This window comes from Trichoplusia ni, chromosome 4 (genome assembly GCF_003590095.1).
Source record: "Trichoplusia ni isolate ovarian cell line Hi5 chromosome 4, tn1, whole genome shotgun sequence".
Taxonomy (NCBI): Eukaryota; Metazoa; Arthropoda; class Insecta; order Lepidoptera; family Noctuidae; genus Trichoplusia; species Trichoplusia ni.
Window position 1 is genome coordinate 372,407 of NC_039481.1, and position 288,358 is coordinate 660,764.

The window sequence follows — 288,358 nt, forward strand, 5'->3', positions numbered from 1 at the left end:
ATATAGTTAAGTAAGACCAAATATACAGGTCTTGGTTGTATTTATGACCTGAGACATGAATATTCATATCCTAAGCCATAAATACCCCCAACCACGTTCTACATCCACCTAACATGTTATCCGCTGCACGCTGGTCTCGTGACCCAAACCTGACGCAGACACGGTATGTCAATTATGCGATTGCTATTGGACGCAAGCTCTGGTAACGACTGTTGTGTACTTATGTACTCACCTCACTATCTTGTAACCGAGTGACAACTGGTAGTTAGTGGAAGAAGGTGCAAGATGATAGTATAAAATTGTAGTATTAAAAATCAGTCAAGAATTATTCAAACTTATAACACTGAGGGTTTGGAACAAATAGACTAAAGACATACAAATCGGTGGCAAATCAATTTGAGAGTGGTTCTTCTTCATTCACATTATTTTTGACACGCCATAAATAGGTAAATTAAAATTAAATTATCTTTTGAACGTAGTGGATACTTCAAAAGTTGGTAACCAATTCCCTGGACAGACTGAAATTGGTATCAATAAGAAGGAATGAAAAAAGGAACACATATGTATAACGTGTGAAGACAATCGTTGAATGGTCGTTTGAATAGAATGGAATTAGTTTTACGAAGATTTCCCATTTATATTGAATTTTTCCTTCGCTGTACCTTCTGCGTTTTCCTGTAGTATGTAATTACTGCACACTATACTATCGATAGGCGAGCTTCAAGTGCGATGAATAATATACGATGTATGAACAAGCTGCGTCTTGAACAACAGACTAATGTTAAAAGTGCTACATTAAAGCTGGGCTCTGTTTTGCAATCTCCTGACCCATAAAATAACACGAAAAGAGGAGGAGTGCTAACTATTAATGAATAAAATAAACGAAGAATTTGAAGCCGTTAAAAAAAAGTTAGATTTTATTTTCATAAGATAAGTTTTTGTTTTCTGCTTCCTTTTTTACATAGAAAAGAAACAAATAATTCCAAAATGTTAATTTAACTTTTAAGTAATTTTAAGTTTAATATTTTTATAAAAAGTTCATTTTAATATCGAAAAGCGCCCTTGCTAAACACGAGTAAAATGTAGGTCACTTTTAAATAAAATGATAACAGAACCCACAAGAAATTCTTCACATATTGTTCAAATGTGTGTCAAAGAAAACAATATCAAAATAGAAATAATATATTCCGGGCTCCGCCCTCATACCTCACAGCAACATACTTCATAAGGACTCGAGAACATCGAATTTATTTATTGTTATTGGGAATCTTTGAAACATTCACTTACAAAGGATTTATTAGCTGGCAATGTATTGATATTCTCGTATTGATGAATGTGGCTGATCTAATTTTATCCGACAATATTGGAAGGAGGGTCCCGGTTTTCCAGCGCTCTGGAATTTAAACTACGAACTTTATGGATTCAAGTTTGAGAAGTGTTGTCTAGGTGGTTTTAATTGGGAAAGCGACAATAGATACTATAAAATCAGCTTAAATTATTAAAAGTAACTAGCTGTTGCTCGCAATTTCGTCCGCGTGGTTAGAAGATGTGAGTAAGGAATTTTTGAACGGAAGCCCTCGAAGATGAATAATTTTCCCCGTTTTTTCCACATTTTCCATTGTATCTTCGCTCCTATTAGTCACAGCGTGATGGTAAATGGCCTAAAACCTTCATCGATGAATGGTCTATTCAACACAAAAAGAATTTTTAAAATTAAAACAATTTGAACCAGTAGGTAATGAGATTAGCGCGTTCAAACAAACAAATTCTTCATCTTTATATATTAGTATAAATTATACCATCGTGTTCCCAGTAGGGTGTTACCAGAGAAACCGCCAGAGACCGCCGCTGTTTTATTCACCCTGAAAATAGAATGATAATGACACGAAACCAGAAAAAAAAACGAAAAAACAGGTAAAACATAAAAACGAACGAATCAAGAATGTTTTTCGCAATTAAAGTCAAGTAAAAAAGTTAACAAAACTCAAAATTCCAAAACATTTTCCCGCACAAAATGGGCCAGAGTTCTTTGTTACGTTGTGAAGCTGAAGAATTTTCCTTATGGTTGTAAACAGACCCATAATATTACAAGCACATGGACTTACAACGTTTTATTTTGGCTCTTATCAAGGAGGCTTCCATTATAAGATAACAAGCGTCTTGTTTTGACGGTTAAATTTTAAACAGTTTAGAGCATAACATAATTGGGAAAACTATTAAAAAAGTTTTAAGCCCAGTTTTTATTCAGGAATTTATACCTTGTGTCCCGGGTGTTCACAAATATAAAAGTCAAATGCACAAACGTACAAGGTCTCAGTCTCAAGATAACTTAAATACTTGTCCTGCACGGGGATTAAGCAGAACAATGAAATTGGCGTGGTGACCTCACCACTAGTCTATCCGTCCAACTTTTGATTGTTAGGCCATAAGTTGAAGCGCTTCATTGCATAACCCTTTTCAGAGCAAGAATCAAATATTAAGGCAAATTATAGAGATAATTCTAATATTAAAAAAAAAAAAAAAATAACCTCTAGGTATATCTCACAATGTTTCTATTCTTTCTTAAGGAAGGCGTTACCTACCCCATGATTAACTTTCCTGCAATCTTGGAAGAAAAAGCTGTAGCCCTTAACCCCCAGGGAATTCCGCGAAGCTAGTAATATCAGATACCACTTAGTAAAAACGAAATGCTTTTAAGTAACAGTACGTTCATGCCGACCGAGAAAAGAGCTATTATGCGCTCGACGAGCCCTTGTTTTCCTTATTCCAAAACGAGGGGTGCATGGAAAAACATTCTGTGTACAAGTGTTTACCTAAGATCGACTCACTTAACGGTTCCTGCCCCATTTTAAGACAAATGACTGAAGTAAGAAACTCTTGATTTTTATAGATTTGAAGATGATACAGGATCAAATAGGATTTTGTACCATACGCAGTATGTCGAACGTGTCTACCATTTGTATATGTATGTGAGGATCTACACATTACTACAAATAATGTCGTCACCTTGGCAGAGTAGGTTCTGGGCCCGCATCATCATTTCTTGAAGTAAGATTGCTGCACTTGTGAAACAGGGACGGCGCTCTCCATAGAGCAGCGCGACAACTGCAGCAGTCTTATTGTACACATACTAATACAAATGACATCGATTTAAAGTACAAAAGGCGAGTTTAACTTAATAATAGGTTTTCTTTCAGGTAAGCATGAACAAAAATACGTTGTTTGTATCTTATATTCAGAGGTGATGTAGAAGGTAGTCCCTTAATACTCCTGTCGTTACGAAAAGGAAGCTAACAGGTGGAGGTCGCCGATGAACGAGATGGTCTGGGTTGTTTCTGTCAGTTCGTGATACGCAATTTCCCAACACTAACAAGCAAGTCAGGAACATTCAACTCCATTATCTTCGACATAGCAACAAATACAAAAAACAGGTAATTTTTACCTTAAATTAAATTACACACAATTAAGCCCGCCTTTGTATATCAATTGAATTTCGAGTATTTCCTGAGAACATTTTAAGTGCCTTCCACACCATACAAATTTAACCAGAACGTACCCATAGAAATAAAATAATAAATTACATTTCTGAAGTCCCAATATTAATTTGAAAAGCTTTCATAATTCCCGACAGGTAAAGTGAAGTTATAATTACCGTCAAACTACTTGGAACTTGAACAAAGTTTTGCATAAATATGGCGTTGGTTTAAACTTATTAAATTGTACTTCAGCTCGAATATTTAACGATGGCACCTCAGCGGCGACAGAATAAGATGCTTCATGACTAAGTGAGGCCGCGGCTTCGCCTGCACTGCTCTACCTAATTATGTATCCTGCTGAAAACTGTGTATTTTCTTTTCAGAAAATATCTGTCGTAAAGTTCTTTTGAGTTTAGTTTCGAAGTTATTCAAAAGAGATGGGCATGAAAGGGCAATATTAAGTACATTCGTTGAAAATTTTATTTATGAATTCACTTTGTTATGTTGTAAGGTAATAAAATTTGATCTTTGGAGAGTAAAGACTTCTCTGTAACTACATTTTGTTCTTGTCAACATTAACGTTCTGTCCGCTTGAGTTTCAGATCCACTGAGCTGACGAGTGTGTGGGTCGCTTACCGAGATAAGGTCAGAAAGTTTGGCTCTCGGGCTGCTCATGAATAAAACTTAGGTTAAGAGCCCGTACTGTATTGCATAACTAAGGTGTTTTCTGACCATAAGGTTCCTTCAAGTTTGTCTTGGATATGGTCTACTGATACATTTTTTTAATGCAATGGAATTATATATAACGTACCTGGATATTGGAGCGTTCAGCGGGATTGTCCGAAAGGGTAACCGTGGGTTTTGGTCAGTAGAAGTCTGTCACTCCTTTTCGGTCAACCGCAACCAGAAGGGACCAGGGGTCATTGGAAAGGTGTACGTTATGCGCTGTAGGAGAAGTGTTTTGTCAATATGCCAATCGGTTTTTAAGGTTTACAACAGGCAGCTGGATGCCGTATTCGGGTGTTAGTTATGGCATAACTTGGGGCAGGACTATGCCCTACCTATGCTATAACTTGTATGCTGGTATATTATTTTTTCATGTTTAGTCAGAATACCAATTACCCATAAAAAAGGTTGAGCGTCAATCATCTAAGTAGATATCAAATCATTTTATTTTTCCGCTCTGTCCAGTTTCTTTCTTTTCCTATTCCTTACTTTTGTTGTGGTATGAATTCAGTATAGTATAGTAGTGCGGAGATATCGTTTTAGCTCGTTTTATTGTTTCAAATTGATCGGCTATTCCAAAATTCTTTCTTAGTCCGTAAGCTTCATTTCCTGGTATTGTGGTCCGATGCGATAGTTAGCTTGAGACTAGCTAAATGCGAGAGGATATGCGTAGTTTTTAGCACCGGAAAATTAAAAGTTAATAGTTGGATCAAAACTGCTATTTCGTCAAAAGAGGATAACTTTAAAGTTATTAGTTATTCCATGAGACAAAATTATTGAAGTTAATTGTGTATCAAAGTTGTGTATTGAAGATAATCAGCCACCTCAGACTCGCCTTATTTTTAACCAACTTAAAAAAAATTATGGTAACTTTTTAATGACTCAAGTAAAGAGGTATACGTGGAAAATAGAGGAATCTTCATTCGCGAAAAATAAATTATTTAACCCTATAAAAATATTTCAATAATCGATAAATAAAAATGGCAGCAGACGCATCAAGTTCAGCGTCGGGCTCTCGTTAAATTACTCGCTCGTTTAATTGACTGTTACTTGAAACTTAATTGGTTCACTGTTCCTCACTCACTACACGCAAATTATTTATTTGATGCACCGACAGTAAACGGAATGTCGTTTAATTAGGCTGTGGTTTTCAGTTCGAAGCCCGGCTGAGGACTTTTAAATAATTAAGAGGGATTTTTACTGAGGCAATCTGTGTCCGAAACCGAAGAATATAATTGTAGCCTCTGCCGTTCTTTGGCTTTAGACCGACAGTCGTGTCAACTGTATTGAAACTGCAATTTGCGATTGAACTGCAGTTCTGTCTAAAACCTTAAATAGCATTTGTGCAGTTAACCTAAGCGCTGACTTTGGCTGCTTGACCGGACCATCTCAACATTCACCGTCATAACGCGAGATCTCTACATAAATGTTTGCAATAGTCACCTATAAATACAACTTAATTGTAGGTTAACCCGTTTAACAGTTAGCTACGAGTCCTCCCAACGTTCGTGTACTACGAACGTTGGGTACCTGCGTATACATATAATATATCTATTTCACAGATATTCGCAACACATTCGAGTACGAACACTGGTCTCTAACCTCACACGTCGACTCCTAGAATATGCAGAATTCGCAGCTGCCCTATTATCTTGCTAACTAAGATGCCCACTATGCCCACGATGCCCACTCAATATCTTAGAGCGTAGTGTATGTCATCGGCAGGTATGCGTCGATTGCCACAGGAGATGCATCAATATTCAGCCGAGGGACGCGGAATGGCATTGCAGGTGCTATATTTTACTGTGTAAATGTAGTCGGGCCCTGAAATACGCGAGTTCGTGAAGTGGCGTTTGTGGTTCTGGGTGTCTAGGGAATTGATTGTTTTGTTTCATATAAATTTTCAGCTTGGATTAGTAAATAGACTACATCATATGGATTTTTAAAGCTGCTTGGCTTAAAAAAAATATATCGCAAAAGATTTACCTATTTTTGGCGCGTGTTCATGATCTAAATATCTAATACGGTATAGGATATTTATATTTCAGTGAACTTCAATAAAAAATAAAAGGAGCCGCTATTAATTCATTTAATGCTTGTATCGCGGGGGGCTTCCCAAACATTCAAACCACATGAAAAAAGACACCCACACTCAGGACTATCATCATTCAAGAATCACACAAACACTCGTTCTTCGCGGGGAACGAATGCACGACACGTCGCGCTTAGTGGATTTAACGTGTTGATCTCTGCCACTCGGCTATCCATGCAGTCAACAAATTAATATAATATAATACAACTTAATATAAATGTTTTCAACAAATAATTATCCTGGACCATAACTTAATGTTATTGGTGATATAAAAATTAGCGACTAGCGAGTTTCGTGGCCTCCGAAGTGAGCTGGTTCGCGATGTATGACGTATTTTACATTTAAATTTTATAGTTCCTCGCCCTTGTACACTTGTAGCAATTCTGCATACCTCCAATTTGTATTGTTTATAGCCTATTACACTCTCCCTTTTCTCAGGAGCTGGGTTTATTGCGAATCCACTGTTTAATGTAATATCATGGCAAGCGAAGGAGGTTTGTTAACAAGCAATGTAATTGAATATTGATGGAGCTGTGTGATGCAGTGTCTAAGAGGAAACCTGTGATTATAATATTAGCATATTACCGAATATAAGATTGTAACGGGTTTAATCTACGATTACACGACCGTAGCTCACAAGAAAATACGTGTCTCAAGACATATTTTAATAAACATTTTAGTAAAACCAGAAAAGAAACAAAAACTAGTCAAGTGTAATTTGGACTCGCGACTCTGAAGGTTCCGTACAAATTAGCTAAAAACAATTATAAAAAAATCGGTCAATATTTTTTTTGCCTGCACCCAGCAAAGCTTGTCGTCTATTTTCATTTTTATTATTAGTATGAAATTTTATCTGCCTAGCTATGTATAACAGTTTATGAGATACAGAAGTCTTAGAAACGGGCTAGTGTCTTTACCCATTGGGTTCGAAACCTTCAAAACCAACAATAATACTGGAAGCTACTGGCTTCAGTATTCACTTATTAATACGAAAAAGTACAACATAAATATTTACAGTTCAATACTTTGAAACGTCACACGAAGAGTTAAAGTCGATTTAGTTAAATGAGTTAACTGCTCGACTGGCGCTAATCTATAATTAAAGTTTATTATTACAATCTTGAAACTTGATAATGGCCTCGTAATTATGTTTAATGGAGTAATTATATTCTTGTTAAATCACCTCATAGGGCCTGCCGCCGGCCCCAGCCCTTAACTTTAAACGGCTCGGAGTATAAAAAGGTTTAAGTGTTCGGAAATTATCGGATATCGCCTTGTAGTAAGTTACATTAACGCAAGCTAAATTACACCCGAATTATTAATGTAGATTGTTCTAGGTACAGTGTTACAGTTATATAATTTTCGAAACGATAATGGGTGAAGTAATACTTTAGCCTTTGAACTTTGACTAAAGGTCTATTATTCAATAAACCTGAATAAGTCGATTGCCACAAAAAAGTGATTATTTCTTTGCAAAACGTCATCGAGCCAAAGCTTTTTTTATGAGTACTCGATAGGTTATAAATATACTTTTACCCTCTTAATTTCACCTGAAGAAATAAATGATCGTGCTCATTACTCCCTTTTTGTTCCATTTAGCTACCGATAAGCTATCTAGTGAATTATCACTAGATAGTGCATCATGCTGCAACCTCAAAAAGATGCAGTGGCTAATTAAAATTAATGTATTCAACATATTTAGAACTACAAAAAAAGATTACTGAAAATTCAGAGTGATCGTTTGTTACTTAAAATATTTAAAGTTACTTAAAAACATATTTTGCTTCAACGAATAACAGTTGTTAACTGATGCAGAAGTTCACCTGTAATGTTAATTTCAGTTTAATTTCAACACTTGGTTACTCATATCCAAATTAATTACGAGTGTGTCATGTACATTATATTACACGTTAATTAAAAAACTAACTGTAGGTAAATAATAAGTCAGTTTCGTTAGTAAATGAGATGATTATCATGCTTGTTTATTTTGATAATACTCATATAAAAAAATTGTTTGTCTGAAATTGAATTTAATTATTGTATCTATGCGCGTACATCTGATTTTTTTGATAGAGCGAGATGCCTCTACTCGTAATATAACGCCTTGTCTCGCTTCTTCAATGACAACTGTCTACTATAAAAAGCTTAAAGAAAAGGTTCCGGTTGGAACTGGCCGGGATAGCAAAAAATGAAAAATTATGTATGGATGTATGGAACGTCTTTCACGCCAAATCTACTGAACGGATACAGAGATAGTTTATAATGTAGGGATTGTATGTTCCCGTAGGATCATTTTCGATTTTTAGAGAGCGGGCTCGCAGGCAACAGCTAGTATTTTAAAAATATTTACGAAACAACGGCTTTGAGTGTCGAAATTATAGAATCTATTTTTAATTAATTTGCGAGTTGTGTGAAGGGCGACTCACTACAAATGTTTTTTTATGATTTACTAAATTAAATTTGAGAACGACATAACTTGACATTAAAGATAATATTAAAAATTCAACGAGCAAAGTCGCGGCAACAGCTAGTGTCAAATATAGGGTTGGTCACGTAGCAAATTGGTTTCAGTCCGGATTATGATTTAATTTATATTATCTGGCGTCGCGACCCGGAAATTTAGATATCCTGTCATTCCGCGGGCGCCAGTTTTATGTCGGCTCTGAGGTTTTGATTCTGAGAACCGTCGAGAGTCGTAGGCTTGTTCACGACAGTGTACTCGAGGGCTTTTGTGGCAACCCTATAGGGAATATAAAGTTGGAGTTTGTTAGAGCAATTGTTGATAACAATTTCGCAGAGGAAGCGAGTTGAGTATGGATCTGGAAATATTGGGAAAGAGGACGACCAAGAAAACTATGGGTGGATTGTGTGAAAGACGATATGGCTGCAAAGAGTGTTCTTGTGAGATGATGTCAGATAGAAAGATTTGGAAGAAGACATGTTGCGCCAACCAAAAATTATAATTAGGATAAGGGCAGGGGAATGGTAATTCGCGAAGAAAGTGAGTGATATCGCGAAAAGTCTGTAATATGTGCTTTTAAAAGAGGTCATTTTCTTATTGTGGAAGCGAGGTGACGCTACTTGTAATATAGAGCGCTATCTCGTTTGACAATGGGAATAATCCCGCATGAAGATTTTGTACCCATCTGGCTAATATACACTTTTCTACAAATATTATCAAAGTAAATACTTTTTTCAGTTAAGAATCACCTTCAGTCGATAGTCTAAACTGTTCCCCGAGCCCCCACATGTTATGACCCCCGCGGGGGCTGTGCTCCTCCGAACGTACACTATATCACCTTTATCTTACTGTCACTTGTAATAACATAAACGGGAATGTCTCCAGTTTAGGAACTTGTTACCTCGTGTTGTTTATTGTCTAGTGCTTTAACTTCATGAGTTTTGTTTAAACATATTCTGCTATTTCTGTGTTTAACATTTTCAGACTTTGTTTTAAGTTTATTAGTCGTTACGGGTAGCAGGATGCTAGAAAGTCTGACAATCAGTTGAGCTCAGGGGTATCGTGTTGCCCAGGTTACTGGATTGAGAAAGGTCAGATAGGCAGTCGCTCCTTTTAAAACACTGGTTGTTAACCGCATCCGATTAGACTGGAATCCGACCAAAACTCAGTTGAGAAAAAAGCTAGGCTGATGATGATGATAAGTTCTGTTTTCATAATAAAATGACTAATATTTTGACTTTATATCTGAAGATAGATAGTACTAAATATACCGCATTGGAAACGCTTTGAAAAAGAATCTAATTCAATTGGTGAAAAGGTTTTGTCCTACGTTACGGCAAATAAATGATTCTAAATGATTTTAGGTTTAACAATTAGTCTTATATTTTTTGTAGCAGCCCAATGTCTGAACACAAGTAGATGCGAATACAAGACCAAAGTTTGTTGTATCTGTGCGCACAACGTATACTACACGCCGACACCTCACAAATTTCCAGAGAGCACTCAACGGTAATGGAATCTTCGCGAATTCATTAAGTACGCATTATTATCGAGGATGAAATATAATTATTGTTTTATGTATTGCAATCTCATTCAACTTAATTATTTTTAGTATAAGGCATAGGTCTGAGTGCTGGCGATATGTTGGTGTGTAATTAAATAATTTTCATACGTTTTTACGAGATTTTCTTCCAACCAGAACTGCACCAAGGATCACAGGGGTCCAGTAAAGGCAAGGACAAGACTGCGCTGTTTAAAATCACTGGTTACTCACTGAGAACAAAAATTATGAAATATTTTTTAAAACAGAAATGCTATTAAATTTTACCATGTTTGCCAACCAGCTCACTGATTCAAAGTAATAATTACATTAATTCTAATTGAAAGTCCACGTTTAGTATGTTGACAAAATAATTATGAAAGCACTCATAGCGAATAAAGCTGTCAGACTCAGTAATTAAATGTTCAGGAATAGTAGGCGTGTCATACATGTTTACATGATGTTAGTATATGCGCATAGTTCAGGGAACTATTAAAAAGGTATTTTGAATCTGGTTTGTGTTGCTCAAAGGGGAAATGAACATCGGAGTCGAGTCGCAATGAGGTCTAGTTTTATTTTGTATGACACGTTTACATTATTACTGCTGAAATTTACAAGGGGTTCTCATAAATATGGGGTATCATTAAGTTTCCGGACAAGTGTGAGTTAGACTTGCGATATGGAGATTGTACAGCTAAGAAGAAACATAGGATTTGTTTGTTATGCTCGTAACAAAAGATGATTAACCTTGATCTTTATTTGTAGTTTAAGCGACAACAGAAATACAATTCGTGAGATAGAGCCTGATGACGGACAAGCATAGACTGAGGGACAGCAAAGCCTCATTAATAGAGTGACGTTTCTGCTGTTTGTGTACAAAAACATGAAACTTAATTGATATCCTGTTAAATATATGAGGAAATTAATAAAGCCGATTTTCTTCATATGTCATGGTCACCTTAGTTAAGCACTTTGTTTTATACCTTGATTCTGCCTGAAATCAATAAATAATCGTTATTACGAATTCAGGTTATTTAACCTACTTGATACGAACAAATTATGTCAGGGTTAAGAGTTAGAAATTACAACACAGTTACTCACTAACATCAAAACACTAACAATAAGAATCTACAACTTTAATCAGAACTTCGAAACAATAATCGAGCTTTAACTAAAACTTTCCAAGCAAAATAATGTTAGGAAATACAAAAGGAAATTCTTTTAGAGTCCTACAATTTTTCTAGCCCTTTCTCTGGCGGAGAGTATTAAATGTTTAATTCAGAGAGGTGGGCGCCTGGTCGCAGGCGGCGACCGCTCCCGCATGCGGGCACACGCCTAATGAACCTAGGTATTGTTTTAAAGTAGCCAGCTGTTTGTTTGCAAGAAAAGACTGGAAAGAAGTAGTCTATCCACTCGAAGGATGATACGAGTGCTGAGATCTTTATAGACTGCACGTTTATTTTACTTTAAAAAGGCCTGCAAATGTATCTAAAAACATGTCTGTATAATAAAGTGTGTTTGTGTCACTTGTGTTTTTCATCTACATATAGTTGAGTAATATAAAGTGTGATTTATTTACATATTATACCTATATTGAAGTTCCATCTGGGTGGAGGTCGCTTATCGACAAAACGTATGAACTATTTTATTCATTGAGATGTTGACAAGCCTTTATTTCTGAAATAAATAAACATCAGTACCTAAGTAAGTTTCAGCGTGTCCTGTGACATAGGGGTCTTCTAGATGTTTCCACAGTTCCCTGTCTCTAGCTTTTCTTGGCCAGGTACGCTCTCAGACTTTTCTTATTTCATTCATTAATTTTTGCCTTCTACTCCGTTTACCATCTCTATTTCGACAGCACATTAGTTTGGATAAACACTGACTTATACCAAAACATCCACCGACATGGTGTAAAATCCTAACATACGTTTCCGCACTGCTTACTCACAATTACCATATGACTGTAACGTAAAACAACACATAAGTCAAATCTTTAGCATATGTTAATAGGCGGAGCTTTAATATCACATTCGTCGGCTCTGAGTCTCCGCTCGCATTCTGACGCGCTGTAATGAGTTTTCAGGAATATTTTTATAGTATACCATTAATATGGTACGTAAGTTCAATGTGCTATTCTACTAACATATCATTAGATGTTATTATTAAAATAGATATTCTATTTCCTGTGGTTCATAGTAAAAGGTCCTTCTCCGTGGCATATTTTGAGAAAAGCTTATGCCCAGTTTTGGATTGCACTGGTCTTACGACGAACAGACATTAAATATGATAATCCATTCAGACGGTTACTTATAAGTTAATATTTTGTTTGGGTATTCCAATTTCCAGACAACATATATTTTTTATGTAAAAGATAATGTAAGTTCATATAAAACGCGCCCGCTCCGCTCCCCGCTGCCACAGCGACCTCGCCGTAACGAGGCGACAGGCGCCATTACCGCGGCCCGCGTATTGTTCCTACACTACGACATGTTACGGTACACAGCTATACTGTACTTAACCTCACTGAACCAATTTAAGTCCAGTTATGCGGTGATTAATGGTATAAACGCATTTTGATTATCATTTTTAATTAATTGTTTTGTTTTCTCTTTCATTAATTTTAGTCGTAAATGTTTACTGAAATGTGTTTTAAATTGAATTTAAGGTGTTATATTCGTCCTGTATTTTGTGCTCTTTTCGGTTAATAAGCATTCACAATAACAACTATTTTGAATTTCGCTTCAAACAGTATTTTAAAACTCCATCACATATTTCTTTAAAATTTTTATCTTACAATCATTTACTTATTCAGTGTTACAAACATTTAAGTTTTAATCTATTTTCCAAAAAGATTAATTAAAGAGCATAATTAAAGCAAGCTGGTCCTTTATCAGCATGGAAATAATTTCGTTCAGCCGTAGCTAAGTGGGAGGTCGTAAAGTACACGTGTAAACGAGCCCGCAACTTGAGAGGCACCTATCTTGCACTCGGAGCTCTCCGCTCAAGATAATGCCAAACGAAAATATTTACGTTCACGAACAGGAGCTGTGTTTGTTTGGTAATTCATTAGATAGGACTTGTTTAGTTAACTAATTAAGATATTCTGTGGCTGCATTGTCTTATCAGGAATTTTACACCTTATTGGCAATAGGCGGAATCTTATGTTAACGTAAATTGCAAAAGACATTGTGGCAGGCTTAGAAAAAGATGGCGGGATGAGCTTGACTAATTCAATTGATTGCATAGTCCTGAACCACGATAAGCTACAGCAAAAGAACACCGGAGGAGGTAAGATTTAAGCCTTCAGTCAATGACCTCGAAGGCTTAGTTGATTTTGTAAAGAAAATAATATAGGTATGTAACTGCAAATTCCTAAATAAGTACCATCAGTAACAAAGTGAAACTATTTGCGTGCAATGATTATACAAATCCGTGATCACAGCGCTGCACTGGCCGCTAAATTAAACCCGCTCCAATGAGATTGATCATTAACGCTGTTAAATTATAATTAAATGTCAATTATCACATTGTTATCGAAGTAATAAGTAAGTGTCAACAACAGCCATGCAGGATTTATACAAAATATTGAATATACAAACATTTAGTCGGTTTCCATTGATTTTTCACAATATAGGTGTGAACATCATCATTTAGGTCTGAGATGTTTAAGTTATTTTCTCAGAAATTCTAGAAGTCTTCTTTTAGGTACAATACTTGCCCTACCTAGTCACTACTTTTTGATGAAATCGGGCGTGGGATGTAATCAGGTTTCAATAGGATTTCTGTCGTCTGAAAATATTTTTTTTTTCAGAATAATTATTATTAATCTATTATTTATCAGAACTCTATCTGATCAAGAGAAAAACCTTAATTAATTAATTTATTTATTTATATTAGGAAAACTTACAGCTAATAACAAAAATTGAACAATGAAGCAATTATTATTTAGAAATTTGTCCCAATCCGAATTTCTAACTTCGACATTAAATTATATTGGCAAATATAAAAATATCACCACAAAAATATTTTATTTTGTTACAGAGTTTAAAAAGCCCTCGTACGAATAACTCGAAGGTCATTCCCCCACAATTTGCAGCGCTAATAAAACAATAACAAAGTAGGCGAGGTGTGCTCAGCAAATGTTTGCGCGGCAGTTAGCAGGCGGCTATTGGTTCGCTGCTAGGTCTTGCTCTAGTGTTTGCGCTCTTAAGTGGTAGACCGACACTTAGCGAAAACGAACAAGTACCTAGGTACCTACTTGCTCGGTAGACGTTTAAGATGCTGCGTTTTTAGGCAAGATTTGTGTGATAGTTTCTATTGAATAATTTATTTTAAGAGTATTTGATAGTTTAAAAGTAACTAAAATTTTATTTTTAAGGTTTTGTACATGAATGGAAAACACTGAACCCTATTTATAAAGCTCCACTGTCTGTCTAGTAGGTTACCGTGTCACTTGAAGGTTATCCAAGACTGTTTGTCAGTTTACTCGGCTACTTTGCTCAAAAGAAAAATTCAACTGGCGCTTTGTAATGCTTAGATCAGCAACATTCAAAATTTTGATTGGTAGTTTTCGCGAACAAAAGCGTGCTTAATTGTAGATCAATATGTTTTGTTCTAGTTTTATTTTCGTGAATGTTTGTGAGGTGATTTGTAAAACATGGTGTTACCGCTGGCAGCCAGCAATAATACTGTTGAAGTACGTTGCCTGTCTGTATTTTCATCTTGAAGTAGTTTTAAAAACTTGCAGTTTAACTACGACCTTACGTGGTTAAGGAGCGGGTTTTCAAGACTTGTAGGGCTCGTAAAATTTCGCTTAAACTTAAATTCTGAGGATTTCGTCTCAGGCAATTTCATGAAAGTAAATGAAAACGAATGCTTTGGGAGTGATTTTTTTTTGTTTTTATCACAGGTTATTTTCTTAGTAGGATTTTCTCGTCAATAAGAAAAATGACAAATAGTCTAAAAATATACAAATACATATTGCACAGGTCCCTTTCAAAGAGTTTAGTATATGAATCTTGTTGCATAAGTAAAGAAAAGAAAAATGTTTCATTAAAATTTCGGAAAGACTTCACTATTTATGTCTCAAGTCAATACCGCATAAAGTTTAAAAACTTGTCATACGAGAACATAAAATTCCTGTTCAAAATCATAAAACAGAGTCCATACACTCAATGAGTTTAACTTGCACTTTCCAAGTACCCATACAAATAAAGGTACGATCACACTGTACCGGCGCGGCGACCCGCGGCACGCGACCGCGCGGCGGCGCGTGTTCCACCTGTCATTTATCGGGTTATTGTCCGCAAACAAGCGATATAAAACACGGAACACAATATTACAGGAGCGATTGAGGAAGCACAGGACATATATAACGACAACTTTAATAGCTCACAATATTTTACAAGCCGATTCCGCGGGTTATAAATGTGACGTTTACGTTCAAACAGCGGTTTGTGTCGTTTCAAATGAGCAATGCTTTATGTGACATTTAGGTTTGCAACGAGAAGCTTTTATTTCTAATAATATCGCCTTTATTTATCCTTTTATGCCTTCGATAGGTTTAGTGTCATAAATTCATTTACATGCTATGAGTATGGCCTTCATTATTTTCAAATCTTGTATGCATAAAAGTTTTATGCACTGTATAAAAAAAAAATAAGCGTTTAATTAAATTAAAGTTTTATACGTAAAAGTGTATTAAAAATATTTATATTTCGTTCCGGGCGCGCATTTCATAGCTTTAACTCAGTACTTATTGTAAATAACATCGTGTACGCGAATTTCAACGACATTACTTAACTCCGTGCTGCCTTCACATTAAATGTTTCCAGATATCGAGTGAAATATTCAAAAACCGCTTTCTTACCAGCCTGTTAACATGAAATGTTCATATAAATCGCTTAATCTCGCGTTTGTTTAACGGCTCAGTGCATTAATGTCTTAAGTAGCTGGCAAGCATAGCTTTTATGCATAGTTAGCTAGCTAGCTTTGAGATTAGATCATGTGATCTGACATAATAACTATTTTGTAGACAAACTTTGTCCGTGCGGATTTCTAAAAAACTATTTGTATGACACTAGACTTATTATTGCCAAAGGATGAACTTATTACCTGTATGTATAGTATGTAATTAGCAATAATCGTGAAAAAAATGCTGAGTATACAAATTTTCCTGTTACTTTAAACTTGCATCGATATTGCTATGAAACATATACCATCGCTCCTACGTAACATATCTCCAATTTACATTTAACTTAATTTACCAGTTAAAGCGGATATCATAATTATTCTGTATGTAAACTCGTAGAAATTTACGAACGTTTCTGCAGTACTTACTTACATGGCTGGCGCATACTCATACACTTTATTTACGTAATAAAGTGTGTTAAGCATAATTGGCACGGAGTCACGCCAGCCTGTTAATCACTCAATTGCACGGCCGCTAGTCGAACGCGTTAGTGCCGGTTGTTTGACTAGCGGACAATGTGCACCACCGCTTAGAGAACTGGTATTTCGAAAGTAATGTTGGTTAATGTAAAATCGTGGAATTTAATTGTACAAGATTATAAAATCATGGATGTATCTGGGAGAGGCCTTAGCCCAGCAGTGTTACACAGTGGGCAAAATAAGATGCTTTATAAGTAGTGCATAGTGCAGGAAGTGGTATTTTGAGTCGAGACCTTCATACAACAAAATGTTGCTAATCATTGTTGTTATGTTTTCAATCGACTTTAAAACGGAGAAGGTTCTCAATCTCCTGTTTTTATTTATGTTTGTTACCTTAGTACTTCGGACTGAATGTAGTATTTTTCCATTTAACGTGAAATACCTTCAATTTAACCCCATAGAAATTGATCAAATTTGGCTCAGTAGTTTTTGATATGAAGTCGGTTGCTGTATATTTTTCATGTTAAAACAATATTATTAAAAAAAATATTGGGCTTAGAAATTAAATAATGTTCCGTCTCATAATACTCTGTTAGTCAATCAATTACTGTACCTACATAGTCCACCTCGGTCCACTGCTGGAAATAACCTCCCCTAAAATGCACTAAATATTTTAAATATCAAGCAATATGTATACGCTACAGTAAAATATACCGTATGTATTCAATTGTTACTCATTAAGCTTATCTTCTAATCCATGTTCTAAGAAGACAAACGCAGACTAAAGTCATTTACTGAATGTCTGAGACAACAAATCAACCAGTTGAAGAATTAATTTAAAGGCTTCAGTTGTATTTATTAGTTAACGTCTGAAGTAGATGTAAACTTCAGGTAAACAACGTTTTAAATTACTTCGGAGCAGATCAAAAGGGCAGTTTTATTTAAATTAAAAAGAGGGTTGTAGCGGTCAAATTATTATTGTTATTTAATTAATTACAATGAAACTGTAAGGCGACTTATTGATACATACTGACAGGCTTGTTGGTTAGGGGCCCTAACTAATATACGAAGAGCAAGATCATTCGTTCCGAATCTGGGTGTAATTCGCCTGTATTAGATATTTAGAAATATGTAGATATAAGTATGTGACTAGTACTCATGATAAAAGTAAGTAAAGATATAACATGACGCTGCAACTAATAGGAGCGAAGATACAATGGAAAATGTGGCAACTTCGAGGACTTCCGTTCAAAATTCCTTACTTATATCTTCTAACCACGCGGGCGAAGTTGCGGGCAACACCTAGTTGAATTATACACACGAAAATGATAAAAAGTTGAAAATTACTAATTTATTTCTAGTCTTAAAATAACGTAGGAAAATAAACTTCAGTCTAGTTCTATTTTGAGCACCCCTATACCTCTCGACCATGCATGGAGACATACTAGCAAAATCAAACGAAAGCACGATTATCAGTAAACAATTAATTCAAATTGTGTAACAACCTGTGTCATCTTCAATATTAGCTTCAAATAACCTTAAAGTTAATATCGGTCGTAGCCTAATGAACATGTATCGCTTAATCGAGCGGCTAATCAAGTGTAATGTATTGGACACACTTGATAGCACTCCACCATGTGTATCAACTAATTAGGTTATTGTGTGAATTCAATGAGATGGCTCTTTGACATAGCTCTCATCATTAGATCAGACATCACCTTCTCAAATCTTACAGTTGCTATCTATTATCTACTGATAGCCAGTACTATAGTAATGATTTTTGTGAGGCTTCATAAATTTTTGGATAAAGGTTTATTTACAGGTATTTATTGGGATCGTACGACTACTTTGGTCTTGTTGCACCGAAGTGCGACTCGCGACCATGTAGTCCCGTCAGTTCATGATTCAGGGTTAAAGTTGAGTCCAAAACTAGTCAAGCGATTCCGATAATACGCGTAAGTTACTCTTTACAAATAATTATGATAGTCAGTAGTGTATTAGGGTACAAACAGACTCACACATATCCGCCTTCGTATGCAGTGTGGCCTGAGATCGGTACACAATATTGTGTACCCGCGGCTTTAGAACAGTATCAAGAAATTACGATCAATTCGGAACAATTATAGGTAAAAGGCCTTTCCATTTAAATTACGTTTTTTTTTCTACTTATTTGTTACCTAGTCATAGTATTCCAAGATTAAAAATAGTTGCAAGTTATAGTAGGAATCTGAGATCATATGAACACGAGTCACTTATTGATAACGCATACTATTGAAACTCGATTGCGACTCACCCGCAATATGTCACAAGAACGTCCAATAAAAGCGACACTTGAGCCCGCGATATCGCGCGTCACCGGCTGCAGTGCGAGCGCGCCTCACGTACACACTTACACCGCTCGGAGGCTCGAGTTAATTGCGATCACTTACCGGTGTCATAACTTGTAATTATTGTGTACTATTCCCACGTTCATCTCTTGAAGACGCGCGTCAAACTTAGCTGACTTAGTTGATGCAGTTTGATTGTTAAGCTTAGGTTTTTCATTCATACATTTTTAGATCTGAAGATTATGAAATTGGTTTTTGAGATAACTATTGAGATTATTAATGTATGCGTAAATTATTGTGCTTATAAGTTGTTTTTTAAGGAAATATCCCATGTTTGTCTTCATTTGTAAAAATGATGTACCTAGTTATTTTTTTAACTCAGACACACAAAGCTAGTCTATTTTTCTACCTATTTTTAATATAGAAGATATACTTAGTTTACTGTGGATCTTTTATTATAGCCATTGTTTCACTGATATCAAATTCCAATCAAATAAACCATCTATCAACAGAGACCAACATTCCAAAAAAATCATTAAATTAAATACAAACAGCTTCGAGTCCGACCTTTGTTCCGCACGACGCGTCATCGATGATAATATTAGATAAAACAATATTAATTTAAAATCGTATTTCCGATAAAAATACCGCAATCTCGGTACTAGAACGTTTATCAGTTTATTACGGGTTTAAGCGGTTACGTGACGGGAATACGTTTCACGTTTACGTTTTTACGCGTCAAGAAACTTTGACAATCGTAGGGTAAATATGTATCACGTGATTTGTCAAAGCGAGCGGTGATTCTCCTTTGTTTATATTCTTCGGTGATATTAAATCGCTGTTTCTGATATTGCTTGTCGCCCATTTTTTCCGTGTGTTTTGATATATTTTTGTCCGCTGATAGCTCTACTGGATATGCGACGGAATTTAGAACGAGTTGAGCTATTGTCGATAAGTGTATAATGACACCATTTACTTTTAAATGTAGATTTTTAATTAAAGTATTAGAGCAATAACAAATCAAGATGTGATAATTGTGATCAAAAATAAAATTAACTTTTTATACATGTTTTTAAAGGGAACATATTAGGAACAATTAAAGGTTTATCTAAAACCCTCATTGTTATTAGATCATTAAAAATTGTGAAAAACGTACAACCACGTGCATGTGACGTGTATTAAGCCTATATATAAAGTTATGAATGTGTGATACACGCGTACATACACAGTATACACACACTCTATGTATGTGTGCGGGTCACGAACGATGCTCCGTATTTTTTAACGACTTCATTACGCATTTATGTGTCGCATAGCTATCACAATACCGGTTGTACTCAAATTTTACTGGTTGTGGAAACAGTTGCAGGAGATATGGAAAATTAAACTTAATGTACTCAAAGTATATTAAGTTCCTCATCGATTGTAACACCTCTCTTATTCAAAACAGAGAGGTATTCTCATCGGAGAAGTGGAAGTTTATTTGTACCTCAATGGATAGTCAATAGAACATCTGAGCTCACATGTTATTTAACCTTAATTTCTCAGCATGGAGAAGCTTGCAAGTGGAAAAAAAAACGTAGAATAATTATTACAGATGAAAAACTTTTTATATTCCAATGGCTTTGCCCATATATTTTGATCATCACAAATTGGAATAAGTATTTTAGTTATTGAAGATCAAAATACATACTTATTAGGTTCATAAAACCAGTCCACCATTACATTCCTTTACTTATTATCTATATCTATACTAATATATAAAGCTGAAGAGTTTGTTTGTTTGTTTGAACGCGCTAATCTCAGGAACTACTGGTCCAAATTGAAAAATTCTTTTTGTGTTGAATAGACCATTAATCGAGGAAGGCTTTAGGCTATAAACCATCACGCTGCGACTAATAGGAGCGAAGATACAATGGAAAATGTGAAAAAAAACAGGACGGGTATAAATCATAACTTATATCTCCTTCTACCCACGGGAACGAAGTCGCGGGCAACAGCTAGTTAATAAATACACATAAAGATATACGAACGGACAGTCAAATGTCTACAGTTTAGTATAAGTATCAAATAAAGCAGGTACCAGGCGCACATAAGCAGTAAGAAGGTTGTGTTCCCCACGAACGTCTTTATCGACGTCTTTAGCTCTAATGCAGCAGTTTATGGGCGCTTGATGACGTGAGATCAACAGCTCCGTCATTATATTGTTATGCTAAGCGAACGAAACAATGGCCGTTTATGGGATCCGGGTATGTTTTGTGTATGAGAAGAAAATTCTGTTCCTGATTGTGTGAAAAAAGAAAATATTAGTCGCTACTTTAATAAACAAAGCATTAGAAGTGATGATCAAAATTATTTTCATTTTATTTTACTTGTGTTTAAAGCAAGTAAATCTTACTCTTTCTAAAATTAAATATTAATTTTCTAATCAATTATTTTTACACCATGAATACACCACTTTTGAAACATAATTATCTCTGAGACATCAACCCTACTGTGACATAAAGAGAAAACCTTCTAACATACGATGTAATTCATAAAGCTTCACGTAGCACTGTACGAATTGTAATTATAATGAGTAAAAAGTACTCAAGCAATAGAAAACTTCACCCGCACGAGACTCGAACCGGCGCTCGTCTGGAAACATAATAACCGTTGTAAAATCATTCGTTACATAAATTACTGGAACTCTTGAACTTTCCTTCTCGTGTGCTCAAAGTATTTCCAAGTAGATATGTTTATTTAATAAGTAACTTTTGTCTTACAGAAACGTTATTAAATAACTTTGTTTCATAAATTACTCACGGATTTTTGACAGTTCGCTTACATGTGTTCGGTAAATTGAATATCTTTGACATGCGTCGCGCTTTACCATGAGAGCATATAGCTGGACTGTTGGTATTGTGGGAGCGGGGCAGCGAATGTTACTGTACATAGTGGCGTCTCGCTTCTACGAGTGCAACAGTTGGCTCATATAAGGTAAGTAGTAAAGTGTTGAGGGTAATACTGTTTTACGTGACGTAAGTTGATCACGGTGTTAGGCGACGTAATTTAATATTACTCGGAGGTTCATTTTCACGTTTTTGAACGTGTTTAAACAGGTTTCAAGATTAAACTTTTAATTTAGTTTTTCAATAATACCCATTTATTCTTTTTACCATGTTAATAATGTTACGTCAAAAATTGAAAATTTTTACACTTTTTTATTGTTGTATATAAATAAAGCACTTGAGTTTGAATTAAACTGGTTTTATTTTAATTTAAGAAAAAGAATTACAATTCACATGCACGCGTTACAACGCCGGTGAGAGAGAGAGATAGAGGGCGCTTACGTCGTGCGCTTCAGCGTCGTTAAGTTAAAGACGCGTTCTTATGCGTTCATACCAACACCCTCTCCTGAACGCAAACCCATTCCAGCCGTCAGAAGGGATAGCTTCGGTCGATGCAGCCCCTTTGTTAGCGCATCCGCCAACATAAACTCGGTGCTTATGTATTCTACATGTATCTCCTGAGCAGCAACCTTTTCTTTAACAAAATTATAACGGACGTCTATGTGTTTGCTGCGGGCGTGGTAAACACATGAACCTGAAAGACTAATAGCACTTCTATTATCACAGTATATAGTCATTGGTGCAACTGAATGCCAGATGTCTTTCGTAAGTTGCCTCAGCCAGATTGCTTCTTGAATAGCGGACGCCAGAGACATATACTCTGCTTCAGTGCTGGAGAGTGCTACTGTGGCTTGTTTTTTAGAATTCCAACTAATACAGCCACCCTGAAATATAAACAAATAGCCAGTGCAAGATCTTCGATCTATGGTGTCGCTGGCCCAATCTGCATCACAATAACCAATTATGTTTTTATCGTCCTTTTTGAATGTAAGTTTTAAATGAATGGTTCCTTTCAAGTAACGAAATATTCTCTTCACAGCAATCCAATGTTGCATTGTTGGATTGTTATTAAATCTACTAACAGTATTAACAGCAAAGGCTATGTCAGGCCGTGTACATTGAGATAAATACAACAGACATCCCACAGCCTCTTGATAGGGTACATTTTTCAATACTTCAGTTTCATTTTCAGCCTTTTTTAATTGAGTCCCGGCTTCAAAAGGAGTTGGTACAGGCTTACAATCATACATTTTGAATCTATGTAAAATCTTCTCAATGTACAATATTTGATCCAAAGATATTTCCTCAAAATTAGCGCTTTGTGTTATTTTAAAACCAATACATTGTCTGGCTGTGCCAAGGTCCTTCATTTTGAAATTTTCTTGTAATTTTTCTTTTACAAAAGATGCTGTGTTTTCATTATTGAACATATAAAGCAAATCGTCGACATATACTGCTATGAATAATATATCATATTCATTTAAAATTCTATAATAAACGCAAGGATCTATTGGTGAGCGCTTCAATCCAATGTCAATTAGAGCAGCATTAAGTTTCTTATTCCATTGCCGGCTGGCTTGTTTCAATCCATACAATGCTTTGTTAAGCCGACATACTTTATTTTGGATTTCATAACATGGTGGCAAGGACATATAAATTTCTTCATCTACAACTCCTTGCAAAAATGCTGAGATAGCATCCATTTGATGAATTTTTAGTTTGTACTTAGCTGCTAGACCAATCAAGTATCTGATAGATGAATAGCGTATGACCGGAGCATAAACTTCATTGTAGTCTATACCTTTTGTTTGTTTAAATCCTTTTATGACGAGACGAGCTTTGTATCGTGTTATATTTCCAGCGTCATCTCTCTTAGTTTTAAAAACCCATTTGCACGGAATTACCTTTTTGCCAACAGGTGGATCTGTGACACTCCAAGTGTTATTTTCAATTAAGGATTTATATTCAGCTTCCATGGCTTCCTTCCATAATTCAGAATTTTCACTGTTTAGTGCTTCAGTATGATCTTGTGGATCATCATCCAATAAACTCATTGCAGATTCTGAATTAATACATAAAAAGGACTTAGGATCTGAACTGTTGTTATGTACTTCTCTTCTCTGTCTCTGTGTATTTCGACGAGGTCTGAGATTCACATGACATATTTCAGAACTGGTATTGACATTGAATGAACCTGTAGGTGTGTATGTCTCATCATTAGGATCCTCATAACAACTGGAACTATTTGAGTCTGATTCATAATTATTGACTTCTTCATTATGAGATAGTGTTTGATTTTTATCGGTCTCTAAATATACTATGCAATCATTCTCTTCACTGCAGTTGTTAGATTTGCTTGAGGATATGTTTAAATTCTTCTTTTCTATTATATTTTTCTCTTCTACTGATTCCATACCCTCTTTATCTTTTGTTTCAGTACAACTGGTAGTTTTAACTATTTTATTTTGATTGACAGTCTCTTCTAAAAATACTACATCTCTACTGATTGTTACCTGCTTGGTTTTCTTATCTATAAAGCGATATCCTTTAGTGCATTCACTATAACCAATAAAAGTCAAATTACGTGACTTAGCATCTAATTTGTGACGCTTTTCTTTTGGTATATGTACCATCGCTTGGCAACCAAAGACTTTCATATGACTTAGATCAGGCTTGAATCCAGTCCATCGCTCCTCAGGTGTAATTTCAGGCAGTGCGCGAGTTGGTGAGCGGTTGATGATGTAGGCAGCAGTCGCTATAGCTTCTCCCCAATACTCCTTCTGTAGAGAGGCATTAAGTAACATGCATTTAGCTCTTTCTATAAGAGTACGATTCATTCGCTCGCTTACGCCATTCTGCTGAGGTGTGTATGGAATAGTTGTTTGGTGTTTTATGCCAAATTTCTTCAGACATTTGTCAAACTGACTGTTTATGTACTCTCTACCATTATCACTGCGAAGTATTTTTATTTTACGATCCAACTCATTTTCTACTTTATTTTTAAATTCAAGAAATTTTTCTAATACTTCTGATTTACATTTGAGAAAGTAAACAAAAACTTTCCTGGAGTAGTCGTCTATAAATGTTAAGAAATACCTTGCACCTCCGAGTGACTGGTTCTCCATGGGTCCACATAGGTCTGAGTGGATCAGCTCTAACAAACTTGTTGCCCGGGAGCCTTCATTTTTAAATGGTTGCCTGGTTTGTTTTGCCTCCAGACAAGATGTACATATGTAGTCGTCATCTTGTTGACATAACTTCACACCAAGAGTACATTCTGGAATCTTATTTATATCATTAAAATTAAGATGTCCTAGTCTTTGGTGCCATAAATATTTGTTTTCAGCTGTAGCTGCCATTGCCTGCCCGCTTTGATAGGTAAGTAATTTGTAAGTATCATTTACTAACTTTGCAGTGGCTACTATCTGATTATTTCTGTTCATTATTGAGCAACCAGAACTGTCAAATTTAACCTTATTGCCATTCATTATGATCTTGCTCACAGAAAGTAAATTTGTGGATAAAGAAGGAATAAATAATACATTATTTACCTGAATACAGTCAGGTTCTCCAGTAATATTATTTGGTACCTGGATATTTACAGTGCCACAGCTTTGCACGGTGAGAACTTTGTTATCTGCAATCCTGATACTTTTTACAGGCGGTACAGTTTCATTTGTTAACCAGTTACGGTTCATAGTCATGTGAGCTGAAGCCCCGGAGTCCACATACCAGCTACTGCCATCATTCACAGATGTAGCTGAAAAAGCTGCGACAAAACCATTTTTAGTATCTTTGTCTTCCTTGTTTTTATTTTTATTTTTAAACCAACATTGCTTGCCCAAATGCCCATATTTATTACAGTTAAAGCAACGGGGGCCTTTTGGTTTTTCTGAGTGACTGTCTTTATGTTGAGTATTGTTTATGAATTTCTTCTTAGACTTTGCATAAAAAGCTGTAGTACTTTCTGATTTAGATTTCACTTCTTGTAATAACTTTGTTTTAATCATATCAGCACTAATTTTTATGCCTGAGCTTTCTAAACCCATAATCATAGGCTTATATTCATCGGACAACCCGGCCAACATTAGAGTCCCGAGCCACTCATCATCCACATTGAATCCTATCCCTCTCAATTTATGTGCTGTTGACATCAATTTGTTTATATATTCTTCTATATTTGTAGTAGACTCTAGATTAGTCGTAATCAAATCTCTGAGAAGCCCCACTTTACGGAGTAGACCAGTATCTTCAAATGCTTTTAATAAATTGTCCCATACCTGTTTTGCCGTCTTCGCATCTTGAACATGCACGTATAATTGTGGATCTATCAATAAAATTATTTTTGTTCTGGCTTTCATGTCTTTTTTTGAATCACAAGTATCAAGCTGTATGCATTCCCAAAGTTCTTCATGTTGTAAATATGCTTCCATTGCAAATTTCCATGTCGAAAAATTGGCTCTGCCAGTTAATTTCTGTATTGATAATGTGTTTAAAGCCATTTTGTAACGTTTTTGACATAAACCTGAAAAATAATTATCTTCTCGCCGAATTTGAGGTTATGCCTCACTTCTCACGAAATTTATACTTTTATTACAGCTTTATTTCAAAAACTTTTATCAGGCAGGGACGGCCCATAACCTGTTGTATATAAATAAAGCACTTGAGTTTGAATTAAACTGGTTTTATTTTAATTTAAGAAAAAGAATTACAATTCACATGCACGCGTTACAACGCCGGTGAGAGAGAGAGATAGAGGGCGCTTACGTCGTGCGCTTCAGCGTCGTTAAGTTAAAGACGCGTTCTTATGCGTTCATACCAACATTTATTTACTCCTTAGATCCTACTACTATTATAAGAGGAGCTCATGGCTAAGCTATAACCGCATAAGTGATTCGATCACAGGTTAAGCTATGCTTGACGCGGTTGGTCCGTGGATGGGTGACCATCTTTGTCATAACGAGTTCCTCCGTGTTTCGGAAGGCACGTTAAATTGTGGGTCCCGGCTGTTATTCCTACATCTTTGACAATCGTTACAGATAGACAGAAGCTGAAAAAAGTCTGACAGCCAGTCTAACCAAGGGGTATCGTGTTGCCCAGGTAACTGGGTTGAGGAGGTCAGATAGGCAGTCGCTCCTTGTAAAACACTGGTACTTAGCTGAAACCGGTTGGACTGGTAGCCGACCCCAGCATAGTTGGGAAAAGGCTAGGCCGATAATAAAATCCTACTACTATTATAAAGGCGAAAGTTTGTAAGTATGGATGTATGGATGTTTGTTACTCTTTCACGTAAAAACTACTGAATGGATTTTAATGAAACTTTACCTCAATATAGCTTATACATCAGAATAACACATAGGCTACCGTTTTTGAGGTTTCTAATGTGAGGTCGTAAAAAAACACATTTTTTGCGCTTACATTGCAAATCCTACAAGATAGATAGAAGGCAGATAGATAGATAGAAGGCAGGTATAAATTATAACTTATATCTTCTAACCACGCGGACGAAGTCGCGGGCAACAGCTAGTATTTACATAAGTTTCAAGTTTTAATCTAAACGAAGCAAAAACTCACAAATTCATAAGTTTTCTCGAACAGAAAATGTAACACAGGAGTTCTTGACATTGTTAATTAAGTAGGTAAGTTCATTAAATAGTTTAGTTATAAGAGAACGATTGTATGCAGCTGCGGACCGGGGCTTCAGAACGAGCTGGTATTAGTTCCTGGGTATTGTGGGGTTGGGGCATACCACGTCTGCTAGAAGTAAGACTGTAGCAGTTGTGGAAGAGCGAGATAGCGCAATACACAGAGTAGTACGGCGTCTCCCTTCCACAAATACAATAATAACTGTCGGAGTTGGTGGTACACCTCGTGGACTATTGTCGGAATACTGATATTCCTGATAGTCCACAGAAGTTGGGTCCGCCCTCGGAAAACGCTTAACGTTCTATGTAATAAGATAATTTGAAAGTGTAATGAATATTTAGCTTGTTTGGGAGCAGCATGTGCCGGTAATGGCTGCCAGGAACTGCTTAGATCTGTTTATAGTCAATTTGCGTGGATTTGAATACGTTCATCTAAATTACGCTAAACTCGGCGTTCCCACTCACACTATCGATTTTGACTGTAATTACAATTTGGGCAGCGGTCGCAATGTAATTTAAATTGTGAATTAATTATTACATGTAATTGGAATATTTGTTTAGCATATTAGTTATATTTCGTATTATTTGTAATCGAGGGACGTTTTTAAGGCTCTACTTCTAATGCTCGGCTGTCACTCTGTCTATTACCAGAATAACTCTTGCACCGACTAAATTTTAATTTATTAATTCAGCATAGTATAACTCGTAGAACACTAATGAATATACGTACTGGTTTCTTAGGTTTACGCGAATGTTAGACATTGAAATGAAATTACTTTTACGGATTTTATCGCGGTTTAATTTTAGATATTAGTTCCCGACGTTTCGAAACCTTTGCAGGTATCATGGTCACGGGCAGACAAAATTAAACTGCGTTAAAATCCGTAAAAGTAATTTCATTTCAATGAATACACGTATTTTAGTTATGGTTAGATAAACAATTAGCATTACGTTTCTAAAATAAACAATGTTCCTGATTCGATATATATTATCTATTTATCAAATCTAGTTCCAGTTTTAATTTAATTAGTTCTAACAATATATCGACTGCATTTGAATGATTTCGATAACTAGAAACATTTACTTCATTTTATAATTATGATTCACTATCATAATTATATATCTATCTAAAACTAGAAACAAATTCAGTATCGAATTTTGTTCTTACATTTTAAAAGTGCATGGGATTACTCACGCTTATTTCTTGGAATAACCCAACTAGTTTTGGATCCAACCTCGATCAGGTCAAACCTCAAACGACCGACCTCGTCCAAAATCTTAAAAAATGCCACTATTATCGTAGCTCAACACTTATGCAGGTATCCACCACAATAAAATAGCAGTTCTTAAAACGGGATGGTGCACTACGCAATCTAGAGCTTCGTCTTTCTTCCACAATCCCACCAGCACTCCTCTTGAGAGGTGATTGTAAGGTCGAGCGACCTACTGCTTACGCTTAACGAAATATTATACTACGGGTGTAAAGAGAGATGCCGCTCTACCTCGTGTATCGCGCTGTCCCTCTTCCACAACTACAAGAACATTACTTCAAGATGTGGTAGACTCTCAGTTCTTTAAGTTTACAAAACAAGCAATATCTGTAAACATTCATCAGTAAATTATATTTGTTTCAGCAAACAGTTGACTGAGAAACATTAGCTACCTGTTACGATGCAATCAAACTTAATGGCGGCAATCGTAATGAAAACTGACGGCGATGAAACTTGCGATACTTAACTGAGGCGGGGATTATTCACAACAAGAGGTAACTATGTACCTTTAATAATGTAGATATACCAGTAGAATTATTAAAAAATAAGTGGAATTATTAAGGTCGTGGTGGCCCTCCGTATATAGAAAAAAGTCTATGGCCAGACTGTAGGCTCGTACTATTTCATTAGTACTACTATTTGACTGCACTGGGTGCACCGCGTGGTTATAATCATCACGCCAAACCCCCTGCGCGTGAGATTAAACTGTTTTTATCCCCATGTAGAATAAAGCGTTTGTGATCCTCTTAAGTCTGAGTGTGTTAAATATTTTTGAAATCTCCCGTTACAGAGATTAAATTTCTTAAGCTCGAGTCATTTTTTTTAAATCTGTACTATGTGTTGTAGCAAAATCCAGTTGTATTATAAATCCCACGTTTTTGCATGGAAATGAACAATTTCTCCAGGAAACTAGTTCCTACTCTATTTCGAAAAGAACTACCATGTACCTATATTTCGATCAGCTGATGACAAATTCATACGGTAATTTGTTACTATCCTTGAAACGCAATTGCGTCTGATTACAATAAGTTGTCTGATTACCTAACTTACCTTACTTAACGCTCAAATTAAAAGACCCAGCATTGTTTAATAGACCCTTGTATCAAGTTTCTCCGTGACGTATATTTGGTGTCTACAGATTAGTATTCGGGCTCCATCCGAGTAAAATATTCCAGGCCGCTTATTCTCGACTTATATTTGACTTCAATATAATATTATTGACATAAAAAATACACTCTCTTTGATGTAACGTATTACAAATATATTTTCTTATGTTTACTGTGGAAAAATATTCCGTAATAACTTGGAGAAAGCGCGTCTCAGATTGTGACTCATGTAAAATTTATAAAGTGCTTCCAAGGAATTTATTGTAACTATTTCCTGAAAGAAATTCTATAGTTGTCAAGCGTATGTTGAGATACTTCATTCCACTTATACGCGGCCATTTTGTTTTCGTACATTTGTAAATAGCTATACATTTTACGCATTTGTTATAGACCGCTAGTTAATAGACTAAAATCAAACATTATAATTCTAATGTTTACACCGAATTCAATCATTTCTCCAAATCAAATATTAATTTGAGTTTCATATTAACTTATCAGATCATTATATAGTCTAGCTAATTCATTAATAATAAGTGTTCTAGTGAAAATTATTTCGGGTAATAACTCCGTAAATCAATATTTAAAGTACCTCGATTCTTCTTATTAATTACTCTCTGAAGACAAATCCATTACAGACTCGAAAATCTTAATACACTTTTTTAATCTTTCAAAACTATTCTAATATATTGTCCCAAATGTGACTAAAGTGCATAAAACATTAATCATTTACAAAGTCATTAACGTCGCATATGATTTTTTTATGAATACCTCCACACGTCTGCTCACCCCTGCCGGAACAGACACGACACTCGAACAAGACGAGCCAGGGAAGGGGGTGACTTTCCAACTCATGAGGAATTAATAAGCATAAGTAATTGAATTGATAACCTGCTACTTAATGACTACGTAAAGAAGAGCATTAGTGACGCCGTATTACCCGCCTAACACAATTTACAGGCGGACATTACCGGGGAAGTGGGGGGGGGGGTGTTCCAGGGGGAAGGAACACATGAGTCTTATAAGGGATGTAAAATATTCATAAGCTGGTAAGTGACGCCATCGATTATTATAATGTGCGCTACGGGCACTTGGTCGCGGGAGCTTGTTGACACAAGTGCTTGGATTATTTAATTATTGAAACTTATTTTATTCTCAACAGTTCAATAACAATTTTGCGAGAAAAATGCAGGTAGATTGGTCTAAGGTTTCTGTAGTTACAAGTCAAGGTCTGGTTACATTTCCTAAATCTCTCAAATCAAAACATTTTTTTAGATCTGTCGTCTATGCAGACAGTTAAAAGAAAATGTATCCTCTACAACTTAGTTATCCTGGCAACACAAATTGTAGTTAATCTTGAAAGATGAATAAAAAACCAACGGGATTGTAACTGGCGACTTCTGGTGAAATGCTCCTTGCGCTTTATCAACTAAGTTACTAAGGTCACTCACCAAAAGCCCAAATGTTTCCATGGTATCGCATCTCATCTTGCAGCGGACGGCGGATGTCTACATAATTATTTTCCCTTTAATAGATTGGAAGATATCTCTCAACCAGTTATAAATATGTGTTTTATTATAATATTCTCCCAGACTTTTAATAAAATTTGAAGAAAACTTTTAGCGATTATTGTCAAAGTTGGTAAAAAAAAATATGGTAAGTATTTCTATTGGCATCGATATTTAGAATTCTGCCTAAGATACTTAAAATTACCTATTAAATATTTTATTAACAAGCCTATGTTTGCTGTTATAATTACTGAACAAAAATGTTTATTAGCCACTAATGAATGTAACATTTATCTAATAACTGACCTGGTTAATTATTATCGGTATATGGTTTTCAAATCAACAGTGATTACATTTTATAAATAGTATGGTTTTGATTTGAGTAAATATCGGCACGCCATAGTTGCAATTAATAGCGGTATTAATTAATTTGGGCTCAATTTTGCTATCAGACTATGTGTTTTAGCAACTAAGAGAAAGTATGGAGAACCAGTTCAATACCATTATTGTATGAGATGAAACTTCTATCTATATATATACATATCCTGACCGATTTCGGCCACAGCGACTTGGATCTGCGACTAGAAACTTAAACACGCAGTGTCATAGCAACGTCTGCTCCCCGCCATAGTCAGCTCAAAAATCTTATCGACTCAACGGATTTAAGACAGTGTAATTTATCAAACAATATTAAGATTCACTCCAAATTCTTTAAAAATGTGGAACGATCAAACTCCTAATCAGTTTATGAGCCACAAAAAAGCTTTCAAAACTGAACTGAAAAAGGAATTAAACCGGAATAAATGTACGAGAGTCGGACTGCGGCCGGCGCCCGGGATACGGTCGTCTTGTTTGTCATAAAAAATTGTTAGACCCCGGAAATCGCTAAGTATGGCAACTTTGGGTTGATGGTGGTCGAAAATTTTCGACAAAACAACATCAGAAACAGTAAAGCGGAAAAGCCGATGGGTAACGACCTCCGGGCCGGCCGGTCGACCGGAACGGCGTAAAATGTTACGGAATACACTCCGGCCGATGGCAACCGGTTGAAAATCTGTAACAAAGAATATGGGGGAATGGAGACGTAAACTATGGGCCCTACACCCGTGACCCTCTGCATGCCCATTTGATTGCTGAATTGAATTTTTAATTTACAAGTTCGGGTTCACAAGAAATGTCTTTGTTCCTTACAATTTGGAAATTTATTCAAAGTAAAGTTATTTTAAATTGTTCCCCAAGTTCATTGGAATTTTCGCTGCTTAAAAGTTATAGCTCGGGGCAAGGATTAGGTATGCCCATATTTTAATATATTGTGTTATGTGTTTCAGAAACGTTTATGAGGATTTCGTGTAACGACATTTTCATGTTTTTGGGATACTAATTTTTATCTCGTTCACAATAAGCATCGTCCTGGTGTGAAGCAACAATCTGTGAAATAAGTTTCTTTTAGTCGAACATTTATCACGCAATGTCATTTTATTTTCTAGCTTTTCCTCCTGTGTGAAGGCTTTCCTCAAATCCTTCCCTGAAACCTTATCCCGCACCTTCACGTCATGCATTTGAATATTTTTTGTCTCCATAAATTCAAAAGGACGAACAAGAACGAGCTTGATGCTTTGTTTCTGTTTTACAGCGAATTTAGTGTTGTTATGAATACAAATTATGATTATGCAAATGCTTGGCATAAATACTGAGAAAGTGATAAACTTGAGGGCCGTCAAGTTTACTAGTGCGGACATAAAGGGGATACAATTATTGGTATAAACGAATTTGATGGAGACAGGAAGCTGTAACTGATATAGTCAAGGTTCTAACTAAAGCTTTATGGTATTTGATATTGTTGTCAGTGCATAGAATGGGTTGCATGGTTCCGTGGATGCAAGATATTTAGTTGGGATAGAAAGCCGTAGCACGGCTAGCTGAGTGATTGAGGTCACAACGCGGTGTGCGACTTGTCGCGGGTTGCATCGCGGCGTAGAACATTGAATATTGAGTCTCGGTGTCTTTGTGCATGTGACCTTAATGTTTGTAATAGCCAACGGACAAAAGGAAAAATTTCACTTACAAAAAAAAATCTTTTAATCTGGGAAGAAAATATATGAAACTGAACGTCAAGCAAGTTCATTCTATATTATTAAGGTAAGCTAAGCTGTACTTCATTTACTGTGAGGAATATTATTAGCTTTTTTTTTCATTGCTAGTACAAAAGAAGTAAATGCCTAACGTGGGTACTGAGAATAATACATAAGGATAAAAAGGTCATAACAGTTATTGCCACAATTTGCGAGCAGCATAAAGTAAATTATACGTAGTGTTAGTTATCGTCAATCAGCGAAGGGGAATAAATGTAGGAAATAGCAAACGCTTATAATTCCGAGAGGGTAGTGAGGGTCAAACCTGCCTACAGTTAACGAGCGCACGTTACGCTCCCGCAAACGAGTGTGCCGATCAGAATGCTCTATGTATGTATATACTTGATTCAACCCACGGCTTCATCCGCGAGAAAAATATTTCAACAATTTCCCCAAAGAAAACATGCTATTTTCGATGAAAATCGGCAAAATTTATTACTAGAAAACAAAAGACTAACGCAATTAGCTGATGAAGTTAAATTACAAGTATTCATAGTTATGAGTCTGCTTCAAAAAGTCCTAGATCAATTTATATCCAAGTAATAGAAACTAAAACACGAAAGCACTTGTGTAAGTGGCGGTACTCGAGCTTTGATTTGCATACTCGTCTTAAACTGGGTACAGACATCCGTAGAGTCATCGGGAGCAATGATGAGTAGCACTCAGCCAGCGCTTAGTGCTGTGTACTTTGCTAAATCGTCCGTGCTGCTCTCACAAAGTACGATCAATGACGAAGCAAAGCAGAGTTAATGTAGGTGATGCTTTATGAGCAAGTCGCTTAGATGATACGAGTACTTACGTAGATGGTAGATGTCACAGCTTTATTTCAATCATTAATCTACCTCAAACGTCAGTGTTATGTTTAATGTAAGCACGAAAATAAAATAAATCAATGCATAACTAAAAAAGTTGTAATAAGCAGTAAATATTTTCCCGATCACCCTTTTCAATAAGAGAGCTAAAGTCTTTATTAATCTCGAGTATTTTTCAGATAAATGGAACACTTGTGAAACTCTCCGTATATTTGTGGAGGTCAACAAAAACTTTCTATATAATTTGCCGGCAATTTTCCCGCGCGTCAGGCAATACGTTTTCATTTCTTCGTCACGGAAATTGCAGCGTTTTCTTTAATTATGAAAAATATACACACACGGCTTGGAGTATTAGGCGAGTAGTGAATTTTGCTTTCTATTTTCATACAGAAGGTAAATAAATGAAGTAACACGTGTTTATTATGTATGAACGTGATCATAATCAATTATGGTAAGTTGTTGGTTATTGTTGTGAGTTATTGGAAGGAATTGGCGAGGAGAATGGGAGATTATATAGAAAGCAGTGAGACTAATCAGGTCAAAAATATTATTATTCATAAACAAAAATAAATTCTCAATTAGTTTCAGCCTTGCAGAAGGACATTAATTAACCCATTCGATAGGGCAAATACATGATTAACATAACACACATGAACCAATCTAGCCTAATCGTATTCCTTTTTGGAGAAGTCTGCCAAAACCCTTTAAGGGACTAAAAATTTGTTCCCAATATATTTGTACAGGAATTAACTGTCATGTTGTTTCGGGATAAAGGATAGTGGCTTATAAGATCGGCGTAAGGGTCAGAAAGGTGCAGGGAGTTGTGGCCCATTCAGTTATTTCGAAGGCAGGAACAAAAACGAGGCCCTTATTATTTTGAGAAAATTGTGTGGGTCGATCGTATTCTGTGTAGGTACGAGTACGTCTATTTTTATGCCCTATTTGAGCGTGTATTTTATTTTCTTTGTATGGCTTAACTTTGCAACTTCCTTAATCCAGTTTATGATGAGATGGGAATGATTACGAAAATGATTAAATAATATTATGTAAATTCTAATCTGAAATTTTGGGCCTGTTTTTCCCAAGCATATTATTGCATTCATATTTTTCCATTTTCATTAATTCTATTATTTCACTTTATGGAAAACATGCGACTCATATTGAACAACGTGTACTAGTCGGAGTGTTTCCTACATGAATTAGAGCTTTGATAGGATTTAATCCTATAGTGCGATTTGAAAACGTATAACTTTTTCAGTCCGCCATTCTAATATATTGATCAGATTTCCGTGAAAAAAATATCCACCTAGTGCTTATCGAGTTTTTCCTAGAATAGCTAGTGTGGCTTCATCGAAGTCCCAAAAATCTATGCCAACAAGCGTATGACAAATTGAATGTTAAAACTAAAACTAAAACTAAATCTATACAGATATTATATTATAAACGGCACGTAGGAAACTTAGATTAAACAAAAGCATTATTAGATTTTTATATTATACTAGCTGTTGCCCGCGACTTCGTCCCCGTGGGTAGAAGATATAAGTTATGATTTATACCTGCCCTGTTTTTATCACATTTTCCATTGTATCTTTGCTCCTATTAGTCGTAGCGTGATGGTTTATAGCCTAAACCCTTCCTCGATGAATGGTCTATTCAACACAAAAAGATTTTTTCAATTTGGACCAGTAGTTCCTGAGATTAGCGCGTTCAAACAAACAAACAAACTCTTCAGCTTTATATATTAGTATAGATACGGAATACTGCTGATATTATGGCTTTTCTACAATTTTCAGGCGAACAGTAGTGATATTGTTTCATTATCTATTTGTACGAGTATTAATTTCAAATTGATACCTGTCAGTTGCCATTATAAATATAATTTGAAATATCCTTTCAGTGTCGCGTGACATTTGAGAGGCGAGTTATGTTAACCATAACTGATGTCAACCGTAACAGCTGTCAATTCACATTCGAAACAACCGGACGCTGATGTTTGTTGACTCATAATGGAAAACTGGAATACAAATTGTATTTTATTACAAATTATCTAAAATCGATCCACAAAAAGTATTGTAATTTAATGAAACACGTTGTTTCCACAAATTGTATTGAACTCACCGCGTTAGCGCTTTGTAATCCGATTCAATCAGCCCAATCGTTAGGTTTTACTGTAACCTGAGTACGAAAGTAGGTTAATAACTACCTGTGCCAGCTATTGTGACTATTATTTCCGAAGCAAATCGAAATTAGACACTACAACCTTATTTTTTTGTGAGACGGAAATATTTGTTCGTCAGCTCCATTATAAATATAGTAGCAGAGGGTAAGGGCATAATTTATAGTTACTGTTGTCTAGGTACAAAAAATACTTAGGAACCTTTTTTTCAGATTTATGTTAGTGTCTAGACCCCAGTCAAGAGGCAGAGTAGAAAAGCCTAAAACTTCCGTTTTAGTATTGCAAATTGAAGAGAACAATGAAATATTCAATACAAGAATGTGTTTGCCCCAATTGGCTCACGCAGGCCGCTGCCGATCTAGGAATCCATTAATTTCCTTGATAAAGGTACCTTTTATTCGTGACGTTCACATAACAACAGGGTTTTTTCATGTTAAGTATATAAAAAGCCGTTCCCAGCATCCTGCCAAAGCTTAGGGATCTTTTGTACGACCGCAAATTACACATAAAAATAATTTATTCAATATCCAAATATATAATAGTTACTAAACAATGAGTGTACGCTACATTAACTAAAATATTCTAAGGAAAAACTGTAGAAAGGAAAAGTTTCTTAAAGCTTTTCGAAATCTTTAAAAACACTTTATTCTTTGATGAAATATGCGTTTTTAATTTAGATATTATCTTCCTTAAACATTAATCTTTTTAAGTGATTGTGATATCTATACTTTATTACTATCTCGCGTCCGGCACTTCGTCCGTGAAGAATCTTTCTCTCGGTTTTCTTATTCTAAGGATTATTCATAATTACTTTATGTAGACGAAATTCGATAAGACCTTTTTTATAATTCGTAAATCTATACCGGTCAGTGACATCCGAGCGATCAACGACCTCCCAGGGAAAATATAATTATGTATCCAAAAGTACATTCAACTCTGGTAGCATAAGATTTTTCTTGGGAGATGTATTGTTGGCGAGAGCGACGGTGTGGACTCCATCGGGCACCATTGTGACGTCAATCACTCTATTGTCTAACCCTACGTAAGAACCCCATATTTCCACCGTAGGTGTGAAAGCCCCTGGATTGTTGTCGGGCTCGTAATTTTTCTCCTGATTAAATTAACTGCCCTGAGGTTTCCAAGAGTTATAGCGAGTACTCCGTTATATTTTATAAAGTTAGTGAGTCAATCGCGTTTGTGTTTTATGGTTTAGATACGCCTTTTGTTTTAAGTAATTCTTAGTATTTTTTGTTAGCACTCGGCGCTCTCAAACTGGGGTACTTTCTTAAAATTATTTATCGGTGACTAAAGCTTCAGCTAAGACAGTTTCAGAGAATCGTTTACTTTGATTATTTGTATACAAAAACCAGTAGCCCACAAACAGCATGACTACATTTTAAAGCAATACAAATGTTCTCCCAAAACAGTCCCTAGCAGCATATTTCCATATTGACTGAAAACAAGTTCTATTTCGGGCAGAACAGAGTACATGTCAAATTGCAGTTAATTATTCAACGAGCGGAGTGTAACATTGTTGCCAGCCGAACATTTTTAGAAGTGCGATGCTGCCGTGTCCGTGTTAGGCCTCGTTTTTGTGCTTGTTTACTGATTTGAATATATTATAGTGGATCTAGTTTCCTGTTTTTATTCTATCAGTTGTATGCTATTTGAATAGTTGATATAAGTTATAAAAGGCAGGTTTTGGTATTAGACTTAATTTTGTTTTAATGTTTTGTATGAATGTTAAATGTATATACGTATAGAGATTTTAATTAAATTAAAAATATATTTTCTTCTTTAAAACGTGCTCTCTTAGAGTTTATAGGTACTTAACTTTATAGTTTTTTTTTTAGTTTTCCTGTTAAAATCCCACACTAAAAACAGACATACCTAATCGAAACCAAAGATAAGCAAATACTAATACCACAAGTAGCATTTACCAGCACTACTTAGTATCAAACTAGAAGCAAAGTCTAGACACGTATGTGAGACAGAATCAGTGATGTGTGCATATAAATATGGATATTATGCAAGGAGCAATCTGAAGACGTATGGAGAGTATGGAGACGTCGTGTCGATATGGAAGTGCTCTCTGTAATTGGGTTTACATGAAGCTTGCGTCGCCGTGGCTTTAGTCGAACCCGATGCTCTTACAGGTGAATGGAGATGTAACTTGTATGAATCAAGGATTAGCTCTCTTTGCTTGCATTAGACGTTTACAACTATTACGTGAGGGGTATCGATTGGTTTTGGAATTAAACCGGTACTTATGTATAACACTGTACGTGTTTTATTACAGTTTATCTGATAAGCATTGATTGAGGAATATCTTATGGGAAGAAAAAAACATGTTAAATTGTGTTTTCAGACGAAGTTTGAGTCTGTGTGAGACTGGCCATAAGAATGAATGTTTTTTATACACAAATATTTTTGGGCATAGTCTAAACTCCTGAATGTATCCTTATATACAATGAACCACATTCATTTTAACTAATGTGTTCACAAACATTTAATCCAATCCAATGACTCTACTTTCTTACCAGTTTTTTTTTCGACAACATAATATTAAAACCTCTATCGTTAATCATGTACCCAAATTTAAAAAATCGACGATCACGTACGGTTGGATAACAATTATGGCTGTATACAGTGCAAGCAATCAGCTGGAGTGCTTGTCACTCTGGTGACTCCACAACATGTATCAGCGTCATTAACTTTGCCTGTTAACAGAAACAGGTTCAAGAATATTACTGGTTGTTTTTTTTTTCTATGAAGATCTCGAGATCCATGAGAAAATCAAACGAGAGAAAAATGTTTAACATTCAGAAGATTATTTCCTTTTCTGTTTCACTTTGCACTTCATCGTACCAGACATTGTATGTAACTAATCTACATATTTAATGTACAACGTGTAAATTTTCGTCACTTAGTTTTTTCACCAGCCAAAGCTTACAATAATAATACCCGAGCCCAATACCTCGCCATACTTATGTATCTACATAAACGTTCAATCTTGCCTACTTTGCGTACTCTGTGTAGGCATGTGATAGCCTGTTCGCCAATAACACGCCTGTTTATTAACATAATACAAGGAACTGACGCCTGCCGAGCACTACCCGGGTAGTACCGGGTATTACCTGCTACCCGGCCTTCTAGATGTACGTAGTTTTTATATTTATTTTATTACATCGTTGGGAACGAGTTTTCAGGTACTTTATGTAGAATTACTAAGACTAACTGCTGTTAGCTCGTATAGGAGTTTTTTTTATTGCAAAAGTTTTTTTTTCATGATTTCGCTGATAGATTTTATGTATGAACTGCCGTAATTTCTATATGAAATTATGAGGAAGGATTGGCACAAAAGAAAATATTTTATATTTTATTTCATAGCAGTTTAATTTCTTAACCATATTCTTGCAAAGAAAACTTCATGGAAAACAGATTAAACAACATATTCATTTATTTTATTTTATCACATAAAGCCAATTTCCCAAAAATATCATGTTGGGTTGGGCTTTTTCTTCGTAATGTACAAAAGACGGAAATAGCCTCAACTACAAAGTCTCAATTCTTCAAAGGTCAATGAAACAGCAGATCATTGGACCGCTTTTCATAAGACAACTCTACTTATATTTTGAAAAAAAGCAGGTATACGATGACATGCAGTATTTGGAAAATGTTTTTGGAATATAATTAGTCTCAAAGAGAATGCCTTAAAGAAAGGTATTTACAAAGAGTCTTCTAAAGTCGTGTGTCGCGGTGTATTCGAAAGGTGATACTTAAAAGATGGATTTTTATTTTCAAAATTACAAAGCATTAAAACACTTTTTAGGAACTATTTATTTCTTTGCGTTTTCCGCATCTTTCCTGCTCGGCTTAATTCTTTTTGATCTTATCATATTTTATCGATTGTTATTCTTGATGAAATTACGTGGTTAATGTGAAGAATGATGGCTTTATACTATCGTGATGAAAAACACAGTAAAAAAAATAAATCCGAGAAAGCTTTTAATGCAAAGAATTTTCTATGGAACCTACCTTTTTATATTAACCTAATTGGTCCATCGCAACGTAAGCGTAAAAACTCCAATAAAAATAGTTTCGCGAAGTACTCCAGATTTTATTAAACTTTTAATACTTTCCGCGCTCGCAATCATGTGTGAACGATTTATAACTACCTATTCATAAATCAAACGATGAGGTGCAAAAAATAAATTCCGTTTTACATTTATCATGATATAAATGATAATATTCATGTAATATTTTCAAGAGAACACTAAATCGAGGACCGTGGATGAAAATTCCATTCAGAGCGAATGGAGTGAGTTGTCTGTTTTTTTTTCCAAGTAAATCTTTTATTTACCTCTCTTTTACTCTCAATTTAGTATAAAAGCTTCTCAATGAACAGAAAACCATTTATTTTGTTGCTGCATTCATTGATTAAAACATCTACAAAGTTCTAGGCACGATCGCAGGATTTGTTCAATTTGTCGAGTCGCTGGCAAATTAGCATAGAAACTACATCCCTTCTGTTATAATTCAATGATTATCATTACAACTTGCTGAACAGTAACTGTTACGAATTCAAATGTCTTTAACTTTTATAACAAACTGAAACGGCCAGTGAAGTTCTACAATCGGAACGAAATTCCGGAATAGATATTTCAACAATGATTAAAAGTTAGCTCGGGTCTTCACCCTTACTGCGGGACGGTATCCGAATTCATTCAATTAACATCGTAATCCATTACCTACGTCTTATGCAATATCAACTGAGTTATCCGAACAAAATACGTAACGTACAGCAAAGTGATATCTAATACTTTGTATCGCGCTTTAGAATTGGATTCCGCTGACGGAGCGTCAACTTTTGACGGACGTTTGTAATATTAAAGTTGGTCGTTGAAACACAAGACTTCTTAAAGAGGCCATAAAGTTTTTAGCTCTGGTATGGGGAAGCGTTCGGTAAATATTTCACGGGGATATTTTTGAGGGTTGAAATATGTGGAACGAGAACGATATTAATATCTTTTTGGATTGTTTACAATTTAAAAGGTTTATTTCGATATGTTTTTGGATATTATTCTTTCGGAAACAAACAATCTTCAGTTCAATATGCTCAAAACAGGATAGTTATAGATATAGATTTTAAGTTTATAAGAAAATACTCGGACGATAAAAACAGACATCGTTGGATCTTTCTACCATGAATAAATCTGACGTGAACATACCAAAACCTATCCCTCATAGATCAGTCCGGCCACTCATTCCGCTGAACGATCTGAATCGGTTTCCAGATAGGATAAATCTGTAAAGCTGAATAGTTTACTGCCAATGTATATGAGTATTCGGACTCTACGTTTAGTCGTCACATAATACTAGTGATATTTTGCTAACCGCTTTTCCCGATATTTCCCGGTATATTCTGCAACGAAACGGTACGAATTTGCACTATCAATGAACACCTGCGGCCTATGCAAAATGCCGGGACTACAGACCGACAATTTGAATGAATTTTGGGTCGATTTTCGACTAACGTAAGAGTATTTTTCAATATCATAATCAGGTTATTTTTTCCTTTGCCATTGTTTATTTTTTTTATTTAAAAAGTGTTTTACTGTATTTTTTTGTGTCTGTTTTTTTTTGTTAAGTTATTATCAAAAGAATACAATGTGATATTGACGAGTACATTTTGGAGAGCGACAATACTTTTGAATTTACATATATTCGTGGACTTGGTTCGGATGATTTTTAACACAATAGGTCACATACTCGTATTTTATTTTATCTTCTCTTAACAAAATCCCTGAAAATAAATCTTTCATACGAGAACCCAAAATTTCCTCGATTGTAACTATTTACACGTTTAAGGCCCAAATCTGAGTGTTTGGTCATAAAATTATGACATGTCTCTTGGACAACATCCTATAGCAGGGGTTCACAACCCTAAGGCGATAAGAGACCGTTACAATTTAATAGGCTCAATTAAACGTTAGAAGATACAAGTTATGACGCGATTAAGTTTAGATTAGATCATGGTCCATTGAGTAATACATAATAATATAGCCTGCAGTTCATATATTTGACTAAAATGTTTACTTAATTTTTCCAAATTCGTTCCGAGTATTCTTTCTTTAATGCTATATCATTTATAGATAAAATTGTCATTTCTGCGTGTACCTCAGGTTTAGAGCCACTGCCTTGACAAATTAATAGGGAAAATTATTCGCAATATTCATAAATATGTATAGAAGCTGCAATAAATAGGGGTCTAGGAAGTTTCTCGTCGTTTTTATGAATCTGACGTCTTGTTTATTCTTGTATTAATTAATTTATGAATAGAACTTTTCTATGCTCTTCGCAGAGCATTTGCGCTTTTTCTGTGAAGTTTTTATTTGTACACCAATAAAATGATAGTCGATGTAAAGGTCTGAAACTAGTCGGGCAATTACTATAAATATGCGTGATTATTATAATTTTAACTCGTTTTACTATTCATTTAGGGAAATGCCAAGTACTAAGTAGTAAACAATTTAAAAGTAACGATTCTTAAAAATTGTTAATTTAATATGACATTCGACGCCAATTTTGCTGTGTGGTAAAAAGTTCCAAATGAGCATTCAATTTCCTCACCGCGTAGGCCAAATGTCATAATGATGAAATGTCAAAAAAATGAAGGAACTATTAACTTTCAAGTAAAAATAAAGATGCCTTTCAAAAAGAGGAATTTAAAAATAAAATATAAATATGATCCAGTAATTTCAGTCCTAATTATTAATGAAACAGTATTTATTGGAGTAGCCTAATTAATTGATTTCATTTCCGCCAGCAGGTACTGTATTTGCATTTCAAAGAACTTTTTCAATGAATTTAGTTATTTTGTTCCCGGAATCATATATTTTTAACTATTTGCTTTACTATTAACAAAACTCTTTTCTTGTAAAAGCACTGTACGTAACGATCATTTCGTTATTTCAAGTGGCGACCCGCGAAACTTTTCGACGAAAAATGCCGATATCCAGAGAAGGGAGAAAAATAGGCCCCTTGATCTGAACACAAAAGAAAAACAGGATATATCACTAGTTTATCTTCCAGCGCAATTTGTTAGATCGCCTAAAAGGGAGCGATATTTTATGGTTCAGAAACTTGGCCAAAGGTTAAGAGATGGCGATATATTATTCGCAAATCAACACTTTGCTGCCGTACCTGATGCGACCTGGCGGACTATGGGCTTATAAACAGGGTTAAAACTTTTGAAATTTGACACGTTGATGATTTATATGAACCTTTTGGTGAGATTTGAAAACCATGATTAGGGCGCTATCAGTTTTTATCTGACTGCGCTGTATGTAAGTCTTGTTCGGTAAACATATTAAGTATTCGGTTATTCACGTTCAAACAGTCGATACCTGATAAACAAATCATCAAATTTGCAGCAGAAAAAAAATTACATCAAAATTTAACTTCAATATATTCCCCATATACCAAACACATTTAACATTTACAGACAAACAGACGAAATTGACGATACACCTAATACCGGTGGAAGTGAATACTTAACGGAACACGCACTTATTAGGGGCACCCCCCTCCGCCCCCCGCTCCCCCGCGGCCTGTTGCAAGCCTTGATATATTATGCTGTCCTTAACTCACTTAAATTACGAGTGATAGAGTAAACAGTAATTTGTTTTGGTGTTGTGTATTTTTTTATCATATTTAGTGGTCTCCGAACGAGGCTGAACAGGTATGAATTTTTAATATACTGAATCAGATTTTGATTGAGTTTTGCAATGTGCTGTTTTGATGGGCGGGTTTAGCAGTATGGATTATACTACTCGTGTTTGCTTTGTGTAACAAAAAATATATGCGTGATAATAGTTTTATAGAAATCAGAGCTGAAAAATTTCTCAGAATAATTAAAAAAAACAACAACATGACTGTATTGGCATGGAATAAATTCAGTCTAACAATTCAGGCATCAAGTCTAAATTCCAACTATTTCGCTGATTCCGAATACTATTTTGATTCACATGAATTTAAATCCTTTCATACTGTATCACATCGCGTTCAATTCGCAGATTTTGATTCACCCTGTTAATATTCCCCGCTGACCCGGGCGGGCCTGTCCAATTGACATTACATACAGCGCATTTATTTAACTGATCGCTGAAGGATCGAGCTCACAAATAATTTGCTGGTTCCGAAAATACCAGTGACAATTATTGTATACATTTCTATAAATACTGTAGCAGAAATGTTAATCTTTACTTAACGAAAATTAGTTTATGAATTAAATGTTACAACTATGTTGGGAGCAATTATAAGTTATCAAAGAGCGTCAGGTAGATCAAACCGGCGCGAATCTGCGAGCATGCACTAATAACAGTAAAAGTAATGCCTCGGCTGCCGTACTCGCTGAATAAGCCATTTTAATTTTCTGCCTAATGTTCCACTCCACTATAATCTAGATAACAGGTACGCCTAGATTTTGCAGACACACAACTTATAATGCGTTTATTTTCACTTCAGAAACAGACGCAAGTTTTGCTTTGGCTTTATCATTGAGGCCTTTTTTGCAGCGATTTCACTTAATAACAGTAATATTTTGCGAAAAGTACTTTTTAAAGACTCTATGTTAAGGGTTCATAACGAATATGTTTGGGTAACTTTGTATGTACTCATGCACTTAAAAAGTTTGTCAAGGGCACCCCTGACTTACGGCGAACGAAAACATCTTGATGAAACTTGGACTTAATGGTCCGAAATCGCCAGCACATAAAGTAGGTCAAACCAATATACGGGAAAATTAAGGAAATTATAAGATAAACAGCTTTATTTACTGCACGGTGAAATAAATTACCTTTATAATGTTGGTTGACTTTCAAAGGCCATTTCATTAAGTTGTTTCTTGCCTTAACTGTTACTATACACACATATAATAAAGATTAAAAATAATCGACGAATTAAAATCCAACTGTTGAAAACCTTTTCATCTAAATTATCCAATCAGTTTAGGCTGTATTCTATCAATATATACCTATCTACCCAGCACTTGTTTTCTAGCTGAAACAATACGAAATTGAAAACGAAACCTCGCACGAAGTCTTGAGACACGGTAAAAGCGAAACGTTGTTTACCAAAAGGATCTTATCAAAATCGATCCATCTTATGCGGAATTTTAATCTTGTTACCGACATTGTTGCTCATCTCAGTCGCCAGCCATCAACTCTGCTGTACCCATAACTCAAACCTTTCATATGTTACTTTCCTCCACCGAGAACCTACCTAATTCAATAAACAGATGAAAATCTTAACAACTTTTACGTACATTGCTGTTTTTGTTTGAAAGATTTTCTTCGATCGGTAGCAAAGCAAGCAATGGAATACAAGTAATTGGTCTTGCGTTATTCAATTTGTATTACATTGAAGGTTCTGAAGTTCTCTTTCTTACGGACGGTGGCCTCGAAACCAGCGCCATTGAAAAGGCTTCAGGTATTATTTAAATCCGTTATATGAATGCTGTTGCACCCATAATTTATTTCCACGCCGTTGTAAAATTAAATTGAAAATAAGTTGCAATGCATCCTTAGAAGCTAGTTAAGCCTGGCATGAAATTATCATAATTGAGTTAATGGTAAAGCGGGTTGCTCTAATTCATTTTACGGGTAAAAATATAATGGAAATGTAATATCTTTTATACCATGGTATAGAAAGAAGCCACCTATGTACTTCCATGAAGGCGACTAACTTTCTTTTTACAGTCCGCAGTATTTTAGTAGATATCTTAGTATTCTATGCTTTTATTCGACATACGGAAAATACTGTTCCGTCTACAAGTCGTGATAAATCAATCATACATGGGTTGATCTTAAAGGTGACAGATATGGATAAATGTTCAGTTAAATGTACTCTAAATTTCTGGTCACAACTATTGCTGAAAAGACGATTATCTGCAGCCTTTTCGCTTCAAAAACTGCGTCATTATCTTAATTTTTTACATCGATGTTATGAGTGCTGTCGATTGAGTGTTCATATTTTTTTACAAAAGCAATAAAACTATTATATTCATTAAAATGTTAATAAATAACACGATAGCTAATTAACCCGTTAAACCAGTTATTTATGTTTCCCTGTGAGAGGATTTACTGCACTAAATACTGATGCTTCACCCACTGTTATAAATGCAAAAGTTTCGGATTCCCAGCCATTAAAATAGTTTGATGTTTGTTACTAATTCTGTACAACGGCTAAACGGATTGCAAAATTTGTTTCCATAGAAACGTGTTCTGAATTAGGATAGGTTTATGAAGGACTCATTTTTGCTCGCGGTGCCGCTCGCGACGAATTATGCTATGGTAATAAAATACCCTGCGTCCTCTTTGAGGTTTACCTTAGATCTTTATAATTATCAGTTTAAAATAATAAAAAACGGAGAAAATGTTTATTTCAATAAACCAACTTTTTCCAAGACCTGACTAAAATACTAATAACGAAAAACTCAGGTATCCCCGACCGCTGGTCCTAGGGCCACAGCATCCATATAATATATAACAGAGCTGCCAAATTAAGTTGAGACGCTCTCATATTATTTATTTAACGCTATTATTCTGGCCTGCGGATCCCTTCGTGATTTTTCAGCACAATTGTGTTGTGCCTTTGTACTGAATTCAATTGATCCTCGAGCCTCTGAGCGAATGCGGGGCATGTTTAGATGTGCTTAAACAAAATTTCATTATTAATGGATGTTTGATGGCGCTCCGGAGGAAAGTAATCAGGTTCCTGAAATTCACTCGCAGAGGTGAGTGCTTACCGACGTAATTGTGCAGAAGAAATGTAAACAAAACGTGCTATAAGTGCTTTATGTTATTAAGCCTCTGAATCTAATTTTTCGGGCGGCCGATGTAGAATACGATAGTCAGCTGATTGGGGTATGACTGGAGGACCACAAAACAGCTTAGACAAGAAAAAACACGTATTCATTGGCTGCGTTTGCCATCATTGGATGAAAAAAGGAGGTAAATTTGCTTTTATGTAACTTAAGATTACAATGATGACAAACATTCCACTAAAACCTAAACCTTTCTTTCATATGTCCTTTTAAGAAATTAGAAATTTAATATCATTTGGTATTTCCACTACAAATTCTATTGAAATAATTACATGCCTATGTAAAAGTATCGTCAAAACATTCAACACATGAAAATAGGGCTTTACATGTTGGGAAGCAATGAAAATGAATGCTTTCAAACTTAACTGTTGGGTTCATGAAGCCGAGATCTCTCAACGATTGAAACCAATGCAAAATAAATGCGAGAATTAATTAAAATGTGTAAAGAAATTTAACAGCTCAGTAGGCAGATGATTTATATTCCTTTATTGAATTAATGTTATTTTTGCTGAAGCAAGTGGTTACATTGATATTGATTCATAGCTCTGTTTCCATAACTGACTCCAAGGCATAGCAGCGGCAGACTACCAACTGATGATGCGTGATAAATCTCTTGGATTATGGATGCTAATAAAACAAATTATAGTGTAAATATTTCTAATAAGTTCCAGTACCTTCAGGAATGCTGCAGGGACCCACTTTAAGTCCATTGTTCACTAGTGATTTATTTCAGTTATTAATTTTCTGGTACAGAATTCTATGCCTTTATCCGTACCACACAATAAATATTTACGTTTACTGTCGAATCCCTCGCAGGTTTGGAAGTTCTGATCCAAAAGAAACTGTAATGGCACTTGCCAGTATGTATGATGTTTAAACAAAGTATAAAAAGTTAGGATATAGGGAAAATCTCTTAGCCTAAGTAATAATTCGAACGCTGAATCTGAACTAAGATTGAGAGATTTCAACGAGATTGAGCTAAAAGTTGAAGCTGGTATAAACGGAGAGTTCTTCGCTCTGTACATTACATCAGGGGTTTGTTTACAATTGGATTCATTTCGAATAAATTGGCTGCAGTGGGTTTGGTTTTATGAAGGATACTCTTACTTTTGATACTGGGCTGAGAGGTGTCTGCATAGAGTTGTTATGTTAAATGGAAATCAAGGGCGAGGCAGGGAAAATTGATATAGGGGTAAGCTTTTGTAATTGACATTATATTCAAAAGCGTGAATATAATCATACACAAATATCAATAGGAAAAGTAAGGTATAACTTTAAGTTTCGTTCTTGCAATTTTGTAGTTAATATTTTAGTATGGATTTATAAAACAAGTTCTAATATTTTAAGTCTAGATTATAATAAGTTGCCTGAAACTTTTCCCTCTTTCCTTTTATATAAGTTGCGACCTAAACGATAGACGTGAATTTACTGCATAATTTCTCAAGAAAAAGGCAAGTCACCTTGCATGTCGCGCAGTTCATTCAAGTTGTTCATTCATTCCTGCCGCGAAGGCTGCGCTCAAAGCTCTTTAGGAAATAAAGGATCGCAAACTGTTTGCAGGTGAATGGAGGAACTTCACGAAATACCTCCACATTCATGACTTGGAGAAACATAATATACTAAAGGGGTACTTGTTACGTCTGTTGTGTTGTGTTATTCAATAATTTCCTTAGTTCCAAAAATAAAATTGTACTACGATGAGAACCTCCTTTTTTTGAAGTCGCTTTAAAATCAACGGACGCACTGGATATGGAATTTTGGACACACTACCACACTATCTATGGAACAAAATACAAAATAATTGCATCAATATTAGTCTATTTATTTGAAAGTATGATGTGCTCGAGATTTGTTTCATATATAATGCTCGGACGATACTATTAGAAGGCTGTCACGATGTGACCTATATTTGGCATTGTAAAAATGAAATCCACACTTCAGTAGTTTATAAAAGTACTTAAAATGAGCAAAATCATCGTCCTAAATATTATTAAGGGACTTGCAAACAACATTTATTATAAAATACCTTACTGTGTGAAAATTATGTTTTAATATTTCAAAAGTTGAGGCTTTAATGGTACTGCCCTTTGGAAGGTCAGTGGAGTAATAATTGTTTGAGCGCATGCGTACTGGAGTTGATTTTAAATAAAAGTGAATAAAAATAATCGCAATAGGAACGTTGGGTGGGTGGAAAAACAATATAAATATAGAAAAAAATCCCGATTGACCATTTTGACAGTGATTCCAGTTAAATAAAAAGCATATTACATGGTACCTACTTTTATCAGTGATAATTAAGAAGATATGCAATGCTTTGCAGTTTCAAACAGCTGTAACGCGACCTCGTGGCAATTGTAAGTAGCAGGATTGCAATTCTCTATATTGTGATATGTTTGTGTGTATCTGTACGATAATAAATATATGATGTGTGCCCTGAACAAAAAATGTTAACTAACCTAGTAGGCCCCGTCGTTGGATAATGCTTTACGGTTATTTTCCTTGGCTCGTCTCAGATTTTTTTTTGTGTCCAAAACTGCCAAGCACATATAGGTAATTAGTTTTTGTCACAAATATATCCAGGTGGCTGATTTATTTTATTAAATATTCGTGTAGCATTAGTATTATAACTGTACCGAAAAGTTTTAAAAAAAAACCTATTTCTTTTCTTTAAATCTAATATTCTCCAAATATTCTGTTTTACAATTGAAATCCAAGATTTGACAATCCGATACAGGAGGCTCAGAAACAACTTGGATCAAAACATTCTCAAACAAGACGAGAACATGAATTCTCCAATCAATTTTGCTTAACGTGTTGGCTGCAAGACTCAGAACGACGTGTCTCGGCCTTCGGTACGGGAGGCCGGCAGTAAACTCGGTCCTTTGTGGTTTCGTGCCAATAACTTTAAAATCACTAGGATATGTGTATCCGAAATATCCTCCTATTCCAGTAGGTATTTTCAACACCACCGTTATTTTTTATTAATACTTGCAATAACACCCGGAATATATGCAGCAAAAGTCTCTTTCCATATTTTAGTATTTTACGCTTGCTACACTTTTATAAAATGTATCTATTAAATTCGTGTGACAAAAACCATGTATCAATTTATCATTCTTATAAGCAGAGATTAAAAAATATATATCAACTAGCGGACCTTACAAACGATGTCATTATGATGACAAAGTATCAAGTGAAATGTAACTAATAATATATTTTTATTATTCTTTAGTTTAATAAAACATCATCTTTTATCATTTTTTGCGTCATCCCAAGTAGAATTAGATACATGAAGGTAACAAAACTATAACGTTACTAAGAAAATAGGATCCTTTAAAGTATGATATGGTAATAATATACCATTCACAAAGTTCCACTTTTGCTGTCTGTACTCAGGTACCCAAGGACCAAACTAAAATCAGTGAAATGTTCCCCAACTCGCTAAACTTATAAAGACCTTTTGCTAGTGACAGCTAACCTCTAATATTTGTGACTTAATTTTAACGAAACTTCCATCCAAGTGTTTTATTATATTCCCAAAAGTTTCAAGACTTTATTGTCGGTAACATAACTGCTGAATTAAATTATCATAAACTTTTATTTATGGAGTAACGTGTGCATGTATAAAACGTGCCTCTCTAAGAGGTGTTTTATTAAATATCTTACTAAACGTTGAGCGAGTTATAAAGAAAATATTTCGTAGAACATTATATTGAACAACAATGTCTGTTATTCTACAAAATATTTTGTATACACACAAAGGCTCGGCATACCCGCTCATGCTCTCTGCTCAGACTATAAAATGTTCAAATCTCTCCGTACGTCAGCGGCGGCCTTCGCGATCGCTATCCCCTGTCCTCTGGATCGAAACTTAAATCGCCGAATCCTACTAGAAATGCATACACTTTCCAAAATTCGAATTTGGAAAAAGATATATTTTTTTCAGCGATTGTTGCCGCTGCCCTATCGGTTTTCGATCAGTGTTGCCCGCGGCGTTGAGACGCACGCACGCTGCTCCACGCGTTACGGGTGGCCGGCTGTCAAAGCGCGATTTGTTTACTGTCGTACAACACGTGTCGTGCCGTTGTCTAACTTATTCATAAATATTTATCACAATAAATTACAAATACAAGAAAAAACCTTATTTATAATTTTAAATAAAAAGTGAAGTTTAATAAAAAAGATCAACAAGTTTTTTGATTAGAAGTTGGGTTTTATTTAAATTCAAATTAATTCTGGTTTGCGAAGAAATGTTAATTAAAAATAAATTTGTTTTTCTTTGGTGTCGTTAATTTATTGACGATGGGATTAAGTTTATGTGCCGGGATGCCTGTGAGGGTTGTCCAAGTGTTATGGCTGGTGGTGATAGTGCTGGCTGCCAGGATACAAGGATATGTGGAGACGGAGGAGTTCATCAGTGATCTGGATAAGCCAAGTAAGTACAGTTTAATCATGCGAGGGACGGATGCGGACGGGTCCGTGTCGATACTCCTTAAGGTAAGTTCTTTACTGCACGGATAAATAATGATATTAAATGTTATAGTAAAATGTGGAAAATAGATCGTTCGAATATTAAAAAATTCGTGCGTCAAAATATTCGTGCAAACAACATATGACGGGAGTACAATGACGTGCGTTTAAATTTGTTTCCTATATTTGTACTTGAAATAACTTTTATTGATAATCGCATACAATTCGTGGAAGCTTTTGTGTTCGGCAATTTTCCGATAAATTATTTAAAAGCGTTTTTTACAAAAAAAAAAATACGATGACGACAAAATGTATTTTTTTATCGATCGAAATGGCATTTTTGAAATATCTTTATAAAATATTTTTCATAAAGTACTGGGAGTTTACCGATGCAGTTTCCATTTTCGTGTAAACACAAAATATTTGCATTTTTTATATATTTTATTCTGTTACTTATTTCATGCTCGGGGCCGAGAAATACAAAAAAAAAATAATATCACTGTTACTCAACTGTGGAATTACAAAAAGGAAAAGTAGCGCGATTTCTTTGTACTTTGATAATACGTCTGAAGTGCAGTGAAAAAAAAGAATCCTACTACTATTATGAAGGCGAAAGTTTGTAAGTATGGATGTATGGATGTTTGATGGATGACTCTTTCACGTAAAAACTACTGAATGGATTTGAATGAAACTTTACCACAATATAGCTTATACATCAGAATAACACATAGGCTACAATTTTTGAGGTTTCTAATGTGAGGTCGTAAAAAAACACATTTTTTGCGCTTACATTGCAAACGCTGACTGAATCCTACAAGATAGATAGAAGGCAGATAGATAGATAGAAGGCAGATAGATAGATAGAAGGCAGGTATAAATTATAACTTATATCTTCTAACCACGCGGACGAATTCGCGGGCAACAGCTAGTGAGTAATATTTACCTTCAGAGTCCAATGGTCCAGTCTGAAAGAGAAAATAGAAAATTAAAAAAAAATAGTTTTTTTTTGTTTCATTTAAAAACGAAAAGAACGACACTCGCAGTACCGTATTTAATCCTTGTGGGTTTCACAAACATTCAGTGCACAAAGACACAAAAAAAAAGAGAAAATCATTCTCCAATTTTTACCAGACGTTATTAATTTTGAATGGTGAACCTTTATTCATTTTTCAGTATAGACCGATTTCTTTAACAAAATATGAACACAAGACGTGCACAATATGAGTGAAGTATGCTTACATACGTGATATTCGAAATAAATTATTAAGAAAATAATCTTGTGAGGCTTGTGATTGGTCAGTAAATTGCACGTTCAAATTATGATTGGTCTTTTGATTTATATATTTTGATAAACCAATCACAGCGCCGCTTTCGAGATTCGGCAGCCAATTACCGATCAAAGATTAGATAGGGCTCTAGTAAACGCTTCGAACACGCGATCAACCTTATATAGGCGATTATGGGATTAAAAATAGTTACCTTCACAAATTGTATAATAAATTGTTGTTGCGTAGTTATTTTGGTAGAGTAACAAATAAAAAAAAACCTTAGAATTTCGTGAAATAACTTGGAATCATGTCTTATTAGAGCAGTACCTAGACAGCATTGTATGTGGCGATGAGTGAAAAAAAAAGAATAATCAAACGCATATATGCATATATGTTTGCAGCCATTATAATAAAAATAGAGTACGAGATTAAGTAACGATTGTTAAAGTCATGAGTTTGGGTGACAAGTGAATTCACCCAACCTATTTGTTCTTTAGCTTAGTTCAGTACGGAACCCTCGGTGTCGCGAGTCGGACTCATGCTTGACCAGTTTTACATTTAAAATATTAAAAAAAGGAGATAAAAACCTACGTTAACCTGCAAAGAATATTCTTAAGCTACGAGAATCGAGTGAATCGAAAGAAGCGGCTTCAGTCTTGAAAGATTCAGCCGTAGGTAATTGATTTGAAACAACTGCATAATCTAAATCCACAACCCATATTAAAATTTAAAACAATTTTACATAATTTATGAAACCACAGCCTCTACATGTTTGTAATAAACTGCAAAAATTATGTTTCAATGGCTCTGAATAGACTCGGCATTAAGTTGCAAATTAACTTTAACACTTATTGAGTTAAACCGGGTGACACGGAAGCATTCATAACTCTCTTGCAGTCGCGAGAAAAACGACGTGAAAATGTTAATGAATAAACCTTTTAGTAAAGTTGTATTTCAGGAGCATTATATATGCCTACGAGTATGTAAATGTTTTTAAATTAATTTTTAATGTATGAATAGTTTGACTCATTTTCATACCTAGTATTGCTTTTATGGTAGAAAATGGAAATTTAATTTAAAATTAGAATGTTTGTAGTTAAACTCCCCTGAACAAGTCCCCAACGGCTTGACCGGTTCTTATGAAATTTTGTGTGCACATTGGGTAGTTCTAAGAATCGGACATGTATATGTATGCTGGGACAGCAAGTAAGTTTATAATAAACTTATATTGATCACTATTTAAGCCTTTCTAAGGATTCACAAAGATGTTCACATGATAATACCATAAATTAGTTAAATATTGATAGACATGGGTAATCATGCGGTATAGTATAGTAGTATGGTATTTGAAGTGGGTTTGTTGTTTCGATTTAGTGGGTTCGATTCCTGAGTAGGACAATAATCTGTATGATCAACAGCTTTTTCTGATTCTGGGTGTCTTTCTGCATATGACCTGAATGGTTGTGAAACCTCCCAAGACACATGGGTTAAAATCTTTAGTGCGTTAAACGATAATACAAAAATCTAAATAATAAAAACAAATAATTATAAACAGGACAATGTAGAAACTTAACAAATGTCTGTAAGTTATATTGAAATAAATTCTCCTGCGATACGATTTCGAAATATCTGTCCCTTGAGAGAAACCTCAGATACGGTAGAGTCAACCTCTTGGCTTACTTCCATCTAATGAATGCCATGGCAACCAGAGCCCTTCACTAGAGTTTTCCTTGGCTCCGGATAAGCCGATAAAACCTTTTTTTCCTCATTTGTGTGGAAAACGGTTTCTTAATCATGTCTCACTGCAAATCTTGTCATACGTGAGCTATTTTCAGTTAGTCTATCGATATGGACGACAGTTGTGTCTAGACTCTACTTTGTCTGTGGATTAGACCATATTTAACGATTTTCTTTACAATGGCAGGTACTTTGTTTAGTTTTTTTTAACGAATTGCGAGATCTCCGCTGTAACTTGTTCTTAGCCAATAGAAAGATGTATAAGAGATAGGTCATCGGACATCCTCGCTCCCGTAATTCTTGAATAACTAAACTTCTCAAAGAGAGCCATTTTAATATCAGAACTTATAATTAACAAGAAGAACCGCAATTACCGAGGCTTTATTCAACTCCTCAGTTTTCAACAACTTGTAGAGATTCCAATAAAAACTTATATTTACTCATCCTCCTTTAATATTCTACATTCACATGAAACCTGCTAAACGGTTTTAAGGATTCTGGTTTCATTTTCCACGCGTTTCACAAGTGAAAACCAATTTGGTTGAATATTATAAACTGTGTGGAAACAGAACCCCACTCCATAATATATGCGAAGCCAAATGAAACCTGATCATAACATTCAAAATCTATAAAATTTTGTTTGGAACTGAATGTTTTATGAAATTAATTAAGCTTTCTCCTGCAAATTTAACGCGAGGGGCTTTTAGCAATGAGACATTAATTCGTTGTTGGCTGTTACTCAAGTATGATATATTGAAGTGAGTGGGTATTACCTGGCTCCCCGGAGTAATAGAGGCGTAACCTCTTTGATATTAGTCTTCGTGTCAAATTGCTGTTTTTCGTGAAAAGGTGAGTAAAGATAATGAGCTATTGTTTGGTATGTTTTAAATAGATTTACTTAAACTAACGATCGAAGAAAATGTTTTGCGATACGTTCGCGGAATTTCTCGTGAAGTTTATTATTGGCCTATTTTATTTTGTGGTGTAGTTCCGTTGTTTTATGACTTAATAAAACTAATATTCTTATCAAGCCTTAGATTTATGTGTTAAGATTGAAAAGAGGAAAATTGTCGTCAAGAAGTCACTGGAACAGATGCTCAAACACTGGTTACAAGAGCGAAGATGAGAAAAAAAGCGCTGTAATGATAACAAATGGAAATCTTAGTTCTACCCTCCCACACGAAACAAGTTTAGTGCTTGAATTATAAGTGACAAGATAAAACACTAGTTTTTGTCCCTTACACGTGATTCTCTCAATGACCTAGCGTCAGTAAATATAGAGCTGTATCTACATTCGTCTAATTAAACAAAAATATTATAGTAAGTCAGAACCTGCCTTATGATACAGCAAACATTACATGCAAAATATTGTAATTGGAAAGTTACTGGGTTGGAAAATTTGTGAAAAATGTACTGGAAGAGAACGCAGTGAATAATTTATTGATATCATTACATGCGCGCACCAAATGAAAAGGGAAAGGGGAAAGATGGAACGGATAACTCCTTATCTGTAGGTCTTGCAACCCGTAGTTCACAATATGGAATTTAAATAATCGTGATAGAAAACTATTATGCTCATTCTGTGTTTCAATTTGGACAGCTAAAAAGGATTTAATGTCAGTTTGAAATTATCCTGTTGAGTAGGTACTACAAGTAATTTAAATACTTTTCTAAGATAGAAAAGAATGTCTAATCACTTCGGAGAGATTCGGTAATTGTGATGATATTAAAATGTGACATAGTCGCCATGTTAAACAACATTTCTGACAAAAAAAAGTTAAAATTTGAAACATTCAAAACACATAAGGTAATTTAAAATGCATGAATTTCGTTAAAACTTTTTCGTTTAATATTATTTTTTGATGCGTTCACCAAGCGAGTAGCGCCTAAAATTTATAGATAGAAGCCGGAATATTACTAGTCTAATTGAAATTAATATCTCAATGTTTGAGCTCCTAAATTACGTTTGGAATGAGGACTATTCTAGTAATATTCTGGTCCTTCGAACCGAACGCAATTAGAATCTCATTACTCCAATACAAACTTACATAGAACGTTATTTTCATTTTGCTCGAAGAAAAACTTAACAGTAATTCTAAATGCATTTGTGGCGAGCGGTGGCCGCACGTGGTTGCAATACGTCTGGAAATCTACGCCCGTAGTGAATCGAGTGGTCGGTTGTCCCGGTATTACACGTATTGATCCCGTTACACCTGGATCCGAGCTGGGACTCTAACGGGAGCTCAAATATAGGTTAATTAAATCAACGGTATTCAAGAAATTGATGTATCTTCGTGCTCCTTGGTTTATTTATAGGATGTAGTATTAGACTGGAATGGAGGTGACATTTATGTTTGAGTATGTCATTTCGTATTCCATCTATAACGGGTTAGATCTACATATTAATCGCAAATGCTGTATTCTACGTTTAATATCTTACTTTAAGAATTTTATGGATATGGCGAAACTTTTTCTTCACCGAAATTCTTTGCAGCTTGTAGAAACTGAATCTTTTAAATTTAGTTCTTTTTGTAATTCAGCCTTTCTCTGTGTCAATTTCTTCTGACGCTATAACATTTTTAGGAATAAATAGTGAAAGAATACTGAATTTATTTGATGATCAGTAAAAGGAATTGTTTCAAATTGTAAGTACATTTACATAGAGATTCATGTTTAAGACTAGGTACAGAGCTTGCCAAGTCTTTTATCGCTAGTACCGGACCGAGTCATCGATTTTTATTCAGAGATTAGTCGACATCTATCGACCGATTTATTTTGGTACCGAGAAATAATCCGCATTTAATTTTGTTGAGTTATTCATTATTACTTTATAAGCCTGTATGCTTATTAATTTGGGGAATAAATCTGATTGGAAGAGAAAAGTTAGTAATTTGGGATATTGGTACTTTAATAAATGTCTGTGGAGTTACGTCACCTAAGGGTGTCTTTTGACCAGTTAGTACTTCTGTTTATGCTATAGAAGGTAAAAACTCCTCTTAACCAAGAAATAAATAATACAAGATAATTGCTATTCATTTGTTGATCTACGGCCAAAAGACTTCCGATATCAGTTTTTTGTTAAAATCAAAAATATTTTTCTAGTAAACCTTTAGACAAATCAAAATCCGAATCTGTGTGTAGGTTAGTATACCTAAACACAGATTCAGATTTTGATCCTTTTGTAGAGGTTAGGTATAATCAAATAGGTGTTATTTTTGATCATACATCCGATTTTTACTCTTAAATCTTCGACAGCAAGGTCTGAAATATTTTCATCAGCATATGAACTGAACTCTATGCCTTTCTAGTTTCTATAGCTGTAGGTTTGCCTGCATCCCCAGTAATGGTGGAGGGGCTCCCATTGTATCGGGGCTACATTTCATCGCGCATTTGCCATTCATATAAGAGGCAAGCCTTCTGCAATGTATCGAATGTAGGTCTACGTTAATTCACATTACCTGGGACTTATTATTCTACTGCAACTCGCCTAAAAGCCAGATTGATTTCAAGCACATTACTAGCCGAGTATTGTTTCACAATTGAAGCTAACGATATCGCTTTTGTGCCTAATCGTGTATTAATGGAAACTATTACCCAGAACCATACAACCTACAAACGAATCGCTTCGAACAAAAGCCTAGATTTAAAGGCTTATTAAGGTGAAATAGGTCAGTAAAGCGCCTTATTTAATCTATCGCATCGAATCACATCCATTATTCTTGTAAGTTACAAGTCAAACTAAACCAATTGTAGGACGTAAGCGACCCACTACATTATGTATAGCTTTATGTAAAACCATTAGTCCAGCGCACTCAGCGTTCCAGTACCCAACCTTAAGGGTCAGCTCATAGGGCACACTTTGAAACCCGCGACAACTTTTACTTAAGACTAATTGAAGTAAATAGCCTGTGAAAACAGCTCCCACTGTCGATCCACATTGATGAATGTCCACCTTAACTATTTAAGTGATTTATTATTAAGCCCTACACGATTCTAGTCTTTAAAGCATTCCTGACAAGAATCACAGTTGCTTGTATAATCGCGGAGGGCTGACATTGTATCACGTGATTGCAACACGAAACGGGGTTAATCTGTTTAAACCCTGTCATGCCTGTTTGTAGCTAGTTTGCTGAATAAAACACGCGGATATCGGAAGAGCTAATAATGACTTGAATAGCATTTAAGAGGGGAAGGGGGCAGTAGGAAGTCCCAGATGTATGGAGAGTGCGATGCCGAACGAATACTAATACGTGTGAGGAGTGCGCCGCCACGCGCCGCCTGATTATTTCACACTTTCGATACGTTTCCTGATTATTTTCCTTCTTTTCAAACTTAGATAAATATCAGCTAAAATTCTACAAATCGAACGCTTAACCAGGGTGTCTCAATTCACGATCGTTTCTCACAAAAACCTATAAACCTCGAGAGACTCCGCGAGTCAGCAATGAGCGACAATAAAACGTGGCTTGCAAGTCTCATAAATCAGCAATAATCGCCGTAGTACGGATCTGCCTAGACCTCGGAACTCTGAAAACCTAATAAAAAGTATGAAAAGAGACATATAGCCCTGGCTTTGTGTTCAAAACAGCGGCATAAGTGATAAAAATTCTAGTCCAAACGAAAATATTTGAACTAAAATACTCGTGCAAAGCTAATGATGGTAATATATCCAGTTTAGCCTAAAATGGACTTAAAAATACTGTCGCAAAGCTGGTTCCTGACTCATTGCTTAGGAGTGCTCGGAATCTTATCGCAGTCGACTTTTACGGCGACGTAAAGATACCTATTTCTTTAATTCTTAGCTTGGTGCGGAAACAATTCTTTAGGAATGGTTCCGAAGCGTCTTTAAATCCTGTCACAGTTCCTGCGGGAATTCGGGAGGAGATCATTTGGCTGCACGTGCGTGAATAGCGCGGGATGGATGGGATGAGGAGGAATTCGGATGATACCCGATACCCACTTCTCAGAAACAAAATTATTGAAGTAAAAAGTTAACCTTCGGAGCGGGTTGTGTTATTTATTCCTTTGTTTTAGAGGCTGGCTTTTGTTTTTGTGTAAAGACTTCAATATTGTTGCAAAATGTTCAGTTGATAAAGTTTTACTTAGCGGCGAATTGATCTTTATTGACACCTGTTTTGGGAATAAAATTTAGTTCATCAATATCTAATTCTGTGTCTAGTTTCTTTTTCAACCTTTTATAAAACGATTTTGTTCTCTCTATACATATTTTTGGTATAAAAATGTTTATTGCATTTCCCTCGTACAGTTTTACATACACAGTGTGTGCGTATATTCCCATTCACCGGTCACAATCCTGTATAACGGCTGATTCTAAATATTTCCTAACAAAATCCAATAACATTTTATTCGCGGCGTGAAGCCAAGCTTGAAGCACTTCTTTAAATTAAAGTTATTTTACGAACGTTTCCCAAACCGTACACAATGTTGAGGTGTTTAGCTTAGATATAAATATAAATATTCTAGGTAAGATTAAGTTATTGTTAGTATTCAAACAGTCCCGTAAGCGTGAGGATTTGTCAGCTATTGTTTCGGGAATTACCCACTTTGAGAAATACTGAGCGTTAAAATATAAACGTAATTTATCATAATATACCTAAGCATAATGCTGAAATGAAACGCAACTGCGCCCAATGTTGGACGCCATCTTCTTTCAACAGCCTGCTTTAAGATTTCGCAGTCCATGCACGAAACTTAAAACAAACTCGAAAAGTCCAGAACATTGCGATTATAACTTTTATGTAACTTTAGTTAATCATAGTCTTGCATGACTCACCACTTTTCTTTGACTTTAACTCAGTTTTCAACTTATTATTTAAATTATACTACGTAAAGAGACGATCAAACCATTTTGTTTGCCCCAAACGGTTTGACCGTTCTGATTGATGTAGTCTAAGTATCCCCAAGCATCGAACATTACATTTGTCTCGAGTATAAATTATTCTGTTTGTTTAAACTTTCAGTTTCAGTAACTTGATTGTCGCTTCAGCTAAGTGCTGCCCTTGTGTCCTAAACTTAATTTGCTTCGGACTTCTTGAAAGTTATACAATACGTCAGACAGTAAAGTACTTAGTGATTATACGCTACGACTAAATGTATTATTATACATTGTTGAAGGCTGTAGGCAAATTGATAAATGTCAACATTTCTTATCACTGTTCGTTCTTTCTCTATACGGACAGTAGTCTTTATCCAGTAGTGAGATATTTGAAGGCTGTATTATTTATTGTTATCATTTATCAAATTAGTAAGTGCTTTTCTATTTCCCTTTCGCAGCCGATTTATTCGTATGACAAAAATATCATTTCGGACAAATATCATAATTATTTGTACACCAAATATTTTACTTGGAATTGAGCTCAGGACTGAGAATATTCTCGACTAGTGCCTTTAGTATATCGATTACCATTGAAACCAATCTCGGCAGCCGTTATTCACACCCAGGCCACGTAAGATTTGTCAGTGCCAGCTCCTATTAACACACACTTCTGTTAGGTACCACTGGAAATTAGAATATTCAGATTTAATATTTTTTTGATAAATAAAAAGTAGTCTTTATTGCTAGGTACGGAAAAGTTGTCATATTAATATTTTGTCTGAATAAATGAAATACGAAGCAAAGTTAGCAAACTAGTCTATTATTTTTAAAGTAAGTAGCAAAATTCTTAGGAATCTGGATTGGCAGTCAATTAACATGGAAAGCTCAAACTGAAAATATATGCAAAAAGTTAAGTACCGACGCCTATATCTTGTTTAATCTGTCAAAAAAGGTTAACCTAAATACAGTTTTTGTTGCTAACCATGGCCTCGTGATTTCAACATTAAGAGTTGATGTTTAACTTACAGGTTACAGACAGCTGTGTTCCTCTTTTCAATCGCATAAATTATTAACCTATCCATGTTTGTACATAGGTACTCGAAATAGCTCTTTTTGTAAAAAAAACAACCCCCATCTATTCCCGTCGTTAAAAGAGACTCGAACAAGTACCAAATGTCTGAGATCTCAGTATCAAAATTTATTGTGCACAGGTAGTTATAATACCACACTGTTAAAGAAAAGTGTCATATGTATGGGACCGTTAATATTCAATAAGTTACCCAGTAGTTTAAAACAGCAACCAACGAAAATATTTAAAAAAGGACTCACCGATTTATTGTTACATAAATGTTATTATTCTGTAAACGATTTTCTAAGGATGTATTTTGATAGTTATATAATATTTCTTTTTCTATTCTTCTCTTCGTCTTTTATTTTTTTGTTGTTGTATAATTTTAAGATGTAAAAATGTAACACGTACCATGTCATCGTGTCTACATAACTAATGTTTGTATGCCGAAAGGTAGAATGTACAAGGGCCCTCAAACTTATGTTACCAGCTTTTTGTAATACCTACATTCTATACAAATAAGTATCTGATTCTGTAATCTTTCTTAAGCTATAAGTATATATATGTGCCAATATCAAAGAGTTCTCCTATCGCTTGTCTGCTGGTTGAGATTTCTTTGAGCCATGTAAGTACATCTTATTTTGCTCTGTTGTAATCCCCTTCCCTTCTATGTAGATACCAATTATTTATTCAATAAGTGTATTGCATCCAAACGGAAATCCAAACTATTAAATCCCTTTCTTTTCATTTTATTACAATACAAACACAATTCCTTATCCTATAACACAGTAAACACACGCCACGTAATAACTTAACTCCACATACAAAGTTCTAGTAAAATTAGCGTCTTCTTATACAACATCGCCACCCATTAAGAGCTCAAAACATTAGTTTGAACAAAGCCTTGATATATTTCAAGTTGGGTCCAGATAAGCACAGCTCTGGTCTCGCAGGCTGGACGGCTGCCAGTTGGGACATCGAATCTAAGGGATAGTCCAGTTTATTCGCCCGATGCCTTGACTCTTGCCAGCTTCGATAACCAATAACTGGAGTTTGGGAGTTTTTTGATTTGCGATGTCGTAAGATTTTGTGCTCGATAGCATTAGTATGCATTGGAAGAATTTTGATATTAAATATTGGTTTGCATCAGGAAATGTAGAGGTTTTAGCTCCTGATGTAAAAATGACGGGGTGTTATGAGTTTTACGTATGTGTGTGTGTGCTACAACAAACAAAACATATTTATTCAATTTTCAATATTAAAATAGTATAAGCTTGGTATTTTGTTACAGTTCAGTTTTACAGAAGCTGATTGTGTACTATTTTGGATTTGCCCAATTTAAGAATGAGACTACGACTAAAAATTCCTAGACTCAATCTAGAGCTGGTGTTTGTTTGTTTGAGACATGCTAGGTTCTAAGCAAAGCAGTCACAGTTTTATTAGTAAATAAATAATATTTTTTTAGTTTACTTAACAAAATTCTGCAAGTTCTAAGTATTCATATCCTCAATATTTTTTATCATAAGCATGAACGAACCTTTATTTATATTTATTTAACAAAAAAGAAGGATCAGTCAAAAATACTAAAACGCGTCTAAAAATACCTCGGTTAATATTTAAACACTATTTGTGTGTGAAAATGAGCACCTGTCAAAAAAAAGCTGAACAATATTTTTTCGTGATTTGAAGGTGTAGAAGAGATTAAAATATTAAGATAATTTCAGAAAGCTCTTTATTCAGAACCCTTATGTATTGCATAAAGCTTCAGGTTATGATATTGTTTCCTTAACGAGGTAACTTGTATAGATATTCTGATTCTCAAGGAGTTGCGCTTCGAGTAATGTCTGGCCAGGTCGTAGGGATCGGCAGTGCTTTATAAATCAGGTGGGTTACCGATATAATCGCTGTCAACCGCCCGAGTATCGGAAACTGTGCTATCTGTATCAACTTATGTCGTAAACTGCGACCGTAGGGCTATATTTTAGATCACAATGTGCGATTCGGTGTAATGGGAGGAAAAAATAATAGTGGTATACAATAGGCCGGTGTGTATCGCGACGGCCATGTTAGGTCAGTTTATTTGCTTAATTTAAGCAATTTATTCGAAACTAAATTTTATACCATAACTGCCCATTTCTTATAAAATACTTTATTTTTACAACTAGTTTTAAACTGTAACTTTCCAGCTAGCAGACCAACGTACTCCTTACAAACTAGCATGGAAATTGGTTTAAGCGTGAAAGCATAATAAACAGGCAGACTTAATATTATGACTATATACTGATCGTTAGTCTTCAGATCACAATATTCTTCAGTAAAATAAATTAGATTTTCCTAGAATGTTTCGGGATTCGGGTTTCAGAAAACTTTATTCTCATTAAGAATTACATAACTTCACTTACATGAGAACATAACTTTGTCTCTGTTCTATGTTTATAATTAACATAAAGAGTTTCTTTTCCATGGGAACTACATTTTAAAACTGTGCAACTGAAATCAATAGATCTGTTATTTAAAGTATGTAAAGCGATATTACAGAAAAAAAATATCTTGATGAAGCGATCTCCACGATTTTTGGGTAGTATGTTTATTAATAGTATAACTATACATACTATAATAGTATATTAAATCCACATCGGTAGGAAAATTAAAAAGAAAATTATTTTCAGGCGCGTTATTTCATAACGGATCGAAACATTATTCAATAATTATCTTTGAACAAGTACTCACTAAACCGTAATGAGCTTATTTAAATTCAATTAACGTGAGTAGTAATTAAGCCCAGCTTTCTCGCTATCACGTGACGTCATCTGAAGGGTAAGGTCGTTGCCCTCAGGATGCGCCGCGGGTCACACGCTTGCATCCCCCAGAGGTTCTAGATCTTTCCACAAATAAAGATGGCCGCGATGTTATTTATGATCACACTAGATTAATCTCCTTTAATCTAGAAATACGTCGTTAATAAATAGATATATTATTGCAATTAGCGGTTAAAGCAAAACAAAGATATCCACTGTTTTCACGAATCTTCAGACAAATAGACAGTTTAAAACGTCTCATCTTTTGAGAATACTATAAATTGGACCCTTTCTAGGACTTCCAGCTATCCCCAAACCAAATTGTTGATTGACAGACCTTTAGATTTTCTATCATGAAATCAAATTATTTAAAAAACGCTGACTTCATTCTTTTTTACTTCATACCTAAGTCCAGGTAGCTTAGTCAGCAGTAGCAGCGCTGTGTTCACTACGCACGTACTGTGGACTTAACCCATGTCATACGTGAAAGGTCCGATTTCAATAAATTACTGAAAAATTCGATTGGTTTCATTATTTTTTGTTCAGCACCTTTTTAGCACACCTTGTTGCTAAGTAATTTTTTGCACTGAGGTTATTCCGAAGCCAAGTTAGTGTTATCATTGCAAGAGTTAGCGCTGATCGAAGAACTCACATTAACAGTCACGAGGATGGTCACTAGGAGAACAGGTAGTAGAAGTACATGAAGGTTGGTACCAGGGCAAAATTTAATAGTGATAAGAGTGGCACTAAGAGCGCAGGAATAAGACAACCTAATACTTAATAATGTGTCTCTAAATATCACATTGAAAAAAGGTAATTTAAAAACATACAAAAGTAAAAATTTTAAATCTCATATTTCAAATTGCATTTGAAATACACACAGCTCACTCAAAAATAATGGAAAACGCGACATATTTGCTAACGAGGTTTCCAGTTCGAGATTTTTACTCAAAGGATTTTAGCAAACAAGAAAATATTTTGCTGGAAACATTTGGGCCGCCATTTTACACTTTGTCACGTGTATGTTACAGATAAATCCAGATATCAGCCAACTATTCATGATTGTATTTAAATCCATTATCATTACTAGTCAACGTTCCATGTCTACCTATAGGGTGAAAACCGAACACAATTAGTAAGGCTCCGCTGTTTGTTAGCCAGACTGTAACCAGGCTTGACCTCGTAAACCGTGTTAGCTACATAGTTGAAATCTTCACAGAACATGATGTTTCTGTTGCCACTAAATAAAAATTAAACCAGATGAAAACATGGAAACTAAAGTTCAGCATCAGTAAATACAGTTATAAGTGGATAGGTGATTTTTTTTCTTGAAAACTTATATTCTACTTGTATAGAACTTTCTGTGTCGCAAATTCGACAATTTGTCGGTTCTGAAAGTAATTCATTAAAATTACGCAATTTACTATTTCATTTGGAAGGTCAGTTTATATTAATGGCACTTGGCGTGCCCTTCACCGTACTTCAAAACTGAGCAAAAACAGCCTAGAAACAAGCTTCCTAATGTACGTTGAACTTACTGGACCATATTTGCAAAACTGAATCTTATGCCCAGATATTGTAGTACTCTGTTAGCCTATCAAGTGGATAGTAGAGGCAAGTTAATTAAAAACAGGAATTCAACTGAAGTACGTGGTGGAAAGTTACTATTAAAAAATCTAAGAACCTGGATGTCGATTTTAAGACGTATCTACTAAAGTATCAGTCACTTAACTAAAACTATCCGACCTGAAATAAAATATTCAAAAGCAATGTATTAAAAAACATCCATGAAATATTGGAGTCTATTAAAGAAGGGTTCCTAAAGAATATTTAAGGTCTGGCCTCCGTATAATCTGTTCGGAGTTTGGGAAATATTGGCTCATAGCGAGGGGCCTGACCCTTCGATATACGTAAACGATTAATAAATAAAGTAAGAGGATTCACAAACGAAAGGTTGACAAATATGCCCATTACAGCGTTTTACTTCTAACGATTGACTTCTGTAAATATATGTAGGTAAACATAAGATATTTATGGTTCTACATTACCTTTGTAGCTGTAGATAGGTAATAACATGGTTTAATAAAATACAAAGTAGACAATATACATAGGTACAGTATAGGATAATTTACAATTACTATTCTCGGTTTCTTGGATGTCAAACACTACAAAAAAAATGTAAGTCGCTTGGCAAAGGTGTTGGCGTTAATTGATGGCAGTTGTGAGCAGTTAATTTGACGAAACCTACAAACCACCAAAGGGTAAGCTACTTAAACGACTGCAAATGAATAGACCCGTCAATTAAGCCTATCGATGCCTATTGCTGGACATAGGCCTCCCCTCCAGTTCTCCCACAATGCCCGATCCTCCGCCTTCCGCATTCGGTTCGAGGCAGATACCATTTTTAGAGCGTCCTATATTGGGTATGCCATAGAAACATAAGAGCTAGTTCTTTATTTTAAAGATGTCGTAATTCGTAATTGAAATAAACATAGAAATGTTACCTGAATATCGATGAAGTTTTATGAAAGGTAAAATTACGAAAAACACACAATCAGCCACTATTTTCGTTTTATCGCGGTTCTTGCAATAATATTGTGCATACGAAAACATAACTTGGATGCGAGTATGTGACAACCAGCACTATTGTCACAGCTGTTGTTTTATAATAAAGAAAACATAATCTCCTTTTCATAAAAGGAATGTTTAAACGCCGGCACCAAAGAGTTTTCTTGATGTTCCAAATCATGAAAACTCTTTGGTTTGGCAAAATCTCTGTCTTTAAAAATGTACATGAATGTGTAGACCATTCATGTCATCTTTGCGCGTGGCCTATGCGTTTTTTCTTTGTGTGTCATTATCACACGTAATAACGTTAGACGAGTATAACGTAAATAAGTTCATAGTATAAAGGCAATAAGTATTTTTTTTTATCTTTCGCACGCCCACGTAGCACCGCGAGCAAAAATCAGTGAATCTATTTGTAGTGGTTATGAACCCTTTTTCTTTTTACAATATCGATCTGTTTCCTACAATTCCAGCGAATACCAGTTTGAAGAATATTTTCAAAAACGTTTCCCTATAAAGTTTTATCAATAGTAAAAGTTTAGAGCGGAGACGAGGTGCTATCGCCATAGCTTCTTGTTTTCAACGTTCCTGTGTATCGTCTTTAAAAATATTTTCGAACGCGTGACTCGACGAAAATTGATTTGTTTTTCAGGATTAGGTATATATACAAGAATCGAAAATGAAATAGTTAAAAAAAATATGGAATATTTTTCTTCTCCGTTTTTACATTTATTTTATACTCTGTGTATCTTGTTGAGGACATATTGGTCTCGACTCGCCATTTAATTGGAATACTAGTATTTTCTTTAACATAAAACCCCACATGAATGTACTGTGATAATATTGTAGTAACAGCAAATATACTAGGAGCTATTGTTTAGCATTTCTGTCATACTGCTCTTTGCCTACATCTATTTGCACGTAAAACGGTAAGTTTTGCATTCATCTCGCTGACGTCGGGAAAGAAGACACTCTTGGACTTATGTACCTAGTCTAGATATTCACCTTCCAGAGCTACCACGAGAAATTAAGTATTCAAATGCTTCCGTATCCCCACTGTTTCCAGAAATACAGTCAGCTTATAATATTCATTCTCAAAGTTCTCCCCAAATTCTTCCAAATTGCTCCATACCGTGCATACATGCACGTTTATAAGATTATCCGAAAAAATTTCTCGCTCGGGATAATGTGGAAAATTTTTGCTGCGACTAAACACACACGGGCACCTGTCTAATTTATGGCGGGTGACCCTCCAGGATTTTTTTGTCAACCTTTCTGCGAGTCGAGACCCTCGCGTTAGTGCCGCGTAGGGATTGCTCGTAATCTGCCGCCTTTTGTTTCAGTTTCCAACTTACTTATGGAAGTATTATGTGCTTCTTTCGAAACTATGACCTTATATATACATTATTGTTAAAAACGACCAAGTTTGTTTTTCTTTGGAAGACGTTTCGTGCTCTATGCTATTGGGAATAACGATTAAATTACATTGAACAGTCGTTTCGCTAAAGAGACTTGAAATGTTTGGTAACTTTGACGGTTAGATTGGTTAATTATATAAAGCTTTCACCAATCTACTGGCTAACTAGTAGCTAAGTGAACTTGTGAACTTGTCCAATAGTTCGTGCTTGTGATTCGTGTCGGTGCATCAAAAGAACCTTTCAGCACTGCCTTGCATCGCTTTAAGAGATTGTAATCCGGCTCTTGTACTGAATCTGGATCAACATCTCAAAGTTAAACATTTTTATTTGAATAACTGATTAAAATGTTGAGCGGATAAAATACGTAAAGCCTTTCGTGAAATTATACTTTTGAGCAATTATGAAGCTTTAGCAGTAATCGATCTTCGAAAATGATTTTATAATTAAGATTTCATATCCATTCCATTTCGCATACATTACGTAACATACTCGTACACTTTATATGTCTACTGACTTTTTGTAACTTACAACCATAACTATATTATCCCCTAAGGCAGTCGCCCTACGACTCAAACTTACGGTCACTTGACATCCTATAATGTGCTCAGCCTTTGAACTATCTTCAATAGGAATTGCTCGCAACTTCCCGAGTGGAACTACAAATCCATGCAAAGAAACTTTCAATCGCTTAACGAATCATGGAATCAGATGGACGACAAAGGAAATGGAGTAAACATTGTTAGGGATGTTTACTTGAAAAACTAGTTCTCACGAGTTTCTTTAAAGCACCTCGGGTATCCGCATTTCAAGGATTGTTTTAATGTCTCGGTTAATAGTATCACGGGAGCGCGTTATGCGTGTGTTAGGTAATAAGCCTTGTGGCGGCTTCACCTTGCATCGCGTGTACTATGGCTTACAATTAAACTGAACACTTATGGATTCAATCCGAGCCTTGCCTACACGTTGTTGTGTGTTATTGCGTTTCATTCATTGTACAGGATGTAATGCAGTATATTTTAATTATTTAATAAGCCCATTCTTTCTGATAGTGCATCTGTTCATTTGTATAGGCTTGTTTACTCAGACTGTGTTTGCATGGACTGCGAATTCTGATTGCAGTTTCCTTTCTAAAGTAATCATAATATTATTATAATAAGCTGTTTTGTTTCATTTCTCCAGTAATTGTGTTACCTACTTAAGAATCTTAAAGAATTGTAAAGATACATTTTTTTCTCCAAAAAATAATTTCACGTTTCATGATCTTGTTTTATCGATGATGTGGACTTAGATACACAAGTTGTGTGATTAGCTGTAGTGTGAAAAAAAAACCAAAATAAATCAGGACAAATACACTCTTTAGATATTACCAAACATAGTACACGCTATCCATTATACGTCCTCGAAGAAAATAAAGGCGTAGTTTAAAACTAGTTACCAAACACCTAAAATAAACTAGGTATAACATTTCGAATGAAACCAAACTACAACAAACAGTAAAGTGACATACGAGGTAAGTTTTCATAATTCTAACGTCACCAGTCACGGCGAACCCGAAACTTTGTAAATGATTATTCTCTAACATATATTATATGTGTATTATGTAAATGTGGTGTAAACGGAGGTGAAAAGATTCAAATACAGAAGGTAGTCGTATCTTTTGTAATTCTTTCAAAGGTAGAAACGTTATGGTATAAACGCCAAATATCGCATAAACGTTTTGTATTCGTAAAAGTTTCTTTGCATTTTATTGTCAAGACGTGATGTGTACATTGTAACACGTCGTGTAGTTTTCTGAAAACATACTGATGGTTTGTGTGTCAAATTGAACAGGTAGGTTTGTGTATATTTGGTTGTTAATTTTCTTCCATAATGCTTTTTTAAAAGGTCTACTTTACGTTATAAAATGTGTGTGCTTGCTTTGTTTAAGACTGCTTAACTCTGAGTGAAAATATTAAAGATTTGTGATTTATTTTTATACTATATTTATTACGTGACACTTGTTTTACCATTTTCTAAACAGGTCCATAAATTCTACAGCCTATTCGAAATGTACCATCATTGTATTAAACATATTTTTTTAATTTCCACAAGAATTTTAAAACGGAAAAAAATAAACGATAGTGAAACGAAAAGGAGCAAATTCAAAAGTGTCTTTTAAAGATTTTAGTTAATTATGGACTACTAAACTAAGGCTGATCAAAGAGCTAATACTTACATTTTGACGTGCTAATATAAACCATCGATACAAAGAAAAAACTCCACTTATCTTATATAATTTTTACATTTTTTTTCCAGAACCCCTCGTAACCATCCGATAACAAATCCAAGAAACGTTACTACTGAGATATCAGAAACTAATACAGTTATACTTAGATTGTTACCTTGAAGCTTCAATAACAATTCATTAAAGTTCGAAGCAATAACACTCAGGCTATTAGATAAGCCGAATTCCCGTCGCTTCGAATTGCAACGCCATTAAGAAACACATATTATCTAGGCTGAATACCTTTATAGCTTGTCTCTACGTACAATATAAAGTAATTTGTACGGGAATTAAACGTCAATTGTTCAAATTAAAATATTAATAAGTATGTAGTTCTTACGTAGATATACGATCTTCAAAGAACAGTTTTTAAATATTGTTATCAGTCTCATTGTTTTCGATTGCCTTCCGAACGGCTGTACCAAATTTAATGAGATGTTACTAGGAATGGGAAGCTGCTAGTAGCCGACAATTTAGAAATTTAGGAAACCAAAACTCCTTTGGTTTTTGCTTGATATTTTTTTCGATATAAGCCCAGTAAAAGCATATTATATAATTATCTTTGTGTAAAATGCGTTTATAAACAATACCTTTCCGTATGTTTCTACAAGATATGAGACGTTAAAAAAACCAGATATCCTTTCGTGCTGGGCTTAGAGGATTATTTGGACGTGAGAAAGCGCGGTATCGACAATCGAAGATATCGCAATACAGATCGTAGTGCTTGACATATACATGCAAATATCACCGATACCTATCCTGTATCTGTGTGTAAGTAAGTGTATTATGTAGGTTTGTAGATACGGTAGAGATGTGAACCTTTTTACAGACCTATTTAAGTTTCTTTGAGGTTTATCCACATAGTGAAAATCGTGGTGTATTGTAGATTGTTTTGTACAGCTGTAGTGTGTGGTACACCCAATACAAACCGGTTTCCAACGTTGGTATAATACCTAGTACAGTTACTGACGAATTTTCACCAAGAATGTTCGCTGTGTAAGATTGAAGCGATCACGAGCGGCTGTCATCGAAACAATGGCCGTTGCGCGCGGGCAGTTGCTGTACACAATTGCCGAATCAGAACATATCTTTGCTCCAAATACCTAATGAAACGTATAGCAAAAATACTTACAATTCGTAACAAAAAAAGTAAAATAAAAGTGCCCCGTAAGCCTAAGCCCTTCAATATTTATTTATTAAAAACAAAATAAGAAATGTAATTAGTTCTTTTAATACAAACTAAATTTAATCCGAACTTTTCTAATCTAATACGCAATGAAGACCTAGACATAAAATTTGACCTTTTTATTTCATCAAAGTTTATCGAAGTCCAGCGCGGTTACTACAAGTTCTGAAATCAGTTTTGCTACAAGTGTGGGAGCAAGACAGTCCTATGCTTAGTATGTGCGCCATCTCGCTTCTTCAAGGGTAAAAGACCACCTCTAAAAGTTAGTGGTACAAGCACAGGTTTTACTTAAATTAAAATGAAGCTAGGATTCTTTGAGAACGTCGGTTTGAAGAAAAAGGTGGACTCTTTCGGAAATGGGTTAAACTCGTTGTTTTTATTTTAGCGAAGGTTTCTAATGACATTATTTGTAGTTTGTGTAGCAAATGGGAAAGCTTTCGAACATTCGTGGCCTTATCGTATTGATTTTCTTTGTGTTCTGTAAATGGTTTTCTCGTAGTACAAATTCGAATAATATTTCATTGTTTTGGGATTTTATATTCGTTGCTAATATTGCTGCTATATGAGATTTGGTATTTGTACAAGGAATCGTATTTGAGATCAAAAGATTTGTTTAAAGAGCAATATTTGAGAAGGATACGTTCCTTGTCAACTCAGGAAATGTATCTAAAATGTATGCCGCGAGCTCAGGCAGGAAGCCTTAGAAAGAGGTTGCGAAGCTCATGTATTAGCTAACAACATGACCACTGCTGGGAAGCTTTGTTATTCTGGATCAGAGACTCGGTTTGCAAAAGAAAGGTAAAAATTTCGGAACTGAAACATTCGCTTGAATGGGGTTTATAGGTCAGTAGTTTATAGGCTGAATGTATTTTTTCGGGATGTTATATTAGAAAAAGCATGATTCACTTAAAACTGTTACCAGTATAGGAGCGAGAAGCCGCTACGCGCAGTGCTGTTCGCCGTCTTGGTCACACAATGGTGATCGTTTTTCTTCAAGAGGTACAGGAATATAACTTTCAACCTTATCTAGCTAAAATAGCCCAGTTTGTTGACTCCTACATCATCTAAGTTTATCCATAAAATATAACGACTACCCTACAATGAGAGACAGGGCCAGAGCTTAACCGAGAATTGAGTTGGGAACAAACAACTGATAATTACCGAAATAAATAACTGGACGGTGTCACGCAAACATTAATAGTGAAATAAATTTTGTGACCCATGATTCCGGTTCGCGGCAGCCATTTTGGATTTCAAATTATACACTATCATACTTTTTGATGAAAGGGTTTGCCGACTTAACTTTTGGTAATTGTAAGGGTTGAAGAATATTAGATTAGATTACATTGTATAACTGAATATATTATATTAAATATCGGTGTCATTGTTAGCGAACAAATACTGAAGACTTTGTATAATATTTTAAAATCAGGTTACTTTATCAATATTGAGTAAAACTGTTTAGTCAATTTCTTATACAAATCTCTATTGATTCTTCCAATCAAAGAAGGTCACTAAGGCAAAATTTCTAAAAAAGAATTTTATACAAAGCCGTAAGATACTCGTGAACCTTTGTTTCTCAATATCGCTTCATGAAGTTAATGGATTGAACAAAAAATTCCACGAAAGAAATATTTACTCGAGGGGAACGAGATAGTCTTTTAACCTTGACTTAACATATGATTACGTAAGCAAAACACCAAACAAAAGCGGCATAATATTATATGACACAGAAAAAGCTGAAAAATTATTCCCCAGTGAAAATGTCTGTCCTTAAACTGAGATTTTCAGCTTGAATATTTCCCGCCGGCCACAAAGCTCCGCGGAAAGTCAACCGACGCATTAATAATGTCTCTTACTTTTTAACTGTGCTCTATCATCGTTGCCGGGAGCCGGCCCCGAACTCTGGGCTCTCTATTGATTACTAAGTCTGAGTAACTTTTAATTGGTACCATAACGATACTTGGCTAGCTCGACTCTATATATAAAAGAGATAAAAACTTATGTCTTAGTTATTATTTGATTAGGTCTACACTCGTCGGGACGATAACTGCTCGCCGCCGCTGTAAAACTTCATGTTTCCTCGTAAAAAATGTTATTTTATTAAGTCGTTTTGTTGGCAACATTTTGGTCGGTTACGGCTTGCGTTGACGACTTCTTAAATTGATTTGTAGCGTCAATACTGCATCCACAATTTGGCAATGGAGCTATATTATTTAGTGTCCATGTTTATTGTTATCGGGTTCTTATGGTTTTATTATTCTTTTAGTGTATTTATCCCTTATATGTTAATTTGGTACAGAATCGATTTGCAAAAAATGGCGTGATGTAAAAATCAATAATCCTGAAATCTCGTCAAGTGGAGGAAATAAACAAAAAGCTTAAATGCAAATGATTTCTATGATGTAGGTCACGTCCGCCTGCTGCAGCCCCGGCCCGGCTCTCCGGCTCTCCGCGCTCCTCAACTTTGTACAAACAAAAGATATTTCACGCTTTATCCTTTCACAGGACAGACTTGACAAGATTTCAGATTTCCTTCTTAACCTATTCTTTGACACGACTGTAATACAACAAATTTTATGTCACCGCGTTGAAGTGATATTTCTTCAAGTGTTGAAGATGTCGGAAATGTTTTAAATAATTTATGAAAATGACACTATTTTTATAAGCCAAGGTCAAGCATAGGTTTCTCATTTTCCATACATTTGAGCGTCCCGATTAAAAATGTAATCAATCCTGTTTCTTTTTAAATATAACACTCTAGGCAAAAGCTAAATGAGGTCAATCATCACCAAAAATATTTTTTACATCCTGAAGTAGTGGTTTTTTCGTTTATACTTAATTAAATGGGAATTATACTAAAATAGGCATCGGTTATTCAGCTTCTGTTTCATTTTTATAAAGTGTTTTATATTTAAGAAGTGGCCAGTTCGAGACCGTAAATACATTTAATAATAGAGTTATTTTCGACATCTTTTTAGAAATAAGTTGTTAATACATTTGAAACGAATAAAAAACGCTATACAAACTGCTAAAGGTGTGTACACGATACAGAGACTTATCAGAGGCGTCGGTTAGCTTCTATGTTCTAGACCTGAGACAAAATTTTATGCACTGGTATTATGTTTAAGATACGATGTCAAGGTAAACATAAAAGAGAATTTTGTTTATTCAAAACATTAATCTTGCAGTGTACTGCATATTTTGTTCCATAATTTGTTCGGAACACAGGTCCTTGTTAAAAATTCAAACGTTCTTGAAGCTACTTGGATTAAAGAAACGCGGAAACTGTTTTACGGACGAATGCGGTTTTTGAAACATATTTTTTACTATTTAAAGAGACTCGAAAAAATCAAAGAATGTCATTAAAGAAGTAAAAAGTCGGTGTCGCATGTAAGCCCAAAACGCTAAATTAGCTTGAAACTTAACATAATTAAGACAAGTATGAATTGAAGTAACACAAATCAGCAAAACAATCACCCATCAAATTTGCGGCCATAAACAACCACTGCTTAAATTAAACTCTATTTATATATTTATTACTTATCTTCTATTATAGCGAAATAAGAAAAACATCATCTGTGGAAAATTTCAAATGCTAAGCTATCGTGATTCTTGAGACGCCTGGTGACAGACAGACATCATACCATTTTTAAACTTTCGTTACGGAACCCAAAAAAGAACAAAGACTTTTAGCACAGATCCGGGAAAACGTGTACGTTATACGTTTATAAAGAGCGACTATCCTTTCGTCAACTGCTATAAATTATATTACCCATAAACTGAATAACTATCGAAATATCATATTCAAATGACAGAGCTCTGTGATTTATATGGCATTGTGTGTTGAACTGAAACGACATCCACATATAAACGCTCCCCACAGTTAACACTTAAAAATTATATCTGCAAAAAGATATTACTATAACGCGACCATTTTGCCCCTTATTACCAAATTATTATTTCCTTCGCGCACACAAAATGTTACTCCAAGCTGTTGGGTTGTAAACATTTTTAAACTTTTTGAAGAGAAAATTGCGAGGTTTTTATGTTGAAACGGTTCAAACGTTTAAATTTTAAGATTAAAGTTTTAATGATTAAGTCACTATTATACTAAGGTATTAAGTTCATTGCCAAGCCAGACAGCGTATCCTTTTTCAATTTTAGTATCGTCGATATTCAGTTATTTAATACCTGTTTTAGATACTTTAATACTGAAAAAATAAATGGGGATTAGGGCTTTCTTTTTTATTCTCATTTATAAAACGTTGATTACTAGAAAAAAAAACAGTTCTGGAGTTGTGCCACTACGTCCTCTACAATTTTTTTTTTATTGTGTAATACGTACCCGTCACGAGAAGCTATAAATTATGTAAACAAACATCTTTTACTAAGTAAACATTTTATACTGCGAGATAATAATAAATTGACCATATTCAATCGACATGAAATATAGACGGGTTATATGAAAGTAACAACCTATTTAATTTAGTCGGATCATATTTTAACGACGCAAAGCGCTATCGTTTGTGTTTCTTGGTACCGGAACGCGTCCGTCGCAGGGATTGTGAACTATCGGGACGCCATTTTGAAATAAACGCATCATTCGAGTTTCGAATGCGTACGAGTTTGTTTCATTGCTTTGCATATATCGCGGATCTGGTTGTTATTGTTAATTTTGTTATTGTTTCGTTATCACTTTTTTATTGTTGTTACTTTAATTGTTGCGTTAATTTTATTTGTTATTACGTATAATGGAGCCAGTAGCCAGTACATCTAAGGAAATAAATTCGCCACGAAAAAAACGTCAAAAGGTGCGTAATACAATTTATCTAAAATATATAATAAGTAAAAAGAAAGAGTTGTTTGTTCAAACGCGCTAATCTTTGGAAACTTAAGGTTAATATTAGAAGTAGGTTTTAAATTGTGAAGTAATTGGTTAGGTTAATTGGTATACCTGGAGATATAGCTTGAGCTTCGTGTGACAAGTGACTACCGGTGATTTTTACAGGTGACGAGCTTTACGGTTAATGAGAAAAATATGGTGATCAACGTATATAAGTACGTGAAAGAAAATTGGCCATCGAATGAATATCCCTACAAAACCGAAATAAATAAAAAAACAGCATCGATTTTGGGAATTGGCATAGCATCTGTGTATATATTAAAAGAATATAAATCAGAAGAGGGAATAAAATCACCTATCAAGTCTAAAGACAGGCCTAAATTTTATCAGAAAGTAGACGATTTTGATAAATCCGTAATTAGGAAAAAAATTCACAGTTTCTTTTTAAATGGCCAATTACCAACAATTCCCAAGATTCTTCAGGCAGTCAATGACGATGAAGATATGCCAAATTTTAGCGAAACAACTCTCAGGCGGCTAATAAAGCATTTAAACTTTAAATATATAAAACGACAGCGAAATAACGCACTTATTGATAGAGATGACATAACAATATGGCGGCGAAAATATTTGAAATCTATTAAAGACTATAGACAACAAAATCGCCAGATATTTTACATGGATGAGACATGGGTGAATGCAGGTTAGTGTGTTTTTTTTTATTGCAGTGAAACGGCAGACTACCATACGGTTCGCCTGATTGTAAGCAAATACCGTCGCCTTTACCGTGAAGTGATGTGTATGATACTGCAAATCTATTTGCAAAATAAATATAACCCACGCGCCGCCGACCTTGAGACATTAGTTCTTAAGGGCTATCACAAGTGTGTATTAATAATAATGTACTTCAACTCTTTTACTGCGCAAGACGCTAATTAACAAATGTTTAATTGTTTTTACAGGACATACCGTAAATAAAACTTGGGTAGACAAACAAGTTAAAAGTAAGAAGCAGGCTTTCCTAGAAGGACTTAGCATTGGTGCACGTAACCCAACGTCAAAAGGTAAACGATTAATAATTACCCATATCGGCAATGAGAACGGTTTTGTAGAGGGCGGTGAAAATATATTTGAATGCAAGAAGACGGGAGATTACCATGAATCAATGGATGCAACACATTTTGAACAATGGTTCGAAAACGTTCTCCCAAAACTTGGAGAAAATGCAGTAGTGGTAATGGACAATGCACCATACCACTCAAGGCGTCTTGAAAGAATTCCTACTACTGCCTGGAAAAAAAATGATATACAAAATTGGCTTGTAAGTAAGAATATTTCTTACGACGACAATGAAATTAAGACTGAATTACTGCTAAAAGTAAAAAATGTTAAAGACAATTTTAAAACTTATGTAGTGGACGAGCTTGCAAAAAAATATAAGGTGGAAGTATTGAGACTCCCGCCATATCATTGTGAGCTTAATCCAATTGAGCTAATTTGGGCCAACGTAAAAGGATATGTTGCTCGCAAAAATACAAATTTTAAATTTGACGAGGTAAAACAATTATTACAAGAGGGACTGCAGCAGATTACTTCGGAAAATTGGAAGCGTTGTGTGGAGCATGTTATCAAGGAAGAAGATAATTTTTATTCCAAAATCGATGAGATGATTGATAAAACTGTAGACAGCTTCGTGATACATGTCACTGATTCTGACACAGAAATGGAAACATCTGAATCTGACGAATAATTATTCTTAAATAATATTTATGTTAATTAATATTTGTTACTTAATAATTTATTAAATCTTAAACAAATTCATTTTTTTTGTTGGTCCAAATGTTGTGAACTCCTGAACACTTGTTTACAAAATTTATAGCTTCTCATGACGGTTACTTTATCACATTTGCACAAAAGTGTAATAGTACTATACACACTTTACGTGGCGTCCCTTTTTATTGCCGTAATAATATTAATTTAAGTCGTGGTAGTAGTCTTCCTGTCCAATACAGATATACATTAAATCAATCACCTCCAGGAAGTAACAATAAAGACTTTATTGTTTAGAAGAATTATAGATTAAAACCGAGAACAGACACAAAAAGACCTTTAATCAAACCTCAATAAAATCAAGTTCTGTTCTGTTCGCAGTAACATAATCGTTCTTCCACATTAATAATCCCGTTGGTTAAATCTCAGCGGAGCCGGGGGAGACAACGACAGCGGTGTTCCAACATGACCGTGGAGACGGCGAGCTAACTCAAGTCCCAGAGACGCAGTTACTGTTCACGGTAGCTTGCTGTTTCTAACTATTATCTACCGAACAGATGAAGAAATACGTTTGTATGGTCATGACAGAATGAGAATCAAAATGTTGGCTTACCGGGCATAGTCATCAAAGAAGCGCTTTTTTATTGAAGGTCGTGTTAGCTTTTCGCGTACCTGTAACAAACAAGGATTTAATGTCATGAGCAGTGTAGACATACATAAATTTAAGAAAATTACTAATTTAATTGTTAGAAAAATTGCTGTTTAATTTTATTTCTTCTTTTTTTTCATTTTAATCAATATAGAATAAGCTCCGAAAGATAAATTTTGATATGCTAATACCGATTGAATTAATTTAAGCTATGAACGTGATATTTCTTTTTTAATACCTATTTTTGATTTGTCAATTCCATACAATCATTCTCTATATGTGCTGATTTAAATGTTCATCATAATATTTAGAAATATACTTCGTCTACGAGAACATATACCTACATACATATGTATATGTATATTTATGATACACTCAGCTCCTGCATCGAATTACGCCCAAATCCGGTTAGTCGTTACGTCCTGATTGAGTTGCATATACAAACACCATGTTTACTCTGTTTCCATGTACATATTGCATGACCTTATATTTTAAAACTGCAGTATGACACTCGGTAAAAATTCTTCAAAGCATTCAAAAATTTAGAGAATAGTTTGTCTTGCAAAATTTTGCAGTAGAGACCTTCGCTCAAGCTTTCACGTCATTTATTCTAGTTGACATAAGATGGGATGTTTTTACTTGGTCAATGTTTAAAGTAAGATTTTTTCAAGCTTTTTTTAATATGTACGATATTTCTATAATATACGTAAGAGTCAACTTTCTTTTTTTTCATAAACTCGTAATACGAAACACCATTTCTAGTTTTTTGTTAACGTAAATACTTAGTGAAGACTGTAAATAATTAGCATTGATTTAATTAACGTTCGAACTAATTGATATGTTGTAGAATTAAAATAGGCTACAAAAAATACCAAACCTTAATTTTCCAAACCACGTACAAAACCACATAAATTGACCAAACTGTTGACAGTTTTTAGTATGAACTCGTCCTGCTCCTAACCAAGGTAACAAGGGTCGAAACATGTAAACTATTAATATCCTTATGTTATAGACCCCATAACGTGTCCGCTGTGGGCCTAACATATTAACGGTCAGTAATTGTATACCACCTTCATGGGAAAATGGCCGCTGTTGTTAACGTATAGTTAATTAATTATAGTCAATAATTAATCAAGACGATATATCACGTTCTTTTAATAGTTACTGAAAACACACGTTGTTTTAATAATTTGATTTAATGAAGGCTCTGGTGGACTGTTTTAGTTTTAATTGATATTTAAATATCATGTCTTTGTGAGTGTTTAACTTGGATATATAATTACTACATTCGATTTATAGAAACTGAATAGTAATTCGGGGTGTGACTCATGTGTTAAGAAGGCAGTTTGATGTCGTATGTATTATGTCACGTAACATGTGCGCCGAGCCAAGTATAGCTAACTTCTGTTTGTAAAATGAGAGTATCTAAAAAAGTGGCAGGAAAAGATTAAAATAATAATAATAATATAATAATAATATAATATTCCACAAATTTCACACAACCTTATCTAGTCTCAAACTTAGCAGAGCTTGTGTCATGAGTACTAGACAACTGATAAACATACTTACATATTTCTAAATACATACATAATATGGATAAATTACACCCAGACACAGAACTAATGATCGTGCTCATCACATGAACATTTGTCCTGGGTGGGAATCGAACCCACGACCTCCGGTATAGCAGTCAGGGTCACTAACCACTAGACCAACAGGCCAGTCAAATAATGTTACCTTTAAGAAGATGGTACATAATTCGACCGATGCTATCTGCACTGTTTATAATTAAAACGTTTCTTCTCACTATAATTTATAGAAAGATAAGAAATCCTTACATTTCACCATAAACTCAGAACTTAATAGGTTATACTATTAACTCAACCTTTTTGAAACTAGATGGCGCTGTACCGGGATTTTATATAAAACGGGTATATTATCTCAGCGGTCTTTTTTCTCCGTCCCTGAGGAGTCTGAGGAGGTCTGCTGGCTGACTTATTACAGCCTCAACTATAACGAGTTATATTTACATATAAATTAGTCTCGCTATCTTAGCCTGAATGTAGATTTTACAAGCTGGAATTTATACTATACAATATATACATAGATACGCATAGCGGTCAAGCCCGGCTGTGTTTAAGACGTCAACTTTGGGATGGAAATAAGTAGCTTTCTAAATATAATTCCGTCGATTCCAAAAATAAATTTAGTTTACTTTAACAAATTGTATCCAGATTATAAATATGAGATGATGATGAGATTTTAATGGATTATAGTACTTTTTGTTGTTTGGGTGTGGTTCTGTGATTTCAAAAAAAAATTATTATGATCATGCAAAGCGGTGCTTAAACAATGTGTTTTTAAAATTAATTTGTTGTTATAACAGAAACTTGAATTTATAAACATTTTCACTGTCTAACTATCGCAGTTCATGAGATACAGCGTGGTTAAAAGCGACAGAGAAGCTTTAGTAATTGGGCACGTTTTTACCCTTTGGGTGATTAAGCCTAATACTTATTCTAAACGGATTAATTCGCAACAGTATAATATCGACAAGCTATTTAAAATATATTTTCTTTAATCTTAGTATTTGAAACATAATGCGATATGTCTCAATTTATTCCTATTCCACTCATATTCAGGTCATACATACCCTACCAGTAAGTCAAGAGGCTCTCATCGATCAGTCAAGCTGATTGCTTTTAAAGGCTTTAGAGGAAACATTGGAGTGGAAGCTCCGTACTGGATCCCAATAGAGCCTTCGCCTTTTAGTCTGATGAGTGATTTGTATGTCTATCTTACTGTATGTACAAAACCAACTTTAATGCACGAATAGACGAGGCACAAATGGTTCAGGTCGCCACGCCAAGCCCACTTTGCGCATCGTGTCGCGGGTTCGATCCTCACGTAAGACAACACTTTTGTGTGATCCACGCGATTTGTATGTTTGTGCAATCCCCCGCGACGCAAGTACTAAAGTCCTCACCGCGGGAGTACTTAAAAAAATGGCATTCATTATTTTCCCAATTAAATCTAGAATTTTAATAATTAGCTTTCAATCAGTTCAGTAGAATTCACCGTTTGTTGTTATCGGCGAAATCGAATGTGTATTTTAAAACTAATTTATATTTTTAATATAAATTAATTACGAGTAATGTCGGTGTTATCGTCGCTTACTAATTGTGTTTACTTTTTGTATAATTATATCATACCTACTACGGAACATAAGTTACAGAATATGTTGCAACTTTTTTTGTGCAGTTTCAAAACTGCAGAGTAGAGTCAGGTGCAGGGCAACTTTATAGCGCAGTCTCCCCATTATAATGCATTTCTAGCAGCGGCGAGCACGTGCACTGAGCGAACGACACATGCGCGTTTTAAATATGTGCTCGAAAACAAGTCAAGCTGCGGATATTGCGCGAATGCGCGATACTACGGAATCTCTTTGAATATTACTCTCAACGAATACGTTTCAAATAAGAATTGTTTGACTGCTGTGAAAATATAAGTTGCGCTTTGAATAATACGAAGATTTGTTCAATATCCGATCGGGTTTTAATGTACGTTTTGTTTATTCAATAGGTTTTTTGCTCCAGTTTTGCTGTTTGGTTTTCCTTGAGTTCTGAGTTTCGGAATTCAATACGTTTCAATATTCCATCATTACACTATTGCAATTGTATACTGTTGAAGTCAATGACAATGTACCTACACAAATGTAAGCAATGATTCAATTTATCAGAGAATCAGAATAAATTTAATTCAGACATTAGTATGAAACCTTTTTTTTTAAACGAATCCCGCATTAAGGAATTTAATCCTTGTGTCGCGGACACCCAGACTTAGAACAAGCATTCGTGGATCACACAAATGCTTGTCCTACGCGGGGATCGAACCCGCGACACGTTGCGCACAGTGGGTTTGGCGTGATGACCTCAACCACTCGGCTATCCGTGCAATTTGGTTAAAAGCTCCAATCTTAGAAACCATCAGACTGACTAGAAAAATAAAGCTACTTGCAATTGATAGCCCAGTACTCTCCTTAAAGATATACCTTTTTAGCATAACGATATTTTCTAGGAAAACAGGGCGACTGAAACCGCAAGGCGTCACTAGTTTTATGTAAGTCCTCCCATAACGTTAATACCACAACTGTTCCTAACGCTTTCTTTAAAGACCGCCGCGATGTTCTCCGCTGGTTACAGCCGTCCACAAGCGAAGAATAAACAACAGCTGTGTTTGAAACATTTTTAGTTACATCCCGCTGTCACTTGCGTAGCGGTGATGCTAATTCTTTATGAACACTACATTAAAGTTCAATAAAAATAATATTAGAAATGTACATCGTTTAGAAGCTTATTTTAGAACTGTTGTCTAGATACTAGTGTCTACCATTTAGAGTTTTATTTTAAGCGAAAGAATGATACTAAAATATTTAATCTTTTTCTCGTCAGGCACCGAAATAATAAGATCTGCGCATAAGAGGAGTGTTTAATATTTTAACAATCGAAAATTTATGGAAAAATAGATATTTGTAAATTTATTGTTAATTCCGTTAGCAGTTAGAAAACATCAACAATGCAGCTACTTTACCCCGGGATCAATATGTCGGTACTTTGCTAAAGTTTAAAATAAACAAGTGAAGCAACATTAGCACAGGGTTGTCACGTTTCCTTTCAATGTTACTTAAATATAGTAGACTTTCATTAGAAGAATTCATTATTATTTATTAAGTAATGGTTTACGCACGCGTATTCATCGGGATATCCCGACTAGTTTGGGATGCAACCGAAGTCCTTAATCGTCAGCGAGAGAGGAAATCTTCAAACCTGACCGCGACCCAAAACCATTATGAAATAAATAGATTACTATACTGATACATTGAAAGCAAATTCATGAATTTACTTTTAATGTATAAAATTACAAGATTTTTGCTATACCAATCAATAAAAGTAACAAAAAGTCTACGATCTATCAACGACGACCAAAAAAAAGTAGTCGAATAAAAACAAGTTTCTATAATGCAATAATATTAAGTTTCTGTTCACGTGCCAGCCCTGTCTATAGTGAGTCTTCAAACTTTTCCTTTTGATAATTATATTCATCTACGTGAGTTCAAAGAGAACCACACAATGTAGCTTATTATTAAAATTATTGTTTTGTTAATTCAACTTCTTCTTAAAGGAAGTACATGGTGGTGTGCTGTTATTATTGACCTATATTAAGTAAAAAGTCCAAACCGTCTAAATATTTAATTCAAACTTCATGATGGTCCCAGGGCCCTCCAGTAATCTAAAATTTTAATTAATTGAAAGGCAAGAAAACAAGTCTTGTTTGTATCAGGAGTATCTCGGATTTTTTTTTAGCAAGACAATGGCATATGACATACAACATAATATAATTATTATAAAGCAAAATATTACAACTTAATAACACACGATTCCTTAAAGAAATTGCGTATTCTATGTTTCCGTAAAAGTTAAAACACTCAAAGGTAAGTGCACTTGTAATCCATCTCCACGCGAGAGCACGACACTAAAACAAGTCGGCCTTCAAGAGCTCTCAAGAGTTCTACTTAATGATTAATTCACGCGTCTCATCTAGTTTTCACCAAAACGTTCCATCCTTTTAGTTGGGAGCACCTCACTACGTGCACTTCCCCGACACCGCTTATTACGCAGCTAATTTCATCAAGAAAAATGGCCCAAATATCCCACGAGCCTTGTTCAGACTTTAATTCAAGTTATGAAATTAAATTTTCAGGTTTGACAAGAAGCCTGTATAATATATAAGATTTTCTCGGCCTGAGCCGAGACATATTTCAGATAACATCTTCGAGACAAAGATTATAAAATGTTGCGTCAGACATAAATCTTCGTCTCACAATTTGCCGCAGATATTACTATCACAAGTTAACAGCGCCACATCACAGGGCCCTTAAAATAGTTTATTTAAAACATTATGTGACTCGGGTACATACTGACTTTACCAAAGAAGATTGAATATATATCCACTTTGTAGATAATAAATTAGAGTTGAATAATAATTTCGTTAGTACACCCTCGTCACGCCAGCGCCCGGACCTGGCCGGGGAGGGCCGCGCCGCCGGGAATACACATAGTTTACGCGCTATATGATTTTAACAAAATATTGCCGGCGCACACGATGAATAGCAGTTTTTATTGCATTCTATCTCGAATAAAACTCGCTTTATCAAATATGATAGAGGCGTCGATGCTGTACGTATATTTTTTACGAAACGCTCTGCCGTAGCGCTGCGGCGCTGCGGCGTCCAGTTGAATTCTTTGATGTTGAATTGTTAATAGCGCTGCAATAACTCTGTGTAGCCGGCATGACTTTTGACGTGAATGAAGCTTCATTTCGTTGGAGTCCTGAACAGTTTTATTGCTCCACTTAAATGTTCTTTGATAGCAATCTTTTTCAACACCGTCGCCGCCAACGGTTGTAGACTCTTACCCGTCTCAAGTCCCGCTTTCAACAGTTCAACTAGTTTTTCTCTACTTTACTTTTAAGCTGCCATTTTACTAGACATCGCTTCGTTTGAAGTCGTGGACTATTTGCTTATTATTACTAAATGGTGGAGATGGGAATATTTTATTAAAGAGCGACAAATCGTCGAGTCGTAATATGATTACAGCATAAACAAGCAAACATTAAGCCTTCACAACACAACGATGTTCCTTCTTTACTAGTTTATGTTTCGCTTTTGATGACAAAGCTTGCGAGATGACCACAGTTTTTAATTTTCATTTAACAATGAAGTTGATTATCAAAAACAGAACAATAGCGCTAAGGACCAAAAAGTAAAAACAATTTTGCTTTCCGTGATAACATGACATTGTTCTCTTATTTGCGAATCTCTTTGTTTGCCACGATTACAGTGAAGTTAGAAATATAAAAGCCAGTTACGTGCGCGTGTCTACACTAAAAGTACTCAACGCAGCCTATTTGCTGAGCAAACAATTAGAGTTTTATTAAAATTTGATCGCCGCGCTCCGCGGTACCCTTCTTAATTAACTGCTGAGCTCTCTAATTAGGACGTTGTGCCCAAAAATAGGAAGCGACCCTCACAGGATCGCTCGCCTGTCGGAACTTCTGTTCACTTCAATTGAACTGATGGAGACTCTTGGCAAAGTGTAATTAAAAAATTTGGTTCAGAGTGTAACAAAACTCGTTAGGATTTTATGTCGTAAGAAATGTGAACTTGTGAGCTATTCCTTAATAACTTATTACAATATAAGCTCGTTGATAACTTTCCGTTCTCAAAGTTTGTAGATATTTCGTTTTATTTTAGTTAGCAGATTTTGTTAGAATGGTACCTATTATCTTTTCATACAAGCTAGCATTTCATTTCGTTATGAAAAAAAACCTCATAAAAAATACATCTCATTAAAACTCTTTCGTTCAAAGTTCACGTCTTGATTTTCCATTCACAACACTCAGCCTTAAGTTCGGCGCACAATTGGGAACTGGAGTCGGAACACACGTGTTTACGTAGGTTCCGCTTCGGCGGAAAAGTTCTAGAAACCCTTACCTAAGAGTAAGGGTTGCCACCTCGGCCGCGTCAGCGAGGAACCTTCAACTATGACTTAGGTAATTGGAAACCAGAGTGAGTAAGTTTCAAAGACTGGATATTGAAGATACCTTTGTGCTGAGTATTAGTTTTGGAACTGCGTCCATGAGAGGTCAATATTACAAATAACATTTAAATGTATATTTCTAGAATTTCTTGAATTATTAAGACGTGAAAAATATTAATGAGGTTTAAATTCCTGTAGACAAATGTCATAGAAGTAGAGCCGAAGCACGTAGATACTTGTAGTAGAGTTTACTTTGTATCAACTCGGTCATTGTCACTTTCCCGCGAAATATAGGAACACAATGCTAGTACGTGACGCCGGCTCGCGGTGTGCTTCTAAAGTTCCAACGAAACTGGAAGCAGTCAACATAACTTACGGAGTTGATAGCATATAGTTGGTACATGAATAATACTGTTTTACTGCTGAAGTTCAACTAAATATTGGCGTTCGTAAAGAAGTTTCCAATACTAATGATTACAAGATGGTTAATAAAAATACTGGCTAGTAACAAGAGGAGCGAACGCCATCTTGAACTGTGAAATGTCAGCAGGAATCTCGTAACTTTGACTTAAGTGGCGAGCGCTAGGTTTATGTTCGTCGTCATTTTGATGCCTCGATTAGTGTAATGGGAGAGACCATCTCTCTACTGCGAGGGCCGCGAGTTCTATTCCCTCGCTGAACATAAAGTGAAACTGCAGCTATTTATTTCGAGGCCTTGGTGTTAACTTGCTCAAAAACATTTCTAATGGAGAAAGCTTTTATTTATCAAGTCAAACAGCGGTCATAACCTCATTGTTTAAAAAGTTATGTAGGGAAAAGTGATAATATTATTACGTAAACCGAGAAATAAACAGTTTTTCTTAAGACGTTGCTACAAACGTGATCACCGAAAGGGAAATGAATTTGACCAGACCAGGTCAACGATTTTCTTATGCTTTTTATTTACTAATATTTACCTACATACCTAATTAAATGGCACATCTTTTGTACGAATTTATAAGAAAACATAATTAAAGTAATCATTATGAAATGAGAAATGTATAAGTGTACTCATACATCACAATTTATCGCCACCATAAAAAAGTCCTTGTTAAAAAGCGTCACACAAAAACATTATTTCTAAAGGTCTTTGTTATATGTACGAAATCACATCACATCTTCGTCTAGGGAAAACAAACGCGACGATCATATAATTGTCTTTTCTACAATGTTCAAACAGAATACAGGTTGTTCTATTTTTTCATAGCGGCTGTCACAGCCAGTGACGGAACGATTTGATCTGATAAAATATTCTTTATAAGATTTTATCAAATCTGGCTTTCGCCGAGAATATTTATTTTTAGTGTGTTGAGCAGGGATTTGTTTAAGCTGCTGAAAATATAACTTGTTACTATTGCCGCAGTGACAGCGATTAATAAAGTATAGGATTTTTTTTATACCTAAAATCGTCATTAAAATTTAATCAGTTCATGGCAATAAATGAATTAGTTGGCTCTAGGTAAAAACAATCTGATGATTTAATTGGGAGAATATATTATTAGAGAATATATTACTACTGATTTATGTAAAATACGTTTTTTTCTCAAAATTCTGAGTACCATAAAAAAAGTCACTGAAAACTCCAACGCTTACACTAGCACCACACCTCTATCAAATACAAGCGTCGCGCTTATTCCAGCGATTGTGAACGCGGCGTGAATTTGTTCTGCCTGTAGAGTCGAGTGTTCAGAAAAATAAATACATGATGTATTGCTTTCAATCCTTGTACGTTCATTATGTTCATATGCTTACCAAAACTAATTCCCTAAAAGATTAATTAACGACACAATTGTAGACGATATTCAACTGTTTTGACTGATTTCCCCGACATCCAGTTGGCGTCCCATTAATCAGAATTCCCCTTTCAAATATTTCATCCGATCGTAAATAACTGTTAGCCGGGTTGTATTTTGCTGGTTTTGCACGATTTTCTTTTTGTGTGTATTATTCTGTTGCTATTAAATTCAGTCGAACGTCATAGGCGATCCTTCGAAGTATTGATGGATATTCATTCCCTATTCTATGTGTGTCTTTTGTCATTCTATTCTTTCGGCTTTTGGTTTGGTTTTACAGTAATATACTTCAGTTACGTCTGTTTTGAGATTGTTTTTAACGACATTGTCATAAGCCTCGAATGATCCACTGCTGGTTTAAGGCAGCCTTGGTTTATAAAAACTTGCTTTTATAAATTAGGTTTTATAAATCACATACAAATAAAAAAATTGAGAGCAACAACAACTGTACTAAAGGTTCAATCTAATAATATGTTTACAATAGTTTTACACAATTCTCTATTATTTGCTGTTTATTTGAAAATTCAATATACCCTGTATATGTTGGAACAAGTTAAGCAAATAAATGTTGTAGAAAACGTAAGGTACCTTTCTCAAGTCAGCTGGACGAAATGGGTCGCGTACTTAACTTTGATTGCACCGTAGGGCTGGAAGCTGACTTGTGTGTTTTAAAATATATATTATCTACCTCTTAAAGATAAAGGGTAAACAACCATAAATATAACATTATTTATACATTTATTGAACATATTTTGTTGTTAAGATATAAATACACAAGACGAATAAACAGTTGAAGTCAATTTGTTATGTCGAAGTTGTGTAATTTTCTTGTTAATTAGTTCTATTATGCTTTGCTTTAGTGGGTCAGGAATATTCCATATTTATAAAAATATCCAGCTACTGATGTAATTTTATTTTTCTTCTAACTGTTCAATAAAACAATGAATATTGTTATTGGAAAGTGCGACATTGTATTACAGCAAAACTTCAGGTTACTGAGACATAATTCCTCAAAGGTTGTGTAGGCGTTGTTTTCTTTAATCGTGGCATCACATCAACCTTGACACGGTCCCCTCTATCGCCCACAAAATGTACTAAACCCCGCAACCATCATAACTATTATTCGAAATCCGTCTTTGATCTCTAATAAGTTTCAAATTGGGCAATAATTAAGGACTCCCGAATAGTTAAATAGGCGATTGCTTTAATTGAACAATTATGTTCCCAATAGGTTCTCAATAGGACGTTTCGAGTGGGTGGTTAGTCGCAAACTGGTATCGTCTATGCCCCGTTTATAACGGTAATAGTGAATTTAGTAGCCTAACTTACATTTGATCTTAGTTTGGCGAGCGACACGACAGTTAACTTAACGGCGCACTTAAGTTTTATTGGCGGCGACTAAAATGCTCGCGGATGTTGTTAAATAAACAACGAATTAGGGTGTTCTTGTAAATAGAAGGTTTATGTATTATCACAACTATACTTTACTAGGGTAAGCAGTTTTTTCAGATAAAAAAATAAACTTGATTTCAATACACATAATTATACACCTTTTTATCGTGTTTTTGAGAATTTTCATTGTAGAAGCGAGATGGCATTCTACATTAATGTATTGGCGTCTTGCTTCGACATTGCAAATTTTGCTTTAGGTGCTCATAGCGAAGATAAATTAGAGTAAACTTTAAATCACAACGAATATTAAAGCAAACAAAACTCCTATACATTTCCCTTCTTCACATAAATCAGCTACATTCGGAAAGTTGTTAGCATAACTTTTCTACAAACCCATACACGGGGTGTATAATAATATGAATGGAAGGTCGATCATCGGTCGTTTCCCTGAGATATTATGGTCCCAATAAGTACTGCTGGGTCCCGTATTTGATGCACAGCCGGAACAAATTACTGCGGCCCGCAGATATTTATTTCGTCCGGACGGTAGTGCGAAGTGGATGCTATTTCATGAGAAATTGTACGAAATGTTTCCTTTTCTAAAATATACTTGTGGGTACTTTATTTTGGCATTCGATGAGGTTTTGTCACATACTTGAAATAAAATCATTTGTATTCTTTCATCTGTTGTTTTTTGTCCACTTGGATTTATAATCATCTGCTACTTACTAACATTTTTTTGAGCCACTATCGGATTTTAATCAAAATGTTACCTGTCTCGAAGAATGCGGAACTTTTGTTGGTTCAAATATTATTTAAACACATATAAGTATAACATTGAATAAAATCACGCGCTTGGCTACAATAGTGACTAAAGCTTTCACGCAACGAATTATATATTTCCATACTTAATCTTATTCGTAAGGCCCGCAATACTGTTCAAGCGATAGCAGCCTTTATTGATCACTCGAGTAATATTAACGCGCAAAATTACTAACGTCGGTTCCGCTATGGATCCCGTGTCCCGAGCTCCGAGTTTACCGCAATACGCACAAATCTGAGTAAAATTATAATTGGTGAGATATCATTTGATGTGCCAGCTGTAGGAGCTTCACGGCTACTTCACAGGACTCGGGCATTAACATTCCCATCGAGATAGCGGACTTCAAATCTCACCGACAAATGAAGTAGCTCCCGATAAGCCGCTCCAAAGGGATGCTCGCTCAGAATAAATTGTTTTTGCGTAACATTTTCTAAGGATCGATGCCAGCCACTCGAAGGTGCGCACCGCTCATTCCCACAGATTCCTTAACTTCCAAATGAAATTTGTTATTATTTAAATTTGTTGTGTTTAGCACGATCGAACTTCCCAAAGGGATTTCTTTTTATCGTCTTTTTTTTTGCTTATTTCAAAGTAAATATAATAAAGAAATTGCGCGAAACATGTAACACAATACAATGTGTGTCACATCGTAATTTATTTCGGGTCTTTTATCAAGTTACCAATTACACACAAAGTAATAAAACACCAGTATGTAAGAAGAAGATATAAAAATGTACAAAGCTGGAATTATGAAACGGAGCCGATCAAACTTATTCGTTACGTATACATTGCCGTGCCGACATCAATACATCTAATATCGCGCTTCACAAATAGGTCGAGCCTACGTGAAATTGAAAGAAATCGTCGGTGGTACGTAAACATAATTATTTTAATGTCAATATCAACATTGAAATTGTCCATTCACAAGTCCGGTAATGTATTCCCGCGCGCTGGGGGTCACTTATGTAAACACAGCTTTATGTTGGGGTGAGTCACAGGCGCCAGCGGGGGAGGGGCGCCTGGCCTACTTTATTTAGTTACCAAATGCCTAAAACTAAAACTCGAGTTACTCAGTGTTGTACATTTTATATACTAGTTTCTTTGATACGCTAATACAGAAGGGTTGAACTTCAAATGACATAACTTAGCCGTCCAAAAGCCTTTATGTTAAAGCGGTAAGGTTGAAATTTGCGTATCATCAATACTGGTGTCTTGAGGCAAATCATCAGAAATCAATTTATTCTGTAGGTAATTTACTGACCTACTCAGAGAGTCCCTAGCGGCGACAGTCTAGATTGTATCCCAATTACAAAGGTCAGGAATATGCTCAAAAAGAATAATTAAGTACTTCTAGTATAATTATTGTTTGAACTTATTTAGGTATTCTAGATTTAATTAGATAATAAGTATTTTACAAGTGGTAGGCAAGGCCGGCATTACATTGTACTTAAAAGGACTGTATTTTTATTGAAGACGTAATTGAAAACGGCTAATTAGGTGCCTCATGGGACTACTGAGTTTAATGATAATTCTAATTTAATTAATTTCTTAGTCCGCAGCTAGTAATGTTTTTGACATCATCTCGAGTGTACATTTAAACAAATCCAGGGTAATTAGATAATGCTAAATCGTATTACTTTGTGTTTTTTGTATATTTTTTTAAGTATTCTATTAAATTGAGCTGAGTATCATAAAAGTTATTTACATGAACAGGTACTAGTTTTAAAGATACCTTTGGTGGGGTTTAAATGTTTATTAAACACAATTTTGCCCGTCTGTAGATTGTGTCTCCACGGCTAAACTAATGATCTAACTGCTATAAAGCTATTTTTGAATATGTACTCTATGACCACCAATACCTGAATATCAAAAAAAAGATAGGTGAAACATACAATTTTTTTTTCCTCAAACAATAAAAAAGTGCATGTTAGTTTAAGGACCGCCCGTCCCTTGACTTAAACCACGCGCCCCCCGACATTTGTTTAAACAACTTTGTACCGAGTTTCTTATAACTACAGTTGGTTGCAATCGGCTGACTTATTTGTTTTTCGGGCGACTCTTTGGTTGCCGGTGATGTTGAACAGCCGTAGACGTAGGACAGGGGTTAATGAACCGGGATATCCATGGAACATAGAAACGTAGATGGAAGTGTATACACTGCTATTGAGAACTAGTGCCGTGACAGTTACATATTTAACTTGTATTTTAGAACTCATTTGAAGATGTTTTTTGTCTCTTATTATAACTTTTACCAAATAATTAGTAATAATTTTTAATCATCATCATGTCAGCTTGTTACTCACTACTGAGTATAGACCGTTTGCAACATTTCACTGTCTAATGCGGCCCTTATCAAGAGACTTTATTTTTCAATACGTATTTGAGAGGCAAAGATGACAGAAACGATGAGAAGAATACACAAAAGCTAGGATTGATTGTCATCTCTGAATAGTGCAACGTGTACGAGTGCCACTTCCTTTTACTTTTCTATTCAGTGGAACACACTTTCTGTTTCATTATACGACAGGTATTGGGAATCGATGGCCCAGTTCGTATCGTTTTGGGATGTAAATGCAGGTTGCAGTGACCGAGGGTTGTTTGACGAGCCGTTTTCGTTCGCTTTGTTGTAACTTTATTTGTATGATGGTTGCAAATATCGAGTTTTAAAGAATGGGTGACGAGGTCATTTAGTTTTGTGTGTTTTTTTTAAACTTTTTTTTAGTGTTCATGTTTTATTTTTATTGGTTTCTAAATAAAAACTTGTCCTGAATTGACAGCACGTCAATTCTGGACAAGTTTTTATTTGAAATGACTAGCTGAGATGCTAGGGTCACAAGTCAAAACCTCTCGCGCTGTGCATGTAAATATTTGTAAAATTCCCCATAGCGAAAGGATTAAATTCCTTCGGTCTCTATGTTTTAAGGGTTTTAGAAAAATTGTTTCGTTATTTATTAATAATGAAGGATAACTTATACGATGTCTAAACAATGCTTTTTATCATCATAATTGTATATTTTTAATATTTATAGTAGTTGAAAACCTTCAAATGAAGCCTGTTCTTTCGGAGAATAATCAGACCATGGAGAGTGGAACACTAAAATAAATACCACTAACCTATTGAACACAAATCAGTCCATCACCATCCCTCACAAATTACCATCACTTATCATTTTTTCATCTAGCAACATTATCGAATAAACATAGGTTTATGCTGACGACACAAATTGATCCAATTAGGCAGCTATTGAATGAATGTGCTCACGTTAACTACCTATTACGTATAAACTAGTGCTATTTGTATAGCAAGCGTAGTTTTTGTTATGATATAACGTATAAAATATGAAATATTGAAGGCCTGGTAAGGCCCTAGACCCTATTGGCCCTGCAGTGCGTTAATGGTGGCTTAACTAAAGAAAAGAAAAGAGAGCCTTTAATTGACATAATCTATACTAATATATAAAGCTGAAGAGTTTGTTTGTTTGTTTGAACGCGCTAATCTCAGGAACTAAAGGTCCAAATTAAAAAATTATTTTTGTGTTGAATAGACCATTCATCGAGGAAGGCTTTAGGCTATAAACCATCACGCTGCGACTAATAGGAGCTAAGATATAAAGGAAAGTGTGAAAAAAACCAGGCAGGTATACCTAAATCATAACTTATATCTCTACCCACGGGGACGAAGTCGCGGGCAACAGCTAGTCTGTAATAATATGACTCGTCAAATATCTAGTTCAAATGGTCAATATTAATATTAAACTTTGATTTAACGAGTATTGCAAACTTAATAGTCTTAAAATAATATTTTGTCCTCTGAAAACATATGGATAAATAAAAAAAAAATTACATACCTTCATATTTTTTATAAACCTAAACTTACAACAAAACACTTACAAAAAATAAAAAAAACACTACGTTGTACGTTCACTTAAACAGTCACAAGTTTCATAGCAGGGCTCTTTATAAATTTACTCTTAATGTAATACCCAGAATAAAATTGATACAAAGAAGTCTGTATTTGGTTTATATACCTATACATACATCTATCTACTTTTAAAAATAAATTGATCAAGCAGAATTCTTTATTTTTATCGTAAGGACTCACGATAAGAGATCCAATTGAGCTTAAAAAATCACTGAAACGTGCTCAAAAGATTAACTTCAAAATAAACTATAATATTATTATTTTTAGATGCATGTCTCAAAAAGGCGATCCCGCAGCGTCAGCTCATGATTAATACTCTGCTTGGGTCCGAAACTAGTAAGGAATTCCTGATAAATACGCGTGAGTAAACCGTTACATAAATAAATAATCAATCAGTCTCACGATAGTTATTACCAACTAATATTCTAAGATGATTTAACCTTGATAAGGTCAATAATGTTATACGAAAGTGAGGTTCTAATACTATAACTTAAAGAAAAATCTGTTACAATTGTGTGAGAGAGAATCCGCTCTGCTATGTAGTACGCCAGATATCCTGTTCGAACAACAACACTTTTGACTTTAACAGCATAATGGTACACTGTACTACTGTCAAATTCAACTAGCTGTAGTAGAGTTTAGACTACCTATCACATTACGTAATAACGACATGTAAGAATCTTTGTCGTCCAAACTTCTGCTAGTTTATTGATTGGGTGGTTTGCCCATCGCTGTTAAGTAGATAATAAAGTAGATAATCGTTAAATTATTATTTGTGTGGGATAGTCAATTTATTGAGGTAGCTAAGCTAAGTTCACGCAAAAAATGAACTGGAATGCGCGGGGCTCACCTAGTAGGTATTTATTAGACCCCCGTCTTCTGGGACTGGCTGGAGCGGCGACACGGAGTTCTCTCATACCGACTGACACAGGTGCTGACCGGTCATGGCTGTTTCGGTAAGTATCTGTGTCGGATCGGACGTGAATTAACTGGAGGGTATCACCACTGTGCTAACCCAGAAGATGACGCGAAACACACGTTATTAGACTGCCCAGCGTGGGCAAATGACAGACGCGACTTGGTCGCAAATCTAGACGGGCAAGCGCTCTCACTACCCGCTACCATCACAGCCAACCGTTATGTCAGCAAAAGAAGCTGCTGAACGCGAGCGGGAAGTGACTACAGACAACCCGTCGCGGCGCAGGCGGCTTGTGCGTCGAAGACAAAACGACCTGCGACCACCGTAAGGTCGGGCCTGCGGGTGGCAGGGAGGGCACCCTGGCATCCGACCAGCTAACAGGCCAAGAAGGAGACGGACGTGTCGTCCTGCACGTCCGTTCTTACGAGGAATGAGGGGTTGGCTTTTAAACCAACCTTTCGAGAAGAAGTCCAAAAGGACATAGGCCGGTCAGGGTCGCGCTGAAGCATGCGCGAGCGATCCCGTGGCTCTGGCTCAGGCATTTGAAGGGGCCCGGGGTGTTTTTAGTCGGTGGGAGTCCGACATATCCCCTCGCCGTGCCCTCGGCGTGGGTTGAAGTCATTAGAGTTTCACCCCGGACAAAAAAAAAAAAAAGGTATTTATTAGATCCAAAGTAAAGCCTAAATCAATTCGCGACAATGTCAATATAATTATCACTTGACACGATATTGATTTTGCAGCAACTACAGACAAGAAGTATTTGTAAAGTTAGCCTATATTATTACAGTGTGGGCGTCATATCAGTTTGTCTAGCGAGATGAGGAAGAAAAACCTAATCAAATATTTGGACGCCCTCGACGACCCAAAATGTTAAGTGTTAGAGGTCCGTAACTGCGTTTGTTACTTGACATATTAGGGTCTAAGGTTCGTTTTAAATATCTAACCTTCTTTACAATTTGTGGCACAAAGGAATTTGATGTGGTCGTTTTTTTGGAGACAACGATGCTTTAAAAAATGAATACGTATCTAAATATTTTGGGTGTTTTTGTCCCATTGAAAACAACTGCCACTGTCTCAATGTATCTATTGTTTTATAAATGTGTGTATTATGTGTTTGTAAAAATTGCAATTTAATGTAACCTTCTGAGAGCAATGTGAACAGTCTCTAAAACTATTTGAAATGTTGTCCTCATTTCTAAGTAAGTCTTCTCCCGTTCAAAGCTTGGATACTTTTTATTTAAACGTTTCTGTCACACATTCCAAATGTAATCCCGCTCGTGCCGCTCTTGAATGCCGAGTGCTGCGACCGGCCGAGATAAAGAGGTTTTTTCTTATTAAAACGCCGCCTTAATCGCCCAGAGAGGACCCACACCGAGGACTCTTAAACCTAATAAGTGATTTAGATAGCGTAATAATAAAAATAAAAATGAAACCTCCAATTTTTGAGGGCAAAAATATTCTACTCTGACTGAAAAAAATATTATCAGTCAATCAAATTAATAAGTTTTGGTTCTTGGAATTTGTGTTTGATTAATTTTTTTGGTACTTAGATGTATTTATTTAAAAATAGACTGAGTCTGTTGGTAGCTGAGAAACACGCGGAGGAATACTTAGAGGTTTATTCAAGAAGGTTACTGGGATTTTATGGTGAATCAATGTAAGATATTTTACCGTTAACTGATTTACCAACACCATAATCAGAATCCTATCTTAGGTCACTAACCAGAGCATCACCTACCAAACCCGATATATTAGTTTGGGCAAATACATTATTTCGCAACATTATTTCTTGCTTCGACTACTACGAACAGACACTACGGCATTCGCAAATTTCACTATTTTTAATTAAAAGTTTCTAATAACATCAATAATTGTCCTTCTTAAAACTCCTAACAAAATTTTAGTACCACCCTAACATTGACGCGAACATCCCAATACAAAATAACATTGTCACCGTCATTCCTATTCTAAATGTCAAAACGAGATATTTGTTGACGTGTCACACAAAAGAATCTCCGCGACTTGTTCAGGGCCTTTGACGTCGTCGAAATGACAGGTGGGGGCCAAAGAAATGGCTTCTTTCGTTACTTCGTACTCGAAATGTTTATTTTTACAACTGCATGGCAACAGCCGGACTTGGTGTTCGGTGTTTGATATAACAATCAATACAGAATGTTTGGTTTGCTGATTGAGTGTTTTTGGGCGATCCCTCGAGAGACTTCAATATTCCAACTTGTTTGTTGAACTGTATTCAGAATACATTATAATGTAGGCTTTATTATTAAAATATTGTCAATGAATTTGTATTTGACTGAGTTAAATTATTTACAAATATTTGTTTAATCAGACAATGGGTAATAATCAATTCAAATATGCATTTAACAGTACCTAGACATGGTAGGAAATCTCAAATCTATGTATTCCATTAAATCAGAGAGCTATCTGTCAGAAATAATAAAGTTAAGACGAGTCGGGATCACGGCGAAGAGAGGGCAAATAAAAACAAATAAGCAAAATAAACATAAATGTAAGAGAAACGGATCCCAGTTTAATTGACTCGGAGCCTGATTGGTCGTAAGTTCGAATCCTACTTGTTGCACTGCTCAATTGAAAGCAATCGTAATACGAGTTGAGTTAGACAAGTTAAGAAAAGGAGAAAAATTCTCACTTAATGCTTTGATTTGCCGCTAACTTTCTACAAGTCTGGTTTAACTAACTTTCAATTGATTGTCATTCTTGAAAATGTTCTATCTTTTTTTGTTTGAGACTTTTGAAATAAGAGATTTTAGAATTTGAAGGATCTTTCTGAAACATGTAAGTTTTTACACTATTGATTCATGTGAAATATAGTATACCCGTAAACCCGCTTAAACTGGAACTTAGACCTGTTATATTAGCAAGCAAAAAGAAGAATCGGCAGAAGATGACACCAATGGGGGCCAATTAAAAAAATAATTTAATTCTTTGCTTACCTTTATTTTTAAACACACATTCTGCTCAACAACATTTTACATTGTCTTTTAAACCGAGAAAGTGAAAACAGTTACAGCACTATTAGAATTACTCCTCCAAAATGTATTATTACGCATAATTTGAGGTGGAATTAGGAATGTGTTACGGTACCGCGGGCAACCGAGAGTTTAATACAACTAGGTATTTGATCAGAGTTCAGGAATTTGTGGTTATAAATAGACTGGAGATGCAAATCAAATATTACATGATCCTGTAGCTGAATTCTTGTCATAGAAGTGAAATATTAATAATTCCAAAAACAAAGTACGTATTATTTAAGATGGTGATGAAGTAACAACCGGGAACCTAGATGAGACTACTGAACATATTACTCAAAATATAGTGGCATCAAAATATATTGCTATGATAAAATTTGAAATAAAAGTCATGCATTCAATAAATAATACACACATATCACAACGATAATAACTATTGAATCAGCCTGAAGAATTTGATTCTAACAAAAAAATTATAAAAATATTCTGCGGACTTTCAGGCTTTATCCGGATAAATACTTTTACAATATCCTTCCTGTTGTCGAGTTTAAAAATAACCTCTATTTTTATAAGGAGCGCAAGTTTACCCAGAAGCTAAATAAACGTGTGATAACGACACACTTATTTGCTTTAATCAATGAAGCCAGATACTTAAGCATTCTTGGAAGACTGCTGTTAGTAGATACCTATCGGAGTTTATTTTTCTTTCATTATCCAATCAGCATATTCATTGGATATTACTTAAGAAGTTGTTTTCGTAAAATCTTCCTTTACTTCCCTTGTTTTGATGTTGGATTAGTAGCAATAAGAGGCGAAGTGACAACTCTGTATATATTAGTTTTCTCTTCATTTCTTAGAGTTATTTTTGCGTCAGAAAATACAGTGCCCTAAATTCTTGAGAGTCAATTCGTTTGTTCTTTCATTTTGTCAATACAGATAAATAAAGTTGGAGTGTCTCTTTGTGATGTCGAAATAATAAATAATAGCTTTTTCTTAGCTTTCACTTTATTACTGTTTGTTCGTCCGTCTCTTTGTTCTTTCCATTAAAACTACTAGACCGATTATGATTAAATCAGTTGTAAAGTATAGTATTTAGTTCTGGCCTCATATATGAATCCTTTCTTCTTCTTACGAAGATAAAGGACGGACTATTACAAAGTTTCCGTGTTAAGATACCAGTTATTATATTTAGTTACTGAAACTCAATTTTGTAGCAACCGCTTAGCCCTCAATTTAGTTGTTGCTGAACTAACTCACAAATACAGCTCATGGTTCAATTTAAACCAAAGTGATTTTGATAAGTAAATTGGAAGCTGTTATTTATATAAGGAATATTTATAGGGATTCTAATGACCACTTTTAAATATAAAAATTGAGACCCCATTAAGTTATAATTATAGCTGTCAAATCAAATATAGAATATACTTAAATAAATTAACTGAATGAAATACTTTTTGAAGTTAACAAAAATAAAATTAATATAAAAAGTAAATGTGTTTGTGTTTTCTTTTTAAAAACTCTTGTATTTTTACTGATTTCATTATACATCTCGCCCGCACAACGAAAACACATCACGTTAAAAGAAAATAAAACTTGAATAATGTAACTCGAAAAACTAAGATAATTGTGAAAAGAAATCTCGAGATATTTGTTTTAGTTGTTTATTAGATTAATTAGGATCTCTCTAGCGAAATAGAAATTGAAGAAAAACAAGAAATAATCTGGAATATGTATGTCTGACAACCAGTCTAACCAACGGGTATCGTGTCGCCCAGGTAACTGGGTTGAGGAGATCAGATAGGCAGGCGCTTATTGTAAAACACTGGTACTTAGCTGAATCCGGTTAGACTGGAAGCCGACTCCAACATAGTTGGGAAAAGGCTAGGATGATGAAGTATGTTTTTTACATGCGAACACAATAACTGGGTACTGCGTGGTGAACAGTTTTGTAAATGAAGCTATACGATAATCTTTTCTAAGTACTAGCTAAAATATATTAATCTAAAACATGCTTAGGTACGTGTAGTAGGAAAGTAAAAAAGGAAGAAAATTGTTTATTTTTAAAACCGTCAGCAAAATATTTTTCAGCGTAAAATAGCAATCTCGTGCTCGAGATCATACACGTATCTGAAACTCGACAACTTTAGTTTCCAATGACGAACATTAAAACCTCCATGAGATTGAAAAGTGACAGGACCTGTCCATTTTAGTGTATAGATAATATACTAAAATGGACAGGTAGAGATATAAAGACGCCTCATCTACAAACGTCTTCAATGCTAAAAACAAAGATAAATAATAGGAAAAGTACGCATTGCGCAAAAAACAAAAGAACACATTTCCACTCAAAGCATAGCAATTTGACAGAAAACACAATTCTCTATGTTCCTTAAAACGTATGTATTTTGGTTCGCGCTCGAGGGAGCTCTCCATCCCGAATGGATCCCACCAGAACAATAAATTAGAAAGTGTATTTGAATTCTTGTTTATTACAAATGACATCTAACGGTTGACTGCCGGCTTTGAGCGCGAATTAGTTTGAATTAGCGTGGCTATTGGCTCGAAACGTCAAGGGCGCTACAGACAATTATACAAGAGTAAGTGTATTCTATGTTTTACGTAGATTAATTATTCATGCCATCACGTCTGGCTCCAGTGAGACTGATGTGTTACTAGATTTTCTTATCATTCATCAAAAGTTTGTTGCGCGTGTGGCTGACACGAGGGGATAATTTCTTTCTTTCTTCATTAATAATTAGCTTTTTACGAGTAAGAACTTAGAAGTGGTAAATGCCTCACTGTGAAATATAATAGGCTGTCGAAAGAAAGCGAGTTTTTAATTGTATTGTGCTTTGCTATAGTGTTAACGTAATTTCCCTTCCGATTCAGCATCACCAATCAAATATAATACAGAGAAACTTGTAAACATACTTAAACATTTCAGCTACATCTTTGACATGTATGATGGTCATCACGTGTAAGCCTTAGATCGTGCTATGATACTATACCAACCATGGAACACAAACAAGTTTACGGAAGAAATTCTGCGACAGTGTGGAGGCCCACACTATGGCAGAATTTATTTGGCCGTGTTGCTTTTACATACCGAAACAATAGCAAAAACGTTTCATACGTTTAATTATAGAAAATTATTCTACAGCTTCCACACAACGCCATCTAGTCTCAAACTAAGCAAAGTTTGTATTATAAGTACTAGACAAGTGGTAAACATATTTATATTTTTTTAAATACCTGGGTAGGAATCGAACCCGCAACCAGTGTAGCGGTCAGGATCACTATCCAACCAACAGATCAGTCTAGAATCATCATATTAATACAAATCATCACATAATGGTTTATCATCATCTCCTAATGTAAACAACCACTCGTAGCCTGAAAGACATTTCTTCAATCCTTACCTACTCTGTGGTACGAAACAGTCTACAAGGATATGCGACTAAACCAGGTAGCACACGCCAACGCAGATTAGAGTTTATCGAAGCATAAGGCCGCGTCCACAACGGCCCGGCTTAAGGCACGTGCTCACCAGTGATCGTGCGCCGTTTTACTGACGTGTAATTGGATAGCGTGTGCACCTTGCTTTACTATATACTTGACAAGCGACAGTTTATTTGTTTAGAGAATGTTTAGAAATTCTTCGATACAATTTGTTCGTTGATATACATAAAAGATGTTTTTAAATTTTGTTCTTTTGCGTTTGTTTTTTTTACTAATTTACAGACTAATGCAAACGAAACTACAATAAGAATACAAGTCGTAAATGTACTATTATGACATAATTTTTCCTACAATATTTTACAAACTTTTAAGGCTAACAAGATCTATCACAATTTCAGTCTATACCGAACATCAATAGCAGCGTTTTAACACACATTTCGACCAACATTTAAGAAACTAACAAAACCTTTTTTTATCTATTTATATCCAGACATAGACACAGCCTAAGCTGATCCCAATCCTCGCATTTAGACTGTCGTTCATCATTACACGCAAGCATAGAAATCTAAATAACAAGGTAATAGAAGTGCCAACGCCGCGTGACCTTGTCGCCATACTGGTGTCTTGGACGACACCAGCGCGCGAACTTACGCTCAGTCGCTCGCGGAACGTCGTCACAGCAAGAACCACTAAAAATGGTGTTTTGCGGCGTTTCTCAGGCTGGAAATTCATCTGCATCGTGTAATAACATAAATAAAGAAATAACATTTTATCGGTAGGTAAATTATTGCAGTAATATTGATGTTATTGCAAAATTAAAGTTCAAAACATAACCTTCATTATAAACCATATTTATATCGCACCATCCTGCAACAATTTCATTCTTTACTAATCATTGCCTCTGCAGTAAGAGACTTACAGAAATGCACCGTTGTAAAAAGAGAAATGTATAACGAAAAATAATATTTATCAATGCGATCGTATTTGTAGTGGTACGGCCGCACAAAACTGTCGGAAATAGTGATGTGGTTAAGTGCGGACAAATTATCCAAAATGAACATTGTATACGAAAAGTAACAATTTTAATAGTCGTTTGTTTTTGTGAACATATTATTGAATATATTTTTATTTCAGAATCCCGCAGGATGCAAATAAATACAAAAGACAAGTAGATGACTACCACGGGTAAACGAAATTGGTACCCTATAACTTAGGCCGAATATACACTATGAAATTAGTTGCATGCTTGATAACTTGCCGCCCGCCGCCGCCCGCGCCCCTCTCCATTTTTACGGCTCGGACCGCGCTCGCAACTGAATGTTTCAAAAAGTACGCCATGCGCTACAGCATAGCATTGAATAAAAATTGCAATTTAAATTTATCCAAATCTCATAAATACTTATTTTTTTATTATGAACGTTTACTAGTCATTCGATACATGAACTGGGCTGCTTTTGTAAGACGACTAAAAAGTCACCGTATAAACCAAACCTACCTAGGTACCAAGTATTTCCTAATAATATTTTTTTTGTCAACCGACAATTAGCGAATTTTTTTTTTGTAAGTAGGTACATATTATAATGTAATCCATAGAAGAATACAACAAAAAACATTGTCACTCATAATTTCGTCTTTCATTATATTTCGGATCCGTAGTCAATCCCTAGTGTAGTTTACGTAATCACTACAACTAATGCAAAAAAAGCAATGACTGTCTGAGTTAGTGAATCCATACAAGGACAAAGTCAATCTTATTGCATTAGACGTACGGCCTAGTGTTGTTTGCTTGGTCTTCTCGATGTTAATGTTTGCGTGATTGCGTAGTTATTTGCTGTGAATGTGTTGAAGCCCCGCCCACCGGCGACATGCGTTTCGATAGATCGCCGCGGTGTATGCCATTTCTATTACCTTGTTATTTAGATTTCTATGCACGCAAGACAGTTGCATGGAGGGTAGTACTAAGTTCCCATCTGACCGCAGAATTAAGCTTTACGTCCTGGTGTGAACGGTATTGTTTACTTATTACACACACACACACTCACACATACACACATACACACACACACACACACACACTTACATACACACACACACGTGTGTATTAAGGAAGGTTGGAAGAATTGTTAGTGATTACGTTACTTACTTACGATGTAATCTTTGTGAGGTTAACCTTAAGAATAGATTGAGATGGTTAAATTATTCTGGTAGTGTATTTTGTGTTTTACTTGGAGTTTAGTTTTAGTCAATTGAAAGAATTTGTTTCAATAAGTTTGACAAAAACCGCAGTGCAGCTGAAATTCTATTTTACTATTGGTGCTAGTGTACTATGAGATGGCGCGACGAGCTGGATGCATACTACAAAACATGGAAAGAAAAAGCAATAGACCGGACAGAGTGGAAAAGCCTAAGAGAGGCCTTTGCCCAGCAGTGGGAAAGTAACTTCTAAAAAAAATATAGTGCAGTTAACGTACTGATAAAAGTGAAAACCATCAATTAAATTGCAATATTTTTTTTTAAGATGACTATAATTTATGAGAATGTTTTTCATAAGTCAATACATCTTTATGGTTTTAAACAGATTCTGATGCTGTGTTCATGATTGAAAGATTGATTCAGTGCGTTGGTATTTCCTGTAGGAATATAAGATTACATTTTCACAATTTCCGGGCTTTTCTAAGTGGCTGCTTCTAAGACGAAGCGATGGAACAAACGCTCAATTAGTTTTGTAAAGATTCGGAATTCCTTACGAAGTGAGTAAAAGATTTTTTGGAAAATTCAGTCGTCTTAATACACTCAACTAAGCTTCAAAGCCGCATTTCAATAAATATACACATATTTAGTTTGTATTTCTAGATTTTTATTTATCACTAATTCTCATAAAACCGTTCAAGTGCGAATCGAGCTGGCAATACAGAGATACATCGTGTGTGAAAATGCTTAGTGTATATCTAACATGGTTCATGAGACGCAGCCCGTGACGTACGGACTGACAGCGGAGATCTCAAAAATAGGGTTTCGTTTTCACTCTTTGCGTACGGAGCGTCTGAAACGTCTCTTGCTTTTTAATAAACAGATATTTTCAGACAGGATAAACATACAAAAATACACTGTATTGTTAAATACGAGTTACATTCAAACAAGGTAACTAGGAAACTAAAGTTATAACAAGTTTTACAATATATTTGTGTCATACCGTTTGCTTTATTTAAATTGTTCACTTGCCGGGTACCTAACACCTGTTACAGTATAATGTTGCTTTTGTGGAGGCAAGAGAGCGCACTTCATAACTTTTGTCGCCATCTCTCTTGCAGAACAGCTATAGTATGACTGTAATAGGTGCTGGTAGGCTTCCATGGTATTATGTCCAGGAACTCTGATACTACGAGTATGATATCTCTGCCTTAGGCACTTTTTTCATAAAGCAACGGCCACATTATCCAATCACAAATCCCATTGCCGCGGGGTTTTCACAAATATTCAAGTAAAATGCACAAACATACCCAGACTCAGGACAAGCATTCGAGGATCACATAAATGTTTGTCCTGCTCACTGTCGCGCGTAAAGGGTTTTTCGTGGTGCCCGCTACGACTTGGCTATTTGCGCAGTCGTTTAGTATTGAATAGCGAATTTTGACTAATTTATCCCAACTGTATCGATCTGACAATTCAATAACGAAACTTTGTAAGGAGTTAAAGCTGAAACCGCTTCTAATATTGTTACAAGGTTCCAGTGGTTTCACTTGAGGTCTCGAGGCAAAATAGATTTTACTTGAATTCGCTGTATCTGTAATCGCCTTTGTCTCAACGTGGAGTCCCAAAGTTTATAATCTGTGGCGGTGAGTTCTTATCGTTACGATCTTAGAGCAGATTTCAGATTTTAATCACTGTTCATCAAGGATATTTCGAATGGAATGTTCTAGAAGTTGAAACTGTTGTTTCAGAGATGATGTTTTGCATGTTTTTTCTTACGCTTATAACTTCTAACCTGCATCACTAAAGCAATATAGGTATACCCAAAAGTTTAATACGCTGGTCACGTTCAAACAGTATTTTTCAAAATAACCTCCACAAATACCAATTTACAAACAAACACACAATCGAACAAAACCCGTGTTATTTTCATAATGCAGTCGTATCCGTCTAGTTATTCGAGTTTCTTGGTGCGGGAGCAGGCGCGTACTTACGGCACTGCGTCGACCGGAGCGGGATAACTGCGGGTCCTCCAGGGAGGTGAGTCCTGGTCCCCGCCTTTGTATCGAAGGTATCGGCGTCTTGCCGCTCTTGAGAGATACTCAGATATCTTTGTCCCCGCTGGCAAAGTCTATCTAATAAAACCGGCTTGGTTTATGCTTTATAAAATATGGAAAAGATTTTGATGCAAGATTTGTTCCATATTTCTGTTGTATCAAGCCTTCTGGGAATCGGGTAATATTGACATGAGCTTTTGAAATAGAATAATATACATAAGTAGGTAGCATGTTAGGTATTTAACTGGATGGGTATTGTTGTGTCGTTAGGGAAATTCTGCGGCTCAATATATCGCGATCCAAATCCCAGCTGCCTCGCGATACGTATTGATTGATCACCGTTTCTTGAATTTCTATGAGGGCGAAGTTTATTACGGTGAGTTTTAACTTTACAGGGCGTTGTGATACGAGTTGTGATTTTAAGCGCTTGTGCACACATGCCGTTCAGATTTCGATTGCACGGTTCGGAGCGTGTTAATATTGGTAGTCGAGGTGACTTTGTACATAGAAGTTATTGAGGCGCGCCTGTGAAGCGATGGCGTCTGCACGCAGGCACTGCCTCAAACAAATATAAAATACTGATGGCTTTCTGGTTTGCTCTTAGCACTGCATACAATCAGCAAACACAGTCTTAGTATTAATCTTGGAGCAAAGTAGTTTGAATTCCAGAAATCTTGTAAAAGGAATATGTTTTTAAACGTATTTGAAAATATTGTAAACGACTTTTGTTGCTGGGTGCATCTCCTTTATACTTTTATGTTTTTGCAAAATACAAAGATAAAGAGAAGAAGCAATTGCGGACTTCCTGTTTCATATTTGCTAAACCACAAGTAACCTCAAAACGATTGCAGTTGTTGGCACGACTCGCCACTTATAGCTTTTTGGTTATGGTGTATTCATTTCATACGTGCTCATTGCTGGCAAACTCTTGGTGTGTAACGAAACACAGAATTACTTATTTCAAATTACTGTCGCGGATGAAGTCCTTACAATAATTAAGCTTTCTGTTGGTTCACAAGTACTGCACACATGTTAAACGAATTAACAAATGAGTCTTATATTGATCGAAAGTAAAATTACTTAGTGAATTGAAGTCACTCGATTTGAAAGCCTTACACAATATTAAATATCTTGATTGCTTTTTAATTATTTTTATGCTTCGTAGAACTCATGAATAAATATGCATTAACAATATTCCTCTTGCGCTTTTAATGAGCGTCAAGATTAGCAACTAGGAATAGACTGCAAAGTAAAAACTTTATCTCACAAAGTATTCCAGTTTCAAGACAAGAAACGTTCTATTTAGCAGTCTTCCTGAAAACTAGTTTTTCTTTTTATTTTCCTGCTTCACAAGTCAGGCTGGATCCGACGTCGTCTTAATTCGTTTATAACCGTGTACGACCAAGTTTAAACCCGGTTAGCGAGCAATTAAGCCATGTATAGCGACAATATTAAGTGCGGCCCGTCTATGTGCCGCTGGCGGGAGGCCAACGTGATATCAAACAAATTCTTAACTTCACTTGCTCATCTTCGATATTAAATTATCTCTTTTTATCTCGAACAATGTTTTCGCAGATCATATTTTTATGGAGCACTAAAATGACAAATATAAATGAGCAAGCTGTCGTCAACGATTCTGCTCCCAGATAAATAATAGATGTCGTAGTTTTTTGTATTTGCTTTTTTATGATGTCCTTGTGAATTTTTATTAAGATGAATAATTGATTCGGAACTGGAAATCATGATTGTGAATAATTTTGTTGGCAAATAAACCAATAGGTTGGTTCTAATAAGAAAAGTTCTGTTGTTTTATGAATAAATATTTTTGTGTACTCCATAAAAATGGATGACAGAATGCATCATAAAACTCTATTCTCCATGTTAATGGACGATTATTATTTCTGTGACAGAATATCTTGGTTCTTTATGTGACGTCCGTCCGTTTCCTCCCCCCGTCCAAAACTTTCATTTCTGAAGATCTTCAGTAAATAAGGAAATCCGTCTATAAATGTTTGTTTTATCAGAGTTGATGGTTCATCGAGATTGGGCTGACTCAAAAATATTATCGTTTACAATCTAACTGTTTACAGCGCAATTAAATGGCAAAAGGGGTTGCTAATTAAGTTGATTTATCGCCTTTCTTTATCAGATAATAATTAATGAGCTCCTTAATATATATTGAAGGTCTCATTTTGATAGCACCAAAAGGATCGTCCGAGTAAATGTTGGGAAGAAATTATTTTTTTATTAGATACAAATAGGAAAGAGGAAAATGTTAACTGGTTAACTGAAACGATGAAGAATGAATTATAAGGAATGAATTTTTGGCTTATATCATGGGGTGTCTCGTTTGCTGTAGAATGATACTGTTATAGAGTTTAAGGTTCAAATTTGTTTGTAGGAGTTCTGAGTAAGAGAAAGACGTGGTTTCTCAATGCTGTTTTATTTGCTACTGACTTTAAAGAATAATTTATATTTAATATTATAATGACACATGCAGGTTATACATACTTAAAAGGAGTTTCACAAATACATAAGGTTCTAACACAACAGATACACTTTCATCTATTAATCACTCTATAGCAATATAGCGAACTACTTAGACTGAGAACAAGCACTTGCATTCGTTCGCCCTGTAAGATGTGGACAGACCTCGCTCGTTGGCAAGGATATATTATCAATCAGCTGTTCATGTAGTGGTATTTAAAATACCAAATGTTACTTTTAAGTATTTATAACAGAATAAGACTTGTACTGACATAACTGAAATAATTTGTCTTGCTACCCTGCCATCGCGTCAGCTCTTGATAAAGGACTCGGTTGTGACTAAAACTAGTCGAGCGATCCCGATAAACACGCGTGAGTAAACCGTTATTAAATAACTAATTATGAAACCGCCTCACGAAAGTAAGAAGTATAATGATACTTTATTATGTTAAAAATTCCCTTTTATTTCCACTTTGTCAATTTATTTTTCGCTCAATTTCCTTTCAAAAGGCGCAAATTAATCGAGAACAGCGAGACACAAACAAATTTAATGGTAATTATTGAATATATTCAGTTAATGAATGATGTGTTTTTAAATTGTAAATGATTACTCAATATACATATGTACATGCTAAATTCTTTTCGTATTTTTTTTTCATTCCATTTCTAACGTCAATATGTCACAGAAAGTTTCTTAAATTTAAATAAAAGTACTAAACATCTGACAAAGGCAGACAACAAGTGTAGACCTCCTGTTGACATATTCTACTCAAGCCTCTTAATACTACTTAGCTATATAACAAAAGGTTAAATATTTGATAAAATACTTTACAATAAATAACTTTAGCAAACCTAATAATTGAATCGAATAGGTACGAACAATAAAACCTTTTTATTCGCTACCAGACGTCCACAGTCCACATAATATAGTGTTTGCTGCGAAGGCTTTAAAAACATTTAATTAAAACTTGTGTTCAGTGTAACTGGATAGGGTGAATGCGCGGTTCTCGGTTCTCATGGCGACTGCGACATGCGACACGCGACACCGTGCGACTGTCGCGCGCGACTGCTCGTCAAGCATCGCCGCGCGCCGCAAATGAACAGCTTTTTAAATGGAAATTATTTGTTGAAGTTGTTTCATTAATTCGATGGTGGATGTTCTTTAAATTTTGTTTTTGTTCATGTACTTTTGTGGATAATAATAATATGCATTTTAAAGTGTACACGTATTATGTTTTCAGTATTATCATTTAGCGTTGCCTACGCAAAGGGTAAGAATAGCACCCTGATTATTAAGGTCATATCCTTTCGTTTGTTAGACAGTTGAAATTCTCACTAGTGGTTGATGCGATTATAATTTTATTAGTTGATCGACTTTTTTGCTTATTGTTTGTCCTTAGCCTATTCGTACCGAACCATAAGTATCGCGAGTCCGGCTCATGAATGGCCGATTTTTTTTATAGTTTTACCACTTGCTATGACTGGTCAGACAAACGTAAGAGAGGAACCAGATCAGCTTATGAATATGTAAGGTTTTGCAATACTCATGCTTTTCCAAATAATTCGGCAGTCACATCCGCGAACAAATGTGATGCGAACAAACTTTTGTAAAATGCACAAAAGTTGACCCAGATATGAGTGACATGACCAACTTTAGTTCTAACTAACAAAATTTTAAAAGTTGGAAACAGAGATAATTGCCCTTTAATTTTCTGAATCTCAATGACCAGTTGCTTTTAGATACGTTTCGAGATAAAACAGATCAGTATTTAAAGACTTAAGTCTGGGAATTTGTCTTCAATCGAGCTTTCGGAGAAGCCATGATAAATCTCTTGGTTTCTGCTTACCCACATACTTGTCTATAATAATATATTGATGTTAATTAATTTCAACAACAAATACTCCGAATTAGTTTGAAGGAATTCGGCTTATATCAGCATAATTACTTTTGATCTTCATTAGTTATTGCCTATAATATTGTTATATCTTACTCCTTGGAATGGCAAGTTAATAAATTAATGGAGGTCTTAAAGTTTTCAATATCGTCTATACTTGTATTCGGTATCCCGAATAACGCACCAATGTAACGCAAGCACTGCAATGAAATGAAATAAAGAATATAAAAAAATATATTGAAAATAAACGTAGACAACATAGAAATCTAACATAGTCTTATAAATCACTAAAACCTGTAGCACTAATGCTATTGCAATCTTATGGCAATGTGGAACGAAACGTTATACTTAACTGGTATACATTAATTTAAGAAAAATAAACAAGTCTGAGACCTGTAACGAGAGATATTTTTTATTTTATTTAACACATCGAGTTTAGACCCGAAATATTTTGAGTTGATATTGAATAAAATTTACTCTCCTCTTGAATATACTTTTATCATCAAATGTTCTGTTATGTTTTTTTTTAACTGTTCATATAATAAGATATATCAACTTCATTTATCATTTATTCAGACGTACGTCACCTAAGTTTTTAATGCAAGAACTTGGAATGATTTTTAAGTTGTCACTTGTTGTATTTTCACATTATTCTTGTGCCAGACTTCCGGGAGTTGAATGCAATGTTAGTGTTGTTCATATCTGTCACTTGCTCTCAGGTTTGTTTGTTAATGCTTGTGTTTTTACTAGATGACCTCCTGAGTTTGTAAAAATTCTGTTAGGAAAGATTTTAGGATTATCTATTATCGGAATATTTACTATTTGAGGTTTAAAAAAAACATATTTTTTTGTTTGATATAGTTAAGTAAAAACAACCAGATTGTACATATTTTCGTCTAGCTGCGTAGCTCGACAATAGTGATTTTATAGATGAATATTTGTTGACTCTATCAATTTTCTTTTAACCAATACTTTTTTGTTTTGGGCGGGGGAATCCTCATGGACACCTATCTCTTGGAGGAGCTGGTAACGTCAGACTTTTAATAACTATACCTGAATTTTGTTGGTGCGCGGAAATGCATAGCAATTCATCACGCATAATAAATCTTCTGTTTAACGAGCTGCGGTGATGCAATATTTTCTCTTACACAAAACTACATAAAAGCATTGTGTTTCGATTAGGTCGACCACCTAATCGAAACACAATGCTTTCATGTAGTTAGCTACTTTGTATTAATTCATATTTTTTATGATGGCTATTAGTTTGAGTATAGATGAGTATCGGATGAAGAGTTAGGAGTCAGTGACCTATCGTTAATAGATATAAGTCGATATAACTCCCTGCAAAAACTGTAGTCGGGTAACGGTAATGTATTAACTGTTGTGAGTATGATTCAATATGAGTGTTGCCGCCATGTCAGCTCATGTTTAAGGATTGGGTATGAAAGCAGTCAAACTATTTAAGTAAACAACGGTTTATCCAACAAAAATGACAACAACGAATTTGACAAAACCTTTATGTTAGATGTATCTCAATATCTATAACTGTACATAATACAAGACATCCTTGTTTCAGTACCAACGGCGCACGCGCAGGGCGTGCTGGGCAAGAAGGCGGCATTACCGTGTGACATCCAACCCCTCGCCGCCGAGGACCACGTGTCCATGGTGCTCTGGTTCAAGGAGACCGATGGAGAACCATTGTACAGGTATGATTACATACAATTAGTTATAATACAAAATGCATAATATTATGTAACCGTTACTTTTGCCAGACTTCAGGTAATGGTTTCTACCAGCCTACAAAGAGCTTTGCCATATTTGCTTGAAAGTCAATACCATTAGCAAATATTTCTTCACTGTTTTCAACAACGCACTTTCCTGCTATCAAAATAAAGTATGAACAGTTCGTATGCGCATCAATTAAAAACACATGCATCCAATTAAAAAAAATGTACCCCAAAAACAAAAACGGCACAACCTGATCAATATCAAATAAAATATGTAGTTCAATAAAGAATTTGAAGCCAAATACGATCTCCGTAAGAAAACAACAATAGGGAAAGTACAGGAGTGGAAATAATTCAATTCGAACAACCGAACACGACACTCTAAGAGTTCCATTTTGCCATTCAGCGACGAAAGCTTAAAAGAAAAAGTTAAAGACATGCTATTGTATTTTTAACACCTGTGTTTGGAAGCAAATGAATTGGCGTTTTATGATGTGTTTAACATATATTGTTGTACTTGCACTACTTGCATACAGAATACTATATTGAATATACATCAGACAATTTAGTTTGAGATTTTACAAAAATAAACAGTGTGAGGTTGCGTCATCGAGGCTTGCGTATAAATAGATTAAAGGAAAACGAATTATTAAAAAATTTGGTTAACCAAATTGGTGATAACCGTTGCTTCTTAATTTTTAACATGTGAGCCCTAGTGAAAGGCTAACGGACAGACAATTAGACGCAGAGCCGTAGTAATAGCATTATGTTTTTGCCCTTAGGGTACAGAACTCTAAGAACGAATTGGGTTAAAGTCTAATTCAAGCGCTTTACAAATAAATGAATATAAAATAACTATACAAATCAAGTACGTTTATAAAAAATACCTCATTTCCTGACGATTCGGTTTCAACTGTAGACTGGTGATAGCTCAACGTAGTCTTCGAGTCACACACACTACACTAATCTTCACTCCACTCCATTTAGTCGGTACTTCTGGACTATAATATTGAGGTCTTAAAAATTTAAAAGCACTGTGAAAAAAGATACACATCTGTTTTCAGATGAATCCTAGACACTACAAATATAACATAGGTTTATTTTATTTTTGTCGTGCGAGTTTTTAAGACTACCCTCAGTCCTATAATACTAGAGTTCAAGTCTCTACTTCTGCACACTACACTAGACATCTTTATGAGATTATGATATTTTTATCGATACCCGTTTTAAAAAACTAAATTTGGTTTTCCGACACACAACACTTATTAAATACATAGTAGCTATCATTGATTTAAAGACAATTCAGTCGTCCGTCAAAATCAGTAGTCACGAATAGACTGATGACAGCTTACCAGCGTCGTCGTGTATTTTCTACTCCTACCCACATTTAACCTTTATCAATGTTTAACGAGTCGGTACTCCAACAAATTACACCGCCGAGACGCCGACGTTACAATTTTAAGATCTATACATGTGACACGTCTTTATCGACAATCTAAAATAAAAGCGAATCGTCGAAGATAAACAAAAGAAACACATTTGTATTCAGCCTCACTCTGACGTCATCACGTATACAATATCGTTTATCTTAAAACATCGCCATGGGTATTGGAGCATTCGAATCTCCAATATTATTAATATTTTTCTCAAGAAGACATTTTGTTCCGAAACTTCGTGAAATTTGCGTAGTAATTAAAAACTGGAAACTTTGTAACTGCAAATCTAACTGAAATTATTCTTGCAAAAGTTTTATTGTTATTAAGAACAATGTAAGATATTTTCCTTATTAAAGTGAAACGGGTTTCTAGGACAGATGCCCAGTACTACCGGCAACATATATTTACTTGGTATAAAACGCACACGTTTAGCAAACTGCTTCAAAACCTTTGGAATCCTATGAGGATCAAACTTGCATCCCTGTAGAAAACCATAGCTTCGTTTGCTCGTCTTCAAGCATCAAACAAAGTTGCAAAATAGGACAAATGCATGTTTAATGAAGTAACATTGAGAGAATGAGAGGCAGCACTATTTACCCGACACAAGAACTTATGTGCGAGAGTGTCGCAACAAACTGGAGCGCTCTCCTCGATTGCATGCTAAAAGCCACACGGATTGATTGCCCTAGGTTCGCTAGACTACGGACTTCTAAAAGGCTTGACATTTATCGAATCGTTGGAACCGAACGGATTCACAAGTGTATTTGTCTCGCGTCTTAAAGGATTATAATACGTCCGTGTTTGGGAATACGGTCGCAGCTTAATGTAAATCCAATAGGGATTGCATCCTATTGGATTTTGAGCTTACCTGTTTTGGGTTTGAGATTATTTAGATTTGTGATTGTATTGGTCATTATACCGAAATGTTACGGGAATAAGAATACAGTCACTATATTGCTTCGAGTACTAAGTACCGGTTCAGGACTAGACGAACCACCACTTCTTAAAGTGACGTTATTATTATTATACATAGGGTAGACCCTTAGGAATCAAACATATTTTAGGTGACAGGAGATCAAGCGTAGTGATTAAACCGGTGCAAAGCAACAGGAGATTAACAGACTACAATTAATTCCTTCTTACTCTACGATGGTTCTAATACTGTCTACGTCCTACATACCTAGAGTCACTTACCTCACTTCATCCTTCCCGAACCACAACATACGAGAGTAGGCATCATTTGACTTATCGAGCCTGATAGATTTACGGGCGATGCTGAAAGCTTGGCCAGACATTATGAGGCATAATGGCGCACAACTACAACTTGCTGCGCGTGCCAGATAAACATCGTTTTTAAGTGATTGACTCGCAACGAGATAATGCGTCAGGCTTGCGGAGTACTGCATTGCTGGGGACAAGAGACGGCCTATATAATAATATATTTCAGAAACTAGCTGGTGCCAGCGACTCCGCCCGTAAAAAATTGGAAAAACGATCTATCTGTGTTTAAAATTCGTGAAAATTCCGTTTAGAGATTTTTGCGAGAAAGACTAACAAACATCCATCCATTCTTAAACATTTTCGCTTTTATAATACTCGTAGGATGCGTAGCAATGTCAGAAAAATATTCAAATTCAAAAGTAGTTATTGAATAACGTTTTTTTATTACAATAGTCTTATGAGTTAAGGTAATTTATGGAGTAAAGAATAGCATCATAAGAAATGACGTTCCACGTTTAAAGTTGTACACAAAAACTTAACTGTTGAATATAATTGTCTGGATAATAGTTAATTAATATTTGATTGTCCACAACCGTGGTGCGAGCCACTAAGCTCAAAGCTGATAAAGTTTGATCCGTTTTCCATTAAACCGACCCAATTAGATCCGTTTAGATAATTATTCAGGAACCATTGAATGTTATTCGACTGAATTCATTAAATTCCCTTTATAGTATTGTTAGAAAAGTACAATTCTGCGAGTTGTTTTTGTGTTATTTGGGTAAGCGTCCACCTACGAAAGAAGAGGTCAATGAATAAGTCAAGTTGTATGCAAAATAATTTGTAGGTTACTTATTGAGTTCTCCGAATTTTCTGATCTGATTAAAATATCATTGTTCAAAAGTATAATCCCATTATTTGACAGTAACACAAAATACCTAGAACAGTCTAGTTCACTTTACTGTACCTTGTTTCGGAAGGCACGTTAAATTGTGGGTCCCGGTTGTTATTCCTACATCTTTGACAGTCGTTACAGGTAGTCAGAAGCTTGAAAAGTCTGATAACCAGTCTAACCAAGGGGCATCGTGTTGCCTAGGTAACTGGCTTGAGGAGGTCAATAAGGCAGTCGCTCCTTGTAAAACACTGGTACTTAGCTGAAACAGGTCAGACTGGTAGCCGACCCCAACATAGTTGGAAAAGGCTAGGCCGATGATGAGTCTAGTTCACATAAATGTACATTGATACATTTGCATAATTGTAGACTTGACTTTCAATATATAGGTAAATTTATATTCCGAAACCAAAACTTTAATCCAACCTGTATCTTTACCCCTTTAACGCTAAGTAAGGAAATGATATTTAGGAAGAGCCACAACCAATCTAACCCTTACAAACCACTTTATGGAGTAAAACAGGATCCAAAATTTAAGGGATTAACTCGTTACAACAAAGAAGGTCACCCATCTACGCACAGACCGTGTCAAGCGTGGCTTAACCTGTGATCGGTCAACTTGTGCAGTTGTAGCTTAGCCACGAGTTTAAGAGCCAATGTATCTATTTCAAATATTTACTAAATCTTTTTGTCTCCAGTTTCGACGTCCGCGGCCGCTTGGCCTCGCAGCCGAAGCTCTGGTCGTCCCCGAGCGGGTTCGGCACGCGCGCCTACTTCCGCGCCGCGGCGACGCCTGCCGTCCTCTTTGTTGACAGCGTGGTCTCCACCGACGCCGGTGTCTACCGCTGCAGGGTCGACTTCAAGAACTCTCCGACCAGGAATCTGAGGGTCAACTTTACTGTCATAAGTAAGTATTTACTGTTTAATTTAAAAAAAATGTCCGTCGCAAAAAGAAATGCCTAAATAAAATTAAGAGTAAGTAAAAATATACATTTGAACTTGTATCATAAAATATAATATTTTAATCAACACATCAATTCATATTATTAAAACAGAAATAATTTTGAAAAGGAAAATACATTATTACCTTATAAAACTACGTTAAATAAAATATGGAACGGAATATTTTATGTAAGTTGTGTTTTTCCATAAAATTTGGTACATGAGAATAAAAAATCTAAAAGGTCTCTTTTACTTCACTTAATTTAATAATATTTGGGAGATACTCTATTCAATTCAATACGTTGGGAAAAAGTCTTTGAATATTCGAAGTCTTAACTGTATTTATTGAAACATTTTTTACCTAGAAATAAAAATAATAGATAAAATATTTCACAATATAGTCTATACTATCTAAAAGGTGTTAAGCGTTTTTCGCGGCTTTACGATTTGTGGGCCTTGGAGACAATATTTTTCTTTTTAAATAACTAAAAATGAAACTTACCTCCTTATAGGAATCCCCGTCAAAGACATTTGAGTATTTGTTCCCATTTTTAACATGTCCTCTTTGCCGTACCTTACCTACTGGTGCAAAATGCTTTAAATTTTCGAGGTCTGGAAAAAATATGTGTCTACGAATTATTATTTCTTAAAATCCTATACTAATCGGTACAGTTGTTTTGACCTGGTGTACCTATAGTCTTTACCTAATAAGTAACCACATGGAGGGTTTATATCTATATATAATGTATAAAACATATCTTTAAATCCGAATTCTCACATTTTTAGTCACAAACTTATTTTCATTTATTTATGTCATAATTGTATTAATTTATTTCTTTGTCAGATCAATTATGTTGAAGTAAAATAAAATTAAACACTAAACAAAATAAATATACAAGCAACTTTACATTATTGATATAAATTGTTTTGATCAAACAAATTGGAATATGAACAATTCAGAAAGTTTCGTTTTGTTATTCTGTCACGATTTAAATTTTATTATACGTTTTACACAACGTCTGGTTTAATAAGAAATATAAATCTGTACGTGTAAGAGTTTTAATTAAATAAGAGCTTGGGTGGAGGACCAAGAAAAATGTTCATGTATATAAATGAGAGCGGTTCACAAGTAATTGAATATGCGATGAGTAAGGACCGGACATCAGGCGTGCCGCTCTTTTTATAAAGCCATTCAAATTCAAGACTATTCATAAGGCGTTCCAGATAAATTATGGTGTCTTTTGATGTCTTCAGTTTGGCACCCACGGTATTATCACCTCACTAACCACGCTGTATTGAAATTTCGAGAAGGAAAAGGAATTTATTTCGAGAACTGGATTGGACAGACTTATTGCCGCCGCCATACCTATTGGTACAGCTATATATTTTTATGCCTTTCCTAATTCAGACAACGGGGCCAGTAGACGGACTTCCGAAAATTCCTAAGGTACGGTGAAGTTTAATTTAGTTTCCCAAATAAGTTCCTTTTCAGTTTATCGTTAGGAAAGTTTCGAAAAAATAAAGTGAGAAGTTTATACGAGTGAAAATTGAACTAAATTTGTCGACAGCTTAATATATTATGTAAGCGGTGACGTACACAGTTGTAGATAAATTTGTAGCTTGTTCTGGTCACCGAAAACTGTCACAGGTAAATAACGGGTTGTACTGTACAATTCTATTATCGGGGGATTTTTATTAAAATCCTTGAAAACATGTAACGAAAAAATATAGAACGTGGAGAAAATTGTTTTGTTCGAATGGAATATTCCTAATGTCAATTAAAACGTAGCTTAGTTCATTATTCCGTTAGCTGGTTACTTGCGAACCTGATAAAAGCGTGCAAATGTTATATTTGCATACGGTTTTATCTCCACTGTTATTTTTATTTTATGAAAATTTTGCTCCAATTTAAGTTTTATTTTTCTTTTTATCATAGTGTAGTGTGTTATCAGTAGTGGGATAGGAAAAAAACAGTATTTGATTGGATTCATAGTAATATAAAAATTATGTAGATAAAACAATTCGTGTATTGACTTTTTGCTCCACATCACATCATTTATTCAAGCTTTGAAATGTTTCTCACCAACAGCTAACCAGCAAAAATCGTTCAACAAAACTACTGCCAAAACAATTCTAAACGAAAACCAGCCTTCAAATATAAAACAGAATTAATCCATCTTTCTGTACATTTCAGTGGTAAATATAATTTACAACGCGTCCGTCGTTTGTCCGTTTGTCAGCGTCATCACACAACAACTAATCATGATCTATTCTAGCAAACAATAAGCGGTGACGAAGCGATTTCAATGCAATTAATAAAATGTTGCTAATGTCGTTTCGAATCATGATTATATTAAAGCGATTCAATTTTGTTTTTAGTTATTAGTCTATTGTTGTCGAGGAGTTTGAACATATTTAATCGTATTAAAATTTTCGCTAAACTTCAGAGTTGGTTTAAATTATAAGAGCTGCTGTTGTCAGGTCAAGGATTTCTTCCGAAAACAAGTGATTTTTCCTTCTCGAAACCTGAGGATGTCCTCATGCAAAAGTTTTTAAGAACATTTATATGACTGTGCTTATTCAATCACGTATCTATTATTCTTTGCGTTTTTTTTTCGTTTTTGCTAATGAAATGTTCGGCACCACTGGTGGCTTCAGTTCGGTTCCTTTCGGATTCTGGAACTGTACAACGTGTGTTGCTTCGAGACAACAGTAAAACATCCTTTCACCTGCATACCTGCAATTTGTCTTCATATTTCGTTCTGTTGGCCTATTGCCAGCCATAGCCAAGCGCAGGGTATTCTCTTATTTATGATCGAGAGGTAAAATGAGGTTCCGTTTGTATGTTACTTTTGATGAAGTTGAAAGCCTCGGAAATGGATTAACTAGTCGCCCTTAGGACTACGACTTAACTACGAACAAGTGGTACGAATCCAGTTGACTTAGTAAGAACCTAGCTGAGTTAATTTTGTTCTTTATTCAATGGAACTCCAAAATTTCGGAAGGTACTTTATTTTTTCACCCAAAAGTCTTTCTTAGCTTTGTCTCGCCGTTTTTAAAACTACGTGGTAGTCGATATTTATTTTTGCCTATAATACAGAATTAAAACATGAGTACGTGCTTACAACCTTTCAAATAATAAAAGTCGGCCGAAACATTTTCAAGCCAACTCCACATTGATATTAATTTACACATTCAATAAAATTTCGGTCACGTTTCAGTAACTGATAATAGCTGCAATCGGTAACAGACCTGAAGTGGTTCCGTACCCGTACAGCAATTACAAATTGGAAAGATTCCAATACAGTGGCTTACAAGTAGGAGTCGTTTACAACCACTGCTGTAGCTAATTGCTTTTTACATTCATGACTAGAAGCGTGGAGAGCTTGTGGTGCACTGACTGGAGCGATTATCGACCTGTGAGAACGAGCTAATGTTTTTGAGCCAAAATACACGACGGATAAACTTCAGCCCGTGGTCGGAAACATCTACGAAGCCTTTTGTAGTAGCATCATCAGTGTCATGTCATCTGTCTGCCACACTCTTCGTATTTTTAAAAGGATTTTCATACAGTTTTATGGCAACGTAGAAACATTGTTTTCGTAGAAAATTGCGGCTCTAGGCAGTGTTGGCGTTTTTTAAGTTTTTTTCGCTTGTGTATCCATCTGACATGAACAGACGCAGGAACCAAATTGGTGCAATGCGTTGCAAAGCCTTAGTAGGTCACATCGATTTAATTTGAAAAGATATATGATGCTACCATTTTCATTTCAATATTTATTTCAACTTTTATGCTTTTAAAATGAATTTATAAGGTACACACACTTTGTAAAGAACACCCGTCATGCAAGAAAAATAATAACAGTATTCATTTATTACTCCACTTTAGTCATTTTTGTGCAATATCAATAAATTGCTCTTGTTGATATTAAATCAATATTTTTTATCGCTCTATTTTCTGTCCAATAAAATAATAAGAAATTCCTTCGTCTATATATACTAATGTATTATACTTATAAGAACATGGAATGATATAAAATCTGTATCTGCAGTACAGGAAATTCGTTTAATTTTCAAAGTATGCTATGATGACGACACTTCCTGTGACTACTCCTATTGGTAATTCCTAAAAGAGGATTAAAGCTAGTGTGGAAGCGAGATACCGCTACGTAAAGTGTAGCCATCTCCTTTTCATGACAGCGAAAACAGTGAATACTTTTCCTAGGCTTATACACATAGACTTTAAACAAGTGTCATTTTTCAAATCAGATCAATATTTTACCATCACAACCAAACAGACAACTTGACATTCCAATTAGTGTCCAATTAACGTTTTCAATAGAAGCAAAACATTTTAGTTGTGGAGCGACAGTTACCATCGGAAACATCGAACCGGCACCGATAGTTTAGAAACTTTTTGTATCACGCTTCTGTAGTTTACATAACTAAAGTGGGTCACTAATCACTTTCGAAGTTATTAAAGTCTTCTTCAGTGGATACAGTTGGGACAGCTGGGGTTATCTTGTACTAGCTTTGAATTATTCAGCTGTTATTGTAGGTGATTTGTTTATAGTTTTTTTTTGGTTACGATTGGATATTGATTTGGTACTGACATTGCTTAGCATTCTTAAAAATAAGGAGGTTCTTAAATGGTACTACAATTTTTAATGCAATATTTTCCCATTGAATAAAACTATTCATTTGAAAAGCTTTAAATGAATAAACAATAAAATTCGCTGAATATAAAATTTTATGAGTGTTAAATTCAATATGTATTTTTATGGCTAAAATTAAAACGCTATTCGATATTTTATGATGGCAAAGCACTTGTACAATAATATTTAGTTTTCATCAGTATAAGGTATAAATAAATGCCTGGAGTTTGTCTTCGCATCCTTATTAGGTTATTCATAAAATACTTGAGACATTAAAATCGGACACTTATTTCAAGGCGCTATAACTGAATCAGCAATAATATTTATTAAAATATATTTTTTCTTACAAAAGAGACACGTAGTCCCTTTGTGTTTCATTAAAACGTGTATGATCAAAGAACTTTTCAATTTCTATAAACGTCCACCGAAATACCATTACAGACATTTTCAATAATTCCGAAACGAAATTAGTTCCGGGAACCGTTCGGGGTCCATTCGACATTCGCCCGAATAATAATAGAATATTAATAGAAAAAAAGATTTTTTTTCTCACCAGTTTTCTTTCTTTTTTGAATTTTTAATTTATCTTCAGTTTCTGCTTTGGACTCTTGAGAATGGAGAAACTTTTGAAGTAGTATTTCGTGAACAATTGTAAATATTCATAAGGAATGGTTGGTTTATTTCTTTATGGCTGTTTCAAAACTTCGGTTGAATCAGACGTGTATTATTGGAGTTTGAATACTCAAATAATACAAGAGATATTTTTGGCAATGTTCAAATGATAACCACACAAAATATTAGGAAAATATCGGACACGTTTATTTATTTTATGGAGAAACTAGTAGAATATTAGATAACAGCCAGTACGTGACATTCGAAACTAGCCCGCACTATTTCAAATAATTTTATTACGGAATAAACTAAAATATAGAAGGAAAATTATGATGACCATGTTACTACAGCAAATAAAAGATAATTTTTCAAGACGACCGTCACCACCTTAGAAATAGACGTTCAAATTTAGCGAAGAAATATGACCATGAAAGATCTAGTTTTATTTTTATAATAAAATGGAACATCCAGTTAAAACAAAAAAGAAAATTCTACAAATTCAGCTATAGAGTTTGATAGTTTGAAATGGAAATCTGAAACATTTTTTCTCATATTATGCCGATTCGCGGAAACTCAACAAAAGAAGAAATATTATTCTAATTTCATATTTTACACTAATGAAATATTTCAAAAGTGACATTAGTTTTGTGCGGAAATAAATTTTCCTTTGGATATTTTGAAAGCGTATTCATTGGATCCTTTCAATGCCATAATTTAATATTTGGTGACCGATTTTTTATCCTTCACAGGAATTCTCAATACTTGATATTATATTTACATTTGGATGTATATTGATATTGGTAAAAGAAACTGTTGAAACTGTTGAACTGAAAGATATTGTTTTAAGTAAAACCTTTTTCAGCATAAAAGCCAAAGTTGTTTTCAACATCATGCTAAAGTATGTTCAACATCTTTTACGTATGACATTAAATAGGTATGTTTTATTCATACCAATGTAGGTAAGTAAGTTACTTTGTAAATATAATTCCGTTCCCAACTTTCCCAATATCATGTCGTTTGAAGCAAGGCTTTCGTCAAAGGTCGAGAACATTCGGACCAGAACTCATACTTCAAACATTCTTGTTTATCGATTACCCCACTTCAAAAGACTCATAACCCAAGAACATTTTTGTAGCTTTATGAAAAAAATCTAAATTTTAAACCCCGATTATAAATGACAGGTTGTCGGGAGCAAAATGTGCGCCCTGTGGTCACAAAGACTGGGTTTACTGGTTATAAGTGAAGTCGGCATTTGTTGCACGCGACAACATCACGCTATAAAGAACAGGAAATAAAGTGCGACGCGAAGTTCAACTAAATAATGTCATATTTCAAAACTATTTCAAGCGTAGCGTTGAATTTTCTTTCACAATTTTATAGCACTTAAGACATTTTGTTCAAAATGTATTTTTTAAAGAACCGGTAGACTTAAAAAGGTTCAGCGAGTCGATAATACTGGCAAATTATTAATCCGCTGTAAACGTATTGACGGCTTATTGCGACCAATTGATCCCATTTTTCTCAAATACCTTTAACCTTCACCATCCTCAGGAAAATTGCCTGCCGTTTCGGGTTCAGCCCAAAATATTAGAACGCATAAACGTAATTCAAATACATCTGTACATAATAGCAGTTTTCACGGCACATTAGGTCCACACTATGAATAGGTTATTTCGCAAAAGGACAATTTCCCATTCGTCCGCTGCACGCGCGTGCTACGTGCCCTCTCTTCGTAACTAGTTGTGCGATTAAATTTAACTTCTGCGGACGTTTTTTGGACTCATACGTGAACAAATTTTCTTATTCCTGCGTCTTGGGCCCTACAGTTGAAGGGCAAACATTCGGGACACGCATTTGTTTAGTTAAGGTGATTGTTTGGCGTCAGTTTGGACTCACTTCAATATACTTGATTTTTATGTCATGTTTCCTTATTGGCTATTGACGGGCCTTCGCCTTGACCGGGATTTTATTGCGTAATTGAAATACTCAATAAGACTAATTAATAAGTTATTTGGCTGTGTCAAATAAATGAAAATTCGCATTAAAATAAAACTGTTAATTTATTCATTGCTATTCATACACAACATGAAGAGTTAATTTTCAAAGAATAGAAAGCGCGTTCGCGCTTCACCCGTTTTTTTTAAATGTTTTAAATTCAAAAAGTACGAGTCAAACAGGGCCACATCCACTAGACTCTCACAATTCACATTACTGATCAAGGTCTTTCCAAGTCCTGTTACGCCCTCACAACACGAGCGTGAACATTTCCAAACCCATTCGTTGTCCATCACCTTACATCATTACGTACCCTTTCCTTTCCAAGGATTGTTTGGGTCCAAAATCTAAGTGCGTCGGGATACGGCTCGGATACGTCCCGGATACGGCCCGTTATTCATTTATGCGGGCGATTACAGCTGTTGTTCTGTTCTTTGGGGTTTAAGGGATCCCGATTTATTCCATCTCAATGTGTGAGGCAAGTGGATGGAGATTATTAGAGAACGACTGAATTAAAGTTAAGCCAGAGATGGCCGTACAGAGAAAATATTTGGAAACAACTCAGTGGTAACTGAATTAAGAGTCCATTGTTATATTAACTAAATAAATCTGTTAATGTCTCACATTAATGAAATCCAGTATTTTTCCAAGCAATACTAGTTCAAGAATTTTCACAGATGTTTACTATCAATTAATCTACCTCTCAGCTCATCCCACATAATTTTCCCTCACCAACACGTATCGCAAGCTTTACTCTGATAATCAAACAAATAGCGTAAATTATTACCGAAAATTCGTTAACGTTTAATAGATAGTCTTGATACAATGAGCGATGTAATTATTTCGAGACAAAGAGTTGACGCCGACGTCGAGAACAAAGAACGTACGTGTCTCAGGCAAAATCGAGGGATTACAGTAGCTTGGCACAGACCAAAGGTATAATTTACAGAAACCGATAATGTGCGAATTTAAATCCCAGGTTATTGGAAATTCAAAGCGAAACAATTGTATCTTAGCCGTCATCATGCTTTAAGAAAACATACAAAGTCGTCAAAAAGCTAAATTTAATATTTTGTATGATAGACAATAACAGTCTAATTTCATGGAAACGACTTTCGTATCCCAAACGCAAAACGTCCGTGACCGATATCATTATCGTTCGAATATTTAAAACATTTTCCATTCCCGTATGCAGCGCCATCTATGAATTCTTGATAAAATAGATACGATACTTCTAGAAATACGAGGAAAAGCTGTTGAAACAATATAGAAAAGATACGAAGCGCAAACACGAGATGGAAATTTTTGCTTGAACAAAACAAGTTTGAGAATTCAGAAATTTTTGTGTTTGCTGCGGTACGGCAGCTTCGAATTCAGGAAATCGAAATTTAATCTGAACTCCTATTTTAAGCCAATTTCATGCTAAACAATAAACGTAAAATTTTGAATATGCATTAATTAATACTTGGAATTTTATTTGAGTTACAAAATGAAGAAACGAAAATAATCTTTTTTTTATCAAGAGTCTTGTCTATAGTATGATATGGGTACAAGACCTGTTACATTCTAGACCTAACAAGTGTTAGAACATGACAGGTCTTTAAAGTAACCTTTCGTAGGAATACTATAGTATAGAAAGTGACTTTGTAAGATATCAGTATCAAAGGCGATCCGATCCAACAGACAGAGACTGCGCTGAAACTGTTTGCATTAAACAGATATGTGTGTTGCTGGGACTTATGGCTATCGTTTCTGAATGGCATTTATCTATTAGAACACCAGTTACTATCTCATTTTATTCTCTATCTTTTTGTTCTACATAAGGTCCTGCATTAGCGTTCACTAAAAATGTAACTTCGATATTTCTGACAAATATTTGACCCCGAATAGCTTCATATTTTTAAAACGATTTGCACTATTAAAGTGATAAAAGGTTCGTTATATCAAATTAAATTTCAAAAATTCAGTTGAATTCGTTAAAATAAAATCTGCGTGTTTATTCAACGACACAAAAATCCTAATGACCCAATTTTGTTTATTTAAGCTTGAAACGTTATTTTCAACATAAACTTGACACAGTGTGCCGCACTGCGTAATTATAATTCAGTCTAACGGATCCCCAATTAATGGAAATTCGCACATGAGACGCTTAAATTAAAATGTTAAACGACTCGTTAACATCTCGTAACGTGATTCTTTTCACACGCACTCGTGACGCTGTCGCCACGCTCCCGCCACGCTCACGCCCCGCTCACGCCCCGCACACGCCACGTAGATGCCTCGTCGTTCATTTTAAATTACCTGTTGGGTGTTTAATTAAATGAATTTTTAATTCTCTTTGCTTGTTGTATGATTTTATCTTCGCAAGTTATAATGGAATCGAGTATTTACGTAACGCTTGTGAATTGCTAGCTATGTAGGTGTTTTGTTTTTTTTAATTAGAGAAAAAACATGCTTAATTAAGATTTAAGCCACTGAGAGATACTTGAAGCTATTTAAATCGATTTAATCTGAATTCACAAAGGTGTTATTTATTTATTTTTTTTCTTTTATATCGACTTTGATGTCGTAGGTACATAACTTCAAAAATGGGTTAAGTCGTTACACTAGACCATTAATACATAACAGAAATGTTTTCGAATATCATGCGTAAATTGTTTATTTTGATTGTTTAACGCTGTGGTTTAATTTTGAAGTCAAACACGCTCGGATTGCCGGATCACTGCTGCGTAATGTCATGGATTACGTACATAATATTATATATTTCTCTTGATTGGACCAGCAATGCATATTGCAGTACTATCGTTTTGTAATGCTAATATTATTATACAGTATTGAGATCATCTATACTTATGGTTAATCATATATAATTCTGCTTATTCCCGGGTTCACTTCATGGAAAGAGATCCGATCCTTTTTAAACGCGTACACGGAGTTACAGGTTCCACAGGTACGGCATTGTTGAGAACTTGAATCATTAATGCAAAATTTGAAGTACATCATATTCGCTTATTAATTAATTATAAAATACTCATAAATACAAAGGTAACATAACCGAAGTATCGATCTGATGATCTGATGAATTAGTTCAGGTTAGCTTGGTTCTAAAAGAATGAACAGAGCCGTGTTTCTTAAGCGATGTGAAATTCAAACTGTTCAGAGATCATGGCCTAGTTCGCGTATTGTGAAATGTTTTTATTTGTTTCAAAATCGGTGGATTGGTTTATGTTCTAAAGTGTAACAGCCGGAGTCACTTAAGGTTCTTGATTAATGGTCTCCGTACGGACTTTAATCGAGCCGTTCGTAGTTGATGCTGTTAGGTCTACATGCCCTATAATCGGACTAACTGCGTCTCTAGCAACGTTACCAGCCTACAAGAACCTTCATTTAATTTTGACCGCTACAATGTAGCTTTTCAAGGCAGTATTTCTTGAAGAGAGATGTATTTGTTTGCATGTATAATATTTGTAATATATTTTTGTGTATTTATTTATTTTAGTAATATGCTAGACCAGGATAAGGCACTATTTATAACGATTCCTGTACAACACACATTCCTTTTCATCTATCAGCTCCACGTAAAATACGTAACTCCCAAATTAGTGTAACCTAAACTAATCAAAGGGTTTAATTAGTAAATTGAATACTCAAATTATTCATCACTTGCCCCAAAATTGGCCTTCATTATTTCTAGCGAAGTCAATGTGAAAGAGCTGAAAATAATAAAATCAGGCCAATTAGCTTCGAATCCATCTGGGTTCTTTAATCATTAGCCGAGCGTCTGTCAGGGCGAGGTCATGAACTTTAACGAGACTTCAATCCGATTTCACACGTGAACCGTGCCCACGTATAACGTATATATTTCGAAAATTCTGACTTTTACCTTTGAGAGTCACACTGCTTCATTAATGGTATGGTTAAAATGATGATCCAATTTTTTCGTTTAATTGTTTTAATGAATCAACAAGAAACTGAACATTGTACATTCTATTCCTTATATCTTTTGTATATTGTCTGCCCGTCGACTTCTTGCTATCATCATCATCATCCACAGCCTTTATCCTCCCACTGCTGGGCATAGGCCTCACCTTTCTCGTGCCAATTTCTACGGTCCTGTGCTAGCCTCATCCAGACTCGACCCGTTGCTATACATACTGTTTTTTTAACTATTTATATCTGAAGAGTCTACTTATATCTTCTCCAGTACTGAGTAGACAACAGAATATCTGTATAAAGATTAAAATTAGTACCACGAAACAGAAAAAAGGTTCAGAAAATCGTATTCTTCTTAATATTGCCACTGAATTTAGCATATTCCGAAGTGGAATTTGTGTGATCTTAGCCAGATAAAACAAGCCAGCAACATCTAGCTCCCGGGACTTCTATATTTTAAACTGTATCAATATCGTGTTATCGATCTCTGAGATTTGGTTATGAATACGTCTGGTTTCGTCTGCAAGTTTAGCCTCAAGCATTTCCATCTGTCCTCTATTAGCCTTGGATCTGATAACTCCACATTAACTAAGAGCTAAAGTTTTTGTCATTACGTTTTCACACGCAGGCTAAATTGAATCAGATAAAACTTCCACTAAAATGATTTGCGTAGTTTGAACTTCGATATACACTTTGGCAGCTAAGTAATGGAGGGGAACTATGGTTTTAACCCCAAACTCCTCAAGCCCGTTATGGGTCTTTAAAGGGATCATTTAATTGAAGTTAGTAAATCAAATAATAAGATTTACTAGGGAGACCTTTTATCATCATGCCTCTATGGACGTCCACATTTGGACATTGGTGTCCCATGGATTTACATATTGAACGGTTTTTGGTCGTTTCCAGTGGCACTTAGGATCTTATTTAAGAAACCTGTTTATCGATATTGTGATTTTTAAAATTAAAGGAACTTATTGGTAATCTTTAGTTTTTAATCTAACAAATATGCGTTTTTATCATAGTTTTATTTTGAAGTTTGAAGGAGGTCTTACATTCTTGTTTTATTAAAAACATCCCATCTTTTCAAAATTTATGAGCTTTTATTGAAAATACATCCGAGTTTTTATAAAGTTATTAAATTTTTGGTTAAAAACCAAGTTGAAAAATATCCTTTGGAAAATTAATTCAATTTTGGAGGTGCGAACACGAGAGTTAATATAATTAATTTTCCTTCGCACGTATATTTTGTTAAATAATGAGATAGGCAGCTCATTTACACAAATTTTCTGGCATTAACTATAATATCATTCAATTATCAGGCGCGGGAACTTTTTAAACTGAGTTATTGCTCTTCAAGTAATTACGTGGTGTATCGTCATTTAAATTGTCTGCATTCACATAATTGTGTATGTCTTTCATTCATGAAACATACGGTACACGAGGTAAAGCAAGTCTTTGATACGAGATGTGGGTGGACGGCCGTCTTTTAAACACTGACGTCATCAAATATCGAAGACATGCATATAAGCCTAGCATAGCCTCACGTCCCAATGGCATCAATCACTCGTTAGTTCAGTTTATTGGCCAAGGTAAAAAGAGGTTTTAACGCAAGTTTTATTTCCAGCACCTCCAAACCGCCCCACCATAATGGACGCGAAGACCAGGAGTCACACGCGTCTTCTCGAGCCTTACAACGAGGGCGACACACTGGAGCTTGTCTGCGAATGTTTCGGAGGTAAGATTTGTTTCTTAAATCATTTGTCCCCCAAAAATCCGTTTTAATCAGGAGACCCGTACCGCAACACGCTATTTACCCAATCCCTCTTAGTCCACTGATTAATGGAGGTGTCTCAAAAGGAGGGAAAGCCTGAAGCCCGCAGGCGTTTGGACAAGAGGTAAAGCCTTTATCTACACGGTGCGTATTAGATGTGTTTGTTTGTCTTCTGCAAGTTACGATCGAAATGAAATATCTTGGGTTTTATTGAGAAATTTTCCGACCATGTTTTCCTTTTCAGGAAATCAATTTCTAACTTATCTTGTTCATTGTAGGGTTTCATTTTCCTGATATGTAAATCGATCAATTAATAAAATATTTACGTCAACGGTATCTAAAATTCTTAGAAATATTCCAAAACAGGTATTCCCATAAACCTAAAATGAATTGAAATCTTCGGTGTAATTGCATCTAAGCCTGAAATATTCATAACCTTCCAAACTTAATCTCATAATCTGATTAATCAAATTCCTGGATTTGAGCGGCTTATCTTTGTAATGATAATTGTACCTAGCTACAGGTATATTGAATTACACAAGAAGTAGAAATTGAGGAAATAACTTTTCAAGCTCATTTTTACATGGCCAGCATAAGTACTTTTTTTCCTTTTCAAACGATTTTTATGTTCAATATCATGTCTGAAGCCTAACCTAGTTTATTTAAAACTAGTAAAAAACACACTTCATCACAACCAAAACATAAAACGCCTCTTATATCGAGCATAATTCTGGGCAACAGCAAAATATTATTTCAACTAGACATAAAATGTGGGCCAACGGGTTGTAAAATTCAAACAAGTCGCACTGTGAGATTCATTGCCAAAAAGTGTATTTTTTTCCTTATGTGAGAAATGAGCCATGCTAAAAACAAATGCTAGTTGTTCCAAACTTATATTCCGTGATATCAACACCGGCTTTTGAACATTTATGTTGGTTTTAATTCGTCCCTTTGCGGAAATATTCAATACGTTTGTACAGGTCACGTTTGTCCCGGACAATACCACTCATATCACAACTGTTACGATACCACTAACACACAGATTACGACTGTTATTACGCCCATAGGATCAAATGATGTCATAATACCGTCGTCGGTCGGTACACAGAACTATCCAAGAAGTGATTAAATTATCTTTAACGTATCTTTCCTAAACGCTTTTTTACTACAGACAGTAAAAGATGACCTCGGGAAATCATAAATTAATTATCAGTTCAACTCTACAAACATCAAAGTTATTTATTTTGATACGATAATTATTTAGTCGTCAGATTTTTCCTCAATCTTCGGAAGTAGGTCAACTAATCTTTCCACTGGGGACGATTTTTTATCCGTTCTACTATTGTATTTTTGTGTATTTGCCAAACAATACTTTTGATGGCTGTATTGTGCATCCATATTGTACTAAAAGTTATTGACTTCAGTGATAATTTATTTCAGTAATTTTGTTATCTATTGTCCAAAGCACTGGCTCGGATTCGTTCACTCGAATTTGCAATACAGCTGTGTTGCTAAACCTCTGAATTTGCAAATAATTTTCGGAATACGTTTACATTTTTGACTGCTGATTTCCACGTAAATCAAAAAGTAAAAGGATCCTTTATTTTTAATCCGTTTGAATTCGCGTAAACGAAATTCCTTAATAAATTTTAAATTTTCTAAGTGACGATGTCTCCCGAGGTCTGACAAAGATAAGAGTGTCAAAGTAAAAATCTGACGTTCGCCAAGCTAAAACATTTTATCTTTTTTGTTTCAAGAACCTTACTTTGAATCCCTTAAGGAGCTTTCTGATTAAAGACGAAATATTTTGATCCTTAATATTCAGTGATGAGTAATTTTTATTTATTATGACAATCGACTTAAAAATTTCGAGACAGGAGTCAAGATTTATGACAGAGAAACAATTCAAGAGTCTCGAAATACAGGGGGATACTTAATGTCGTTGGTTGAGAGTCGTGGTACTAACGTAGAGCACGTGTATTTGTCGGTGCGGCACCGTAATTAATAAGACAGAATCGTAAGCCATATAAGTAATTCTAGTATTATTTAGTCTGGCTCAAATTGCGTGACACGAAATTGACAAGCAAAATTATCTCCTAAAGTAAAACATAACTGTTCAAGCGCGAAAGCAGATCCTTCAAACTGATATCAAATTGAAAATCGTCTGAAATTAAATTCTTCAAAAACTTTCCAAAAGATAAGATTTGACAAATTCAACTTTCGTTGTCACCATTTCTCATATTTTAATACATTTTGGAAATGCTCTTTATTTCTAGCCAATGACTGAATTTCGAAAAATGCTTTTGCTGTTCTTTATCAATTTAAATGTTGTCTTCATCGTCAGGTGACCCTCGACCTCGCCTCACCTGGTACTTAGAGAACACGGTGATCGACGACTCCTTCGAGCAGAGACCTGATGGCGTGACGGTGAACACGCTGACGTTTCCCAACGTTGGGCGACAACACCTGAACGCGAGGCTCGTCTGTCAAGCATCCAACACCAACCTAGCGGCACCTGAGTCTAAGCTCCTGATTTTGGATATTAACTGTAAGTTGTTTGTTTTTTTTTTAATTTAAATTTGGTAGTACTTAAATGAAATTGAAACAAGCTGTCAGGAATAAAAAATACCAATATAATAAATATCTTTAATATTAACAGTAGAACGATAAAAATAGAACATGAGCCTATAGCAAACCACTGTACTGTATTGCGGCATAAATTATATATTTCCTTCTCGTAATCTTTGGTATGATTCAAGGTAAGTGGCCATTTTTGGGTCTATTATAAGCAGGCACTCAATTGGATCTTCCTATTGAACAAATCCGGTAGTTGGTTTCAATTACTGGATACAACGACCAAAAGCTTCAGGACGTACATAATGCAAGCCATTATAGACTATTGAAATTGGAGTAAATGGTTATATGCCTTTGGTCATACCTTTCTTAAATGGCAACTGATAAGAAACTACGAATTTTATGATTATATAAAGTGTCAAACACTGTCTTGTAAGACAGCAGTACCTTGAGAACCTTTATTATTAGTGGTATGTTTGTTAGTCAAGGATTTCTGCTATATAGAGGGTAATATAGAACGAGTTTACTGGCAATACTTTTGGTGGCAGAAATCCAACGAACTATGTAAAGTGGAAAATCTGCTTTAGTGAGCTTATCATATTTACAAAGGCTATGGGCAGGGCTATTGTGAATGTCTATAAAAGCATTTAAACCATAAGGGATCCTTTTGTTAATGTGCCTTTAAAGCTAAATGAAGGTTAGCACGGTTAGCTTTGCATATTGTTTTGTCATAATGCGCAGGAAATTTAACTGAGCGAGTTAAACGTGGAATAATGGGAAACTTATGTTGTTACCGAGAACTTATGGTGAGACTGGATAGCGACCACTGCGGAATGTGAACGGATATTACGATTTATCTAATAAATAGGTGGTAAAATAGAGTATTTTAAAATTGAGGCAGATACATGTAACAACCCCTCAGAATATAGTAAATGGAGAAAGTTTGTAGTTGGCAACAGATAGAAGCACCATGGATTGGTATTGTTATGCATTTGCCATTTCGTGGTCCATAAAATTGGATCTAGAAATGTCATCATCACCATCAATAAAATACGGTAATGACAAAAGGCAGGTACATATTGTGAAGGACCTTTTTCTTAAAAAGTTGTAGTAAGTAGTGATCACGCAATAGTAATTTGTCTCGTCAAACTTTTTGCCAAGAGTCTAGTTTGTTGCAGTAAGACCACTGAGCATCCAGATCCTGAACAAGCGCTCTCAGCTGTCTGCAGACAGGAACTACGAGGTGGAGTGCAAGGCTGTCGGCTCCAGGCCTGAGGCTCAGGTCACCTGGTGGAAGGGGGGGAGGCAGTTGAAGAGGAGTGCTAAGAACGTGAGTAGATAAACTAGAATATAATAAATAAACGATAGGACTTTTAAACAAGCCGTGAAGTTGATCTTAAGAAATGAGTCACTAGGTGATGCATCGGTCCTCGTACTTAATTTGTAAGGACTTGGACGAGAGCAAAACTTATTCCGAAGAAAAATACTTTTCAATTGTAGATTTTGAGAGGTCGTATTATCATATGGTTTAGTATATTTTTTTCTTTCTTACTTTTTATTGTAGAATAACTCGTTCAGGCTTTTGTCAAGATATCAGAAAATACTTTTGAATACGCTCTAAATGGTTTTCTACTTATCATATCAATGAAAAGAATATTATATTTTTATTCTTCACGTGGGGTACAGATACTCAGGGAATGTACACACTTTGGGTTTTATACATTTTTGTTTGTGTAACGGATTTCAGATATTTTGTGAATTTTATTGATGGTTCTTTTCATTAAAGCTTTTATGAATATTTTGTATTGTGTGTGTGTGTATTTTCAGCTGCTTATTATTACCAAAGAAAAAATAAGTTTTATGTAAAATAAGATTCCTATCTAGACCATAACTTCCTCTCTTTATGGAAAGCTAAAAATCCTTTGAAAATTTGAAACTATTCCAATCCTTGAAGAAATACCTGTGGCCCTGATAGTAAACTTTGAAGACATATCCTATTTATAATGAAATGCTTTAATAGCATTGAAATACACACCAAACGTTTTAGAAACTATCTACAGCAAATACTAACTAACTTCGTGTAAATAGATCAATATTTGCAAAATGTAATAAATACTTGATCCCATTAAATCAGACTAAGTTAAAGTAAATATGGCGAAGTTGGCAAATGTGATACGACACGAATTGCTTTGCGAAGTCAATGATTGTGTTGTCTCAGTATCAATTACGCTACATCTTCATACAGGTTTCTGATTACTCCACTTCCAAGAATTTCGTATAATGCTGATATTTTAGGATTTCATTAAAAGTAACGTCCTTTGAAACTATTGTTTTACGATACGTAGCTTTTGGTAGAAGGCATTTGATTTTTTGTTTGGCATTGACAGAATGCTAAGGGATGTAATAATTAACAATCCTTTACAGCTTGGTGGATTTTTAGTTCAAGGCATGGATTTTTATACACGAGGTGCAGGCTATGCTAACGCAAGCAAAGTATAAGTGTGACTTTTCAAAGTTATAGTTACTTACTTACCATTTCTAAGATCCTAATTACAAACAGTGAAGAATTTAAAGACCAACCCGTTAAGCTAGCGTTCTGACCAATGCCTAAACCTTCCCGATATGTGAAGAGACCTGTACCCAGAAGTGAGACATTTTTAAGCAGGTATTTATTAATTTTCATCGCAAAAATAGGGTACATTAGCCATCTACGGGAGCATGAACGCCAAAATACCTAATAGGAGCTGAAGCGGTTGCCATAGCCAAAATCGGTCGGATGATGATGACAACAATTATGGGTTTCAACAAAAAAAAAATGTCTCTGCTCACGTAAATCTCATATAATCATGAAATTAGGTTTGAGACAATTTTATGTGATGACGTCATCCACCAAGTTCTCTATCTAGCATGTTTTTACAACTTTCGATACGAATGCTAGCTTCAGTATGAATTCCTTCGCTCGAGGTCTGATTACGACCTAAGCCAAGTTTAAACCCCTGTTGATTGAACTGCCACACGACAAATATGCTCAGTATTAATATCGTACCTACCATAATCTAGCATTTGTGTTCGCACCGCTGCTTTGTAAATATAAGCAGGATAAGACTCTGAAAAGTGGTTGTTTTTAATTAAATGTAACGGGGATAGCTGTCGGTTGTATAGTATTATGAATATGTATTGTGTTAATTAAACTGTTAGTTTAATTATAAGATATAAGGTGAAAGAATTGACTGATAATTTGTTGAAAGATTCACGAAGAGTTCGTGGACGAAACTTCCAGATTTTTTGCCTGTAGTCATATTTAACGAATTCCTTAAAAATATTAGGACTGATTTAAATTATTTAAACATTTCAAGTTATTATTTATGTAATTCGTATTTTTCCATTATTTTGCAATATCAAGGTTACCACATTAACACAATTTTAGTTTAAATAAAAAATAGTTATATTCATATTCAGAGCTCTGAACCGCAAATAAAAACTGAAAATAAATACATAAATGCAGGTAAATTACAATTGACTGTTTGTATTAATTTTTAAACATCAATGTTACCAAATATTTGACCGTTTCGCACGTTGTCATTATTTCGGGGGTTAACAACGCCGCAGACCATTAAAACTGACAACACGATTTGGAATTAATAAACCACTAATTAAGGAGATACAGGGAGTAATCCCTATTAATTGGTAAATAACTAATTACGAATGCACTGTAATATATTAGGTATTTTAAGCCAAATAAGGCAGCGTAAAATATTCAAATCTGTAATTATTAATTAGATTGAATATATTATTAGAAATTCTATGAAATTATGGGTAAACTATTTTATGAATATTACGTTAATGTACCATGTAATGTGTATAATACAAGAATAATATGCTGTAGGTAATGCCTTAATGTTGGGCCTATTCCGTTATACAGCAGGATTTTAGCCATGACCTCCAAGCTTCGTCAACCCATGTTTAAGAGTCTAGATTGAAATCTCTGGAATCTTGGTAACGATGTTTTCCTTCATCGTGCATCAGTCTTCAAGGACAGCATTGGGAAAATTAAGGACTGGTTTTCCAAATGATAAGGTTTTGCTCTAGCATTCGTCCGGGCCAATTTTAAGAGATTCCAAGAAAAACCCTTAATATTTTTCATCGGGAATAATGAACCTGATTATTACTGAGACACCGCTGACTGGCTTTTCATCCGTCATCAGGGCTTAAGAATCTTTATAGAGAGACGGTTACTTTTTCATAGATAACGTATTTCTGTTGCAGCTATTATAACAATATAACTAAAATAGAAATGGAGGCTGAGCAAAAATTTGTTAAGTGAGAAAAGCCGCCGAACTGATTCGTTTTTTATTCAATACTAGCTGCAACTTCGTGGTTAGAAGATATAAGGTATGATTTATACCTGCCCTTTTTCCACATTTTCCATTGTATGTTTGCTCTGTGATGGTGATTTTTGAAACAAAAAAACAAACTCTTCAGCTTTATATATTAGTATAGAGCATAGATTTGGACGCGACGAAAACATCAATGTCATCTCACTTAACCAGTCTTTATACCAGGTATGTGATGTGTGGTGATGTTTATGTTAGGTAGATTTTAATTATTCGAGATCAAACACTTTGAGTTTATTTCATTCTTCTCAGCGAGATTCCATCAACTATTAACAAAGAACAAATGTACACAGTGTCTGTGAATTTAATTCGGTGCGTGTTTTCAATTATTTTTGATGATTACTGCTAAACCAGAGAAGAACGTGTCTGCGGTTTGAATTTAATTAACTACTCTCGAGTGTTAGTTATAATGTGGGCACTCTTAGGTAAGTCTATAGACTTACAAACTAGACGAATTGTGTGATTGTGGTTTGGAATAAGAACTATTTTTCAAAACGAGATTCCTTGATAGTTTTGGATTTATTAGCACCTGACTGAATGTCTTTTTTTGTATTCTTTATCCAAAGCCACTCTTCGCCAGGTTGTACCCAAGCTATGTCTCAAGAACCGTGGTAGCTGGATAGTCGAATTCTTTACAGAAGATGTATTGTCTTTTCGTTTCGTTCACAAAATTAGAGGTTACGGGAGGTATCATGACATTTTTTTTATATTATTTTTGTAGCGTGACGGTGAAGACTCGTACTTAACCTTTTCATACACTTGCTGACTACCTCCTAAAAATATTAGTCGTGATTTAATTATCGGCTACTATTGTCTGTATACCGATTAATTCTGTTCACTAATACAAAGCGGACACGGGATTAATTAATAACGTCGAAGTAACAATGAATTTATTATTTTTTGCAACACACTGAACGATTAATATTTATTTTTTCAATCATCATTAGTTACACCCCAATTATAGTAATTCATTATAGTTCACTAGTAGAGTTATGTACAGAGATATAGTAACGTATATTGCGCAAAAATCAACCTTATGGTATTGTAATAAGGTCGCAGATATTTGCAATTCGTTACGGTTGGCATGCATTTGCCTGTACTCCATATAACGCTGGGTTATAACAATAGCAGTTGTTTCTTTGTTAATTTAATTTTCTTTGTTTCGTCTATAATCAGAAAAAATGTTAAGTCTCAAGTTTTCTTTTATGACGCAGTTATTATTGGATTTGAGCTTTGACTTTTTGTAATCGGCTTTAGGAAGTTATGAATAGAAATAATTCTCGTTTCAGATCAATCTCAAGTCTGTCCAAGTTTATATAGCTTCGAAAAGGCCTGTCATCTCCTTAAGAGTGGGAGAGTGCGTAGTGCTAGTATTTCAAGATAGAAATAATAACTATTATATAGAGGTGGTTTCTGTTAAATAAATGTCACATAAATATATTATATCGTGCAAGTGACCTCGTGACACTGGAGGCGTCCATAAAAAATACTAAATAAAACCTAATTTAACAATAAATACCACCAATTTTCAAAAGAAATACCTCAAATTTAGTTGACATTATTTGTTGGTAAAAATTGCAACTGTTTAGTCATAACCGTTTTTGAAATATAGCCTGTTGATAAAGTGACAGACATCAGTGACTTTATAATAAAATTCCATCATACCTTTTCGGTATAGGACCCCAAAAACGTATGACAAAATACTTATGTATATCACAAAGATATTCATGACAATTCGTCGACAAACTCAACTCAGAATTGAGTTTTCATTAAGCACAATATACATAGTACTACTTTATACGGTACAGCTAGACAAAGCGACAATACAGGTAAGTTTAATATAACTTTTAACCACCCGTGTATAGAAATAAATTCTATAGATTCTCATCTGTTTACTAAAGTTGGTTATTAAAGTACGACCAAAGTTCCACACGTAATGTTTCATAATAAACTTTGTTACATATTCCAATTATAATTTGTAACTACGCCTTTTATTACTCTTCGTATTAAAGATTATTTCTTTGTTTATAGTAGCTGTAAATAATAGGCGGTTATAAAAATAATTAGGTGCTGAATTAGTTGCCACTTATTTTATTTTGGCTTTTTTCAATACCAGGTACCTTTGAAATTGAGAGTCTTGCAGTTCTGGAAGAGCTATGCAACTTTCTCACTTCAAAAAGTGTTAGTATATATTATAAGAGTTTATCCTCTATTATAGTTTTATCCAAGGAATATTTTGCCCGGACACCATTCTTACCGGTTCTAAACTAAAACGTCAACACCATGCAAACTTTAATTAGAAATTATAATTGCTTTAGATATTTAAGTCTTGAAAAACCATTTAATTTTCTAGTTAGTCATCGATTTGAGCGTTCGCTGCATGAACACATTGTTCTTTTGTTTTCGTATTACCATTAACGACCATTACTAGTTGAATTGATAATTTCCTCGTACTAATTGTGTTGTAATTACTGAGGGTGACGTGCTTTGTAGGAAGTGGAAGAATGTGGGTCACAATTTCAGACAATGCTTTGCAACGGGGGCCTGAAACCGTTTCTTGAAGTAAGTAAGGCAGTTGTGAAAAAGAGACGCCGATGATAATATTAACTTGTGAGGCGTAAATGCCTCACAAGTTAATATTATTAATAACACAATAAATAATTAAATTCTTGTGCCGCGCGAGGATATCCAAAACATCCAAGTTACATGCACGAAGACACCCAGACTCAGAACAGGCATTCTTGGATCACACAAACGCTTGTCCTACACGGGGATCAAACTGGTCGCGCTCAATAGGTTGGGACTACTCGATTATCCGTAAAGTAATAATTCTTTTCACACCAACGCTAAATAAAGGTTGGGTATTTGTCTATTAATAGTTTGTAGGGTAAGATCACCTCGTCTAAAGTAACCATTTATCATAGTAATGTCAAACCTATTTATAGATACCAGGATCGCTTACTGACGGGTTATTTGTAAACACGGTGAGGTGAGTTTGGATCCCAATTTAGCGTCTGTTTACAAACATATTGAGACGGCAGGGTTAGTTGTTATAATTAGTCATCGTCAAATAAATAGTTTATGAATAAGGCTGTAAGATTAACACGTGAATAAAACTAAGGTATGTACGCGATGTCAAAAAACTCTTTTTATTTCAAGGGTCCCAAATAAAAATGGAATTCTACTATTAAAGCTACGCATTCTGTCTGTTTTAACAATTAATAAAAATCGAGGTTTTCTTTGAAGATTTTTTTTTTTTATCCCTGAGTCAGAAGACCATTTCACACTGGACTGATTTAATGTTAACAATTTACAAAAAAATATCGCCTATGTTATTTTTTTTACGTGCATCTAATGTACTTATAGGGATACCCAACTAGTTTCGGACTCCACTAGAAGCCTTCTTCATAAGCAAGAGTCGCCAGGCCAGTAGGTAGTCAAGAACGAACTTTCTATGTCAGTCAACTCGTATAGGTCCCATTAAAATCAATATAGGTCATAAATGCGGGGATTACGTATTGTTAGATACTAGCAGTCTCTACGCACCCCAGTTTCCCCTCAATACATATCACTCAGCTACTGACATAGGCAATATTTCTCTTGTTGTTCAAGATAATCTTGCAACGATATGAAGACAATAGAAGCTAGTCATAACGTATTGATACATTTAATATTTAAAAAACATGAAAATATAGTCCGTCGATAAGTGCGAGTCAGATTTCGACACTGGGTTAATCTTACAAATAGGCTCAAGATAAACCAATTTAAAAAATAATTGTTTTATGTAAAACCATCTTTATGACCGCATGAACGTTACTTCATATCGATTTTTTTTTGTAATAGCGGCAAAAGGAAATAATCAGTACTTTCTAACTATGTTAGTACATGAGATACGGCCTGTAGATGGTTTTGCCCTTTGAGTCGCGAAAATAGATTTGTCGGCGTTTTAATTAAAGCGCTTACATACCCTTCTTGAAGTTAGGTCATTGCTATTGGGAAAAAGAGAAGTTTCTTTGCGCAGTATGAACCACTATCTCGCTCCTACAGAGAAAAATAGTCCGTCATGGTATCGAAACAGTTTCGTAATTAAAATTTCGTATTTGTGTCACGCATAACAGTAAAGTTGTGAATTAATTTATTGGCGTTTTCAATAACATCATAAAACATACGTATCTACATTACACAATTTATTATGTAAAGTGAGTTCTGTATATTTTATGAATCGAATTACATTGGTGCTGTAATTTTGAATTAAAAATGAGGACATTATTTAAGCTGCGCAATGTATACGTATTTTAACGAAACAGACGTTTTATACTTAACATGAAAGCAAGCTAGGATAACATACGCGAGATCTGCATACGATATATACACTTGGTTCGTATTATTCTACGTATGTGTGTGTAACAGTCTCCTATCGTGTTTACATGGCGCAGTTGCTACGTGGTTACGCCTATTTGCTATCAATAGAAAGAGCAATGGAAAGCGTACTTTGATTAAAAAGAAACGCATGTGTAACCGCCCGATTGAAACGCGTTTATTGCAATCTAGCGTAATACAGACTGCAGTTAGCCATTTACTGGAGCAGCTTGTATTATACAGAGCGTCTGGCAACGGAAATTAAGTGAATAAAAAAGTATAGGAAGGAAAACAATAATACCTACAGTTTATTTTCAAAGTGTTTGTGAGGAAATCTTTGAAATTATATAGTCTGATGTTGCGATCATATGAAGAATAACATTTTTTACTGAAGATTAAATAAGATTAAGTAATTGTAAGCTATAAGAACCCTCATCATCATATGATGTACTAATCGTAGTGTTGTGGTGAAGGGTACGAGTAGGTGCATCTGAGTGCTATCCATTGTAATTTACTACTGATAATATTAACCTATATAGGTATGTCTCAATGCTGGGCACAGGCCTCTTCGCCTATAGTGAAGGTTTGAGCATTTGATACGTAACTTACTACAGGTTGGCAATTTCAGATTCCCATATTATCTAGAATATAAGTTTCTTCGATAATGCTACCTTATCGTATAATAACTAAAGAAATAGGTACAAATAAGTTTGAATAATCGATCGAACCTGTACCTCATGCGTACCAATCCATGCATAGAACCGCGAGACCTCCACTTCATTCTATTTGTGCTCTCGAATATTAATCAAATCATTACCCTCCCATTTGTGGAAAAAGCCGCAACTTTCCTTCCTATTATTGAAATATCGAATTCGTATTTTAGTATTAAAACCGTCATGTAGCGACACCCAATAGCCCTACAGAATTGAACACGACCCACTCGACTGTGTTCACATTTTTGTTTAATTCCATATTCAACAAGACCGCGCGAAAACAATTTCGGCAAAAAAAAAAATATTTTTGGTAGATTAAAAACCTACCAGATACGTTTTTCGTGTGAACGTGAAATAATTCTGCATCAGTAATTGTGCCTCCCCAGGGGGTGTTTATTTGATAGAATTTCCTCGGTGTGTTTTTTAAATAAATTTCGGTTATAAGTATCGTATTTGGTGTCTTTAGTCGTTTACCGAATTATTTTTGTACTGTCATGCTGAGGAATATAATGTCCTGTTGAGTTTCTGAATTAATTCTTTTGTTGGAAAAAAATGTGTCCTTTAAAAACTTATTCCTATTTTGATAGTTAGATGAGAGACTGATAAAAAAAGTCTCTTATTATCACGGTTTAAGAGATAAAGGCTGGTGACAGACGGACGGACAGACTGCGGAGCTTCAGTATCATAGTTCCGTTTTTTAACCTTTTAATTCGGAATTCTAAAATTATTACGGAAAAAACATTTTTTTTTGCTATGGCAACCCTACTGAGAAACATGGTGTAGCAAGTTACAGTGAATAATGAAAATAGTTTCATTGTTCATACATTTTGCTCAACTGTTATTATGTAACTTTACGAATACTTTGAAATGCAATATCTTGTGTAACATATGAAATTAGCGTTCATACTGTCTTCTAGTAATTTTAAAAAAGTATTCCGAAGATTTCATCATCAGCTTTTTCCTAACCATGTTGGGTTCGGCATCCAGTCTAAACGGTTGCAGCTAAGTTCCAGTGTTTTACAAGGAGCGACTGCCTATCCCACCTCCTCAACCCAGTTACCTGCGTAACACAATACCTTTTAATAGTACCAATTGTGATATTTTCTCGCTTCTAACTACCCGTAATGACGAAAGAAAACGGGAAAATAAGCTTTAATAACACCTGTAATCAACAATTTAATTCCTTTCGAAACATGGAGATGGGTGGTCTGTCCACAGATCGACTATGTTGAGTGTTGCTTAACCTGTGATCGATCAACTTGTTCAGGTTTAGCTTAAGAGTTAAATAAGAGTGTCAATAATTGATTAAGCTATACGGCAACTTGTATCAGGACATACATTCAGATTATTTGGATAGTAAATCGTTGACTCTTGTAAAATTTGCGTCGGCAGCTACATAATTTCTAGCCCTATACGATTCAATACGTCAGCACCTTATTTATACAGATAGTGAATCTAGAGCAACCATAAGCCCATTAGAAATTGCGTATTATGGTCGGATCATATTTAATTGAAAGTATGCTCTCCGGGAATTTAAATTGTGTTCAAATTCGTTTGAAAGCTGATGATGTACATTTGAATTAATTGTTTCTGTAAACTACCAAGGAAACCATATTGGAATTTATATTGACAAATATTTTTATTATTTGCTATAAAATAAAATGTTTTTCAGAAGGAATTAAAGCTGCGTATACCTACATAGAGTTTATTATTGTTAACACAAAATGGGACGTTTGCAATAGTAGAAGTTCATGGAATATAACCAGATTGATACACATATCAAATATACAGTAAAATTGCTTATTCTGGAATATATTGTTTTCAGATCAAAAAATCATGAACTGCATAGTAACTTTGTATTCCTTTTTACCTTAATACTAGATGTTTTATAATAAATCTTCTCTTTTTCCAACCCCTTCAAGGCAGAAGTCTCAATTGTAATTTTATTCGCGGCTTTGTGGGTATGTTTGTAAATCAAGTCCTATCAGTCAGCACTTGAAACGAGGGCAAGTCACGAAATTCGAAAATCCCCGACTTTTTCCTGACAAATGTGTCATCTCAATCCATTATACTTGACGGGGAGAGGGGAAAATATTGAAATAAATGTTCAATGTTTTAATTAAGATATCAAATTGTGACGGTTTAAACAGAGTTTCCATCAACAAACAGCCTGTTATAACATTGTCTGTTTTTACGTGTGTGGCTTTTAATGACTAATGCCCTGACACCGGCAGCTCATGTGATTGATCGGACATGTTATTTGTTTTGCTTTTAGCTTCGTTTATTTTATTTTGTGTACATCGTATTTTAAATTTAATTTTGAAGCTTCAAATTCGTAATTCAATATTATGGACGCAGTCTTAATTTTTGATTGATTGCCTTTGATTTGGGATTAATTTTAAACCGTTCTTAAAGAGGGTGTAGTCTGTGACAGTTGGTAATCTGTTGAAACCGTTTTTTGTTTTCACTAGTTGCCCGATACCTGCAGTCGCCCAGATTGAAACTATATGTTTTAACAGTAATTTTCCTTTCGGTGATCATCATGAACCAGATTTTAATGCGTCAGCTCATTTATCATTGTATTTTATGCAGTTTTCTGACAACAATGCGACGGTCAGCACATTGAACTTGGTGCCGATGGCGGAAGACCACGAGAAGTTCTTGGTATGTCGCGCAGAAAACCCCAGAGTGCCCAATGCTGTTATTGAGGATCGATGGCTTCTCAATGTTCACTGTAAGTATTGACCACTGCCAAATAATAGCCTAGATAGATGTTTTTTTTTTTCGTTTCATAATAATGTAGATAATCTAATGACAGCATGCCTAGCCGAAAGGCAACGTGTTGGTGGGACGTGTCGGTGGGTGGACCGTGGGAGTTGTATCTATGGGTAGGACAAGCATTTATGAGATCCACCAATTTTTGTCCTAACTCTGGTTGTCTTGTGTCACATACACAAAGACACTTGAATGTTTGTAGAACCACGAGACGACGAGAAAAGGGATAAATGTTTTTAAAAAGGAAGACTTAAGTACTCACTTCACGGTCAGGAAACAGAACAAGAAGAAGAAGAATGTATGTAGCTATATTTTAGTTACATAAGGTTTTTTTTTTTAATTTCAATGTTTGTTAAAAAGAAAAGAATATTTTTATTTGGGCGTAACATAATTGGAAAATCGCGTGATTAACATTCTAGTATCGAGAATTTTAACACCCACGTTCATTCAAAAACCTGAATAGGTATAATGAGAAAGCGCCCGAAAATACATTTCGTCAGACATTTTTATAATTAAAGTCAATTTCGCAAAAACGCCTTTGAACTCATCAGATTTTTATACTAACTAGATTTGTACATTTTCCCGACAGTATAATTAAAAATCCAAAAAGGCAATCATGGCCCTACCATTTGCGGTAACCAATAGCGATGTGAACAAACCTCAAAATTATCATTAATCCATACGTATTTGACTGCTATTATTGTGAAGGAGAAAGGTTTTCAGAATCCGATCAATTATTGAATACCTACAATCAGTGTCAGCACAAAATCAACGAACCGCTTAGTATGATACAAACACGTTTAATTAACAACGTAATTTGAAACATGGCTTAAATAACCCAATCAGCAAATATAATCAACAGATTAATGTAATTCAGGGATGGCAGATCAATGAACACGTGTAAAGAAAACCTGTGACATTTTTGTTGGATCTTCCATTAGTTGTTAATTAACAAATGTTTTTTTAACCCTTCCAAATGTTCGTTTTTACCAAACACGGCGAAGATATTTCAACGTATATAAGTTATATCTTAAGTATTATATAGGATGATGCATACTTAAAGATGCAACGGTTTACTCACGCGTATTTATCGGCCTTGCTCGACTAGTTTTGGACCAAACTGGAGTCCTTAAGCATGAGCTCACGTAGCTGGTGCGGCAAACCTGGTAAATACGCCCGAGTAGGTTGTTTTAATGTCATTAGCTTATGAGACACTAAATTACTTCTTTGTTCACAGATGTACCAATAGTAACTCTTAAATTGGGATCGAACTTAAACCCAAGCTACATCAAGGAGGGAGATGACGTTTATTTCGAGTGCAGTGTCAAAGCTAATCCGAAGACAAAGAAACTTACATGGTATAAAGGGGTAAGTAATGATGATATTGCATAAACTAAAACTGATAAATAAGAATATTAATGCGATTATTAGGGAATCCAAAATACGACAATTTCCATCGTGTGAGCGAGACTCAGCTAGGCGGAGCGCAGTTTGCCATCTCGCTTCTACTATTACAACAGTCCTACTTCTAGAGCTAGATAGTACAGTCAATAAACTTAAATGGAAATCTAGAAACAAATAATTATTATGAAATTCACGTCAATTTCACGTTAATAATTATAATGCTATTATGAGCCACGGGAGAATACAGACAACCGCAATGGATATTAATGCGATTTGTTTTGATTCAATATTACATGTTATTATGTGAATAATTATTTGAGTTAGATATTGTTCCTAGAAGCTTCTAGATTTTATCTATTAGCTGCAAATGAGTAATACATATGTTAAGTAGTTTCAGAGCAAAGGGAATCTAGAACTACTTAATAATCGTCGCTTTCCATTTGCCTCCTCACTAAGGTGTCTGGTGATGTCTGGTTCTGTTCAGTTTTTGCCATTCGGGGTTATCCTCATCGCCATTCCAAGGTGAAGTAATCCCAAAACTACACACCAACTTTAGGCAGTCAGCTTTCGCCATGAGCATTTAAATATGAAACTGTGATGACCAACAGGTGAAGGAGATTCTTCACAATGCCAGTGCAGGAGTTATCCTAAGTGACCAGAGTTTAGTGCTGCAGAGCGTGACTAGATCTGCTGCTGGAGACTACAGCTGTCTGGCATACAATAACGAAGGAAGTGCCACCAGCAATCCTGTGTCTCTACAAGTTAATTGTGAGTAGAAGTATGGTACTCGTAAGTTTTATAAAACAATCGGTTCCGAAAATATGTAAATTGCTAAATATACACCAAAAACGTTTTACCTATCGAAAAATACGAGATGATGAAGAAGGAGATATTTTTGTTTCTTCCTTAAATAAAATCACTAAAATCGTTACTATCTATAAAACAAAGATAATGCCGAGTAAACAAAAGTAAGATTTTATTTGAGGCCTTGATTTTTCGATATATCACTGTCATGTCTACTGGGAACACTACTAGATTTGTTTCTACCAAACTATGAGTCTCATCAATACACAGTTCGGCAGAAATACAAATTTTGTACGTCTCAGAGGGATTGTCTGGTGTCGAGAAGGAAAGTTCGATTCTTGTTAGAAGACTTTTTAATTATAATATTATCGTCCTAAAGTGTCACCAATATTCGATATTAAAAGTTTTCCTAATGAATAGCATTAAAAGAGCGGACCTAAGTATATCTCAAGCACTTGAAGTCTTCAAACTTGAGGTAACGAATTGAAAAGGCTTAAATACGTAAAGGCTTTTCTAAGTAGACTAAAACAATTCTTGAAGAAAATAAATTGAAAATTGACGCGAATATTAAGCCCATTATTTTTGAGTCTTTTTCTGCTCTAGATATACCAATGTGCAAGACAGTGAATGATGGGGAAGTCTATGGTGCTTTGAAGATGGAAACTGTTGTCCTGAAGTGTGTGGTCGACTCCAGTCCACCTCCAACGTACTTCAGTTGGTTCTTTAATAGTTCTGGAGAGCAAACTGAACTTTCGCCGAGGTAAGACGATAAAAAAAACCTACTATTTCTGGCCAAATAACAGTGTCTATCGGTAGACTAAAAACACGCCTTCAATTCGGTTTTCTGATCGAGTTAATCTGAATCATGTTGAAATTCTAATTTATTATTGTAATAGACCATATTTCTCGTAACAATTCCATCAGTGTCACCATCACCTCATTACCTCACCTATTGAAAACTCAGTACTTTCTAGGAACTCCGCATACAAAACAAACTTGACAGTACTTTTAAGATCGATGACGCCGTAGTGGCCCGAAGTTACTTGAGTTTATCCTTGTTTATTTGTTTTGCTCCTATAAATAAGGCTCGGAAGTAGACTGGAACCGGGTGCTGAATCTCAAGTAACCGGCAATCAAGTTATAAGTATTTCAGTTGTCTAGTTATTTCTTAGTTAGTAACAAAATGTTTGCCTCTTAATATGGATTTATCAAGGTGCCTTTTAATATGGATTTATTTTAATATTCATTGAGTATAATAACGAGATTTAACGAGTTTAGAAATCTAGAACCTGGAGGAAATAATATTGAAGTTGAAAGTACCACTGGCGTCGTCTTATGGGCATTAAAATTTTAACCCTATCTTCTACTCAAAATTACGTTTAGTTCTATAAAACAGACAGTAGGTCAGACAAGTTTTTCAAACTCTTCTTTTCAAACTGAATTTGGCTTGTAGTGTGCGCGACGTGTCCTGTCTTTGAACCCCACTTATTGTTAGCGTTGTGGTTGACGAATGCTTGTTCTGAGCCTGGGTATCTTCGTGCATGTGATTTGTTCTTTTTGTGAAATCCCTCGCGACACAACAATTAAATTCATAAGTGTGGTAGTTTATTTTAAAATGAATCTTCCTCTTTATTAGTTTATTCACCGCTCACGGCAACTCCTCCATCCTCCGCTACACTCCGACTTCCGACATGGATTTTGGCACCGTCCTCTGCTCAGCCGTCAACGCCGTCGGGAAGCAGGAGGCGCCCTGTATGTACAAGCTTGTTGCTGCAGGTAATAAACGAGTTGAACATTTTTGGATTTTTTGATAGCTTAGGAAAAATTAGGAGTAGAAGTTTACTAGTGGAAAAAGTGTGAAGAAATTTCAACTATTCAATTAATTTCGCTAAGAATTCCCTTTTGGGCAAATTTTCGCCCTTCTTGGATTTTTAACGTCAAATTTCTCAGTTTATACACTAAAATAAAAAATGAGTAAGTATAAGCTTAGACGATTTCTTCCGAGAAGATCATAAACACTTCGTAACGTACAACCTTACATAACATAACATACTCTCAACATACGATCCAGGAAAACTATTCTGACGAAACTCGCAAACGTAAAAGTGTTTTTCTTACACATTACTTCTTCATGAAACTGTTCCTAAAACTGAGAACCAGAACATCTTAAAGTAATAATAATTGAAGCTTTGGAGGTATCACTCTTCCATAACTACAATAATTTTCCCTTTAGACGAACTTTCGGTGCATTATGCCCTATCATCCTGGTCTTACCTGTTTCTTATAGGGAACATGTTTTTAAGTGCAGTCGGTTTCAGCAGGGAACCCCACATCTCTTCACAACTGTTCCGTGGTGAATCAGAGCTCTGACACGTTGCTGGTGGAGTGCCTTGAAGGGTTTGATGGTGGACTGCCTCAGGTCTTCTATATGGAGGTGTTGGAGTTACCATCGCTGATGGTAAGACTATTAATATTTTCTTAAGATGTTTGGAGTAATGATATAAATGCGACTATTTTTTGTTATACTATTGCCACTAAACATAAGATTTTTAAAATATAGGTTAAATGTGAGTGTTGTTTTCTTCATTTTTACTTACAATCAATGTTATACTCAAGAACAATAATTGTAACGATTCAAACCATGAAGATCATGACATAACCTTAGTTATTTGTGACAGTATAATATCCTAGTCAATAAGGCCCCATAAGCCTTGCGGTAAACCTAATTCAAATAAAGGCGCTGCACGTAATTATATCATGCCAACACGGTCGTTTGATGTAATTAAGCTATTGCAAATAAACAGACGTTGTTCAAACAATCAATATTACGATATAAAGTATAATTAAAATGGATATTAAGAAATTGGAATGTAAATATCGTATGTGTATTATTGATATAATTATGTTTAAGAATCAATTGTAGTAAAAATACAGATATGAGAACAACTTGGTGCTATATCTTTTGATAAAAGTACCACGCGAAGAGTCCTGAAAATTGTGACGGAGTCTTTGTCTGACCCACGAACGCTCTTTCTGATTATCGGTATAAATGTTATGGGGGCGGCTTGTTAAAATAATTATGTGTCTTTAACTACCAACTGGAAGTTTGCTATGTTGCTAAAATCTAGCCAACTATTTGCCACGGATATTATCGTACAATTTTATTTTCGCAATACTTTTTAATTAGTTTGATCGCGTGCGGAGCTACAATCCTTCTTTTTTCCTCAGGTCCGAGCAAACGTCTCCTCCAACCACACGCCATCATTCCTGGTTCATGACTTGGACAGCAGATCCAGCTACACGCTGGTGCTGTACGCGGCTAACGCCAAGGGTCGGAGCGAGGAGGTCACGCTGTTCACTGTGGCCATCAGGCCGCCGGATAAGTATACTGGTAAGTTAGTTTTGTATTACAAGAAGTAGTGTTTCTAAAGCGTGCTCTACACTCTTGCTTTGAATTCACGCCGCGATTCGGCAACGAATGGAGGACGACGCAAAGCGTGAACGTAACCGCGCGAAACACAGGTTTCGTGGCTTTCGCAGCCTTTCACGCCGCGAGTGTAGAGCCCGCTTAAGGTCTAGTCCATCGCATGAGCGAAAAACGAATTTAAAACTTCACATTTTCCTGATTCCTGTCATGGTTGACAACAATACATCAAAACAATTCGTGCTCGTAGAAACGTATCTTGTGTGCAGGCCCAAAGAGAAATATAGACACTGTCCTTTGTATAGAACATATTTACTTTAATTATTTTGTGAATTTATATAAATTGAATTTTCTTATAATGGCTGCCACGTCAGCTACGTACATCATCAATCATTTTTATCAATTTAATTTGAGTTGCTGCTATAAAATATACCGATAAGTCGGAGTTATATGAAGCAATTTACCGATGCGACCAATAAGTCAATTTATCAAGCACCTTTGATATTTGCATTTCTTCCGTAGTACAATCAACAGCAAAAGTAAAAAGCAAAAATCAAAAATTAAGTAGGCACTAAATGAATGGAGTTCGCGTTAGAACTGAGAGGCACCAAATCGATTCAAAAGTATTTAAACCGATGTTCAAGCTAGGCCATTATAACTAAATAAAGCAGCTCTAATGCAAAATCCGTTCTTTGGTGTTGAATATCTGATCTCGATCATCTACTTTTGCTGTTGACTAAAAACTGTTGAAATATATTTCCCTGGAAAAACAAGATATACATAATTAAAAGTAATATCAATATATTATGGTATCATTTTTTCTCGCGAACACAGTATTTGCAAAAGTTTGAACACGTGTTAAACTAGTTTAAAAATGAACCTTTACTGAACATTTTTGAAATAGTTTTTATTTATTAAACGTTTGACAGAATTGCGGAAACGTCTATACAAATATTGGTTTTACTTTTAGAGATCTTCATCGGTTAGTTAAGCATTATCATCAAATAATTGATTGATGGACCAAAACTCAAAAATCCATTTAAAATAAATTCAAATGGCATCAATTAAATGAATGCTTTGTCACATGACTGTACCACTTATTGAGTAATTTGAAACCATCTCCCCTTTTACCATGAAAATACTTTCACCATAATATTATTTGACACAGAAACAGACTGACAGAAATAGGTCACTGTTTTGTAACGAAATAATATTCGAGCTGTAATTGACCAATTCGGGGGGCATGAAATAAAATACAAATATTGATATTTTTTTAACCTACTTTCAGAAAGAAAGACGTTCTCAATACGACTGGCTTTTAATTAGGTCTTTCTTCAAAGAGACTCTTTAATTTTTATGATTATTTTATTGTATCGTAAATATAGCGCCGCTGTTGCTGCCGTTATATCTATTAATTTAAAATTGCGAGGAAAATGTATTTTGAATACACATTTACAACATTTTTTTCGCTGGAATTAAATAGCCCGTTTTTATTACATGATATTCAATTTTTCATCGACAAAATTATGCTTACTGACTTTTGCTATAAATAGGGTCTGAATATAAAATTACTTGACATCCAACTTTTACAGAACAGTATCAGCTTCAGTAGTCTCTTAAATACAATAAAGTTCAACAATGTAGTACTACACGACTACTGTACGACTGAAAAACAAAGTAACATAAATACACAAGGTTTTTCTGAAAACTTGCAGAATGGGATCAAAAACTTAAAAAAATACGCAGCACAAACATATATATTCTGTTAATCTCCTTATTCATCATCATCATCATCATCCACAGCTTATTTATCCTCCCATTACTGGGCATAGGCCTCTCCTTTCTCGTGCCAATTTCTACGATCTTGTGCCAGCCTCATCTAGACTCGACCCGAGACCTTTACTATGTCCTCGACGCATCTTGCGCAAGGACGACATGTGCAAATTACAATAATTTCCTAACATTGAACTCTTACCACCTGTGCAACGCTGTAATCAGTTGGTAAAAAATAGGTTGTAAAGTCTATCTAATGACAGATACAGAATTAAAAATACACGTTAAAATTTCCTTATACTGCTTCTTAACTTCCTTTATTTGTCTAACGAAAATTACTTCAAAACTAAACATCCAAACACACACACACACACACACATAACAATAACGATTGCACAATAGAACGCAACTTAAATAACCCGTCGTAAATCTTTTGCTACAATATTCATTGGTGCAGTATTACTCACACTAGCTCCCAAGTACAACAATTAGATGCCGCGATTACCCATATGCTAGCATTCTGGCTCTAACTACTGCATGTAACATGAGCATATGAGAGTAAGCATGAGTGTACTAAATTCTTGAATACGCCTTTGTTACCTCTGTTTTGGAGTGTCACTGGTATTAACATAGTTTTATCAGTTATTCTTGGCTTTTGAATTTCGTTATATAATTCAGTGTTACTTTTGTTTGGACCGACTTTAAGTATGTAACTTTTTTTAGGGATCCGTAGTCAAAGAATAAAAAAATAACCTTATTACTGAGGGTCCGACGTCTATACCCTGTAATCGTAAGTTCATCTCCAGCCTGTATCTAATGAACAGTGATAGCAAGACGATTAAACTTGTCAGATAGTGTATTTCTTTTGCGCTTATGACTAAAAATAAAGAAAGAGGGTAAGCAACGGTTGTCATATTGACCGGTTTATTCCTCAGCATTAACCCCGCCATCTAAATACTACGCCTTCTAGGACCGTCTACCGCATGGTACAGTATGTATGGCTATGACAGTGTTCAGTTAAGTGAGCCTCATGTCTGCGAGGAAGCCACGCATGAGCTAATGACGTCAATTGGTGCGTGTCCATCGAGCGAGCTTGGGCTGCAGTTGACACTAGCAGATATATTTTCTTTTTAAGTAAAACTAAAACACATGCGTAGTCATTCCGTAAAAAGATGTTTAGACATAAAAGGAAACATCACTACCAAGAAAAATATTTTATCACACCTAATAGAATTATTCTAAAAAAAAAATTCATAAAAAATCATGGTCTAAAAGAGAAAACTGTATTACACCAAATTTCAATCATTTATTTATAAGAAAAAGCAATATTTTTCATGTTTAAACTACATTTGAAATGACATACTAAAACAGATTACGATAATCACACTTTTCACGTGTATGTATGTCACTCATATGTTTGTTACATTCGATGAAAACGAACAAAGTACACTTAGTTTTAACACACCTTTTATAAGCATAGCAAGCATAACCAGTAGTAGAGTAAATGTCCAGAGAAATCATTCTGTTTAGACAATGTTGCGTGCAACAAAGACACACCCTATAAACGAACATGCAATTTTGTACCTGCTTCTAAATATAGAGAGATCGAATCACACAGTTGTAAGTCGTAAAGTGATACTAAGTTGCATCGTAGTGCTTGTAATAGCACGGCTTAGTGTTAGCGTGTAGCTGTTGAGTTATATACCCTAGGGTAATATACTTTCGGACTTGTAAAAATATCCATCAATAAACTGTAGTGAAAAGCACTTTCCTGTCGCTTTTCGTTCACGAATGTTGGTTAAAGACGAAAAACTGGAGTAGTGTTGACAAGGAGTTGAAAATTATAGGAGCTAGGTACCAACGGACGATTAAAAAAGTTTAGTGTTTATCTATACTCTATACTTCTATACTAATATATAAAGCTGAAGAGTTTGTTTGTTTGTTTGTTTGAATGCGCTAATCTCAGGAACTACTGGTCCAAATTGAAAAAATCTTTTTGTGTTGAATAGACCATTCATCGAGGAAGGTTTTAGGCTATAAACCATCACGCTGCGACTAATATGAGCGAAGATAGGTACAATGGAAAATGTGAAAAAACAGGGCAGGTATAAATCATAACTTATATCTTCTACCCACGGGAACGAAGTCGCGGGCAACAGCTAGTAATATTTATAATTATCATACAACTATAATGTTTATTTTCTTAGTTTACTATAAAGATATACCTATTGGCTTTAATTTTCAGTATTATTTGATTCTACTTTTTTATCTGGACTATTTGAAAAAACACGGCATTCGATTGTAATACGATAAATATTATTTTGTAGTAATAAAAAGAATGTATTGAACATTTTGAAACACACATTGTTTTATAGTGTATTTACTTGTTGAAACCACCTAAGTTCCGTACATACTACATGCACTTACATGACGACAACTCTACTACAGGTCGTACAGTCTTCCTTTCCTCACTCCAAGTTACTCTCGTAAAATTTTATACTCTTTATATGTAGGAGGTAAAATTTAGAGTAAATATAACACATAATTTACATATTAAATGGATTACGTTGCTGTTTACACTTGAGTCAGTTGTAATGATGCATTTTTCTTGTTAGTCAAGGGCAATTGTTATAGAAATAAATGAATACCGTATTAAACAATAGACAAAATTACCACAAAAAATACATACACGGTGCTATAAGGGTCTTTCTGATTGGAAAGTGCGAAAATAAGTACTATATAGAAGAAAAACTAGGCAACGATCTTTTAACGTATGCTTGTCTGACTTAAGATATGCGTCAAAAGGAATAAAAACGAAAAGGATTAATGCGCAACCTGGACATCAAAATGACTGTATAACGAAGGTCAAACATAAGATAAATAAATGTTGATCAAATCATAAGACATGAGCTACGCGAACGCTAACAGTGTACTAATTGACCCCTAGTAATGATATTACCATGCTTGGCGAGATGTTATTACCTCGATGTGGATGCCGATGCCCGCTCCCTCGGCACGATTCATTAGGAGCCTCTTACATCTCCCATAGGATACCAAGGGCTGATTTCATTGATTAGCACGATTACTTTGAATAGAGATCGAAACTTTGTGATCTTTCTTGAGGTTTATTATTTGTTTATTATTAATTAAACATATGCGTGTCTTTGTGTATGTGACTTGAATGTTCTGCAAACTAAACGACCAAAGGATTTAATTCATTTGTTCAGGAGTCATTATAACATAGACGTACAAAATAAAATGAATTGGGATCAAAAGTCACGGTGGTCAATTATTTATTTATTAACACCAGTTTCACCATTTTATACAAATTCGTTTCTAAAACTGGTAACAAATTTAAAATGTTATTTATAATGAAAAACTCTTAAGGTTTTGTACAACAACCTGTATTGTTCCATTTCTTCCCATCAGGAGTAAGCACATCCATTCCACTATCCCCGATGCTGATGTCATTGCTGTCTGTGGCCGCGTTGCTATGCACGGGAGTCTGTGGAGTCATCACCGCCTTGTATCGAAGACACGCAGCCAGGAGACATGACATCGATAAACACCCGCCATCCACGTAAGGCATACAACGAAGACTTTTTTATTCCAAAATTACAAATGAAATGGCTTTCGTCAAACTCAAGTTCAGCAGTTCTTTGTCTTGATTTTTTTATCCTCTCTATAAGAATACTGTTAGCTTGGTTTTTGGACCAATAACCGAAAGTTTTAGTAATTTTCTTGTACACTAATACCAATAGCTATCCTTCAGAGCTTGATAAAATTTCCCTTTTTGGTACCTACATTACAGTCTCTAGTTAGCCCCAATCATTTTTTCTTTTAACAACATTTCAAGTCAGACCACAACTCCACAGTAACGCCCTCTACATGGAGCAGAGTGTGGAGTCTCTATCGAAACAAGACAACCTGAACACGTACTGCGGGTCGCCGAAGCTGGACTACTGCAGCCAGTACGAGCTGAAGATGGATGGCAGTGGGGAAGACACGGACCCTGATATTATACCGTGTCATTATGGTATGGGAAAATGTGTTTTGAACCTTAGATGTTTAGGTTTCCTTTAAATATAACAAGTAAAGATCATTGTGAGAATAAACTGGTACTTATATCAGTATCTTGGTTTCTACCCCGATTTTCCTGGTGACTAATTGCTCAGAGATGTTTTTAAGATTTTCTTACTTTTTTCAAGTTGGGTACATACATTTTGTTTCAGATAAGAAACCAATAAGTGACTATAGTAAGCTCTCAACTCCTGGGCTGGACACGGATCCGCACAGGATATTTAGTGATAGAACCATCTTACCTTCGAGTGCTGTAAGTATGACTCAGCTTCCAAAATTATGACCGTTCCTTTTTCTCATGGTTTTATTAGGTTGGTGAGATTTTATCGTCAATTTATAAAATCAGTTTTTTTGTTGTTCTTTTAATCCTGAACCATTTTTTTTTGTTCCACTTATTTATCAAAACCGTTGAAACTAACTGGCTATCGAGCGAAACCAGTTATTGACGCAAATGGAACCTCTTATCTTGAGCACCATGATAATACGCTTCAGCGTCATTTTTCCCTTTCAACTCATTTTTTCTTCTTTCCTCTTTCCCTTTCTATACATATCTTTATATAATGCTATAACGTGTTTGTCCATGCGTAGTCATCAGTAAGCATATGCGTGGTGAACCGCGGGGTGACGGCTCGCAGCGCAGACATCGCAGCGGCGCGGCCCCCACAGGTAGTCACCACGGCGCGGAAAGTGCGCGAGAGCTGCATATAAGTGAGAACTCTAGTGAAATGTTGGTTAAGGTGGCTAGAAGTGATCTTTGGAAAATGGCGAAGAAGAATACGGTTTTTTTTATAATGGTGTTTTTGGTGTTGCTCTTTATAAGTCTTTTAAAGTTTCATCATCCAACAAGGTCTTTATCAGAACTCTTTTGTTTCAAGCTGGTCTCATCAAATTTCCTCGCGAAATTAGATAAGACATGTGCCGTACTGTTTTTTAATTGACGTTTTTGCACAATTGACTATTTTATTATCTTTTTCCAAAGATCGCGTCTTAGCGTTACAAATTGATTGGTTGTAAGTAAAGACACTGTTGTAGAAATAATTAATCTAGTTAATTAACTTTATTATAAAGTACACGATATTGTATTATTTTGATTCTGTTCTATACACTATTATTTAGCTAGTATTCTTGTCTTAGATTTCGATACTGTGATAGCTATCATCATCATTTTCTTTGGACTCCTTGTTAACATGAGGTTATTTTATATCCAAGTACTTGAAATATTGAGTTAGTCTCAAGAGTGCAAAAAATATCCAAACTAAAAAAGAGCGTTAGGTAAAACATAGTTACATACATTTATTCTATCCGCTTTTTATATTAAAAGGAATGAGATGAAAGTATAAAACAAAAAATTTGAGGTTACATTCAAAATAAATGAAACACATACTGACGGTATGTGTTTTTAAGATTACGTCAAAGGAAATGAGTTCTTTGCTTGAATTATCGAACGAATTGATAAATAATCTAACATTTCTATTCAACAGATTTTGTCCACATCCCTATTCGGCTTTTACGAAAAGCTAATAAAGTATTCACGTTACCAGAAATAGATTTTATTGAGAACGACAAAACTACAAAAGTCCTTAACCGTATTATTTTGGCTGAAAGGTGAAATTCGCAGATCGCCGAATTTCCTCTGTGAAACTCGACTTAAAACTCACCGAGTAGAATATTTTTGAAATAGACAGCGTTTTTTTCTGAAAAAAAATAAATAAGAAACAAAAGCAATTAACAGGATTATTTTTTATAAAAAAACCCGTATAATATTTCAAATATAATTAAATTTATTTTTGAATACGCGCAGTACAATTCGATAATTAATTCAGTAATTCTTGGTTCACCACACGACTATAGCAGATAATATATAAATCAATTAAGTTTAATTAAAATAACTTTGAGAAAGCTTGTTTGATTCACAATCAAATTAATTCATTGTTTGTTTTCGCCCATCAAAATGTAATAAACCACATTGAATAATACGTCGGTGTATATTGTAGTGTTAATACGGATTTAAAATTGTATGATGCAATTATTGACAATTTCAATTGTATATTGTTGAATAATTTGGAACAATAGAAGATATTTATTTCGAATTTAAAATTTTCGTGTTAAATAAAAAAAGGAGACAAGTGCGAGTTAAACTCGCGTGAAGAGGGTTCCGTACGATGTCACCTATCTTGTTTTTGGAGTTACAAAATATGTTCTCCCACACATTCCACCTGCAAATGTAAGTTGCTACGCACAATATTGAGTGATTTACCATGTTATTTTAATATCATGGACTTCTTATAGGTTTTCCTATAATCTATAAGGAGAAAACTAATTTCTGTATTTTTTTCAAACTTTTAGGTTCAGTAGTTTCGGAGATAAGTGGGGGGGAATGGTCAATTTTTGTCTATTTTCTTGAATAACTTGAAAACTACTTATTTTAAAATTACAAAAAAGTACATTTAAGATTTTCTCAACAAGACCTTTCATTTGATATGCCACACGATGCAGTATTCATATATTTTTTTTTAAATTTTCCCTTCCCCCCCGAAAATGACCCCCCATATACAGATTTCACCTGCTCACGTTACACCTCTAAGTTTGGGTCACAGGAATTGATATGTGTACCAAATTTCAACTTAATCGGTCTAATAGATTCGGAGATAATTGACTGTAAGCGCCGGAAGGACAGACACACGAGTGATCCTATGAGGGTTCTGTTTTTGTATTTAGACGTACGGAACCCTAAAAACTGTAGACGAGTTTCGAACATACGAATAGCTTACTTATTATTACAATCCCTTCCTTCTGCTAAACGTCATTATTTTGCTCTAAGGGAATGTTCAGCCATCTGAAAGTATGTATATCACCATATTGCAGTGGTAGAAGAGAGACGGCACACTGAATAGCATAGACCGGCATCTCTTTTCCTCATCTACAGCAACGTTACTTTAAAAGCTGATGGTATTAGAAGGCCTTTAAAAGACAACCGACGTTTCTTTTGCTTTGTACATCATTCTGTTACTAATTAACCATTGTCGTAACTTCTTCTCAACAGAACCTTAACTATGAATGCTTTATGTAACGTTTTTTTATAATTGAAGCAGGATGGTGCTCTACACTTCGTATAGTGGCATCTCTCTTCTACAATACTTAATTTAAAATGAATAATTTTGTGTAGAACAGAAACGTAATGCCATATTATTATAATTGTAAGTATAGTTAAGGACATCCGCCCACTCCTTTGAGCTAAAACACTGTATAATATGTCGGATGAAAATTGTTGATAAAATGTATTGTTTCAGTCGCCTCTGCCGGCCGATAATCAATTGCGTTCAACGTACTACATTGTCTATTTCATGTCGATTTTTATGTACCTCTTTGTTATGTAGCCAGCAATGGATTGTCAACTATTATAATATGTCAAGTTCTCATTTATTTCGAACGTAATTTAATTCAGAGAAATTATCAAAAAATATTGTTTTGCCTAACGTTCGACGTCAGTATTTTGTAAATAATAATTTTAACGATATTTTCTCGATTTATGAAGGATTACTGAAAGAAAGCAATTATAAAACTAATTTAGCACGTGGCGGACAGGATAAGTTAGAGCTCGGAATAAATTATGGCGATAAATAATGGTGGCTTCCAATTTCCTCAGGTCGTTCCAAACTTCTTCAGAACGGTTCTGATGCCAGATTTTTATCGCTCAGAAATATTTATAGACAACAAGAGGCTTATTAAATCGAATAACAATACATCTTCAAATACGTTGCGACGAAAGGCATTTGTCAAATCTATATTGAGTTTTAGACCCTCGACGGAAAATTTGGTAATCCCTAAGATAAAAATACGTATAAAAAGGCTTTGAACCAGTGAAAGTAAACAGGGTGTATTCTTATGCCAGGATTCGTTGTACATGTTTTGTTCTTGTTATTGTTTTATTGTTAACCTTTCTCTAAACATATTTTAACTTACCAATAAAATTCCTCAAGGGACTATATTTACGACAAAATATCGACAGGAATTTTGAGAGAGTTGTAAAACAAACGCAACAGTAATTTTACAAATAATTAGCAATCGAATTTCTATAGATATAGATAATTCACTGTCGCGTCATAAACGGGCATGATATTCCTGCCAATTTGCTCCTTTTTATTTTATTGTGATATAATCCTAGAGACTCTTTCAATTAATGGAACTGTTCGGTCTTTGTGCAAGTGAATTGAATGGTTGTGAAATCCCTGCGACACAAGGATTGTTTTTCAGCAGTTGTTATTCAAAAGAAATGAGGAAAATCATTCAACCACACAAATAAATAAAAATACTTTTGTCTTTTTATTTTTTTTAGTGATGTGACAATTTCACTGTAGTATTAAACATTTTTTTCTTAAAACAACCTCAAGTCGTATTTAACTAGTGTTGTTCATAAGAGTTAGTTAGATGGAAAATACCGCGCGGTAGAATGATTGATTAAGTTAAACTTTAGTCAGTCAGGGTTAAACCAACGTTTCGCGTTAAAACTGTTATGATACAGTAAATTATAAAGTTTAATGTAACATCATATTATTTTACGCACGGAGTTGTGATATGAATTTTGTTTATGTTCTTTGTAATAACAAGGACTTCAGTGTTATAATGTAAGAGGTATGAATAAGTGGAGCATTATCAAAATATACTAGTTTCTTAAAATGACACTTTAAATAATATATTTCTGCCACAGGATACATATATATTATTAGAAAGGGAACAGTTATAATAGTGAATTTCGATTCAAATTACTGACGATTTCTCTTCCTCCTCAGGGTTTTTTTGGTGATATTTCATGGTTTAATAGAATAGAAACCAATTTTCTATTTTAATATAAAAAAATATTCAAAGACTTAATCAAATTGCAATCAACTCAGCCCACACTGGCCTGGTGCTAGTGGTTTTCCAAAGTTATATTTTCTATTTTATTTTCATCGTCGTCGAACCTTGTATAGGTATTCCAAAATTCTGAATTTTATACAGCTACGAACGATCTGTATGTTTACTGTGTTCAAATATATTGGATCGGTACTCAAAGGTGTGTGGAAAAAGAAAAATAACCAACATGCAATTGTGTCAATATAAAAAACTTGCTATAACATCCTGTCGACCTTTCAGTCTAAAACATGATACACGAAAATCAACCTTAATACATTGAAATTTTGAAAGAGTTGGTACTGAACAAGCGCGATCGACTGTGCTTTTAATTGCATGACTATTTTATTGTAATCAATGTGATTTTTTTTGGTCGACATTTTTAGATGACGTCAAATTCGACAATTATGTCATTAATAATATGGTTTCTGCTAGTATTTTTCGTTCAAAACGTAATGTTTGTTTTAGTCAATAAAGGTAAACCCTATAAAATTCAAAACCATATAAAATAGAAAATGAAGGATCTCATTCACCTCAGTCAACCAATCAACCATGAAAAGTTAATCTCACAGCTTTAGATTGATGGCTCTAATTGTAAAACAACATAAAAATATACTGCATCCCATATTCGTATGGATTCTCGTAGCATTTATGTGAAACCGATTGCAGATTAGGCGAAGCGAAATCTGTTTTTTGAACGTTCCATTTTGTTAGTGAAAATGTATTGAAGCAAAAACCCATCGACTCAACACTAGTAGAGTAGGGATGTAGAATATTTTTTTATGTCGATTTAATATTGATCATATTTTTGTTCAATTAAAGTATTAGGAAATAGTTTGATTCAAAACTTGTTTGATAATATGTAACAGATTATGACGTAGCGACACCACTCCAAATTTTTCATATTATTTTAACTACGTTGTCAAAGGAATATAAAAAAGTCCATGTTGTTTTTCTATCTCACTAACGAATATAAAAAATATCGTTCATGTCCACTCAACATTCCTATCGAGTTCAAAACACCTATTTAATTTTATTGTCTTTATCAAAACAGTTCGAAACACACGAATTTGTACAAAACATAAACGTTGTACACTGTAGTTTTAAATTATTTATCTTCTCTATAGACCGAATAAAACCTAGTTGTTGGCGCTGGAAGTGTGTTACTCATTTCGCAAGTCAGCGGTCGACTGCACCGCATTTCACACAGACGGCGGCGCCTGTGAACAGTGGCGGAACAAATAACATCTACAGTTGTAAGGCTCTTCAATTTTATTGGGTTATTTGCTTTGACCGCACACACATGTACGTATGTATGTATGTACTCGCCTACTTCAGCACAATGGGATTTAACTGGAACACAATCGTTTTTGTTGGCGGATAACCTACGACGACAAAAAGCTTTCCGTTTAAATAGTTAATCATTTTACACAAAAACTTTGATTATTAGGAACGGAATACGTATTTCTTTTGTTCTTAATATTTTTATGAAGCGGAATATAGGTCAGCCTTTAAAAATCCTGATGAGAATTCCTCGCTATGAATTTTGTATTTCTAGATGCTAGGGATGAAAAACGTATCAATAAACCAGAGGAAATTGAGCACTATAAATAAATTGCCAACGGAAAACCTAGTTTAAACATTTTTGTTTGCACCAATTCAAGGAATATTCTTAATAAAAAATATTCTAAAAGCCTTTCTGCCCGTGTTTGAATGTTTATGTTTAGTAATCACGTAATTTAACAAAACCTGTCAAAATGTGACACTGTACAGTAGATATTGTAATTAATGTAAATTAATTAGTTAACAATCGTAATGTAAGGTGTAATATAAACAAAGTTAGTTTTGAGTTACGTTCTAAAGAGCTAGGAACGTTCAGTTAGCATATTTTGTTATGTTAAGTAGTCACAAATTGATACGAACGTGATGTGGAGGCGTTAGATAGTAATTAACATTTGCATCAAATATGAGTTGTATAACTTAATTATGAAAGCTGAAAATGAAACGTCTAAAAATATAATGGTATTATCATAATCACTGAGTGGAAATGGCTCCTTGCAGAGGGTTTTAATATTGTTCGGTAATTATCACGGGGCTGGTCGTCGATTAAATTAAATGTTATTGCTAAAATTGTGCTACAAAGTCGCTGCAAGCGCCTAAATTGAAATTGCTTGTCCGGAGGCGTACGAGGCATTCATATTGCTCGCATCGAGGCCTCGCAACGGAAAGAGCTGTGAGTTACAAAGTGACTTTGTGTTAGGCTAACGTTATAGTTGTTACATTATAAATATACAAAATTTAAATACGTAAGATAAGTGTTATGTTGCAAACAATTAAAAATAATTTATTTAATTTAAGCATTCAATATGAACAAGTATTTAAGCACTTACTTTTTAATTGTCTGCAACATTTTTATTTAAGTGCAAGACAAAACGAAATTGATAAATTTTAAATCCTGTTTGTTGTTAAAAATAATGAGAAAATACGTTTTATTATTAGGCGAACCTGACTGACATTACCTATAGTGATATACTGTAAACGATGATTGTGAATGTTTTAATAAAACAATTACGAAAATGTCTTGTTTTGTTTTATTTATCGGGCTGAAAGGCCAATACTGGTAAAAGAGGAATTCAGTAGATATTAAGGTGTAAGACATCAATAAGGTGCCGCAGAAATATTTCCTGGAAGAATTTTCGCCGGTTCTGAACCTAGATAATTCTTGAAATATATCTATAGACTTACTTACTAATAACTTAATAAATTACACAACAAAATATATATTTCTAAATATGGGGATTTCCTCTACCAAAAATGGAACACAATGGTATAAATACTTAGACCTTTGTTTAGTCCTAGCTACCGCATTAGGTTAAGTAACCTGTAATGGTAGATTAGTGTGATTATTAAATAAATAAATAAATAAATGGTAAAAATATTGTGTATCGAGAGAAGAGTAAATTACTTGACTGGGTACAGTTGATAGAAACATTATTAATCTTAAGTACTTTAATGTCATTTATAGCAAAAAAAATCTCATAGTCAGATATGACATGTTTTGCAGATCTTAGTAAGCGCAGATAGTTTGTAAAATATCTTTACATTCTTTACGTTAAGTATTTTTCTTAAAATAAAGGTAATTAAACAGTCCACAAACAAAAAGAAAATAATGATAAAACAATGTTATTTTAGCTATGTTAATTATCTCTATAATTTTCCAATTATCATATTACAATAACGACTACGGTTCCAAAGCGAAATATAATTGTGAACATAATTTCCGCCATTTAATTGCAGTAACGTGAAAAGATATGAAAACAAAAGGGCCGCCATTAAGGTCTCATTTAAAAATGCAAAAATGGGTTTAACCGTCTACATTGGATTAAGGTGGATCAGGCTTTTAAAATGTTGACATTCTCTGGATTTTTTCTTTATTGCTTGAATGTAATATTATTCATGTGTAAAATGTTTTTTAATTGTCATATTTTTTACCTTTTCTAAATTGCGTGTAATTTATTATGTTGCGGTTTTTTGTACCTATAAATGAAGTCAAAATATACCACTGAGGTTTTAATCAAGCAGGTTATTGTAGAATGTATAAAATGTATTATAGTCGAAAATTATTTTGTAGTGTTGTTAATTGTTCAACAATCAACGTGATTAATTCAAATTTGTAAAAATATAATTTTGAATTAATTGTTTTGTATACATCACAATGGTTTTAAATTAAAAATTTAATTACTTTGTTGATAAAATAAATGGAAATTTATTAAAAGTTATTATTTAAACGAAACAAAAAAACAACACAATAGTTTTTAATTTTCAAAAATGCTATTAAAAATTTAGTCAAATTTAGCCTTTCATTTTTTATGCATTAAAATAAAATTTGTTTTATTTCTCCATAAAGGGAAAAAATACCTAAAAGCCGTATCTATACGATTCTTTCAGTATTTTTTCAGTGGGAGCGATCGAGGGTTAATTTTCAGCGTCTGTCACCCGAGGCTCCTCTCAATGAGGCCTGGGTAACGAGTCGTTTCCTCTAGACCTCAATTCACCTGAACTCACCTGGTTTCCTGAGGTCAAGGTGGTTCGTATAGATTTTAATGATGCTTCATTCGATATTTCGATATCTTGAGCTAGTTATTGATACTACTAGTATTCGATACTACTTGTTATTTTATTTTGTCTTTGTAAACTTCGAAAAAAATAAATATTGTTAATGAGTGAAGAAAAAGTGCTTTACAAAGTATTTGTACATTGGTATTTGTAGAGTTTTATGTATAGTTGTCACAAATAAATAGTGTTAGCAACAACAGCAACAACAGCTTTCGGGCCTGTTAAGTGAACCATCTGTATAACTTGGAAAGCGGTGAAAAATACTGGCTCTGTTTTATCAGTCAAGTCAGGTCTGCCTGCCTCAAATAATGATGATGATGATGAGTGATGAGTTAAATTCATTACACTACAATACAATAAAATAATTTACAAAACCGAGATGAAAAATCACTTAAATATTTAACACCTAAAATTATTTTTTAAGCCCTCAACCGAAATTCCCGTGGCCACACTGGACTGACATATAATTACCCGGCCTTAATAAGGTTTCCTTTCTGAAGCGGAATCATGCCCCGGGGCGGCTTCCAATTAGTTTTCCCGGTAAAGATGCTCATTTTGCTTGTTTTAACAAGTAATATAGTTCACTAGGGCCTTTGACGTACGATCATCGTTTCTCAGGAAAACAATTTAAAAAGGTGTGGAGAATGGAAAAATGAATTCTTAAAATTTTGAAAATATTATACAATTCATTGCATTCCCTGTTCCAATTGTAGGATACATAAAAAAATAATACTCACTTTAGATTTTACTTGCCTTTTTATCATAAGAAAATAGTTCTAGTTCTTTTTTTCTTGCAAATTTCAGTTGTTAACTGAGTACAGACTTCACTGACATTAGATGCAAGCAGTTCAATAAAAAACTGATAAGAAAAATGCCAATTCTGTTTGTAGTGGTAAACATGTGCCAACTTTGGAACATTATTCAACAATGTTCGTTTTTTCCTTTAAGTTTTAGTAAATTCCCGATGATGTCCGTAAAGATAATTCATTTTCATAATCTTTGTGCATATTGCCGCAGCTATGTTTCGGTTCATGATAACTAGAAGTCAAAATATGACATACGAAAAAATAAATAATTCGCGTAATTAAAAAAGGCAAACGACGCTTACATAATAATGTGTAAGCAATACAGAGAAATTACCATCAGTAGTTTTGAAGGGTTATTCTTAACATGCAAAAGTTACGATACCTTCTGTATTATGTACTAAGCTTTCAATTATAATAATCAATTGCTAGTCTGCCTGTTGAGAGGCACACCAGAATTGAAGAACATAAGAGCAAACATATCAAAGAGCTATCACTGTGACTTGCATTTGCGCAAACCACATCTGGTCATGACTACCATTGGCACAAAGGGAATAGACGCTACCATTAGAATGACTAAAGAACAACACATGGTTGCACTGTGCAATAAAGTAAAATACAGGTGTTACTTAAAATAGAAAAGAACTGGCAAAAAACTAAATCAAAGCAAAAATCATTCAGCAATAATCCGACGATCTTGTAAAGGTAAAATTGCAATAAAAAAGCTCAGATCCATCCATTCGACTCAAAATATCCCGTTACAATAAAAGTATTGACTTGTTACAGGCAATTATTCAGCGCTGTGGGCACTTATACGTACCCTGAACAACAATGGGGAACTTGACGGATAGCCCGCGAACCCGCCATGGAATTATGAAGCCTATTGGGAATATATCGAGAGGAATTTTAGCGATTTTACGGCAATTACATTGATGCTTTGAAGTTTTTATGTCGACAAGTCTTTTGATTGTTTTCGCCGTTAATAATATATGCATATTTTTGACATTGTGTAGCATTGAATCTAGGGAGTCCGCTCATTTAATTTTATTGACTTCATTTTTAAACGAGCCATTTCGACTCGAAAAAAAATCCGTATTTATTCGTCTTGATCACCCTAGAAATATTTTTTATTTTCAGGAGTTCCATCTAAAAAAATTTCATGGGGCAAACTATCGAAGGCAGTTTAGACAATTCAATATTAAAATATAAGAAAAAGAACAATAATATCTCGAGTATTTTCCATGTGACACAATTTGTAGAAATCTGACCACGAGGGTCACTGCTCTCACAAATAAATCAAGTGGTTTCCTCAAGAGTGTCCTCCAATCTCCTGATAAAATTCTATTCAGTTCAAAACCATCTAATCCTTCCCTTTCTCGCTCCATGGTGTCAAAACCCGACATGACAAATGGATGAAGCTCTGACGTCACAGTAAAATAATATATTACTGGGAATGAAGAAAAATGCTTGAGAATAAGCCTTTAATGCTCTCAGCTGGTCTTGAGAGCGATGGGGTTTCTTGTAAAAACATTACGATGAGCGTTTTTGTTCTTCGCGTCGTAATGCTTGTCTCCTGTCATTATCTTCGATATTTTTTTGTAATGGATCGTATTTTCGGTGCTAATTTTGTCTGTTTGGTGTTCTCTTGTCTTTGTAAAGTATTTTTGTGTGTATGGATTATTTTGAATTTTGCAACAATGCAGCTTGGTTAAGTATAGACATAAGTACCTCCTTCATTGCTTTATTATTGATTGCTGAATTAATTAAAACATCTTTTGAAATCTAGACGAAGAAATAATCAGATTTATTCATTCGATCATCTCAAAAGTGTTGCACGTGTTATATGGTATGATCAAATTTCCTTTTAATTAAAACACTTTTACATATACAAAAACTTTTCTTAATTCCCAAACGCGATGTAATTAATCAAAACAATGGTGGATAGGCCAGAATTTATCCAAACACATTTAAATTCCGTTTTTATTCATACAACGCGAGTTGATATGAAACTCTGTGGAGCCCATTAATTTTATCATTGACCTGTGCAAATAGTCCCTTGTCGACAATTTGTTCAGTAAATGATTTGATTATATAATGTAAATTATAGGTATGTACTGATCGGGAAGCGATATTCAGCTTTTAGTTTATTAGACCATTAAGTATTTATTGTAATGACTGGGCTCTGGTGTCATTAGGGCTATATGTCAAAGTCACGTGTATATGAATCAATACCTAATTAACTTACTATCAAAAATACTAATATTGAACAGTTCAACGATACTTTTAACGGAGAATTCATAACTTGCATATTCAATCAGGTTTCAAGACGCAAACTGAATCAATATGTGGTCACATATTTCAAAAACTTTTTACTATTCGCTAGAGAGGTGGTTGTTATGCGACTACCAATGACGCAGAGCAAGCAATTAGGAGACTACATTTTCTTTTAACTGTTCCTGTGATTTTTGAATGAAATTCTACTTTATACGTAGTACAAATGTATAGTTGTAAGTCACACATAGAAAAACGTACATTATTAAGAGATTTGATGGTTACAGGCTGAATTGTAATTATAGTCCATGTTATTTATAGATAAGATACATCTGAAAAAATAAAAACATTTATGAAAATAACTGTCAGTATAACGGGATAAATAAAGAAAGATATAAAATTCTTACTAGATTATACAGTTACCTGTACAAATATCAGCATATAATTGATACTAAGGTCCAACATGACGATCGGTGTGTTGAGACCTATGGAGAGGGTGGAGCCGCTGATGTACTGCGGACGTTGCCACATCACCATGCTGTACAAGCGATGGAGAGCCTTGTATTGCTCGGGGTTGGATTCTGAAAGATTCAGAATATTATTATTAAGTACTTACCGTTAGGTTAAACTTGTAAAGAGTAACAATTTTGTACATAAGACTGGTGTATAATATTTTTTTGCATCTTTTTGATGTTACTTTAAACAAAAACTCATCGACTGGATTCTGTTAATATTGTCCGAGAATCCTGAAAGTTTTTGGAGCTATTTCATGCTCCACTTTTTTAAGTGTTGTAAAATTACAACTTTCTACGTTTAATGCAGAGTAGTGCATCATATTGCATTAACAATGGCAACAGACCCTACATTCTGCTTTGCCTAAAATAACTCTGTAGTACACACTTAATCTTGAAACAGTACGAGTTGTACATACGTTTACTAACGCTGTGATCTTGAGTAAGTCTTCCAGCTATGTGTAGTGCTAGCTCGCTACAAACACTACTAGTCCTCGCGACCGCACTACACATCGTCCACAACGAATGCATTGCTCTTAATTCGCGCCATAAAAAATACATTGCGAAATTCACGGCCTGAGAAACATAAAATAGAAATAACCGATTTATTCAAATGAAATGTGAAATGGATGGAACGGATCTACCTACAAGTTTCGGATCGAACTGAAAACGCATCCTTAAAGTATTGCGTCATCTAAGTATGAGCCATCCTCATGAAAGTTACTTAAAAATAATATGTAAAGTAGCCTATTTAGACCAAGTTATTCAAATTCGCGTAGTTAACAAGAGATAAGATTAACCAACTCTCAGCAAACGTGTTTTCAAATAGTGACAAGCAACTCATTGCGTATGCATAACACAGCGCCATAATATTTCCTGACTACACAAGTGTATCACATCCATCTTAATTTCCAGGTCAACATTGCAGTATTAAAATAATCATGAACCATAACAACTTGGGCAAATATACTGCGGATTTTCAATTTCAACTTGGCATCGGTCTTGCGTAATGGCTACACACAGCCATTATCATCTGATTTATGATACTAATACGAATATACTTAAGGCTTTTTCTAGAAGACAGCTTGCTTCGTCGGGATGTATATTGTAATCTCGCAGAGAGTATAACAACAAAGTGAGTAATTGAATTATACTTGCCTCCGTAGAGTCGGCGAGGGTCAACACAGATTCGTATGCTACTGTCGTGATTAAAGTGATCCCAAGTAGCAGTAGGAGCTACAACAAAATAGACCATTTCAAAATAAGGTTTGAAAATTGTATCATCAGACTTTAAAATAGAACTCACTCTTGCAGTATATTGCTCGCTCAGGTGTGCTATAGCTATCAACACATGTCTATATACTCTGGATGCAGCACAAGGTGAAGCCGATTTCAATCTTTCAAGTCTCATATTTATAGTTTCTACTATTATGGAGAAAAAATACATTTCAGCATCATGAGCTGAAAAAGCGACACTTAGGAATATTGCACAATTGTAATTAGCTCCTAACAACTTTAATCCCAGGAAATCAAAAATTATTGATGGAATAAAAGACAGCAGAATATTTGATGTCTTATTTTGAAGTTTTGGTCCAAATTCTTCGATGTCTCCACACTTTTCGTCCAACTTTTCTATGAGATAAAATATAGCTTTTCGAAATCTAGATACTGAAGAGAGACCAAAAAATTCAATGCCAATGATAACTTGAAACACTCGCAAACCGAGTCTTATTCTAAATGTTACCAGATCATAGATGGCAATGCCGGCCATTAAGGCCATGATGGTGAAGGAGATGATGGAGCAAACAAGTCTAGTACTCTGGACCTCGATCAGGTAAGGTCTACTGATGGCTAGGAAGTTTTCCATGATCACGAAGTTCTTGAAATAAAACATAGTTTTGCGTGCCATAGGGTCCAAGACTCATTGCATTAATCTGAAAATTGAGATTCATTTAAATACATTTTGCAATAGTAAACCTATGTTTGAATAAAATGCAAACATTAAGAATCTTGTCTGTGAATATTAGAACGCTAACTTTTTAACTACCAACCCATCTATTTTGTGTTCTTAACTTTTCAACTCTTAACTTTAACTGGCGTCTAAAGTAGTTATCTTTATCTGTAACTTCTTTTGAAATTGTAGTTAGATGTAACTTTTTACTTAAGGAACATATTGTAACTATATCGTACTTTATACATCGAGAATCACAAATTGGATTTATTTAACATGGGTTGAAAGGTGTACGTGTTTTTATTACATACTTTTAGTTTGAAACTAGGTGATCAAGTTACAAAGAGAAAAAAATGAAGAAAATTACCGAAAGCAGTTTGTAGGTGTAGATATTTTGTATGCCTCGAAGAAAAAAAAAACTCAATAGTTGGAAAAACTTTTGATATTCCAACGATAATGACGTAATTTAAGATATTTTCATAGAGACAACACAGTTTGATCTATCCACTGTCCACTCCGACGGTGTGTTAAACCCACACTGCCTTCAGGCATCCAAAGAATAATGAAATCAGACTTTACACCGCGCTCGGTCCTCAGGGTAAAGGATCCTTATCACTCAGATTAAAGTTAATTTCATTCATTTTTGTAATTGCACGAGCTTATACGCATTAAGGTGACTAATGTTATTTTCAACAAGAATGTGCTGAAGAAAACTTTGGAAATGTTTTAATATATTATTCACCATTTAAATAGGTATAAAAAAAGATATCTTAAACAAAACTGTAATTGCTACGTATTATGAAGCTATTTTTGATCATTGCCTCTTTTGGTCCTGGATAAATAAAATTTATTTTGAGCAAAACCAATATCAGATATCAATCAAATTCTCGAAAACAAAAAACAAGTTTATTGATATTCACATAAAGGCTGTAATTCTGATTGAGTATCTGACTGCGTGCCTATTATAAGGTGTATATGCTTGTCCAATTTATCAAACATGCAGATAAGATGACAATCTGAGATTGCGATGGAACAGGAAGCCTACTATCACTTCTTAAAGGAACATTAATGCAATTGTGGAAGGGTGATAGCGCACTACACTTTGTAGAGCGGCGTCTCCCTTCCACACATGTAAAAATATTACTTTGAAGCTTGGTGGTAGGGCTCTTAAAGCGTCAATGTAATGGGACTGAAGTTTCAGGATCACGTGATCTTTCGATAGCTATTAAACCCAAGCATTCCATTAAAGTTTCCATTTCTTGGTGATTGTAGATTGGTATCTTGTATGAGGGGTAAAAGTCGAGTTTTACGACATGACATCCTTGGTTGATAAACAAACCTTGTTGTTGTTATTTTATGGTAAAGATTTTATTTAGAAGTAACTCAATATAATAATAAAGTAGCCTTAATAAAAAATAAACACATATTAAATTGTAAACTAAATCTATCAGATAATGAATCAATTGGTTGCCATTGCACTTGTCATAATTTGTCTATTTTTATCTTTATACAGATATGAAATATGCGTAAAAAACAATGACTTATATATTTACCTATACAATCAAAGTGACTAACATCGTAATACAATACAGAATGATTGTCTAGATTAACAGTAAAGTAAAAGTCAAAAAATGAATAACGATCAATCAGTTCTATCAAATCTAACATTCATTTTACAAAATAAATATAACATCAAGTTGACACAATCAATTAGAATATATAACACCATGTTGTACATCTGAATACGACTCAAACAATATCCCAACATCGTTTAAGGAACGTCAAGTTACATACCGTGACCAAAATGAAAAAAGTTGTGCGATTTTTTACTTAAAATTTTATATTTGATCGCTGCCACACTTAGCGGACGAGTGTGAGTTTATTTTTAATAAAACTTCCAACAGCTGTCGTATTTTGTAGGTGAAATTAAACATCACCCCGTACCATGCTGTAGGGTGGGTTGCGATGGTAGTTCCACATGTTTTTACTAGATGGCGCTGATATAAAAATTGTTCAAGGAGTTCTGTTTATAAATAGTGTTTTGTTTTTAATTTGTTTTTGACGTTTCTTCTTAATAGTTATGAACGGGATGTTTCGAAACTTGTTTTCTAGGATTCTAATTATTATATTGAGGGAATTCACAAATTTAAAAAAACTGCGACGGCTTTTGTTGTAAGTGGCAGTAAATGATGATTTTTAAAGACTAAATATAGGTGAACTTTGAGCAATGTAATTTGCAATATTATATTTAAAAAAAGACGCGGAATTTGATGGTGAAGCAGCTATAAAATTATGTGGAAAAAGTCAAGTAAATGAATTCAGACAGTATTGGAAATCTAAGAAAATAAATCAGAAGTTAGATAAAATCGATCACGACCTCAAATTCCCACGGCCTACTATCATCAGTCAAAGTTGTCCTACAACTATTAATTATGAAAGTCAGAAATAGGTCCATTACTCTCCACTAGACCAATGTACTCTACAAAACTGAGATAAATTTAATTTAAGATTTACTTGGTGGAAAGTCATTATTTTCCGACGTTCATTTCCTTTAAATAGTTCCATTTAGTTGAGACGAAACGACGACGAGACGGCTTCAATATACAGAAATAAATGCCTGCCAGTGCTTTATTGTACTGTGAGTTATTTTTGTACCGACGGTTTAGGTAGCGCTATCTATTGGTGAGATACCAAAATGAGAATTTTGTTCAGTAAATCGTTCTTTTTTAGCCAGAGTTTTAGTAATAAGCAATAGACTAACTGATTAAACTTTAAGTTTAATTGCTTGCCTTGCCCAATTGCCATAGAATGCTACTTTTCATATTTGGAGAATGCAATTTTTTTGACATTATTTTCCCATCTAACATGCTTTCATTTTTGTTATTATCACGTGAACCCTAAAACACCCACATTTTACATTACTTGTGATTAAATTTGAGTCACTATCCGTCCAGCTAGCGGTGCCATGCAATTTTCACCTGAAAAGCCTTAATTTTCCATAAGGAATTGCTAAAGGGGCGGACTCTTGAAATTCAGAGCAATTACCGACTTAATTCGATGTGGCGTTTTTTGACGCCTACGCCATCACGCCATCCAGCTTTTGGAAGATCGAGTGTTCGAGCTTAAATTGTTTTTAGAAAAATTCGAGGGACAAAATAATCACTCTAACATATTATATTTACGGGTTATCAATTAACAGTTTACACATTTAGAAAAAAATCTAGATCATTTTTGATGAGTACCTTGTGGGTTTATTTTATCGTCTTCCAAGCAATTGAAAACAATTTGATACACTTCTTATGTTTAGTTATTATTGTTATGTCCTTGAACATTTACCGTTTAAAAAATATTGTTACATTAAAAAAAGGACGTCTCCAACGTTGGCCTTTTATTAGAGCAGCCTTTGATTGTGTTTACTGACTTTGTTGACTGTGTTTAGATTTATAAACACTTTTAAATGCAAGCCTATTTTATAAAGATAATTTAGACACCTGAGTAAAGAAAAAAAACGCAGTTTATTTCTTTGTAACAAATTATTTAACGGGAATTTCAACAACAAACCGCTCTACACGAGCATGTTACAAGGAAAATATTGAAATCGCGTATAAAATACAAACCGAGGCATGTCGCACATACCTTTAATGTAACCTTTTCATAAAAAACTGCACAAACAAGGTGAAGGGAGCGTTGAGAGACGGATAAACAGCCAGCCCTTTATGATGCAAATCCCAGCACTTCAGCTGAAAATTCACGGCAATGCTTGAAATGCTGAAAAAGACGCTCTTGGTTGGACGCACGTGGAATATTTAGTAGTGGTGTATACGCCTTTTTGTCTGAACATTATGTGTTTTAGATCGTGAGAGTCACGTCCTCGTGGAGATAGGTATTCTAGATACCGGCGCCATGTTTGTGTAGTTGCTTTGTGTCCCTGTTGCTTTCTGGTTTTTATTTCAGTGGTATCGGTCTTTCAGCAAGCATACATAGGAGGCTGATCAGCTTACCCTGTCCATTTTCGACCAGATTTCACTTACAACCTAATTACAAATTTACAGACTCTACAATTGAAGAAAACCTTTTTCGACGCATTCTTTTAAGGAATACCGTACAGTCGCGGATTTTCCTTACGTGAGGCGAGTTAAAATTAGTAAACTATACGACTGTACTTCTTTTAAGACAATGAAGATGCCGACTAGTTCCAGGATCTCATTACGCATAAGCGTTCCACTGCAAACGTGTAATGAGAGCATGATTAACGTGTCTGTAATAGTCGACCACCCCATATACCTTCGCGTGATTATACTACGCTTACGGCGCAAATGTTGCATCTACAATTTAAATATGATTTGTCTTAAACAAATGAGGTTAGAAGAATTCTTTCAATCAAATGACCCCAAGTAGAAAATGGAACGTTTTGAATTAAGTGTAAAATTAAAGTAAGAACTACTTTTTCTATTTAAATAACCAGAGTGTTGTGTGTTCTCCACTATCTATATTACCATAGAAATACCTACTAAACCAGTTTGCGCTCAGCAAAGCTGTATTTTTGATTATGAAAAAACTGAGCGTAATAAGATGTGGAATAAAAATGAGCTGATATTCAAATACATAGAATTGAATTATGTTTGTGAGCATATTCAAAATAGGTTTATTTATCATAAAATAAGTTTTTTTCAAACAAAATACTAGGTATTTATTTTGAACCTTAAGATTTAATTCAATTCATTTACTGCACAACCTTTTTTTTGACAGTTAGATTTTTTTCGCGAACGTGCTCGCTGTTTTGAGGCAAATCAGTTTTGTCACTTAAAGACAAATCGCCGAAGACTGACAAAAATAGTTTGTCTGTCCAACTTATTTTGTCAATGTACAAATCTCATATGTACGGCAGTTTATTCTACAGCTTTCTTATTTGTCAGATACATTTTGTTGAAGTGATTCATTTAGACCAAAGAGGTCTCTTTTAGTGACGGACTTATTGTATAGAATAGAATAAATCCAATTTAATCTAATCATGACCACTTATATTTTTCTTTTTGAGCCTCACTCGAATATCGCCCTAATTTGCCCAAAATAACACAGCACTAACGTAAGTGGGGTGAAATAACTTCTTAACGACCAAATAATGGTTTCCCTTTAACGAAATTCATACTGAAAAGCCGTTTAAAGTATTTTAGCTTCAGTAAATTACTTGGCGCCAATACGAGTCTCGTGCAACTCAGATTTAATATTCACAAACGGGTCTTTTGAATGTCTACACATGCTTAACTCTGTCAAATGTTTGTAATGAGTTTATATTATTAAAATGCAAGTGGAAATTGTGTAATCTTAATGAATATTATAATTGCGGACGTAACTTAAATCTGCTTGGCTTTCAGTATGTCTGTTTCATGGAGCCGCTAAATCGGATTTCATTTAAGTTCGCTTGAGGTAAGTTATGAAAAAGGCAAAACAATACTTTATGTCGATATTATTTACATTCGTACATGTTTACTGATGCGGAAAAGAGACGCAGCATTACTCTATCGTCATTATCATGCTATCTCGCTTCAAGAACTGCTCTTACTCTAAGAGGTGTTTCCCTCCTGGTCAAAGCCATTGATATTTAAAGATAAGGTTCAGATCATGTAGCAATTTTTCTTCATTGTCAGAAGCTTAATGCATACAGTTTTACTCGCCCTTTGGAGGGCACAGTCGTAATGATATACAGCCACGCTACTTCCGAAGCAGTAAAAGTCCAACATAAATTGCTTCATTATACCAGTTATTGCAAGTGGAACGGCCAGTAAAACAGTTAACATAAATACGCGTAGTTCGTATTCATTACTTACATGGTTGTGCCTCGCGATTTTGTCTAAGCCCGATTTTTCAATCCCCAGATAAGTTGTATCTGACGAGTATGTTTGACGTTTTGACAGCTTTTGTATAGGAAGTATGTACGTCAAGCGGCCATATTTATTCCTCAGATAAGAGTTAACCGATTATTGAAAAATCGGCCTTTAGTTAGATAAAGAGAGCTACAGTGGCAAAAAATAAATTTTTACTCAATAATAAAATTTATCTAGCAGCCTAATCCAACTCCTAAACTTGATTCAAGTACAGCAAAATCAGTTAACGTTTTCTTATTTTATTTATTTACAATTAATGTTATATACCCTTTTTTACAAAGGGGCACACAAGCATAAGTCTAAAGGAACTGCTTATTTCCATTTCATTTTAATGCTAGTCACACTTAGACCGAATACTAGCAGCAGTTTAGTATCCGATTTTCATTTCTGTTTTTGAGAGATCCGTAGTCTTAGACATTTAATCGGCAAATAATTAGCACATTCTGCATCTGATATTATAATGTTCATTTTGTAGTTTTTACTGCCCAAAATAATACTATTGGCTCATAAGAAAAAAATATTTTTTGCAACACAAATATTGCAAAAAATACTGAAAGTAAAATAAAAGCTCTTGTTCCCAAATGTTACCGTTTTTATTTATATCTGGACGTGCTTTTAAGGCCGAACTTTACTGATTTTACCCAAACGTTATAATCGTAAACGTAGCTAGCTAGTAGCCTCTTTTGTCGAGAACACAAAAACAATTAGTTCCGATTATTACCGCCGTGGCGCTGTTCATTCTGTAACTCGGTTACATGAAAGAATGTACTATTCATTAGATTCTCGTGGTTTCGAATAGATGGCGTTACTGAGCAACAATAGGAAATGTACTTCATTGTTTGTGAAATAGATCGTTTTTTGTTTTTAATTATTAGAAGACGTATTAGAAAAAAATAACTATTTGAAAATTTGAAAATAATGAAATAAAATAATGTACAACTATACTACAAATAATTTACTACTAACATTTTTTAGATTAAAGTAACCATTTTTTTATTCCTGCTGAAAGATAAAGCTTCAACTTGACAATTAAAAAATACCGACACAAATTTAACGGTGTCCTAATGCTGATAAACACTTAAGTATTTGAACAAAACACTAAATTATTTTCGTCCTCTTCGTGGTACCGCGTAGCACTATCAAAATGACTATCATGCACATATATCGTGACAAACAAAGAAAAATACGTTCTAGTTATAAAGAAGAAGCGAATGCATCTCACAGAACATTATGAAAGTTTACGACTCCGCCGACTGGTACCGCGCTACTTGTCAACGCTAACAAACAAATTAAACTTATGCTGCATATGTTCATGAAGATACTTTGTTTGTATGACTTTTGTTATTGAGTTTTGCACGAATGTTTAAATGAGAACTGTTTTTGTCTGACGATTTGAGTAGTTTGTAGACAATCACGGGTTGAAATCGCTCTGTCTATGATAGTTCAAGTGGATAGATTTTCAAACTTAACTAAACGCCATCAAAATTAATTAGATTTTATCTGCTCTACATATAAGTCGATTATTAAGAAAACTGTTAAATCAATCAATCAAAAACTAATCGTAAAAGCTTAACAGACAGGGTTAGAGTCAATAACAGCTTTCAAATTCGATACCTTACCAACCTTACCTGCCTAACTTATGATAAATTTATACTAAAAAGAAATCTCTGAAAAAATAATAGGAACTTGCAAATAGTGTAAAATGAAATTAATGTAAAATCTCATTTCGACATCACCTACCGTATTTAAATACAAATTAAACCTCACTTACACAAAGTCTAGCTACGTTAGAAGCACTCGCAGCTACGCCGTAGCACAATGTAGAGCCGAGTGCTACATATTTATCCGTCTGCACGTTTAGTCGCACACGTCTGCGTTTAGTCGCAGCTTAAGTTCTAATTTGGTGAGGTTTGTTAGTTTTGTCATTAGTTTGTCGGACTCGTTCGTGTTTGTGTTACTGGACACAACCTTCTTATATTGAGCTTCGTTTATAGTGAAACTGGATTAAATGTTTAAACAATGTTGTATGCTCTCTTTTCTCGCAAGAGCAACAATGATGATTATAATCAAAAATTATAATGTACATTTTATTAAAAAAATGCTTGATTATTTTTGGCAAAGCAGAAAAACATGAGCCAATATTTTGATTATGACGGCTTATCTACTTTAAATTCTAAAGTGATATTATACCAAAAGTATGAGCGTGTTTCAAAAGTACTCACTTTTGTTATTAAACATTTAATAACGTTACAATTATTCTTAAAGAAACCAAATTTTCTTCAAATCTGAAATAAGATTAACATTCTTTGAATCGAATACCTAATTTCATTTCTTCATATTACTCACTGCTTTTTGACAAAATTATATTCAAGGATCACTTATTTCTAATACTAAAAAAAAACCACACCTTGTGTATTCAGGTCATCACAAAAGTACGTTTATAAAAATAACAGTCGCAGCTCCTTGGATTTCTCCAGTTTCTAGTATAATTGTTGTGCAAAATTAAGGGCCTTTCATGCAGTGCCCGGGGCGTGTAATTACGAGAGCTGGCATACCGGCGCCTCGTAAATTGAGCATTTTACGCTTTTATTTGATACTCTTGATGTCCCAGTAAATGATATCGCGACACGTATTTTTTTTTATTTAATTGTTGGAATTTCTAGAGGCGTAATTAGAAGGTCGTCCTTTGAAAATAGGTCACATTGTGTTACATTTGAATTTGTTATTGTATATTGCGTGGTCTATTTCAAAATGTCTTGAAAAATCTTATTTAGCTTAGCCTGTTTATTCGTTTCTATTATTTACTGTCAAATTGCTTATTTAGTTCTGAAGAACCAGTTCCTGAGCTAACCTCAAAATTATTTCTATAGGTACAGTTAAAGTATCGTCCACTAATTAAAGTTGTGGTGAAGAAAAGAGTTTGGATATTTCTAAATTAACGGTTTAAATATTATTACCTATGCCTGAATGTAGATCATATAAACGATATCTTAACAAGGACCACAAGCCAACCACTATTTCTATTAAACAAACATTGGAAAATAAATAACATACTAATAAAGGATCAAGGTCTGTATCCAGTACATGCATACATTATTTCCCAGTGGACTTCACCAACAAAAAGTAAAGGACCTTCCTCCCCTCCCTCGGCCACCAAACTTGAACTAAATTTCAAAGCACTTTCGTGAAGTCGGAGGTGTATTTAAGGAAGTGTAGGGGTCAAGGAAAAATGGTTTTTCTTTCGACATTCGTATCGTATACGGCGAGATGATAGGAGTGGAATTTTTATAGAGACCGCAGTTTTTTTGGAGTTGTTCGAAAAGTGAGTTGATCGGTTTGGCTACTTGTTGGACTACAAAAAGGTTAGATTATTTATGAGTAATAAGAGTCGTTTGATATTTTATCCTTCTAATAACTGAAGACACCTTAGTTTAAGTCACACAAGATTGATTTAACATAATAGGTAAGTGTTAAGTTCACTTGCGTTGTGTGTATGTTACTTTTAAAATTACATTTTTTTAAGAAACACACCGAGAACAAGAAATATTATTTTCACTGTACCACCACTTCACCAAAACATTTAACACAATAGCACAATATCGCATTACCAAGTAATTGAAACATGAAAGAAACAAACCTGAATGCAAAACATTCAGCCATTGATCTCGACAACCGACATAAAAAAAAGTATTAATATCCGTAGTTATACCCGGGCAGGTGTAATACACCCGGTTAAATTGACTTATATCCGTGTCGAGCCGCACCGAGATTACAGTACCTGGATGTAGAAGTTTTTGGATATGGCATTACATGCTTATCCGAAAGCTACACTGAAAAGGTGGGGCATACTGTTACAGACTTCATTACTTAGCCCAGACAAGCGTGTTAATAAGATAAAAGATTACATAAGACGGTTTAATTAAAAAATAAACGGGGACTTATTACTTCATAATCAAGTAATAATATTGTTCTTGGCAACATTTTGTAATTATTTGTTATTCAAAACAACATTTTGTTATTATGTGATTTTATTTGAAACATAAATGACAAATAAGGATATTATGTGCGTAGTTCCCGTCGATGTTACAACAAATATTCCTATGTGTTAAAAAATGATGTAAGGTTAAAAGTCCAGACCAGTCGCCAAAATACCACATCCGAATCACAACGTCTCTCTTCCTACCATTTCCACAGGCGGGCGACGATTACCGCGCCATTTTTGAGTCTTTCCCGCCTCTCTGTATGCAAATTTAGATGGTTGCCCGTCGTTGGATTGCGAGAGGGTTAAAAATGGTTATGTTAGTCAAGCCTCCCCCTCAGGTAATTAAGTTGAGATTGTGCGTTTATGCTTGGATAAGAATGGATGGAATTTTTCCCAGATTGATGTCTTTGTCTAAAAGCCTTTGACATGTAATTTGTCTAAACGTAGTTTAACGACCTCTTTTGTTTTCAAATTTGTGATTTCGTTTTCAAAGATTAAATCTTGGAATTTCTTTTTAAACTTGCCTATAGTTACAAATATTGGATGAAGAAATTAAGATGAAATTGGTCTGTATGAGACGTTATTCTGAAGGGAACTATAACCCGTTTTGCTTAATGTCCCTCACAACGAGAGCAAGGTGTTAAGTCAGGGAAACTTCTCGACAAATGTGTGTCGGCTCACTCGAGTATAAATTATGTTAATTACACCGAGACTAGGAGCAGACATTTCGCAAACTCGCACAAAAGTTGGTCAGCAAGTTCTTCTTATTAAATGATAGATGATTTATTTTCAGTAAATAGTCTTACAAAGTTCTAATCTCTATTTCACTTAAGGCTGTTTTTTAGTTAGTGGATTTATAGTTTCTATTAACGTTGATCATGTCATACCTGAGTTAGATGTTTATCTAGGTAGGGCATCGAGATTGTTTGGGGAATTGGCATACACCAATAGAAAAATTCTCCTTTGGTGTATGCCAAGTCCAGGCTCTTGATGATAACGACCTAAACCATCATCAAACTGTCTAAGAAAACTTTATTTAGTGGTTTCTTAGGTTTACGCGAATATTAGACATTGAAATGAAACTACTTTTACGGATTTTATCGCGGTTAAATTTTACGAAACGTCGGGAACTAAAATCTAAAATTAAACCGCGATAAAATCCGTAAAAGTAGTTTCATTTCAAAACTTTATTTATTAGTGATCAATAAATGTGATCTTACTTAAGCCAAAGAACGATATTCCTGACTCTTATTTACGTGATACCTTTATCTTTGTTCGACAGATAAGGTCCTTAACAATTCTACCCTAAAATCCTAAAAAGACCGACAGGTAGACGGAGACCGTTCATAAAGACTAAGATAACATCGTGAAAGGACTGTAAGGAGCCATTAAAGTCAGGACAATTTACATGCATGATGCTGCCTTTAGTTTATGAGGTCTAGTTATTCCAGAGAAATATAGCACTTGTTTTACTGCTAGACTTTAATCTTAAGTTACATCAATATAAATCTTTAAATTTTATATATTTGCCTGAGGACGACCTACACCGTGCTCGAAAAGAGCAACCGAAGATAGATCTCGATGCTGTGCAACTGCGGAGGCCTGTATCCAGCAACTGGTGATGAAATTCGAATCGAAAATCTTATATTTTTTAAGGCTTGATATTATATTATTATGGCGTCGGATTATAGATTCGTATAATAGACCGACTGCATATCTGATCTCCACAAACGCTGCTTACCTCTGGAATACTGCCATATAATCACATACTAAGACTGGTTGTGGATATTGTGATGAATTTTTCTATTAACAGTCGATGATCAGTATATAACACTTGCGACATAGGCTAAATGTTTTATTGGGACACAGACGTTTTAATTTTGCCTAATACTACAAACAGGTTTAGGTAAAGATCAATCCAATATCGGTATTTAATGAGTTAACACGTACTGGAAAGTTTTATGTAACATGCTGCGTCTAGCAGCTATAACTCAAATGTTCAACACGAAATTCAACATTGTTTGAAAATAAACGCAAATATCGAGATTCAATTTTAATCAAACAATGAAATATTCAATAAGTCAGTATAAACAAGTTCCATTGTAAGAACCCATTATTAACTGAAAATAAATGTAACAAACCTCAATAAATGCTCTCTGAAAGAAATATTCTCCGCAACTAACAATAAAAGAGCAAGAATGCCGCTCGGTTGCATTAAATACCCTTGTTTTCTCCAACAAAGGGAAAATTAAATTTCCACTTTTTATAGTGGCACGTTAAAAATAACTAGAGACCGCACGGTGCGCGCAGACATGCGACTAATCGCACTTTGTTTTGTAATTACATGACTTTTAGATAATTAAACACTGCTCTAAATTAATTTTGGTTATACAACAAAAAAAATATATCATCACGTTATTTTCTCATCGTTATGGTAAATTAAGCGGTACCGAAGGTATTTTGTACCATATTGTACTAAGCTGTTTTCGAGTAATAGGTACGTCAAGAAAAATTCAAAAAAGACATTGTTCAAAATTTTGGGACTGAAGTAACTTGAAAATAGCTTAATATGTACTACTTTATTTTTTAAGAAATAAACCATGTCCTTGTTGTATTAATTATCAAGTGTTGTCGCCTCAACTACTCCAAAAAAACCATCATCTTTTGTAAACTACATCAGCGAATAATGCTATAACATCATCGTATTAACACAGGTACGTAAACCATGCACCAGAAACAATAGATGGCCATTACAGTCACAGTAAAATCGTCCGTCTGTCCCCACACTAACTCAGTATGAAACTGTGAACTGTTGCAGCTCGTCGATGGCAATTCTTTTGTTTTATGTCAAAGCTTTCTTTGAATCACAATTAATGTTGTATCAGGCAATTACGCTTTGTTAAATGTTAAGGAAGGTGGACAAATAAATATTTGTATGGTTTCATTTAAACAGTTTTCAAAGGTACTACTGGAATACTCTTTGGCATTTATCTTTTACTTAAATGATATTTGAATTTATGAATACTGATTCTGTAGGGACACACAACCAATAATTTTTTGTTTAAATTTTATAAGTATTCCAATGAATTATTGTTTTTCTGCCGCTGCATCATAGACTTGTTCACACTTTTATCAGAGTCCATCAAAACTTGGCATCAGGGCAGGTAGAGTAACAAAGCGTTCGTGAGCAGCAAAATCTACAGTGTCTCGATTTCTAACCATGCTCTACACTATACCCAAAAAAACACACAGAAAATACCACTTAGCATCAACAATAAAATCAGGACAATTTTCCCCTCTAAATCAGAGACACAAAAACAAGGCCATATTTTCCCACAGCACAATAGCTCTAGTTTCCCTGGTCGTTTAATTACGAGACGTAATTTCCGGAGTCACACCTGACCCTTTGAGCGTTGCATACGAACACACTAATTTCGTAGTCGCTTGGTCCTGGCTATTGAGAACAATGTGTGTACACCTGCACTGTATTATTGAGCTTTATTTACTGGCTTCAAGCAGTGTTTTGAATGTTAGTCACGTACATGTGGTTTACAAAATTCGTAGGTTCTTGTTAAAAAATAGTGTCACTTATAAAAATATAATTGGAATTTTAAAATTTTATTTCCATAAAATATCAGTTGTTTACCTAAACTTACTTTGCTAAATCAAAGGATATTGACAATCTTGCTATGAATATTAGACCAAGCGCTGCCCAGAATCTAGACATAACACGTTTTGTTCTTTACCTGAATACTGGTCTATAAATCTAAGAGTTGAAAACTATACCTCGAAAGAAGGTTCATAGTGTGATTCTTTTGATCAAAAACGAACTTGCACGAAACTTAACATGCCTTTTATATATACAAAACTGTTAATAAAATCAAACCCCATTGTTATCTCAAAATGGCTCCATTTACCAAGCCCCATGCTTTCATAACATCTATCGTGATTAATGTTCTACACGAACAATATCACCCCAACTTACATTGAAACATAAAATAAACTTGCTTAAGTTGAAGCACTCATGACGTCTCACTTAGCCCCACAGACAAACGCTCACTTTAACACATGGAGCGATCTTCCCAGATATCATATGTTCAGATCTGACATACAGACGGCTTGTTTGGACAAAGATCTTGCAACAAAATAGTTTATTCAAGTTGGCTACATTTCGTTGTTTGAGGAAGCTGGAGTCGACATTTTCTATCTGACCATCTTGAGAGGAAATGTCGGAAGAAGCTATGGGTACTTAACTCTACCTGCTACTGAAGTCTTAAATTCCTTTTTCACAAGGAAGCCCATTCTTCTCATTCTTTATAGCAGTATTAGTATAACTGTTGGAATATCATTATAAACGAACTAGGGATTAGTTCTAAACGAGGCAAAGACATTGAGTGTAGTAAAGTAATTTAAAGAATCAAGCAACTAAGCAAGAATAAGGTGAATCCCTAATTGTTTTTAGTCGCTTAAATTCTAACGCTGAAGTAGCTGTGCTAATTAAGTTAAATTTCATTCTTATAAATACAGCCTCGCAACCCTTTGTTTCACCTTATACCACGAACAAGCTCACCATCCCTCCAGCACATATGTACCCCGCCGTTATCGGCCGCACACCGCTCGAATGAACACCGCCGATGACGTCATAATCCCGCGTATCACGCCATACTTCACGCCACGTGCTTGACGTGACGTGATTTTATTAACGACTGTCTCGTGCTCGATACGTCACGCTGAAGTCGGGGTGTCTATCTGTCCGTATGTTCGAACTTCAATCGGAAACTGCGTTGGAGTTATATCTTCGTGTTTCTGTAGTGTGAGATGAATAATTTGAAGTTATATGGAGTTTTGCTGCAGTGTTTGGTATATTAGGATAAGATTTGTATAATTCGCAGTAAGAGAGCAATCGAAGATTAACAAAAGATCAAAAATCAAGAAGAACATAAAGAAAATGGATTATGCCTTGTATTGGGATATCATCGTCTGTGCTTAGGTCCCATAACGTTTATATTAATCCTGTCCTATCATATCCTCTGCTCTTCTTCTATAAACAGTTATTGTTTATTTTCAAGAATTAACTTTTTGATGACGCCCCCAAAACTATAGGAAATTAAAAAGAAAAAATGGGAAAAACCTAACACTTAATCAATTTGGTGATGATGATGACAAAATTATCTTCAGAAACATTTTCTCCAGAACTACAGGTAACGTCACGCGTCCTGCCTAGTTAATGACTCAGACATTTCTTGATATGAGAGTAATGCCAACATTTGTTACAGTGATTTAGATCCCCCTCCCCTCCCCCTCCGTTTCACATCTATTTGGACAATGAGATATCTCATTACTGGATTAACTCCATAACTCTATGTCGCGGATTTAGCTCAGATCATTGGTGGCAATTGATATCTTAATACAATGATCGTCATAAATAACCGGATATTTCTGAAATATGAAAAAATTGTCTATAATTATTAACCATTTTTTTTTCAATGCCTTGCCTCTAGTATCAACTGTTGATTCAATATATTTATCACGTGATTTATGTGTGTCATTTTGATTAATTTATATTTTAGTGCCTCTAAAAGTGTCTTGTTTCAAAACTGCTCCCGTAGAAAGGTTTCCACAAATCACGTGCACAGTGACAAGCAGTCTCAAAACATTCGGGGATCACACAAATGCTTGTCCAACGCGGGGATCGAACCCGCGACACGACGCGCTCAGTGTGTGTAGCATTACTATCTTATCTCAAGAGTGCCTAAGAGATTTAGAACACCGTTATAAATTCATATCTAAGATCTAAGATAGTAATGATATCATGATACACTCATAACTACAAATCCCATCAATATATTGTTAAAATTATCCCCTCACCGATACCAAACCATCTTAGCTTGCACAAAGTGACTCCTCATCTAATATATTGCCATATTACCTGCAAAATTAGCAATATCTCCAGACACCGATCGGTTATGCATCCATTCATCCATCAAAACTCTAAACTACTTACAAGCTCCATGATTCCCCCGAGTGAGGAGTCTGTACCTACTGAGGAAATAGTGCTGTTCTGGAGGAAGTTGTTGTGTTCAAATTGTAGTGTTGTGTGATGTATGTTGTTAAATGCTTATCCGGTGTTCAAGTATTGTTAAGTATGGCTATGTTTAAATGTTTGGTTTTGACTTCAGGCGAAGTGATGTTTTTGGGCAGGAGGAGGTTTATTTATGCAGCTTAAGTTTTTTCTTTGATGATCATATAAAATTCTACCATTTAAACTTTTAGCACAAGCAATGTAACATAAGATTTCTTTCTCAGCTTCAAAATGAGTCATGGAAGTCTAGTTTGAGTGTGTATTTCTTCTTCTAGAGATGCCTCTCGAACTATTAAATCTTAGCGATAAGCTTGATGTTAACTTTTTATTTCGACAATTTAATCTGAGTCTTAAGTAATATACTTTTTAATGACATTTAAAAGTTTTCTTCTTACGCTAGTTATAATAAGACGCAATAAAAAAAAACAAGTCCTCATAAAAATAGGATACTCACAACCATTTACTTTTTTGCGATCGCTTAAGATAAAATAAGTCCCGTTATAAAAACTTATAATCGTATTAATACATCTTACTAAAGCAAAGCCTATAATAGTGATGTCAGTATGCATAATATCGACAATTTATAATCGTAGAGTTGGAGCGAGATCGCTCAAGTCTAGTGAAGTGGTGTTGGGGCAATTTGTATGCAAATATCGATAGCACTCACAGCGCCACGATTGGCTCGTGGTGTGAATTGAGAGCGGATTGATGGTAGCATTACACGTGTTAATCAAATACTTTTGAAAAATAGACCAGGTATTAAATATCAATTGAGTTGCTTCCTATTTTATTCACATTAAAAAGGTCGCAGACTATAAAAAAATAAAGATATAAGAAATTAATTATGATAAGAGAAAATGATTCATTATTAAATGATGTAACGGTTTACTCACGCGTACTAGTCGGGCTACCCCGATAAATACGCGTGAGTAAACCGTTACATCATTTAATAGTTTTTGTTAATGTTATAAAATACTGATGATGTGAAAACAACTGGATAGATTTCACTCCCGTAATCAATCTGTTAATGTGACATTGAAATTTCAAAACTTTCATATGCAGGAGAGATAGTTTTGGAGTAAAATTTTATTTTGTACACTATTCAAAAATTCAAGTCGTCAAAATGAATGAAATTCCACACAACCGCTCTCGCTTACTCCTTGCACTAAACTAATATGTATATTACGAGATAAACTTTGTTCACAGGTCATATATATCATGTCTGAGTTATTACGAGGTTACTGATTAAATTTTTCTCGAAATATATTGCTAAGAAAATTATTTATATGCCGCGTTGAACTTCTGACAAATGCTTGTGGTTCTGTCGTCTGAGTTATTGAAGGGTTGTGAAAGTAGATTATGTTATACTTATGATAAGTAGCTATTGTGATTTGTAGACGATGGTTTTCTATCATTCTCTCATATTTTTGTGCTTTGAATATATGTTTTTTTTAAGCGAATTCTTTACTAAGGTATTTAAACGATACTTTTGTCTCGGGGTGTTTCTGACACAATTTCATTCTCATTCACAACATCCTCAAACTCAGTTGATCATTCAAAATGCTTGACCGACGCGGATATCGAACTCACGATACGTCGCGCACAACGTATTTGGTAATCATTTACCAATCGGGTAACCCCACAGATAGCAAAAGCAGCAGGTATTAACTTTGTTGTAGTTTAGAAGAAATTTTACTAACGTGTTCGAGTTTCATGTCATTTAAGTTGAATTTGATGTGTTAACTTAGGATTGTTAGTGTAAAGCTCTCAAATTCAATTATAGTATGTATAAGCCCTTATTATTTTGTTGCGTCTTATGCATTTAATTTATAAAATATGTATGTAAGTTTGTCCTTCAATGATGATTATAACGTATTGTCGTGATGCTACTATTGTGAGTTGATGCAGATTTTAATCGAAAGACTAACAATTATGAATGATCCATGTCAACAGTCAAGTGTCTTTGTGCATGAATGGTTGACAAACTCTCTATCACTTAATAAGTTTTAAGAAAGATGGTCGTATAAAAATGATTTAAAACTATACGATATCATATTAAAGTAAGAAATTGCACAAAAAAATAATATAAAATCTGAAAACCATGGTCAAACTATTTCAAACCCGAACTTATAAAGCCAAAATGAAGTGAATAATCTTCTTAAAAGCAGTGAGGAATATTAAAATGATGTCGGCGGCGTGTCACCGGCAGACTTCCATTTACATATCCCATCGCGAATATTGAACTTGTTAATACCGATGTTAGCTGTTTACTGCGAGGATACGAGCAGATACGATTGTCGACTAGTTTAGTGTTTGAGACCAAAATTGGTTGGTGTTTTGGGTGAGTTGTATGAATTCTAGATAAATAGTGTAAATGTTCTATACTATTTACTACAAAATTTGTTTAGAACTTTAATTACATGCCAACTTGTATTAGTAAAATGAAAGTGTATTCAATCATAAAGATGTTCAGATAATGTTTTTTATTATTATTGTATGAGGTTCAACATTAAATGGAAATAGAGTTACAATTTACCTACATGCCCTAAGACAAGTGGTAAGTAAGATAATAAATAAGTGCATATTTTAACGTTTTATCTCAAACATTGGATTGATCTCAACAATTGAAAAATTGGATATTCAGGTAACTATAGCCTAAGTTTAGTATCCAAAAACACCCCTACATCTAAGATACCGTGGTTATTCGCTCCAGGCGACGGTATCTGAATAGTTACTCAATTAATTGGCGTGCAACCTTCCCGGGAAATTGAGATGCCTACATTTGTAGGTATTAAGTCTGCTTTGACGCGATATTGGAGAGACGCACTATGCAAGTAATGATAAACTGTGGATTGAAGTTTAATGGTGAGTGTGCAATAAGTGATGTAACGTGACAAAAATGATATTGAACTTGAGGTGGAAAAGTTGGTGATAATTTGATGTTTAATAATATTCTTCAGCAGTTCTTTTCTTGTATAAATGTAAAACAGTGGTATTATTGGAATATTTTTGAAAAACAGTGATATTGCGATTCAGATAGTGGGATAGTTACATTCAGCGAGCCTTCCGAAACACGGACAAATTCGTTATGACGTAGAAGGGCCCCATATTCACCAATACCTTAACCTGTGTTCAACCTATGCAGTGGTAGCTTAGCACTTAGCTCCTTCTCTTAACACCTACAACCTTAAGTCACAAAATATTTCCTAAACCAAGATACATACACATAGCCCTCTCAATATGAATGATACCTATTCACTTAGGAGTGATCCGCGGGGGACGTTCAGCGTCCATATATCAAGGGTTGCTCCCAAGCACCGTTATAAATTTTTCGGTCAAGAAATTGGCCGGCCTCTGTGATATATACCGGACACTGTAAATACTTACTCGAGTTACACGAAGCTACTATGAGAAATTTATGGTCAGTAATATGTGGCCTGATGAAATTCACCCGACGGACGGACGTACGCGATTTTTTTATGTTATTTTTATACACGCATAGGTTTTAGGGTTGCCTGAGGTATGTTTATGCCGCTTTTTAGGGTTGGGACAAAATATATCATATTTTGTAGAGTTATGAATTTTTTATGGTTATAGTAAAGTTGGTTAATTAAAGTTTTCATATTGTATAGGTTTTTTTAGGGACGAAAGATTTTTTGTAAATTACATTTAGAGGTTTTGAAATACAGCCTAACTGTATTTTATTTGTATTGTAACTATTGTAATTGTAGCTCTTTACAGTTAAATGCCATGATAAGGACCACCGATTATACTTCTAAACACTTTATATATCACTACTACAAATCTAGTTAAATTAATCCAACTACAGAAAAAAATCAAAACATATTTTTCTACACCGTGCAATATCAAAACGCTTTAACAATAAACGTAAATAAAACAAACAATAACCCATAGAAAAACCGATCCGAATTCCATTTCTCGAACAAATAGTTGTTGAGATTCAGTCACGTGCTCGCTTATCCGCTGTCGATTGATGTCAGTAGTGCCCTTACAAACGTCTTGCAGGGCGTGCGTATTTGTCAATGTATGTACACATAAACCTTGTGATTTTTCTTTACATCGAACATATGTGTGTGGAAGGAAGTGCTTAGTACTGTCAAGAGTCTTACTACATAATACTACATAATACTACTACTGATACATATCTAAGTCTTAGTACTTAGATATGTATCAATGTTCTTTCATAAGAAGTATGTAATAACACATTGATGCCAAAAGTATTAAACTAAAAACAAAACCTTTTTCCTATTTTTTTTACTAACTGACTGACTCTAACTTTTTTGTTTTTTGTTTTGGCGGCAAAAGAAATATGTGTATAATGCGGAAGGCCAGACAGCGTACCCATACTAAAAAAAGAGTTCACTTTTTATCTTTTTTGTAACCCTGAAAACAAGTTCGCGTTTCACCAAATTCACATAAGCTGATTGATCGTCATCTTCTCTTTCGCATAGTCTTAGTGCCACTTCCATTTTCTTCTGTTTGTTCCATGTTTCTAAATACGCAATCGGGTCACTCGCAGTAGGTCAGCTCTGATTTGTAGTCCAAGTATCGTATCCCATCTTCTTTTGTTTCACAGTTTTACACGTTGAAAAGTGCAAACATATTTTAAAATCTCATTTCATTATGAATCTTAAACAAAAACTGCTTTAACTAGAAAACCTCTTATAAAAATTCATGAGACCTATTAAAAACAGTACGCTATACCGCTGCATATGAAGCTACACTAGATACCTCCGTATCAACACTTGCCGACGTTTGTCTCAAAAAGGTTTTCGCTGGGAAAAGAACCTGTTACCCGTACGACACTCGGCACGACATTCGCAAACACTCCTGACTGTGAGAGCTCACTTGTAAGTCGGCACAAAGGCCGCAGCTCACACCGACGTGTAACAACTATCGTTGCTGGCATTAAATTGGAACATATAATTTAACAACTATGAGACTATTGTCATTATACTAAGAGTTGTAATTGGATAGAATTAAAATTATGATCATATATTTTCGTCCTATTCAGGACATGCAAAAATCAAAAATATAAATATTACTGCAAAGTTAATCATACTATTGTAATATAACTGATACTGTAATAAAACTTCGAATCTGAAATTGTTACCGTAAATCTTAAAAAAAGTTTATGAACATACCTGTTTACAATATTCGTCCTCAATGAGTTGCGTTTGCTCAACAACGGGAAACTTCCTTCGCCTTAAGCCTTAAACTATCGGGAAATAATTAAACCAAAATCACGAAAAAAAACTTCGACGAAAATTTCCAAAACTGTATGACAATCGTTACACATTGGTGTAAATGAAAGTTTCCATTAAAGGCACAGTCTTCACACAGGTTTTATTTCACACGTAACCGCAGGAAAATAAAATGTGCTGGAGATTGAGCCGCGCCATTCCACAAGATTTGATGTGTGCGATGCGGATGAGTTTTATTTTTAAAGGCAAAACCAATCGACTGTATTTTAAAGATATTTAATTTTACACGGCAAAGGAGGTCTCAAGGTCTGCATTTTAAAAAGAAGTACTTTACTGATTACAGGCACTATATTTTAACAAATACTAACAACAAATGACTTCTTTTCGAAAGACGCGTGTCAAAAAGGGTCTCGGTGACATAATTGCTATATAACTACTACTTAATTTTTAGTCTAGGTATATCATTCCTACGGAACTATACAATCAAACTTTGTACGGATTTGCATGCACGAAGGTGCAGGTTCAACCCATAAATCAGGGACGTACTACTCTTGTGACTTGCAAAATTTTCTTATGCTTTTCAGTAGTTTCTTAGAATAGTCTAAGAAACTACTGAAAAACGGTTAAAGGAAGCATGGTAGTAACTTGGATTAAAAATATTGGAGTCTGGGATCGCCAATCCATAGTGAGCTAGCGAGGTGATCAATACTCAAAGCTTTCCTGTACGGGAAGAGGCCTATGCCCTACTACACTACGCCCAGCAGGAAGACATTTATAGGCTGGTATTACTGCAAAGGCAAAGCAAATTCGTGTTTTTTTTAGATTCACTGACACTGAGAATGCCGTACAAAATAGCTAAAAAAACTAAGCATACAGCGGTGTTTTAGTATCTGGGATCCTGTTTTGGATGCGAAGCCCTATAAACTTTAGAAAAAATGTGTTTGCATCAACTTATTGTGAAAACAATGATCTAAGTTCTAAACTTCCGGTAAATATTGCAATGTTTTCGTAACAAAAGGATTGGACACGTAATGTTCGATTTTAAAAACGTAACCATAACTCGAAAAATATCTACGCAACTTTATATTTACACTTACGTAACCACTACCCTCCGCAACTCAAATAATAGACCTTTGAAATTGATGCTTTGACAAACAATTAAACAATCTTGGAAAATCGAATTTCGCAAAAAATGTATAAATGGGAAGGTTGTGTAAGAAGACAGGAGGTTGTGGGTGTTGACGTAATCCTGTTTCTACTTCAGTCGCCGAAGGAAACGTGAGTGCCCGCGGCGTTCCGCTGTTTAGTAACGGCCGAAGAATAAGAAGTAGGCATTAAACTGTTGACGTGTTTTCTTCACTGATGTTTTTGGGAGTTTTTGGTTTAGGGTGTTCATTAGTACAAGTAGATATAAACGTTAATAATGTTTCGTTTGTACGGATACTTTTTGTTGTGTTAAAGTAAAATTATATTATATTAAATTATTAATAAGTAAAATTATTGTGAAATCAAATGATTGAATGATTTTCATGGTGGGGACGGAAATGATTTTAAAGTACAAGAATGACAGATTTTTATTTTTGTAAGGATGATTCGTATCTACTTAAATGATGCGACGGTTTACTAACCGACCTTCATCATGAACTGACGTAGAAGCGGGTTCAATAGTTAAGTATGTCCCATCTGTATATTTTTCTCTAATCTTTGTCCAGAGGCCCGGTGGCCGCACGTTTAGTATGCAGGCCCATTACTTTAATCCGCAGGGCTGCGGTCCGCGCGCAATAAGCATCACAATTTTAACTTTGTCTCGTTTAGGTGACGAATATACGTGTTTGTAGCTATTTATAATGGCTGGCTTGGTTTATTTTCGTCGAAAAATATGAACAAAAATGATGCTTGACGCACAAATTGACGCTTCTTCTGAACTTGTAAGTCTTGTGAGTTTAAAGCAAATACTTCATTAACTGTTTTTTATCCTCTTGAATAGTGAAACGTGAGTCAAGTTTTATCACAGATACAAAACAACTTGTTTCCTTGTTCTGAAATAATATTCAAACTGATAATGTAAATTTATATAGCAAAATAATTATATCCGCCGTATATCCTAGCCCGTAATGAATACACCGGTAATAACCACCTATAAATCCTCCTTACTTAGCATTCAGCCCCAAACATAAACAAATTATGAATACAGTATAAACTCTTTTTTTTTATACAGCCGAATGCAAATGACGTATTAAAAGTTATTTAAACATCAGCCTGTAGATACCCACCTCGGGAACTGTGTATTATTTTAAATGCGGTCTGAACGACCCAGGGGAGTAATTTGCATCCAAGCCGGGCATTTAACCCTCCCGCCTGTGAACGGGATTTTTTTACCCCTTATTTTGTTTGCATACAATTTCCTTGAAGCAAACTACAATAGCTCTAAGTGGACGTCTTTGGTAATTTTATAATAATGTTTCGGATGTTGGAGAATTCTTGCGAGAAATATTAAATAAGGTGAAGATTGCGAGGAGAAAATAGGTGTGAAATTCGAAGATACAAAGTGGAAAATAAAATTGTTACGTGATTAAATTCATTAAGGTTACTCGGTGTTCGCTTGAATTTAATATAACTTTTGTTGTACTTACCTGGACTTTATAATAAAATCATTAGTTGTTGGGAATTTAATATTAAAATGTTCCAGTATATTTTCCTTTAAAGTGCTGTTCAGCTGGAATGATGGAGGAATTTTCTTTGCTTGTAGTAGTACTTAATTGTGTTGCTGAAACTCATAGCGAATAAACTGACAGGGTTACAATTATCTCAGATTATAATCATCATCAATAAAAAAACAAACTTAATTTAATGCTGTTGAAATGAAACTACTTTTACGGATTTTATTGCGGTTTAATTTTAGATTAGAGTTCCCGACGTTTCGAAACCTTTGCAGCTGACGTCAAACACCGCCGCTCAACGAAGTCTGCAGTCGCCGAACATGCTGAAGGTTCCAGCCATTATATTAGATTTGACCAACCACAGATCCTCGCTAAAGAATCCAAATTCCTACCTAGGATGTTTTGCGAGGCTATTGAGATTAAAAAACACCCTAATTTCAATAGAGAAGATGGCTGGAAGATATCACCTACTTGGGATCCAATAATACATAAACTCAAGGCCAAACCCAAGAGCAGCGCTGCAAGACATCAAGACACAGTGAGCTCATACTGCGTAGGTCGGACCACAAATAATTAATTAAAATATGAAGGTAGAACGAGCAACATCTTCTGTCAAGACGAACGCCATCTCAGTCTGCCCGTGACCATGATACCTGCAATGGTTTCGAAACTAAAATCTAAAATTAAACCGCGATAAAATCCGTAAAAGTAGTTTCATTTCAATGTCTAACATTCGCCTAAACCCAAGAAACCATTAATTTAATGCTTTTCAAAATATCTCATTAATTCTCTTTATTGTCAAACCTTATCCATCATGACTTCAAATTATATATTCACAAAGAATAACATTACTTGACGTAGACGAACAAGGAATTAACATATTTAGTTTTTCAAGCGAGTGTCAAGTAGGTATTTTTCAAAAATATATAGAGAAATATATAGAGGAAAGAAGTCAGCATGTTCCGAGCTATAAAAGCATTGTGCTAAGGCGCACGCGCGGAAAGACATGAAATACATACGTGTCCAATATTTGAGAGCTTTAATTGATCAGTTCAGTTATTGAAAGCTGCTCCAATTTCCACGGTGACTGCTTTCAGTGCGGATGCTGGGTTGTATGTAGCTATTTCTCGTAGACAAGTTTTTATTTTAATTTTGCTGAAAGGATTTTCATTTAGTTGGTGAATGATTTGTGATTCGTTTAATGTACAGACATATATTACAGAGGAACAGACAATAAGAGGTTCACAAACAATTTCTATTTTCTACTTTTTTATAAAGGTCTGTACTTCATAAAAGTTTGTAGCTCGCTATTGAGTGCAGGTTCTTAAAAAAATTGACACTGGGCAAATTATACAACATAAGATTTAGTCAAATTTAACCATAACAGTATTTTTTTAAGCTATTGCATAGCTTCTATCGCAGGCCTTGAGCGCGGGGACTAAACCCAGAAATTCCGTAACGAAAAAACCTCACGCTCCCCACTCCGACGGGCACGGAGGTGTTCATTTATGAAATGGGTCTAAATTTATTTTACCTTTGTTTTTCGATTGCAGTTCAAAAGTTCTATATTAATACGTCAATTACGCTCATTATACTCTTAATTCATATCAATATTTCAGGCAATCAAGAAAATGAAAGCGTTAATAAATATAAATATGAAACTAATATTTGTAGCCAGTTACTTACCATACATCGCCTCGAGTGCGGCCATCGAAAGTTTAATTAAAGCGAAACGAATAAGGTGTAATATTTCTCACTCGCTATATCGCTAACCATTAACATCTACACCTCACAAACTCTCATATTATGCTCTATTATGATGTCATAATCTTTACGAGACTATTTGAAAGAGTATTATTTTTTAATGTATCCTTTATATTAAATTTATTTTAAGCTATTCATTCCCTAATGACAAAAGGCTGGCCATTATTATATGGTCTTATTATTAACCGATAACCATAGGAGTGGAGACCTCGTCTCGGCAAACGTAGTGTAGGACTACCTCAGGCACGGTGGAGTGATGATCTGTACAGGATGGCTGGCAGGAGCTGGATGCAAGCAGCCGAACATCTTACAGGCCTCATGATTCCCTAACTTGTGCTGCTGGGACAAAGTTCTCGTACACTTTCAAATCTCTCTGCGTACCCTTTTCCACTCTTCTCTAACGATACTATTCTTCTTGCAAGATCAATTAACGACTCCATTGATTCAGCCTCAATCGGAATGTAAGTAAAGTATTGCCTTAAGTATTCCCTCGTGGAAATTAGAATTTAATTTTATTCATAACTGTAGACTTACTAATACCAGCCTGGATAGCTCTATAAGGAGCTAACTAACTTTTTCTCAAACTTAAAAATTGTTCATATAGGACTACAACTATAATATTTGTCTTGTTCAGAGAATTAACAACATATTCCCCGGCTGACGAATTTAGAGACTTCAAGAATTGAAATTACAAGCTACGTTTATATGTTATTGATGTTAGAACCTCAACATTTCATTTTTAATTCAAACGCCTTGACATAAACAGTGCGCCATAGAAAAATAAAACTACTTATTTTTTGTACGCACAGTCTGGGGTAGCGGCCGGCGACTAGCGACCGTCCCTTGTGACTTAATGAGCTTTCTGCCGTGTTGACTTGCTAGCAATTAACCCGGTCAAAGGAGAGCCTCCTGACTGCAAGGATAGTTTTTAGACAGTTTCATTGTCCTCTCTCTGACTAGGATTAAAAGTCTGCTTATTGGATTTAGGTGATTAAGATTCTTGAAGTTCGCTGTTTTAATGATGAGAAAAGTTCTGATATTTATGTTATTTTCTGTATTTTTTTTTAACTGCGTTAATGATTACTTTCTTAAAATGTAATGGAAAATAATTAACGCACACATACTCATAAACAGACAGCAGGATAAAGTAAGCTGTGTTATAAATATCGTATAGTACGCAAAATTAAGCTTAATCTTCCTATGCTAAGCCATTTTTATAAATTGAGAAATCAAGAGCAAAATATAAGCATCTTCGCAGTCAAGAACATTTCCATTTATCTAAACCATTTATAATAAAACACAAGCACTTAATTACCCAATAGTACTCGCACAATCCCGAATGTACAATGACAAACAAAAGTGTTTGAAATAAATTTCCTTTAAAGTAAAATGAAAGATGGCACTCATATTTCTACGTCATTGGCCCTCAACCGAATATAAATCTGAATAACCGTGGAACAGGATTTGTTCTTAATTTGAATTTCAAATTCTGTAGCGGGAAAATGTAGCCTACCCGTGAAAACAGAGAAAAATGTACCCATTCAAATATAATTAACATAAAAAAGTTAAAAATAAACACGTATTTTGGAGCAGGATGGAGATATATTATCTCGCTCGATCTTTTTAGGGTTTACATCAGCATAATTCTGCACTTTAAATTGTTGATAGACATTATGAAGGGATATATTTTCTTTGCTGTGAAAAAATCTAATCCGTATTCTGTATTTCATGCTACTTTTTTTGCTGTATGGCCACTAATATCCATACAAAATCTTACAATAGATTTGGTTCAATATAGGTACTAAGAACCTAATGGTAAACTCTCGATTCTAAAGCCATTTAGACCCATATAAAACTTTTCATGTAGAAACAAAAGACTCTCTCTCCGTACTTTTAAACTGTTTTTAATGTAACGATCGTTACGTGACTTTTTTCTTGTTTTTCGAAAAACTCGTTTCAAGGGCGTTTCAAAAGTTCTTAATTTTTATTGTAGCTGTGTCAGTTTGCATTTCCTACTTTTAAATTAGGGAAGTTTTAACGAGACGAATATTTCTCAACTTACATGAAATTGTCTTTTTATAAATTTTGACAAGATGTCCTTTTATTTATTAGGAAAACCTTTTATTTATTGTTTTTTTTTGGTGCAAACTGTATTTTTCTTTGCGATTATACCTAAATAGAGTGAAATAAAAAAAAACTTAGAAATCTTTTTTAAGAAATCTTTCAGTTTTCTTCTCCATGCCATTATTATGATATAGGAGATTTAAAGTAAGTAGTCTGTATATTTTTGCTGATTGTGTACGAGCGGTAGTTTGCAGTGACACGACCAACACGAGCGACACGACCGGCGCGAATCGCAACGGTTTATGTTTATGCAAATGGCTGCAACAAACGATTTAGCCGGTTTATGGCGCGTCACTGCCTCACTACATCTGCGATACACAGCTCTGAAGAAATTGTGGCTCAAGTTTCATGATAAACTCTCTTTTTTGAATTTCTATTAATGACTTTTTTACTTAGATGGAAGAGCCTGCACCAATAGGAGCTAGAATCATTTACATTAATGATAAACTGTTTTGATAATTATTTAAGTTTTAAGTTTATTAACTAAAAATGTGTCCTATAAAGAAAAAAAGTGAAAAGTTTCTTTCAAAAATATAAAAATCACTTATTTTTCGCGTTTTTTTTTACATAAAAACGCAAACATGCAAATGTAATTTTTTGCTTTCAAAATAATATGCAAAAATTAGAACATAAATATGGTTTTATATATGCCAGTTCTTACCATCTGCGCTGAACTGCATCTGTGATCTGTGTTCAGTGTTCAGAGCACTTCCCTTTCCAACAAAATAAACTGAACTGTCTTTACGTAGCAGCGAGTGTACAACATCAAATTACCATTTTTCTGCGCAACTGTACTCTAGCGAATGAAAACTTTAATGATGTATGAAGAATGATAAAACTAGTCACTGCTTTATGGGATAGATATTTTTATCACGCTAATATATAAATGTGAATGTATTTGAGTTTATTTGTGAGTGTGTGGGTATTGTTACCTCATCATGCCTAAAATGCTGAAAAGATTTGGATAAAATTTGGTTTAGAGGTAGATGACACATTGGATTAATAGATAGAATACTTTTGTTCGACTTCGTTAAAGGACGATAACCGACATCGGACTGTCACAAACAACTGCTATTACATAATTAAGTAAGCCCTTGATAATATTTTGCAATTTGTATCTTCTAGATGACGTACAAAGTGATTTTGTGATAAGAAATGTAGAGAATAAATCAACTGTCAGTGTTTTTATTAGGGACAATTGACGTTTATTGATTCAAAATTAAATGAGTGAGTAAATGATAGAAAGAAACGAAGAAGATAAGAGATTTTTGGTCACTAAAAACAAGTTAATTAACGTTTCGAGAATGTCACCTCAAACAAACAAAGCATTTAAGTCCTCAGACGCAACTCCTCAACACTATGACTCAAACATACAAACTCAACAGCCCATATAAATTTTACACCTAGCCCTAACATTCAAAAGCAGAAAACTCGTAAACTTACATCTCACTCTGTACCTAAGTACCACATTACGTTGAAGAGGGAGACAAAAACAAGAGGTCATAAAACTCGATCTAGACTTAACAAAAAGTAAGTAAAACACAGAAAATATTATAAGGGGTATAAGGGCCCTCGACTATCGGATGATAACATTGAGATTCAAATAAACGCGCCGATATTTTGCGGCGATGTCGTAAAGAACACGCGTCTGGTCGCCGACTCAGCGCATGGCGGGAGCGTCTCTACCCCACGATACGGGTGCGATACGATTTGCTGGTAATTTTTTTTTTCGTTTTTCTTATTACAGTTGTCAAAATGGCTTCCAGTTATAATGTTCAAATATGTTTAAGCGGTTGACCTTATGTAAAACGACTTCAAAATTTTCAGTATTCGCAACATACATATGTATAATCAACTGCAGACTATGAGTGAGATACACCATAGCTAAGACAGTACACGACATTACTCTACCTTCAAGTCATGTAAATCGAATTCATAATTCTTTTCACGTGAAATTATCTATTAGCCGTCTAGTACCAGATCCAACTGGTATAGGTTTTTTTATGAGTCAGGTCATCAGAAACAAAAATCTATATAAGTCTGCATGGGTATACCGTTCTAAAACTTTACCCTACACGTAAGTACACAATCAGTTCTGCTGAAAATGCGTTTCATGTGAATGCCAAAATGCAGAAATAGATAACAGAAAGAGTGAGACAAAAATAGAAACATCGGAACCGATCGTAGACCCGACTATTCAAACGACTCAAAACCCTTGAAGTATAAAGGCAAACAGGCCGAGATTTACAGCTACTCCACAAAGTAACTTCATTCTTTTATTGACGTTAAACGGAGCGAAAGTGACAGATATACGTGATCACAAGAGATGATGGAAACTCGTATTGTAATGTGAATTATCGTGTTTTTATGTGCCGTGAACATTCACATGTTCATAAAGATATGAGAGGAATGGGCGGTGTGACTGCAAGAAGAGTTAATAAACATTTATCTTTATAATATGTTTGCACCCTTTGAGTATATTAAAATGATTGCAGTATAAAATTATGAAAGTAAAATTCGTTTTATAAAGTAATTCCAAAAATTCCGAGCTTAATGTGATTGGCAGTAATTAAAAAAGCTGATATTATGATGCAAACTTAATTGGCTTCATATAGCAGCTATAAACCTTTGTTGCAAGGCAATCCGAAAAAGAAGTAGAATAAAAAAATACCTTGACTATTCTCCTTTTTACGGTAAAAATAGAACCAGGCTGTAACTCAAAATCCACGACAGTTGATAGTTAACATTTCTACAGATGATATATTTTTGTTGCCGCTATAGCAACAAATAAAGATCGAGGTTAAGCAACAGTTGTTGCGGTCATAAATATTTTTGCCTCCGATAAGATGAAAAACACGTTTTCATCTTTAGCCTATTTGTTCTTAACCCTCATTATTGCAAGTTCCACTCGCACTTGACCAGTTTTCATTTTATACAAAACTCACAACTTCTAAGTATTTAGACAATTCAATGACCAGCAAATTCGACTCTACCTCAAAACAGAGTAACAACCAATGGTGTCCTCATGCCGTATGTGGGTATAATTTGACACTCATGTTCCCACTCCGTCTGTCGGGATGCCAATAACCCGAGCTCCTTATGACATCACACGAGCCGCACGTGACCGAGGGTTTAGAACACCATTACCGACATATTGACGACTTTCGTTCACATTAGTCGCGCTGCTTTTGTTTTAATGCTGTTACGAGTTGTTGTGAGTCCATTATGCTTAGTAGCTTTCCTGAATTTATTGCTTTTTGTTTGAACGTAGATGCTGAAAATGGAATACTAATGCTGATGTTTTGTTGTCTGTCTGTCTATTACCAGGCTGCATCCTATGAACCATAATATCTAGATAGTTGAAATTCCTCAGATGAAGTATTTCTGTTGCTGCTACAAGTATAATGAAAATAAACATCAGGTTTAAGCAACGGTCATCAATGTATTGGATTATCAATGTTTTCATATATTTTTCTACGTACGGAACCCACAGTGTCTCAAGTCCGATTCGCACGTTATATCTTAATAACATTTAACTTTTAGTTTGTGAACTTTTTTCTAACATCTTTTTGAACTTACACGTAAATCGTCAATTCGTCTACTTATGTCCTTAGAAAGTATTTGATTCAAAAAAGTTTCAGTTTTTTATGCAACTTGATCTCTCACAAGCTTATTAATACGTTATAATTAAATATTTTGTATATACACCAGTTTATACAGATGACAGCCATTAAAAAGAACCTGAACAAAAAATACTATTTAAATACTATCGTCCAGTTCAGAGTTAATAATTATTTACCAATACCCCGTTCGAATAACAAACATGGTTGTACATTCCAAATTTAAAATTACTTTCCCGATTTTTTTAACAAATGGAAATTTAAAATACGTTGGGCGTCGTATTTCAGTCTGATTTAAAATCGTTGTGCGGAATCCTGATTACTTTTAGTGGTCCGCATTGGAACTGGAAAACTGAGAATTTTGTATAGTGAATAAATGGTAGTAGTAGTTTATGGGAAAAGTTTATTGATTTTGCCGATGGTAAAAAAATCTTCGTTCGTCGATTTTGCAAGCTGCATGTTTTTTCGGCTTCCTGTTCAACAAAATTCAACTGAATATCGTATGCCATTTAACCTGTATTTTAAAATGAACCACGGTTAATCATCCAAAACAATTACCAAATTCCCAAAAAATCCCTTGACTTTGTGACTTGCTAATTTCTTCATCACCCACCGATAAAACTCTCTCATAATTCCCTAGCCATCATAAACTGCATTTACTTTCACATTCTTTATTCCAGTCCCTTGGCCCTTGATTACGGAACCCGCTATACAAAGCCCTCTCACATTCCTTTTTTTATTCGTAACAACCCCCGGTCAGTGGCGGAGCATTAAATCCCAAATTACAATCCTCATGCCAGGTTTCAGCACTTTAATAAACATTTATGTTTTTTATGCCGTCCAACTTAATTTGCCGACTGTACATATAAGGGGATCCACCCCGAGCTTTATTTATGGGTACGTATATCATTCAATAGTTTATTAAAGAGGTTTTATTACTTTTTATTGGATTCTTATTATAGGGATTTCAAAAATTCTCGTTCCTATTGTAAATTCGATAAAGTTGTAATCCCCAAAACATTTAAAAATTATTGCCTACTGTTAGTTAAAGACCAGGCTCATTTATTTTCATCCGTTTTTTATTTAATGACAGGTTTAAAGGTCTATGATTTGCTTAACCAAAGTTCTTTGAGGAATGCTTTGATTTTCATTATGCTCTGGAAATGTGAATAAATATTTCATAGAGTAATTAAAGGTCGCACTTGATAGTATTCTATATCCCATGAAGCGCACAAACGAAGTAATTATTCCCACACTAGGAGGCAGAATGAGGCAAATGCAGAGAAATGGCAACGTTGCATCCCCTCATTGAAACACTGACTAATTAGGTCAATAATACTATGCAACGTTGCCGCTCTTCCTAACCGTGTGACATTGAATTATGTATAAAATTGTTCTAAGCTATTTTTTTCTTCATTGTTGCAAGTTGTAATTAAATGTTCCGTTCTATTTTTGTTGAATAGTTTATTCTTTTGTTTTAGTTTTTATTTTTGTGTAGTTGAGTTATGTGTGTTTTATTGGACTATGCTTTACACTTGTACATTTTTTTTACTGTTGTATATTTAGGCTGGTATTATATACGATATTATTTAGTTTTACAGCTGAAGTATTGACTTAAATGCACGGAACAATAATAAAATTATTCTCCGAGACTTTTTGCTCAAGATAATGATTGCAGATTGACGGTACCAGGACTGTCTGCTGTTTATCATCCACATCAGCTACTCGCTTAGTGGGCTTCCAGCAATACATGACAATCTCATCAAAACGAGACGGGATTCCATTTGAAAACAAGTGGAACAGTGTTGATCGCCAGTTTCGTTGCGTTTCCTCATTGGCTAGCCGAGATAAATTTGAATAATAACCCCGGATTGGGCGGGAAAAATCTGAATTTCAAATGCACTGACAAGTGTTGGTCCGGTACATTACGGAATAACGAAAAAAAAAACTCGTAAATATTACTTGTCTTTTGGGAGCTGAAATGTGTTTTGGTATGAAATTGAAACTGATTAAATTCGGAACGGAAAACGACGATGTCATGGCGTGCTTTTATATTTTGTATTTCTGTATTTTTTTTTTGTTTGTATTTTACACTGAATATTTCATTTCTTTTGAAAATATCTGTTGGCTATTTTTGAAACCATGGCAATTAAAGTATAAAAAATACATTACGTAACTTTTTTTGAACGCCAATACTAACTACATTACTACGAGAGCTATGTTTAACTGAAACCTATAATTAACATACTACCACAAAAAAAGTCCTCACAATTATAAATAACTTGAAAAGGGTACTGATGATACAAAGAACATCGACACACAAGCCCTTTAAATGGACCCTTTTAATTAAACCTTCAGAAGGGCTGTAAGGGCTTGCAAATCATCTACATTCGGATGTGTTCAGGGATGTTCGGTCAGTTCATTTTAATTACCGATTTAAAGGGCTACCGCGATCATCAGACTTTATTTATGTCAAAAGTTACTTGTTCGCTATAACCGTTTAACCTTATTAAAGATTTTTTAACTGTGCTTTATAACTAGCGCCTAAGCAACAAAAAAAGTTTTACTGAATGAGTTTTAAACATTTGGATGTTTGATGAATCTTTTTGGTTCTTAAATAATTATAAGCTGCTCTACACACTATCAAATTGTATTACGCGTCACATAAAATGAACTACTACTAGTATAAATGATAATTTTCTTATTCTGTGTTTAATTAATATTTGATAATTGAGTTATTTCCATGAAGTATACCTAGAAAAACCCCAACAAGAAAACAAGTTCTTTAACTAAAAAAATATGTTTATATGTCATCATAATATAAACTAACTATTGTATTTTTTTTTTTTGTGGTCGAGGCTCAGCTAAATTAAATTAGCTGCGTAATTTAGACTAATGAAACGTCATTAATATTTCGACAAATCTATTGCCATCAAAATAATGAGGTTGTGATTTTAAAATATGTAATTATGCAAGCAATTAGCTTCGGCTAAGGACCCTAAGCTGATTGGAGTTTTAAGCAAAGTACTCTTTGCCATACACAACGACACAACAGTCCTATGCCACATTTTTAAATACGTAAAATCGAATACGCATTTTAATCCAATATTCCCGTCTCGCGTCGGCCAGCGATTCACGGCAGTGTCCGAATTTAACTACAAAACGGGAAATGTAATCGAATTAAAGTCACCCGTTGGGCTGACTGTTGCTAAAAATCAATTGTCAGACAATGGTGATCAAAATCAGTTGGATCGATTGACGCGATATTTGAATCGCGAATTATTTATTACAACGGTATCAGTGTTAACTGTCAATCTGATGACTGGACGCTGCTCGCAATTTGGTAGTTTTCATTTTTGGGTTCCGTACGCGAATAGTAAAATTTTAACCCTGTTTAACCTAACTAAGTAGGTCAGAGTCCGCAGTTTATCCTTCCGTCTATATGTCTGTATCCAGGCTGTACTTTGAACCGCTCGATGGTTGACATTTACACAATATAATATGATGATGATATTTGGCTGATTTATACAGTTTTGGTTTTAGTTTTTAAATATTTGTCAATTATTTAATTAAATTACCCATTTTTGTCAATCGTGTCACACTTACCACGAACCAATTTTCATTTTATGAATCCACTTCAATTCTCTTCGATACCAATTCCAGAACTTAGTCAACAACAATTTTTCTCTAAAGTTGAAAAACATAATTACAACAGTCCACTAAAATGGTCTCCACTAGTCAGACCCGCGCCGACTTGTCAGCGGCCTGTCGCCGCTACGGAGCGGTCAGCGCTGACAGCGCGTTGACGCGCCACTCATCAGGTGATAAATGGATTAGTAAGCTTTAACTCTCTAACTAACACGGCCTTGGCTTTCAATTGTTTATTTATACTAGGTCTATTTGAAAATGTCAGTATACATTGCAGTTTTATTATGATATATCAATTATAATCCGTATTTTTGGGGGACTACTCATTATTGTGCCTTTAAAGAATAACTATTTTCTATGTATTCTTGTGCTTCAGTTATTTAAATTGTAAATATTAAAGATATCATTAAAAACAGTGAGTTGAAAGAGTTACTTCTATATTCCTCATATAAACGCATTTCGTTTTGACAAGCCTGCAATTTCATTTCAAAAAACCTTAACTTTACGTTCTATTTATACATTTGGCTGAAATCATGCAAATGTTTAAGCGCGGAAGTGCTTAAAGTAAACTGGAATACATACTCCTATTTAACTATAACTTATAACCAACATCGAACTTTAAACTAACGCAACTGCTATCAATACAACACACACCTATAATATACAATAAATTCTTAGCATACAAATTTCCACGCGCCAAACTTTACCTAATTAACATTTCTTGGCGAAACAGTGGCTGGTTCGTAGCGTCGTAGCGCGTAGAAGCTTCGTAGCCGCGTAGCTCGTAGCAATATGTCATGTTGTTCTTAAGTTGTTGAGTTTTACGAAATTAAAAGGAAATTTACACATGTTTAGTCTATTAATATTATGAAAGCAACTAGTTTCGAATAGGAAACAGTAAAACCTAAAATTATACGCGATATTTTACAAGACGTAATTTTTTAGTTCTACTCAACTTTGATAAGATTTTGATTTATTATATTTTTTTTGGGTTTGGTTTCAATTTCTACCGAAAAGTTAACAATTTATATTTTCCGAGACTTCAGTGTTCATTTAATAAAATAATATAATTCCAAGCTTGGATGATTAAACCACAAACTGATACACATATCATGTTGAGCAGTCCAACTATGTGCATAGTTATATGTCATGGCTATGTTCATATTGTAACGGCCATACATCATAATACCGCGACTTCGCGGTCTCGTTACAGCGATATTGCTGCCAGCTCCCATATTGTGGGGCGTGAAGAATGTGGGCTGTACTATAAAGTGTTGAGAAGTAAATTATATTTTGGGAGATTTTGTGATTTTAGTTGGGTAATGAATGTGTAAAGGAGTTCATTTCTGAATATAGGAAAAAGTTGATTTTGTGAGAAAACACATTTAAGTTTGTATGGTTTTAAAAATAAATTAACGTATAATTGAAGAACGTGTCAAGAAGGTTTTAGATATAATATAGTCTATGTTGGAAATGAAGAAGTAATTTAACCGTTGTATTTTCAGGAATGTATTATTATTCGTTAAAACAAAAACGATGTTGTGCTTGTAAAATACATTTTAAAGTGTGTAGAATGATACCGTTACTTTGAAATATAAGAAGATGAAAAAAAAACGCTTTTGACAGAGCACAAAATTTCATATTTCATAACAAAGCGATAAACTGGAGCGCACAGTAGGGGTAAAAATAAATTCAGTAAACTAAACCTTATCCCTTTGTATTAGAGGAGATATTAGTATAAACGTAAAGCTATTGAGATGCGGTTGACTGTATCAACACAATATTTCCTCACCACGCCTCATTTAGCATTATTAACAAAAAATGTATACAAACTTAACGCTAAGAAAGTACAATCGCTGACAAAAAATCCGGCGACATTTTTTTATTAAACCTCCCCGGCTACACGTTAGTCGTGTCGTTTCAAATCCGTATTTCCATGCAAATGAACTCAGTGGGGCGTAGGTAACGACCGAACTGTACAATGTTATTAAATTCTCATTTTGTTCGCTTCGCGACTGTACCGACTTCTGCCTGTATTCTGCAGGTTCGTGAAAGATTTCTTAGAAGTGTGAATGTTTTTATGTAATTAAGGTATCGATTTTATATGTAAACCTTTTTTCGTAAGATAACTTTCAAAAGACATACTTGTGACTTGTCATTTCTTTATATTTGTAAAGATTCATTTGTATTTTTTATAGAAATGTAACTTTTGGACAAATAGTTGCCTCATATTTAAAATATCATTTTATAAAGGTAAATATTTACCAGAACAAATTAAATAAACGAAACAGTCACAATAAAGCCATTCTTAAGTGTTTTTTTATCGTCTCCAAGGCAACATGTATTTCAAAATTATGTTTATTGTGAATCAAGTAAGATGCAAGCCATTTACAAATATTATTAAAAACTAACGTATTACCTTCTTGGTATTAAAAACCATTACGAAACAAAGAAGAGAAGTAGACCATATATAAATCCATGGAAACATCTCGAATGGCCAATACTAATAATGGAATCAGAAATCTATAGAATACAGAGCCCATCAGGTGATGGGACCATTATGTAAGCAATACAATTTCATGGCAAAGCAATACAAACACACACAAATAAATGTTGTTTTTTCACTAAAAGTGCCCTTTTCTAGATGTTTGGTGCAAGTTATAGGATCGGCGATTAACACCAGCTGTTTATGTTTATTTTATACAATACTAGCTATATAGAATATACAATAACGAACGCATATACAATTTGGTAAAAATCGGTTAAGCCGTTTCGGAGGAGTAGGGTAACTAACATCGTGACACGGAAATTTTATACCTATATTAGATGTATTTTATAGTTGTGAAATGATTCTGAAAAGAAAACTAAAGTCTAGTAAAGGAAAGGGGCTTGGTTTGCCCTGACAATAGGTCATAGGAATTATAATTTCCGTAGTATGTTAATAAACCATAAGTAATAGTTGTGTGTTCTACTTTAGGCCGCTAGTTCGAGTCCTGCCAAATGATATTTATTTATTTAATCATTTATGTACACACACAAGAGGTCTTAAAAGTAATATAACATATATCTAAATTATGTATAAGGGTACGGCTGATATTTAAATAGTACAGCAAAAGTCACTGCTTTCTATTTAAAATCGGTTTAATTCTCATTTCATACTTTTACGAGACATTTAATATTAACAAAACTATAATATATTTTATAAACGACCGGTAAATTAATACAAAAATCAATTTTACAGGAACAAAGGCAGTATTTGTGTCGCTTTATTAAATAATTAAGGTACGTGCAGCTCATTGTTCTACTCTTTTCGTTGAAAAGTGAACGTTAATTTATTAAAAAAAGGAAATAATATTTTCGCACAATGTGACAAGTCAGTCCATTAGTTAATTATTATTACATTTTTTGACAGTGTAGTGAATTTTGCACGTGGTAAGAAATATACAACATGGTATGTTTTTGTATAGTTTGATTATTTGGCATTATTACTGAATAAAGACATTGAATATCTATATAAGAAATAACGGATATGTCTAAATATAAGTTTTTAACATATAAAAACATTCAAAATCTTTCACACAACGCCATCTAGTTTCAGGCTAAGCAAAACTCGTATTATGGCTTACAGACAACTGCTAAATATAGTTTTATTTTTTAATAACTAACACCCAGACCTAGAACTTGACGTGCACATCCCACGAACACACATTTGTCCAGGGTCAAAATCGCACTCACGACATTCGGTATACCAGGCTACCTGCCTAGGTCAGGCAAATATTTACTCGTGTATCACGAAAATTGTCGCTCCCTCGACCGCTTGTAACTTTGCACTCTCTAAACCCATAAGCTAAACGCTACTCTGAATTTAAACGACGTGTTAAAAAAGCGAATTCCTTTATAGCGAATAAAATAACATTAAGTGGGCAAGTTTATATCCAATCGCATCCCTTATTATGCCAGCCCTAAGGGCACTACCATACTTTAGTTTAGTTACCCAAATTATATTTAGCATTTGCTTAAAACTAGATACTTATAAAGAGTTGTTTCTTCTACAGTGATACGTCACTAGGAGAATGGGTAATTCTTCTAAAAAACATGATACAAGTTAGGTATCCAATTATCGCATAATCGCTTACAAACCTGCCTAACTTAAATTAATATTAGATTGTTTGACAGTGCAATTTTTTCAGTTCAATGTCTTTTTGAAACAAACTTAGAAACAAACGAGTGGAGAAAGCAATGATTATCATAAAATCCCCCCTACCTTCACGTTTAATATAACACATTTCAGGCTGTGGTGAAAAGGCCAGACGACTTATTCAGTTAGTGCTTTGAGAGGAGGTGGTCATACCCTATGGCTGACTGTGTCTCTAATAGAAAAGAACAATGCAATGCAAAACAGATCATTATCTAAGTAGGTTGACTGCAAATAGGTGCGATAGTCAGTATCTATACTAAAATACTCGTATGAAGCCATGTTTATTGAGTGCACTATGTTTATTTTTTAATGTGAATTGTTGTGTAATGTAAGTATTCACGTACAACACACACGAAGCTGCCGATGAATTGTAGAAAAATATCTAAACGTGCGCAAATTCTGTAACAATTTTTTTCGTCTCTATTCTTAAGCTACAGCAGACACGAAAGTTTTTATTGTTTATTTTAAATTTAACGTTGTACTGCATTATAGAGTAGAAACAGCAATCAATGTTTTTTCTATGTCGAATAAGGATAAGCACAGTTTGTTATAAAATGGATTTGCCACTTTTTAAATTTATTTCAAAGAAATATTCTTTGAGTTTTCTTTTACATAATTTGCCCAGTAACATACATAATTTCTTTTCATAAAGTCAACAGTCAAAATCTACTTATATTTCCCAAAAGTTACTGAATGTATCTGGTTTCAAAAAACGATTGGCTATATCATGGCTATGCCTTTACTAATAGTATCGAGTTTTAAATTGCTTTGTTATTCTGAGCGTGCCTGGGGCCAAAGTCAGACAATTTCATTAAGGATTGTTTACCTAACTCACTCAATAACAGCGCAGTATCTTTGTTGATTATGTATTGATTACAGATAGTCTTGTACAGATCTAGTTGTCTCGGAGTTCTTAAGTGTAAAGTTTGATTGAGTTGATATTACGTAATATTCATTTTATGTTGGGGACAAATTGTGATGCCTACTTGTTTAAGATTGTGATAACACAGAATGAAATTGAAATCGTTTTTCTTTGTAATTTTTGACTTTCAAGTATAATTTCCTATTTAAATAGATAATGTCAAACTAGATTGATCTGGGATTTGGTTGTAGTAGGTTTTTAGTGTTTATTTTATGCGAAATTCTCAGGACAAATTTACACGCCGAAAATATCGTGGAACCGCGCCAATAACCATAGTTAGTTGCAGAAAAAATATTTTTGCAACTAACTTTTCTAACGTTGATTAGTACATATAAAAACGTTGAATAGAATTGTAAAACTATTTCTATTCTACCAGAAGAGGTTTTAGTCGAAAGATCGTTGTTCAATGATTGCAGCGGCTCCCCGCGGTATTCCTGCTAACATGGATTTGTAACTGTATTGGGAGCGGAGCGGAGCGTGCGGAACCCCAGTATTACACTAATTTCAACTTGCTTACCTACCTGCCAAATAGACTGGGTTTTAGGAGTTTAACGGTTCTTTAGGGGTATGGTACACGATAAGCATTCCTGTACAGGGATTTAAAAATAAAATTGATTATATTCGATTTCTGTATTGCACATAATTTAATTCTATAGTTAAAAATATATTTACCTAATCCTTTTTTAATTTTAGTATCTTATTTAGATTTTGCCGCTCAGTTGAATGTCATAGGAGAGATATAATAATATGTCTAGCACTGGACTGAGATGGGCTGATGATGCTGATTTATTTATTTATTTACTTATATGGATCACCAACAAAGAATACACCTTACATGCTATACAAGAGAAAAAGAAGTTACAGGGTTCTTGTGCTTCCTTAATTACAGGTGACCACATCATGCATAATAAGCCTTGTGAGCTTAAATAAAGAAAAAAACGTGATAACACATCAAAAGATGACAATTAAAATAAAAATTGAATTAAAAACAAACATTTGAAATAAAAAATAAAATAAAAAATATATATACACTGTTGATATGATACGTAAGGAGGTACGTCAATAAGTCATGATGATGATTTAGATCTTAAAAAAGCGTAATGCGGGTTCGATTCGCATTCGATTACTTTTATTACTTTAATTATCACATGTAATTTTACAAATAACATAAATTAAATAATCTTGAAACTAAACTCCGCCCAAAGATGAAGACTTTGACTTTGGAATGAAGAAAATCTTTTGAAGCTTCAAAGCTACTTACAGTACACTTGAACTTTGACTTCTAGAGAACAGCTTTTAATGTCCGTACATAACGTATACGTATTGTATTTTTTCTTGTTGTAATTGAAGGTGTTTCAACTAGCCCATTAAGACTTAATTCTTAGTGTAACGACGTAGAAGAACAAGCGTCGACTTGAGGATATCTTAAATGTTGAATATACGGACATGTATTGCGTATTCGGACGCTACTTTTTTAAGTAAGAGTTCACTCTAATAGCCAATTTCTCGTAGACGTAATGTTTACCCATTGCTAAACATTACGAGCCAACATGAAAGTATATTTTCTGGTAAAAGAGATATTTAGATTTTAGCCAGAGGTTGAGTAAATCGAAGAATTTGTCTTTCGCTGACGTAAGATATGAGTTTTAAGTTATTGAGCAATTAAGTAAATACCTTAACAAGTGAGTAACTTGAGTGAAGTCAAAGATTTATTAGAATTACCATGTTCAAGGATATTCAGATGTAACTAAGTTCCTTATACAAATTTCTACCTACACATTAGTTATTTCCGTCACAATTAATTATTAAGGCCTATTCAATAAATGACCGATCCTTTGCCCCCTAAGGTACCTCCCACGTATCATTAACCTTGTGTGTTATGTATCTTATTACCTGTTAACAAGTATCTTAAGTTACGACCCAATTGCGAGTGATTTATGACGTGCCGTAAAATCGCTTCAAATAGGCAATAGGCCGTGAAATATGGAGATCGCTGTTTGAAGTTACAATAGAGTGATGTTGTTATAGAATTAATTGCAAACATTATACGTCGAGACGATATTTGATTAAGGGTTGGGTAGAGATCAAATATTTTTAGATTAGGTCTTGTTCGAATATTAAATTTTATTTTATCATACATTATAGACGCAAGTCGCAAATGATAGAGGGTATGGCAGATTAAAAGAGAAGATTTTTATCTGTTTTTTCTCTGGCCAAGGTTTGCTGGAAGAAAACCCAGTACTGGGTTAAGCTCGGATTTTGTACCCCCTTTTTATTTTATTTCATTATCATAATTATCTGTGTACCTACAATAAAGAATGTAACACAAGCCACATAAAAAAACGCACACAGAATACAACTATTATATTAATTATTTACGATAACAAATAATAATAATGTTTAGTTTCAAGATTTTTTGCTACAACTGTAACTTATACATAACATTATCTTGGACAGCGTTAACGTTTTAATTACCGTTCCGTATGTTTTCATTTTTATATGTATATAGTCGTTGGACTAAATCGTAGCGAGGCAATTCTTTTAATTGCTCCACGTCTCGCGGGGCGGGCTAGAGGGGTTCAAGGTGGGGTGAAGAGGGGGGGGGGGAAATTGGACCCATTTAAAGTTTTTCGATTTACCCAGACTCGTCTAGTCTAGAGGTATGTGGGGGTTAGCCCCGTGGGTGTTGCGTAAGACGACCAGCTTGATCGTCGCTTATCGGGAAGCTGTATTGATATGTTTGATACTTTAATTTGGCTAATAAGACTCAGGTGTCGTGACGCGTGACTGACTTTGTATGTAACTGAAGTCTTCCGAAACAGTTCGACCGATTCTCATGAAAGGAGAACGGCAGGTTTGTATGGGCGTTTCGTACAGCTAAAAATATTCGTGTTTTGGGATAGTTTTTGTTTTAATAGTTAGTTTAAATGACAGACAAGCTTTGCTTAAATTCTTAGATTTTTAGAACTTGGGATTTAAAAGTTATAACCAGTTTTCTTTTTTTGAGGTTATGTACTAGTTTACCAATGTAGATTATTACATATAGGTACAAAAACATTGCTTTTACTCATCACACCTGCAGTTTGCGTGAAGAGATACTCATATCCAACAGCGAACGGCAACAATTTGATAATGATAAGGATAAAGGACCGGGATGGTTGGCGCTCTTTGGGGGAGGCCTACGTTCAACTGTGGACGGCAATAGATGAGAAGGATAAAGGTCTGATAGGGCTTAGTTTTGAGGTAAATAAAACAATATTATTTTAGTTAATACAATACAATTTATTTTATCATAATCAATTGATTCTTAGTATAATTTCATCTAAAAAGGGGGCAGGTCGAGTAAGACTCCCATGGCGAGAGTAGCTTAGGTACCAAATAATACTCCTGGCATGTGAAGAGCTTCCCACTGTTGCGAGTAACTAGCTTGCTGCCTGCATGAATGGCAAACATGGTCAGCAGGTGTTATCTGGAAATAATGAATTGATTTAGAGTGCTGTTCAACATGAATTTTATGTAATTTCCCTTTCAGAGGTCTTACTATCAGAGTTATACTGTCTTGTTCTAACCCTTTTAGACAAATAAGTAATATACATGTGAATAACAATAGCGGATATACATATTTTAGTGTTTTATAGCGTGGTTAAAATAGTTAGGACTACTTTTTGACACGTTATACCTATCAGAGTTATTCGTAAAATACTTACATCTCTAGGATATATCCTCAGTCAAATCGTACTGCCAACATCTTCACTCTCAGCGGATAAAGCGTGCCTTCTTATTCGGGATAGTCGAACGTTGCAATTAACACATTGAAAACTCGACATCTCATATTGAAATCTCGACAGTTTATAAAACTGTGGCTGAATCTGTCGCGAAACTACTATCAGGAGATAGAATAAAGAATAAAGCCAATGCTCAACTCAACGTAAAAACAGACACAAACCACAATTCAAAGCATCAGCAAAGAACCGACAGCAAAACATATTTTCTTAACCTGTCAATAAATAATTGCCATAGTAACAAAAAATATTGAAAAATCGTTTCTGTCATTCAAACGTAACGTACCTGCGTTTAGTTTACATTTTATTTCGTTTAGTTATGCAAATATTTTTATTGATATTATTCATTAATACCAAGTCCTAAAAATAATACACTTACATAAAAATAAATGGCTCAGTTGCCTTAATAAGTGGTATAAATTCTATTACAGAACAACAATAAATGTATGCTGTACGAAATCTGCCGTTCTCCTTTGTGCGCTTATTGGGAAGGTCTGAGAACCCCCATTTTTTCGTTTCCTGGAATTCATTTCTATGGCAAAACAATGTTGACTTTTCCAGCTAATGTTTTTATACATTTCTCTATTTTCTATGGCAGGAAATATGAGGTCTCTAAGTTCTTTGCTCAACTACCCACCAAATCTCGTGTATAAACATCACTTATTTTAAAATTGCTCTTAACATTAAGGTTGTCATCGACGAAAAGTATTATTGGATACAATTGTTAATAAAATAACAAGCAACATGAGATACTTGTAATAAAATTGTATCTAAAACCGGAACATAATTATTATTACCAAACAAAATGAAACAAAGCTTCCTAACAGATAGAGAGCTTTAGAACAACAAAACTAGTATTAAATGTAAATCTAGTTTAGAATCAGTTTTCTAGAAAATACAATTATACCTTGCTTTGTATTTCAACCCTTTTACAGACTCTAATTAAACCTTCGTGTTTTAGCTTGAATAACAAGAAGTTTTATTTCGAATGCCAAAAAGAATGGTTATATTTTCCATAAAATTGTTTAACTTATGACTTGTAGCCTTATAGATATAGTAGAGCAAAATATTGGGATAGAATCGAAAGCCTTTCGTTTGAAGTCTGCCGTATAGGAGAAATTATTGTAGGTCCACAGCGTAGGCGTATATATAGCACCCTATTTACGTATCGCCCAATGATACTCCGGCTATAAAAACATCCTATATTAGTTGTCGTAATATTGCAGATTTAAAGTACCAATGAGATTGTTTTCAAGGGATACAATTTAGAAATTACTTTAGTTATTCTAATATCCTACTGACAAATGTTTCATGAAAAATATCGTCAGAAAAAAATAATTTCAAATATTGTAATCTTGAACCGCCAAATCGCGGTGAGCGAGCATGGTGATAGATGCCCAATCCTTTTCAATATGTGCAAATGGCATTACCTAGGCATATAATACGAGTACGTACCTACATACCTACACGTATTACTGATTTTGTAAATTGCCCTAATTCACATTGAAATAGCACAAAGCTCTAAAATGTTGCATAGCGTCATAGCTTCATAATATGGTGCATGACGAAAGCCTACAGTAAATTGTGAAACTCGTACAATGACGTAACGAGGCGACATTGTCCTCGCAAGATTGATTGTCGAGTACATTTGATGAATGAATATGAGAAATATTCTCCATGATGTATTATATACCTTTGATCTGATAACGTGTGAATTTTAATTGAGGAATTGAGAATTTGCCGTCTGCATTTCTATAGAACTGGCAGATATTACGAGCGAGAAACAGAGGCCGATCAATTTTATTTATTTTTGTTTAGAAAACTCAACTTTTTTTCTCAAAAAGACGGACAGTTCTTGAAAACTTTAATTTCTTCATAGCCTCCACAGCTATGACAAGTATGTTCAGTTCAGGTTCAATTCAGGTAATAACATAATGATTGTGTAGGCAAATGGATGTCAATAAAACTACATTAAATCTTAGCTTGCTCGAAAAATGAATAATTTTATTTATAGGTAAAAAAAATTTAGTTGGTTTGCCTAAATAAATAAAATAGACCCCATTGCAAAATTTTTAGGGTATATTTTCATCCAACCGCCATACTTCGTGTTCAATGAAGATTATTAACAGTTTAAAAAATATCCGATTCTTTGATTTAAATGGCTTCCAAAAAATTTATATCGAAACAAAAAACGTTACCAACGAAAGAGTTTTCTAAAAATAAAACAATAATTTGTTTTGATAATAGCTAAAAATACTCCAGCTAAAATATTAACGATTTTCCCTGAAAATTGTTTCGTGAAACTGCGATCTTAAATAGGTTAGATATTTATCGAGGAAAATGGTTGAGTAATTTAATGCTGGCCGTTCAAATTGGAATTTTATGTGGTCTAAATATTACGTGCTTAACAAAAAAAAACAATCATAATACACCGTGATTTTTTTGTCGTCTTACAAAAGCAGTCCAGTTCATGTATCCAATGACTAGAACACGTTCATGATAAAAAAATAGGTATTTATGAGATTTGAATAAATTTAAAATGCAATTTTTATTCAATATTAGGATGCAATTCGTAGTTTTTTAGAAACACAGCTCTGTTGCGAGCGCGGTCCGAGCCTCGTAACAATGGTGTGGGGCGCGGGCGGCGGCGTTTTTATCATTTTTAAGAGTATATTTCAGATTTCCCTTGTTAAATTTTTCTTCGTACTTATTATCTTAGTAGATGATAAAAAAAAAATCAGGGGTATTTTACGTCGGATACATGAACTGGGCTGCTTTTGTAAGACGACTAAAAAATCACCGTGTATATCGATAAAAAAAGCAAACCATCATCATTGGCCTAGCCTTTTTCCCAACTATGTTGTGGTCGGCTACCAGTCCAACCGTTTTCAGCTAAGTACCAGTGTTTTACAAGGAGCGACTGTAAAAAAAGCAAACCAAACTTCTTCTAAATCTAATCTATTTTTTTTTTATCCTGGCCCTATAATTTCTTACTACTCAGCATTTTTATTAATGTTAGTGTCAAAATACTTACACAAAACATATATTTTTAATCTGGTCCATTATAATACCTGTCTAACCTTTACTCAGAATTAAAACAGCTTCGTCTCCAATTACTCCAACCCTGTATTTCCCAAGTCACGTCTCCAAATCCATTCCATCATTCCTTCGCATAAAGAGCGGGAACTCAACCGACAAAGAAGACGTAATTTAACGTCCTTCATCATTTACTTTAACGAAACCGATTGGACTAAACAAGAGTTGGGGCCTAAAATGGATTTTTAGCAGAATCATTTGCAGAATCACCTGCAGATTTGAGTGAAATTCTTGATTGTAAACTGCAACACCAAAATGCTGCAAATATATATATATGCCCTAGGCAAGGTAGCATTTCTTTATTAAACTTGAATAATCTTAACTGATAGTTAATTAATTTTCATTTTTAATTAAATAGGCCGTACAATAGTTACAAACAAATGTTAATACACTATCGTAGGTATGTACTAGAAATATGATTCAGCAAAACAACAACTTAAGCTCCATTTTCATGGATGTTAGTCTCATCCAATTTTGCAGAACTGTTGTTCTGAAGTCTCAGAGTCCAACGAGATTGTATTCTAAAGGTTCCATTACCGATCTGACGTGGTAGTGGTGGCAAGTTGGTAATGGCATTACAAAGTTTGCTAAAGAGCGTGTAACGTGTGACCGAGGAATAACGTCTAGGGCACACGAACTCGGTGCTAATTCGATTTCTGTCGACGCTGCTGCCTCAAAAATAAGCTTGCTTTCCAGTTTATGGTGTTAGGTGTTTGTGTGTTCTTGGTTTTATTTAATTGGTTGGATTAGAGTATTACATTTAAATTAGAGTCATTTCTTTGAAATGTTTTAAGTTTCTTTGCATTTATTTTGAGAAGCGTTCTGATCTAGTGTCTTTCAATCGTCACCTTAAAGCAATCGTGTCCCGAAAGATTCTTTATATTGATAAACAGCCAAATTATTATGGAAACCTTTTCAAACGTTAATTAAGTTAAACTTGTCTCTATTATCCTAAAGCGAGATTCCTTCATAGTTCAAACACAACGCACACAAAATCAACAACCGCGTAATGTATTTTTGCATAATTCTCCATACGGTACGCGATAATAGTACATTCACGCGCTGTGTAGAGTTAAACGTTAACAGACGCGGCAGCTATTAGCAAAACGTAAAGACATTTCACACGAGCTGATTGCAGACTGAACTTAACACACTCAAGAACGCGAACGAGTGTCATTAAGTCGAACATCAGTTTGCAATTTCGCTGCTAATTTACATTTTCGACTCTAGATGCTTAATAAGCCCTCGCGAGTTGGTAAAGTACCCTGTAATCTTTGCTCGAGCGGTTATATCCGGATGAAAGCGGCGTGAACCGGTTATAACCGGGCTAAAGCGGCTGCAACTGGATTATGTGACGTTGTTCCTGATAGATTTGCATTTGTTTAATTTCTTAGTGTTATAATCTGGTATTTATGACAATAGATTTGAGTATTCTAATTATATTTATTTATGTTTGACAAGCATGGTGCTTTCAAAGAAAATTAACCGATACCATTTATTTTCGTAGGCGCATCTCGTATAAACGAAAACATGAACTTTAAACATCTTTTGGGTAGCCTTTAATAATAGAGTTATGATATATGGTAACGACGACGTTACACTTACTGTGATTTAGAGTATGACGCAAAAACTGATACATAATGTACTAAGACTCGCATGCACGGTAACACCAACTTGCATGAAACACGGCTGCTATTTCATAAATTATGCTGAATGTCTCAAAGCGTGCTATAAGCTAGAATTTAGCATTTTTACCGATGTCTTCCTTCGTTATTTTTATAGAAGAATCGATTAAGATTTTTTTTGTATCCTATTCCTATCCTCTACATAGGAAAAGCTTCCAATTTTCTCTAAACACGAATCATTAAGTCGCAAGAATCCTAAAACCTAAGAAATACTAAAACAAAATTTAGTTACTAAACTATTTCTCAAAATCAACCAAAGAATTCGAACTTAACTTTCATTAAAAAGAAAAAAGTTTTCAAAGAGCGAACATCCGATAGTACCCCCGTACAAAGTCACATCGCCTCAAAAGTTGGAGTGTACACAGTAATTAAACCGGCAGCGCTATCCGATTGGGGGCGTCGCGCGCTAACCTTGTTTGTGCGTTCTTTGAAGAGGTTGCGGCGAGGCCCGCTAGATGGCGGTACTTGTAACTTAGTTTGAAGTACGTTTTGTGGTTTCGTTGGTCTTTTACTGTTGGGAGGTATTATTTAGGTACAGTAGCAATGTGTATTAATTCAATGGATTTTTTTTCCAGCAAATAAATATTTGTATTTTTTTCGCTTCTAAGGTTGAAGATAAAAATATCAGTGTTTCAAACCTTCATGAACTTATCAATTTTAAGACTTAGCGAGGAGAGTTAGGTATAAACAAACTTTAAATATTTACCTTAATGTTTTTTCGTCAAAAAATACCTATTCCTAAATATCAAAATTTTTATATTCTATAGCCGGCTCTCCAAATTATCTCAACAATTCAGTACAAAAATGAAAGGCACCTCCACGGTACCCCTTCGCCATTTTAAAAATTAACTCTTCACTTAATCCGGTTGCAGGCGGTTATTGAATTAGCCAACTATCCGGCTAAGTGGGTTACTGCGTTACTGGCCAGGAGTTGGCTCCGAGGACACCGAAAACTTCCCGTTAAGACATTGTTCAATTTGATTCTAGAATTTGTTGAGTTTTCAGTGGCGGTGTGGCTGTGATGGAAGCTTATCAAGTAGTTTAAATTTTTGTTCGAGTTTATAAAGGATGTTATCGAATTACTATTTAGAAATAAATTGATTTCATGGTTATTTATAACATGATATTCATCGATTTTCTTTCATGGATTAAGTTTTGGCGGTGAGTGCGATACTCAGTTTATTTCAGCCTAGAGAGGATTTTGTAAATAGTACCTACAATCCAAAAGTTAATATCGTGCGTGGAATGTGAACTATAGATGTTAGATAAGCAAGCAAAAAAGACAATATCATTTATTATCATCATTTATTTTATTGATGGCTGATGGGGAAGTCGAAAAGAAAACATGAGTGACATGGTTCTTTCTTTTCTAAAAATGCATGCAATACATCTCGCAATAGCGCTAAAGTCGCTACAGACCAAGACTTGCAACAGTCTCCAGAAAATTCGAAAGTACCAAAAATTACTATTCATAGCGAGTCAGTGGAGGCGTTATACCGTTGCTTCGAGTAAATACCGGATAGTTCCGACTTCACAAATTTCAGGAGCGAACAATCAAGGAACACGGTTAGCAGACGAATTAAAATGAACGCCGTACAAGACTCTGAGCTTCATAAATTGTTAATTAAAGTAGTAAATGAAATAAATAAAATTTGAGACAGTTTTGGGAAACTGGAAGCCAGTGGAAGCAAGTTTAATCGCGGTTTGGACGTTAAAGTTATGAATGGGATGAAATATTAAGGACAGTCTTTGTCTTCGTCTTTTCGTGTGGATGATATACAATTATGTTAGATCAAGGCTTTTGATGTGTCCTTAACTCATCCTTTGAAAAAATCTTAGGTGTTCTTTTATCATCGTTTTAGCAAGTTATCATGATATTCACTGTGTTTTACGCTCATGAATACGAAAAGATGATAGTGCTTGTAATATTACTAATCTGGACTGGATTTGAACCTAGGACCTGAATCTTGGGTTCCACAACACATACTACTAAGCTAGTACTGATTAAAGACAGACTAAAATTACATTAAATTCAGCTTCAGGCGAAAACAAGTTCTAAAATCATATCCTAAACTTAGATATTTATGCGTGGTCATTATGCAAATTCATTTTGTTACCAGTTGACTAGTAAATACTGTAGGTATACGAAACAATGAACTAGGAAAAATATATGCCAGCTATTCCTGAAACAGTAAAAACCTTTACTGAAATAACCTTTCGAACACGTCGAAAAACAATAAATTAAACATAATTAACTGACCTCTTATTCTGCGATGCTAAGTACAGTCGTAAAAACGTAATTAAAAATGTATGTTCATACCCTTCAAGCGATACGGCTACTACGGTATAGAAAAGTTATTAACATCACACTTCATTAAGACCTCGCTCTTACTATGATAACATATAAAAGACTTAACATCTTTGTGCAAGCGAGACAACGCTCTATATTGTGCATAACTCCGTCTCACTTCAATATTAACAGTGTTTTAACTTTAAAGATTCTTGGTACAGTAAGTGAGAAAATTGTGACATATGCCCGCGACATGTGAAACGTGTCTACAGTAATTTAAAACGAGTTTGTGAATATTTGCCGTCGTTAAAAACTTTGCAGATTAACTGTTAAGAGATAAAGTATGTACAATTGTTTACAGCTTGTTTCAATTTTATTCTTACTAGCGAGATTTTGATAATTCATACTTTGTACGATATTTGAGTGTGGTTATTCCCTACTCAAATATCGTACAAAATTAAAAAAAAAATCTAAATGAACGATGAATAACAATTTAGTATTATTATCTAATTGAAGGGTTTTATAAGAACCTCTTCAACTAATTTAAACCTCTCAGAGCAGTCAAAATATCAAACGGAAGTACGCAAAATAAAATTAGATACTGGCAAACAGCAAAAAATAAGCATAAACATTTTTAAACGACTTCTCTTTTATTGGTTGACAGCGCTGTCAAATTTGACAGCAGCAGTTGACATTTCACGATTGTTCCAGTTTTGATTGCGAAATAGTAATTTCTTATGAAAATTGTTCAGCTGAGGCAGTGAGGTACGGGGACTTTTGTTCTTTTTGTTTTATTACAAAAGACAACAATTATGAGTGGTGGGTAGACAGCGTGAGATTTAAAAGTGCTACCTCTTGACTTTGAGGTATTCAAAGGTTGAGTTGTCAACGTTAAAGACATTTGGGAATACAGTTTTAATTTTAACAATGCTGAACCGGATTGCTGTCTGCGGTTAGTTTTTAGAGTCTTTAGTAATGAATCTCAAAAGTAGATCTAATCCTAGACCTCCTCTTGTGAAAAAAGAAGGTTTTTTTAAATGATCATCTATTTAAATTATTCCTTGTTATACCCTTTTTCCTGAAAAGGTTGGTGAAATTTTAAACAGGTCATCATTTAAAATATCTGTTTGGGTCAGATTTTTTAAAATAAGACCAATTTAATATAAACAGAGTAATGTAATTTCAGCAATAATCCCGCTCGTTATAAAACGATACAAAATTTCCTCATTAAGGAGAGGAAAGAAATACCTTAATTATAATTAATGCAGAATTAATTAAATATTAACAACAAAAAAGGTAATTTTTTGCCCTTTTAAGAAATTTAATTAATCGTGTAACGTTATATTCGGGTCTAATAACAACTGTTTTGTTGTAACCTTTGTGACGTCACTTCCCGTTTCATAATTCGTTCAAATTTTATTATATTCATAAGTTTTTTAAGGTAATAAATAATGTCGTGGACATACTCGATTTTACATTTACGTAATCCCAACTCAAAAGCATCAAAAAGCCGTTCAAAAAGTTTGTCCATAATTTGCAACCTGCATTGTCAATCACATTTCTGAATAGTACATTGGAATAAAAAACACTCGATGACAAACGCCTTTGTTATTCGAACAGTGCACAATAACTAACCCATTTATAAGTCAAAAACTTCAATATGACCACTCAAAAGTATTTCAGAGCCTAACGCAATTAGAGACATAAAGCGAAACGCTTTCAAAACGTACATGTCACTGAGAGCCTGTTATTGGCGGACAAATATACAATTTCACATCACAAAATAACGAATTGACACTTTATTTCGTACATAGTAAAGTTGAAAATGGTTTTTTGGGGGTGCAGAATAAATTTTTGTTGCGCAAAGCTGGCCAGAGACAAATGACAGTGATATTGGCAGTTAAACCGACTAGCGTCGGTCGGCGTTTTTTGTCCAGAGTTTTTAAGTTCAGCCTACTGTGCAGTATAAAGACTGCAGTGGGTTAGATTTTGTTTTTATATTTCTTAACCGAGTTTCGTTGATTGTTATTTTGATGACCATGGGGACACACAAACTTGCGACTCCTGGTTGTATGTCCTGAGGTATATTCTTTTCCGTTACATTGTTTAAAATAATACATGCTTCGAAAAAAAATCCATCTTGCTTTGTCTTATTAATAATTTATTATTATCATCTGGTGTGGTTCATCAGTCGACGTTTTCTATCTTGTGTTCATCGCACAAGGAAAATAAAAGTCTTCAAAGCGTCTTTAAATTGATACGTTATCGGCAAAAATAATAATGAGAATAATCTGAAATAGAAAATTCAAGAAATAGTAGATCCTTAAGACACTAAAACCTTTCGATGCGGGCGTTACTGAGGCGTAGCTAGTGATTAACAAACGAGTATTTACTGAGTGCGAAGGTATCGGGAACACCCCTATTAAACATTCCACGGCAGAGTAAATTCTAATTAGGGAAAGTTTAATTCATTTATTTGGACATCGCTAAGGAAGTGAACAAAGTAATGATAAGAAAGTTCTAGCCCCCGTCCTTTTATTCAAATTAGATGATGTTTTTTCATTACCGGGGATTGCTTCGATTAATGTTGGTGTAAGTGACTGTTGGATGTCGAATCGGTGGTTTACTGGGTACTTATATTTCCTTATTACGGATAGAATATTACAGTAAAAGCACTATGAAAAAAAGAGTGCAATTTTTTTAACTAACGGGCATGACCGCGTTGCCAAACCAGAAAAGTTAAACAATAATAATGTCTGTTTTTTTATAATTTGAGAAAAAAACTTATACATATTTGTGTGTACAGGATTTTCACCTCGCCGTGCCCTACAAAAATGCAAGAGCAAAATATCCTCAACCCGCTCAAATAATGGCTGCACAAGAACAAAACACGATCTCCCAAAAACAACACCCTATAAATAAAGTGGAGTCTATAAAACGAACAAGTTTATCACGCATACTGAGCAATGATTTACAGCGCTCATAGCATGTACCGACTCGTATAATTCATTTTAATGAGCATTTACCAGACAACAACACGTCGAGTGTCGTGTTTGCGCTGCGATGCATAATTATATTGTTATTGATGACGTTGTGGTAATTGAAAGACTGTCATTGGTTTTCTGAGAGGAAAGAAAGGCTTCCAATTTTACCATCCCATTTAAATTCTCTGAAAATAAATTTATTATTTTCCATGAGATAGTTGCATAATTATTTATTAAAATACGTGAGAGTAAGCGACTAGTTTCGGATCTAAGCAGAGATCTTAACCATGAGCTGATGTGGAGGTGAGGTCACGAGTCAAAATTCACCGCGTCTGCGTAAGTAGATCCTTAAATGACCTCACACTGTAAGGGTTGATATATACATAAACTATGGATATTTGCTTACATCTGAATTTATAGTCGCTACATTATTTCCTTGCAAATTATTTATCTATCCTCCCACTTACCACGCGGACGACGTCGCGGGCAACAGTTAGTGTATTACAAATATCATTCTTATTTAAGTGCTCATATAAAGCTGACGCAGAACCTCCACTTTCACACAACACCAAACATTTTACACTAAGCAACAAACAGGTGTAATAATCCTCTAATACTACTTAGAGGCAGAGGCGTTGCAATCTGCGTTCATGAGTTATAACAACAATCCCTGTACCACGAACTCTTTACGACGAAATATTGACAACGTGGAAGAGAGAGGATGCTCTACAATGCGTGTAGCGCTGTTTCGGTTGCTTCGTGGCAATAGTCCTGTTTTCAGGTGTCGTAGTAATAGCCCAAGAGTCAGTGGTCACGCGCCGCGCTACAGTTTATAGCCGTCTTTCGTACAGACCACTGGATTTTATACACTAAAGTGCTTGTAAGAATGGATGGGTTTAAATGGCTTGCCTCTTGTCTTTTATTTGTTAGTTTATGTGTCGTACGGGGTTGAGCCTTGTTGATTTTAGCGACGGGTTTTAAAGTTTGTTGGTTATCTTTGTCGATTTTTTGTATAAATATTTTATGACTTAGACTTGGGCTTAAGAAGTCTGACTTACTTTTGAATGTCTACGAGTAAATCGCACTTAATGTTAAAGGTATTGTGACTACTTAGTACATACAAAATATAGATTAGGAAAATAATAAAGAAAAAAATAAAACGACTGCTGAACTACAAAACGCGCCCTCTCATACAATCTTCACCAACTTCCCGAAAGTCTCTATTTGTGTTACCCAATCGCTGAAACAACCTCAGATTTCAGCTGCACCTGAAGCGTGTGCTGAAAGATAAACACTGAACACTCTCTATATTTAAACTAATGCTAACTACTAAAAACCGTTCATAATAGGTTCGTTTTTGCATAATCTCCTTACTTTGCCCCTATATCGTTTATAGGTCAGTGGTTCTCGAATACCGGTTAGTGAAACTGGTTTTAATATATTTATAATATTTTTTAGGGTTACGTGCCCAAAGAGCTTAAACGGTAACCTAATACATCTGGTCTGTCATCAGACTGTACCTCATGAATCGTGACAGTTAGACCAGTTGAAATTTTCACCGGTGATGTGTTCTAGTTGCCACTACAAAAAATCAAATGTTGTTGTGATTACATAATTCTCACGCAAAAAAAAATTGTTTCAGATAAACAATTATACTGTCTGGAGCGTAAGTCAGGTTAACTTTGTTCTGTACTTGTCAAATATTTATGACATAACTAAAGAGATGTGAAAGCATGAAGTTAAAGTATTTCGTCAAATTGTAACAATGGCTTCTCAGTACAATTCAAAAGTAGCCTAACAACAAAGCGTTCTCAAATTTCTCTTGATCTCAACCCTTCAATTGAGGCGTCAATCGAACCGCACGAAACTCCTCCACTTATCAATTAACAAGGAACCGATCAAGCCTGATTTTTCCGACTCCACAATAATACCCACTTAATGAAAACTCATTTACAATGCGCTGGTATTCCTGTGTTTATCAGTAAACACGGCATTACAGCGGTGAATCAGGGGCGGTTTGGCTCGACGACAAATCGGGGTATAAATCAAGAGGGGATGTACCCCCCCGCGCGCCCCACGCGCCCCTCTCACCCCCGCAGCGCGCATTACACCGCTTTTAATGATTCATGTTTTGTTTAAACTTAATTAGAGCATTGCATGGTATCTTGCAACGAGCTTTGTAATGTTTTGTTGTATGGGATAAAACTAGACGCTGGCGGTGTCAGCAGCTTTGTATTAATGTATGCGGTGTTTACACGGATATTAATGTTAGTCTTGACTTGTAGACAAGTTGATATAACTCAGTAACTTGAGCTGGTTTATATTTGTGAGTTTAAGTGGATTGGCTACCTAAGTCAATTTGCTACGAATGATGGGTTACGCATATTTGACTGCGTCGAGTCAAGTCATTCTGTTCAATCTCCTCATTTTACTAGTATTTTTCTTAAATCACAAATTTCTGACACTTGAACCCGCGACATGTCAAGCACAGAGTTCGGTGTGGTGATCCGGACCACTCGGCCAACCGTGCAGTCAAAAAAAAGTTACTAAAATAGTTTAAGACCTGCGGTGCAACACTTAAAAAAAGCGAAATATTTGCGCTATAGAACCTTTAAAAAACAACATTATTATTAAGTATCAAATATCATGTATAACCAATTAAATTCTTGAATAAACGCAGCAACAAATCCGTAAACACCAAACCTGCGGCCTATCTCAGAATTCCCTCCCGTAATTAGAAAGCCACTAATTGGGCCTGTTACCTTTGCCGTTGACAAATCTGTGTACTCAACAGTTTAATGGAACCCACTATTTTGATATGCACTTCGCCCCTTTACTATTAATTATTTTGATTGAACTCTAGTTAGTGGGAATTGGGGGCTGGAAGCTATTGACAGGTTTCGGTTGGTTATTTAGCAATCGATCAGGAGAATTAGAAAATCAGAAATGCAGCCGCATTTAGGGAATGATTACTGTATGTATTGTAGTGTGAAGAGACTGTTAAAATTCGACACATTTGTTAATGTGATATGATTTGTATCAAAACTTTTGCCTACGAGGAAGCGGAAGAAGCTGCAAAGCTGTGAATAGAGTCAAAATTATCAAGGGACCAGATTAAGGAGCTCATAACCAAGATTAATTAAAATGTAATATTCGGTAATAGCAAATGTCATGTACCATGAAATCTCCATATCTCGGAAACCAGTAAGCCTTAAACTATAAATCAACAACTTTTTTCATATTCACAAGTTTCGTGAGACCCAAAAGATGTCGTCGGCACATCCCATCCCATCCCATTAATTTGGTCCCCTTCACCGCCAGTTTTTCAACTCATACAATTTTAATTCAAGACCATCTACTAGGAACATATAACTTCAGCATTTTTCCTACTAATATTTCCCTCGTGAACTATGCATGTGGCTTGTGAAAAATGAAGGTTCTAGAAAGCGTTTTATATTGTACTACGACATATATTTTACACTATCATCTGTTTTTATGTTTGAAATACAATTAAAAAACACGCCACCGAGATAAATTCAGGGTCAAATGATTAGTTAATTTTTTTTCTAATTTATTCCCTTTTGAAAATTATAAATTAAAAGATAAAAATTTTTGAGTACTTAAAAATGATATGCACGGCCACGTCAGCTCATGATTAAGGACTCCGATTTTATCCGAAATTACTCGGTCCACCTCAATGAGCACGCGTCAGTAAATCATCATTAAATAAATTAATATAATTTTAACTCACAAAACTCACAACCGATAATAATTAAAAAAAAACAATTACATATCGTATCGTAGTCGTCTCGCATCATCTAAACCGTCCAGTATTTATGATGCAGTGTGAGTAGTGCACATGGCGGCGCGGTCGCGTGATTAATCGTCGAATTACCAGCGCCGACACCTAGTGTGTTCTTCGCTTTATGTCCGTTGCTGACGCTACACAATATTGTTTGCAGGATTCTGTTGTATTGACTGCGAGGCTTAGGTAGATTTAAGATGGCACGGGAGGAGATAATTGATACATGTAAGGGATGTTTTTTACATATGTAGCACAAAATTATTATTTTTGAAATTAAATTCGTCCGATTCCAGGGCAAAATTATTTACAGAGCAAAATATAGTGAGTTTTTTAAATAGAGAAACTTATAAATCTATATTTTGTACAAACGCTCTACAAATTTTGTCTCGATAAGCCTCGTCTCTCCCTGATGAAGTAAAAAAAATATTCTAGTATTAGCCCAGAGTTCCAAATAACTATAGCAACATTCAACAAAAAAAATCACCAAAACCAGGTATAAAATGGCTCCTATAACCTGAAACAGAATTAAATAAATACACTTGTACCCCAGTTATTCCTCCTTACGGATACACCATTAATTCCTCTACTATATTACTTATAGTTGCCACTCCTAATTAATCACGTGGCTTATCCCGCGGGTCCTCCCGTCCCAAAAATGGTGGCCAACAAGCTACCTCCAAGATATATGTGCATCTTATTCCCCGTACGAAAATAATCACGGATTTGTTGCCCTTGAAGATGTTTTGTTTATTTTTGGTGAGACTACCTTTACTGCCTATTATAACTATGTATTGTATTTGTCAGCTACTTTTTGATTTTAAAATTAATACAATTTTTTATTTACAAAAATCAGCGTGTCACGAGTTCGAATGTTAAATCCGCCGAAGATACTATTGTAAATTTGGTAGATCATTTATTTAGAATAGGAATATATAATTGAAAGAAGTGTCAAAAACTATTTGTTTTAAGTTCCGTTCTTCAAAATCAAGAAGCCACTTAAACAATAGTACCTAAAGTGCAAATTCAGTTCCTTCATACGAATCCCCATAAATCCAACAAAATTTAAATAACACGCATACCTTTGTAAAAAATGTCTAGAGATAAGCACAAACAATAAATTTAAGGCACTTATCGCATAGACAAATGCAAGTCCCATTAAAAACGCAATGTTTACCCACATGTGGGGCACGCCTCGACCGGGGTATGCTGGGGCATTCTGCAGGTGCCACCCTGGCTGATTTATGCGGTGATTTGTCATTTGTCCAAACCACAGTGACCTTTATGTATTAAACGCTCGGTCAAGATTCGGGTGACCTAAGTTGAAGATGGATTTTGAGTACCGTAGGGCAAAATGCATGTGTGTTGGAGAATAAGTTCAAAGTAGGTACTATAACTTGGTATTATTCGGACACGGTTCAATGCCCATTCTGTAAATATTGCGCAAAATTATATTTAGCAAAGGTTTTAATGTATATGTCGCGTAAGGTACAAAAATAAATTTAAGATATACCATAAAATGGGTTTTTTAGATTTAAAAACAATTTATTCATTGAAATCCTGCTGCTAAACAGCTCTTGATTAAGGGCTATAAGGTCAAACACTCGTCTTGCTATTGTTAAAAATACAAGTGTGTAACTTATACCAATAAATGGTTGTGAATTTTCAATTGCTTTACTCTTTAAAAATACTCATAAAATACAATCCAAAATTAACTAATGAAAGGGAAATTCAGTTTCATTAGCATTGTGAGCAACATTTTGATACTATTCTAACCCAAATTTGAATAGAACTGTACCTTGTTGCCCTAAGCGTTCGGTTCTGGTATAAATATTACCAGCACATGTGCTTGGCATACTGTAATAATGTTTTTGTTTGAACGTATTAATAATTTAGCAGTTTCGTAACGCGCCGTGATAATATTATTCGAATCATATGTTACATTTATGACATTACATGGTTATATATTTGTAACTACGTCACATCGTCAGCTTTAGTTACAGCGGGTATTTTTTTTTAAATGCCTTCGTATGACTTCCCATGAATTTTCTTTGGTAACGTATTTTCAATCTTCCAAACCCAAAACGATTACGAAACACTTAAGCGGAACATGTAATTAGAACTGTAACATCACATTTCCTAAACATTAATTCAACCACACAAATCTCCGCCTATTTACTTAAACGGTTTAAATTGAAAGTCAACAATTAAGCGAGTTACACACGAGTGCAAAACAAAAGGGTTTCCGTTGCGAATTAAATTTATTAACTTTGGACGTACGATTCCAAGCTAGTGAATGTTTTATACGATTTTTATGAAATCGCGACGATGCAGTTACGTTATCGCGCTGCGGAGGACGTATTGGAAATGGTAAATGACAGTCGAGTTTCCGATTTTAAACGATGAGTTTTTTATGTGATTGTGTGTACTATCGCTTACTGCATTGCTTGTGTCATATCATTTTAATATTGCTGGTATTTAATATACAGATGTGTATGACAGTATCTTGATTGTCTGTGCTCTCTTTTTTGTTTCTTTTTTGATTCTCGATAGCTGGACTGTCATTAAATGACATTAAACCTTTTTTTGCTCAACGTTTATAGTTAATTTTAAATGGACTTGAGGTTAGGTAATGATTTTTTTATAAAAACGTTTTTGTAACGAGGAAGAGCACGAAGTTACTTTAAAAAATTGTAACCTCGTTAAATCTTAACAAGATAATGTATATCAAAATATTTTGACTGTTTCTTAGAAACACTTAATAGCATTAAAATTATATACTTCAGGCCGAACCACATACGTTCAGAGGATCTTGAGAACACAAAAGTTTTTGGGAACTTCGTCGTAATTGGCTCTACTTACGTTAGAAGTAGCTCTACATTTATTTATTTCTACATGGAATTTTCGCTTAGTGAATTCCTTATGAAAATTATTAAATTAATATTAAGCAATAGATAGTCGGTATTAGAGATTTATATATTAAGTGGGATAGAACGATTTTCTATCATTACTCTATGTAAACTTCACCAATAAAAATTCGCTAACTCAATCAAACATTGTTTCATAAGTAAATCAGATTTTAGTTTATCTAATGTAAGTTTGGTCATATTAATTAAATTATATAGACTGTATCAAATAATTGGCTGATCAATCAAATTCAAATCAAAAATTGAACACAATTTTTAATAACTTATTGACTGCGCCACACGCCTGCCAAAGCCTAATTGACTCGATGATTTATATAATATTTTATTTTAAACAAATAGTTAAACTTTTTGTGACAAACACACCGCGATAGTGACGCGCTTGAAACGACCGAATGATTTATCGTTCGTTCAAATTAATGATAAATGTGTGAGTGAATGTAAAAACTTCGAGCCCTATGAATGATTGCGTTGCGTTTCGAATGAAAATGACGGGACCGTGTAATTTGTGAAACCTATTCATAAATGTAATAAATGTGGATGAATATATATAATTGATGTATTACAGTATAATGTTTTTGGTAAATATTTACCGCTGCATTATTTTGAACGGCTCTATGTTTTGATTAAATTCCTAATTTAAATTTAGTTCGGTTCGGTAAACCGTTAATTTATGCTATTAAGGCTGTTCGTTGTACTTTATATTTGTTGATGTTAGAGCCAACTGAGCGTGTGATACTTTTTATCTAATTGAGTGTAATCCAAACTCTGTGGCACGTGAAATCATATTTAATATTAATTTTATATTTATTAAACTAAAATAAATAGTCGGTAATATTATTATAATTTATAGAGAAAATAACCCGAACCAAGTGAGGCAAAAAAATATTTAAAAGTAGGTATTGACTATCCTACCAATGTCAAAAAAAATATTTGGGTATAACATATTAGTCAGTGCTTTATAATTTATTTGCCCATAAAACGTGAACTTATTTCAGTTTAAATGTTTGATTGAAACTATAACTTAAAGTAAAAAATAATTAATTTATTAATGTTTTGATATGTGTCTGTGTTTGTCTAAAGAATAATATCCCTTTATTATTTCGGAACAAAATGTTTCAAAACAATAAAATCAAATATGCAGGTGTTATGATAGCTCAAAGTATAAACAAATACCGACCTGTCGCATGTCTGTCTCCGCAAACACTGCAGCGTTGAGCTGACAGCGTCAATCAGAGCTCTTGTGTATACATTGAGTAGAATAATAACAGAAATACCACTTTGTATAATACATGAAATAAACACACCTTTAAATAAAATACATTATGTGTTCTTGAAATATTCAAGTCTCTTTATAGAGCCTTGGAGAATAGAGTTAATGAAAAAAATGTTCAAGGAATTTTCAAATCACTTATAGAGCCTTGAAAAATATTGTTATATTTTTTTTGAATGTTGGACCTTGTTGTTGACGAAGATGTTGCTTCAATCCCAATGGTGTATGGAAGGATGGCGTAACTAATTTTCAAGAGCTGTCATCCTTTTGCAGTAAGTCAATTAATCATGGATGATATTTTTGAATTAAATAACACTACTGCTCGATAAAACACTTACTAACGTTAAACGTTTTGTTCAATTAATTTATTCATAGGCAAAGTATACCCCAGCAGTGCCTTAGTAAGCCTTCTCACTAACATTTGTATACTGTCTAGGTGTTGTCGCCAATCATACGTATGCCCAATCCGCTTTGAGGGATACTTTATGTTTTGTTTTTATACGAAGTAAACATTTTTAATACTGCAAACAAAAATATCCACAAATTAAATAAGGCTCTCACTACAAATTTAATCCTTTATTTTCTAAGCAAAATACGCTCTGAATGGCAGACGTATTATTACTTCTCATTCGTAATCATATCAATTGTTAACATTATTCTAGTTCAGAAGAATATATCACAACTCCTGGAATCTTGTCAGTCAGTCTCAAACTAAGCAAAGCTTGTATTACGGGTACTAGATAACTGATGAACATACGTATATGTGTACTTGAAAATACATACATAATATAGATACATTACAGCCAAACACAGTACAAAAAATCATCCGCATCACACAATCATGTCCTGGGTAGGAATCGAACCCACGACCTCCGGTATGGCAGTCAAGTTCATTTACCACTCGACCAAACAGGCCAGTCATAATAAGCCCTAGACTCTCATTATCAATCTCTCAAGATCCAAAATCCACCTCCACCCAACCTTATTAATTCGTCTCCTGTCATATTGATCCCTAACAAAGTGTGGACACGTCGGAGCACACGTGACGTCACGTACCATCTCTTAAAGTAATATTATTGTAATTGTGGAAGCGAGATAGCAGATTACACGGTGTAGAGCTATGTCTCTCTCCCACAGTTTGAATAATATTACTGAAAGTGTTGGACGTAGGCCCACAGGTGCGCTGCTGACCGCGGCCCACCGCAGATTGATCATACTAATCCTGCGGCCGCTCTCTGACGTCACTTCCTGATTGTTGTGTCCGGTTTCAGATGGGCTATAGCATTCATATTTTTGTTAATATATAGTAGCTGCAGTTTAAACAGTGGTTCGTAAAAAAAAATCATTCAAGGCAATTTATTTTTGCTTTTTTTTTGCCAAGCATTTTAACGTTTAGTGGTAAAGAGGATACTATAAAAGTCTGAAGGTATAGTTTGTGACGTTAAAAACGTTTATCTTCTTCGATATTAAATTAATTAATTTTGATATTGACCAAAGAACTCTGCCAAAAATCTTCCGACGATACGATCGTACTCGAGGTCACATTGACAACTGTCTTTTGAAACTATTATCGAAACGCGACAATTTCAAAACGGCTAGCACTAACCAGCACAAAATAAAAAAGGCAAAAATAACTACCACTACGTGTTAACGGAATTCTATAACTATCGTAAGCTTATACTCAATCCAAAGCTGACACGTTGAGTGCCCTCTGGACGCCTGTCAACGACGAATGTGTTTAGCACTCCCAAATGGAAACGTGGAGCTAAATATAAATAATCGGTTAAGCGCGAGTCGGGCTGCGACTTGCTGGTTCCGTAAGGTTTAAGAAAAGTGAAATCCGATGGGATGAATTATTTGAGAATGACGATGGAATTATATTTCTTTTTTAACAAGCGTAGCGTAGTGACCTCAACCATTCGGCTATTTGTGCAGTCGAATCTCACGCCCATTTGTTTACCTTTAGCCTATTTGAGCATGTAACCCTAACTAAAGTCATCAGCCATCAGAGTTCTTCATATTACCAAAAATATCGAGGTATGTTTATGAATCTACTCACTTCACTATCATCCTTTAATCATCTTTTATCATAATATCTATGAAGTACATCCTAACCAAGTCACGCCCAGTTCATGTCACGTTCCCGTGACGTGATGACGTGTCGAGTCGCTGCCGTCCCAGCGTGACACAGCGTGACGTACAGACTGCGGTAAACAGTTGACAACTTGATGAATATTGTTCTAATGAAAAGCTTATGTAGATCATACTGGAGTAAAGGGTAGCAACGTTGATGGTTGGTTTTGCAGTGGATATAAATTATAATCTATATCTATACTATAGCTGAAGAGTTTGTTTGTTTGTTTGTTTGAACGCGCTAATCTCAGGAACTACAGGTCCAAATTGAAAAATTATTTTTGTGTTGAATAGACCATTCATCGAGGAAGGCTTTAGGCTATAAACCATCACGCTGCGACTAATGGGAGCGAAGATACAAAGAAAAATGTGAAAAAATAGGGCAGGTATATAATATCATAACTTATATCTTCTACCCACGGGGACGAAGTCGCGGGCAACAGCTAGTTGTATATACAGTAATTACTCGTTGAGTAAAAGTATCGTGTACGTAGACACAATTTAGACATGACGTTAGAGCAATCGAGCAGTTTATGCAGTCTTAGATGTTGATTCAGTATTGTACAATGAAGATTATATTTTTATAGTAACTATCGTGAGAATGATTCTTTGTTACATAATGAAAGAATGATGCAACGATTTAACGGTTCGATTCGCGACCTCGCCGCGTCAACTCATGATTAAGGACTCCGGTTCATTCATAACTAGTCGGGCACTCCCGATAAATACGCGTGAGTAAACCGTTGCATCATATAATACTGTAGATTATACTTAATGAAAACATCAACAAATATTATTTTTCTTGAACAAGAAACACTACTTCACAACATATTTAACTAAAACTAAATCAACTATAGCGAATAGCGAAAATTTATGAAACGCTTTTAATTCTAAACAACATCAGAGGAATCTAAAACAAATATAGAAAAACAAAGAATTCCCCGCCATACATTGACTTGGTAATTCATAAACCCGATGTACCGGGACCGGCAGTGGTCGAGATTCATTTGTCTAACGCGGTGCAGCCAACCGGCATTGAATATTTTATCGACTGAATAAATGGCGCGAGCGTCGAAATAAATACGAACTGTTCTGCTTAAAAAGATATAGAGAAATAGAAAAATCTGACCTTGTTTACTTGCGGTTGTTGATTACATTTCTGATGGAGTAATTGAATAGGTTTAGATGTTTATAAGTCAAGTTCTATGGAAGATTTTTAAATCATTTTGTCTCCCTCTTTGTAGCTATTATTAGTGAAAAACTTCATTCCCAAGTTAACTAAGAAATAAAATCTATCACAATACGTTGAAAACCGTTTAAGTGTGAGTCGAACTTGCAATACAGCGAGCTTCATTCAAATAGGATGAGAAAATCGTTCGTTTTTTTACATGCGTGTCCATCCCCTTTATGGCCGGACTAACAGTTGCTTAACCTTGATTTTTATTAACCTGTCTAGCTATGACAGTTCATGTAATACAGCTTTGTAACAGAGGAGCCATAGCTTTAGTATTATATATATATATATTATATTATAATAAATTAATTAAAATCTGATGACTCGAAATTGCACTAATTAAAGAATCATCAAATATAAAACAAATACTTTACAATTACGCTAACTAGGTCAGCGACTTCTTTATCAAACAAACGAAAACAGCGTTCTGCTAATTGAAATTAGATATTATAATTAGCGACGCTTGATAATTACGGGCCCGTTAATTTAAAATGGTATTATATTCCCCATTGTGAAATGTTATGGCTTAGTTTGGTACGCAGGTTCTGGAGAAAGATTACTATATTTTATTAAAATTATAATTATTTTAGCTTATTAGTATATCGTATATTGAAAACGCTTAAGGTATTATTTTAAGGTAATTTGTGCGGTATCAATTTAACCTAACGAATTTGTATTATTTTTGCCGCAATATTTTGACTCTTTTATAGAATAATTTAGGTAATAGTCTCTCAAAATAATAAAACTAATTAATATGGAACGGTCTGCAGAATCATGGAGCTAAATTAAACTTTCATTGGCTAAAATTCGTCCCAGAAAACTTAAACTTTTGGAAGAGATAGGATAAATAATTATTACCAGCTAGCACGTATCATTCATAAATATGTGTTCCTTCTAAGTACAGACGTCTCGCTTAAATCTAGGTACAAACGACAACTTTAATCTCCCACTGAAAAAAAAAACATCTACAATAATGTTTCCCATTTCAAGCCTACTTTGGCCTGCCTCAAACTCACCGCTACCAGTTTATCCGCAGAATAAACATTATCACTTCCATCATAACTTAAATGACGCATTAAACCCAGCATCCAGCGATACGCGTTAAAGCGCATCGCAACATTGCAGTAGTAATGTAGTGTACCGTTAAGAGGGCAACGTGTAAAGTATGCGAACTAAATGTGAGCTATAAATTCTAGCGGCTGCACCGAGCTCCGCATTGGCAACGGTTTATGTGTTCGACGTATGGACGGAGAGGATAGCGAGCTTGCTCGATCAATGTAAGTAAATATCAGAAAAATACTTATTGCTAATTCATCCTTTTCAGTTTTTGCCTCAGATACTTCATTGTTGGGTCTCTAGATAGGCAGTAGCTTAAAGCCGATGGCTGTAGAGAAAAAGTTAAAAACTAAAAGATTGGTGGCATAAATAATTGCTGCAACTGGTTGAAAGCAGTTGTAGCAATACTTTAAAATTCAGGGTCACGTCAGAACTAGTATTCGATTTTTTTGCTAAAATTTACTGTTTATGAGATCTGGTGCCGACTTTATCCTTTGTAGAGAGTGAGGGTGGGGGTATATTTGCTAAATTCCTATTCAAAAACTTGCCCTTCAAATCATGATTCACATTGGAGAAAACCAAAATATTGTAATAAATAAAGCGCCAACATGCTCATCAAATATCGCACCAGTATAGCACTGGATATAATACTACAAAATGCGGCTAGCACACTGGTAATTAATGTTAAATGCTCCCGGTTTTAGGCTTGCTTGGAAAAATAGGCCGATGCGTTCGAACCCTTTATCCCGAAGCTAACGACCCGGCCGGAAGAACTAATTAGCATAAACAGAGTTCCTGAGCGTCTGTCTGCTAGGATTATCTTTAAAGCTATGGAAGGATTGGGTCTTGGTTTTTTCTTTTTATTACGTGACACGTATTCGTGATTTGTTTGTGATCATCAATTGCTGGATTTTGTTTGTACAACATAGAACCTTACCGTTTATAAAGAATCAAAGTTTTTGGAAATATTATTGTTTGCTTAACAATGTCTTTTTTTCCATCTCTTGCTATGAATATTTATCAAACTCTTGCCACTACTAGAATTTAAATACATGTTTTTTTGAAAGTATGGACAATACTACTTATAATCTTCTCCAAACACCCCTAAAAATCTTCTCAAAATAATCTCATAGATATCAACAATATTCCGTTCCACAGCTTAAACGCGAAATATCAGTTCACGACCAAACCAACCCTCCAATTGAAAAGAGATTTGCAAAGCAAATGAGCAAAACAAAATCCCCCGGAATCAGCTGAGCAATCGACGCAATTTGTTTTATCTTCAAGAAACAAACAAATAAATTCCAATTGAGCGATTAAGGTATACCTTTCGATCAGGATCCGAATCTAGATGAATGGAGGGATTAGTGTAGGGCTGCTGCCAATATTATTATCAAATATTTTACATTTGATATATGTACGGTTTTATAGATGTTATTCATTTATTTTGGGGTTGGCATTTGTTTTTTTTTTTCGTTTTGTGGATGTGCTGTGAATTGATTACGATGGATTTTATATTGATAGTAGATGGTCTTGATATATGTTTATATTCTAAAATATGATTGAAATAAAGATTAGACAATTAGTTTCATGATCGTGATATATTTATATTACGTTTATTCATCCAAAAGAGAAATAAATTTCATAATATTTTCAAATGTAAATTTTAAAGCACATCAAATCTTCTTTATTTGAATCAATCTCACAGAAGCTTCATTGAATAATCCAGAAAAATCCGTCTCAAAAAATCTGTTACACAAAACCTAACCCGAAAAGCTGCCACAAAAACCTGGGTCCATTTATATAAAATCGCAATTGCCGTCCATCGGCAGCCCTGCCGGACGGCCGGACGGCCGGTTTCATTCAGAACATGAGATTGGCGTGCGGCCCGCGTACGGCATACGAACTAGGCCGGCAGATAACCGATCTTTTATCGCGAATTGATGTATGTGGTCCTTAATACTTGACCGGCCACAATAGTATTGTGCTTCACGAAAAATTGCTTAAGAGTTCTAAGCGTTTATTTTGAAGAGAAACTTTAAATTACATTTCTTCGGTTTTGAAATTTGAAATGTATTCCTTGGTCATACCCTCAGAGTTGCATGTCCGACTTGCACTTGAACAGTTTTATTAAAACTTATACAGTGATGACTGCATAAAAGAGTACAAGTAAATCAGTTGAAAATATTAAACGAATAAAAATAAACTTAAACATAAATTTCCCTTTCTTGTAAATACTTTCTCAAAAACAATTCTTAACGCTCTTTTACCTGGCACATCGCATTTCCTCGTACATTCCTACCCTATTAAGAATTTACCTCCATAATAACGTGTTTTAGTTCTCATTCGTCAAATAATACGAAAAAGCCTATTCTGAACGCACGCGAGGACCCACCCTATTGCCCATTGATTAATATCGACGAAATTACCTGTTCGTACGTACATTTCAGATTTATGACATATCAACTTCCATGAATCACGATGCGCATTAAAAAACGTACGAATAATCGTAGTTCACAATCAAAAGTAAATTAAAAATGCAATTTTGTTGCTACTGATATTATATACCTACCAGAAGACCTTCCTACGTTCTGGAAGTGAGGTAAGGCACTACATGGCGTAGATTGGTGTCTCTGTTTCACACCAACTTTCTCTTGTATTTCTTTAGACGTGGTGGTAGAGCTGCTGAATTCTGTACTAAATATAAGTAGTTTCATTAATACCTTTTTCTCTGTATCTTGCTTGTTAATAAAACGTGATAAATATGCCTATATTAAATTCCCCTAATATTATATGAAAGTATGGAGCGGGCAAAGTCGAAGGTCAGTTGGATATAAAAAAACATGGATCCATGAATAATATAATTTAAAAAAAGTTTTAGTACCACACAATTATTTACCTTACTGGCTTCTAAAACTCCATCGAGCATATAACGCGAAATACCTCAAAGAAATCACGACTTGATACTCAGCAGTGAAAACGCGGCAGTCGTTCTAATAAATAAAAATGGACAGGTAAGGCCCGATCACGGACACCGGCGACGATCGGTAGCGTCAGGTCAGTTCGGAACCGACCATGGAAGCAGGAAACAGAAGATTTACTCCGAACTATTGCAGCTATTTGTCTCTAGCTGAACGGTTAAACTAGAATCTACAAGCTGGATGTCATCGTGTTCTAATAATTTTGTTTTATGAATATGGTACTCGTATATGGCAAAAAAATAGTAGTCCGTGAGACAGGTTCCCCAACTTAACAGGTATTTTTCGTCATATACCCCATATTAAGGGCAAGCAGTTTTTTTTTTTTCTATAAAATGTTCCGTGTTTTTTGCTGTTTCACCATATTTCTCTGCTAGATTTTGGATGATTGGTACCAGTAAGATCATAAAGAAAATCAAATGTCTAAGGAGGCCTTTGCCCAGCAGTGGGACACAGTGGGCTAGAGAAAAAAAAAGGAGGCCCGAAACATGCGTAATGAGCCCAAAAAAATCGGGCGACACAGTCAAGATTTCTTTTGCCCCCTCATCCACAAAACAATACATTAACAGAAGTTTTAACTGCATTAATTTTAAATACTTTCACTTACAAAAAGTCGTAAGAAGTGGATGTTCTGGTAAATATTTTTGGTTGTAAACACGTTCTTTGTGCGTCACGTGGTGAAGAGCGTGACGCGTCACGGCAGTACGTGCCCCGGCGCGACGTGATAACACGCCAACTTTTATTGTGATGAGAATGGTACTATTTTATATTTTAAGAGTAGTTCTACATTTTTGTTGCCCGCCGTACGTCGCATCTAATCCTGCTTTCATAGCCTTGACCGTATTTTTGGAGCCATTACATTTTCATTCCACTTTATTTTTAGGGTGCGAACGGAACCATGTTTCTCGGAACCATGGGTCTGTGAGTCTGCTGTCCGTCGCAAGATTGTATGTCATGATACGTGAAAGCATTGAAACATCAAATACTAAAATAAAGTTCTAAGTTTAACAGTATTTACAGTCGTAACTATGTTGGTGACAGGTGACAAAAAACTTCGAGACTGAGTATACACAAATTTATTTGCCACCCCGCTGAGCTGTTTCTCTTTAGCTTATTTGCACAAAACCCTCAGTGTTGCAAGTCTGGCACACACTTGTTCTAAAGTATGTGACATCCTCAATATTCGACTCATCAAGTTAAAACACCTTTAATTTTCAAAAAAGTTAATCAGAAATACATTATCATAATATAGCCATACACACATGAAACATCCAAATCATTACTCCAGCAAACCCTATTGTCTTTGTTCCAAACATTGTCTTCACATAATGTTTCGTTCAGCTATGTCTTTAAATAAGCCTATAAATTAATGTTACGCGACAGTGAAAAAGTCATTTTCATCCGAGAGGCTGTTAAACATCTAGGCCACCGCGCCTAGGAGATAATATATAATTTCCCTCGCCGTTTAACAAAAGAAATCCAACCTAAACAATTTAAAAGCGTTCCAAGTGTACTTAAAACGAACTTGAACGAGTACAGTATCATTTCCCACAATACAAACACACTGACATTTTATTCCTCCATTTTTATTTGTTCTAGTACTTAACAAAAGGAAAGCGCTTTAGTATTTTAAAAGAGTTTCCACATATTTTCATAGTTTGGACAAACTAGTTTGTTGATTAATCTTGGGTTGGATGCGGGCGGTGTTTTATGACCACATTACCGTGGCTGACTTATGGCCTTACACCAGCTGATTTCACACTAGATCTACGACCAGCTGTTTTGTGGAACGGACTTTTTAAACGAAGACTTTGGGTGATAAGGGAATAGGTGCTAGGATTTATTAAGCTGTTTTGATTTCATTTTTTGTTATTCGAATGTTAGAACTCTGAACGTTAGTTTTTTTCACACGCTTGCTTGAGAAAATTTAGTTGCACCGGATGCACGCACTGAATATTAGAAATTCTAGTTGTTGGATGAAGATTTAGAACACGTCTATTCTAATCGTTTTAAGTCTTATATCTTAAATGTTTCATTATATAATTTTTATCTAATAAACTAATGTAATCTAGTTTTTGTCAAGCGCTCTCATAAACATGGACTGAAATCTTAATTAAAATTACATAAATATAATTTGCGGGTTCCAAAAAACATAATTAAAATAGAATAAACTGTAATTAACGCAAAGCAATTGTCGTTGGCTGCCAAATAAACAGCGTACAGACCTGATCCCCTTAATTGTCATTATTCGCTGAGCAGTTGGAATAACATAATTAAAAGAAGGAAAATACAATTAAGTGGTACAACCTTAAATATTCTTGCCGGACGAGGAATCATTCTTGGGAAGACTTTTATAAAGCTTTTTTAGGTACCTATATTAATCCTACTATAGCTGATAATTAGACACATAGAGTATGAATTTCCTCATTCTTAAAAAGTGGTTATCTTAGAAACAATAAATGTGTCCTCACATTCCTTGCCAGCGTTTAAGATCAATTTCTGACCATACCCGATCCTATTTTTCACTCAAAGTGTTATCTTTCGCCTTTTACCAAGCAATTCGTTAAACTAAAAAGTCTCCTCACGATATCGAAATACAAATTCACATGATCACAAACTGAAGTGATTCTTAGAGCATTTCACCCCATTACCTAGTTCACCAATTTTCGACTAGATGTCGCTTAAAGTGCGGGTCGTTTGCGGAGCTATAATACGGAAATCATTAATTAAATTAAATACGAAATATGATATTTATCTGCATTGCAGATGATGTTGCCCTTTTAACGCGTGTATTAAGGGCTAGCACTTAATGCTGGGGATTAGCGGTGAGCGGGAGATGCGAACTTCAAATGTCACGTTGTAATACTTTTTTATGATTATGGATGATGTAGTATTATGGGCGTAATATATTAAAATAAGCAGGTTTTTGCGAGTATTTTTTATCCTTTATTATTACAGTCTTTCAACATTTTCCGATTAAAATGAAAATAAAATGTTTTATAAGAGAATAAAGGCCTGACGGATTATCTAGATTACAAGCAAGTCATCCCACTTACAATAATGTGCACAGTGTTTTTTTTTTATTAAAAAAAAGGAGGTAAAAGTTAGCTATTAAAATAAGTTACGAGTATGAGCATATGCAGAAAAAAGATGAAAAATGCAAAACTTTAAATATGGGAATCGGAAAAGTGAGAAATACAATTATGTCTTTTGATTCATTTTGAACAAAAATAGCCCAATTCCTTTACGTCTGCTTCAACTTTGATCCATGGTTGTACCATGACCATACAAAGTATGGAATACAAGTAATAACATTTTCAGATTGAAACTTGATATTGTATCTCGCTTGCCTCACCACTACAGCCTCTCCCTGACCACACTCGTTCACAGCACGGGAGCATCGTTCCGGCTGAATTACCAACTAGCTGGCTCCACTAATTGCCCACAAAACTTTTAAAATATTAACGTTTTGTGGAATAATCGTCGAGCGATTATTTTTAGCAAAGCATTCGCTGGTTGTGCTTTGTAATTCGTGGTTTTCGTATTTGGTCCCCGTTTTGAACGCTAACGGATACAGATAAATTATGACAGGGATGCATTACAAATTGTTGATATGTGTGAATTGAAGTGGGTTTTATTTTTCAATATTTTATGCTGTCATTTTGGGATTCAGCGAAAATGAGGATACTTTAAAAAAAGCTGTCAATTGCAAGTCGAACAATGTGAAATTTGAAGTGGCTATTTAGCATAGTGTATGAGATACAGCGTGGTGACGGACCCATACCATTAAGGCTACATTCCCAGACTATGGCTTAACTAAGGTTAGCTAAGGCTAGTTTCATTTTTTATCCTTTGGAAACGGTAGCCTAAAATCATATTATAATGTTTCAATTGTTGACAAAGAAGTAAAGAGACAGTTCTTCAGGTTTAATAGAATTCTAATTAATTTGAGCGCAAGTTGAGTGAACAACCTCACCTACAAAACAACATTTACTAACTGAATATTGTGATGAGACTTCACACTTACAAAATTTAAAAATCTTCGAAACACCAAAACTTGCCACAATTTCTTGTTTATTGCACACGAGGCATTTTAATAAAGATCGAAAAACAGGCACGGCTCTCTGAATTTTGCTTGGAGAACGAACGCTAGAGGAATACTAATCCCCGCGTCTCGAAGCGATGCATCGTCAAGTAAGATGCTACAGAAGTTCAATTACGAACGAAAGCCGGAAAGGAAACAGGTCATTACAAAAATGTATGGGATTTTTTTTAAGTAGGTATCGTAAGTCACCAATAACTCAAATAGATTGAATCATTGTCAATAACTAAGATTAAACAAATATATTCTCAAGGGTAAGGTTCAGGAAACAAAAAGTAATATAATTTGCAGAAGGGCAAAAGGTTTAAAACTGTAAATAAACAAAATTCAACCTACTGCTTAATTTATTATGCAAAAAACTTTGATGTGGTGGATTCATAATTATTTATTTAATTAATTTAATGGTTGAAACACACGCATTTATGGGGATGAAGTAATAGACACAAATTGAGCCGTTTCGGTGGCGTGATCTAAAATTATCATCTTGAATGAAAGTGGACCTTCTGTTAATTACATGTAGCGTTGCAGCGTCGAACCATCGCAGCATGATAATACTGGATGCCTATTTATGGTACAATGGGCTCTTAGTGTAATGCTAAGCTTATTTTGAGGGGTAAGCAGTTAAGTGCCGATATTAGGTAGTTCGAGTGTCGGTTATACGTTACTTGCTAAATATTATAATAGTAGCTCATACTGGTATGTCTAGGTAAATAACTTTGTTCCACTATTTTTTACAAAATAAGTAGTTGTTAATAGCGGTTTGTCCTGGAAGTCAGTTATAGTAAGACATTACCGTCCTTTAACTATGTCGTGCATAAGTAGCCTATGTGTTAATTTCTTCGACATCAGAGAAGCTGTTGGCGATACTCAGATGTGGTAGAAATAAAATGCGGACTGTAACTATTGTAGGTTCGTATATTGGGATAATAAGAACGCGCGCGTATGGTCCGTGTCGTATAAGCGAAATCAGTAAATGATCGCGGCGCCTCGTCCCCCGCTCCCCGCAAGCCGATGTCTTGCTCCGGTCGTCGCAGTAGCTCACGGTGCAATGTACGTTTTGTCACCAACAAAGCCGTTATTGCATTTATAATATCAGTGTGAAGATCTTCGATACTTAGTATTTTATTATCAAGCTTAAAAAGTGTTTCCCACTACTTGGCAAAGGCTACTGAATTTGTTTCCTCTTATATCTTACATGAGCTAACGATACTCAAATTTCCATTGCTCAATTCATTTTTGTGTCAAATGAATAGCAGTCAAGTTAAAACCATACAAAAAAACTAAAAATCCCCATCTCCCTCCACGTTATCCGCACCCCGATATATTCAAAATACATCGACGCAAAACTAAAGTTTCCCAACGATTTTATTCGAGAATATAAATTCAAATTGAGTGGGAAACGCTGGTCCCTAACTGGCAACTCCTAGGCACCGAAACCGCTCGAACACTACAATACACTATACTTTATTGGAATAAGAAAATCGTATTTTCTGCATTTTACACTTTCTGTTCCAATGTGTTCAGATAATATGGGAAACCTGGACTGCTTCAGATGCTTTTTGTTTTTGCTTTTTGAATTACGTATTCGGATTCCCTTTTTTATTATACTAAAATATACATAAAAGTTTATTTGAGTATGTTCTAAATATAAGAATTATCCAGCTCTCGGTATTGTGACCTAATTTCGTTGAACTTGTTGATATTTTTGTTGCTTTTTCAAAGCAGATATTTTAAATATTTGGAAATGATTTGAAGTTGTTTTATTTGTATTATAATAATCATGATTTTCTTTTAGATAGGTACTAAAATTATTATCAGCAGAGTAAGCTTTTATAATTCAAAACATGTTCATGCTACTAATAAATAAATCAAATTTCATTGTTGTACACTCAAAAATAAAATGTGACAGTATAAAATATGTACGCAAAAAGCATAAATAAATTACTTTTCCAGGTATTATTCCGATGTTTACATATAAAAGCAGACAAATTTAAACTCGTATACTTGTATATTGCATAAATTGCGTATGAGAAAAAAAATAGCATTCATAAGTTCATTTTTCATATAACATTGTTATAACTCTCAAGTGTTGTGCCGTGTTCCCACTAGAGATGGGAAAGCTGTATCTGCGACGCGGATATTTGAACTAATCTTTGAAGAATTGAATTATGATAGACAAAAACAATTTTTGTGACAAATACCTGCTGATGCTAATAAAGTAAATCAGTAGTAAACTTTAATATAATTTAGTGGAACTGAGAAAATATTTTCATGTTTTTTTACATGCATCTTGGTCACTTTCTTTTCCCCGCTTGATACCATTTTTATGGTATCAAAGAATATACTGACAATATTTAAGTACCAAAATTCACCATTCCTATAAATTTACCAGTGCAAGGCAAAAGTTTTCGTTCAGATTTTAAGTGTATGAATCCACTCCAAAATCTCTACATAAATAATTGTATCCGAGCTTTCGTATAATCCCATTATTATCCGCGACTACAGCACTAGCTAGTGTCGGGGCGTCGCTTGCCACTTGATGCCCGGGTCAACAGTTTAAAACAATAACGCCAGAGGGTGCCACTGGGAACCATAAATACAATATAGCGGCGACAAATTTTGTAATATTTAATACGAAAATTTACACTTATTTTATAATATATTGTTACCTTTCTTTCCCCTTTATGATAATGTAAAATGTAACAAAGAGACACCGGTGTAATGTATTTTGGACATTTCATTTTAATTTTCAGAATAGTTATGACTGAACTTTGCTATCATCTTAATTTGTAGCTGGTATATTACATGTTTCTATTGCTATAGCTTATATGTATCATCGTACAATCGTAAAATCATTTACAGATTTTTTTTTAATCAAAAAATTTCTGGTATTTTTTATCAGGCTATATAATTGTTTTCATTAACATTTTTTATAAATATGTGAATACAATTCTTTATGCCATTTTCAAACTAACTTCCTTGTTCAGACAAAATCGTCGACAAATCACGATCCTGACTAATGATGAGTTTTCAATCACCACCTATTTTAAACCATAGTTTATCCTTTTAACCGCCTTACTCCTTAACTATATCATGTTCAAATATCATTCACTCAAAAATCTTATTTAAAGCTTCTAGAACTATAACACAGAGTGTTGCAGGTCACCTCGCTCGCTCGCCGCTCGGCGCTCGCCTCTCGGCAGTCAGTGATTACGCTCTTCAGCGCCCGTTTATTGTTCACGACTGTTGACACGGTGCGCGCAACTCGAAAACTCCATTGTATAATTATGTAACGTTGCTCAAGTGACTCTTTTATTTTCTCACAGTTTTTTTTTAATTGTCCCTCCACCGTTTTGTTTCGGATATTCAGGTTGCGGTTATGAAAAATGTTTTCGAGTATTTGTTGTTTACGGGGCACGTTCTTTTCAAAATTGCTGCAACTTTTTTTTTGTTTTCATTTGAATGTAATTTTATTTATGAAAGTGTGCAGTGGTTTCTAGCATAAAAAGTTTACCAACTGGTAAATGAGTGTGGTATTATTCTAGATAAATGTTTCTATTATAAACATTTCACAAAATGCCTCTATATTGCTGATTTCTATAAATACATTCCTTAACCCTGTTATTAATTGGCATCGGGATTTACTGCTAGTACTCGTAACAGGCGACCAAAACCTTTGCTATCTCTTTTCACCCTTATCTCTTTTATAGCCTCATCCCACTCCCTCATTCCGCATTGCTTTTAGGCTGTATCGCTAAATAATTGAACTGTGCAGCGGATTATTTGTGCCTTTTGTTTGGTACGATAATAGTTTATTATCAGGCTGTGAATCCACTGCAGAAGAGATTGTTTAATGAAAAGATTCGAGTTTCGTTTTAACTGAATGATTTCAATAAGCGTATGATTTAAAATAATAAGAGGAACTACATACCAGTTATCTTTCGTATGTAAACAATTTTGTGACTGTATTTGTCTGAGGTCCCTCGTAAATGAACCCAGACCGGGACACTTTAAACCAACGCCTTAAAAAATGTAAAAAAAAAAACAAAATAGGCAAATTTTCAGCGCTACTATCACATATAAATACGCTACATGGGTGTCACGAAGCTAACTCACTAGGCCACAACATATATTAAATTAATTTACAAAAAAGCGCCATAAAATCAAAGTGGCCCGTTCTCGCAGTACATTGGCGAGTCGCGACGCGTACGCCCTTTCAAAACTTTAATTAACGCATAAAATGTCACGTGGAAATAAACTGCACAGCCCTAGCGCGTGAGAGCATTAAGCACAATTTCACTCAAATTTAGGGTTGACACGTGTCCAAATTTTATTCGGTGTTGTATTTTCAGGAAGTTATTGAGGTTAAATTAGGTGGTAATGGGGGGCAGTTGAAACTTTAAGAAATAAAGGCGAGTTATAGAAGTTTATACTTTAAACCACAGGAAGTTATTGACTTATCTTTAATTAATACTCCACTACATCTTTAAGTATTTATTAAGATTGTATTTTATGGCGAATAAAAAAAATATTTTCTTGAATTTATGTAATACTGATTTAAAGACTAATTGCGTTAATACTATTAATTATACTCAATATAGATGAGTTCCACAATGAGAAAAAAAACTTAAAATGTTTCACGACCTCTCAAATTAAAAACATTTCATATAATTTTCTAGCACGTGAGTACCCTAGTAATTATGCCTCACGTCGTTAGAGCGTTTACACACGTAAATCTTACATACTCAAGCACCTAAACTTTAGAGCTATAATCGCAGGTTACAAAAATATTTACTTGCTCCACAAACTTAAGTGTACTTACTTTAAACAGTATATTAAGATTTTATTTTTTCAATAATTATTTGTAATTCTATTAAAAAAAAAGGTTACGCTTAGTTTGAGTGATATGGTATTAATAATATTGTAAAGTTGAGCTTCGATCTACTGTGATTGGTCATGAAGTGGTACCATAGAATAAATTATTGATGATGATGTTTTCTAAAATAACCGTTTGAAAATCATTTTTTTTTATTTCAAATAGCCCGTTTTCCAGGCACTTTCAGACAAAGGTCATAATATTGAATCGAGATGCATGGTTCCAAAATGGCATTCTCTTAGAAAAGAATCGTCATCATTGTCAGTCATGAAGTTATAGAGCTGATTACATTTTGACGCCAACAGCACGCTGACCATAAGCGCGAAAGCTAAAATGTATACTTGAAGAGTCGCAACTCAAAAATGATACCTATAACTTCAAAAATACTAATCCATTAGCGCCATCTGTCAATATGGAGTTAGCATGAAAGTAAACCTAGCCTATGACGTTATTCAGACATATACCTAGCAGAGGTCAGACAGTCAGTCGTTTCTTATAAATATGTTACTCAACACAAATCCGCTAAATACTTGAAACCCAAAATAGCCGGGCCAAAGGCTAAGCTAAAGATCTATAAATAAATTTAATCCTGATTTAGGATGATCCGCTGTTGAATGGTAGGTTTGTGATTCTTATATTAATACATAAAAGTACTGTATTCCGTAAATAGAAGGCTATTTACAGCACAATATTAGCTGCGTGACGTCACACGATTGTCACGTACACGAGGAATATCTTATTTTTTCATAACACGTTTGCATAAATAGCATCTTTGTAAAGATTTTCCGGGACTTTTGCGTCAAAGAATATTTTATGTGGGCTCTTTTACATCACGTTAGTATCTTCATATTTTGTAACGGAGAGCCAGATTTAACAGTCATTATTCCTAAATAGATTTTGTAGTTTAAAGCTAATCAGGTAGATTGCGGTACAAAAAGTAAAACGAAAAAGATTTGAATAGATGCAGCTTCTTGTTGTTCTTTGTTACATATAATTGTGTCCTCGTTTTCATCCTTAAAACTCTTCAAATCGCTCAAAGGAACGAAAGTGACAAGTCCACCTATTTTACCTTTCAAAATTTACATGTCTTCATCAATAAAGCTGTTGCTATATTGTAATGTCGTCTGATAAGCCGTACTACAATATTCTAAGTCTAAGTCTAAGGATAATGTATCGTGAAGTATGAATCCATTACTTTCGTTGCCGAACACACCTGATGCCTCGAGTGCTTTAGGCTATCTCGCAATTCAGGCTCCAAGTTTACCCAAATATTAGAAAATGTTCAATAACATGTAGGTACCTACTGAAGTCAGTTGTCTGATCAATACTTTTATGTGGAATATGAGAACTTTTTATCTATAGGACTGTTGTGTCGGAGTGTAAATAACATGATATTAAATTAAAATGTCACTCATAGGTAAAACCGCGCTTCCTCTTGAGACGTAGATAGGTCATATAAAACACACTAGTTAAGATCCCTACTTTTTTTCTCTGGCGTTTAATCTTACCAGATGTTAACCAGCAATATGGGTTTTAAGTTTAGGTAGGTTTGAGGTAGCTCGTCTATGTGAAATCAAAGAAACAACTGAATTTGACAAGACTGGAAACCGACTACAATATGCCATTTGAAAATTACTAGATACCTAGGAACATGTATATAATAATAAAAGAATCAAGTTATAATAATTTGTTTTTATTACAAGTCTTTATTCAGTTCCCGTTCTCTGACAGTCTGTCTGGCGGTCTCTTATCAAATGACATGATATAGACCTGATCTGATGCTATAACTGGAAGGTAAGCCGTAGAACTCCGCTAAAAAATACCATCAAAATAATATTCAATTGAATTGAATTCGAGCAATCTATAAGCTAGTTTTTACAAGCGCAAGACGGCTGGCAGGAGCTGGATGCGAGAAGCCGAAAATCGATCTCAGTGGCGTGCACTTGGAGAGGCCTATGTCCAGCAGTGGACTGCGATAGGCTGATGATGATGGTGATGATGATGATGATGATAAGCTTGTTTTTTGCAATAAAGACTTTTTTATCTAGACTTTCTCATCCGTCATCGTCATCTCTATAAGTTCACAAAGACAGCTAGTTTAAAATTAAAAGCCACTGTCGCGCATTATTTAACGTGACTATAAACAGCAAGGCGTTTCAAGCTCCGGCCACTTGCGGTTCTTTATGTGGGACGTTAATATTTGTGGTGCAGTGACTTCCAAGGATTTGTTCTTTTAAAGAATGAAACTCTTGCTTTAATTCTCGAAGTTTCTAGGAAGTTTTAGCAGCTTACGATGTTTTATAATTTAATAAGGTGTTTTTTTTTCTTTTTACAAGGAGAATACAATTTTGTAATGATTTAAAGTTTTATTTCTACATATATTTCTAAAAACTAGTAAAATCGATTAAATTGATTAGCGTTAAAGTATTTGACCTATATAATTTTGGGAGAAATTTTGATTAAGACATAAAGGTACTGGCCAATAGAACTTAAGTTTCTTGTTTAAAAATAAGTGTTAAAGTAATATCGAACTAGAAATTCAGAGAACTGTTCAAACAATAGTCCTAAAACTTTCAAACTTCGGAAGGCCTAAACACTTGAATTCGTTTCGAACCAAAAATAGTAATGTTGCTGAAACTTCCAAACGAATGCTTTGTGAAAAACTTTAAATATTTCATAAAGGTAGTACCTCCCCAGGGACAAATAAGAGGTACCTTGTTAGCCCCGGGCTTCAGATATCTCGATTACTTTTCAAATAACCGTAAATTTTTCGGTAGAATTGAACGTCGTGAATGTTTGCCGATGTTCCTTAAGTTCTGGAGATTGCACAAATCTATTCTTATCTAAGTCACTTCAGGGCTACGAACGTGATAATTGATATTGAGAAGCAATTTTTTTTTGGAAGATTTTGGTAAAACATTTCTCTGATCTCATTAACATGGTCAGTAATTTCAGTTTTCGTACTGAACACCAAAATAACAAGAACTTTCCTTAGTCCAAAATAAAATACCATGAAAACAAAACCACATGATTTTTAAGCCTCGCTCCGAATACTTAAAGTTGAGCAGTAACCCATCAGGTCCGCTTCCGTAATACGTATCATTCAAAACGTTCAAACTGAAAAGTGTCGTTTATTTTTATATACAGCTGCAATATAAAATATTCGCGGGAAGAACCGGGTCGCGAGATTACTTTGTAAACAACTTTATCCTGATTTATGAAAGAAGTTTGATATAAATAATTTTTTAGAGGCAAAAGTTACGGGGATACCAGGTGTCCCTTAATATATTTTTTATGAAAGCCTCCCTTGAGCCTGGTAATGCAATTATGCAAATCAAACGGTTCAAAATTTAGTCTGGCGATGTCACGCGATCTGAAACCAATGCTTTGAGTGTTGACCAAGTTTTTGATGGGTAGTTGTAGCTTCAAAAATGTAGATGGTTTTTTTACCTTACGATTTGTATCACTTCTGTTTAAGCACATTATTCAAATCAACATTTTCTGTTGTCTTTTAGTAAAAGTGTGTCACATATTTGTAGTGCTATTAGTGTTAAAAGCTGTACCTGGAATTACCCAATACAGAACAAAAGACAAAAGAATGCTCATTTATTATGTCCTGTTAGGTTCATAGGTTAATATTAGATTTTACTTTAAGTTAAAATTGTACTTTCGAAAAATAGAGTAAACCATGACAATAGACAAGAAAAAGTAGGAAGAACCCTAATCCGACACACACACTCGAACTGGAGCATAAAGAACAACAAAACGATATCGTTCCTTTCTACATACAAAAACTACTTTCCTAAATAAGGCCAAATAAACTCTGACCATAAATCAATACAATCCTATTTTCAGTCTACGCTCGTAGAGCTATCGTAGCAGCTCGTAGCGACACTCGTAGAGGCGCTACGCGGTCCATGACCTCGGCTAGAGCCTTTTATCGCGAGTCTTTGAGTGTGTGAGAGCGCTTAAATTTGTTTGCATACATTTAATATGATAGTGGAAATAGAATAAAATGCTGATATTACATTTTATAAAGATATTGCGCTGTCGGAATATTTATGAATCGTATTTGCTATTTGAATATTTCTAGAAACTCACGTCGAGGTATCGATAATGTTTACCTTGTTATTTATATTTAAGTTTTAATGTATTTTGTTACGCTATGAACTTAAAGTTTCTTTTAAAATCTGAAACCAATCAAGTGTCTATAATTTACGTTAAGTAACTTTCTCCTTAATCTGGTAGGACATCAAAGATTATTTAAAGAAACAAATATATTACAATTAGCAACTTCTAATTGTACTTTAGGTTTACCAAAGTACGTAAGGTATACCAAAACTCTCGCGACCTAACTATTGACATCGAAGTTAAGCCACGTTTGTTGCGGTCAAATCTTAAATAGGCGACTCTAATGAACGTTGACTTATTCGGAAATTGACTGAGATATCCAAGGGTCTCAGAGGTAATCCTGCTAAGACCCTTGGTGCCTCGCAAAGCCTCTTAAGCCAGTTGTTCTTAGTTGTCAATAGAATTTGTATGACAAACGTTGCGGACTATACTTGTTCTGTTTGTGTTTTAATGTTATTTTCGTAATTAGCTAATGTTGATATTCGATTTTAGTCTTTCGTTGTTGTACTTTTAGCTTTTTAAATAGGCCTTTTCTAGGCAATTTTAAAACGAAATGAAAACTCAGTATAAAGTTAATGGAGGAAGTAACGCCCTAGTTAAGGCACCCGCATATTGACAAAGTTATTACCTCCACTCTCACTCGGGAACTTTATTTCACATTTCATGATTTACGTTCTAATAGCCGCTGAAATATTGCTCTATAAGATCGGGCATTAAGTTGGTTCAAGTTTAATAAGAATAACTCCAAGTGCTCCCGAGGCGCTCGCTTCAGAATGCGTTAAGGTGTATGCTGAATACCCGACTGAGGAATAAAGGGGAGTTCGCTGTTTCTTAAAGATTTTTTTATAATACAACTTTTTTTGGTTGGTCAATAATCATTCCATTTTTTTTATGAATTTGTGTTCGAGTTGTTTTTTTCTTAGTTTCAGTCCAAAATATATGAAAGTCCTAAAGTAATGTGAAAAAAAAAATTGTGTTATAAGCATACCAATTGTTAGTCTTATTATAACTTGGCTGCGTCATGGGACAAAACAATTTCACCATCATCATAATACACACATGTACGAGTATGTAGTTAGCTACTTTTATGTCCAGCACACAAACTCCATGCATTAGCATGTAATCCAATATAAACTGTTGCTTCAAAACATTAAATATACGTTACAACTAATTTATTTTCAAACAAGCGAACCCTTAAAACTTTCATAATGTTATTCCGATACGAAAATAACTAGTTCGCTGGAAAGTTCTAGTAGTCGGGGTTTCCATTATACAAACATATTCCGTTCTAGGCCAGGAATGTAGGTTTCACACGTGGGAAGAACCGATATTAGTTACTGGTTTCTTCTTTAGGTAGCAGTACTTATTTTTTGCTAAATGGTAAAATATATTTCAGCGTGTATTTTTCTCATTTAATCTTCCAGCTGTATTCAAAAGCGATGAGGAAAAATCAATTGCTCTATGTAAGCATGCTGCTTTTTTTATTTATTTTTTGACTCAAAATAAGTGTACCTGGATCCCACAATTGCGTGTCCTACGTTGGGATCCCGATTGGTACTCGCACAGACACTCGCGCACTAAACACAGTGGGTTTGGCGTGGTGACCTATAAAGGAACATTAAAGGCAGCACGACATCATAAGTCATAAAACTTATTGTTAAAACACACTATGACATAAGTTTTATGACTGCTTATATGCTTCTCTGTATTTACCAATTCTTTTTAATTTGGTTGAAAGAAAGGTAAAATGATTGTACCTCCGTTTTTTATCGTAAAATTTCTCCTAAACCTCCGGTTTTCACTAATCTGAAAGAAGTAAGATACAAATTATTTTTTTATTCCCTTTTTCTCCCTTGAGACGTGACCCGTCACTACGAGGCAAAGTTCTTGAATAACACGAAATTTAAAATTTTTGACTTTTCTTATAAATCCATATTTAATATCCATATCCAAATAAAATTCATATTTTTACTAATGAATCATCTAACCACCATAGATAGAGCCCGGTTCTTCACAAACCGTTAAAGCTGATTAAAACACATATTTCAACTTTAAACAAAACAACAACGTTGTAACATAATTAACCAACCCAAACAACCTAATAAACAATTCGTTGCGACTTCAATACAATCTGGGCGTCCATTTTGTCTGGATGATCCAGTTTGAAACGGTTTCAGCTGGCTCCTTGCTATTCAGAGCTTGTAGCGCTGCAGACGTACAAAATGAAACTGTCTCGGCGTTGTCTAATCTTGGGACGAGTTACTATTGCTTCTCGAAGCTTCGATGGAAATGTTTGTGCTGAATACGACTTTCTAATTATTATTGATGTAGCAGGTAGTGTCGGTTTTATTTGTCTAAGAAAAGAGTTTGTAGTATTGTGCTCTAGTATAGTAGGTTTTAATGGTAAAATTTTAAAGTGATGTTCATCATCATCATCATCCACAGCCTTTATCCTCCCACTGCTGGGCATAGGCCTCCCCTTTTTCGTGCCAATTTCTACGGTCCTGTGCTAGCCTCATCCAGACTCGACCCGAGACCTTTATAATGTCATCGATCCATCTTGCTCCCGGACGACCGACGCTTCTTTTGCCTTGTCTTGGCCACCATTCTGTCACCGCCTTAGTCCACCTGCCGTCACTTCGTCTGGCCAAGAGGCCTGCCCAGGTCCACTTCAGCCTCGTTATTGTGTTAAAGTGATGTTACTAAGGCAAAAATCAGTTATGATTTTTTTTCTCAATAACTTGTGGCCATTTTGAAAAACGTAACGTACTACATTCACTACTGATAATATATCTATCCTTACACATTATGTTCAAATGAATGAACGACAAAGGAACATCAAAAAAGTTTTGAGTGAAGCCGCATCTCGAAGATTAACATTACCATGTTCAAATACATCCCTTCACAAAAATATTTTATAAAATCTAAATAGTACTTTAAAAGCTCTACCTCTCACCTCTACTTTTTTAATCCCAACACTAATTTACAATCTCGTAGATCAGTGTAATTAAGAAATAATTTCACTTTCTTTCCAACTTGGAAGTTGATGAAGTTGGTATACAGGTTGCTTCTGGCCATAATTACTTTTAGCACTCTACCTTAATGGGCGACAGCTTATAAAACTCAATCCATCATAATATTGTAGCGTCGAGAGGGTTTGAACACTTAGCACTGCCGACAAAGAAATTTCTACGGTAATAACCGTGTTAATCTGACACTTTGAATGCTCTCGAGACCTCTTTATTCGAGACTTCAACTAATTTAAAGTTTTAAGATTTACTGTTATTTATTTCTTCTTCGTTTGTTACGGTTTTTGAAAAGAGGACTGTTATTTTTTTCTTCTATACTTCTGCGCTATTTAACGATGCATTGTAGATATTTTGGTCATAAATATGTTCATAATTTGTTCACAAATGTCACTTCACTTTAGCGAATGTCTTGATATCAAATCGTCATTTTTTTCATGGAAAATGACATTCCAAACTCAAAATACTCATACCGTACTAACCTTAGCATTACTCGTAACCTTACTATTACGAACACTTTGTCAAAGTATTCAAGATATGACTAAAATATAACTTAATATAAGTACTTTGAACTTCTCTTTCTAGAATGCTGCACTAAAATATTCTAATTCTATGATAGTCCTTATTCCATCTATTAGGTACTACAGGGGATATGAAGATACTTGTAGGCGACTAACCTCTACATTCTTAGAGCCATAACACTACAACTATCGAGTTTCAATAGTTTTCGATTTACCAAATATCCTGGTATCGGCTGCGTGCCAACCGCTGCTGGAAGCCTGTCCTTTTTCATCGGCTAAACGAATCTGATTGCTTACTTCTTGGTTTAACAATAATACAATCAGAATATTTCTGTTGAGAGGAATTGGAATCTATTGTTCTCCAAGCGTATTTTTGCATCTCGCTAACGCATTTTCGTCCATACGTAGTCATGACCGATAATTATGAGTAAGTCAATTGTTTTCAAACCATTCACTTTCAATATATAGATTCAACAAAGGATTATGAATTAATTGCGCTCATTCATTATTGCCTAAATTAAAAGCTGCAAGATTTTGTAAAATTAACGACATTTCTACATACATATACCTTTTATCATAAATATACCTTTGAAAATAAATGATGGCTGAATGTTGTCAAGCTAATCTTAGATCAGAAATATGAAGGTCCAAATTCATCCGAACGTTTCCTAAGGCAGAAGGTTGTCGTTCTTCATTAAGAATATTTTTTAGGATTCCGCAATTTGTAAAAAAAAACTGAACATTTTCTAGTTATATTATACGAAATATCTTCTATCTCATAGAAATAACATGAGTGATGCTTTTTGACTTTTATTGCCATGGATTTGAATCGTCGTTACGCATCATGCATCGTTCCGCTTGCACAATATCAATTGTTTGCTTTAAGAGTTCTTGGCTTTCTTGTAATGGCACAAAAGTATGTTAACTTTTAATTGCTTTCATAACAGATAATTGATTGTGCCAGCAGTGTTAAAGCCATCACTTATCACATGAACAATAACCAGTACAACAAAAGCATGGTTATAAATATATATTTTGAAAAGGATTTCGACATGCATAAAACACACAAACACCAAAATCATACTTTTTTATAAGTAAAATGTTTTTAGGCAGATTATATACGGAACGTTTTTCGCAACAAATATTTACTTCCCCTTATTTCCTCCAGATTCTTTCATGACGAAGTTTGTTGGAGTCGGGTCTAATTAGGTGAAGAACTAAGATTGATTAGCTGGCCAATTGAATCTAGCGTTTTAAGGAAGCGTTGAAAAACGTACTTTTCTCCTTTTTTCGAGACATTTAAGATGTTTACTTTGTAAATTGGTGTGAATTAGATTTCGTCGGGCGCAAAGAGTTGAAAAATGAAATTGCAAATTCCGAGATTGGTTTTGAGTAAAGCACTATTGAGTTTTTAGCAGAAAAGCCTTAATTTATTATCATTTTGTTTATTCTTAATAACACGAAATAAGTCTATTTGTCAATTTATTTAATCGTAGAAACATATCAATCGTTACGTCGTATGACAAATCATACGACGTAACGATTTCTTGTTGAAGTTTGTAGTATTGATTTGTGGTAGCAAATTAGCCAAAAAATCATTTGTACAATAATATATTTTGCACCACTTCTTTGCAACCATATCTCCTTCAGCATAAATCAACGTCACACCTATTAAACACAAACTACAGACAACGACAGTGTATTCAAACTTCCCCAGTTTCGTACAACTTGGTTTTATTATGGACAACACCTGAATGGGTGCTTGAAACTCGCTTAAATTTGACTTACTTGGAGAACTTTAGATATTTCATTAAGGGGCTGAGCTTTGGTAGACCATGATTGGGGCGGACTGCCTTAAGTTATGTCTGAGAGACTGCAGATGATGGTAAATTGGGGTGGATAAGTAGACAAAATTAAAGTCCTGTTGACCTCGACCATGTCTGTCATTAATATTTTAAGAAATACGAAATTCAATTGGTGATTTAAGTTGTATGACCGATTAATAAACCCTATTACGGAAGATGAATAAGGTAGTTTTGAAAAGTAGAGTAAGAAATAATGTATTTTTTGAATAGAGTTAGCGAAAATTGGTTATTATTCGAATTAAATCTTGATCTGCAGATAGCAAAACTATACAAATTTTCAACACATATGAATCAGCCTCATACATTTTCATTCATATATATTCTTCCTTAACCAAATATCATAAAACATACCGAAAAAAGATATGGGAAAAATAGAAAACGAAAATAAGTCATGAATAAAATACCATACAAACAAATAGACTTTTCTAAACCATAAAAAGGCCTCGTAATATAAAAATACGGGTGAAAAACGGTTTGCAGCAATCTCAAAGGGTACGTCGACGTTCACTTGGGCTACTTAATTAAATATTTAATTGACTTCTCGTAAGTCTCTCTGGCAGTGAAAAATATATTGTTGGGTTCATGAATTTTATATCAGAATAGCTTTATTTATGTTTCTTACTTCTGTAAATAATATTATAAATTAAATTAGATTAATGCGTTTTTAGGCATAGGTACCTGAAATTTAAATATGGAAATAGAAAGATAGGTAAATCAAACATTTTAGAACGCAAATAATGAAACTTTTTCATTTTCCCATTGAAATACTACTATATTTCACTTTCACAATCAAAATTTTAACACAATTACTCAAACCAATACACACACATGCATATTTCTATCAATACGTACACTACTTACTAACACAAGCCACTTGAAATCTCTATCATGAAACTTTGCGATACTATCGTCCTTTATAAAGTGTAATAGATAGCTGCAGCCTCTCAGGAAACTCTCCTCACCAAGGACCTGAGGCTCAATACGTATCACGCCATCAGATACATCTAACATGGGGCTACATCGACTAACAAAGTTTTGTAAAGGCGCCGCGACGCAGCCATTCACCGACGATCCTCCGCTTGTCGCCGCATCTAATTGGCTTTGAGCTATCTCAAAAGGGGGTAGCACGATATGAGGGTTTTCCAATGGTTACGACACGGGTTCGTCCGATATGATGCTTTTTTGGTGTGATTTTTTTTGCTGATAAAATTGTGTTTTTTTTTTTTGGTGCGCTGGGTAAGTGACTGTAAATTAAGTATGTTTCAAGAAAGTTACATTTAAATGATGAAATACAATTCCGATTTGACAAGTTTAGATATCGAATTGTGCTTAATTTGAGAAGAATCACAGTTCAAGAATAGCAAAATCAATGAGCGTATAGAAAAATATCAATATTTAGACGCATTCATGTAGTTACTTTAAAATTATTTCCGGAGTCCTGAGAAGGTTAAAGTAAGTCAATCTGTTATTTAAATAGAAAACACATCACATGCCAATCTTGCTACGTAATGTACCAGTAGCGTCAAAAACATCACATGTAATATTTTCGTACACCAATTTTCCCCACTCAAATCATGCCAAATGGCAAAGCGCACCCACACTTAAGCTTCCATTGACATCCACTACAGAGGGCCATTCATACCGCTCAAAATATTGACAACCCCTTTCACAGTAGCTTGAAAAGCATGGGAGAAAAAAGGAGACCCGATTTTTCCTTGCTTACCTTGAATAGGATGCGTAGGAAGCCGAATAAGTCTTTTGCGCTCTTACTGCAGTTCGGTCTTATAAAAGCTTGTTTTCGTTGCAAATTGCAACGAGTGTTTGGGACGAAAACCGTCTCTTGAAATGAATTGGACGAGGATGCTTTTTGAGGCCCCTTGTACCTTTATATGACTGTAAATTGTTTTCTTGTGTTGGGAGAATTGTTTGGTATTTTTAATTTTTGATACTGGTTATGAATGTAATTTAATTGGAATATGAGATCCAAGTAGTTTGAATTGTATATTTTGCTATTTTTGCCAAGCAAGTGCAGAGACTTGTTATTCCTGCAAAAGGTATTTTGCTACATACTGATACAGTTTTGATACCTCCTCTTCAATATAAATCACTGTTCAGATTGTATGAATCCGTAGCCTGTATTTCCACAATTATTTTGATGATAATAACTTGCTTAATTTCACCATTTGACCCTTTGCTTTTTAATTACCTTAACGCATTTATTTCATTTCATGCATATATTTTCTGTGAATTTTTACACCGTAATCCTCTTTTTCACACTTGTCATCATTACAGCCTGAAACCACGTAAACCCCGCATCAAAACAATATCAAATAAAAATTATTTACACATTTCTCTTGCAGTACACTGCGGGACAGATTAAATCGTCACGTCGCGGCCATATTTCTTTTGGAACCAAGATAGCTTGCACTAAAATAAATAAAAAATACGTCGGCGGTTTATTTATTACTGATGAGATGTGGTCGCACGGAATTTTACCTTTTCTGCTGGTTGTGTGTCAGAAGGTGATAAATGGCATCTCTTTTGATATATTTATTTATATTATTTTGATATATATATTTTTTGTTGTTTTTTTAATATGATGTTAAGGTTATTTGAGTGTCATTTTATCGGAGAGTGAGTGTAGCTTTAGATAAAGTAAAGTTTGCCCCCTTAAACAAAAAGGTTTCTAAAAAATCTTCTTATGCAGGCATTTTTATTAAAGCCAATTGGATAAAATCCAGTGACCCAAAATCTTCTTCAAGTACTTTGGAGTAGCTTTAGGGAAAAATTGTTCTAAAAATATGTTTTCGAAAAGCTTGCAAAACCCGGTCAAAAATAAGGAAACAAACTTTTCCGATACAATTTAACCCTACTACGTCCCGATCGACCAAACAATATCCCTTGCGAAAAAACCAAAGATTTCACATTTCAACACTCAGCAAAGTTTTACAAAGCGCGCTGTTTGCTCAACAGGCCGTGAAGGAACGAGTTACGGGCCCTTACACCTCGAGCGCTGCAGCGCTTCAAGCGATCGCTCCACGTAACAAGGGAAGGAAGTGTAATTTTACACAGCTGATACAATCGCTGTACCGCTGAATAATGAATGTGGTTTCCGACTGGCCGGAATGCTTTATTGATTATCGTCGCGATGCTTGAAAGATACTTGTTGTGTTTTTGTAATTAAGTAGCTGCTCTGAACGTTCAAACCTAGAAAGGGTTAAGGTTTTTTAAAGATGGTTTGTTTTACTTTCCTCTATTATTTTGTTATACGCAACAGATAACGTTTTATGAAAGATGATGTGATTTTATGAACAAAATGATCAACATATACATATAATGGCACAAAAAGCCTTATAATAATAAACTGTTTCCTCATTTTTCTGTGCACTATTGAGTAACATATGGTTAAAGCAACTAGATAGCAATTTTATCAACACTAACAACTATTATCTCTACATTTATTAATATTTCATAAAAGACTAACTTAAGAAACTTATAATACCATAATAGAGTTCGACTCGCGATCCCGCCGCGTCTGCTCATGATTAAGGACTCCGGTTGGGTCCGAAACTAGTCGGGCTACCCCCATTAATACGCGTAAGTAAACCGTTACATCATTTAATAATGAATCAGTCTCACGATAGTTATTATAAAAACCATAATATTAGAAATATAATACCTTTACTTTAAAAATAAAGACTAGCCATTCCATCGAAACCAAAGTACAGCACTTGAATACTAAAGCAACTAGCAATACAAAACCCAGGCACCAGGTAAACGTACCCGGATGACAACAGCTCACTTACTTATCCGGCTGACAGGACCGGGTGGGGAGTACAGCTTACCCGGGAACCGGGGATATCTCTAAGCGAAGCCACTTGATGCATTAAGTTTCAGTTGGTTTTATGTCTTTCTGTGGCTGGTTTTTTATTTTATTGGTCTTTTTATAGGTAAGGAGTGGTTGATTTTGTGAATTTCCTTATAAAATGGTTGGTTTGAGGAATGACATTAATTGATTAATTAAAACAATTATACTTCTTTTAGGATTTTTTTCGTAATATGTACTTGCGTGATGGGTGGGTCTTCTACCAATAGGGCGGATGGTTATTGAACATTGAATACGCTTGCTTAGTGAGTGTTGGCTGTACATTGCACGACATGATAACTCTCCCAAAATAACAACTGTTTCGGAGGTGAATCAATCTAGGTGTCCTATCAACTTATCACTTTAGTGATGGGACGACCAAAATAGTCATAACGCATAACCACGTATAATATAAGTTTGGACCGGTAATTAACCAATTCTTCCCATAACATAACAGTTAATCAATCATTCACAAACTGAGAAAAATATATCAAATTGAATTTCCTTTATTCACCATCCTAGTTTTAATACTGAAGTCATACATTAAAAAAGTTGTAAAATAAGTAGGTTCCGTATTTACAGCTTCAGTTTATACTTGCAGCCCGCGGCTGTTAACCAAGATTGCAAGAGTTATGTATGAGCTAGTTTTATAGCTCAACGCCCATAGCTGGGCTATAATGGCGTATTAACTGAATAATAACTATGAACTTTTATGATGGTATTGCCTGTAATGAAGGATCGCATGATCGATTCCATTTTTACAGCGGTTGCTTTTTCAATTTTAGAAGCTTTTGTCAAATGCCTAGCTGGAAGGTGACACATCCTCAAAGAATTTACGGTCATTTAATTTGTTTCGTCGAGAACTTTTAGTCCTATATAATAGAAACTAGCTTAAAAACTTTTAAACTAACTGCGTTTCATAACCTTGCAGATTTTAAAAATTAATGTATTCTTTGAATTGATTTGTGAGCAAACTTACTCGTAAGAGTTAAAGATTAAGACCTGCGTGTTTTATTAATTAAAACGTTTTTTTACTGAGACTGTTTTTGCGTTCTGCTTCTTCGCGTAGACTTGAGCCGAGGATATTTTTCAAAAGGTTAATATTTTTTAACGAATAAAAAGTCAATCAACATTTGTAACCTATTCAGTTTCGTTAAAACAAAAATCTTACCCTTAGGACTTACAACTGAGATTACTTACAATTTACCTTTCTTTTTGCATTTCATGCTACACAAAGTTTTCTTTTAAAGGCAGGACTTGAACTAATGTACCGTGAATCCTTGTCTCTCGAGCGATGACGTAGGTACCGGCTTTAGTATTAGTCAGCGTGTCAAACAAGCGTTGACAGTGTTATGGCTTGGCTCTCGGAAGGGCCGATGGATTCCCTACAGGGACGTGTGTGGCTCAAATCTGTTTGTTGAGACGTTTTCAGTGGACGATTAGTCGGTTCCATTTCGCATTTTTGCTTTTAGCTTGAAAATGTAACATTTGACAATTGAATCGAAAATAAAATAAAATCTTGCTTTCTATTTAGTTTTGGTATTTTTTTCATAAATGGTATTTCAGCAAATTCGGTTTTGAATTAAAACTATTTGAATCTTTCTGAGGTGGTCTTGTGAGGTTGGTGTATACAAGAATCGTGTGCACTAAATGCAACTTATCAGTTGTCTCCAATAAGAATTCACAAACAAGAAACTGGATCTTTTGGGCAGGTGTCGGACGACAAAAACCCTGGACCCTCGGGGGCTGTCCTCTCTGTGTCACCAATTTGGGATTTTATGTGATGAGAGGTAGCGATGAATTGATATTACGAAGCATTTGTCATTAACCGAGGACATACGCTTAAACAAAAGCTTAGCCGTAATTCGTTAAACATCAACATTCTAATATCTAGTTTCATTTTTGGGCCAGTCAGAAAAATAATTTATACGCACCAGAGTCAGAAGTTTATTGCTAAATATATAACTATAACTAACTGTGAAGTAGAAATGAATATTGTAAGTTTTTTGCTATAAGCAATCACTTCTGCTAGTGAGCCAAATTAGAGCATAGTCTCGAAAATCCTAAATAGATTGATAGAAACTGGGTACAAATCAAGATATAAGATCCAATAGCAACTCGGATCTCCTATAACTTGCACCACAACCAGATTCCTGACAAATTGAATCTTGCTTGTCCGCTCGGGGCAGACAAAAGGGCGATTCGCATTTTATTTGCCATCTGATTCCGCCCCGGGCTCGCTTCATTTTCATCACTGAACGCTAATGGGATTTCAATCACCGGAACTGATAGATTTGTGTACTATTTGCTACTGAAGAGGTCTCTTAGAAATAGATTTACAGTGTACCTACTTATATGGCGACAGTCATTTGTTTTTCTTTTGGAGTTGAGGTTATGATTTAAATCATTCTTTAGACTAGTTTTCTGATAACATTATTTATTGTGTATTGTAAGAATTAATCATGGGTATTAGGGATGTGTCCCTCTGAAGTAATGAAATATGGTAAAATTATACGTACATGATATATTTTAATTATTTGGTCAAAGAAAATTAAACTATTTATTCTGAAAAAGAATATTGTTCCTCTAATGAAAATTGCATCTGCTGATAAGGACACCACGTTATTCTTTTTATATTTTTTTTCACAAGTTTTCAATGCTTGATTAAAGCATTATGTAACATAGATCGGATATTTAAAAGTTCTGTAGAAAACTTTAATTCAAGATTTCTGATTATTTTTTTATTACTCCCGCAGTTAGTGTACATAACTTTTCGATTACGGAATATAAGTGAGATAAGGCTCTCTCGGTACCTTGTAACGACGATGTTAACAGAGGTTTTCCTGCTTCAGGCACCGTTTTATGTATTTTTATTTTAACAAAAGCTTGCCCACTGCCATTCCTTATGTATCGTGGGCGGACGCAGCGATAAATCTTAAATACTCAGATGCTTATAAAAATATTTAAGCTATAAGATAATATACATACATTTTGCTTTTAGTCTACAGAAAATTTTACTTATACGGTCCTCTTTAGGTATCCATTATTGCTTATATACTTCATAATATAACTGATATGAAACATATTCCTACATAATTATGAGTATTATGTATATCGTTTTTTTCTGATACACCATTTTTTTTGAAATGATAAAAAGCTAGAGTTCCAACTTGATGTCGATATTAGACGACTCATTGCTAATGTTTTTCGGTAAGGCGTTCGAAACCTTCTTTCACAAACAATACAATATCATCTTTCACTAAAAATTTACATTTCTCCAATACTTTAATATTGTCTTATATAGCTCTTGATGGCAGAATGTTAGTATAAAGTATAGCAAAACACATACATTTCTAACAAGCTAACACATCTCAGAATTCACCGCATAACCCTATCAGTATTCTCAAGCCGTCTCGTTGCTATGAAAATAACATGCGGAAATCTCATATTTATTGTGGAATATCGTCCAAGCGTCTTTCAGCCATCCTTAATAAATAGAATACGCCGAAACTCGTCACAACGTACCTAACTCATAATATGCAAATCGTGCGCATGACAAAAAACGCGACGTTTCTTAATGAAATATTCAGTAGGCCTTCGTCGTAAGGTTATATCAAAAGTTTAGTGAGAATTGCTGCTTCATATCACTAGGCGTGGTTACACCAGTTTTATGGTGCTTTTCTTGTTACAAGTATTAAATAAGTTGGGTTCTTCGGATGTGTCGATTGAGTGGTAGGATATGTATGGATTTTTTGAAATATTGAAAAGATTCGAGATTTGATTTTGCGTGTTCAAAATTCTTGGAAATTTTGGTCATAGGTCAGGGTAATATTTGGTTGACAATGAATGTATTTGATCTTAAGACAATCGACTTTGTGTATGAGCTTTTTAAAATTACTTGTAACTTCCTGTCAAAAATGTAACAAAACCGGTTTAGCACAAGTCGCATTCGCGACACTGAGGGTTGCGAACAAAACAGCTGAAGAAAAAAAATAAAAAAATGCATGATCACCACCCAGTATTGTTAGTTATATTAGCGGCAAACGATATACATCTTCTCCTCAATCAATATAATTTCTATAAGGAGGGATGTACAAAATAAGAACCGTGATAATATTCGAACTCTATCATTACATATCTCTACATCAGACTCATTAAACAATGTGAATTGTTCAGCATTGTAGTTGTTGATGATATAGAGATTTTTGATATTGCTATGCATAAGAGGCATCAGACACCAAGTAGGAAACGTGACTCTACATCCACGAGAGAAAACGGAATTTATCGAGAAACTAAATTTAAATCTCTCAGAGTTCTTAGAAGTCGTGGACCACATAAACTTGGCCACTAACTCACTTCAGCCGCGAGTTCCACTGTTATCAGTTGTCATACACTTGGACTCAGTTTGACTCACTTTTTATAATTCTTCACTTTGTTGGACTTGGCGATAAACGACGTGCTTTCCAGAGAGTTATGTAACTTGTATGTTGAAGACTTTTATGGCTCGTTTTTTGGATTTTATGAGTTTTTGGGTGTTTTGTGTTTAGTAATTGATTTAGGTTTCTCATTAGGTAGGTATTTAGTTTAAGTAGCAATTAAAGATGTCAACACGATTTATGGATTTGGAGTAGTTAAACGATAGTAAATAATGACAGTTAATATGAAAGCAGAGTGATAACAATGGCCAGTTGAAATGTTTCAGTTATAGAAATATTTATCGTTTAAAATATTAATAAGCGTCCATAAAATAATTGTTCTACATATAACATACAAAATTACAAAACAATTACAGGCACCACTCAACTCCAAAGTTAATCAAAATAAAATTCAAAAAAACATTAAAATAGCCCTTCCACCCGGAAAGCCAAACGGATCCAAGCCCTGAACACATAATAACACCAACAAAACATAAATCGTCAAACCAGCCCTCCGAAATTACAGCGACAGACGAAAGCACATAATGGCTTTGCGAACTCGAAAATATTTAACGAACCATTTATTCTGTATACCCTCAAAACATAAAATGCTCGTTTAATGTGGTTAAGCTTATCGGATCGCGGCGCTATGAATATTAAAATATGTTATTTTGTGATCTTCCGCGGCCGCAATCCTTTTTATCGAGTGATTGACAATCAAGTGTAATTGAGAAGTGTTTTATTAAGGCAAGTCTTGCTTAACGTGTTTTTAAATGGTTGTTGGCAACCGCGCATTACTTTGCCTTACACTGAGTAATGAAGATCACGTAAGAAAAAAGTAAGGCTGGTTTTGAAATAAAGTTTAAAAAAGTAGGTCCTGTATCTTGTAGGCAGACTCATAGATGAAACAAACTAATGACTGACTAAAATTCTCAAAAATCATAAAAAGCATCACCAAGTCAATCATCTTCAAATTATGCTCCTAGGCTTTTTTTGGCGCAGATTTTCTTGACAGTCATGTAATTCAACAAATAAAAAAGGTAAACAGCAAAAGCAGAAAACAGTCACTGATTCTTCACAAAAAATACCTACCAGCAGAAGGTTCGTCTGTCCAACATTTGTAAGCAAATGTTAATTTACAGAGCGATGTAATTAAGGTCTGTGTACATAGGTTTGTAATATCCGTTATATTCATTGTGGAGGGCAAACTCTCGGCGGCCCATCGGAGATGAGGGTCAAACCCTGTTCTATATTGTTTCAAACCAGTTTCGAGATAAAACAGATATTACTTTCAGTGTCATTTTTGAACATACCTTTTTTGCTGTTGCTAAGGGGATTCTACTTAATGTCGATGGAATTGTAAGGAAATTACATTTGACTGACACGATCTGACACGACTGTACGGATAATGAAATGGTACTTATAGGTCACCACAGCCAACTCTTTGTCTTGTATCAGTCAAAATCAGAATAAATAAACTGATCATGGAGCACGGAGTGATTTTAATTATTTAAGTAAAGCAAAAGAGGAAATCTACAGTGAAACAGTTTGACGTTAAAATCATAGACTTGAAGATATGATATTTATGAAGACACAGTAGATGGTAGTAACATAAGCTTGGAAGGAACAAAATTTAAAATACTATTAAATTAAAACTTGATAGTAACACATTACTCCAGCTCTAAATCTTGCTTTCGTAGCATTTCCTCCAATTTCCAGATAACTTTAACTTCCATCTATTACTGAACTCCGTCCAAAATGAACTTTAGCAATTTCTTTTCCAATTACATCATATTTTACAAATCTTAATTTACAACTCCATCTTCTCAATTCCCTTCCTGGTATCCTGGAATCTTCATATGTATTGCCATCATTTCAGTTTATTTCTCGGCATAAACGCAACGTTGGGATGCTTCGATGTAATCTATCAGGAGCGTGCGTGCTATAACACAGTTAGCGTACAAATGATCGTAACTACACGCAGTGATGTGTGCGTCCGTCACTTTAACAGTTCTTACGACGAGTTCCTGAGCTATACGAGAAGTGGTCACATTATTTTCTTTTTATTGTTACACATTTGCACTGTCTTTAGCTTTATGTTCCTGTGAATGAATGAACAACTAATTTGTAAGATGTTTTTAAAATACAAAATAATGTAATTCCTTCACGTAGTTGCAAAATTCCAGGCTTAGGGCTGCGCCGTTAAAAGAAAGTATGCCTTATTAAAATCTTTTGATGCGACATCATTAAAAAAGTTGAAAATTTAATTTCTTAAAAATAAACGAGACGCCATAAAATATACATTACGCGATCACCGCAAAATCTTTACGCAATGAATCACACCAATCAATAAATTAATACCGACCAACATCCCCCTAAAATTACAACTCATCAATTTATCGGAAAATTACAGTTACGACAAAAAAAATGGCTGCCGCCTTCATTTGCGACATTAAAGCGCAAATTATGCGCCCGAGGCGATAACGACGTATCGGGCCGATCCGCAAATCGCTTCCAATAACGCCGATCGAATCAACAGGTTTGACAAGACGGTAATGGCGGTGCGACCAATGAATGCGCTCGTATTTTATGTTAAACTACCCTCATTATACATTAAGTCCCTGATAATCTCGTACTAATTAAGGAAGGTAGGTATTGATGTATCTAGGGGTGATGAGGATGAAAAATCTTCCTTTTTCGTGATTTTCCGGCCTTTCCGAAAATAGGTACTTTCGACTACAAAGCTAGGTAGCAGGAAAGCGAACAGTTTTGAACAGTAGCAATTAGTAACTACTATTCAATAAACATTTAATTAAAACCAGCTTTGTATACGAGTTTCATTTGTATCACATCATAAACACCCCATAAATGCCCTGAAACAGCATTTCTTTTAACGACACGTGATTTTATGAGTATAATTATGATTATGTCAGCTAACTGTTGTGATAGTAATGATAACGATTTGCTGGTCCATTTGTATAGTTGTTTTTCAGTTTTCCAACTGCTTTGGGCTAAACTCAGTCAAGGTGGTCCTTAGCTTTACAATTTGCTTTTCATTATAACATAGAAACCAAACATTCCGGGTTCAACCTATTACTGTCCAGCTAAATAATTTGCACGTCAACTAAACTGCATACAACTTCGCCGAGTGAATATTATTAAGGACTTAACACATTAAAGTGTCGAGCCGAGAAATAGCCCTAATACTAGTAGTTAGCGTTCTACGTGACGTTTCGTCGCCAATTATCCGCCTTTAACCGGTGTAAACTGCTATAAACTGGATGAAATTGGTTATAACTTTGTAGGTATTCGTCGATGACTGAAGTAAGTATCAGTTTGCTTGCAGACTTTGCATTTAAAATAAGTTTGTAATAGTTTCCTTATCTTGTAGGAAATTGAATCTAATTTTATTATAGATAAAGGATTATACCTCTTAAATAATGCTGTTTGATAATAAAGTTCAGATGGAATTATACCATAGTCCAAATTAGTTTTATCTCCAAAGTTGACTGTTCTTCTAGAAAGGTGGTTTCTCCCAAAAAATATCCTTAAATTTTTTATCAGGCTAGTCTCCGTGTACGCCTCTAAAAATGACCAGGTTTCTTCTCTTTCCCTCGAATTATGGGTAATTTGCGTCTGTATTTTATTGCTGCATGTACCGCGTTTTTATTCATCGTATGTCTTTTATAGACACCATCACATATTAATGCGCGGAGGTGCGAACTCGGGCCGGTGGTTAGTGTTAAATGCGTCTCGTCGCCAATTAGCGGTCCTCCATCCAGTCTGTACCTGTCAGAACCGGTTCGTACCGGACACGACCACTTGCAATGTCCTTATTCGGAACGTGTGTGAATTTCCAATTCGGTTTGTTAACGTTGAAATTTAGCGGGAAATAGCTGTGTTTGATGTGCAATTAGGCCCCGATTGGTAGTTTTTAAAGGAACGCGTAAATAGTTTTGGTAATTGGCAACTGGAAAAGTGTGGTCAGAGACTACTTAAAAAGCGCTGAAGTTTCTGCGTTTTTATTTAGTATCGATCAGAAAAGTTTTTCTTTCAATTAATCCACGTTTTGCCGGAAATGTTTTCCTAACAATCTATAATGATAAAATACATCACTTGTCTCCTCTTTCAGATGATTATTCTTAAATATTTCTGCTTCAGCAATAGTATAACCATACCATTAGAATTACAATAGCTCCCCTCAGCCACATGGTGGCAATGCCCATAGTTTTACTGATTACGTCATGATGCCGCCGCTTAAACGCTCCGGGCTACCGTTTAGAGTGCTCGCAATCATAAATAGGCCTATAGCTAAGCTTAATACTGTAGTGAACAGAGGTTTCAATTTGCAAAATATATAATTTCCTTCATATTTTTCTTTAGTTTTAGTATGTATGTATGCATTTATATGTGCGAGGGGTAGGTTCGATGCCAATAGAAAATTTATTTCTTATTTTTTAGACATCATTGGGCAACTTATAACTGTTAGAATCTGAAGTCGCTAACACGCAGAAGGCAGCAATGCAATGCGCCCATTGAGGAACGTGCTCAACAGTGGGACTTCTATAGGCTAGTATTATAGACGTAAAATAGACTCAACCTCCCACAAAAAGCCGGTTTACTGGGCAAAAATATAATGTCCAAAATAAAACGTAAAAGATCATTCCAAGGATCAACTAAGTATAATTTGTACAAAATTTTAATCCCAGATTTAATATTTATGCAAAAATGTTTTAAGATTTCCCGTGAAAAATGTACCTTGAACATAATTGAGTAAAAAAGTTAATCAACGACCCGAAATAAAAAAATCTTGTATTTCTGTAGAACATTTCTCATTTGAAACAACGAATAGTAATTTTCTTGGACGCAGTCGGCTATTTCAATTTAAAACTAGATTCATTTGCATTTCACTCGTTATCTTTTTATTTTGTTGTTTAATTTACTGGACAATGTTTCTTTTTTGTTTGGCTGTATCGCCTTGTTTGATAGCGTTGCTTGATGATTTGTTATTATTCTAACTGTAGTTTTTAACCCCCATGCAGAAGGAGGGGTGTTTTACGTTCTGTCTGTCTGTGGCACCATATTTCCCGAACAGATTGATCGATTTAGATTTCGTTCGTTTTGTATTTAAGCTGCATTGAAAATGGGATATGAAAATCCGATTGTGGGAGAGTGGAATTACTACGTATACATCTCAGTCTTTGCAATTCTGCTAAAGATGATTTGACATGTTTGCTATAGTCGGGTATTTTTATCTTCTATTAGGTAGGAACTTAATTTCAATCAATGCTTAGGCTATGTTATTAAAACAACAAAAAAACTATCCTCATTTTTTAACTAAACATTTAACAAAGAGTCGTTAGTATAAATTCTTCAGTTGAACGTTGAACTACCGTATTTCGTTCGCCGGCAATAAGGAAGGAAGTGTAATTTCTTCACGATCGCTATCGCCCGGCGCAACAGCCCCCGTCCAGGATGCTTTTAATGAATGGCCATTCAAAATAAATTTTTAACACGCTCCACGTTTTGTTGTAGCCATTTTTTTAATGTTAAATTTTCACTTGCACCGTTATGAGGAAGTGTAATAAGCTTCTGTTTGTGGTGATAAGGATTGCATAGCAAAAACGATCTTGTACTTGAGATGGCAAGAAAGTGTTTATCCCCGTTTTTAGATTCCGTACCCAAAGGGTAAGTCCAAAACCCTATTAATCAGTCGCTGCTGTTCATCCGTCTATTTGTCCTTAAGTTGTAATGATCCGTGACGGCTAAAAATGTCACTGATGATGGATTTCTATTGAAAACTATATAACTGCCGACAACACTAAAACACAGATTGACCGGTTTTTAAATGTAATAATAAATGTTATTTAATGTAATAACAAAAGCACTCAGGTAAAAGATAACAGTTTAACGACATAAATTTATCATAATTGTGACACATTTCAAAGTTTAATTAACCACCGGTCTCCTAGTTCAACACAAAATACGTTTCAAAGGAATATCGATCGAAGTATCTCTTTCACAAACAGAAAAGTGAGTTAGCATCGCTTGTTGGGCCGACCCTGTAAAACTTAGTCCCACTTAATCAAATAAATACATAGTTTACGGGAATACGAAAGTGGCCAGACTGGTACGGATCTGATGCGGAATAGAAGTGGCTTCAATGGGAACTCTGAATTACAATACAGGGAAGATTTTATCTTATAGCTTTTTATTTTATAGCTTGCTTTAAAAAGGTCACAGCTCATAATGAAGGTTTGTTTTACCCATGTGTAAATTGAATGTTCTAAAATCTTATTTTTAAGACGTAATAAAATATTTTTGTTCGATTATTTTAAATGTTGTTCGTCCATATTTTTATTGAAGAAAACTTACATAGTTAAACTTCTTCTCTAGTACATATATTTATGAGGTTATATTTTTGGACAGAATTAGTCTGGAAGCCGATTTTTTTTTTGTAGGAAAGAGGTACCTTTATGGACACCGACTACCTCTGAGGAGGAATCTTGTTGTGTCAGAAATTTACTGGCTTAAACTAAACCGCCGTGCAACATGAATCCACGAGAAGAAGAGACACCATGGAAGCTAACCCAAACACAGCTTAAGAAACGCATATTCTCCAGATAGTCCAGAAACTTAACACCTTCTAGAACACCTTCACATATAAATGGTCTGAACCAAAAACAAACTGAAACGACATAAAAAGTTCAAGGTGCCAATTGTAAACGGAACAATTCATAAGTTGTTGGGCTAGTTCCCGAGTTGTTCCGGTTCAGACGGTGCGACAACTTCCCCGTCCACTGATACGAGCCCTTAACTTAGGGGGTGGAGTCGCGCGATGAATATGAGATCAGCCAATGGTGGTAGTAGGGTTGTAAATTATTGGCCACTACTTTGAGTATTTTGTAAGTTACGCATTTAAATTCTTCGTGGATCAAAGTGAACAAAAAAACTATCAAGAATCCGATGTGAACACTAATCTAGAAATTAAGTGTATAAGACACAATATTTAGCTAAACTAGGTAGTGTCATTCGAGGAGACTCCCTCCTCCTTCTTCCTTGTTGCAGTGTATACAAATATTTATATTTGATCGAACTTTAACCTACATTAAATAAGAAAGTCGAACAGTCAAAATTCAAACAAAAGTAGTTTTTCACTAAAATAAAAGTTTTCATTTCAGAATATGCGGGCATGTCCGCTTTCATACTTGTTAACCACGCAACTTGATTGTATCTACATATGTCCAAATTTTCTAACCCAGACAACTGGACACCATTTAACATTACCTACCTTGAATAAAAATTCGACATCATACGCCAAGATCACACCCCCGCACTACACCAGTCCCGTTAGGTCAGCGAGTAACAATACATTACGCGTGGCATACAAGTCCCCAATTTATTACCTCTTGTGACTTCATACCGGCTTTTATCTTAAGTTTTGTTTGATCTATTGGTCATAGGTGGGTTCCTCGGGAACTCGTCCGTTTTCCTCGTGTATTTGTATTAAACGGCGCCTAAAGGATTACCGGGCGGATTAGGAGTAGTGTTTTCCTGTTAAACAAACGAGTTGTTGATACTTTTTGTTAATAGTTAAATACTCGTGTTTGGACTTGTGTCGATTGTTTGAAGAGTTTATTTGTACTGAGTATTTTGCAGAGTTTTTTTCATGAGATAATTGAATACAGTTTTTGTAGATAGATGATAGATAGATGCTTGACGTTTTTTTTTCAGTATGTTTGTTTGAAAATTAGAATGTTAAGTATTATAATTCAAAACTGCTAATGTACTGCCTCAATATAGAGGTCAGTTTAATGGTATTGGTTGAGTTATATATCGATTTTTATTTAGTTACGAAACATTTCAAAAAGCTTCTGCTTTGGAAAAGTTTTAAATAAGTAATTAAAAGCTTTGCTTAATTAATGTATTTTCCTCAAAATAGAAATCACACCTCATAAGTAACTATTCGAAAAGATCACACACATAACCTAAAAATCTGTCGCCATCAACTCTCAACCGTATATCTTCCATATTTCTATTTCAGGAGCACTCTGAGGGGTGACATAAAAATAGGACCACTAAAGCAAGGGTTGAATAAATTTCTGTACATCATCACAACACATCCTTCATAAGATACTTTTTACGATCGAATGGTTCAGGGGGCCATATGTTCTGACGTCCTCCGGAAGAGGCTCAGAAAACCGGAACTGCCCCCGCCCAGCCTAATGGATCGAAAGGGACGATAAATATCTCAACAGATATTGAAAATTTTCTTTAAATCCTTTAGTGATATTTTATGTCCGATTTATTGCTTAGCGCCCATTTTCTAAAAGATTAGGCAAGGGATTAAATGGGTGTTCAAATAAAAGACTGAGTTTGACTTCGTTTTAAATTGTGTTTGTTTTTGATAGCTCGAATTGGATTTTCTATTTCTTAGTCGTTGCGATTGTTTCTAATGTCTTAAATAATGTTTGCTTGAGAGAATCAGAACCACAAACGGGAGCGTATAAGGCGATGGTACCACTTCTAAACTAATTCTACTTTCCAAGTAAAAGCCGACATTTGCGGAATAGCTTAATATCCTTTGAAAAGGTAAGGTTAAGTGCTCATATTTCTTTTTAAAAGTATACTTAAGTGGATAGGAATGCAAACTACTTTCTTTTTTTAGTGAAAGATAAATAAGCGATTATTTGGCTTTTTTTCAGGTTATCGAAGATCTCACTAGGGACAGGCGATCATAATGCTAGGACAGTCGATATTTTTAAAGATGAAGCATTCATCTTGTACCATCATCAAGGTTAAGCAACGCTTTTCAGAAGTGGTATACATAATTTTGTGGTTGACGATTTTGTTGCTAACCAAACATTTTTCTTTAGCCTATTTGTACGAACTTTTAAGTAATGATTCCGACTCTCTTGTTATTTATAAAACCAGTCATAGGACTAATTTTATAAACAACTAATCATTATAAAAAAGCAAACGATAAAGTGGCAACCCATTCATAGAAACACTCACAATAATATTTTAGCCATAACGACTCGAGTGATACGGAAATAAACTGACTGCAACACCAATTTCTCATCATACACAATGCAGGAACAAGACAAAATACTCCCTTTTATTTCCCCGAAAGGCACAGCCAGAAGTTTGCGAAACAGCGAGAAAAATTAATCAGCATCAATCACGATTCACCTCCGTACCAAAGGACCATTTACTTTGTACCCATAAACAAAAAAATGCGAGTATAACAATAAGTCATCTGAAGGTTTTCACTTAAAGGGGCGTGTGCTTCGTGACGTCACATAATGGACAGTTGCGAATTTATTGAGAGATAGATTTATCGGGAGTCGTGCATCGGAGCCACGTGGGTGGGCCGGGGCCGTACTAAGCGTTCTCGAAAGTGTTTCAAATGTAATTATTGAGCGTAGCTGTGTAATTGTTGTAATTATAGAGTTTTTAGGGACTGGAACAGCGATTCGTTTTTGTTTTTTGGAATAGTTCAATTTATAAGGATCGAAACTATTTTATTTAATTGTTCTTGTGTGGAATGAAATCTCAGCTATTTTGATACATTTTTTGTTTAAGTGTTATTATTTGCGTCCATATTTTACTGAAACGATAAATCAGTAAACCCATAACATTATAATGCCTTCGCTGACTCACATAGCTTAGCCATACAAATTATATAATTTATGTAGAACAAGTACATTTTATCAAGATTACTTGTTCAAATTATGTCAAAATGTAAGCAAAAACTAACGTGCAGCTTATAGCCCTCGATTAACTTTAAAGTTATGTGTCCGGTGAATACTTAAATATACGGTAAACACGCATTCAGATACTTGTATAAAATAGAATGTCATAATGTGTGATTATAATTAATGTTGGTATGAATATGTGTGAATTTTAATTTACATTCTCAGATTTACATTTCGAAATCAAACTTTGCATTAAAAAAATAGATTACTAGTCTTGTTAAATAATGTAAAATTTTGAAAGATACCAGTAAGGCAGCTGATTATACCAAACCGAAATATCGAAAATTTACTTTAACCAGGACTTTAATCAGAAAAACAATGAACAAGAGATGATGTCATAGAATAGAAGCTACATACATAAAAGTAGCAATGATAAAAGATTGACCAAAAACCCTCATGAGAATCAGGTGACTAACAAGTCACCGTACTTGCATTTAGCAGGCATGACAACAAATAGTAAGGGAAATTCTAGGTTAAATCTGAACAAAATGCGGGCAGGAGAATTAATTCAAGCCGGTATCGTATGCCTTTGTATTTCTCTTTTTGCTAACGACAGATAAATTCCTTGCGACTTATCTGAAATTAGGTCGACTGAATATAATACCGTTTGTACGGAATTCAATGCCACGATTGTAGATTATTTCAATTTAATATCGAAGGTTGTGTTGTAGGCTGTTGTCGGGTCCCCTGTTAAGTGGTTAGGGATTTCGTGTTCGTAAATATTGCGTAAGTAATGGATGTACTGAGGACCGACCGCGACCTTTTAAAGTTATGTTATTACAAGTGTGGAAGAGAGATGTCGCTCTACGCGGTGTAGTGCTCTGTCACACTTACACTTACTGCAATAATATTACTTTATGTTGTAATGGTAGGTGGTTTTGGAATCACTTTTCGTTTCGGATTTGGTTTTGCTGGAATTTTGTTTGCGATATTATATTTACTGAGGTTGAGCTTGAGATATTTATTTTCGGAGGTTGAGCTTGAGATATATTGTAGTAGATGAATTATTCGTAAACAACCTCCAAGACGTTATACGTTTTTATTCATCACCATTTCTTGAGCTTATTGAGCTATTACTGTTTATTACTTAAAACACATGATTTAGAGTTAAGATAGAGATATTAAAATAAATACAAACACATATAATCATTTTTATATACGCAAATCCTTACAGTTCAACACCGATCCTAAACCTCGCAATTAAATTTAGGTTCCCAAAGACCATTAAAAGGACTTAAGGACCTATAATTTCTGCTTCAAAGGACACTTATCCAGGCAGCCATGATTATCACGTTAGAATAATTAAAACATCGTAAACGATAGAAATTACATCACACTGTACATCTGTATTAAATTAATAAAATATAATGAGTCCACAAAAGCCCTTCACGTTGCGAGGAATTATCATAAGCGATATCTGAATTGCTTAATTTAAAATGAGGTGAATTTGCCAGACCCTAGCTGGGTAAGCTATGAGAGGATAGCGATTTAATGTTATTTAATACAAAACTATCGCTGGTGTACCTAATATAAATGTAAATATTGATATTGAATTATTCATAATTTATTACTTCTCAATATAACAAAGATAGTAAATAAAAAGAACTAAGAACAATAGAGATTAGTAATAGACAACAGATAATTTAACGAGTAAGGTGCTATTTTTATTACTATTTTTTGTTAAAATTCCAGCCGAATTTCAACTTCTTTGAAAATTTCAAATGTCTACCTTTCACGTTTTTTGAGATGCACTCGGTTTCATTTATTTAGACTGTCTAGATAACTGAATAAAAATACTAATAAAAACCCTAATGGGTTTTGAATTTCCCGTCGGGTACGGAAACCTTACAAAAGGTATTAATGTTAAAAAAGATGACGGAAAAAATCCATTAACTGATACCTCACATAAACCATTTTTAAATAAGTAAATATAGATATCAGTGCGTACGCCACCAGGGTGTATTACAATAAATTGAGTGTCAGTGCCCCGCCACAGGTGGCATGCAAATATTGGCTTAAGCGTTATTTATAGTTACAGATAACGCCCATTAATGGTATATTGTTAATACGCTAATTTAATTGACGTACCAGGTTTTACAAAATTGTGAGTTACATTTATAGACCACACAAAATATTTGTTATCATTTTTTTTATTATTTAATACCACGGCTTTTATATAACGCTTTTTAGTAAATGGAAACTAAATTAATGTAGTTTAAATTGTATTTAATGTGTCAAGTGTAAAAATCGTCAAGGGAAAAAAAAAGACCTGGTGAAATTATAATAAACGCACTAAAGAATTAAATCCTAGTGTCGCATGGGTTCACAAATATTCAAGTAACGTGCACATAGACACCTAGGCACAAATGGAAACACAGGGCATTGAAACTCCGATACGTCGCGCACAGTAGGTTTGTCCCGTCGACTCAAAACTTCGCTACCAGAATTGAAGAACTTTATGACTTCTAGTCCCTAGTAACTTTAAGCTTTTGCACTAAAGCAAGAACTGAAAGTATTATGAAAAATAGTGCAAAAGTCAAAAAACACCAAACCCAAGATTTTGAAACAACATTTAATAAATAATTATCGAAATCTTTCCCTTGCACCACACAGCAAAAGCTCGACCTTTATCGGATACTAAAAATAATATCATCAGCCAATTTGCTAATTATCCCTTCTGGGCAGACCACGGGAACTCCAATTAGTGGATTAAAATTATTGTAAAATAGCATTTTGATACCCCATCGAGCCCCACAGAGCCCCGCAGAGCCATCTGGTGACTCCTACATTTGTTGATTAACTTTGGTAAAATTAATCTTGTCCATTTTCACTGTGGTACATTGTACTTTATGGTGCGGATTTCAAATAATCTTCATTTAATTAAATTAATTTTGTTAAAATATGTAATTTATTAAACTATACTGTTTTATACTTTTAATTAGAATTTAATATTCACGTTTATGATTATGTATATTCGAAAAGCTTTTTAACCAGTAGTGCCTACCACATCAATTACAATATGCTTTTAGTTCTATAATCAATTCCTTCACGTACTGCGCCTACCAATAAACTAAGATATGCCTGAAGAATTTTAATAGAGCTTACTGCATATAAATTTGTTTACTAATACTGTAGTTTTTACGACAATGTTCATGCTTTTTTAATCTCAGTAAAATCAAACTTATTAATATTCGAAAAGTTACATATGTATACTGAAATCTGTTGTAATCGAAATCAATATCAGCTTTTTTCACTTTATTTTTATATTTATCGAGAGGAATAAAAAAAGATGGTGATTTTCCTTTGAAATTATTTACTCATTAAACATTATTCATACAACATTTTATCATTATTTTATACTGAACATGTTAAAAGTCGATAATCGAAGTCAGCCCTTTGCATAATTTGAGAAAACGCCTTCTGTTACAGGAGCATCGCCGTTATCACCACCCTTGTCTTTAGGGCTGATAATAGCATCCCCTTATTAAGGCCCACGACTATTACTTTAGATATATTCTATGGCATCAATGGGAAATGGTCCAGTTCCTGAAAACCACTATGACGATAGGCTGATGATTTCCGAAAACTTTCGCTGGATAAATTCGTTCGAATCCCCGATTTCACTTCTCGGTATCGTTACGTTGGCTCTGAACGAACCAGATAGGCAATTAGCTTATCTACACTGTGTCTACGGTGCGCGCCGCCAACCACCGTCCTAATTAGAGTAGGGACTGGATTGAGAATTTATTGAGCCGAACCTTACTTGTTTTGTGTTTAGGACCTAAAATTTCGTTGTACAACTTTCTGTTCTATTTAATTTTGGGTTCTTGTTTGTTAAGTGACTCTTAATTTTTAGGTACTTGATTTGGCATTTTAGGTTCTGAATGAAGCTTAAGTCAGAGAATTACAAGACATTATTTGTTAGCAGTCCTTTGCATCGCCACGAAATGCTTAAAGATATACAAGTAAACTATGAAGCACAGTAAAACTAAATAGTCCATACAATCTACAGGCAACAAACAAAACAGAACGAGGAAAAAGCCTATTTTTCCAAAACAGAAACAAAATAAGCAATACGGTAATACCTCCGATTATCTGAAACCTAGCCTAGTCCCCAGGTGATCGTTCACGGAACAAGAGAACGTATGAGGGGATGAATGAATGGGCGGGCTCGGCTAATGGGCCACGTCAAGACTGCTTTTCGCAATAAAACAAAAAGCGACCATTACTACCCGAGTTCTTATTAATCTTGGACCCTTTCACGAACTCCACCGGCTGAGGTAATGGCAAAAATAAATAAAGCAGCCGAAATCGCATAAGAATGATGTGACGCTGATATAACGTAAGAACAAATTCGTGTTGAAGGTCAAAGCGTGAGCGAAGGAATAGCCGACACATAATAGGCGTAATAGGTTTATTTATGAGTGTATGTGGAATCCTCTTACGGGTTTGCGGAAAATTTCAGATCTAATCCTGGTAATATTTTCGGTAAAAATTGTTTGGCTATAGCTAAATAAGATTTTGTTTGTTCTATTAATAGTATCAGATTATATAGATTAAACTCGTACCTGGCTCAATGAAGGTTCTCGTTAATGGACAAATATCTATTATAGACATCCTAAAATATATATTTTTTCGTCTTAAGTTAAGCTCCTGGCTTACCCTTCAAATCAAGAAATAAAAGAACTAATTTTATAACACCTTTTATCCTGTCTTTTTACCAACTATAGTGCCCAACTTCTAAAATAAAATTTAACTAGCATTCCAAATATTTTACTAGAGAATGTGACCGGCAAAGTTGAACTAGAATTTCCGCCAAATTGTGACTCAGGGATTAACTAAATGAGATCTGGTTCTGGCAAACCTGCCTTTACAGTCTCGTAAAGTGAAAATCTAAAACAACGCTGGATTTCTGAACCACTTCCTTTTATTCCTGAGTGACTTACAAAGGCTTACGTTGAATGCTTTCTACAATAATGCAGTAAATGCAATTAAAATTTTGCGTACCTTCAGATTCAGGTGAAATTAAAAATAATGGATTATTCGAAAAAAAGGACCAGAAATCGGATCAAAGGACCAATTACTGTTATAATTTACAAAAAAAAAATGCTGGAAATCTAGACCACAGACAGAAATACATTATTGTTGGTGCCTTAAGAACACATAACCTCAGACGCATAAGAGTAGAATTTTGACGTACCAATAAACTAGCAATGATGGATGATCATGAACCCAATCAATACCTAGATTCCATCACTCCTTTCTCTACTAATTTGACGTTTCTGTGACAATGACGAATGGTGTACGAGTTTTTGGATTTTTCCTCAATTTTCCTTTCGTTTTAAGGTGATATCGTTATCAGTTCATACGTATAATAGGTTTGACCTATTATAACACGATTTGAGTTAAAAGGAAAAATACGTTTCTTAATCAGGCACTGTACATCAAACCCAAAATATTTTTTTATATTCCCTTGTTTTTTTCTCTTTGTTAGATTTTTTTATTATTATGATTATATCATTTATTTCGATAAAAATAAATTGTAAAATAAATTGGTGTAACGCTGAATTCTAATAAAACTCAATGATAACGCAACACGAGCTACCTTTGTCAGAGTATCTTTAAAGTGAACTTAGTTACATCCTGTTGCATAATTTAACTCAGAAAAGGTAACTGGAGCTTCATACTGAATTTAAAACTTAAATTGGTGTGCCGGAACGAGACAGTTTTAACGAATGGCGTGTTATAAAATATTATAATAGGTAAACTGCAGCTTCCTACGGTAGCATAACTAACAAATCTGCAATTTTATGTCGCATAAATATTTTCTAAGGATATTTTAGTTGTAGAGAAATAAATTTGATTTTAGGTTATTTTTTTAAGTGTGCGTTTTTGGTAATATATTTTGAAAAATTTACTGTATACCTAGCTGATTTTAAATTCATTGATATTTTTTAAAATCCCCAACTAACCGAAAAAAACTCAGTAATTTAGAAGAAATGATCAACATCAACAAAAATAAGTTATTTTATTATTTTTAACATGGTTAAATGATAGAGTTTACCAGGATTCCAATACTTAATCAACATGTTAATTTTGCTTAATATTTAGAACAGAATATTCCAAACCAAATGAACTCATGACACACAAATAGAAGCAATCAATTGACACTAGCAACGCCCATATAAATCATGTCGTCATGAAACACATAATAATTATTCACAATACCTGATTGCCAACGCAATCTCTAATCTAATCACAGTTTATGACAGGACAAACACAGTTGATATAAAATCACTATTACTATGCGAGCATTGGAAAAGCGACCTTATGGACAAGATGATGATAAATGATTTTGTGGAAAGGGAACTTAAAGGTTCTAAAAAATTTAAAGAATTAGTGATCATGTTATTTGAAAACTAAACATAGATTGGTAAGATAGAGCCTATTTTTGAAGAATCGGAGTACTAGGACTCTGACTCGCACTTGCCCGATTTTTATAATTCCACTTAGCGCGACTTGTCGCGGGTTCGAATCCCGCGTTGTGTGACCTACGAATGCCTTTTCTGAGTATGAGCACCCCCCGGGACACAAGTTTTAAATTCCTTACTGCGATAACAGATAAAAAAAAAAACAAAAATGTCTTAACTTACTAAAAAAATATACCGATCAATTTATCGACCCCAAAAGGCACCTCCCATTCCTATTAACACCTTGTTTGATATTACCAAACACCGTTCATCAGCCTGTTACCTCGTTATTTATGAGGCAGCCATCACAATGTTCCCATCACAGGCTCCCATTCCCGATCGATATATGATTAGCAATATCCTGTTATTTAGGGGCTTGAAGCCTCCGACGATTGTTAGGATGTAATTAAATGGCGCACACTGTTTACATAATGCCAGTTTCAGCTGAATTCGGTTTGGATTTAGTGTCACAGTTTACGATATTGCCAGAATTTATACGTTTAGAGCATTTAGTCCCATGATTGTTCTATGTATCAAGCGTATGGATTTTGTCAGTGGAGTGGTAGCTGTCTCGATGTGTATTAAGGATTTGAGGATTGTAACAGGTGATTTAATTTCATCTAGTTATGACTACAGCATTTTAGTAACAATACGACGGACTCGTGTACCTTCCTGGAGATATTATCAGTTTTAATACAGATTTCTATATGGTAACGGATGCTAAGGGCAAATGATCGGAAAAGCAAAAAACCAGCAGTTGAAAAAAAAGGGCGCGGAAGTCGCGACTTCAACCTCTCTCTAGTTAAGAGTTTGCCACAAATCACATATTAATATACCTATGGCCAATTTTAAATACCACAAGTTGTTCCTGTATAAGTATACGTAAAGAGACAATTACGCAGTCACGAAAAAAAAAACAAAATAATCCTTCTAGATGCTTCAAGCATCGTCTTCGTCTCTTCAGATCTAGATATTAGAAAAAAAATCTTATACTCAAACCACTATCTACATATTTCTCGTGATTTCATACGTCAATCCGTTAATCACTCCCTTAGTAACCGATTAAAAGAAAAATTACACAGATTCCATTTTCTATCAACAAAACAAATATTTTACGCAATTACTTGTTAAGCAAACAACAACTCTACGAATTTCTCTCATTTGTAGCAACAACGTCTAATGGTATGGTTTCATTGCGTGACGTCATTATTACATTATTCTAAAATTGTGTTGTCATTTGGAACTCAATGTTAATAACATAAGCTTTAGAATTCACTCTGTACTTGATAATTTTGCAGATAAACTGTTCACTCGTCTACCTACATTTCGAAGTACAGCCGTTAGGATTTTACATTACAATAAACATCAATATTTATGAACTTAAGATCCTTTTAAACATAATGTTTGGCCCATTTTCATGTAATTTTCTACTTATTCGGTGTAACTCCTACGCCAGAGAGATTTATACTATAGTTTTAGTTATGGTTTGCGCTATAAGACTCCTAGGTCCTGACGGCTAACCTTCGAAATTGGCATACATATAACAAAGTGTGCAAAAGTGGAACAGACTATAATGAGTATCAAAGTAGTGTACAACATCAACTAATCGAATAGGAGAGCGTCTACAAGAACTATTTAATAGACCCAGACTTGGTCGTCGAGTTTTTCCGAATGGGATACTACATCCGGTTTCCGGCGTCGCTCGTACCGGAAGTTTGTCCGGACCAGGCCGGGCGGGGAGTGGAGATTTCCGTTGACGTCACTGCCCTTGCTTCTGCGGCAAAGCCTTCGATTTTTATTATATTCGGTGTTAAGTTTCTTTCTTAATGGATTTTGTTTTATGTATAGGTTTTCTTGACTTTTTAGTTAATGGAAATTCTGAAATGTTATTTGAGAATACATTTGCGTCTTAGTCGTCTAGGTAGACAAAAATATTTTTGAAATTGAACTTGAATAAAAATGATTGACTAGCAAAATAATTTGTAAGATAAAACTTTACCTAATCGCTATCGGTAGGAAGAGGAACACATGATGAACCCAAGCCGGTCATTAAAAACAAAAGTTGTAGAGCAAGTCGCGTCTAACTTAGGAAAATCCTCGTCGGACGCTCTCAGAAGTTCTCTCCAGTAATTGGAAACGTATTGGTCGGGAGCAGGCATGTCCCGCATTTTGTACGTTTGGGAATCAATATATCTCGTATTCAGACCACCTACATGAGTTTGGCCCCGTGTCAGTTTGCCAGTAATTGTATGTTGTCTTCGTGAAACTTTGGTATTACGATGCGAAGTAGCTACTAAGTATTGGAATAGGAATTTATTCTAGATGTATGTATATGATTGGAATGCAAATTTGGTTCTGGTCAAGCTAATTATTGTTAAGAGTTTTATATTATGAATCTGCGATGTTATTACAGATTTTAATTTTAGTTCCAAGAGAAAATTATGTAGTGATTAAATATGTTGTGATATGGGTTTACCTCAGTTTCTCTGTAGTTAAGCAACATAGCTTTATGAATAACAACAGATACGTTAAAATAATAAAAGAGCTATGTTAATTTTTTATTAACTTATGTGACCATCAATAACGGTGTAACGTAAACTCTTAAAACATTTCAACACACGAAAATACATTGTAAGCAATTTTATCCTGCAGAACTAAAACGGAATCGAAAGTTCAATATTCAACTTTTTACTTGGAAAAGCGCATACGAGTAACCAACAAAAACTTATCGAAGTCGTACGTGGCTTTCATTGAACTTACCCGAGTATGGGGCACACGGCTAGTAGCACTGGTTCAACCTACTACGACCACCTTTCATACTTTGTCAGGTGTAGAAGCAGGACGGCGTCAAAGGGAGTGTATTGGTATCTCGCTTCGTCAACTACAATAGTTTCTCTTTAAGGGTAGTAAGCCCCCAGGTTAACTTGCCTTACCGGGGAGATTTGATGAAAATCTTTAGCTTACTGGACATTACAAGTTTCAGACTTTCTGCTATTACTTTCACGGATATCGCTGGTAATTTTTGTTGGCTCGTGTTTTTTTAATGTGGAATAAGTAGTGGTAATAAAATGTACGACGAGAGTTTTTTTTAGCTCTCAGAGACTTAAAAAGGTTTATTGTTGTTATTATTTAAGTAATTTCAAGATCATCAGGTAGATGGACGATTGCATTTTACTGTTTTTCTTTTAACCATAGAATAAAATAAATTTACGTTAACTAAGCAATTCCCTTTCATGTTCCATTCAACTTCTACAACAGCAGCAGTTTGCTATAAAATTCTTCATTGTAATTAAAGTCAAAGTCAGAATAACTAACTCAAATAACCCTTGGCTTCCACGAAATTCTTTTGGTAAAGAGAACTTTCCGAACCGTCTGACTCCCTATGGAAACACAAAGGAGTATTTAACCGAAAAACTCGATGCTTTATTTAAGTCAGGTCTGCATTACACGGTCCAATCATAAGGGTGGCACACTGGAACAAACTCGGCGGTTCTAATTAATCCTAGTGTGTCCCTCGCGGCGGGAAATTGGTTCCGTACCAGAGCCCAAGTTTTTCCATTTGAAATTGTAAGAAGGTGGCCACGCTAATTTTCTGTTGATTGCCCCTTCCTTCTTGCAGGATGTTTTCTGAAGTTTTGATTAGTGAATCCTTTTAGAGTGGATTGTTTGTGGACCGTGGTCAGAATGTTAATGGTGATCGATGGGTTCGTTCTCTTAATCTATCCCTATAATATATATGTTATAGAAGAGCGTCTAAAGTTCTTACCTGCCTAAGGTTATAGAAGGCCATAATAGTTTTATTCCCATAAGTATAATTACATTTTCTTGCTAGTGGTGAATTTATTTTAGGGTTCCGTATCCGGTAAAAACGGAACCCTTTTAATATGGCATTGCTGTCTGTCCATCCGTTTGTCGCCAGCTGAAATTTTCACAGATATGATTTTCTAATTTAAAATGAAGGTTAGGTTTAGGACCATAACAACCTTCGCTTTACCTTAATTGAGACATCATTGGTGTCAAGTAAACAAATGACTAGCCAGCCTCAAATTTACTTGTCACCCATAAAGAAAGAATTAAACCTTTTCTTCACAATTCCAGTTCCTATAAGTAATCAAAATATGATTGAACACCCTGAAAATAAGCCTTAAAACCCAATGAAACATTAAACACGACAACAACACCCTGTACTTCTATCTTAATCAGATTATCATCCTTCGTGTGAATATACATCATAGTCTCGTGTAATTTTGCACAATTACGTATGTGTCGGCTATAAATATTGCTATAAATCCATACTTCCATAGTATTATAAATGCGAAAGTATTTCTATCTGTCTGTCCCGCTTTTACGTCAAAGCTACAGAGCCGATTGTTATGATATTGAATGATAGTCTATGAGCCTGAGAAACGATAAAGGCTACTTTTTAAGTGAAATAAGGATTGTAAGGAGGTCAATTTTCAATGAAACTTTTTTGGAATGGACTACGGTTTTGGATAAAATATTATCTATTCTGATAATATTCTGATGACTTCAGTTCAAACCGCCGTGTGAACTGAAGTCCACGCAGACAGAGCTGCGGACAAGAACTAGTATTATTATAAACATAAACTGTTTGTGGACATGTTAGTCAACATTAAGGAGGCTGTCTTGTATTATTAACGTTTTATCTTGTCATGGTATACCTGATAGGATTTTATTTTATTTTATGTAGTTTAATTTTATGAATTTAAAACCACTATACAACTCGTTAATAAGTCGCACTTACCGTAGATTTTATCTAAAATTGTAATCGGATGAATAAAATTTGCAATAACGTTTTTTTGCGTTTTTATATTGTGGACGAGCCCAATTTAAAAATGTGGTATTTAATAATGAATTTTGTAACGTAAAACAGACATAAAATGGCTGAATATTTAAAAGTAATGATGTGCAAATACTATTCCATTAAAATATATTTATGTTAACCAAATTGTTTTATGCCATGGTGTGTTAATAATGCATGGAGAATTATTAAACTATGAATTCTTAAACAAATCATTGTAACGTAGAACTTCTTT

At 34.8% G+C, this 288,358-nt stretch overlaps 1 protein-coding gene across 2 annotated transcripts; it reads left to right on the plus strand.

Moving 5' to 3' along the window:
* Window positions 1-51,577: 51,577 nt before the first annotated feature.
* LOC113492454 (neural cell adhesion molecule 2-like) lies at window positions 51,578-157,461 on the plus strand. 2 transcript variants are annotated; one of them, XM_026869900.1, is made up of 17 exons: window positions 51,578-51,873; window positions 112,475-112,607; window positions 116,873-117,081; window positions 129,936-130,046; window positions 132,427-132,630; window positions 133,835-133,986; window positions 144,715-144,856; window positions 146,135-146,265; window positions 146,910-147,069; window positions 147,709-147,865; window positions 148,742-148,881; window positions 149,424-149,563; window positions 150,334-150,496; window positions 155,732-155,882; window positions 156,178-156,338; window positions 156,535-156,635; window positions 156,971-157,461. In XM_026869900.1, exons 1-17 carry the CDS (start codon window positions 51,741-51,743, stop codon window positions 157,088-157,090), a joined length of 2,508 nt encoding a protein of 835 aa, XP_026725701.1. In that variant the 5' UTR covers window positions 51,578-51,740; the 3' UTR covers window positions 157,091-157,461. The 2 variants fall into 2 exon arrangements, with proteins under 2 accessions (XP_026725701.1, XP_026725703.1); XM_026869902.1 differs by having other exon boundaries at window positions 149,427-149,563.
* Window positions 157,462-288,358: the final 130,897 nt, after the last annotated feature.

What these genes read in the sequence shown, in the direction of transcription:
- LOC113492454 (XM_026869900.1), top strand. Translation starts at nt 51,741, where the DNA reads ATGGGATTAAGTTTATGTGCCGGGATGCCTGTGAGGGTTGTCCAAGTG. An exon ending in TGAAGAGGAGTGCTAAGAAC is followed by an intron (nt 133,987 to 144,714) that starts GTGAGTAGATAA and finishes TATTTTATGCAG; the next exon opens with TTTTCTGACAACAATGCGAC. An exon ending in AACTTACATGGTATAAAGGG is followed by an intron (nt 146,266 to 146,909) that starts GTAAGTAATGAT and finishes GATGACCAACAG; the next exon opens with GTGAAGGAGATTCTTCACAA.